Raw genomic sequence first — 284,108 nt, 5'->3', positions numbered from 1 at the left:
CCTTCTATTAGCTCTGGTCTTAGCAACTCCCCTTAGGGCCCTGGGGGCTTCCCACCTCTCTCAAACTAGCCAACTAGTTTGCTAACCAGCCTGGGGCTTTGCACCTAGTAGTAAAAGGGCATGGGCCTGGGGTTTAGCACCTAGTAAGACTCAAAGACACTTAATTTAGCATTCTAAAACAGCAAAAAAAAAGTCCCAACTTAACTAATATTACAGCTAAGGACAGGGTTGTCTCATTATCCATGCTCCATAGAGGGCAAAATCCTCTTGTGGCATCTCCCTAGATTTCCTGATGAGCCTGTGTTAGTCGAGGTGCTGGTACATCAGATATCTGTGAAGAGATTTGGCTCAGACTCAAGGGCAATGGCTTCCTAAATGATGTCTGTTCTCTGTGTCATGAAGTCTTCCCTGATCAGTGAATACTAGCACATGGCTTCTGCCATGCCATCAGTCAGCTAACCAAGAAGATGGCCCACCCTTTCCAATTCCCTCAAGTTCCAACTGCCTATAAATTCCCAAACAAGCAAAAGTTACAATTTAAACCAATGTAGCAATAGGAGAGAAAGAAAATAAGCCCTAAATGTATACTGAGGTCTGAGCAGAATAGACATCTCTAGCCTCTTCTTCCCACCCCCACATTCTCAGAGGAAAACTTTCATTCTTGCTAGGAAAGAGAAGCAGGAGGTTAGTGCCAGAGGCCATGAGTCTGCTCTCTTCAGAGAGAGGGTCTACTAGGCTAGAAGTATATCTACCTGTTCTCTTAAATATTGTTTGTCCAGGTGTTATAATCAGGTTCTATCTAACTTTTGTCATTTCTGGGAGGGAAAGGGAATCCATGCTCTATATTCAAGATGACCCATTTCCCATCTAATACCAGTTCCATAATGAATACACATAGCAAATAGCAAATCTCAGCAAAGCAGAAATTGGAGAAGGTGTACATAGGATAATATATACCAGACAATACAGAGTGAAGGAGCTCTCTCATTGGGAGCAAGATAAATCACTTCAACCAAGAGTGAGGGTCCTGGATCTCACCCAAGGGGAAAATTCCAAAGTCTCTAGAGTAGCAAACTGAGAATAGGAACTTAATAAAGACTGCTGACTCCTACCTTCTAGTAGATCTAGGTTGAAGTCTTTCAAATTTGTTTTCTTTTATATTATTATAGACATTACACAAATTGTTCTCTTGGTTCTATTGGCTTCACACTAATTCATACAAGTCGTCCCAGATTTCTCTAAAGTCACCAATTCATTTTGTCTTGCATTCATATTTCAGTCATTTGGGAATCAATAGGAATTTACTTTGTTTCTAATCCTTTGATATAATGAGAAGAATGCTGCTAGAAATGCTTTTGAATATTTGAGACCTTTCTCTCTGTTTGGGGAATATGTTTGTAAGGTGTGTGTGGTGCCCATGTATGTTTATTCTAGATGAGGCTCCTGGGAAGACTCTAATAGATATTTCAGGAATCTTGCCCAACCCACTTCAAGGGAGATTGACTTACCTGGAGGGGAGTAAGGGAGTAACGTGAGACTAAAAGGCAAAAAAGACAGTCACTGTTCAAGGTACTCAGAATTTAATGAGGGAAACAACACGTAAACAATTAGGTGCCGTTTGTAGTTGCACAACTATACCTGGTTGTTTGTATGTTATCTCTCCCTGATGGTATCAGTTCATCTGACTAGCAGTACATTGATCAGAGTTCTTAAGTCTTTCAAGATTATTTGTTTTTATAATGTCATTAAGGTATATAGTATTTTCCTGGTTCTCCTCACTTCACTGCAACAGTGTTCATGCAAGTCATTCAAGGTTTCTCTGAAACCGTCCCTCTCTTCATTTCTTACAGCACCATGGTATTCCATAACATTCATATCTCATAATTTGTTCAACTGTTACTTAGTTGATGGACACACACCTCTTTAGTTTCCAGTTCTTTTCCACTACAAAAAAAAATCTGCTGTAAATATTTTTGTACATATCAGTCCATATCCTCTTTATTTGATTTCTTTGGTGTATAGGCTGAGAAGTAATATGAAAGAAATATATAGTTAGTGAATTGGTGGACATGACTCAAAATTCCTTTCCAGAATGGCTAGACCAATTCACATGTCTACCAATCATGCATTAACATGCCTGTTTTTTCAGTCCCTCCAGTAAAGGTCTTTTTCTTTTTTTGTCAACTTTGCCAGTCTGATAAGTATGAGGTAGCACCTCAAAGTTGCTTTAATTTTCATTTCTCTAATTATTAGGGATTTAGAGCATTTTTTTTTCTGTGCTTCTTGATAGTTTAGATGTTTTCCTTTGAGAACAACTTAGTCATATCCTTTGACCACTTATCACTTGAGGAGGTGACTCTTATTCTTATAAATTTAAATCAGTTGAAAGTGATCCCTTTATCAGAGAAATTTGCAACAAAGGCTTTCTCATATGTGACAGAAATTAATCAAGGAATCTGGGGAATGGGTCTTCACACTTAGGTTGGTTAATGGAAATTTTAACTAAGGCCCACAAACTAGACATAGAGAATTATCAAATCCTAACTATTTTCTAACTTCATGCTGCTTCTAAAATGAATAAATCACAAAGACTTTACTTCCTCAAGCTTTACAATCCAGGGGCATTTTTAGTCCAATATTATTTCCCTTGTATAACATTGCCTCTTGTGATTCAAATTAACTCAGTTCAAATTCTACTAAAAGCTCAAGGCACTAAAATAAATAAGCCTAATATACTTACTTTGTCTAGATATTTCTATGTCAATCAGTCAACAAGCATTTATTTTTTAAAATTTTTTAGTATTTATTTAATATTTCATTTTCCCCCAGTTACATGTAAAAATGAGTTGGAGAAGGAAATGGCAAACTACTTCCAGTATCTTTACCAAGAACACTTGGTTGTAAGAACACTCCAGTATCTTTACCAAGAATAGTGTCACAAAGAGTTAGATACAATTGTAAAATGACAAAACAACAATAAAAACCTCCCAACTCTTTGTTGTTGTGTGCATAGTAAATTCAAACATTTTTCAATGGTAATTTAGGGAGAACATAACCACCTGCTATAATACAATCATATAGTTGCTTCCTAATGTCACTCAAATTATGTTAGATCATTATTTCAGGTCAAGAAGAAAGATTTTTGCCTTAGATAGCAGAAGAAATCTAAATGATGATTTCTTCCCTACATCTGCATTCTGTACCTCGGTGAAAAACACTGTGCTTGCTCCCTCTCTGGCTCCTACAAAATGAAAGTCAACACACAAGCTCTCATGTGCTAGCTTTACTTTAATTTAGTAACACATCCAACACAGGCATTCATCGTAGCTGATCCTTAATTAAGATAAAACATGGCTGCTTCCAACCCCTGCCCCCCACTCACGCTTATCTTTAGTTTCCCTGGGGACACATTTCTCAACCTGGTGTCATCCACACCAAGTGCAAAGCATGAAGCATCTCAGGATGAACTAGTCGGTGTGATGGTTCTGTATTTGTGCAGTTGTAACTTAGGGGACCTGCTTCTGAGTTTGAATATGTAATTCCTTGCTTCTTAATCTCTGCTTCGGGTTGGTAAGTATTTTAATTGCTGAGGAAACAAGATGCTCTATTTTTGCTTCTGTTAAAACTAAACTTCAAATAATTTGGGCATTACAATGGGGGTTAAGGGGAAGAGGAAAAGGAAAGGAGAAATGACTTATAGTTCATTGTGTTTAGCAGGTAGGAATTATTTCATTTCTTTTTATCTCACAGTGTCTGGCACTGTGCTTAATAAATACTTGAGAATTTAGTTGATTTCCTTGGCTCTGCATAAATATACCTACATAAATATAATTCTGTATAGAGAAGAAGTCTGTCACACAAAGGCCCTCTTATAAAGTCCAGGAATACAACATGAAAGCAAAATTGTAACAATAAAGATATTGATTCATATGTGTATGTGTTATTTAAAGCCACTAGGAAAAAAAAATCATAAAATCTATCAATGTCTCTATCCAGTTATCTATCTATCTAACCATTTATCTATCTATCTATCTATCTGGGCTATAGGGTGTGTTCAGGGAAGACTAGTACCTCTGGTGTGAGGGCTATTTTCCACCTTTGGTGTCCATCTGATCCACCTAACTCACCTGTGGCTCCAAGAAACTACAGGATACACAGTGGCCACACCCTGTTAAACTGTTTTGCCAGACAGGCTAAGCCAGGTTGAGGATAACTACAGGGCCTCAAACCCATTCTTGAGGTAAGGGGTGTCTCCCCCAAGCATATGAAGACTTCCCCTGGTCAAATGGGCAGATGAGAACAATTTGTTCCAATGGCCATGAAGGCAGGTGAAACAGGCACTGTGGAGTGCTTATTGCTTGGTTAGACATGGGAGATACCAAAGTCATCCACTGCATCTCAAACCATCACCAGTCATCTTGACTGTATCCTGCCATTGAACTATGATGACTTTGGAAGAGAGAATGAGGCCAATGACTTCATACAACTCTGACTCCAATTTGCACACCAATCAAAAGACATCACCCATACCATTTTACCATTTTACCTGTCTCAAAAGTCTTGTGGCAACAGTCAAGTGATGGAGCAGCAGGTACAGATACACTGTATCTGTTGTAGTCACAACCCTGCACATAGGCGGCCCAGGCCATAGGCTGTCTTCTCACTGGAAGGAGCAGTGAGATTCAGCAGCCCCCAGGCATTTGAGCAGCCTTTTAAGGATCACACTACTTACCTCCTGGTTTGTGGAAGGGGCTAGAAAAGGTGCCCTAAAAATTGTCTGCTTACCCAACCTTGGCATGATTGCCACAGTAGGCAGGGATCCCACCCTGTGGTTGAAATACAAAAACGTGTATAAAAACATCTGCAAAGATGATTCCACTCAACATCAGTACCTGGAATGTGTGTATACTTATAGACAACACAAAATCCAGTAGACCTGAAAGAGGAACAGCTCTTGTTGCAAGAGAACTCAGCAGGTATCGCATCCAAATAACAGCCCTAAGTGAAACAAGGCTGGCAAATGAAGGCTAGCTTACTGAAGTTGGAGCTGGATACACCTTTTTCTGGAGAGGCTGCAGTGAAGGGGAGCACCCTGAAGGTGGTGTAGGTTTTGCATTCAAAACTAATCTAGTCAACAAGGTTGTATGCCTACCAAAAGGAGTGAATGATAGGCTCATGACAATGTGATTGCCACTTGCAAAAAAACATACCACCATCATCAGTGCCTATGCTCCCACCATGATGAGGTCAAAGAAAAATTTTATGAAGACCTGAAGACCCTTATCATCAACATGCCTAAAGAAGACAAGCTTATAATTCTGGGTGACTTTAATGCTAGAGTAGGCTCAGACTACCAGGCATGGCAAGGAGTCGTTGGGAGGAATGGAGTTGGAAACAGAAACAGCAATGGTCACTTACTACTGAAGACTTGTGCATCTCATGACCTTCTCATCACCAACACTGTCTTCCATCTACCTAATGCAATAAAACTTTGTGGATTCACCCTTGCAGCAAATATTAGCATTTAATAGACTATGTGATTGTCAGGAGAAGAGACAGGATATGAGAGTAAGAAAAGCAACATGTGGTGCAGAGTGCTGGCCTGATCATTGACTTATCCTTTCCAAACTAAATATTCGCATACAATAAAAGCATTGACCCCAAGGCAAAATGACTACCAGAAGAATCAATGTCAACAAATTAGAGCTCTTCTCTGAGTAGAAACAGTTTGTTGCTAATTTGGAGGAAAAGTTGAGCCAACACATAGTAGGCAACGGTGGAGCAGAAAAGGAGTGGGCAACTTTCAGAGATTTGGTGTACAGTACTGGCATTTGCTCATCTGTGTCAGAACACCCGCAAACATCAAGACTAGTCTGATGAAAATGATGGGGATATTCAGAAGCTGCTAAATGAAAAACAAGAACTCCACAGTGTTTACCAGCAGGATAGCTCATTTATCTCTAAGAACACAACATTTAATTCCTTTAAAAGTAAAGTACAAGTGAAGCTTAGAGAGGTGCAGGATTTTTGGATCAGCAAGAAGTCAGATGAAATTCAGTTTTATGCTGATAGTAGCAATCCAAAGCACTTTTATGATATCCTGAAGGCAATTTATAGGCCAAAGACCTATGGCGCACCTAACTACTCAGTGCCTATGGAGCCACATTGATTAGTGATAAGGACATGATCCTAGAGAACACTTCCATAGTGTTCTCAACAGACTGTCACCAATCAATGCTGAAGCTATTGATTGTTTAACTCAGGTTGAAGTCAATCCCTCCCTAGCTGAAGTTCCAACTGAAGAAGAGGTTATGAATGCCATTAGGCATTTCTTGTGTGGCAAAGCACCTAGTGCTGATTCTATTGCAGCTGAGTTTTACAAGGTAGGGGGTCCATTACTCATACAAAAGCTGACTGAAATTTTCTGGGTTCTGTGGCAAGAGGAGGTTATCCCCCAGGAGTTCAAGGATGCCTCCATTGTTCATCTCTATGAAGGTAAAGGAAATACATTGTCCTGTGACAATCACAGGGAGGTCTCTCTCAGTCACAGCTGGCAAGATTCTTGCCAGAGTCCCCCTTAATAGGCTGATCTTTCACCTGGAAGATGGTCATCTACCTGAGAACCAGTGTAGTTTCAGAAAGGGCTGAGGAATGGTCAATATGGTGTTTGCTACCCAACAATTGCAGGAGACATGACAGGAACAGAATAGAAGTCTGTATACAATGTTCGTAGATCTTACCAAGGCCTTTGATTCTGTCAGTGGTGAGAGCTTACAGAAAATTATGTCAAAATTTAATTGCCCAGAGAAGTTCATCAGTACACCAATTTCATGATGGCATGCTCGCCAGGTTCTGGATAATGGATGATGTTCCAGTGCTTTCCCAGTTACCAATGGAGTGAAGTAAGTCTGTGTGCTTGCTCCCCTGCTTTTTAGCATGATGTTTTCAGCCATCTTGTCAAATGCCTTCAAGGAAGAAGAAAATGGCATCAAGGTCAACTACTACACAGATGGTTAATTCTTCAACTTGAAACATCTACAAGCCAAGACCAAAGTGGAGGGAGTGTTAGTGCATGATTTTTTGTTTGCAGATGATTGTGCACTCAATGCAGCCTCTGAAGCTGAGATGCAACAAAATATGGATCAATTCTCTGCTGCTTGTACTAATTTTGACCTAACAATTAACATGAAGAAAACGCAGGAGTTTCCTCAGCCACCACCACACCATCCATATGAGAAACCATTGGTTACAGCAAATGGAGAATTTTCGAATACTGTGGATAAGTTCACTTGCCTCAGCAGTATACTTTCCAGGGATGTACACATTGATAATGAGGTTGACACACACATTGCCAGAGTTAGCTCAGTGTTTGGGAGGTTCCAAAGGAAAGTGTGGGAGAGAAGAGGTATTAGACTGACTACCAAAGCGAAGGTCTACAGAGCCATTGTGCTGACCTCATTATTGTATGCCTATGAAACCTGAACAGTATACCAGCCCCATGCCAGGAAACTGAATCACTTGCATTTGAATTGTCTTAGGAAGATTCTGAAGATCACTTGGCAAGATAAAATGTCAGACACTGAGATCCTTTCTCAAACTAAACTACCAAGCATTCAAACTCTACAGCAGAGGGCACAACTATGATGTTCCATGTTGTTCGAATGCCAAATGTATGCTTGCCAAAAAGACTATTTTATGGAGAACTAACACAGGGCAAGCACTCACATAGTGGTCAGAAAAAGTGATACAAGTACACACTCAAGGTCTCTCTTAAGAACTTTGGAATTGATTGTGTGACTGTAACCAGAATGGCCTTTGTTTTCTTTGAGTGACTCAGTTTATCTCAGTGAGCTTTACTAGGTGCTAAGCCCCAGGCCCAAACCCCATCAGGTGTTAATGTAATCCATGTGGATGTGAACCTTCCAGGGTCCTAAGGGGAGGGGCCAATTCAAGAACCAATCACCAGAGCCTGAGCTCTGGTGATTCAGGTGATGTTTGATGTCTGAAGCCCTATAAGAAGGGAGAACAGAGCCATTTGTGTGGGGCTCTGGAGATGGTGTTGATGAGGAGACTCCGGGCAGCTGTAGTTAAGGAGCCCTCCAGCTTGTAAACCTGGATGTTGAAACCTTGTTGAACTCTGGTAACTATCTGTTGGAACTTGAATCAGACAAAGTCTGTTAATGTCTGTAATTTGTTTGCATTTTGTTTTGAAGTTCATGATGCTGGTTTTTTTCCCCTGAATGAGCTGAATGATATTTGAATTAAAAGTAAGCTTGTCAACCCCTTCACCTTGCTTTCCTTAATTAAGCAGATTGAAAGAAACTGTGCTGTTGGCAGCTTTCTGGGTGCTGGCTGTGGGTGAATCTTATACCCCCACAGAGGCTGCCAGCTGGGTTGTTGATACAGTGACATGATAGACACTGACAGAGGACCACCCAAAATAGCCTGCCCTCATCAGAGAAGGTGCCGTGCTCTATGAGAAAAACAAAATTGAAGTACCTCAAAAAAAAAGTGAGATGCGCAAATTTAGAGAATCTACCCCAAATGTTCACATGGATTATTTGTGTCTGACCTGCAGTAGAACATCCCAAGCTCATATTGGTCTGATCAGCCATAGTCAGACACACCATAACTTGACTCTAGCACAGTGATGTCATTTTGATCCTCTTTGAGAATGAAGAACAACCTATCTATCTGTCTATCCATGCTGTTTAACATGAACTTCTCTTTCTTTAGTTGAAATCTCCTATATATGTGAAAGCTTTTGCAGCAGCATTCTGTATTATATAATGTGGGTTTATTAATCATGGAATCATAGCTCTAGAGTTAGAAGGGACATCTATAGCTACCTAATCTAATGCCTCCATTTTACAAATGAGGAAATTGAGATCCAGGGAAGCTATGTGACTTATCCAAGGTCATATTAGTAATTTGGATTTGAACTCAGGTCCTCTGACTCCAAGGTCAGCATTCTGTCCATTGAACCATACTGTTTGGAAGGAAAGAAGGAAAAAAAAGGAAGAAAGGAAGGAAGGAAGGCATGCCACTCGAAGCAGTCCTTTGCCAGTGTCTCTCATATCACACATTCAATTCTAAGTTCTTAAGAAAGAAGGAAGGAAAGAAGCAATGTGTCAGGTACTGTACTAAGAACTTTACAAATATTTCACTTGATCTTCACAATAACCCTGGGAAGTAGGTGCCATTATTATTCCTATTTTACAGTTGAGGAAGCTGAGACAGGCAGAAGTTAAGTGACTAGTCCAAGGTCACACAGCTGGTAAGTGTTTGAGGCAGGATTGAAACTCCAGTTTTCCTGTCTCCAGGCACAGTGCACTTTTCTATTCATTGTGCCACCTGGATGCCTTAGCAGTCTCTTAGTGGCTTACAGCTTTGTCCATCCCACAGAGAGTCTGGCCAGTTCATCTCTGGGGGTTGGGAGGCAATGCAGGCCCCATAGAAAGCATCATGACAATGAGACAGAGTGACAGACCTGGGCTAATTAGAAAACACAGTATGTATACCAATTAGTCCAGGATGGCAGCAGTGTGCTTTTTTCCTTCTTTCCTCTCTCCTTAACCTAACCTAATTAAAAATCTGGCTTTCACATGTAATCACATGCAAATGTGCCTAATTGTAACAGAAAAGTCATTAAAACCACATTGTAAATTAGTTTTTCAGCTTAGCTTCAGTCACTGGGAGGTCCCTGAAGGAATGGGCATAAAACAGCTAAGAAAAAGGAAGAGGAGAAAATGAGAACATAAATTACTACAGGGAGAAACAGAGTTCAGTCAAGCACCACAATTCAGGGCTTTGGGCAGTCAATGAATAGCTTAATGGTACTGCCAGTTGGGAGTATGGGAGCAATGAAGAGAGGTTGGAGAAGAACTAAACACCAGTTTCTCTTATTTCACAGCTCTGATTGTACTGTCTGGACTCTGGACCATCACCCTCAGTTTTAGGAAGGAAGGAAGGCTTGACAGACACTGCAGAGACCATGGGTATTTACTACCTGTGGGTACCATGTCTTTTCCCATAAGCACTGAAACAGATCAAGACCTGAAGATGAGGCTAAACAACAGTGTGATGAACAGAGAAGACATCAGAGGGACCAATATATAAACCTGAGGTTTGAAACCTCTATCATGCAACAGCTCTTCCAATTGGTCTCCTATGGTTACTGGGGAACACTAATGTGACATTTAAAAAGGTTTAAGAGACATAGTTTCTGAGTAATTTAATCATTTTATTAATAAAGCCAGCAGGTTATTAATAAAAGGATGGTCATTTGGCTGTCTCTCTTAGACCAAAGACAATCATGGTGGCAGGCTTACAGTGTATATACCCTTCCAACAGGGCCTCATGTCACTTAATCATCCTGTCACCACCACCACCCCACCCCCATCCAAAAACATATCTCTCAGATCACTCCCCAGCTATACCAAAGTACTCCCAGCCTTGGGCTATCTAGACAAAAGGATCTGTCTCCACCCAAGCTTGAGAAGAACATAATGGGCTTCCCCACCTTAGATTAATTTCCTTACTAGGCTGGGTGGTGTCTCACCAAGATCAAAGAGAATCAATGCAATCTCATCATCAGTAATGTTCTTCTGAAGAAAAACTGAACTTTTAAAACGAGGAATTTAGAAGAAAGGAAGAGCCTCTGAATCTCCCCCAAGATATTGGTTATTAATTCTCACTTCTCACACTAAGCCTGGACCTTGTGTATCTATCCAGTAATCTGGAATTACTTCCATCCTCCTGGACCCTGCTGCAAGTGTGAGCAGCAGGGGTTAGTGAAAAACATTTAAAACTAAACAAATATTTTTTAAGTAGCTATGTAAAAAGCATCATAATAGGCATTGATAATATTAAGAGGCAAAATGACAGCCTCTGGCCTCAAGGAGCCTCTAATCTAATAGCAAGGTTATTATATGAAAACAGAGTAAAGGACAGATCTAAACAAAGGGCTACAGACAAATTTGAAGGAGAAGAAATCTCAACTGGGAGCATCAGAGATGGTATCAGGAATTAGATGGGACTGATCAAAGTAAAATATCCATTCTAATACTGTACTCTGTTTTATGCTCAAGTCTGCTAAGTCAAGTCACCAAGCATTTATTAAATACCTGCTATGTGGTAGGCATTGTCCTAAACTTTGGGGATACAAAGAAAGGCAAAAAATATTTCCTGCTGTCAATGAACTCACAGTTTAATGGAGGAGGCAACATGTGGATAGCTAGATACAAACAAGACATACAAAGAATAAATTGGAAATAATCTCAGAGGGAAGGCACTAAAATTAAGGAAGAGTGGGAAAAGCTCCTTGCAAAAGGCGGTACTTGAACTGAAACTTAAAGGAAGCCAAGGAAACTATTTAATTTAAAATTAATCTATATTCAAGGTATTTCTAGCTTGAAGAAAGAACAAACTAGTCATGCCCTCAGACACAACTCTTTGCTACAAGATTTCATGCAACATTTTCAGGCACATACTTATTAAATGTTTATTGACGAACTGACATCTGAGCTAGAAATATAGGGTAAAAGTTTTAATTTTATGCAGTGTCATTTTTTTAATTTATCCTCCTAATTTAGTGTTGCAAATTAGGTGTATGGTTTGAACGCATACAGACTGCTTATTCATAAGTGGCTCTCATATCAGTAACTCATTGGTTCTAATTCATTAATTATACATTAATCCAATTTATCTTTGGTTATATCTAGGAACTTGAATTTGAACTAGGAAAACATTATGTTAAAATAGTTACAGTTAACATTCCAGAATTGAGCAACCAAGTCAAATCCTATTCCTCCTAGAATATTTCCTCATTCTGGAAGTTAAACAAGAGGATTTCCTCCCTTCCATTGGTATCTTAATCCTTTCTCTGTATAGGGTGTTCATGAAGGACTGGCATCTCTGGTGTGAGGCCTTGCCGAGCCCTTTTCAGGGCTGCTCATCTATCTTTGGTGTCCATCTCTCACCCAACTCTCACCTGTGGCTCCAAGAAACTATACAGCAGCCACACCCAGGTAAAACTTTCTCAGCAGACAGGCTAAACCAGGGTGAGGGTAACCAATGGGCCTCAAACCCTCAGTGAATTAGGGGCATGTCTACCCTAAGAGCCTGTGAAGACTTCTCAGGTTGGAATGGGCAGATGAGAACAATTTGTTCCAGAGGCCATGAAGGTGGCTGAAGCAGGTGCTGTGGAACACTTGGATGTTGGTCAGACATTGAAGACACTGATGTCGTCCACTGCATCTCAGGCTATCCTGAGTCATCTTGACTTTTATCTTGCCACTGGACTTCAATGACTCTGGAAGAGAGAGTGAAGCTGATGACTGTGCAATTCTGCTTCACTTAAATCCAATTCATGAGTAAATCAAGATATCACCCTGTGATGTCATTGGTCCTCTTTGAAAACAATGTACAAACAAGAGCAATCCTTTCTCAATGGAGAAGCGTGGGTGATAGACAAGGAACACTACAAATGGGACCGTATAGAGGATACTACACTTAGATGGGTCAATAATCAAAGAATATCTGGGAGAAGAAGGCAATGGTGCAAGCAAGATAAGAACCTTTTGAAAGTTAAGAACCCTTAACTATTTACCTAATAAAAACCTCTTTATTCTTTTGTCCTGACTAACCTTTCTTAAGGTCTTTTTCCTAGAGTCTGGAAAGGTCTTTAGGAGAAAATATATTATTTCTTAATATTTCTTTTTTTTCACATTTTTTTTATTTAATATATTTAGTTTTCAGCATTGATTTTCACAAGAGTTTGAATTACAAATTTTCTCCCCATTTCTATCCTCTCCCCCACTCCAAGATGGTGTACATTCTGGTTGCCCTGTTCCCCAGTCAGCCCTCCTTTCTGTCACCCCACTCCCCTCCCATCCCCTTTTCCCTTTCTTTCTTGTAGGGCAAGATAAATTTCTACGCCCCATTGCCTGTGTATCTTATTTTCTAGTTGCATGCAAAAACTTTTTTTTGTTTGTTTTTGAACATTTGTTTTTAAAACTTTGAGTTCCAACTTCTCTCCCCTCTTCCCTTCCCACCCACCCTCCCTAAGAAGTCAAGCAATTCAACATAGGCCACATGCGTATCATTATGTATAACCCTTCCACAATACTCATGTTGTGAAAGACTCACTATATTTTGCTCCTTCCTAACCTATCCCCCTTTATTGAATTTTATCCCTTGACCCTGTCCCCTTTCAAAAGTGTTTGTTTCTGATTACCTCCACCCCCATCTGCCCTCCCTTCTATCATCCCCCCTTTTTTTAATCTTCTTCTTCCTCCTTTTTTCCTGTGGGGTAAGTTACCCAATTGAGTATGTATGGTATTCCCTCCTCAGGTCAAATCTGATGAGAGCAAGATTCACTCATTCCCCCTCACTTGACTTCTCTTCCCTTCCTACAGAACTGCTTTTTCTTGCCACTTTTATGCGAGATAATTTACCCCATTCTATCTCTCCTTATCTCCCTCTCTCAATATATTCCTCTCTCATCCCTTAATTTGATTTTATTTCTTTTAGATATCTTCCCTTCATCTTCAACTCACCTTGTGCCCACTCTCTCTCTCTCTCTCTATATATATATATACACATACATATATACATACATACACACACACACACATATATATATACATAAACATATATATATATATATATATATAAAATATTCCCTTCAGTTACCCTAATACTGAGGTCTCATGAATCATACACATCATCTTTCCATGTAGGAATGTAAACAAAACAGTTCAACTTTAGTAAGTCCCTTGCAATTTCTTTTTCTTGTTCTTTTTCTTGATTACCTTTTCATGCTTCTCTTGATTCTTGTTTTTGAAAGTCAAATTTCCTATACAGCTCAGGTCTTTTCACTGAGAAAGCTTGAGAGTCCTCTATTTTGTTGAAAATCCATATTTTGCCTTGGAGCATGATACTCAGTTTTGCTGGGTAGGTGATTCTTGGTTTTAATCCTAGCTCCATTGACCTCCGGAATATTGTATTCCAGGCCCTTTGATCTCTTAATGTAGAAGCTGCTAGATCTTGGATTATTATGATTATGTTTCCACAGTACTCAAATTGTTTCTTTCTGGCTGCTTGAAGTATTTTCTCCTTGATCTGGGAGCTCTGGAATTTGGAGACAATATTCCTAGGAGATTTCTTTTTGGGATCTATTTGAGGAAGCAATCAGTGGATTCTTTCAATTTCTATTTTGCCCTGTGGCTCTAGAATATCAGGGCAGTTCTCCTTGATGATTTCTTGAAAGATGATATCTAGGCTCTTTTTTTGATCATGGCTTTCAGGTAGTCCAATAATTTTTAAGTTATCTCTCTTGGATCTGTTTTCCAGGTCAGTGGTTTTTCCAATGAGATATCTTACATTGTCTTCCATTTTTTCATTCCTTTGGTTCTGTTTTATAATATCTTGATTTCTCATCAAGTCACTAGCTTCCACTTGCTCCAATCTCATTTTTAAGGTAGTATTTTCTTCAGTGGTCTTTTGGACCTCCTTTTCCATTTGGGTAATTCTGCCTTTCAAGGCATTCTTCTCCTCATTGGCTTTTTGGAGTTCTTTTGCCATTTGAGTTAGTCTATTTTTTAAGCTGTTGTTTTCTTCAGTGTATTTTTCAGCATTTTTTTGGGTCTCCTTTAGCAAGTCATTGACTTGTTTTTCATGGTTTTCTCGCATCCTTCTCATTTCTCTTCCCAATTTTTCCTCTACTTCTCTAACTTGCTTTTCCAAATCCTTTTTGAGCCCTTCCATGGCCTGGGACCAGTTCATGTGTTTCTTGGAGGCTTTTGTTGTAGGCTCTTTGACTTTGTTGACTTCTTCTGGCTGTATGTTTTGGTCTTTTTTGTCACCAAAGAAAAGATTCCAAAGTCTGAGACTGAATCTGGGTGCGTTTTCACTGTCTGGCCATATTCCCAGCCAACTAACTTGACCCTTGAGTTTTTCAGCGGGGTATGACTGCTTGTAGAGTTAAGATAACTATGTTCCACACCTGGGAGGATGCGCCAGCTCTGCCACACCAGCACTCCTCCTTCCCCAAGAACCCCTAACCCCGACTGGACTTAGATCTTCAGCAGGCTCTTCACTCCTGCTCTGATCCACCACTTAATTCCTCCCACCAGTTAGGCCTGGCGCCAGAAGCAACTGCAGGTGTACTTCTGTAGCTGCCCCACCTCCGCTGCCCTCGGGGCGGTGGCGCAACCCGGAACTCCTTCCACTCCTGAAGCTTTTCCCACTAACCTTCTCTGTTGTCTTTGGTGTTTGTGGGTTGAGAAGTCTGGTAACTGCTGCAGCTCACTGACTCAGGGCGCTAGGGCCCACTCCCCGCAGCTCCTGGTCTGGTTGGTCCATGCCACCCACGCTGGGCTCAGCTCCGCTCCGCTCCCAGCTCTGTGCAGGATAGACCTCACCCAGAGACCATCCAGGCTGTCCTGGGCTGGAGTCCTGCTTCCCTCTGCTATTTTGTGGGTTCTGCAGTTCCAGAATTGGTTCAGAGCCATTTTTTATAGGTTTTTGGAGGGACTCGGTGGGGAGCTCACACTAGTCCCTGCTTTCTAGCTGCCATCTTGGCTCCGCCCCCCCTTAATATTTCTAAAGAAAATATAAAGGAGGTTTTTAATATTCTTCTATACACCTGAGTTAGATCTTGAAGGAAATAAAGGCTTCCAACTGTGTTCTAACCATGGAGAAAAATGCAAGTAATTGGGAAAGTGCAAGACAAAATCAATTAGAACACAAGTTCCTTAAATGTAGAGATGATTTCATTCTTTGTATTTGAATTTCCATCATTCAGATGTGTCTATCACAGAGCCTGATGTACTAGGCACTTAATAATACTTGTTGATTGATTGCTTGATCTAATGGTTTAGTTTGTTTAGATGTATGTTGTATGTAAGGTGGATTGTTTTCTTTTTGACATACTGGTTCCCCAGATTTCACATCATAAACAATCTCACTGAGTTTGCACAGTGAGATACACCCTTAAGATAATGGAAACATTTGTGCTTAAGTTGCAAACACCTACTGCGCCTGTACTATGCTGAATCACCACGATATTACTAAAGTTAATGTAAACTTGTGAGGCTATTGCTGGTAAATTGCCTTCTTTGTGTGCTCCTCTATAAACCAAGTGAACCCTGGTCAGTAAGTGGGGAAAGTAGGGGGAATGTAAAGCTGTGCATGTCTTGACTGGCCCCTATCAAGGCTTAGGGGGGAATGCACAAGCTAGGAAGTTATGTGTGTCTCAGTTGGCCCCCATCAAGACTTAGAGGATACTGTAGGAGTTGGTTCTCCTCCTACTCTTATTCTCACCTGCCTCTGAAGAAGAGTAATTGGGGGATGCTATAGGGGTTGGTGCTCCTATTATCAGCAACCCCCTTGAGAAGAATAAATCAAATAACCCCTTATTATGTCTCCATTGCTGTCCTTTTGGCTGCCTGGATTAAGAGTGACTCTGCTAGAGGCTGGAGCCTGAAACCTCCTGTGGCTCTTGTCTGACATCTGTCAAGAAGAGTCTATGTTTATTGCCTCAATGTTTAGTGGAGAAGATGATGAGGATGATTTTAGAAATATTCAAGTCATCAAGAATTCATTAAGCACTTAATATGTTACAGAAACTGTGCTAAGCACTACAGATACAAGGGGGGGGGAGCAAAAAATGAGGTCCCTACCCTCAAAAAGCTTGCATTTTAATATGAGGAAACTGGGTGGATAGAGTAGATAGAGTGCTGGAATCAGGAAGACCTAAGTTCAAATCCAGCCTTAGACACTTACTAGCTGTGTGACCAACAAGTCAATTAACTTTAAGTCACAACCATATATGAAATGATAACAACAGTAACTACCTTCCAAGGTTGTTGTGAGGATCGATCCAATCAATAAACATGTATTAAGCACCTACTATGTGCCTAACCTCAAATGAGAGAATTTTAAAGTGCAGAGGGATAAAATTAACAGTGAGGGGAAAGGGGTGGAAATGTCCTTTGAATAAAGCAAGATTTGATCTGAGTCTTGAAGGAAGCCTGAAGATGAGGAAGGAGAGCATTCCAGTTATGGGGACAGCCAGTAAAATGCCTGGAGAGTCATGTATAAGGAGCAACCAGAAGGCCAGTGTTAGAGTCATAGAGTATGTGAAGAGTAGTAAAGTATGTGAAAGGTAGCATGGGACCTTGAGGTGCAAATAGGATATCAATTAGAGATGCAGAAGAGCAACTCATATGGGAGATTGGGGTTGTATATATGGATTTGGTTGCCAGTTGGCATAGAGCTTATAAAGGAAGCCATGAATGACATCATCAAGAGAAAGAGTAGAGAAAGGAGAAAAGAGGGCAAAGCACAGAGCTATAGGAGATACATTTAATGGATGAGAGGATGATAGTAAAATGAGTTAGTTGTCTCTATCTAATCAGTGAAGAACTTCAGAAACCATATACTTCTCCCAGTCAGAGACTGCCTTTAAGCTTATCACTACATCTTATGGCAACATCGAAGAAAGCCATGGTCTGACCCTTTGGAACACCTGATGGTAGAGTTTGCAGCTGTTTCATAATACTAATCTCACTCCTGAAAAGGCCAAATTATATTTGGCTTCTTCTACAACCTAAAGACAGCTAAATAAAACAGGCCCCCTGAACCCACGGTCTCTGTCTTCCCCAGCACAAGGCAAAACTCCCCCAGCAGTGAATCTCATGGAAGGAAATTCCCTGAATTACTACAGAATTACAATCACTAACACACAGGAAAGGAGAAGAAGGAAGGATGGAACACTAAGACCATCACTAATGCAGAAGTTCTCTTGAATCTGTCACCCTGTCCAATATCCTGACCTACCAATCACGGCTATAGACAATTGGTCTATCATCCCTAGACCTAAGTGGACTGGTGTCAACGATCACCAGCATCTGGCCTAGTTCCCATTGTTCCTTAAATAACCTTGATCCTATCAGGTAACACAAGGGAGTAAATAAAAACCAACCATCCCATTTTTAGTTAACCAACCTCTGTTGCTATTATCTGCCAGTGTCCTGAATCATAACATGTGCGCACAGGGGCAGGAAGTGGGGAGAAGAAGACTGATATGTCAACCCTACCTCTAGTACTAATCTTTTCATTATGCTACTGCAGAACAGGTAGCAGAGACTACCCTTTATCTTCTACCGTCTTTATTACTGCTGCTGCCTCTGCAGCTGCTGCTGCTGCTGCTAAGATATAGGCACACCTCAGATATTTTGGGTTTGGTTCCAGACCATCACAATAAAGTAAATATCACAATAAAGAGAGTTAACATGAACTTTTTTGTTTCCCAGTACATATAAAGTTATGCTTATACTATAATCCATAAGTATATATAGTGTTACATATTTTTAAATGTATATACCTTAATTAAAAAATGCTAACTATCATCTTAGCCTTCCACAATTTGTAATCTAGTGGAGGGTCTTGCTGTAGTGTTGATGGCTGATGAGTGATCAGGGTAGTGGTTGCTAAGGTAGGGTGGCTGTGACAATTTCTTAAAATAAGATAGCAATGAAGATTGCTGCATCAATTTACTCTTCCTTTGATTTGAACACTTAGAAGCCATTATAGGGTTATTAATTGGCCTAATTTCAATATTATTGTGTCTCAGAGAATAGGGATGCCTGAGGGGAGAGAGAGAGAGACAAGGAACAGCTGGTAGGTGAAGCAGTTAGAACACACACAACATTCATCGATTAAGTAATATGGGCATAGCTTATGGCACCCCAAGACAATTACAATAGTAATATTAAAAATCACTGATCACAGATCACCATAACAGATATAATAATAATGAAGTTTGAAATATTGCAAGAATTTCCAAAATGTGACACAGACATGATGTGAGTACATGCTGCTAAAAAAATGATTCCAATAGACTTGCTCAACACAGGGTTGCCACAAATCTTCAATTCGTATAAAAAAAATGCAATATCTGTGAAGAGCAATAAAACAAGGCATGCCTGTAATAATTCTTATTTCTTCTACTGTTCTTTTGGGACTGCTCTCTTTTCTGTAACATTTACAGTCTCCCATCTCTTCCTCCCACTATCATAGGTTTACCCCCTTGCCATCATATAAAACAGAGGACAACCTCTCTAGTGTTACATCTTTCTGGTCACTGATATTTGCTGAAAGGGTTTGGTCCATGTAGCTGAATTTTGTTGTCCTCTTTTTTGGTCTCTCTTCTTCCTTTCCTTTAATGTTCAAAAGAAATGATTTAAAACCTTTTCAATATTTGGCTGCATTTGTGGTTCTGTTATGAGATACTTTCCCTTTAAACTTTCTGCCTGCATCAAATTTCCAAAAGAATTCAGTCACTGTGTAGCTAAGGGTAACCCGGATGAGGAGCTCTTGTTAATTACTAAGCTAGTATTGTACACAGATTAAGCCACTCAGCTTTGGCAAGAAAGAAATGAGAAAGGGCCGTTCTGCTCTGCTCCTAGAGAACAAAGTACATGGAAAAAATCATGGCATTTATTTCTTAAAGGCGAAAGGTTTTATGGTTATCTCATGAAGATAAGTTGGCTATTCCTTCTGAACTAAGATATACATATTAATACATTAGTTTGTGAGGCTCTCTAATATGTATATGATTGGTCTGCATGTGACAAGGATATATGACTGATCTGAGATCTGATCCACTCTCTCTCCAAGGGTTACTACAATTTCCACATTGGCAAAGAGTAAGAGAAGGGTCATTCCAGAAATACCAGCAACCTAGTGAAGGAAGGGCAGGTAGGATGCAGGACCTACATAGCCCGGCAACCTCTCCACTCTCCTACTTCCAAGAAGGGCATCTGGCTAGAACGATATATGATAACCATACATCAAATATCTTTAGTTAAGTGATTTAACAGGAATTAAAATAAACACTTCTTTCCTTAACTATTCTCAAGAAGAGGGTGACATTTATCTTTCTCTTGCCAATTTGGCTCCCTTGACTAGATGTTGGTTACATAAAACAACAGTCACCAATAACTAATATACCTCTTTGTCAAAATAAGCAGTAAACAGAACTTAGGGAAGTGATATAGATTAGAGTAGGTGAAAATATACACGAGCAAATGAGCTCTTCAGGAATGAGATAAAATCTTGGCTCCTAAGGAGAAAAAAAGATTTCATCTGGGGAAGATCCTTCTTAGCAATCTCTAGGGTAGTAGGTACTGGAAGCCAAAGGATGTTGGGAATTGACTTCCCCACATATCTGCAGCTCCAGAGTGCTCTCCAGTTCACCAATCAAAAGTTCATGTTTGCTTCTCATAATCTCTTCATCTCTCCCAGAAGACTGTCTCTATAAGAAAAAAGTCCCTTCTCCCCTTATGTAATCATACCCGGCAGAGAGACTCTGCAGTAATCAACAGAATAATGTCCTGTGAAGAGATGACACACAGGGTCTTGAGCCCATAAATCTCTGAGCTGATCAGGAGTCACATTTCCTCTGTGAATGCAGCATGCAGCAGCGGAGCTGTCCTTCAAGAAATCCAATCCAGACTTGGGCAGGAGTAGGATATACATATACAGATATAGAAATATACTTCTATATATGTATATAAACATTTATATACATACTATAGGATATTTAAGAATAATTCTCAAAACCCATGGGGAAAGAAGGAAATCAAAATCAATAGTATTTTTGCAAAATTGTGTGCGTGTGTGTGTGTGTGTGTGTGTGTGTGTGTGTGTGTACCAAATTCCTGGAATAAGACACATTTGCCACTTTTTCATTTTCCATCACTTTCTTTTTTTTACATTTTTAATATTTTATTTCTAAAATTTTTCCCAATTACAGATGTTGATGCTTTTCTCTCTGGTAACTGTTTATGTTCTATTTGGTCAGACAGACAAAAGTCTATCTGTTGATCTATTTGTAATTTCTGTTTGTATTTGCTCTGAAGTTCAGGGTGCTGGCTTTTCCCCCTGAACTAAGTGAATGATATATGTATGTTTAATTAAAGTAAGATTGTTAACCCCTTAAAGTTGCTTTCCTTAGAAAAGCAGAGCAAAGAACCTGTGCCAGCAGCCCTCCTGTGTGCTTTTGTTGTTGGATTTTCACCGCCACAACATCTGCTAGTAACATTGTTGTTACAGTATGCCCTTCCGTACATGTACCTGGCCATGTGTAGTCCCTACATGTTTGTCCTCATGCTTGATTCCAATCTATGAGTGTCCACTATTCCCATTGCTAGTATGTTTATTTGCAGGAAAGCATGCCCCAGGTTTATAGAAGGAATATTTTATTGCTTTTTTCTTAACAACACCATTTCATTATGTGCATTTTTGTCAAACTAAGTATGTCCTTTGGATAACAAGTAAAAGTAAACGTTACTGGGGGGTTGTGACCTGTGGTTTTGAGTGGATGTGAACCCACATAGTATATTTATAAAATGCTTAGCACAGTGCCTGGCATATAGTAAGTGCTATATAAATGTTACCTATTATTATTACCTTGAAGCCTCACATGTGGCAGGGGTGCTACACACAGGATGTGGGTGGAGGAGGGAAAATGAGTTGTGATCAGTGCTGTTTGAAGAATTGCCCACCTCAATGTTGGCATAGATCCAGCAAAGTATATTAGTATATTCATAGATAGGTATGCATAAATGAGAAGAAAAGGGAAGGGTTTTTTAAGCATTCCAAAGGAAGAGAAAAAAAGTATGTAGCTGACTAATACAGTTCAGTAGAAACAATTAGATTACAGTTTTTAAATCATCAGACTCTAGTCATTGAAAGCATTTTATCTTGTTAGAGAAAGGATTAAAATCAAGAGTAAAGGACATATGGTAGGATGTAGGGAGGATGGAAAAGGGATGGAAAGATTAATAACAAGCTTACAGATTTCATTAGATAACTAGATTTCATCTTGTGTCTTTATGTTTTCCATCTTTGTGGTTTGTGCTAAATAAGGTGGGACTAGAGAGTCCAGACTTCAGAAAAGCAGGAGGAATGTTATAGAGAAGAACAGCAAGGTGAAAGAAAGTAAATTTTATTTGCCTGTAGTCTTCTGACTTGAATCAGGTAGAATTTAAACTGAAAGAAGAGAGGGAGAAAAATTTTGTTGACATGGCTTTGACAAGCCTGGTACCACATACTCTCTGGTACCAGCAATAATAGCCGATCATAATAGTAACTGACATTTATAAGGCCTCATAAGGTTTGTAATTGATTTATATTTATTATTATACTGAATCCTCACAATGTATGAGTGAATGAATGAATGAGGTAACAAAGCATTCATTAAACACTATGTGCAATGCACTGTACTAAGCTCTGAGTATACAGATAGAAAAGTAAGATAGTGCCTGCTCTCAAGGAGCTCACATTCTAATGAGGAAGGCAGCACATGGAAGGTTTTAGCTGTGAATCAGATGGAAAAGTCCCATGGTCCTTAGAGTACAGCAGGAAAGCAGATGTTAAAAGTTTCTTCTTTAATGTCATTTCCATTGATAAAATAATACCAGCTACTGGTACTGAACCATTTGACAGTGATAAGGCTTTGGGAGGCAAGCACTTTCTTTTCTGGGTCATTGATACCTTGTGGCTATAGCAAGGGCATGTTGGAGCCCACTGGTACAAGCTCATAAGAGCCAATTGTCAAATTTTCATTGCAAACATTTATACCTCAGCAATCCACAAAAACTACAAAACAGGTCTTGATTTATTGTTTTGTGGGTAGTCTAGATACAATAAAGTGATGGAGAAAATTTTAGTAACACAGATTAAACTTAAAAGTGTATCCCATGTATATTTTATTTTTCAAAAAGCCAGTCAATTACCAGCCCTGGCAGTACCTACAGGAGCAGCTGCCAGGCTACATATCCAAAACAACCCCGTGAATTGATGCTTTTAGTATTCCCATTTTACAGATGAAGAAATCGAGGCTCAGAAAAGTTAAGCAATCTGCCTAGGATTATACAGTTAGTAAGCGTCTAAGGCAGGATTCAAACTCAGGTTTGGTGGACTGGAATTAGGACACAAACAAATACAGGCAACATGTGATGGAGTTGCCTTCAAGTGGGTAATCAGGGTTGCAGGCAAGAGCCCTTATGTGGGTAGGCACCTGGAGGACCAGGGTCTCTCTGAGGAGTATTTAGAGGCTGGCCCTTTTAACTAGAATTATTTAACATACTTTGGAAGACCTTGGAAGAGCCAGGCTCAATATTAAAAGTAACAATTGATTTGAATGCTATGGCCCCAAGTCTTGTATGTATGCTAGACCCTCATGTACCCTCACCAAGACAAAGTAGCATAGTTGAGAAGATGTGGCACCATGGCCTTCTTATCCAAAAGAGGCCACCCTTGACCTATAGGCAACAGTACTCTGGGCAAAGCTGTGGGAACCAAGTAAATGCAATGATGTAGGTCCCAATAACCTGGGAATCATGGCAGACAAGAGCAACACAGGTAACAACGCAAACACTGTGAGAGCTTTAAAGGAAAAAAAGACAGTAAAGGGATCCAGAGTTGGCATCTGCCTTGGTGAGATTGGGGACCAAAGGGGTCAAGTTCCTAATGACCCCAGCCATCCAGGTCATTGTGCGGCCAAAGATTTGGAGGATTGAAGGGTTGTAGTACGCCATAATTAGGCCTTTGAAAAACACTGTGCATCTGGAAACAGTTGATGGAGCTGCCTCACATTGAGGATCAGGGGATTAGGCCTGGCTGGACACTTAGAGAAGAGTTTCACTGGAGAGTGTTTAGGGGCTGCTCTTCAGACCCAACTGAACAACTACATGGCTTCCTTTCTCTTGGGGCTATCCAACAGGCTTTGGGAAGCCTCAGGGAAGCAGAGATAGTAAAAAAAAAAAAAAGCTTCCTCAAACATGTATATGATCCCAGTGCTATATTGTGGCAAATCAGAAATAACCACTAGTTCTAAAATCCCAATTTTCCTGACTCCAAATCCAGCACTCAAATCACTACACTGTGACATGCAGTCTCTCAACACAAGTAGAATGCCAGAAAACAGAACCAGTGATTCCCAGGAAAGAAAACCAGCAATACAACTCATTATCTTAGATGTCTATATTCAAATATGAACAGTATTGGTAATAAAAGGGTAAACTAGGGATTCAAACACAAGAAAGCAAATTTAACCTCGCAAGCATAGTGAAATGGGATTCATGACTCAAATTTGGTTCTGAATGAAATGGGTAAAATGGACATAGAATAGCATTGCATATTTAAAAATATATAATCTAGAGATGAAATTCCATAATATATGGAAAATAATATAATGGAGAGCATTAGTGTCGGGATCAACACTGGTAGAAATAATCAATATTATTATAGGGGTATACTACAAACCACCTGGACAGAGGGATGAATTAGATGAGGAATTTGGAAAACAGATCACAAAATTGACAGAAAAGCCGGATTTTTCAGTGACAGGAAACTTTAACCAAACATCTGAAAAAGCTTTTTCTCTCACCCCTCAAAGTACTCAATATTCTCCTAGCCTCTCTTTCCTGTCTTGACCCTATACTAAACCAATTTAACATTATATTATCCCCTACTCTCAAATCTCTTGCCCCCTTGTTCTATCATCGCTTTTGCCTTGTTCATCTCCAGTCCTGTATTACTCCTACCATCTGCCTCCTCTGCTTCTACTAACATGCCGTTGTGACTGCTGATCATACAATGACACTACATGGGTCCAATACATATTTGTTATCTAATATGACCTGGCATGACTTCAAGGAGGGATAACACATAGCTCCAAGATCTAATCAATTGAGGGTAGTAAGATGAGTGACATCCCACCCTCTCTGCCATTGTGGGGCTCCAACACAATTCCCCCTTCCAGTTCACCATTATTATATAATACTCTCCCATTAATCCCACTCTGGCCATGCAACCTCCCTCCTTCTTCATTGGGAACTGACCTCTCAGGGTAGAGACTATGAATCCAGAACCCGCAGCAGTTTCAGGTGCCATTGGGAGAATTTCCCCAATCCCCAGCATTCCCATTCTTTAGCCCTTGAATCTCCTCCTGGCTGTGGCATTTCCCTTAGCATTTCCTTCTCCACTCCCCACTATCTTTTTTTTGTTCACAGGGTGAGATATGCATTGCAGATCTCAATACATTATACTTCTCACTTATGCCCATTCCCTCTTCTAAACTTTCCTATTTTTATCAAGGGTGGGCATGTCAAACTCAAATAGAAATGTGGACCATTAATCAATATATAAGGACCCAGCAGATCACATATTGATATAGCTTTAATATGTAATGTTATCTGTGTTTGATTGTATTTTTATTTGTTTTGTTAAATATTTCCCAATAACATTTTAATCTGGTTCTAGCCTTGCTCATGTTGTACGCCACAAATGTGACACCTCTAATCAAGGGTAGCATGATCCTTTCAGCAACCTAGATTTGCAACCTCAGTGTCATTTTCATCTCCTTACTTTCATTCACCACACATAGCCAATCTTTTTCCAAAGCTTGTTTCTATCCTCACAACATTGCGTATTTCTTCTCTGCACTTACAAAATGATCACCTTAGTGAGGGTTCTCATCACTGCTCAGCTCGATTATTTCAGTTGTCTCTTAATTGGTCTTCCTGCTCCAAGTCTCTCCTTATGTCAATCCATCCTCCAAAATACCTGCCCAAGTGATTTTCTTAAAATATATCTAACCATGTCACACATGTCCCCAAATAAACTCCAGTAATTTCCTTTTACCTCCCGAATCAAATGTAAACTCCTCTGTTTGGAATTTAAAACCTTTTTTGAAACCTGTCCCTAACCCACCTTTCCACTCTCATTGTACCTTACTCCCCTTCCTATACTCTACTGTCCAGTCAAACTGACCTTCTTGCTGTTCCTCATATTCATACAAAAACACCACTAAAACATACAAATATAAATAGGAAATTAAAATATGATACCATTCACTGAGCAAAACAACATAAAGAAAGAGGAATTGATGTATATAATTTTTTTGCTGAACAGAAATTTGAGATAATTTTCTTTCATTTGGTTTTGCAGAATGAATGGTAAGTATGCACACAGGGAAATATGACTCCTGCTTTAAAAAAAAGTTGTTATACTCACTGATTATTATGATATGTTGTTTGACTTAATATGATTATTGTACTGTGCTTTTTTCCATTTTAAAAAGTATTTAAAAATCAAATCACTTGTTTGGGTAGTTTTGTTGGTCAAATTACCTAAATAAGAAAAAACAATTATTTACAAGTTCACGCTATTTCTCTGGGCTTACATAGGTATTTCAAAAATTGTCCAGTTCCTCTGCTAATATGGCAGTTCTCAAAGACCAGGATTCTCTTTGCTAGGACAAGAGGTTGAGACCATAGCCCTCATGTTCATGCCCTGAATCACAGTGTTACGCTCGTCAGGACAATGAGGTAGCTGTTGAGAGTCTGAAGCACCTCAGTAAAACTTCTCACTAGCCTGGACCTGGTTCATGGGATACTAGAAGGAAACAATGTATGCCTAAGTCACTCAGGGACAGATTTATTGGCCTACATTGACATTTACCACATGTGACAGTCAACAGTAGGGTTTAGAGGCAAATTGCAACAAATCTGTGAGGAGAAGAAGGTTACCTGGGGGAGCATCTCTGTAGAGCTTTAGGTAGTAATACAGAAGGATAGAGTTTTCACTGGGGCAACTAGGTGGCAGATTGCCTGGCCTGAAGTCAGAAAGGCTCATTTTTCTGAGTTCAAATATGGCCTCAGACTTTTACTAGCTTGTGACCCTGGGCAAGTCACTTGACCCTGCTTGCCTCAGTTTTCTTGTCTGTAAAATGAACTGGAAAAGGAAATGGCAAACCACTCCAGTTTCTTTGCCAAGAAAATCCCAAATGGGGTCATGAAGAGTTCTAAGTGACTAAAATGACTAAACAAACAACAAGGGTTTTCCCTGGAATATACCAAGAATGAAGAGCATACACATGGTCCTAGGGTCAAATGTACTAGCTCTGCATTAGAAGGAGACTACAGGGGATTTTTAAGGCTTTACTGAGGGTGAGACAAGTCCTATCAGGCTTAATAGGCCAAGGTAGGGAATCCCAGTGGCTGGTTCTTGGGTTGGTCAGCCTAAGCATTTTCTAATAGGGCTAAAGAGTAGGAATGTTCTTCTGTACCCATTTTCCTGGCCCTCTGTCAGGTGAGTGGGGCACCTTCACTTTGTGGGCCACCAGAGAAGTTTATCACAGCCTCCTAGAAGAGCATAGCGGTAAGCTATGTTCCACCGGCTGCGGGAACAGGAAGGCTACTGATTAGGTGAAAGAGGAATTATAAGGGGTTCTATCTGAAGGTCATACACATTTGGAAGGGAGTTCACCATTCAGAGCACACTAGTGTCAAAGGATCATAGAAGTATTAAATACACTATAACAGAGATTCTTTTAAAAAGATGTAGCCAATTCCGTTTTTTCATACCATTAATAAGAATTTTAAAATTAAACTATAACTTATCTCATCCTTACCTTTTTTATTTCTACTTTTGTGTATGTGTATTAAAATTAAATGTACATTAAAGTATCAGTACAACAGTGTATATATATGTTATGAATATGTAAATAAATATGTTGGAGTTTATGAACAAATTATTGGTCATTGTTTGTATTTAGTGTACCAAAAATTAAATTAATGTTTGTAGGTGGTCTAAACACTGTGTGATTATTAGCTGTTTTCTGTCCCCTTTTATGCTTCTATCACTTAATAGGGGAAACTTAATAGGGGTAAATGGAAGGTCCTGCACTTAAGTTTTTCAAAAATCAGCAGATAAATACAGGAAGGAGGAAACTGTTCTCCTAACCCAAGAAGAGTTCACACAGAAAATAACGTAGGCAGTAATAGTGGCAGGAGATCTCCACTTGAAGGCAGTTTGGAAGGGCTGGGCTGGACTTAAAAACATGGCTTAAAAAGTCACATATACCTTGAGAATGCCAAATGCAGCCGTAACCTTTCCTCAGCTTGCCTGTTTAGTGAGCGTTGCCAAGGGAATGTGAAATCTTGAAAGTGACTATGGCAACCACACACTCTTTTACCTAGAATTCACAAGAACCTATGATGTTTTAATTGGACATTGGAAGGAAACTCAGGGAAGAAAGAGGATATGGAGAATCCTTCTTGCCCAATGCACAACAAGGAGTCCTGGCATTTTGGGGTTCAGAATAATATGAATATCCCTGGGTATCCTGCCCTGACCCTGGGACCCTTGAAGGTTGCTATTGCAATGACAGTGTTTGGAGCTCAAAGACTGAGCTAAAGAGACTACTGACAGCTGATTGGTACCATGAGACAGGATCAAAGTCACTGAGCCATGCTGGGGTGGGCTGGTGAGCCACTTACATGCCAAGTCCCTTTTATCTTTTTTCCCCTTCTTCCATCCCTAGAAGATTAGTGGTCCTCCATTAACTGTCCAACTATCCCCTTCCCAACTCTCCTCCCTCTAAGAGTGGAAAGGAATTAAATAAGGGAAGTCTATTCTGTCTCCTGCTAGCCAAAGTCCCAGGCAGTAGGCATTCCAAGCAAAGCATTTGCAATTGTTTACTGTTTTCTCATTTATAAATATATTCCCCTTGTTATAAAAGTTGGTAGCCACCAAGATTCTGACTGGTGTGATCTCATGATAGTGTCTCTGGGCAAGATTAAGAAAACTTTTTTCTCTTTGAAAAGACAGGGCACAATTTGTCCCCTTGGCAGAAGGTGGGGAGGAGGAGGGTCCTGAATACCCACAGGAGAGAATCACATAACTCATTATCATCTTCAAGACCTAGTAAGAGAAACTATCAGGAAAGTACAAGCCATAGATAGACCTTCCACAGGACAATGGCTGGGAAGTTGTTACTGCTACAGCTAACACTGGGGTCATTTGGTTTTGGATTTCATCAACTAGCTGGAACGATTTCTAGCATCAAATCCATTTTCCCATCAGACCTCACAAGTGAGGCAAATTACAAGTGGGATCCAGCCCAAATTCTTTTATGTTTGGGAGCCCATTTTCTACATTCAGGATCTTTCCTTATAAATGGGAGCTTATACTTCCTCTTCACATGAGAACTCATTTCGAAGGCTATATGTTCTAGTTAAATATGGGTCTAATTTACACAGCAAATTTTAATATTCCTTGTCACAGTACTCCATTGCTTATCCAATACCAAGCCCTTAACTATGGAACCCTGGACTTTGACACACAGTATCCTTGGATTTGTTAATGATCTTGGTTTTGATGTCGTTTATACTTTAGACACTGCTGGCCCTTATAGTTTCAAGGGCCAGAGTACCTTACAGTATTTTACTGAATCCCAACCACTGATTCTGTTTACTCATATTATGATTCTATCAGCCCTTGCCACACTACCTACTTAGAAATAATCTGGCTTAATTAAACCTTTCCCCAAATTCTCACCATAGAAATTATTTGTTCAACACTTTCATCTGAGTCAACTCCATGAATGACAGTCAACCTTATCTTTCCCCTGGTCTTATTTCTGAACAGGGCTGGTTGAACCATAAAAAGACAAAAATTGATAGAAGTGTAAGTAAACAATAAACTAACAAACCTAAAAGTGAGAGAGATGAATAGGTGATCAACAGGAAGAGAAAGAGAGTCACCAAACTAAAGTAGAAATGAAGGCTAACATGGTCCAAGCACACAGCTCCATTCCAAGGGCACCAAACCTAGCAGGGTCGAATAGCTAGCATATAGTACTGGAGGGACTTGAAACTAGACCTTTAAGGTTTTGAGCCCAGCTCACTATGAACTATAGGACAGCTAGGTGGCACCATAGTGCACAGGGTGCCAGGCCTGGAGTCAGGAAGACTCATCTTGAGTTCAAATCTTGGCCTCAGGTACTTATTGGGACCCTGGGCAAGTCACTTAACCCTGTTTACCTTAGTTTCTTCATTTATAAAATGAGCTGGAGAAGGAAATGGCAAACCACTCCAGCATCTCTGTCAGGAAAACCCCAAATAGGGGCACAAAGAGTCAGACACGACTGAAACGACTGAACAACAATACTACCCACTATGCCAAGGTACCTTTAATTTCATAAAGTGTAGACATTTAAATGCTTGTTAAATTGAATTGGATGGATTTAATTCAAGCAGAGGTTGCATGACTACTTGATAGAGATATTATAGAAGATTCATATTTAGGTAGACAGCCTCTAAAATCCTTTCCAACTCAGGATTCTATGTTTTTACTGTTTAGTTATATTCTATTCTCCATGACCCCACGGACCATGCTGTCCATGAGGTTTTTTTGGCAAAGATACTTGAGTGGTTTGCCATTTCCTTTTCTAGCGGATTAAGGGAAACATTAAGTGTAAATGTCTGAGGCCAGATTTGAACTCAGGTCTTCCTCATTACAGGTCCAGTGCTCTATCCACTGAGCTATCCTTCTACCTCCATGTATGCTTCTGTGATATTCAGTAATCATGAGGTTTTCATTAATAATGCTCACATATGTGGCCAAGTAGTTTTTGTTAGTTTGTTTTATAAAACTCGAAGAAAGCAAAAACCAAACATGGTTTCCTTGTAACTGGCTCTATTTCTTTCTTTGTATCATCTGCTTGCTTTCTTCCTTCTTCCTTAGTCCATATTCCTTCTTTCACCTCCCTGAATTAGAATGGAAATTAGGTCTCATTTCAGACAAAGTAGCCTATATTTCTTAATTCAAAACCCTCCCCAGCAACCAGGAAAAAAAAAGTGGGAGGAACACACAAAACCAACACCTTGTACTTCATAGTTTACATTCTAAGAATGCCAAATATTTGAGAAATCTTGGAAATAGCCACTCAGGTGGGGTGTTGACTGTACAATCAATAAGTAGGAAAACACTGGTGATTGTATTGTTGATGGCCATGAAGAAGAGAAGCAGAGGCTTTTCTTAAAATTTATTTACGAGACTTAAATTGTCCCCCCAAAATGAAGATTTGCATGAAAATTCCATGTTTGAGATAATGGGATTTTCTTATCATAGTTTGCAATAGAGCTTCATAGAGAGAATTGTTGGTATTAAGCAACATTTGTAAGTAAAAAGACCATATTCCATAAAGGTGGTGTCCTCAAAGTACTTAAGGACTACATAGAAACCATTCTCCAAACTTATATCTAATATAATATGAACACAGAAGAGAACATTTATTAGTAGGTTGAGAAGTTTCCTTTTATCACATATGCTGAATCAGAGTTTCTTTCTTGTTTAGAGACTAATGGAGCAGTAATTGTGGTCAGAAGAGCATGAGAGGCATTTGAGCATATGGAAATATAGTCTGCCTAAAGGGGAAAGGAGCAAAACACTGAAATGTTTTCTGCCTCTTTGTAAAGTAAATTGGCCACAACATATAAGGAGAGAAAGATAGATAGGAAGTGGACAATGCTGATCTTAGCTCCTTAGTGGAAAGTAGAGGATGTATGACAGTATTGCTTAATGCCCCTGCAAAGAGCAGCAGGGATAAAGACTACTTCAAAACCACTTACTGTATGCTATGAGCCAATTTCATTTTTGCTGTTCAGTTGTGTCTGACTCTTCATGACCCCTTTTTGGGGTTCTCTTGGCAAAGCTAATGTAATAATTTGCCATTTCCCTCCAGCTCATTTTACAGACGAAGACACTGAGGCAAACAGGGGTAAGTGGCTTAACCAGGATCACATAGCTAGCACTTATCTGAGGCTGGATTTGAACTCATGAACAAGAGTCTTCCTGATTCCAAGCCCAGTGTTCTATCTCCTGGACCACCTAGTTGCTCACTTTTGCCACCATCTTTCATTTGAAGAGTAAGGATAAACTCTGAATTACTTCTTTATGCTTCAAAGCAGTTTTCAAACCAGTCATGGGACTCAGATGTGGTCATCTATTCATTTTTTTTAAGATCCAACTAGGTGAAAGACTCAGAATACAATACAACATGGCTATGTGGATAGAGTACTAGATTTGACTCTAAGAAAACTTTGGTTTCTAATTTTTTTTTCTGACACTAACAGTACATCCATGGGCAAATATGCTCTGAGTCTCAGTTTCTTCATCTAAATAGTGGAGATAATACCTGTAGCATTATTACTCATCTTACAGGGTAGTTGTACAAATATAATGAGACAATGTGTATGAACTGCTTTATAAATATTGAAACCTTGAAACAGTATGTCAATATCAGTTATAATTTTTTTAAAATTATATGTGGCCATCATCTTTTTCATTGTAGCATTGTCCTTAGCTGGATGGCAGCTCCCTGAAGATTAGCCCTGTGATGCTCCATATGGTATATATGTGAGAGATGTGATTCTGAATTGGCTGGGGAACTTCTGAGGAATAGCAGAGAAACAGAGAATGAAGAACTAGGGAAGAAGAAGAAAAACATTAAACTCTGATTGGCTAACCATAGGCTTGTGAGGAACCTGGAACCCTAACAAGTCCTTTACTTACCAGCCCCTGTACCCAGAGAGACTGTTAAGAGTGGATTTCTCAGGGGAGATTGTTCTCTCCTTGGGTAAACTGAGATTTTATCTCACTCCTGAGTTGCAGAGCCACTTTACTTAATATAGTTGATTGACTAAATTAATCTGTATGACTTCCCCCAAATTTCTGTTCTACTATTTGCTTCCTTAAATATCTTTGCTTTGCTATCTATGATTATCTTTTATGTAATGAGTATCTTGTGGGAGGAGAGGTAAGCGAGCCAATGTTAAGCTTATATGATACTAATTATGGTTTTTGTCCTGGGATGAGACTACTTCCCTCTAGAGCAATAAAAATGGCTTCTATTCTGAACCCCGAAATAGCATTATAACTCTCGTTTGAAAATTTCTGATATATTGAGTTCTAGCCTAATACTCTCTTGAAGATGGGACTGATTGCCAATTCTCCTGTAGGATGGGTAAGGCATTCCATATGTATTTATAAATCCCTGCAATATGGGACCCCAAAACCCAGTTTAACATGCTACACATAGAAGTTTGTCCAGGAAAATTATTTCACGCTATTTCCTAGTCACTCCAGGTAGAAAGTAATCCCATCAAAATGTCATAAGGTGGAGGTTTCAGAAAACTCTAAATGAAAACCTCCCTTATCTTTTAGAATCAGAGGGCAAAGAAAAGATAGAAAGGATTGACCAATAACTTCCTAAAAGGAAAAGTCCCAGAAATATAACAACCAAAATCCAGAGCTGCTATGTCAATGAAAAAATACTACAAGAATCCAAAGGAAGCTGGTCAAATATTAAGAAACCACAATCAGTATCATATAAAACCTAGAAACTTTAACAAACAAGAGATTTACGTTCCTAAAAGCCAAAGAGAAAGGCTTATCACCAAGAATAACTTACTCTGCAAATCTATATATAATCATACAGAGATTAAAAATGAGCCATTAACAGAATGAAGGAATTTCAAGCATTCCTGATGAAAGGACCAAAGTTGAGTAAGAACTTTGAAATACAAACATAAGAGTCCAGAGAATCTAGAAAGTTAAATTTGTTTGAGCAATTGAAAGGAACTGTAAGATGATATAATGCTAATATTCTCATAAGGAAAGAAGAGATAAGTATCTCTCCAGAACTTTCATGTCTTACAAGATATTGAGGGAGTTAAATAAGAAAAACAACAGACCTATGAGTGGTTGACTTTTGTTCTAAGTGTTTGAAAAGGAGAAAAGGACAAAGAAGATAAAAGGAATAAACTAATGTAGAGAGGAGGAAAAATGGGGTGAAATGATGTTTCTCACAAATGGAGTACATGAGAAGATTATATAAACAGAGAGGAAGGGGTAGGAACAATGAGCATCATTATTATCTGAAACAGACAAAGGAAGGTTGAATATAAACAGTTTGGTGTAGAAACTTGATGTCTCATAGACATCTTAAATTCAACATTTCCAAAACTGAACTCTATCTTTTCCTCGAAACCCTCCACTCTTCCTAACTTTTTTATTGTTGTGGAGAGAAGTACCATTATCTTCCTATTCACCCAGGTTCTCAACTTTGATGTCATCCTCAACTCCTCACTCTCACTCCCCATATCCAGTCTATTTTCAAGTCCTATTGTTTCTACATTCATGAAAGTTCTGATATTTATCCCTTTCTCTCCTTTAACACTGCCACCACTCTTGTGCAGACCCTCATTGCCTCATACACAGACTACCCGTTGTAGCATGACGGTTGGTCTCCCTACCTTGAGTATCTCCCAACTGCAGTCCATTCTTCTTTCAACTATTATATTTATCTCTCTAAAGCATGGTTTGACCACATAATCCCTCTATTTAATAAACTCTAATCCCTCTCTTTCTTCCCCAGGATCAAATGTAAAATCTTCTGTATGGCTTTTAAAGCCCTCCATAATCTTTTCTTTTTCTCCATTCTCCATTCTTTTTACACCTTAGATCTTTGATCCTCACCCCAGGTACTCTGCAATCCTGTGATGTTGGTCTTTCTGCTGTTCCTACCCAAAGACATTCCATCTCTGAACTCTGGGAATTTTCATTGGCTGTTCCCCATTCCTGGAACTCCGTCCCTCCTTATCTCTACTACTTAGCTTTCTTGGCTTCTTCAAGTGTCAGCTAAAGTCCATCATCCTACATTTTTGGACTTGGCAACTATGCATACTCATTTTGCTTCGCTATTTTTTTGTTATAAGTAATGATACCCCAAAAGAGTAGGCCATTAAAACATTTTTTGAGTTATTTAATATTTGATTTTTCCCCACTTACATGTAAAAATAATTTTTAACATTTGTTTCTTAACACTGAGTTCCAAATTCTCTCCCTCCACCCCCTCCTCCCTCATTGAGAGGGCAAACAATTTGACATGTTATTCATCAGCAGTCATGCAAAACATATTTCCATATTAGTCATGTTGTAAAAAGAAAATACAGAAAAAAAATCCCAAGAAAAATAAAGTTTAAAAAAGTATATTTTGATCTCCATTCAGACTCCATCAGTTCTTTCTCTAGAGATGGATCAATATTTTTCATTGTAAGTCTTTCGGAACTATCTTGGATCATTGTATTGCTGAGAATAGCTAAGCTATTCACAATTGATCATCATGCAACATTGTTGTTACTGTGTACAATGTTCTCCTGATTCTGTGCACTTTATTCTGCGTCATTTTTGTGTGTCTTTCCAGGTTTTTTTTAAATCATCTTGCTCATCATTTCTTACAGCACAGGACTATTTCATCACAATCATATACCACAATTTGTTCAGCCATTCTCCAATTGATGGACATCCCTTCAATTTCTGTGTCTTTGCTACCACAAAAAGAGCTGCTATGTTTTTGTACATATAGGTGCTTTTCCTTTTTTTTATCTCTTTGGTTTACAGACCTAGTAGTAGCATTGCTGGATCAAAGGATATGCACAGTTTTATAGCCCTTTGGGCATAGTTCCAAATTGCTCTTCAAAATGGTTGAAACAATTCACAACTCTACCAACAGCATATTAGTGTCTCAATTTTCCCACATCCCCTCCAACATTTCTCATTTTCCTTTTTCTGTCATATTAGCCAATCTGATAGGTGTGAGGTGGTACTCAGAGTTGTTTTAATTTGGATTTCTCTAATCAATGGTGATTTAGAGCATTTTTTCATATGAGTATAGATAGGTAGGTTTGATTACTTTGTCTGAAAACTGTTCATATCCTTTGAACATTTGAGGAATGGCTTTCATTTTTATAAATCTGACTCAGTTCTCTATATATTTGAGAAATGAGGCCTTTATTAGAGATACTTGTTGTAATTTTTTCACATATATGATTACTAATTGTATATTTGCCTCCATCTAACCCCCTCCATTCATTCTACTCTCTCTCTCCTTTCACCCTCAAAAGCATTTTGCTTCTGACTACTGCCTCCCCCAGTCAGCCTTCCCTTCTATCAGCATCCCTCTTCTCTTATGCCCTTTCCCTCCTACTTTCCTGTAAAGTAAAATAGATTTCTATAGCCAATTTAGTGTGCAATTCAGTGCCAGTCGTATTATTTTGGATAACAAAAAACTGAAAGCAAAATATATACCAATAGGAAATGGATGAGCGAATTATGGAATAAGAATGTCAGGGAGTATTACTTTAATGCTACTCAATAAATCAATCACTGAGCATTAATGAAGTGTTTACTATGTGACAAGAACTCTTGATGAGTACGAAGAATTCAGAGAAACATGGGGAGACTCTTATGAAATGATGCAGAGTGAAGATAACAGAGCCAAAAGAACAATACGCACAATGACTATAATCATGCAGATAAAGTAAACATGGAAAGGCAACAAAAATCTAGTCAAAAACAGCAATTGATGCTAGTATCATACGGCAAAGATAAAAATAAATTGAACAAATGTACTTTGTTTAAAAAAAGTTTATTGAGAAGAATCCTTTGTACCCAACAAAATGTACCAACAAATGCAAAAACAATCTTCTTATAACAGGTCTAAAAATGAACTTCCTCCAAGGCCAGTTTCTCCTTCTGATTCCCTATTTCTTTAGGTTACCCAGGCTCAGAACTTTGGTCACTTTTGACCCTTTTCTCTTCTTTGCTCCAAATATCAATTGAATCCTCCATACAGATTTCTTTCATAGAGTTCTTGCAGCTCTCCTTTCCATTCAACTTCCATAATTAATCTCGTACAGGCCCTTATCAGTTCATACCCAGATTACTGTTAATAGCCTTCTGATTTCCATGCCTTGGGTCTCACTCACAATTTATGTACAATTTGGTTCCAATCTACTGTTCTATTCTTGTTTCCCACTTCCCTATGTGAATCTTCTCTATCCAAATTGATTTACTCACTGTTTCCTGAACCCACATAACATCTCTTTATTTTTGCTTGCTACTTCTCTCACTTTGATGTCTCTCCTGATTTCCTCTTTGTCAGTGCTAGAGAGTACTGGAGTTGGAATTAAGCTAGGCCTCGATTTGAATCCCACCTCAGACTTGTACTATCTCTGTGGCATGGGTGAGTCATGTAATGTTTCTGAGTCTTCGTTTATTCATCCTTAAAATGGTGATCGCTTCTCGGCCTTTTGGCTAAGATCAAGTGTAAAATGGTGATAATGATACATATATTATCTACCCCCACAGGTTTGTTGTAAAAATCAGATTAGGTAATGTGCTTATCACTTTGCAAACCATGAAGTGCTATATAAATGTCATTTATTATTGTAGGTTTATTTCCAATTCCATTTTATCCATAAAGATATGCCGGAGGATGTCATCCAATGGTAAACTCTCCTTCCTCTGAATTCTTATAGCAATCATTATCTGTAGCATTTATCTGGCACTTATTATTTATCAATTAATTAATCAATTAAAAAATATCCATTAAGTCTCTACCATGTGTCAGGTACTGTGTTAGGCACTGAGGATAAAAAAGCAAGATAATCTCTTCATTAAGAAAGCTTACATCATATTGCCTTGTATTATTAGCTTTAGCTTCCCTGTAATCAATTCACCATGAAGATGTCTCTTTCTAATGAGCTGACCTTGGACAAAATAGATCTGAAGGAGAAACAGATCATCACGAGGGTGGACTTTAACTTTGCCATGAAGAACAAAGAGATAACTTAACCAGAGAATCACGGTTACTCTCTCTACCATCTACAACTATGTGGATAACAGAGTCAGGTCAGTTGCTGTGATGAGCTACTTAGGATAGCCTGATGGTATCCCAATACCTGAGCCCATGGCTGTGGAACTCAAATCTTTTTTTTAAGGAGAATTCCTATTTTTGGAGGGGGGAGGGGGTTGAGACAGTCGGGGTTAAATGACTTGCCCAGTGTCACACAGCTAGTAAGTGTCAAGCGTCTGAGGTCAGATTTGAACTCAGGTCCTCCTGACTCCAGGGCCAATCTACCGTGCCACCTAGCTACCCCAAACTTAAATCTTTGATGTGAAAAGATGTTCTATTCCTGAAAGACGGTGTGGGACCAAAAAGGGAGAAAGACTATGCTACTGGTTCTATCATCCTGCTGGAAATTCTCTGCTTCTGTGTACAAAAAGAAGGGAAAAGTAAAGATACTAGCAGGATTATTCCTGGAAACTAAGCCAGCCAAACTGGAAGCCTTCCAAGTGCCCTTTTCCAAGCAGGCAATGTCTATGTGAATGATGTTTTTGGTTACTTACGGTATCCATAGTTCCACAGTGGGAGTGAATCTGCCTGAGAAAGCATGTGGTTCCCTGATAAAAAGAGGAACTGACTTGTTTTACAAAGGACCAGCAGCTCTAGATTGGCAAAGTCCTCCCTGGAATTGCTGCCTTGAGTCATGCCAAATAGATGGAACTTTCTTGCTTGCTAGTTCTGGTGCACAACACTCAAAACTTGACATGGCTACATTTCCTTTACTGTTACTTGACACAAGGAAAAATCTCTCCCTCAGGACTCGGTCCAGAACATATGGGAAATGGGACCCTCTGAAGCAGCTATCCTATACCCTCCTCTGGTTGGTCCTCTGTCAGATCTCTCTTGAATTTGTTTCCTATGTCTAAACCATTGTTGTGATTTGTACAATATACATTGCCTTTAGAAAGAAAAATAAAGTTGAAGATGCTATCAACCATATGCTCTTTTGAAAGTTTGTTCCATTCAGCTTTGTCAGCCACTGTTTTTGTTATCACCCACAGAATGGAAATAAAGAAATCCCAATTTGAGAGAAGGCGAAGGTTGATCCATTGAATAAATATTTAATAAAAGCACTAGTTCAAAAAATAATGCTACTGTAAATATTTTTATACGCATAGGTTTTTTCTTGATGTCAACACCTCCTTAAATGTATTACTGCTAATGAAATCTCTAGATTCAAGAATATCAACAATTTAGTGGCTTTTTTGTTGCATAATTCCAAATAGCTTCCTCAGAATGAGTGAACCAATTCATAGCTCCAGCAATAGTAAATTTGTGTTTCTATCTTCCTACAATTCTGCCAATAAAAAGTTTCCCCATTTTTAGCAACTTTTACAGCTTGATAAGTGTAAAGTATTTTAATGTGTAACTCTTTGATGTTTAGTGATTTTAAGTAATTTTGGGGTATTTATTAAGAGATTGTCTTTTTTCAGTTTCATTGATTCTGTAGTTTTTTTTTAATGCCACAGTAATTTTCCTATATATCCCACATACATAAACACCCCCATGGAACTTTCTCTTGTTTAAAAAAAAAAAAGGAATTGGAAGATGCTCAGAGTTGCCTTTCTTGGCAGGGTGTACAAAGCCTGTGCAAACAACAACTTACAAAACAACTAAGCAAAACCATCTAACATAGCAACCACATGACAGTATATGCAATACTCTCTACTCCTCATCAGAGTCTGCTTCCCCTTCCCTTCTAACAAGAGGAGGAAAACATATTTCATCATCTCATTTTTAGGGACTCTGATTAGTAACTGCATTTCAGCTGAGTTCAGTTGTTTTTTGGTATTGTTTTCATTTATGTTACTATAGTTATTACATATATTATTCTGGCTCCAGTTGTTTATTCTGAATAGTTTCATACATCTTCCTGTGTTTCTATCAATTCCTCATATTTGTCATTTCTTTTTGTAGCTCTTATCACCTCTGACTATCCTTTTCCCAACTCCCACTCTCAGTAATCAGTTGGGTCCTCAGAGAGCAGCTAGCTAGATCACCTGCAAATAGTTCCAGGGGTACCATGGATGGTTTGCAGGGTCCTTTGTTTTAACAATCCGGCTAGCAGCTTCTGTGGGGGCATAAGATCCACCCACAGCCAGCACCCAGGAGGCTGCCAGCACACCGGGAAAGCACAGGTTCTTTTTATCTGCTTAAACAAGGAAAGCACGGTGGAAGGGGTTGACCAGCTTACTTTAATCCAGCATACAGACTACATTCAGTTAGTTCAGGGGAGCATACAGACAAGCATTAACAGACAGATCAAATACAGATTCATTCACTTACTTCAGGGGAAAAAGCCAGCACCCTGAAGTTCAGAACATTCATTTAGTTTGGGGGAAAAAGCCAGCACCCCGAACTTCAGAACTAAATACAAACAAATTACAAATATCAACAGACAGACCCAATACAATTCATAGTTACCAACATCTAGGTTCAGCCTGAGAGCTCAGGCTGGCCCAGAGTCACACTTGCCACCGTTGCCTCACCAACCGGAAAAGGGATCTTCAAGCTGTCTTCTCCCCTCTTATAGAGTTTTTGACATCATCAAGCGCCACCTGAATGACCAGGGCCGATTGGTTCTTGAGTTGGCCCCTCCCCCTAGGACCCTGGGAGGTCACACAGGAAGTTCTCTGCTCCCAGGCATGGGTCTCTGGGCTTCCTGCCCCGGAAGAGGAGCAGCAGGCCCAGCACCCAGCAAGGCTCAATGAGATAAACTGAGTCACTCAAAGGAAACAAAGGCCACTCTGGCCACATCCTTCTAAAACTGTTGGCTAAAGACTCCATTCCTGCGTATTCTCCCCAATACCAATCAACAGTTAGAGTTTATATACTTCCCTATATCATTGAAACCCTCTAGTGATTAGCGTCCCAGTATCCTTTAATCAATTAATATCAATTAGCTTTTACAAGGGGCAGATGGGTAGTGAAATGGACAGGGTTCTGGGCCTGAAGTCAGGAAATACATCTCCCTGAGTTCATATCTGGCCTCACATATTTACTAGCTATGTAACGCCAGGCAAGTCACTTAACCCCGTTTGTCTCAGTTCCTCATCTATAAAATGAGCTGGAAAGGGAAATGGCAAACCACCCCAGTATCTCTGCCAAGACCCCAAACGGGGTCATGAAAAGGTGGACATGACTGATAAATGACTGAACAACAAGCTTTTATAAAGCTTTTAAAAAAAGATTCCCTAAGAAAATATAACAAGAAGTACAAACCACGACCCCAGGCCAGGGGCACAATCTTCCCTACAACATACCAATCCTCAGAGAGAGAGAGAGGGTTCAAATTAAAGTGAATGCTCCACCAAGTTCACTTCTGAAGGTGGCATAGAAGAGGGGGACAGTCACTCTTGTTTGCCTCAGTGTCAAATCACAATTGCTATAAGTCAAGCAGGTTGATCAGTGCTTTGCTAATCACTGGGCTTAGCTACTCACAAATTCTTATATGGACCCTATTTCCTACATCTCTCCCTGGTTCTGCCAATCTCTTAAATCTCTTGGTGTCTTAGTATAGTTCTGGTCTAATACTCCACATGAAACAACAGGAACAGAAGCAACAGTTTCCAATCTTTAGAATATTGTTATTTAGTTTCCACTAGTGGATAAAGAATATGTCTTAGAGCAAGGAAGATAAAGATTCAAGTCCCATTTCTGACACATACTGGTTGTGTGACCCTGGGTAAGTCATTTAATCTCTTTATGTTCTAGGTAATTCTCTAACATGATAAGTAGCAAAGAATGTGCCAATTTGCATTGGTAGAAGGAGTTTCCTCATCTGGGAGTTTCATATGTACTAAGGAAATCATAGATTCAGTTCCTATTACTAGCTCTTAATTATATAACTTTTATGGTCTATAAAGGATATTTCTGTCTGTCTGAATTTGTTTATGAGTCCTTTCTGCCCTAGTGTATTAGCAAGCACCCTAGCACACCCAGGATGGCCTGCTAGCACAGGTTTTTTGATCTGCTTTTATAAAGGAAAGACAGCTTCAAAGGGGTTAACAATTAAACAATACAGACTCTATTCTATCTAACCTTCTCACAAGGGTTGCTGAGCACCAACTCCTAAAGCATTCCCTTAATTGCCCTTCTCGCAGGGATCCGAGATCCGAGAATGGGGTGGGGAACACCCCTTACGTCTCGATGGGGCTAATCAAAGCAGGCACAACTTATGAACTCCCCTAAATACACTCAAGCTTCAACAAGGGCCAGTTGAGGCAAACACAGATTTCCCCCAGGCCTTGATGGGGGCCGATCAAGGCACACACAGCATCTTAGCTCCTGCATTTCAACCCTAAAGGTTCCCCCCTCACTGACCAGTACCCACCTGCTTTATGCTTATACTCCACCCCTCCAGGGTCCTGATCTTTACAATCTAAGCAGGTGACACCTGGCCCCTACAATCTACACAGGTTGTGGTGGAGATGTTTTGAACCATAAAATTCATATCCAACTCCTGCGAACAAGAGATTGTTATGGCCACGGATCCTGGAAAACCAAACTCCTTACGCTTACACCCAGCATATATTCAATTTAAAAATTTTTTCTTTTTATTTTTTGGAGGCAAATTCTTCCCAGCTGCAGTTTTCCCAGGAATGCTGGGAAGTCACCAATTCTCTTAAACATTTATTACATTTTCCTATATGATTATATTTTACTTTTTAAGCTATTATTCTTGGATACAAATAATTTTCCTTTGCTCTTCAGTATACGCTGATGTGTAATCTTGTGTCATTCTCGTTGCAACTCCTTGGCACAGGAGTTGGCTTTTTCCTAGCCAATTTCAATATGTTCTCTTTGATCTATAAACCCCGAAAGCTGACAATTATATTTCCAGCTAAATTAAACCAAGAGTTCATCCATGATGGTGTCCTATAGATTTTATCAAGCTACATTTTGCCTTATATTCCAATGCTTCCAAGGAGTTTTCTTATATGATTTCTTAAAATACAATGTTTAGGATTTTTATTTCATCATGTTCTTTTGGGAAGCATCTTTCATGTATCCTTTTTTCTAGTAGTTGTTTGATAATAGACATGTGTAGTCACACAGTCCTTGAATTGTGCAGGCTTTTCACTTTGTACAAATATTCTCCATTTCCTTCAATCCTTTTTCCAAGGTATCCATCTCTTTGGTAAGATTTTCCAGCTTTATTCTAAGCCATCAATTCTCCTTTCAAATTTTTCATTAAGAGCTGTAATTAAACTTTTAATTTTCTCCTTCACTTTTTAAATTAGGCCTTTTAATAACGATGGGAGTTTTCATCATTCCATTCTCTTTTCTGGGGTTTTAGTTATTGTAGATTTATTACCTTCTGGAGTTTTCTCCTAGGATTCTTTAACCCATTGTATTTCTTCATTGCATTAGGAATTTTTCTTGGCTTGCTTATTTTACATTCTCTCTGCTATCTCCAGCTCCTGCCCCTCACATCTCCACCCCTAGAGCCTTAATCTCGTAATCTCTATCTCAGGTTCTCCATAAAGCATGATGTGGTCTTATATCTCTTGCAGTTTACAACATATACGTTGCCTAAAGTAACTGGTTCTTATCTCTACATTTAATTTCTTCATAAAATTACTTATATATTCCAAATAGTGATCTGTAACTTTATACCAAACTTACTAAACAAGATCTCTTTAATTTTAAGGCAAGTTATTTTGTAGAGTCCTAGGGTTTAAAGGAGCCCTGAGAGGCTAACTCATGGTTACTTATCCTAGTTCAATCTGTGACACACCTGGGACTTATTTTGACCCACAAAATGGGTGGGATCCATCAACTTCAATCTGAGAATTTGTCAGTCTTCATTTTCAAACTCTACCTTTATACTTGTCAGCTATCCTACCCCCTCTTTGCACAACGTCCTCACCTCTTCCACTCTTCACTTCCCATTCTAGCAAGACATTGTCAAAGTGATGTGAAGAAAACTAGGACAACATGAAATAGTAGGAAGAGAAGGAAAGGGAAAGGGAATGAAAACAAGGACAATGTGAAATAGGAAGCAGGGAAGGAAAGGAGAAGGGAATAAGCATTTGTATATCATCTACAATGGGTCGGGGACTATGCCAAGTGCTTTACAAACATTATCTCATTTGATCCTCACAACAACCCTGAAAGGTAAGTGCTATTATTATCCCCATTTTACAACTGAGGAAAATGAGGTTGAAAGAATTTAAGTGACTTGCCCAGGGTCATACAGCTAGTAACTATCTAAGGTAAGATTTGAACCCAGTTCTTCCTATCTCCAAGTCCAGTGCTCTATCCATTGTACCACTAGTCTTTGGGCTATTTTCTGCCCCTTCCAAAGAAAATGTCATAAAATATGTCATATTCTGGATGGGGATGAGTGAATAGATCTATCCTGCTGTGTCAAGGCAGTATCATTTCATGCCAAGTTAATGAAACACTTTCCTGTTCTATAAGATTCTGTGCTCCTCCAGGGCAATGACTGTTATTTTTTATATTTGGCTTCCTAGTGCCTGGCACAGCATGGTGTAGAGCAAAACATTCTGAATTTGGAATCAGAGAAGCTAAGCTTGGATCTTGGCTCTTTAATTTACTACTTTTCTGACTTTGGACAAGTCACTTAACCTCTCTAAGCTCAATTTCTCAATCTTTAAAATGGCAGCAATGGACTAAATAACCTGTAAGGTCCTTTCTGAATCTAAGAGCCTATGAACTTCCAGAGAAAGACAGGGAGAAGGAGAGGGAGAAGGGGAGAAAGAGAGAGAAAGAGAGAAAGAGAGAGAGAGAGAGAGAGAGAGAGAGAGAGAGAGAGAGAGAGCTGTTTGATTGAATCACTAGTGAGAGGGGCCTCAGCAAGCAATAGTAGATGCTGGGGTGACTATTGAAGGCCTATTTAATGGAAGTCCTCCAATCTGCGAATAGCCCCAGAAGCCTTTTTTCCCTCTGTAGCTGCTGTGGTTACCACCATACAGAGTCTGAAGAATGAACCCTGAAGTTGGAAGTGATTAGAGGGTCATATGAGGCATAGAGCAGACTAGGGAGCCAATAACAAAGATAGACTGTGCTAACTAGTAAAGATTTTCAGTAGAGTTCTCTACTACCACTGATAGTGACAGTATCCTCTATGCCTGTAGCTTTTAAGATATGAAACCTAGAGTAGGGAGTGGGGAACACAGGGTAGATCAGATGTTCAGCTGTTGTTGGATTTTTCTCCCCATGATGATTATGTTGTGAGAATTTCTTTTCTGTATCCTCTTTTTATTGTTGTACTTTTACTTCCTTTGTTATATTTCTTACACTTTTGAGGTACTAAAGCTAAAATGAGTTTAAGTATAATATTTGATGCAGCTATCCTGTCAGAAGTCTTCTCTTTGTTCTAACAAATCAATGGTTAAACATCCAATTGGAAAAGTGCATCAGGTAGTCAGACAAAGAACTAGAGGGTTGGAAATTCGCATAGTGACGATAGACAAAATAATCAAAGTGGATGATATTTCAAAAATAAGTGTTGAGAGAAATGATTAGTGAACTGAGACTTGAGTTTTAGGCAATATTTTATGGTCAGGAAGAGAAAGAAGAGTCACTGAATGAGATAAAGTAGTGGTATTGTAGTAGACATCTTTTCTGGACCTCTCTGAAGTGTTTGACAATATTGACCACAACCTTCTCCCAGACTCAGACAATCTTTCATTGTCATATACTATGAACCCAGAAGTTCTAGTCAGTCAACAAGTCAATAAGCTTGTGCTGGGGATATAAAAAAAAAGTAAAAATACAGTTTCTCTGCTCAAGGAACTCACATTCTATTGAGTGAGACAGTATACCAAAAAAAAATTGCACATACAGGATATATATTGTATAAATAGAAGGCAATTTTAGAAGGGAGGCATGGGTTGGGGTGGGAAGGAGGGAGGTGATTGGGAAAGAAGCCAGGGAAGCCATATGAGAATAGAGAGCTTTATAGGCAAGGGGAATATTTAGTTAAAAAAAAAAGCACAGAGTCAGGAAATGAGGTTTCATATAGGACTAATAGTGAGGCCAGTGTAGCTATATTGTAGATATGTAGAAAGAAATAACGTATAAGAAAACTGGATATGAAGAAATGGACCAGGTTGTGAAATGCCAAGGAGAATTTAGTGCAACAGTGGGGTGTAGTTTTAGGACAGGCCAGACATTGAACTCAACTCTCTTTGCATTAAGCACTTCTCTGTCCTTCTCTGGTCTTCAACTCTCTTGTGTTTCCTTGTTCTTAAATTCTTTGGTGGCCAAAAATTAGGTCACTTCCCTCTTTGAATCTTTTAATCCACAGCTGAACTTGGCACTTCCTTTCTTCTCTACTCCCCCATAGACATAACATGAGAAAGAAATGGAGTGAGACCATTATTCTTTTATAGAATTTTTGAAAATAATCACCAGATAAGATATCCAATGATGCTTTTTCTTCCTTTTATCCTATTTTCTTGCTCTTCAAAATGTCTTTATAAGATATGAATCTATACATATTTGTAATTATTACCTTAAATGATCCTTCCTTATAATTCTAAAAGTAGTCACACAATTTCTGTAAAAAGTAGTAACTTTTGAGCCTTTTTTTACAATTTATTTTAAAATAATGTGAAATTATTGAAATAAAAATTTTAAGTGTTTTTCATATTTTAAAATTTACTACACTCTAGAACTTAAACTACATAAAGGAAAACTGATTTCCATACAGTATTTTATTAACATTTTGAAATAAGTATAATTGTTCTGTGGTTTTAAGAAAATTCATTAATATTAGCATATAAAAGTAGGAAAATAGGATATAATTATTCACATTTCAAATAAGCCTTTCTCTTTACACAAGAATTACTTTAAATGGTGAGCTCCTATAGTATATTAACATTTTTGCTTACAGATCAAAATGGGCTATAGTAGCATAGGATATGAAAGTAGGGAGTAGAAAAATTTTAATTGTATTTCTCTGCCTACAAAGATACTACAATTTTAAATGTATTTTCCTAGCTGACAAAATTAACATGTTTACTGTATGTTTATTATTTCTCTCCACGTCACCCCCTTCTAAATAAAAGAGTTGCATGGCCCCTAGGGAAACAAAAGATGTCACCATTTAATAAAATGAGCTCTCTCTCAGATCCGATCTTGGGATCATAGAGTCTTAGAGTTAAGGGGCCTTTGAAATCATTTAGGTCAACCTTCTTAGGTTAAATATGGGAAAATAAATTCCAGAGAGGTTTAAGTAAGATGTTAAAGTCATACAGTTAGTTCATGAAAGAGCTGGAACTCACTGCCCAGGCCTTCAGATTTACAGGCTATAGTTCTCTTTCCACAACACTACTGGTTTCCCAGTAATTAAACTGGTTTTCTACTAGCTTATAAGCTCCTTAAAGAAAACAACTTCTTAAATGTCTCAAATCTTTCACACTAGATCATTTGAACCCCACCTCTACACTTAATATGTTACATGAATTGCTACAAAATCTACTGTAGGGGCAGCTAGGTGGCGCAGTGAGTAGAGCACTGGCCCTGAAGTCAGGACCACCTGAGTTCAAATTGGACCTCAGACACTTGACACATTAGCTGTGTCACTTTGGGCAAGTCATGTAACCCCAATTGCCCTGCTCTCCCCCTCCAAAAAAAAACTACTGTAAATGCCATCTTTTAAAAATTAGTATACTTTTAGTGGTGCCATATGTTCATGGATCATGGATGCCATCTCAGAAAAATAAAATTGCACATGACCCAGGAGGTGATGGGAAGATGCGCAGTAGGCAAAAGTAGACTGCATTGTATTATCAACAGTGACATACACTCAAGAAAGGACATAAAATTCATCATCAAGGAACCATACAACCAGAAAAAGAAGTCAAATGGTCAGAAATCAAGGGCTCAAGATCGACCTAAGTCCGGCATTTTGAAGTGATGAAATATTAAAAGACTCAGAGGAGAACTGCCCATATATTAAATAAATTCTCTACACAGGATTTATTATATGGGCAGAAATTTCATAGGATGAGAAGACATAGATGGATTTTGGGTTGTATTAGTGTCTAGAAGGGGCATCTTCCATTTCCTAATGCCCATATTCACAAATTGGATCAAATGGTAGGATAAAGAAGGAAGGGAAGAAAAAAAGGAGAAAGAAAAGGAGAAAGATTAGATTTGCAAAGAAACCTTCAAAAGGGCAAGTTTTTTAAAAAGTAAATATTATAACAGCATTGGACTAGTTATTTTATATTTAAGAACCCACGGACAAGTCATTTCCTGACACCAAGTGCTAAAAGAACGCTGCTTTTTTGTTGTCCTTTTCTGGACACATTCAAATAGACAACCAAGTTTCATCATCCTTGCAGCATTTTCACTAATCCTCTCAGGGAGTAATGCATCCTGTCACTAGGAATCCAGGCTTACTCTGCTCCAAGCGACTGCTTTTCTCTAGATACCTTGTCATATTTACAACTGCTTTTCCCTCCCAAAGGAAATAGCCCTTATTCAGCCAGGGTGCCAGAGTCTTTTTCCCATCCCGCGTAAGTAAAATCAAACATAGAATCATAAATTTAGAGCTGAAAAGAACATCAGAGGTTATCTAACCCAATACCTCTTTTACTGAGAGGTCAAGTAACCTACCCAAGGTATCACAGGTAATAAGTAGGAGCCAGGATTCAAGCCTAGGTTAGAGGACTTTGGTTTGAGATTAGACTAGATCCTTTAAGATCCCTTCTAGATCAAAATCTATGATGCTGTAACTCTAAATCTAGCTCTTTTCAGTATATTACAAATCCTCAACTTATCAGGTGCTGAATATTGTACTCAGTACTAAGGGGTTATGAAAAAGAAAGACAAGAAATCACTTCTTTAAGGAGTGCATAATCTTATTGGGGACTGTAAAATCATAGATCTAGAATTTTCAGCAAAGAGCAGGAAAAGAGATATTTCCTCCATTTTGATCTCTTTTGATCTTTTAAACTTCATCCTGGATCTCCTGTCAAAATGTTTGCCCACCATCCATGATATGGTGAAAAACAATTTCCTACATTCCTTTTAATTCTCGTGACATTGGTTTCCCGACATAGACTGGCTCTATCTTGAGGACAGAAAATAGGAAGAGAAAGAAACTCATTTTGGCCTCTTGAATGGCCCTCAGTTATGGCTTCCCAGCCAATCAGAAGTATGCCTCTTTACCGCATGGTTAGCAAACCAGATCTGGGGCGTGGGAGGTGTTCAGGGAGGACTAAAACCTCTCACATGAAGGCTTGCTGAGACCTTTTCAGAGGTGCCTTTGGTGTCCAACCGGTCATCTAACTTTCACCTATGGCTCCAAGAAGTTGTAGCATGTGCAGTAGCCACACCTGAGTAAAATCATTTCAGCAGATGGGCTAAACCAGGTTGAGGATGACCAAAGATGCCAAGGTCATCCACAGCATCTCAAGCCATGGCCAGTAGTCCTGACTTTTGTCTTGCCACTGGACTTCAGTGACTCTGGAGGAGAGAGTGAGGCTGATGACTTCGTACAAATCTGCCTCATTTAAATCCAATTCACTGGCAAGTCAAGGCATCACCCTGTGATATCATTGGTCTTCTTCGAAAATTGAAGGGTGAACAACAGAAGGGGCAGTGAGGTGGCACAGTGGATTGCCAGGCCTGGAGTCAGGAAGACTCGTCTTCCTGAGTTCAGATCTGGTCTCGGACACTTACTAGCTGTGTGACCCTGGACAAATCACTTAACCCTGTTTGACTAAGTTTCTCATCTGTAAAATGAGCTGGAGAAGGAAATAGCAAACCACTCCTATATCTTTTCCAAGAAAGCTTCACATGGGGGTCACAAAGAGTCAGACACAAATGAAATGATTGAACAACCACAAAAGTGGTTAGAACAAATGAATGAAAAGTATTTACTATATACCAAGCATTGTGCTAAGTACTGGAGATACAAATAGAAAAGTAAAAATCTCTACTCTCAAGAAGTTCACATTGTAATAGGGGGATTTCAAATGGGAGTTTTTAAATTGGTTGATTTTCTAATCTTTTTAGCTACACTCCCAATTCTGTTCCTTCTCTTTTTTGTCAATAAGATTATTTAGAGATATATATATTTTCCTCTAAGGAATGTTTTGGCTACATCCTTAAAAATTTGGGATATTGTCTTATTGTTGCACTGTGTCTAATGAAATTATCTCTAATTTCTATGATTTGTTCTTTGACTCACTAATTCTTTATGATTAAGTATTTATTATCCAGCTGATTTTTAATACTTTTTAGGGGCCCTTTTTAAATATAAGTTATTGAATCATGGTCAATAAAGGATTTATATAATATTTCTGCTTTTCTGCATTTGTTTGTAGATTTTTATATTCTAAGACAATTAATTTTTGTAAAGGTGCTGTACATAGCTAAGGAATATGAGTACTCCTTTCTATTTCCTTTCATTAAATGCCAGAAGTCTACAATATTTAATTTTTCTAAAATCCTTACACACACTAACTTCTTTCTTTTTGTCATTGTTCTTAGATTTATCTAGGTCTAGTAGGCTTCCTTTAAGTTCCAACTAAAGTCCCTCCTTCTACTGGAATATTTTTCTAACTCCTCTTAATTCCAGTGTCTTCCCTCCTATTTATCCTGAATATATCTTGCTTTGTACATATTTGCTTGCATGGTGTCTTTCCCATTAGATTGTAAACTCCATGAGGGCAGGGACTGTCTTTTTGTATCCCTAGTACTTAGCACAGTGCCTAACACATAGTAGGAAATTAATAAATGTTTAATTATTGATTGATATACATTATGTGCAGCTAGGTGGCTCAATGTATAAAGCATTGGATCTGGATTCAGGAAGATTTGAGTTCAAATCCAGCCCCGGATACTTGCTGGTATGACCCTGGGCAAGTCTTTTAACTTCTCTCTGCTTCAATCACCTCATCTGTAAAATAGGGAAAATAGCACTTACCTGCCAGGGGTATTGTGAATGTAAAAGACTACATGAATACAATATTATATTACCATAGCAATAGTAATATGTTAGTAATATATAGTATTAATATAGCAGCAGTAATATATAGTGATATTTTATTGTTATAATAATATAATAACATCATTTATATTATTATGTTACAGAGTAACATAATAAAAGTGCATTAAGAATAAATGAAAGGAACCTTAGAGGGGATAACAGAAGAAACTGGAGTGGGGAGAGCTTGAGTTTAATCTTAAAGAAAGACAGGGATTTTAAGAGTTGGAGGTTGGGAGGCAGAGCATTCCATGCATAGGGAACAGCCAGTACAAAGGCACACAAATGGGAGATGTGATGTCATATGTAAGAAATGCCAGTATGGTTCAATTGCAGCATATGTGGTGTAGAATGTAAGATTGGAAAGGTAGGAAAGGGCTGTATTGTGAAGAGATTTCAATGCCATACAAAGGGCTTTATAGTTGATTCTGGATGTAACAGGGAACCACTGGACCTCTTTAATGTTGTTGCTGGTGGGGTGGGGTGACCTAGCAGCATACCTATCAAGTTTTCAGATAAGACAAGTCTGTAAAAGGATAGTTAACATATTGGATGACAGAAAAGGAATCCAAAAAAGATTTTAATAGTCTGTAAAGATAGCATGACTATGATAAGGTCAAACTGAACTAAAATAAATGTAGATTTATGTACCTGTGTTAAAAAAAAAAAATCAGTGGCACAACTAAAGAATAGGGCAAATGTGGCCAGAATATGGGAAAAGGAACCAGGAGTATAAATGTGCTGCATTGTGAGTCAGCAGTGTGATATGACAGCCAAAATAGCTGATGTGATCCTAGGCTTCATTAATAGAAGCTTAGACATCAGGGTGAAGGAGATGGTAAGTCCTATGGTACAATGCTCTGGTCAGCATATATCTGGAGTATTGTGTTAAATTCTGGCCTCTGCATTTTCAGAAGGACACTGGAAACTAAAGTGTGCCCAAAGGAAGGTGACCAGGATGGTAAGGAGAACAGAGATCATGCCATAGAATGATTGCTTGGAGAAACTGCAGATGTTTAGCCTGGAAAGAAGAGTTAAGCTAAGGACACGATAGCTTTTTTAAAGGTATTTGAATGGTTGTCATGCAAAAGAGAGATTTTACCTTGTCTACTTTGGCTCTAGAAACCAAAACTAAGGCCAATGAGAGGCAGCCTGCTATCATGGGTCATGGGGATAAAAGATTTGGAGCCAGAAGTGGCAAAATTATTGGATTTATAGCCAGATAAACTGTCCCAATCTTTCTCTGTCCTTTATTACCTTTGTGATTATAGACAAGTTACATTCCCCTTCTGGGCCTCGGTTTCTTCATCTATAAAATGAGAGGATTGAACTAAATGGCCTTTAACATCCATCCTTTCAAGTTCTAAATCTAGGATCATATAACACATTATAAATAGACTTTAAAAAAATTTATTTAGCAAAAATCTATTTTTTTCCCTTCTATGCCTCCTTTCTCTCCCATTTGGGAAAAAAAATAAAGAAAAATAAGCCTTTGTAACAAATATGCAAAGTCAAGCAAAACAAATCCCTGCATTGGCAATATCCCCCCTAAGTCCATCCCTTCACTGTCTAGAGGTAGATAGCACGCTTCATCACCCATCCTCTGGAATCATGGTTGACTATTGTGTGGATCAGAGTTCTTAAGACTTTCAATATTGTTGTTACTGTATAAATTGTTTTCCTGCTTCTCTTCACTTTACTCTGAATCAGTTCATACAAGTCTTTCCAGTTTTCTTTAAAATTGTCCTTTCATCATTTCTTATAGCCAAATAGTATCCTATATTACATTCATATAATTTGTTCAGCTATTCCACAACCAATGAGCACCCCCTTGATTTTTAGTTCTTTGCCACCAGAAAAAGAGTTTCTATAAATATTTTATACATAGGGGTCCTTTTCCACTTTGTTTTTAATCTCTTTGGGACATGGGTCTAGTAGTAGTATTGCTGAGTCAAAGGATATATAGTTTAGTAACTTTGGGGGCATAGTTCAAAATCGCTTTTGAGAATGGCTGGACTAATTTTCAGCTCCAAGCACAGTGCACTAATGTTCCTGTTTACCTGCAGCCCCTCCAATATTTGTCATTTTCCTCTTTGCCAATCTGATGAATATAAGGTAGAACCTCAAAGTTGCTTTCATTTATATTTCTCTAATTATTAGCAATTTGGAGCATTTTTCATATGGCTCTTGATAACTTGGATTTTTTCCTTAGAAAACTGCTTGTTCACATATATATTGGCCATCTATCAATTGAAGAATGGCTCTTATTCTTATAAATTTGAACCAATTTGAACCAATTCCTTAACTATATTATCAAGGAAACTCAACACAAAGATTTTTCTCCCAGTTACCTGCTGCCCTTCTAATTTTTGCTATATTCATTTGTTTGTGCAAAACATTTTCAATTTTATATAATAATATCTATCCGTTTTATTTTCCGTGATCCCTCATTGGGTCATGAACTGTTTCCCTATCAATTTCCCTCCTGGCTCTGCTTCTGACTTCCTGGACTTTTTCAGCATGCCTCATCTGTGATCTCACCATGGAATTCTTCAATTCCTGTGACCTTCATACCCTGGAACATCTCTGTGCCAAGCCAACTCTCTTCTCCTATTGGGGAGGTCTTCCAGAGGCCTCCATTTTAGTGAGAGTCCCAGGCCAGCCAAACTTCATTCTCCTTCTGGCTTTGATTCTGACTTTGTGGACTTCAGCATTATGCCTCCCATATAGGTACCTCTCTCTTTCTCCATTTTTCAACTTTCTTTTGTATTTGTCATTCCCCATCAGAATGTAAGCTCCTTGAGAGTAGGGACTGATTTTTTGCTCATATTTGTACCCCTAGCACCTATGTGCTAGTATATGTTACTAAATGCTTGCTGCCTTGCCTATTCATAATTCTGAAAGATAATTTCTTTGTTCCTCCTCTAATTTTTTATGATGTTACCCTTTATGTCTGTCATGTAAGAAATACCAATTTCAAATCAATACAAGGAGAATTTTCTATCAATCTGTTGTTCAGTTGCTGACAACTCTTCATGACCCCATCTGGGGTTTTCTTGGCAAAGATACTACAGCAATTTGCCATTTCCTTTTCCAGCTCATTTCACAGGTGAGGAAACTGAGGCAAACAGGATTAAATGACTTTCCAAGGGTTACATGGCTAATAAATGCCTGAGGCCAGATTTAAACTCAGGAAGATGAGATCTAGCCACTGCACCACCTAGCTGGCCCTTTCTATCAATTAGAGCTATCTAAAAATGGAATAGGCTATTATTCCTATCTAGATTTAACTCAAGCCAGTCTGATTTCAGCCTGGGACTGGAACAAAATGAGATGCTCATAGATCTTCTAAAAAGAAAATTTTCTTTATACTAGTATGGAAAAGATGCTCATTAAAGACACAGAATTGGTTCAGAACCTGAAGCAATTTTCTTCTCTACTCCGATCCTTGAAAAAAAATTAAAGACACATATGTCTACACACATGTATGTATATATGTGTGTATATGTATACACATACAGAAACATATACATGTGTATATAGCTATATGTGTGTATGTATATATAGGTATGTGCCTGTGTGTGCACGTGTGTGTGTCCTCAAAAGGTTCTCAGTTTGTCAGCTTCTTCAACTTACACAGTCTATATCTTCACACCACATCAGACACATAAAGGAATGGTCATACTCTTGATTTCACCATCACTGTGCTCCATCTCCATGATCCAGGACTCTGAAATTTTCCCATCCTTAAAAAAATGTTCAATTTTTTTTTTAAAAAAAGCAGTCTATATTCATTACCTCACATTCTTTACATCTCAACCATTTCTTGTTCTGGCTTCTAACTCCACCATTCAACTGAACTTTGTGTAAGTATACTAACAATTTTTAAATTGCTAAACCTAATGGCCATTTTTTTTTATTTTTGCTTTCATTCTTGTTCCCTCTGTAGTTATTGACATTGCTGATCACTTCCTTCTCTTGATTACTCTGTTTTCCATATTATTTGTTGTGCTTTTTGTTTTGAAAATTCTCTTTCCTGGTTGTTCTCCTACCTATCTGACTGCTACTTCTCAGTCTCTGCTACAGAATCTATATCCATGTTCCTCCCCCTTTGTATGAGTATACTCAGGGCTCTATGTAGGACCCACTTATCTTCTCTCTCATTACAATCTTTCTCCGGGTGAATCATTATCTTTCATGAATTCAGTTTTCATTTCTCTACAACTAGCCCAACACAACTAGCCCTCATCTTTCTCATGAGTTCTACTCCCAATCACTTATTGCCTATTGGACTTCTCTACTTGGGTTCCTCTTGGTCTGACAAACTCAACATGTACAAAAAGGAACTCATTATCTTTCTTCCTAAAGGCACCCTTCCTAATTTCTCTATTTCTGTTGAGGGCATTACACTTTCTTGTCACTCTACTTTTCAACTTTGGAATCATTCTCCACTCTTCGTTTTTCCCCACTTCTCCAAATCTTCAATTCATGTTGATTTTTTAAAAATTAAAAAAAAATTTATTGATGCCTTTCACTATCTCTGGAAATGAAACCTCCACTTCAAGAAAGCAAAATACTTTAAGCAAAAACCATTTAAAATAGTGACATTCTGCTGAATGTAGTCCCCTGTTTCTCCTCTGGGAGGAAATAGATATGTTTAATTATCTATTCTCTAAAACCAAGATTGTTTACTATAGTTCCTCACAGTTCAACTTCCTTCTAGTTATCTTTCCATTTATACCATCACAATCATTGTCTATATTATTCTTCTGATTCTGCTTACTTTACCCTGCTTGAATTCATACAGATTTTTACACATTTCTCTGAAGTCTTAACATTTTTACTTAACAATATCATGTCATTATACTCATATGCTAGTTTGTTCAGCCATACCTCAAATGATGAGTACCTATTTGCTGCCAACATTTTGCTTCCACAAAAAGTATCACTATGAATATTTTGTTATATATCAGACCTGACCATCTACCTATCTTTGACTTCTTGAGAGTGAATGCCCAATACTGAGAATATTGGGTCAAAAGATATAAATAAACTGTTCAGTTACTTTTCTTACATAATTCTAGATAACTTTTCAGGAAAGTTAATATCAATTCACAGCTTTACCAACAATTAATATGCCTATTTGCCTACAGTCCCTTGTTTCTGTTTTTTGTTATCTTTTACCAATTTTCTGCGTGAGAGGTAAAACCCGAGTTGTTTTATTTGCATTTTTGTTATCATTAGTGATTAAGAGCATGATTTCATAAAATGATTGCTATTTTGCCATTTTTTTCAGAAAATGATTTTGTATCATTTGACTATTTATCAATTGGGAAATAACTCTGTCGTTGTGTCTATTTCCTACATATTTTCGATACCAGATTTTTATCAGTGATAGCTAATCCAAAGCTTTTTTTCCTTCTATTTAATGCCTTTTCTTTTCTATCTGCATTGATTTTGTTCTTGCCAAAGCTTTTGTTTTGTTGTAGTTGGATTTTATATTTTGTCTTTTATGATCACCTCTATCCCTTCCTTAATTAGGAGTTCTCCTTCTAGCCTTAGTTGTGAAAGGTATCACCTTCCATTCTCCATTTTTTAAAATCAAGTGACCTTTTATATTCAGTTTGAATATCTATATGGAACTTCTTATGATATATGGTGTGAAATGCTGGTCTAAATTGTCATTTCTGCCAAACTTTTTTTTTACTTTTCCTAGTAAGGCAAGGTAATATAACAAGCATTTATTAAGTGCTTATTTACTATGTTCCAGGCACTCTGCTAAGTGCTAAGGATATAAATAAATGCTAGCAAAAAGCAAGACAGTCCCTGCCCTCAAGGAGTTTACATTTTAATAAGACAACACACCAAGGGGAGCTGAAAAGTAGAGGGAGAGTAGAGGAGGAGGAAGAGAGAGTGTTCCTGTGTAATTCTTATCAAATTAGGAATTCTTCTAGTGATACGGGTTTATCAAACATTGGATTATTGTATTTGTTCACTTCTTGTTCTTGCTTATCTAGTTTGTTCCACTAATCCACTTTCCTATTTTTTTAACTGGTACCATATAGTTTTGATTATGACTAAGTTAAGACTGTAGTCTGAGGTCTAATAACATTATGCCTCCTTCATTATTACTTTGTTCTTTATTTCCCTTGAGAGACTTGTCTTTTCGTTCTTTTAAATGAATTTTGCTATTTCTTTCTAGCTTTATGATATATGTCCCAAAAGTCTTGGTAGTTTTAAGCCTTAATAGCTATTAAAGTTAAATCTGTATATTAATTTAGGTAGTGCCATCATTTTTTTATTACATTGGCAAAGCTGAATCACAACCACTGAATATGTCTTCCATTATTTGTTTTCCTTTATTTCTGTAAAGAGTGCTTTGTGGTTTATATAAATGGTTCATCTTACTTCTACAACATCTCTAGCATCTCTCCCTTTCTCTCTACTCCCCATGGCCACCACTTTAATTCAGGCCCTCATCAATTCTCTATTGGATTATTGCAATGGCTTTTTAATTTGTCATCTGTTTCCAGTCTCATCTCTCTACAACTCACACTTTATATAGCTCCCAAATTGGCATTCCTAAAGCAAAATTCTAATCACGTCATTTCCTTGATCAAGAAATTTCAGTGACTCCCTATTGCCCCTAATATAAAAATGCAGAGATTCCTCTGTTTGACATTTAGCCTTTCACAGTCTTGTTCCAGTCTTTCTAGATGTTCACATGAACCTCCTCATGCCAGTCAAACTGGCCCGCTTGCTATTCTTTAGATACAACATTCTACCTCCTACCTCTAGGCTTTTGCATAGACTCTCCCCACACCTTGTATGCCCTCACTCACTTCACTGGCTCCTTTTAAGGTCCAGCTCAGGTGCTATTTTTTTTTTTCAGGTGCTGTTTCCAATACAAGCCTTTTCCTGATCTCCCCTTTGTTGCTGCTCTATTCAACCTCCTCCCCGCAATTACTTTACCAATTACCAAATAATTTACCTGTTATACGTTTGTATATATGCTTTTTTATCCAGTAGAACATAAGCTTTTTGAGAACAAGGTCTATTTCATTTTAGTCTTTTTAGCCATAGTACTTGACACAGTATCTTGCATTTATTTTATATTTGGGAGTCTTCCTTTGAATAAGAGTCTGTAAAATTGAAAATTTATTTTAATTCTATTTAGCTAAGATATAATTAATCTAGATTTAATATTCTTTTTCACTGTTCCTTCCCCTAGTAAACTTCACCCGCTAACCACATCCCAGAGAAATTTGGTGAAGCTTTTGTCTTGTAATTACACCTATCTTTGTAACTCCACCCATCAGCCATTTTCCAAAGAAACTTGAATAACCTAAAAGGTCGAGTCTCATCAATTTAAACTATCATGGTAACTCTCATGTCAGGAGAACCTTGTCTTGTGACTCAAATCACATATTTGGCTGTGGTTTAGGGGCCAGCTAGGTCGGCAGGAGCAAGAAGACTCATCTTCCTGAGTTCAGTTTTGGCCTTAGACATTTACTGTGTGACCTTGGGCAAGTCACTTAATTCTGCTCGTCTCAGTTTCCTCATTTGTAAAATAAGCTGGAGAAGGAAATGGCAAGTATCTTTGTCAAGAAAACCCCAAATGGAATATAAAGAGTCAAACACAACTGAGTAACAACAACAAGGTAGTTTTAGAAGGGGAGGAAGAAATGATATAAACTCAATTCTGACTATGTCATCAATAGCCAGTCAGAAGACACACCTATGTTGCTCAAGATTTTGCTCTGTCATCTTACTAATTGTTATAAAAGACCCTGTCAGTCCTCACTCAAGGTCTTTGGTTACTGAGAGGCCATAGACCCAATTTATTGTTTACTGTTAGCCTAACTAACAAATTGATGATGCCTAGAACTTTGTCTCTTAGTTTACCTTAATTTTCGAATGTATCAATTTGAACCAAATGACTTCTGAAGCCTCTTCCAACTCTGGGATTTTATAATTCTATTGATTAAAGTTGGACTTGAAGCTGGAAAAGCTTCAAGAATAGGTCTTGAGATGGGCTCTATAAGCTGTTGTCAGAGGACCAATTTAGCTAATTTTGGAGAGGTCTGTTAGTTAGTTGGCCAAAGAGTGATGAATTTTTGGCCATGGCAACTCTGAAAAAGCATTTATTAAATTATAGAGGTGTGGTGCTTTACAGCACAGAAGGATATACAGACACTGATGAAATTACCAATCTCTGAGGTATTGAAGTATGGATTGATTTAAATAGATTCTCCCATGATTCACATCATCTTGGATATGTAGACATTCATTAGCGTACTGTAGTTGGAGGAGGAAAACTTGGGTACAAATCTTGAGTCTGACATTTACCAACTATGTGACCCTGGCAGTCACTTAATCTCTTTCAGCCTCATTTGCTTAGTTTTTAAAATGAGGATAATGATACCTATATGACTACATTCACAACTAAAGATTTACAAAGCAACCCACCAATTGAGATACCAAGAGAATTGTGACAAAGACCAAAAGAGACAAAATTGTAAAACACAAATTTTGAACTGCATTATAAATGCCAGCTATAATAATTATAGCACCTACCTCACAGGGTTTGTTGTTTGGATCAAATGAGATAGTATATGTGAAGCCTTAAGCACTATGTATTAACTAATATTGTTAATATAATTGTAGCGCCTGTGCCTAAGTGGTATTGGGTGGTCCCCTAAACTAGGACAGTGAGGTAAAAATGTGTATATGCAAGGAGATATGATACCAAAATGGTTGAAAGATTTCTGGGAGAGGAAAACTCATGAGAGCCCAATCAAAAAGGCTCAGACTTTGAATGGTAAACAGGAAGCTCTCAGAGCCACAGGCATGTGCAAGGGAGCTAGCACCCTGATACTTTGATTCCTAGCACCTCCCAAGGGAGCTGAAATTTTATCTCTGCCTAGAACCACAGAGACCCCTCACTCTTCAATTTTTTTTATCACATACACTAATATGTTTGCCAGTTTTCTTTTGTGTAATAGGTTTGGAAGGAGAACTAAACTGGCTGATATTAAACTTATTGTCATCCTCTAGGTTGGGGATATTCCTCCGCTTTCCCCTAACAATCTTGAACCTCAACAAAAGTCATACCCCTAGGCTGCAAATACACTGAAGGATACCAACGGTGTTCTATTCTCCACAGAAGTGGAACTCCATTCTCCCTGAGATGCATTCCAGGTCTATCTAGAAATCCCTGTTACATGACTGCAGCCTGGGCCCACGTTCCACCGTGTGGAACATAGTGTAGTAGCCACCATAAAATTATGGTTGTTTGATTTGGTCACTATTGATGTCTCTGTTAGTAGTATGACCCCAGCAAGTCCCTTGACCTTCTTGGGCCTCAGTTTCCTTATTTCTAGAATGTGTGGGGTGGACTAGGTGGCCAAATTTCCTTTCCATCTCCAAAAGTCTTTGAATCTAATTAAAGAGCCTGTGTTGTTCAAGCAGCTCAAACCAGTGATGTTATCGCACAGAACTTTTGTAACAGCAGGCATGACGGGAGAAATGCTTTCCTTACATCATGTAAAGATGGGGGGGGGAGGGCAGGGACAGCTTTAACTTCCTCAAGTATCTGCAAAGAGAACGTTTTTTTCGACTTGCAGACGGATAAACGAGTGCCTCTTGTGGAGTCAGAGTTGCAAGTTGTTGTCAAGCGAGGCCAGGTGCTATGGACTCAGGCCTGCTCGGTTCCCAGGTTGCGCTGCCTCCTGGGGGTATACGGGTGGAAGGTACGATACAGGCTTCAGACACGGTCCTTTTCCAGGACCCTGTGTCACGTCTCACTCGTTTCCGTCCAAGAACATTTTCCTTTTCTGCGGCTAAGCTGCGCCTCGGGTTTCTACAACTCAAGCCAGCATTTTGGCTGACCAACTTGAAAGTCAGAGCCACGACTTTCTCCGGCTAGCTTTCCCAAGTCTCAGCTGTAACTCCTCCCCTTCTCAGGTTCAGTCTCCTTTTCACCTCTCACTACCGTCTCCGCCCCCTTGCTCCCACCCTTCGGACTGCTGGGAAGACCCGGACAAGCTGAAGCTTTAAATCGGAGCCGTGCCCTAGTGGAAGCTTCTGCGCATGCTCAGAGAGCCGGCTTCTGGGTCAGGCCCGATTTCCCCGCGGTGGCCGTGGCGGCGCGGCGCGCGCTCCCGGACATAACGCGCGCGTGAGGAGGCGGGGGGAGGCTCTGAGAGCGCTCCCAGTATAGAGGAGGTGGGGGAGTGGATGTGGCGGTGCTGCGCGTGCTCCCGGGCATAGTGACGGGGGGCGGGGGCGCGCGCTCGGGGCGCGGCGCCGCGGACGAGGGGACGGACGGCGCTCGTTCACGCGGGAGGAGGTGTGGGGTTGGACCCAGGCGGTGTGCGGTTCGGGGTTGAGGGTTGGGGTGGGGGGGAAGGGGCCCCGGAGTCTGCGGTCTCCCCTGCTCGTGGGTCCGTGCGGCTGCAGGCGGCCTGCACCGCTTGGGGGCCGACGCCGGGGCGGCTGCCGCTGGGAGATGGCCATTCTCGGCTCAGAGGGGTGAGGAGACCCGCCGCCGGCTACTGAAGGAAGAGGAGGCGCCGCCGCCGCCACCTCCTCGGCAGGCGGGCAGGCAGGCGAGGGAGGCAGCCTTGGTAAGAACGCGGCACACCGCGGCGCTCGGGCGGGGGGGGGGGGGGGGTCCCTTCCCGGGCCGGGCTGGGATTCGGGGCTCCGGCCCTCCCCCGGCCGCCCTCGTGCCCCCCCCCCCCTCAGGCCGGGCAGGCTGGCTCTGGGCAAAGGGGGGGCCGGAGCTCGTCCTCTTTCTCGGGTGGGTTCGTGGGTCTTGTCCTGTGTGCGACCCGCCGGAGGCCCGTGTTCGTGTTCCGGATCGGGGAGAGTGTTTTCGTGACCCCCGCAGTCTTGGGCTGCCCGCCGGCTTCTCTTACCTCCCCTTCTCCGCTCCAATTTTAATCTCTCCTCAGACTCTGCCTCTCCCTCAGTCGCCGATTTAATAATCTCTCCTAACAATTCTGTCGCCCAGGAGCGCCCACCCGAGCTCAGCATTTTCCGTGGCATGTTCGTGTTGCTCCGTAGACTTCACCCTGCAGTTCCCCAGCGCACCCCCCCTTCTGTGACCCTGCAGCTCCCCATGACCTTGTAGTTCTTTCCAGTCATTCTTCTTCATTTCATCCAGTTTAATCTTCTCTCTTCCCTTCCCCCTCTCAATTTTTCGTCATTGTCGTTTCTCCATCACTTTTTTTAACCTTCGTGCTATCATTCTTTCCATCAACCCTTTGGTATTGGAGCACTCTTTGGGGGTGTCTTTGCTTCGGGTTATCTTCATTTGCAAAGAAACCTTGTCCGTTGCTTTGGCATTTCTTCTTCTCTCGACTTGTTGTAATCTGGTTTGGTTTCTCCTTTTAAAATGTTTTGTGTTGTGTAGGCAAACATGAATAAAGCGTGAAGCGATTTCTGTTTCCACATAAAGTACATGAGAAGTAGGTGTGAAGAAGAGTAGCGTTACAAAGAAATTATTTGGACTGCTGTAACCTGAAGCATCTAGTGCATATTGCATATGTTATATATATGTTTATATTAGTCTGTAGCTTCTTGAAAAAGTGGCATACGTTGGAAACTATTAAGTTCATACTGTCTCACTAAGTCCCTGTTTATTTAAACTAAATAGAGACAGAAGCAGTATCTCAAACATTCAAAAGAAAGTAACTTTCAAAAAGGCCTTCTTTGATTTGCGTGAGTTTAAGTAGCAAAATACTTAGTAGCAAATTAATTTTGGTAGAGATGACCTTTATAATAATTCCTAGCTACTTTTTAAAAATTAAATTTAGTATTGAACTAGTAGGGAATTCACTGGACTCCTTTGGTAGGCTAATAAAACCTATGGACCCCTTCTCAGAATAATGTTTTTAAATGCATAAAATAAAAACGTGGTAAGAAAGAAAGGAACAGGCATTTTGGGGGGTGGGGTGAGAATGGGGAATAGGGAGAACAGTCATTTATTAAGATCCAACTGTGTGCTGGGCGCTAAGTGCTTTACAAATGTTTTTTCACATTTGATCTTCAAAATAACCCTCTGAATTAGGTACTATTATTCTCATTTTAACAGTTGAGGAAACTTAGCCAGAAAAAAGTTAAGTAATTTGCCCAGGATCACACTTTAATTTCAGGACTTCCAGACTCCCAAGTACAGTGCTCTATTCCTTGTACCACCTACTGCTTAAGTGAGAAAACCAATTATATTTTAAGTTCCTGGACCTTGGAAGAGATATGAAATAATGCATAAAATGTAGTGCTTTATTTTTAACAGTAATAGTATGTTATAATGTACTATTTATATAACTCAATATAAAAAAGGTTTTACTTGTTTCCCAAAACCATAATTTTGAGTTAGAGTAAACCAGTCAATCAGCAAGTATTTATTAAGGACCAACCATGTTCCAGCCATTGTGCTAGATGTTGAGGAAAGAAAGACAGAAATGAAAGTCCATGTTCATAGTGTGTCACTGGTGTTTATTATGCACCTGCTATGTGCCAGGCACTTTGCTAAATGCAGGGGATAAAAAAAAGGCACAAGACAATCCCTTCTCTTTAAGGTGCTTGCAGTCTAATTTGGGAGATCACATGCAAACCTCTGTGTACAAACAAGATGGATACAGGTAAATTGGAGATCATTAACATAGAGAAGGCACTGGCATTAAGGGGAATCAGTAAAGTCTTCTTGCAGAAGATGGTACTCTAGCTGATAACTCGAAGGAAGCCAGGGAAGCTAGGAGGTGTAGTTGAGAAGGAAGAATTAAGATTGTGGGAGACAGCCATTGAAAATGGCTTGGAATCCAGAAATGGAGTGTCATGTTCAGGAGGGGAAAAAAACCCAGCAAGGAGGTCAGTGTTACTGGATCTCAGAGTATATGTGGGGGAGGGAGGGGACATGGTATGAAAAGAATGGAAGGTAGGAATGGGCCAGATTGTGGAGGGCTTTCTAAACCAGAAGATTTATATTTGATTCTGGGGGTGATAGGGAGCCACTGGAGTTGATTAAAGGGGCTGTTGACATGGTCAGACTTCTTTTTTAGGAAGGTCATTTTGACAGCTGAGTGGAGGGTAGACTGGAGTGGGGAAAGGCTTGAAACAGAGCAATCAGCAGGGTATTGCAGTAGTAGGTGTATGAAGTAATGAGGACATGAACCAGGGTGGTGGTAGTGTAGGAAAACAGGGGGCCTCTGTAAGAGATGTTATGAAGGTAGAAACAGTGCTTTGCAATCAGTTGGATATGGGTGAGTGAGGAATCCAGGATGACATTTGGGTTGCAAGGTTGCAAACCTGGTGACTGGATGATGGTACCTTGGAAAATAATAGGAGGAAAGGAAAAAGGGAAGGTTTAGGGGTAAAGGTAAGTTCAGTTTTGGACATGTTGAGCTTAAGATGTTTATAAGACATGCAGTTTGAGATGTTCAATAAGCAGTTGGATGTAAGCATACCAATAAGAGTAAATGTGAGAGCTGGATAAATAAATTTGAGAATCATTTACGTAGAGTTTATAATTGAATCCATGAAACATAGAGGGAGAAGAGAAGAGGACCTAGAACCTTGGGGGACACTCAGAGTGTGACCTGGATGAAGATCCAGTAAGGGAGACTGAAGAAAGGGCAATCAGCCAGGTAGGAGAATCAAAAGAGAGCTGTGTCATGAAATCTTAGAGAAAGAGTATCTGGGAGAAGAGTAATTGACAACGTCAGGACACAGAAACGTTCAGAAGGATGAGGATTGAGACAAGGCCACTAGGTTTGGTAGTTAAGAGATCACTGTGGAGAAAGCATTTTCAGTTAAATGATGAGGCTGAAAGCCAGACTTCAGAGAGTTAAGAAGAGAGTGAATGTAAAGGAAGTGGAGGTATCTATTGTAGACAGTCTTTTCAATGAGTTTAGCCGCCCACAAAAGGGAGAAGAGAAAGCTAAAGAATGAGTTATCAGGTATAAAAGGAGTAAGTAAGGGGTTTGTTTGTTTGTTTGAGGATGGGGGAACTTGTGTGTATTTATAGTTAGTAAGAAAGCATCCTTTCTGCCTAGGGAGAGGCTGAAGATAAATGAGAGCTTGGGAGTGATAGAGGAGGCAAGTGTGCTGGAGAAGACCAGAAGGAATGAGGTCATTTGTGCATGTAGAGGTTTGCCTTGGCAAAGAGAAAGGCCAGCTCTTTGTGTGAGACTGGGTTGAAGGAAGAGAAAGTGGTAGAAGGCATCTTAGTGATGTGGAATGAGGATAGACCAGGAAGCTCTCTATAAATGGCCTCAATTTTTTTCAATGAAATGTGAGGCAACATTTTCAGCTAAGAGGGCTGGGAAGCTATGGAAGGCTTGAGGAGATGTGAAAAGGTTGGAAGAGGTGCTATGTTAAGTGGGATAGAGTCTATTAGTGAGGTGTAAAAGGATTGCCTTTAATAAAGTGAGGTCTCTTTTGAGATTATGTAACATAAATTTGAAGTGGACTCAGCATAATTTTTAGAGAGCTTACATTTCTTTATACTAGACAACGTGTAAATATGTAAGAATATAGAGAATAAATACAAGATTAATGAAGGAATGGGCACTGGTGGGGAAGGGGAGGGCCTAGGTCATATTGAAAATGGCAAATGAACTGAACTTTGATAGAAACCAAGGATTCCAAGAGATAGAGATGAAGGTCTGCATTTCAAGCATGGAGAACACTGTGCAAAGAGAGAGATGGAAGGTAGAGTATCATGTGTAGAGTGCATGAAGGGGAGTAATGTATAATAATGCTGGAAGATTAGGCTGGAACAACATTGTGAACAGCTTTAACTGCCAAACAGGAGTTTGTACTTGATTATAGAAGCAGTAGTAACCACTAGAATTGTTTGGTTTATTTTTGTAAACTGGGGGAGTAATGTGGTCAGGCCTGTGCTGTTGGTTCACTTGGCACTGTGTGGAGGATAGATTGGAAAGAGGAGAGACTTAAAAAAATTTATTGTTTTATTCTGAACTTGAACACCAAATGAAATGGACATTTTCATGCACATAGTAGAACAGAAGATAATTGAACATGAAACTATGAATCTCTTTTAATATATTATCAATTCAACATGTAACTTTCAAAGCTGCACTGCTTGTCTATGATTTTTTTCTACCCTCCCCCTTTTTCTCTTTTGTGCATTAAAAAGTCTCCAATGACCCTCTTTCTCATTTTCTTTTTTTTTTTTTGTGAGGGGTTGCTCTAACCTTTCAGCCTACATTCTCTTTCCCTACTCTTCACTAAAAATAAAAAAAAAAAGTTCTTGTAAGAAATATGCATGGTCCAGCAAATTAGATTCCCATATTGGTCATTACTTCTCTGTTGGGAGGTGGGTAGCATGTTAATGTCGTCTGCAATCATGGTTTGTTATTGCAGTGATTAGAGTTCTAAAGTTTTTCAGAGTTGCATTTCTTTGAAATGTTGTTATTTTATAAATTATTCTCTTGGCTCATTTCACTTCACTTTGCATTTAGATCTTCGAGACAGGAGAGATTGAAGCAGAGAGACCAGTTGGGAGTTATTGCAGTTGTCTGGGCTAGAGTTGAGGTCCTAGATTGAGTAGAGAGAAGGGGTGAGATGGAAGAGATGTGGAAGGCACAAGACTTGGCAATTAAATTATCTTCATCTGTCAGTTTCTAAATGTTCATTGGGTGATCAAGCCTTTGGTGATTTGCAGTATGCCCCTACTTTCAAATCCTGTGCTATTGATTTTATTTAAATTTTTTGCACACGTGTATGCATGCATGGATTCATTCAATAAACACTTATTGAGGGTCTCTTATAATGACAAGTCACATAATTATAATACAGAGCTTTAATGTTTGCAAAGTACTGTACTCGTTATCTCGTTTGATCCTTACAACCACCTTGTAAGATAGGTACCATTATCCCCATTTTACAAATGAGGAAACTAAGATTCAGAGAGATTAGGTGACTTTCCCAGGGTCACATAACTAGTAAATCTGAGGCAAGTTTTGAAACTAGGTCTTCCTGTCAACATCCATCATTCTTAGCTGACATAACTGGTACTAAAAGCTAATGCATGATTTAGGTGATACAAATATCCCCATATTAGAATGGGATTGGATATATAGATATGGGAGCCATTTGTGGTAGCAAAGAGATGATTGAATAGATGGAAACTGATGAGATTTTGGAGGAGAGAGTAAAGAGGGAAAGGGAGAGTCTAGGACAGAGTTGTATACATGTAGCAGGAAAATGATGATAATGGTTTTGTAAAGGAGACTTGAATCAGAAAGGTAGAAGGAGAATTGAGAGAGCAATGTCATAGTAGAGAGGATCCAGGAGGAAGAAGAGGCTAATAGGGTCAAAACTTGTAGAGAGGTAAGTAGAATGAGGACTGAGGAAAGGCCAGTGTATTTAACAGTTTTGAGATTGTTGGCGAACTTGGAATACACAGTTTCATTTGACTAGGGGGTCAGAAATCAGATTGTAAAGGAGTAAGAAATGAGAGAAAGGTGAGGATATGGAGGTACTAAGTACAATTCTCTTTCTAGGAGAGTAGGCAAACCTTAGTAAGAATCTCATGGAGAATATTACTTGTTGCCAGATTATCAAAATTATTTGACATTGAAGGAATCTTTGGACATGCATGTTGTACTACTTCCAGTTTAGGGACTTGATACTTCACAACCATACTTTACAACTCTAAATTACCCCCTTAGAGAACATAACGTCTTCATTTAATTTACCAGTGGTGCCGTTTGTATAACTTGAGACTAACTCAGTATGTTAATCATTTGAATTTATAAGCTAAGGCTATATTTAAATATTTTGGAGGGAAATTTTAAAAAAGGTGTTTTCATCACTTCATTATTCTTATTTGATCACATTTAACGTCTGTCCCAATAATCTTAAAAGCATCATTATAGAAATTACAAAGTTGGTTGGGGGTAGTTTGGGGGGAGGTAAGTGCCAGAAAAGTATTGTTGGTCTAAGAGATGTTAAAAAGGAAATGTTAATTATTGTTGGGAATGCAGGGATATGACAGAGTTCTTGCTTTCAAAGTTTTTACCCCCCAAATACATTTGTTATTAAGTAGCTACAATGTAAAATGCCCTTACAATGTAGAGGATAGAGGATAATAGCTAAAATATTTATATACTGATTTACTAAGGATACATTTTCTAATTTGATTCTCACACCAGTGAAGTAGGTGACAAAATCAGGTTCAGGTTGTTTTCTCCAAGGTCACATTGTAGGTGATATGGTACTAGAACACAGGTTTTCTGATTCCAAGTTCAATTCTTTCCCCACTGTACCGTTAAGGTAAGTATACAAATAGCTGTGGTAAAAAGTAGAATGTGTAAGTGCTATGAGATAGCTTTTGGAAAGTGCTTTTGGGGTTCAGCAAAAAAAGATCCCATACATTTGGGGTGATTAAGAAAGGCTTCATGAAAATAATGGCATTTGAGCTGGGCCTTGAGTGATAGTATTATATGCTAGGGTTCAACTCAAACATTTGTTAAAGATTTAGTATGTAGAGCACTGTGTTAAGGGAAATACAAAGTTTAGATAAGATAGTCTTCATGGTACTCAATAGCACAAACATAACTATAATACAAAGTGATAAATCTGTATGTCAGATCTCTGTCACTTGTCCCATAGCCTCCTACCCCCTCCCAAAAAAAAAAAAAGGAAATTCTGAGGGAAAGATCATTGACAACTTGTGAAAAGGAGCGTACTAGACTTAGAGTCAGAAGACCTAAGTTTGAATCTCCGGGCTTCTATTTCATAGTTACAGGACCTTGGGTAAGTTACCTATGTAAAATAAGGGTAATAATTACCCTGCTTACCTCACAGAGTTGTTGGAAGAATCAAATGAGATGATGAATATAGAGTACTATGAATTTGTGAGTTATAATTATGGTCAGAACTTAAGAAGGCTAAGACAGTGGGAAGGAAATCCCAGACTGAAGGGACAGCTTGAATAGCAGTGTGGAGGCTGACAAAAGAGATACATAAGCAGAAAAATAGGAGATGTATCTGGTTGGTTAATGGTGGAAGGGTGTTTTAGGTGGAGATAACAAAGCATTGGAAGTGGGAAAGCTGATGGTGTTTTGAGGCCACTAGGTATAGGCCAGAAAAGGGAAATGAGGTTGGAAAGGTGGTTTTAGATAAATATGGAAAACTCTGAATGCTAGGTGAGGGATTTTAGATTATAATAGTCAGCGAGGAGCCATTGAATGTTTTGTTTTTTAAACAGTAAACTCCAGTGGTTCTCTATTACTTTCAGGATTAACTATAAAATCCTCTGTTGGCTTTTAAAGCCTTTTATTACCTGTCTCTTCCTACATTTCAGTCTTCTTACCTTACTCCACTCCATGTACTTTGCAACCAGGTAACACTGGTTTCCTCGCTGTTCCTCACATATGACCCTCCATTTCCTGAGTCAGACATGCCTCAAATTCTCTCCTTCCTCATCTCCACCTTCTGTCTTTTTTAGATTCCTTCAAATCTCAGCTAAAGGCCCACCATCTGCAATAAGCCTTTCCCATTCCTCTTTAGTCTTAGTACCATCTAGCTGAGATGTATCTCCAATTTACATATTTGTATATTGCCTCCCCCATTAGACTGTGAGCTCCTTGAGATTAGGGAGTAGTTGTTTTTTTTTTTTCTTTGTATCCCCAGCTCTTAGCTCAGTACTTAGGACATAATAGGCATTTAATGAATGCTTATTGCTTGCTTTTTTACTAGGGAAATAACATGATTTGACCTGTGCTTTAAGAAGATTGCCCTTGGAGTGGTGGGCTAGATGGTTTGGGATAGAGATTGAAATCCAGGAGAGCAGTTAAAATGAGGGGGGCAAGAGATGGCCTCTATGTTCCCTTCCTGCTCTAAATCTGTGACCTTATTGTGGTAGTCCTAGTGAATGGCAAGGATGGACTTAACACAACAATAAAAATGGCAGTTACTCTCATTTACATAACTTAATGGAGAAGGAAATGGCAAATCACTCCAGTATCTTTGCCAAGAAAACCCCATGGACAGAAGTCCACAGGGTCACGGAGTCAGACATTACTGAAGGACTAAACAACAAATGTAGTTTAAAGGTTTACAAATAAAGTGCTGGTACTAGTATTGGACCATGTCCTACTTTTAAGTTTATTATCAGATTGGTATAAGAAGGTGAATTTTTTAGCCTAGGCAACATTTGAAGACAATTTACAAAGTTATCTTGTGGTAGATCCTTGAAATATTCAAGTAAAGTTTGCAAAGCACTGTCTTAACAATACCCACAGAGGTAAACAGTGCAGCTATTATCTTCCTTTTACAGTTGAAGTAACTGAGGCTCAAAAAGGTATAAAATGACTTGCCAACGATTGTATCTAATAAATGTCAGAGTCTAATTTGGAAACCAGACTGAACTATGAGTCCAATTTCTGATTTACTACTCTCACTTCCTGTTGGTTTCCTGGTGGTGGCGGTGGAAATGGAAAGAAAGGTATGGATGTCAAAGAGATTTTGGAAGTAAAAATGTCAGAATTTAGAGGTGATTACTGGCTATCCGTAAGTGATTTTGTTACATTTTTAATTTTTTGGTGTGTTGTTGTTCTATTCATTTAAATCATTGTAGTTACTATGTATATTGTTTTCTTGGCTCTTCATTTTGCATCAGTTAATACAGATCTTTCCGTGCTTCACTGTATTAATCACAAATAATTTTAAATCATTTTAGTAGTATTCATATACCACAATTTGTTTGGCCATTCCCCAATTGATGGGCGTTTATTTTGTTTCCAATTCTTAGCTAGCACAAAAAGTGCTGATATAAATATTTTGGAGTATATGGGGACTTTTTTTCCTTATTGATGGCTTCCTTGGGGTGTAAGCCCAATAAGTGGACTCTTTGGTTCTATGAATATAAACAGTTTAGTCAATTTATTTGCATAATTCCAAATTACTTTACAAAATGGTTGCACCATTTCACAGCTCTACCAATAATATATTAATGTGCTTATCTTCCCACACCCCTGTCAACATCAACTATCATCTTTTTTTGGTCATTTTGGCCAATTTATGGGACGTGCCCCTCCTACTTTCCAATTCTCCTTATGCTTTACTCTCCACTGTGACACTGGCTTCCTTGCAGTTCAACAAACAAGGCTCCATTTCTCTGCTCTGGCCATTTTCTCTGTCTTTCTACCCTGCCTAAAGTACTCTTCCTCCTCAGTTCTACCTACTGCCTTCCCTTAATCTCATCTTCTACAAGAATCTTTTCCCAACCCTTTTAATTCAAATGCCTTTCTTCTGTTAATTATTTCCTATTTTTTCTATATGTGGCTTGTTTATAGATATTTGTTTGTCTCCCTCATTAGATTGTAAGCTTCTTGAGGATAGGGACTATCTTTTGCTTTTTTTGTATCCCCAGCATTTAGCACAATGTCTGGGAAATAGGTATTTAATAAATGTTTGTTGATACATGTATTTGTTATCTTAGTCTTCTAGGCAAGTGTGTAAGATGTTATACTAGTGGACAGTCATATGTTTCTTTAACTTTTAGAGAAGTTGGGAAAGGGATGCATTTTGCAAGGGATTGTTTCATTTGCCATCTAATCCTTGAAAGCAGTCTGTACATTGAAGACAATATTTACACAGTAGCTAGATTTGGAACCAAAAGACTTGGGTTCAAATTTTGGCTCTTCACCTTATATTTGTGACCTTGGATAAGTCACTTAATCTCTCTGGATCTCAGTTTTCTCATCCCCAAAAAATGAAAGGGTGTATCAGTAAGGCAAGCGTCACAATACCGATGGTATATATGCCTGTATAGTTCTGTTTCGTAGAATATAATAGACTCTCCATAAAGAAGGCAGAAGTACAACATTCAGGCACCAGAGAATCAAATCCCAAAACGAATTAACTCCAATTCAACATAGCAGCAATCATATCCCAAAACCAGTAAGCCCACTTTATCATAACAGCAAGGAATTTAAAACAGAGTATCACATCAGGGAGCCGAGCCATCCCATAACCTTCCCCTCTGCAGTAAACACTCACAGATCCTAGCTGTCTGCTTGTCTTCATCCTCTCCTCCCGAAGTTCTGAGGGAGAGCTCAGCAGCCACCCTCAGAGTGTATATACCCTTTTTAGAGCCTGAGAACTTCACATCTCTTGGGACCTAATTAGCAAAGGGTGTGGGCCTTCCTACAAACAACCCTCTCCTAATCAAGCTTCCCTTAACTAGCTCCACCAGAGACCTGTAAATTGGTGGAGAAGATCTTTAATCACATTAACATCACTGAGGGGTTTTACTAAAGGAATTCTAAAGTTGCTTCTGGCATTAAGTTTGTGATCTGTGATCTCTGTCATGCTATCCTTTCAGTCCTGGATCTCTCCCAGTGTATAGATGGATCATATTGACGTTCTGTGGCAATGGGAGCAGAAAGGAGCAGAAGCAAATGACCAGTCAGTTTGGACTATTAACACTGAAAGCCTCATTTGGAGAAGTAGAGGGTTAAAAATAATTTTAATCATTTTAAAATTATATGTATGCTTCACTTTAAGAATAGAGGATGTATATTTGTGGTGCAGTAGATGGAGTTCTGGGCAGCTAGGTGCAAAGTAGATACAGTGCTGGTCTTGGAGACAGAAAGACCTGAGTTCAAATCTAGCCTTAGACACTTAATAGGTGTGTTACCCTGGGCAAGTCATTTAACCCTTTTTGCCTAAAAAAGCCCCTCCTGGATCACTGCCTTGTTGTGGCTGAGAGGCTTGCATAGCTCAATGAAACCATAAGCAATACATGCAGGGTTACTCAAGACGGACAGCTCTCATAATGGAGAGCTCTGGCCCCCCCCTCAAAAACCCTCAGAACCAGTGATCCACTGGAGAAGGAAATGACAAACCACTCCAGTATCTTTGCCAAGAAAATCCCATTGGAAAAATAGTCCATGGGGGTCACAGAAGAGTTGGATACTACTGAATGACTGAACAACAAAGATGGAGTGCTAGACTTGGAGTCAGGAAGATATGAGTTCAGATCTTGCCTCAGACACATTTATTAGCTGTGTGACCCTAAGGCAATTTTCTTAACCTCTTCCTCTGTTTCCTTATATCTGAAATGGGATGATAATAATAGCAGTTATTACCCAGGATTGTTAGGATTAAGTGAAATAACATGAAAAATACTTTGCAAACCTTAAAGGTCTATATAAGTGCTAGCTTTTATCTATTTTTAAAGTATCCATAAGATTTTTTTAATTATCCCTAGGACATGTGAAAGATTTTATTTTTTAAAAATGTCTAATTTATAATTTTAAAAGAATGAGTAGATCCTTTAAATCAAGGGGTTGAAGCAGATTTTTTGAAAGACTCAAACACTATAACTTTTAAAAACATATATATATATATATACGTGTATATATATATACATATATATATACATATATGTACATATATCCCTTCCTGTTAAAAATAGTGACCACAATTAAGCACAGAATAGTATTGGGAGGCAATTGAGAGCTGGCTTCAGAATCCGGAAGGCCTAGATTAAAATCCAGGTTTAGACTCTGGCTAGGCACTTAAACCCTGAATATCTCAAGGACATCTTGATCTTCATAGATAGAGAAGTTCCTTATTGGGAGTTTCAGATTCCTATGAAATCACAGGTCTGTTGTTGTTATTTTTTTTTAAGTATTTACAGTAGTTTGTAATATAACAGAAAATACAATAAAATTTCTCAAAAGATTTTTTCTTTTTTGTTTTTTTTAAAAATAATTTTCTTTGTTCAGCAATTAAAAAAAGACTGTATATGAAACTCTTCATTTTATTATTTATTTATTATGTATAGCTTGTTTTTTCAAGTACATAGTCTATTTAACAGTGTAGTACCACCACACTGGCCTATATGCTTATATCCGTTTTTGAACTTTCTTCTGTCATTAAAACTTTTCGTGATTCATTGACATACTATTTTTGCATCATTGTCAATTTTTCCTCCACTCTCAACCTTCTCCCACAAAAATAAAACCTCTCTTTTGTAAGAAAAGGTAAAATTCATACATTGATCATATGTGAAAATGTATTTTTCATTCTGTACTTCTAGTCCATCATCATGCTGCCAAGAGGTAGGAAACATTTTTCATTAGTCTTCTGGAATCATGATTGGTTATTCTTTTGTTTCTTTTCTTTCTTTGTCTTTTTTTTGGAGGGGGGAAGGCAGGGCAGTTGGGGTTAAGTGACTTGCCCAAGGTCATATAGCTAGTACGTTGTGTGAAGCATCTGAGGCCGGATTTGAACTCAGGTCCTCCTGACTCTACTCACTGCACCACCTAGCTGCCTCTGGTTATTCTTTTCAATGATTTTAGAGTTCATGTCTTTCAAAGGTGTTTCTCTTTACAGTACTGAAGTAATTATATAAATTGTTCTCCTAGTTCTGTTCATTTCACTTTTCAGCAGTTCATAAAAGTTTTCTCAGGTTTCTCTGCATCAGTCATGTTTATCATTTAGAGTATAATAATATTCTAATATGTGCATATACTTTAATTTTTTCACTCATTCCCCAATTAATGGTACCCATTTTGTTTCCAGTTCTTTCCTACAACAAGAAATGCTATCGCTATAAATATTTTATACACCTAGGTTATTTTTTTCACTTGGGGGGATATATGCCTAACAATGGTATTGCTAGATTATAGAATTATGCACGGTTTACTAACTTTTTGGTTGTGTAGTTCCATATTGTTTTCCAGAATGATTGTCTTAGTGTTTTTTAAGTGACTAGTTATTAGTTTGTGCGACTTTGGTCCAGTCACTTAAACTCTCTATCCAGCCTGTTCTTCATTCAAAAAATAGGGGCAATGATACTTATACTATCTATATGAAAGGCTGGTTGTGGAGAAAGCATTTTGTAAACATTAAAATGCTATAGGAATTTATATTAAATAAACTTTTACTTAAAACTTCAAAAGATTGATGATTTCATTGTTACATTTACTTCCTCTACCAGGGTAATTTATACCCACTCCATACTTTAGTAGGCAGTTTCATTAGTGGTTCCACCTCCCCCCTAATCGTTAGTTACTGACTAGCCTTTTAACCCAAGAAGGAACTTCAGAGGTCATCTATTCCAGCGCACAAAAAGAATTGTCTCTAAAATGTTCTCAAGATGTGGTCTTCCAGCCCTTCATGAGACAGCATTTAGCGTAGTACCTGACATATTGTAGGTACTTAAAGATGTTCTTCCCTCCAATGAAGATCTCAATTTATATATATGGATTCACTACCTCCTGATGCTCACTTTTAGCTACATCCATTGTGAGGCTTAGATTGGAGCTAGATTTTTGAGAGTCTTGAATGTCAAGATCAAGATTTTATACTTTATTCAGCAGGCAGTAGAATATCACCCAGAGTTTTTGAGTAGGGGAATGGTGTGATCAGAAGGGTGCTTTTGCACTGAGGGTAGCAATATGAAGGATGTGTTGAGAGGAAATAGACTAGAAGCTAGAAGACCAGAGAGGAAACTAATAACAACCTAGGAGAGAAGTAAGATCCTTAAATAAGAGTGGTTGCAGGAGGAGTTGAATTACTAGTTTTGTTCTCTGTAGTTCCAGAAAGACCATTGATGAAAGTTGTATGGAGGCAAATTTTAGGTCATTATAAAGAAAAAAAGAGTTGTCCAAAAATGGTATGGGCTGCTTACTTCATAAGCTAGTGATTTGCTCATCACCAAAGATATTCATATAGAGGCTAGATAACTATGTTTTAGAGTACTGCAGAAGGAATTTATGTATTGGCCAGGCGGCTGAACTAGATAACCTTTGAGGTGTCTTATAATTTTGAGATCCTGAAATTTTAAGGAAAGATCTTAAGTATTAAATGCAGACAACTCTCTGTATTTTTTGAAATTCACAAAAATTCACTGACATAAACTGTGATGTAGTAGTTTTATAGATGCGTTACCTCATTTAATCCTCAGGAAATTGTCATGATGTAGGCCAGCAGCTATTATCTCCAAGGTCACTCAAATAGAGTAAGTGCACATTGTAGCCCTTTGGCTCTTGGTTCAGTGGTGTTTTCTCTGCACTAGCCCATTTTTCATGTTTAATGGAGGCAGTTTAACAAATTTGGAAAGGATCTTAGGGGAGGCCATCAGTATAATCTGTAACTGAACAGTAATCTCTACTTGTTTATTTCTGTAGTGCTAACTTGAAGCTTTTCCTTGACATAACCTTTAACTTAGTGAAATAATCTATACAGCAAGATTTTAAGATTTCTGTTGTATTGATATGGAAACTACCTGCCTGTCGGTTCAGTAACATTTTATTATATTACATTATTTTATTTTGCAATAAACAATCATAAATCTTTTATCTTTTAGGGAAGAAGAAACTGCTGTTTTTGGAGAAGACTTGGGTTTAAATACCAGCTCTGCCCTTTGATTTGTTTATCCTAGAGTAAGTCACATCATCTCTCTGGACCTCCTTTACATATTTCCCACTACCTCTTCTTTTCTTATCTCTCCACACTACCTGATTCCTTATTTAATCCCCCTTAGCCCACCTACCCCCAAAGTCTGTACCAAATACTGCAGGCAACAAACTTGCTCTCATTTTAAATCTTTCCTTTTCCCACTCCTTCCATCTTCGGGCTCTCTCTGGGACCTGACTTCCTCCTGATGACACAGCCTCTCTGACAACCCTTTTCAGTACTAGATTCACTTTCATTGATTCCCGTTGACTCACTGGTCAAGGTGGGGGAGTTGGAATACTCCTTGTTCCCCATTGCCACTTTGAGGTTTTCCCTCTACCACCATCAGTCAGTTCATGGATTCACATCCACCACCCAGTCAAAATCCTGATAACTATTATCTACAAACCTTCAGAACACTTCTCTTATTTCCCCACTGAGTTCAGTATCTGGTTCATGATCTTTTCTCCCAAACTCCTGCCCTCATACTAAAACACCCTAACCTCCCAGCTTCTCAAACTATTCATTTACCCTAACCTTACTTTTCCATCCCACCTTATATTCCCACCAAAGATCATCATACCCTTGATCTCGCTATCACCCCACAAATGCACCACCTCCATGTTAATGAACTCTGAAATTCTCTTATTAGATAGCTGTCTATTGCCTTTCCACTCCTTCCTCTGCCTTCCAGTACCAAACTCTACTCTTTATCCACATTGTGCACAATTTCTCAGCCCCTCAATTTTCTTTCAAGCCATCACCCCTAAACTAGACACCCTCTCCTTTGCCCATCTTGACTTCTTGGTGAACCAGTTCAACTCTACATTATCTCCTTCTCGAGTCCCTAGCTCCCTTGTCTATTGTCAATCATGCCCTGCCAAGCCTCAGCCTTGTATCACTCTCACTATCTGCTGCCTTCATTCTATACCCATACTCCTGAGTGAACATAGAAAACATCATACAACTGTTCTGACTGGGTACAATAAAGATGTATGTTACATAGCCACAACTGGGCCCTTGTGGTAGCTAAACAGTTGTTTTACACCTTCCTAATTAAATTATTATCATTCAACCCAGTGACTCTTCCAAAATTTTTCATTCCTTCTCAGACCTCTCAAAATTCCCTTTCCACTCACCTTCTCTGCTAAGAACCTTGCCTTATTTCTTACAGAAAAAAATTGAGCCCATTCCCTGAAACTTCCCTCTTTTCCTCTCTTTCTCATCTCATATAACTCTGATGCCTTCTGCTACTGTCTTCACCTTTACTTCTTTCACATAAACAGGTGGCCCTTTTCCTTACCAAGGCAAATCTCTCCGTGCACAAGTGACTCCATTCCATCATGTCCTCTCCAGCAGGTTGCCCCATCCCCCCATCATTTCCACTCTCTCCAGTCTCTCCCTGTCTAATGGCTGCTTCCTTATTGCCTACAAAAACACCCATGTCTCCCCATCTTCAGACCTTCACTTGATCCTTCTTTCCTTGCTAACTATCATCCAATATCTCTTCTGCCTTTTCTGCCTAAACTTGAGAAGGCTCTCTCTATGATAGGTGCCTCCAATTTCTCTCCTCTCACTCCCTTCGTTCTACAATTGGGCTTCAGACCTCATCATTCAACCAAAACTCTCTCAAAACTTACCAGTGATTTCTTAATTCTCAAATCTAATGGCCTTTTCTCTGTCCTCATCTTTTTTGACCTTTATATAACTTTTTACACTGTTGAACACCTTCTCCTCCATACTCTCTAGGTTTGGGGGGCACTAATCACTTCTTTTCCTGCCTATTCGACCACCCTCTTCTTAGCCTCCTCTACTGTATCTTCATCTAGGTTATGCCTGCTAACCATGAGTGTCTACCTAGAACTTCTTTTCCCTCCATACTATTTCACTTGATGATCTCATCAGCTCCCATCAATTCAGTTATCAACTCTGTGCTGATGATTCTCAAATCTACTAACCTATCTCCTGACCTCCAGTCTTGCATCTACAAGATTAGGCATTTTGAACTGGATGTCCCATAGACATCTTAAACTCAACATGTCCCAAACTGAACCCAAACTCTCTCCCCTTCCAAACTTTTCTGTTACTGTTAAGGGCACCACCATTCTCTCACTTTCTCAGGCTCGCAACCTCATAACCTGTCATCCTTGACTCCTCACCATCTCTCACCCTCCACATTCAGTCTGTTGCCTGTTTTCACCATTTTAATATCTCTGCAATATACTGTCCTCTCCTCTTATACTGCTCCCTCCCTGGAATGGTCCTCGTCTCCTCAAGCAGTAGATTGCTGGTTGGTCTGCCTGCCACAAGTATCTCCCTGTCCCAGTCCATCCTCTATTATGCCTCTAAAGTACATGTCTAACCATGTCATTCCCCTACTCAGTAAAGTCCAGTAGTTCCCTATCACCTCCAGGATTAAATATAAAATCCTCTGTTTAGCATTTTAAAGCCTTTAATAACCTAGTTCCCTTCCTTCACCCCTCCTCCCATCCATTTTTCTTACACCTTACACCCACCCAATGAGCTCTTTGTTCTAGTGATATGGCCTTCTTGCCTGCTCCTTGAACAAGACACTCCATCTCAGCTTCAAGTATTTTCACTGACTGTCCCACATTCTTGAAATGCCCTCCTTCCTCAGTTCTACCTTCTGATTTCTCTGGTTTCCTTCAAGTCTTCAATCTTCTGCAGAAGTCTTTTCCCAGTCCCTCTTAATTCTAGTGCCTTCCCTCTCTTGATTATTCCCTGTTTATCCTGGTTTTTTTTTTGTAGCTTCTTCATTAGATTGTGAGCTTTTTGAGGGCTGGGACTGTCCTTTCTTTCTAGCATCAGCATTGAAACACAGTGCCAGGCATATGGTAATTCCTTAATAAGCACTTCCTGACTGACTAAAATGACAGTGTTGTACTAGATCATCTTTAAAGTACTTTGTAGCCGTGAATCAGTCAACAAGGTTTAGTAACAACTTGATATGTACCTGACATTGTGTTAGGTGCTGAGGATCCAAATATGAAAATGAAACAATCTCTGCATCAAATGAGTTTATAGTCTAATGGGAGGTATAACATAAAATGAGAAATAGTGGGCAGACAAGGGAGTTTTTGGTTTAGGCCCACAGAGATGACCAATGAAGATATAGGGCAGTAGGTAGTCATGTCCTTTCCCATAGCAATTGTGTGTGTGTGTGTGTGTGTGTGTAAACACCCACCCACTAACCCAGACAATTCAGCTCTAGGGAGGGACCCAAGGTCTTAGGGGAGGGATCTGTCCCTGGTGGGGAGGAAGCAGGGATTATTGCAAGATATCTATGAGTCCTGTTGGTTTGCTAGTTGGGATGTCAAATATAGTTTGGGACTGGCTAATTTTAATGGGTTTTAGTAAGATTTTCCTGTTTCAACTGAATGTATGATCTCTTGGATAAAAAAAAGGATGGAGGTACGTAGGCTCTGCATAAGGCTCACTATGGAAATTGTTTAGTTGTCTCTTGATATTTCCGAATTTTGCAGACTTATATTTGTAATGCATTTCCATGAGAGGTGAATTATACATAAAAAAGCTATATGAACATTTTCATTATGAGTATCTAAATTAGAGGGATAATTATTCACTTTTTTACAGTTTTTTAAATTTGTATAAAAATTCATCCTGGAATTGCTTTAGTTAGCTTTCCCAGTACATTTACAAAATAATTCCACTTAGCATATTTACAAAATAATTCAATTTAAGATAGTAAACAATAGACTATAGAAATTTGAAAGTTAGAAAAGACTGTCATCTAAATCATCCTCCTTTTTTTTTTAAAATGAAAAGACTAGGTTTGAACATCTTTGCCTCATAGGATCCCTCTCTTCTTTGAGATACAGTTCAGGGACCACCTTCTTCATGAGGCCTTTCTTGATTCACCCCACAATCAGTGACCTCCCTCCCAAACTGCCTTGTATTTAACTTGTTCAGTTCTTTAGTTGTGTCTGAGCGTACTTATGTCCATGAGGTTTTCTTGGCAAAGATAGTGGAGTGGTTTGCCATTTTCTTCTCCAATGAGATTAAAGCAAACGGAGTATTAAGTGAGTTTCCCAGAGTCATGAAGCTAGTAAGTGTCTTAAGTCAGGTCTTCCTGACTCCAGACCTAGTGCTCTATCCACTGCACCACCTAGCTTGCCTTGCTCTCAATAGGTTCCAATAATTTTTATTTCTTATAGTTTTGTTGTGATTTCACCTTTGTTTTTTATTTTGACAATTTGATTTTCTTCCCTCTTTTTAATTAGATTGGCTGATGGCTTCGTCACTTTTGTTAGTGTTTTCAAAGAATTAGCTTTTAGTTATACTTTTCATTTCTATAGTTTTTGGTTTCCAACTTATGTTCCCTTCAGTAATTTTTACTATGTCATCTTTTGTGCTTTTATTAGGTTTATTTGTTGGCTTTCAATTATTTTTTTTAAAAAGCATATTTCATTCATTAATTCCTCTCTTTTCTTGTTACTGTATATTTTTAAAGAATGCTTTATTTCCCCCTGAAGAAATTTTGGTGTTTTATTTCAGCATTATCATTTACTTTTACATAATTATTGTTTCTATGGTTTGTTCTTTGATCCACTTGTTTACGATTTCTGTCAGGTCTCCATTTGGGTTTTTTGTTTCTGCTTTCTTATTTGATTACTGTTTTTACTGTAAAGCATATGTGTACTATTTTTGTATTTACAATAACCCCTGTGATTTAATACATGGTCAGCTTTTGTAAAAGTTCTATGTTTAGCAAAGAAATGTGTATGTTCTTTAGCAGACCCATTTAAGAAGACACTATGAATCATTTTAGCTCTAGTTTTTCCATCAGTTTGTTCAGTTCTCTTTTTTTGTTTTTGTTTATTTTTCTGTTAGATTTGTCTAAAACCGAAATTGGGATATTAAAATCTCCGCTGGTATTTCTATCTGACTTCTTATAATATGATAAATTTTTGTTTTCTGAATTCATATGCTAAGTAGCATCTAAACATAATTTTGATACTAGTTTGTTGTCTCTGGTTCCATTCAGCATAATAGAATTTCCTTGTGAATTTTTTTTTTAATTTATCTAATAGGATGGTGACAATTCTGACTTGGATTCAACTGACGCATAGTAAATTTTTTTTTCTATCCCCTCATTTTTATTCTATGTATATCTTTGTTTTAAATGTATTTCTTGTAAGCAATACGTGGAGTTTTGCTTTCTTATCTGATCTGTCACTTTTTCATTTTATTGAATTGTTTAATCCATTCACATTTAAAGTCATGAAAGTTAGGTTTATATTTCCCTCCATTTGTCTTTAATATTATTTTCCCCCCAAAATTAGAACTTGCCCCCCGATTAAGACAGTACATTGTTTCTTCAGTTAATTTTGCTTTATCTGCTTTAAGCTAGCTCTATTCCCACCAACTTTTTCTCCTTCACTCTTAGGTCTCTCTATCCCTTAAATGTCACCTTTTCCCCTAGTTTTAGAATTTTTCTTAACTTACTCTTTTTTTTCTTTATTTTCTCTGGTTATCTAATTCTCTCCCTTTTTTCCTTCTCACTTTAGTAGTCAAGTAAAATGTCGCTCCCCTTCTCTTTATTTTTTTTATTTCAGTTTCTGCATTTTTTTTCCTAAATAGATTTCTTTCCCTTTTCATTTTTTATCTTTCCTTTGTGTTTGCTCTGGACTTTTATGCTTTATTCATTATTTAGTCTTTTTAAGTTTCCTTATGAACTAAAGCTTCTAGGTGACCTGTTTTCTCTTCTGAACAGTTTCTGTGTTATTTCTTTGTAGGTCTTGCTCGCTAGCCCCCTTTTTCTGTTGTGACTAAATTGTAGAAATAGTCCTTGCACATGATAGAATAGAAATAATTCCTCATGGTAAGCATTTGCCTACTTCCCTGATAGTGTAGTTCATTACTACCCTTTTCCTTCTCCCATGACCATTTCCCCCGATTTGCCATGAAATCTCTGAGTCCATTTCCTCCTGTTTTAGTGGGGTATTATTTGTCCCCAGGAAGGAAGAAAACAAGTACTTATAAAGTACCTATTTATTTCAGTCAGGCACTGTGCTAAGCATGATGTTGATGATGATGATGATGATGATGATGATGATGATGATGATGATGATGATGCTAGCAGTATGTATGTAGTGCTTACTATATGCCGGGCACTGTACTAAGTGCTTTACAGTTACTGTCTCATTTGATCCTCACAACAACCATAGGAGGTAGGTACTATTAGTATCCCAGTTTTACAGATGAGGAAACTGAAACAAACAGGTTAAGTGACTTGCCTAGAGTCACACAGCTAGTAAGTTTCTGAAAAAAGATTTTAATTCAGATCTTCCTGTCTCTAAGCCTAGCTCTAAACATTGTGCTCACCAGGAGCTTTGATTCCCCTAAGACAAGGGTGGAGAACCTGCAGCCTCATGGCCACATGTGGCCCTTTAGATCCTCAAATGTGAATCCGGACTTCATGGAATAAATCCCCTTAATAAAAGGATTTTTTTTCTGTAAAACTTGGATTCAGTCAAAAGGCTGCACCCAAGGACTTAGAAGGCCACATGTGGCCTCGATGCTGCAGATTCCCCACCCCTGCCTTAAGGCAGCATAGGTGACCCCTCTAAGTGCCTTATCCCTTCAGATTATATCCGTTGTAAGGTCCTCATCCCGTGGTGTCACAAATGTCTTAGTGCAGTTTTCTGCTACGTTTAGTAACATCCCTTGTAAAGTATCTCTCTCCCACCATGGAAATGTTCTTCAGTGGTATGTCTTCCCAATACTGAAATGAAATCCCCCACTTGTTTCAGTCTTTCCTTTTGCCTCCTCACCCATTCTCTCCTGTAGGCTCTCTTCTTTCTGAAGTTATTTTCCCTTAATTGATAACTTTTTATTTAATTTGGGTACTCTCATCTGTCCTGTTCCCTTTTCCTTTTATGTACTTGCCCATTCTGCAATGTAGTCTCACAAAAAATACTTACTTACTCGCTTGTGGGGTATTATGATATTTAGTCCTTAAGATTTAGTTTCAGGGTTATTCTGCAGCAGTCTGTTTGATTTTCACTTTCACCCTTATCTCCTTGTGTACTCTTAGAAAGAAACCTCTGGACTCAATTTTGTTATATTGTTATTAATAACTACGTAGACATCTTTCTCTTTTTAGCTCCCCTCTCCCTTTTTTTTAATGGTTTATTTCATTACCTGTGTCTTCCTTGGTGTCTGTATTTGTCTTGTATTTTTGTTGTCTGAAGTGTTCTAAAGCAAATAATCACCTCAAGTTCAGTTTTATTTACTGGAATGCTTCAAATCCCTTTTTTTATGGAATGTCTGTCTTTTTCCTTAGTGGTTAAATGCAAGTTTGCAGGATGTGTCACCTTGGCCTGCATCTTGCCCTTTGGAACACATATTCCATTTTATTTTGTGGTTTCTGGTGAGTGCCAAATCAGCTTGTGTTATTCAAATATCTCTTACTTTATCTTTGAAGGTCTTTCTCCTTGTCACTTGCAGAATTTGTCATTTGTCATTGAAACTGTTAAATTTAAATACTTTGTATCTTAGAGCATGCAGCATAAGTGTGTTTTTCTGTGTCTCAGAGTATTCAGGATAAAAGTTTTTTCATGGAAACTGTCTCAGTTGCTAAGTTGAGAAGTTTTGGGCACTTTTCTTGTATTGTTTCTTGCATTATGGTATTCGGGTTTTTCAACCTGTGTTCTTCTGGGAGACCTATAATCCTTGACTCTTCATGTTGTCTTTGACATCAATTTAGTTTGCTTGTTATGAGATCATATTTTCATTTAACATTATTGTGTTTTGCTTCTCTTTTAGATTGTCCTTCATATCTATGTTTTTGTATGCCTGGTCATTTGTTTTCTTTTGTTTCTTTGGTGAGATTTGCTATCATGGATTCAAATTTTTCTGTTCTGCTGATTATTTATTTCTCTTTTGATGGCCACAAATTCTGCTGTCATAATTCTTACTTCTCTGTTAAGCCATTCAGGAGCATTCTGCTATGCATCTTTTCCCTTTTGAGAATCTACCATGCCCTCTGGCTCATCAGGTGTTGATTTATTTTCCTTTGTATTGCAGTATTTATTCCTGTATGTCTGTATTCATTAGATGATTAGGTTCCCTTCTGTTATTAATATCTTTTCTGTTGGTTTATCTTCTTGTGCTCAAGGTCTTTAACTGGGTTTTCTTCCTCCTGATATCTGGTCATTTCAGTATTTTTTAGCTCACTTCTGATTCTTTGTCCTTTGGTGGAAGTTTCCCCAGGGGCTGGACCTCACAGCTGTCTCAGCCTCCCCCCACCCAAAGGAATTCACTTTTTATTAACTTGAGTCTCTGCCCAGGTAACTTCTCTGAGGACAGAGTGAGCCACGACTGGATACCATTTCCCCTTTTTTCAGGCCTTGTTTAATCATAGAGACATGCTAGCATGTTCCTCAGTTCTCTGGCTGAGTATTGTTGCAGCACAAAGCACTGCCACACTGATCTCCTAGTCAGAGCAAACTTCTGGCTTTTGGCCATCTCTGATAGAGTTGGGTTTTAGGCAGAGTTGAGTTTTGTTGTAAAGCCTTATATCTATTTGTGCAGCCCTGTTAGAACATAGTTTCTTGGGTGGGGAAGGGATGCCGAGTTAGCAAGTTAGGGATTAACTTTCTCTACTCTTGGTTAATAGGGACAGCTAGTTGGTGCAATGGATAGAGTGCTGGGCCTGAAGTCAGGAGGATTTATCTTCCTGAGTTTAAATCTGACCTCAGACACTTACTAGCTGTGTAACCCTGGGCAAGTCACTTAGCCCTGTTTGGCTCAATTCCTCATCATAAAACGAGCTGGAGAAGGAAATGGCAAACCACTCCAGTATCTTGGCCAAGAAAATCCCAAATGGGGTCACGAAGAGTTGGACATGACTGAAATGACTGAACAACAAGAATAACAACAACTGTTAGTTCATTGTGTTTTTACCTCCTTTGGTTTCTTGGGGTTTTAGACCTAAGGAATGAATTGCCTTATTTCTTGCATATGATTCCTGATTTGGAGAGAGTTAAGAGGGCATGAAAATCAGAGAAAGTATCTAGTCCTCTGCTTTGTTGTTCTGGTTACCTGGAAATCTATTCCTTGTTTTTCAAAAATACATGGAAATACTTCACAAGAGAGGCCCCTTTAGCATCAGTCTTCATGTTTTTATAGTTTTTAAATTGCTGGCTTTCTTTTCCTATAACATTTACTATCTTTTTTCACCTAAAGGAGAAGCATTTTAGAGCTTGCTTGGTTAAAAACATGTGACCATAAAAACATTTAGCTAATGGTAGCTTTTATTTTAAAAATTAAATTTTTATTCTGAATTTAAACATCTTTCCACATGAGCATTTCCACATACCAAAGCAGAACACAAAAAAGTTTGCATATGAAATTGAATGTACATTTTGTACCACTTGCTTTTTAAAAAAACATGTATAGTAAATTTGACATGTTGCTTTTAAAACTGTCCTGCTTCTGAATTTCCTTTTGTTCTCTTCTGAACATTAAAAAAAAGTTTGATGGCCCTCTTATTTTGGCATCTTAATTACTCACCTCACCTCTCGCCCCATCCTCTAATTTTAAAAAAGTAAGAAAAAAAAAACTTTGTGCAAATAATCATAGTTAAGGGGGGGAGGGGGAAGATCTGTACAGTGGCCATGTCCAAAAATGTATATGTATTTCTTCATCTTAAGATTATCAAGTCTCTGTTAAAAAGTAACATACTTTATCATAGGTCATATGGAAATGTGATATCATTACTTTGGTCAGCATTCTTCAGTCTATCAAAGCTTTTCTTTTCAGTGTTGGTCTTTTAAAATTTTTTTCCTCCTTGTATCAGTAATTAAGGTGGGACTTTTTTTTTTACTGTTTTCTCATTTGGAATACTTATTTAATCAAGTGCTCTCAATGAGTCTGGCCTTTGTTTCTTTGATTAAAGCAGGAGTCTTTGATGACCTGCTTACCTCAAGGGAAAGCCTAGTTTACATGGGTTTGAGTCGAATGTTTGTGCCACTTTTAGGTCATGTGGGTTTGAGTCGCATGTTGTGACGCTTTTTGACCCTGAACAGGGTATATAAACTCAGAGGTTGGTGTTTTGCCTTTGGGGTTTTCACTCACTTGAAGAGTGTTGGTGTGGAGACTCTGGGTAGCTGCTGGAGCCCCCGGCTCTGAAGAAAACCCAGATTGTTGGTGCTTCTCTGGTAACTACTGTGATCTGGTCAGACAGATAAGTGGCCTGTCTGTTGATTCGTGTTTATTTGCTCTGTTTATATAATGTATGTTTGTAATTTGTGTACATTTGCTCTGAAGTTCAGGGTGCTGGCTTTTTCCCCTGAACTAAGTGAATGATATATGTATGTTTGATTAAAGTGAGATTGTTAACCCTTTACAGTTGCTTTTCTTAGAAAAGCAGATCAAAGAACCTGTGCTGGCAGCTCTTGTTGCTGGTCTTGTTGGGTCTTACACCTCAGCAACATCTGCTAGCAGCATTGTTGTAACACTTCTGTTCTCCCTTCATTGTATCGACTCATATCTCAGGATTCTCTGACATTCCCCTTTCTTATTTCTTGTGCCTCACTAATCTTTGATTACATTTGTATATGACAGTTTGTGCAGCCATTCCTTAAATGATGGGAACCCTATTAGTTTCCAGTTGTTTGCTTTTCCTGTTTTCCTTTAAATGTTTCCTTAAGAGTCAAGAAAAAAAATTTTTTTGGTACTATTCCTTCCTTGTATCATCCATCCTCTTAACCCCATCCACCATTTCCACTGGTTTCCCTGTTGAGATACTTTCTTCTCTCCATGTTAGAATATTAGTGCTCCATATTGTATAGCCCCTTCCAGTTGCTCAAATAAATTTACCTTTTTAGGATTTTGTTGATTCATATATTTACATTTCAGAATTTCTGGTCTTTTCATCAGAAATGCTTCAGTGAGAAACTTCTCTATCTGCTAAAGCTCCAAATTTTCCTCCTGTAAGATGATACTCAGCTTTGCAGCTCTCAGTCTTTATCTTTTGCCTTTTGGAATATTGTGTTCTAAGATCTCTTCTTGGTTATGATAGAAGCTACCAGCTTTTCTTTGATTCTGACTATAATTTCTTGGTACTCAAACTCTTGAGTGTTTGCTGCATTTTTTCTTTGATGTGAGAATTCTGGATTTTGACTGAAATTTCTGACGGTTTCTTTCAGGAAGTGATGATTTCTAGCTGTTGTCACTTTGCCTTCAGGTTTTAACAGACTCAGTTTTCATTTTTGATTTCTTGAAATATGAGTTACAACCTCTTTATTACCATGGTTTTCAGGTAGTCCAACCAACTAGCTCTTTTTAACTTGTTTTCTTCTTATCAGATACCTTACATTTTCTCCTTTTTTCCCCCAGTTGTTTCTTGCTTTCTCATGGAGTCATTAATTTCTGTTTGGTCCGTTATGATTATTAGGGAAGCTATTACTTAACTTCTTTATGTTCTGATCTATGTAATTTCTTCTCATTCTGTTCTGATCTACTTAATTTCTCCTCATTTCCTCAACTTTTATTCTATTTTTTAAACTTCTTATTTCATTTCTTTGAGATATTCATGTAGTGCTTGTGGAAAATCCATTTTTTCTTCCCGAGTCTCTCTGCTTTTAGAGTTATTCTTTCTGGTTGAATTTTGGGGTATTTCTTAAAATTCTGTTAAAATTCTTAAAAATCTGTTAAAATTCTTTGATTTTCTCCTTTTTCTAGCCTTAGTTGGGGGAATTGGGGTTTTATGCCAGGGCCAGGCTTCACTTCCTGATATGTTTTTGAATAGAGTGGCTGGATCCTACCTCAGTCTGGGTCACCCTATGCTAACCTCCCCTTCCTAGAATTGGGACCCCCTAGAGCTTTCAGGTTCAGAGTACTGGGTCTTTAGTTCTTTCTGTGCCGTCTGAGAACAAAATGCTAGGGAATTTGGAGCCCATGGTCCTGGATTGTCTTGGACTGGTTGTTCTTGTTCTTTGTAGCTTCCAATTTCCATACTCTGTGGGTTTCTGACCATTGTGGGGCTTTATTTGGTAAGTTCCCTTTGTCTCTGAGAGCCTATGAGCCTACATCTCTGGCCAGGGTTCTTTGGGAGACTACCATACTGTTTACCTATCCTATTTCTCATTTTGGGTTTCTTAGAGACCATTGTTTGGTCTGATGCAGTTTCTAGATTTTTCAGGATTAGGCATGTGGGAGCTGGGTAGTCTTGCCTGCTTTCAGTGAGCTATCTTGGCAAGAAATCCATTATGGTAGCTTTTAGATCAGAAGATAGCTATGAGTTTAAAGGATACATTCTACTACATACAGTTAAGTGTTTTCTATTTAAATATAATTTGTGTTTTTTTCCTTACAACTTGGATTTTGTTGTATATTTTTGGTAACATCTCAGATAGTTAACTTGCTGCTGCAGAAGTAAATAGAGTGATGCGTTTTTTTTGTTTTTTGTTTTTTGTTTTTGCTATGTAGACTTCCCAAGCTAATTGTTTTTTTCAAGATAGATTTTTTAATGTATTTAGCTTTATTAGCATTTAGTTTATTTTCTGAAATGGAATTATATAAAGTAGGAGTAGGATACCATTTTTCTATTGAGGGTCAGTAACAGAAAAAATATCAATTGGGGATCACATGGGTAAAATAACTTCATTCAGTTTTGTTGTTTTTAATAGAGAAATGCTCTTTTAAGTCCAAATCTGAGCTTCTTTCATGTTTTACAAGTGAACTTGTATTCCAAACCACTGTTTCACTTAGCAGGAAGGTGAAGGGTCAGCTGCCCTAGGAAGTTCTGGGGCTCTTTCAACTTGGTGATTGCAGTAACTGTTTTGTACTGGTTAGATTTCTTTAAGAAATAATAAGAGTTAATGCATACACTTTTGTACATCTCTTATTCTTAGAAGGTGACTCCTTGCCAGTGTTCTCATTTGGTAGCGATGTTGACCTTTCACTCTCCTTTGCTTTTGACCTTGCATCTTGCCTTACTAACAAAATTACAGTCATCTGTTTGTTATAGCTCCCTTACCTCCTAACCTCCACACTTTAAATCCTCTCTACATCTCTTCTTTAGAGAGGCAACGTGTAAAGAGCAATAGTGGAAGGAGCACTGGATTTGGAGTCAGGAGAGACCTGGGTTTGAATTCTACCTCCAGTACTTACCGTGTGACCATGGGTAAGTCACTTGACCTTTCTGAGTATGTTTCCTCATCTATAAAATGGGACTAGTAGTTTTTGTTTCATAGTATTATTGTGAAGATCAAATAAGTTAATAATGTATGTAAAGTTCTTGCAAACCTTAACACTAGAAGGTCCAGGCATGTCAACTGACATAAAAATTTTTATTTCAAAATAAAAATTTTCATCCTACTACTAACTCTATTTTCTTTATGGTTAGAAAATATTATGTACCAATTGATGTAGCTTGGTCCTTCAAGATATTCTTAAATTCCTGTTCTAATGTTAAAATGCTATATAAATATTGGGGTAGTAGTGATAGTAATGGTAATATTAGTAGGAGTTGCAATATTTTTTTCTTAGAGGATGTGGTGTCCCTTCTTGCTAAGTCCATTCTGCCCATTTTTGCCTTAGAACAAGTTTAAGTCCCTTAAAGAAATAGGGGGACCTCACCTCATTCTACACTTCATTCCATCTTAAAATCAGCAACAATATTCAACACTGTCACCAGAGTGTTAGAAGCCACTGTTGCTGAGCAGAGAAGAGGTACCACTCTTACCACCATTCTGGCCCTAGTTCTGTTTGCTGACAGTGATTGAGATTGGAGGCTTCATTGATAACTAGCTTTCTTGACTGTCTTTGCCTTCATCCTTTTTGGGTCCTTGTACCACCCCTTTTAGAATTATGATAAGGAGTGAAATGGCTGCCCCTATCCTATACTACTCAGAATTGGTGGGCAGAGTTTTATGTTTTTTTCATTTAAATTATTTTATAGTATTATTTTCTCCTTCCCCTATTGCCACTTTAAAATCAGAATTTTGTGCATATGGTTGACTTCCTAACATGAATCTCATAGTCTCTCAGAAATTCTGCTCACCCCAATCCCCACCCCTCTGCCCTATTGCCTTGTCCTATCCCATACTCCTTGAAATTACTTTTATTTATATTTTTTCTCTGTATTTTGAAGTTTTTTAAAAAAAATTTTCTCCATTTTCCAGCCCAGATAAAAGTATGTTGAATCCTCTATCCTTCCATTCTTTTAGTTTAAGTATATTCATTTGGAACATCTTGTTCCTAATAGTCCTTTAAAAAAAAAGCTCTTTATCTTTTTTCTTACCTTAAAGAATGTTCCAGAATTTAGTTTTTCATTCATGGATTTTACTCTTACACATTTCTCCTGTCACCTTCATACGTAATAAGGCTTTTGACAGGCTTGAGTTTTTCTTCCTACCCTAACCTGTCTTCTTTTGTTACAGGATTTAACTTGAGGGTTATAAACTTGTTTTTAAAAAATATTTTGATAATTGTATTTCAGTATAATTGGTTTCCTTTGTAATCCTATGTATTTCATTTTCACATTTAAAAACATTTTTCTGAGAAGTCTGGCTTTACTGGATTGTCAAAGGGGTGAAGGAATAAAGTTAAAAAGATTAAGAATGCCTGTTGTAGTGCAATTTCAAATTTCCCTCATACTGCTTTTCTCCCCATCTATCATTACTGTTATCTTGTTCTTCTCATCCTTTTTTGATAGGTTCAGACAAGCTGTCCGAGGAAAAGTTGCTATCCTGATGTTATTCTTTTATATTTAATGGTTGGTAGACATTGTGCAGGTGGATAAAACAAATACTTTTTGTAATTGAATGAGTATTGGGGTATAAACTTACTTTCTGTAGATTCACCGTGAGTATCATCAGGAATAATTCGGTAACACACAGGATGACAAGGATGACATTTGCTTCATCGTGTTCTTACATGGGTTTAATTTCTTCTAAAATCTGTATGTTAAAAAGTTTTTCATTTTTTGAAGATCAGGTTGTTTGGTATTGTTTTGATGATACAGAAATCTTTTTGTTATTCTTGTCGATATTTTAGTGTGAGCAGTATGATTGAATGTACTCTTTATTTTTTAAAATATTGTTTTAACACTTTTTTGAGACAGTGTTTGAAAGTGGTTCAAAGTTCAATTTATTTCCTACTTGGTTTTAATGAGTATCATAGATGAGAAAGATACTTAACAAAGGTTCTCAGATACAAATAGGAAATTGGATGAGTATATTGGATATGCTTACCAAATCATGATACTAATTTTTACATCTAGTCTACCTGTTATAAATTTGTATAATCTACAAAGATTATGTAAATTTCCATCTTACTTTGTCTGTTCTTGCAAACTAATAGGAAACTGTTGGATTTTTAACAAATGGCTTCCAAACCCACCGAAACTCTTCATTTGGAAGATTTTTAAACAGGTTAGAAAATTCTGTTGCAGAGATTAAGTGTGCAGATTTGAGAATTTTTAAGTAATACTTTTTTTTTCAGAAATAAGCTTAGTTTTTAAGTGTCTTGCTATATTTGTAATGTCTTTACGTCATCATTAGCTCAAATTAGATCAAATAAGCATATATGTAAAGCACTTTGCAAACCTTAAAGCATAATGTAAAATGTACCTATTATTATCTATTATCTCAAGGCACAATACATGTTAGGTCAGTGGATTATCTAATCTCTCAAGGCACAATGTATATTGGGTGAGTGGATGCAAATCTATATTTCAAGTGTTTATAATTTCAATTTTTGCCTAATCTTATTGGATCTGATTGGGTCATTATTTATACCTTATAAGGTGACCGATGCATTGCTCATAGTAAGAGTAGAAGTGTTTTAGGTTTTTCTATGCAGTTTGTTTATCCTTTCTTTATAAGAATTTTCTCTTTGAAGAAATCTTTTTAGGTCACTTGTCCATTTTCTTAGGATTAATTTAGTTAAAACTAGGTAATACTTGCAGATCCATTCAGGTAGGCTCACATAATTGAGTAAAGCTGCTAGTGTTGGTCTTATATATTAAATACTAGTAAAGTTATTTTTCTCTTTTTTAGATTAAAAACAGAAGTTGTAATATTTTCTTCTAGGACCCTAGTGGATTGGAGTCATTTACTTCGCTTTAGAGAATGTATAAGGATTAGTTGAAGAAACTGAGAATGCTTTTTTGTTGTTGTTCCTCCCAAGATGTATATAACTATGTATTTGTACTAAAAGGAAAAATCTCAGAAGAACATTCTATAAAAAAAATTCAGTAACTTTGAGGACTCTTAATTGTAAAAATGTTTAGTCAGGAGTTTAGACATGCAGATACCTTCTTAAAGCAGTTCCACTTGTCTCCTAAATTAATTACAAACAAAATAGTGGCTCAATTGCTAGCAACTACAGCAGCCAAGTATGGAACAACAGGGACATGTATACAAAGAGACGTATAACACATATGTCAATATTTGCATGTATATGTCTTTGTGTGTGTGTGTGTGTGTTTGTCACTCAGAAAAAGAAGTCCATCTAAATTTTTTAAATGAAATTCAACCCTGCTGTGCTTTTGCTTCACATTTCTAACAGGTCAGGTAGATCTGTGTGAATTCAGGACCCTTACAAGTCGAAACACAAAATGAATCAAAATAGTACTTTGATCTTATTTTATTAAATCTTTATAACAATGCTTAGTCATCAGGGCTCTGATATACTGTATTCAAACGTTAAGACAAAAGTAAGCAGTCCAGAATTATGGTTACTGTGTTAAAATGTTTTTATCTATCTATGAAAAACCAGTGTAGTTGTCTTGAGTGTACAAATAGGAAAACTGTTTATTTAGTAAATACACTTTTAAAAAAAACATTTAAGTTGTTTGAATGTTTCTCCACAAATGGTGAAAAATACTAAAGAATAGACAAGGAATAATCATAATGTTGTGGCCAAAGGAATTAAAAATTTAAAACATTTTCTGTGGGGGGTTTTGGCAGTCTCTATGCTCCTGACAGTGTTCGCCTTTATCCATGTTTTCAAGTCCTCCATGTCCTCCTGTTTGTTCCATGAGAGGTCCAATAGAACCTCCAAGTCCATTTCTTCTTCTTCCACCAGAGCCTCCTCACTCTTTTCCTCCTGCCTCTGCTCATGCCTCCGTGATCCCCCTTGCCCTTGGTTATCAGGGCCAATCCTGCTTTATCTTTTTCTTGGTCCAGAAAAGCCTCCAGACTCCTACCCACACATATACTTGCCACTTGGGTGGTTCTGCCAGAATGCACTCTGTTGCCCATAATGCTGCTCTTTTGGCTGTATCGAGCTGGAGTCTGGCTGTAGGATCCATTTGGGGGGGGATGACTAGTGGAAAGCTGCTGCCCATAGCTGCTCTGTTGACCATAGCTATTCTGCTGTCCATAACAACTCTGCTGCCCATAGGTATTCTGCTGGGAGTAAACTGCTCTGATCATAACTAGTCAGCTGGGTAAAGGAATAACTGATTGGAGAATTGTTATTGTTGTTCTTCATTTTCAAAGAGGACCAATGACAGCATGGGGTGATATCTCAACTTGCTTGTGAATTAGATTTAAGTGAGACTGTTTCACTAAGTCATCAGCCTCAGTCTCCTGGTGTCATTGAAGTCCAGTGACAGGACAGAAGTCAAGATGACTGGTGATGGCTCAGGAAGCAGTAGATGACCTTGGTGTCTTCAATATCTGACCAAGCTCTTAAGTGCTCCACACCACCTGCTTTAGATGCCTTCATGGCCATTGGAACAAATTTGTTCTCATCCACTTATTTTGCTGGAGGATAGGATGGAGGTGTAGTGACTGCCTTTACGAGTTAATTGTCAGGCACCTTTGGGTAACTGTAGTTGCTCTGTCTGTATTGTAGGCTGGCCTGCTCTACTAGATTGAGGCTGAATAGTCTTAGCAGGCTTGCTACCATCCTGGGATTTCACAGATGTAGCAGCTGCTGGCCACTGCCCATAGGTTGTTTAAGCAGACTGGGTTCCATATGCAGACTGTTCCATATGGTGCCTGTGTGGTTGTAATTGTAGCAGTAGTGGTATCCATGTCCTTGGACAGGCTGACTGTGAGCCTGAGATGCAGTTGGTGTAGTATAACCTATTGGAGGCTGTCCAGAATAGGTTACATATGCAGTCTGCCCATAAGTTCCATGACTTTGTTGCCCATATATCTGGGTGGTCTGTGTATATCCTTGAGCTGGCTGTAGCCTCATTGGGCTGCAGCTTGATTGTAGGTACTATAATTCTAAACCACTCATTTTAGAGATAAGGAAAAGGTATTCCAGGTTTACCTGGGTCCAGGCAGGTTCCAAATGCAGCATCTCAGCCACAGCTTCCTGCCTTTGAGGCTCAGGCCTCCTTTGACCACCTTCACTGCTAGGGCAGCTGTTCATCTACCCTTAGGGAGACCTGTCATGGCTTCCCCCCCATGTAATTCTTCGAGGCCAGAGACTGAATTTCATTTATCACCCAGAGGTTCAAAGGCAGCCTAGCCTGGAGTCTAGAAGACCTGGGCTGAAATCTATCCTCAGGCTTTTGGCTGAGTGACTCCTGGCAGGCCATTGCCCCCACTTGCCTCAGTGTTTTCTGTTGTAAAAGAGAGGATCCAATATCACAATAATGTAACTAAATGGGGAGGGGCTGAGCGGGGAACACACTGTGGCTCTGGGCTAGGGAGGTCCTGTGTGACCACTCTGGGCCATCACTGCTAAGCAGGAGGTGGCTGGGTAAAATCAACTAATGAACAGTGCTGTACTTGAGGAATTACAGTTCATGAGGGTAGGGAGGCACATACCTGCCTGGCTTAACCAGAGTCAGGGCCCCTCCAAGGAGAGTCAGGGGAAGGTTTCATGCAGGGATGCGGAAGAGGGGCTTTTAGGTATTGCCACTTGCATTAATTAGGCACCTGCTATGCTCAGGCCTGGGAGGGGCTTGCATTTTAGAGTCAGCTATGGGCCAGGTGTGGGGACAGTAAATAAACTTTTGACCTAATGATTGCCTCAAAATTAACAGTGCAGAAACTGTCGTTTCTCAAAAATTATCTACTTTTTTTTTTTTGAAGGGGGAAGGCAAGTCAGTTGGGGTTAAGTGACTTGCCCAGGGTCACACAGCTAGTAAGTGTCAAGTGTCAATCCAAGGCTGAATTCGAACTCAGATCCTTCTGACTCCAGGGCTGGTGCTCTGTTCATTATGCCACCTAGCTGCCCCTAAAATTATCTACTTTTCACAAAGAAGTTTTGAAAGATAATTTGTTTTATTCTGTGTACGCGGATCCAAAAAGATATCAGAAACAAATGATGCCAAAGACCCATGTTCTATAATATTTTATAAGGAAAGATATTTGCACATATATGGATATGACATAGTCTTTAAGTTGCTAACCACTACTGTCAAAAATATTTCCTCCTCACGTTCTTTCAGAAGTACTAATCTTTCATTTTTATTTTGAATAACTTGTGGGGTTTTTTCTTTTGTTGGTACCAGTTGAAAGTGAGAGAATATTCGAACTTATTTCCCATGGCTATTATCGATATAAGGCAAAACAGTTTTACAAAAGCAAAAGTGAAGTAAAGCCATTTCAAATAAAACATACCTATGTCTATGATACCTTAATCCTTAGATTAAGATTAGAAAACCTACGTATTTTATGTAATTAACTTATCCCAAAATGCTTTGTTCCAGAATTATATGATATTTTAAGTTACTTTCATACCAAAATGCATAAAAGTATCATATTACTTATGTTCTCTTAAATTTTCTTTTTAAAAAAGCTCTGCTAAATTACCCCTAAGTTATATACAAGAAGTTGGAAAGTTATCTGATATATTTACAATAGTGTATTGTTGCAGAAGAGTGAAACTACTTTCTGTAGAATACACTGAAGCATATAGATGAGAAGATTTATGGCTAGAACGAAATTTTTGGAGGCTACCATTATAAATTTTCCACAACTCAGATATCTGATCAAATTCATTTTCATTTCTGAAGTACTTTTATGCCCTTAGTCACTGTCATCATCTTTACAAGTGTGTGGCATAGATTTACGAATTAAAGAATAAAAGCAGAGGCATCTCAAGGTAAAAGTAGAAAGGAAATTTTATTACGATCCAGTGGGAAGGGCAACTTAGGCACCAAGAGCACCCCAAGGAAACTCTCAGTGTCAGAGCGCACTGGACACAGAAAATTTGGGTGTTTATATAGGTCCCTAACTGCAGTTCCCCCTCCCAACCTCCTTCCTCTCAGCTTGAAGATGCAAGCTTTGAGGGTACAATCTGGACACGATAAATCTACCCTGGTGACAATAGCAAGGAACAAATAGTATGGTTATTTTTGACAAGCAGGTGATACACTATTCTTACATCTTAAGTGATAAATTTACCTCAGTGACAATGACAATGAACAAATGGTTTGGTTATCTGTGACAAGCAGAAGCCAGTTGTTTGTTACCTCATCTTCACATCTGTGGCAAACTAGCCTTTCCCACCATGCTTGCCTCTGCAAAGGATGCCTTCCATCACCCTTACATCTGTGGCGGATATCCCCCAGTACCCTTACATTTGCCTCCCGTCATTCTTGACACCTAACTAGTCTTGCATGTCTACATTGCCCCTGGTTTTCCGGCTTTTCATCCATTCTTCTTCTGAGCCGAGGGTCCCTTTTCCTGGGGTCAATACACAGGATGTGAGCATCCTGTGTCCTATCCTTATTCTCAGAGGCTTTTATGGTTGCTGACTTGTCTTACAGAAAAACTGAAGTAGAAAGCTGAAGTTTAGATTTCATGAGAGGCCTTACTGTCTTACTTATTTCTATTTATTCAGTTTGTCCTTTTTATGAGAGGTCTTCACTCATTCCACTCACAAGTATTATTCAAGAGTAACTTAAATGACTAGTTATATTCTGCTACAGTTAAGTTGTCCTGTAGCCAAGTTCCCTTGAGAAAGCAGGTCAAACAATTTGGAACTTTGCCCAAAGGGATATAAAAATGTGCATACCCAGGAATACCACTTCTAGGACTGTATCCCAAAGAGATCATATAGATGGGAGAAGGACCCACATTGTTATGGTAATTAGGGTGAGAATTTTTTACCGTTTTCTCTTTTAGAATGCTAAAGTAATCAAGTACCTTTGGTGAGTCTTGCCTTTCAAATGTAATGACAAGCAAGGTGAACTTTTTGTTGTCTTTGTTTTGGAAGTGCTTTTTAGCACTAAGGAATCTTTGATTGAATCTGGAGTCTTTGATGACCTGCTTAGTCAAGAGAACCCCTAGTTCACATGTGTTTGAGCTGCTTGGTTGTGATGCCCTTTGACCCTAAAAAAGTGTATATAAACTCAGAGGTTAGTGTTTTTGCCTTTGGGGGCACACTCATTAGAAGAGTGTTGGTGATTTGGCCAGACGAGACTCTGGGTAGCTAGTGGAGGCACCCTGCCCCCCTTTGAAAATCTAGATGTTGGTGCTTCTCTGGTAACTATGTATGTGATGTCTTGATCAGACAAAGCCTGTCTGCTGATTGGTGTTTATGTGCTATGTTTATAGAATGTATACTTGTAATTTCTGTTTGTATTTGCTCTGGGGTTTAGAGTGCTGGCTTTTCCCCCTGAACTAAGTGAATGATATATGTGTGTTTAACTAAAGTGAGATTATTAACCCCTTAAAGTTGCTTTCCTTAGAAAAACAGATCAAAGAACCTATGCTAGCAGCCTTCCTGTGTGCTGGTGTTAATTAGTCTTACAGCCACAGTAGTGGCAAGCAGCATTGTTGTTACACACATGTACAAAATATAGCAGTTCTTTTTGTGGAGGCAAAGAATTGGAAATTGAGGGGATGCCTATTAATTGGGGAATAGCTGAACAAGCAAGCTGTGGTATATGAATGTGATGGAATACTCTTGTGCTATAGAAATGATGAGCAGGTGGATTTCAGAAAAACCTGGAAAGACTTAAATGAACTGATGCTGAGTGAGGGAAGCAGAACCAGGAGAATATTGTACACAGTTACAGCCACATTGTGCAGTGACTAACTTTGATAGACTCGGCTCTTCTCAGCAATGCAAGGTTCTAAGACTCATGATGGAAAATGCTATCCACATCCAGAGAAAGAATTACAGAGTCTGAATGCAAATTGAAGCATACTATTTGCTCTCCCTTTTTTGCTTTGTTTCTTCTTTCTCATAGTTCTTTCCATTGGTTCTAATTCTTCTTTGCAACATGACTAATGTGAAAATATGTTTAATGTGAATGTATGTGTAGAGCCTGTATCAGATTGCATGCCATTTTGGGAAGGGGGGGAAGGGGAAAAGGGGGAGAAAATTTGGAATTCAAAAGCTTGTGGAAGTGAATGTTGTAAACTACAAATAAATAAATAGATAGATAGATAGATAGATAGAGGAAAAAAAACAGGTCAAAGCAGAAATCCCAAATTTAATTAGGCTTGGAGGATTGGCTAGGAAGACTAAATCTTTTAAGCATCGAGCCTCTATACAACAAAGTCATGTTTGTAGCAGTGCTGATGATTAACAAACATAAATTTTGCTTTCTGGCAGCACATATGTGCAGTTGCCTTAGAGTCAGTATGTTCATCACTGGGTGTCTTCCATAACATTTATTTATGCGATGCATCCATTCCGATTTCTCAATAGCAGTGGCAACATAAACAGTAAATTATTTATTTGGCATCTTAATCCTCCATTCCATAGGTCCCCCATTCTTGAATCAATAGTGACATTTTCCTGGGGAATCCTTTTAGTAACCAATATAAAGGAAGCATAGTAGAAAAAAATAACATTTAAAAATTATATTTACCTTTTTCACTTAAAAAAGACAATCTATATAAATGTAATTTATAATTTAAGGTGTACTTTAAGGTGTACATTAAGGTATACATATAATTTAAGGTATACTAAAGAACTTAAATAACATTGTAGACTAGGGTTAATAACCTCCAATTACATGACTTCTCAGACTATATATTCATAACTTCAGTAAATTTTTTATAAATAGGTTACAGTTGTCTTTGAACTAGATTATAAGGGTAATTTTATGGGGTTGCCTAAAGTTTCTTTTTGGATTATTTAGAAACATTAATGAAAGGATGCTACTACCAACTGGAAAAGAATGGTTTTGGAACTTGGTAGAAGAAGACAACTCTATTTCAGTTACAGAACAACAATAACAAGCATTTCCTTAGCACCAACTATGTGCCAGACACTGCTAAGTGCTTTATAAATATTGTTTACAGATATCTCATTTGAACTTCATACCAACCCTGAGAGGTAGTGCTATTATTATCATCCCCATTTTACAATTGAAGAAACTGAGGCAAACAGGTTAAATGACTTGCCCAGGGTCACACAGCTAGTAAGTGACTAAGGTAATTTCTGAACTCAGGTCTTCCTGACTCTAGGCTCAGCACTCTATCTACAGCACCACCTTTTATACTCCAATGGGATTTATTATTTTAAGGTAATAATATGATTGTAGATTTTGAATTGAAAAGGACTCTAAAGGCCATATTTAGAGGCCAGACTTCGCATTATACAGATGAGGGAAAAGGTTCAGAAAGGTTACGTGATTTGTTTACATAGATAACGGCTATCACAGTTTGAACCTTGGTCCTTTTACTCCAGAACCTACATTCTTTGTACTGCAACATGCTGCCCACATTTTATACCTTTACTTTACAAACTATCTAAATTATAATTCTAGGTGAAGTTTTGCAAACTTCAAATCACTGATTAGTTATTTTGGCAGGCAGGCCCTAATATATGGACTTTGTAGATTTCAGTATTTGATCTAAGAATTTATATGTTAATAACATTTGGAAGTTAGTGCTTTAGAAGCAAGTCGATACTGTATAAATATATTTTGTTAAATAGTGTCTCAACTACCGAAATAGTTAAGATTTGCCAGACAAGTAAATTACTTCCAGTTACTCATTTACTAAAGATGCAGAGATTTTAAAATATTTTAGAAACTCATGTTTAATTATCTTATGCATTTTTCACATGCCAAATGGTACTTGACCTGCCACCTTTCCCTCTTTTCAGTTTTAATGAATGAAAATTTTCATAGATGAATGACTTTTCCATAGATGAATGTATTTCCCAGGCACACTGTACTATGCACTAAATTACAAATAAAACTGTGGGTTGCCATCTAACTGAGAGGATGGTGAGAAAGTCTGGTGTTAGAGGATCCTTTTCTGGGTAGGAAAGACAAGGTGAGGCAAATGGCAAGATGCTTGGGGGTGGGTAGATGCATGTGATGCTTAAATATTTGCGTGGAACTGAGGCAGGCAAAGGTTAAGTGATTTGCGTAGGGTAACAGCTAATAAGTCTGAGTCTGAATTTGGACTCAGGTCTTCATGATTCCAGACCCAGGACTCTATCCATCATGCCACTAGGTGGCATGAGGATCAGCAAGTGAAAACGCTAAGATGGAGTGTCATGTACAAAAACAAAACAGCAAGGAAGTCAGAATCACCAGATTGCAGAGGACATGGAAGAGATTAAGGTGTAATATGACTAAAAATGTGGGAAGGGGCCAGGTTATGAAACCTATTTGTCTTTGAAAGCCAACTAGGATCTTATATCTGATTCTGGAGGTAATAGGTAATCACTGGAGTTTAAGTAAGGGTAATGTGGCCACATTGGTGTTTTAAGCAGATCAGTTTCACAGCTGAGAGGGGGGATGGATTGGAATAGAGATAGACTTGCAGTAGGGACACCAACTAGCAAACTACTGTAAAAGGCTAAGCAGAGGCAGGTGATGAGGACCTGCATCACAGTATCAAAGGAGTGAAGGGGGCATATAAGAGAGGTGTTCTAAAGGTAGAATGGGCACGACTTGAAGAAAGGTTTAGTATTGGGGGTGAGAGAGTGAGGAGTTGAGGATGACTCATGGTTTTCAAGCCTGGGTAAGGTTGTTTTGTAGTATTCCATTTCACTTTCTGTTTCTTAGTAGGTCATTATGTATATCAGAGTTCATCATTACCTCAATGGAGACGATATCCAGGCTCACTGGAAGTAAAAAATTCCTCAGTATTTTTTAGTTCTTTATTTTGCAGTCTGATGAAGATGCTCAGATCTTATAGACACACCTGAACTTCTTCTCTTATCTGTTTTGACATAGCTGGAAAAAAAGTAAGTTTCATCAATAAAAATTACCTTTTTCTAATCTTTATTACTCTATTATCTTGCACGTGACTCACATTTTTTCTTAATAGCAGCAAATGTGTGTGTGATCTTCTTGCTCTTCTTTTAACTTCAAGAAGCCTGTTCTTGCTATAGTACTTGCTTATTTTTAATCAATAACAACATGTTCAGCTTGCCCGGCCCTTCTGAAGGGCTTTACTTGTTTTAACCAGTTAATTGGGCTATTTTTCAGAAATAATTTGTCGGTTCTTGGCATTGTTTTTTTATTTTTGACTACAGTTTCCTTTGGGCTTTGGTGTGACTCATCCTGTATTATTGTGGGTTTGAATGATCTTTGAAATGTTTGACTTCTATACACCAATAGCCACTATGATATCTCTTAACATGCATTCAAGTGTACTTAAGAAGCTACAACTCTTGCACATTTCCTTGGGTCAGTGTCATTCTTTAAAACAGAACAAAAGAAATGTGTATGACATGGAATCCAGCTGTCAACAAATGCAGAACTAACTAAAATTTTCTCCCTTGACCCTGTCCCTTTTCGAAAGTGTTTTCTTTTGATTACCTTCTCCCCCTATCTGCCCTCCCTTCTATCCCCCCCCCCCACCCTTTTTTATCTTCTTCCTCCTTCTTTCCTGTGGGGTAAGATACCCAATTGAGTGTGTATGTTATTCCCTCCTCAGGTCAAATCTCATGAGAGCAAGATTCACTCATTCCATCTCACCTGCCTCCTATTCCCTCCCAACAGAACTGCTTTTTCTTGTCACTTTTATGTGAGATAATTTACCCCATATATATGTGTATATTCCCTTCAGCTGCCCTAATACTGAGGTCTCATGAATTATACACATCATCTTTCCATGTAGGAATGTAAACAAAACAGTTCAACTTTAGTAAGTCCTCTATCATTTCTCTTTCTTGTTTACCTTTTCATGCTTCTCTTGATTCTTGTGTTTGAAAGTCAGATTTTCTATTTAGCTCAGGTCTTTTCACTGAGAAAGCTTGAGAGTCCTCTATTTTGTTGAAAATCCATTTTTTGCCTTGGAGCATGATACTCAGTTTTGCTGGGAAGGTGATTCTTGGTTTTAATCCTAGCTCCGTTGACCTCCAGAATATCATATTCCAAGCCCTATGATCCCTTAATGTAGAAGCTGCTAGACCTTGGGTTATCCTGATTGTGTTTCCACAATACTCAAATTGTTTCTTTCTGGCTGCTTGCAGTATTTTCTCCTTGATCTGGGAGCTCTGGAATTTGGTGACAATATTCCTAGGAGTTTTCTTTTGGGGATCTTTTTGAGGAGGCGATCTGTGGATTCTTTCAATTTCTGTTTGACCCTCTGGCTCTAGAATATCAGGGCAGTGCTCCTTGATAATTTCTTGAAAGATGATATCTAGGCTCTTTTTTGGATCATGGCTTTCAGGTAGTCCAATAATTTTTAAATTATCTCTCCTGGATCTATTTTCCAGGTCAGTGGTTTTTCCAGTGAGATATTTGACATTGTCTTCCACTTTTTCATTCCTTTAATTCTATTTTATAATATCTTGATTTCTCATCAAGTCCCTAGATTCCACTTGCTCCAATCTCATTTTTAAGGTAGTATTTTCTTCAGTGGTCTTTTGGACCTCCTTTTCCATTTGGGTAATTCTGCCTTTCAAGGCATTCTTCTCCTCATTGGCTTTTTGGAGCTCTTTTGCCATTTGAGTTAGTCTATTTTTTTAAGGTTTTGTTTTCTTCAGTATTTTTTTGGGTCTCCTTTAGCAAGTCATTGACTTGTGTTTCATGGTTTTCTTGAATCACTCTCATTTCTCTTCCCAATTTTTCCTCTACTTCTCTAACTTGCTTTTCCAACTCCTTTTTGAGCTCTTCCATGGCCTGAGACCAGTTCATGTTTTTCTTGCAGGCTTTTGATGCAGGCTCTTTGACTTTGTTGGTTTCTTCTGGCTGTGTATTTTGGTCTTCTTTGTCACCAGAGAAAGATTCCAAAGTCTGAGTCTGAATCTGAGTCCTTTTTCACTGCCCGTTCATGTTCCCAGCCAACTACTTGACCCTTGAGCTTTTCATCAGGATATGACTGCTTGTAGAGCACAGAGTACTTTGTTCCAAGCTTGAGGGGCTATGTTGTTGTTTTCAGAGCTTTTTCTACACAGCAAGCTCTGTCACACCAGCACTTCCCCTCCCCCAAGAACCGCCAACCCAGACTGTGACTCAGATTTGAGTAGGCTCTGCACTCCCTCTCTGATCCTCCACTTAATTACTCCCACCAGGTGGTCCTGGGGCCAGAAGCAACTGTAGCTGTTGTTCTGTAGCTGCACCACCTCTGCTGTCCCTGGGGCAGTGGCTGCGGCGGCTGACCACGAACTCCTTTCACTCTGTCCCCGCAGTTTTTTTGCAGCAACTTCTCTGTTGTCTTTGGTGTTTGTGTGTTGAGAAGTCTGGTAACTGCCACAGCTCTATGATTCAGGGCACTAGGGCCTGTTCCTCCCAGCCTGGTTGGTCCTGGCGCAGCCCATGCTGGGCTCTGCTCTTCTCCGCTCCCAGCTCTGTGCGATAGACCTTACCCAGTGACCATCTAGGCTGTCCTGGGCTGGAGCCCTGCTTCCCTCTGCTATTTCATGGGTTCTACAGTTGTAGAATTTGTTCAGAGCTATTTTTTATGGGTGTTTGGAGGGTCCTGGGGGAGAGCTTTAGGCCCGTCCCTGCTTTCCAGCCGCCATCTTGGCTCCGCCAAATGAGCACTTTCTATACCTTCTTGATACTGTATATGATTCAGGAAGTGTAAGTAACTTTGTTTTATTTGTGTTGTTAGTTTATTGGATTATCAAGTTTTTTCTATATCTCTTAGTAAAAAACTAGGAGATAGCAGATTTCTTATTGTATTCTGTTACTGGTAAAGTTTAGGAGTTGTAGCTCTAGTTATAACAGATTCGAAAAATTTAGAAGTGATTTTTATCACTTAGTCACATATATTGTAGTTTACAGTTTTTTTTAAAATTTATTTAATATATTTAGTTTTCAGCATTGATTTTCACAAGAGTTTGAATTACAAATTTTTTCCCCATTTCTACCCTCCCCCCCACTCCAAGATGGCGTATATTCTGGTTGCTCCATTCCCCAGTAAGCCCTCCCATCTGTCACCCCACTCCCCTCCCATCCCCCTTTCCCTTCTTCTCTTGTAGGGCAAGATAAATTTCTATGCCCCATTGCCTATGTATGTTATTTCCTAGTTGCATGCAAAAACTTTTTTCTGTTGTTGTTTTTGAACGTCTGTTTTTAAAACTTTGAGTTCCAAATTCTCTTCCCTCTTCCCTTCCCACCCACCCTCCCTAAGAAGGCAAGCAATTCAACATAGGCCACATGCGTATCATTATGTAAAACCCTTCCACAGTACTCATGTTGTGAAAGATTAACTATGTTTTGCTCCTTCCTAACCTATCCCCCTGTATTGAATTTTCTCCCTTGACCCTGTCCCTTTTCGAAAGTGTTTGTTTTTGATTACCTCCTCCCCCCGTCTGTCCTCCCTTTTATCATCCCCCCTTTTTTTTATCTTCTTCCTCCTTCTTTCCTGTGGGGTAAGATTCCCAATTGAGTGTGTATGGTATTCCCTCCTCAGGTCAAATCCAATAAGAGCAAGATTTACTCATTCCCCCTCACCTGCCCCCTCTTCCCTTCCTACAGAACCACTTTTTCTTGCCACTTTTATGTGAGATAATTTACCCCATTCTATCGCTCCCTTTCTCCCTCTCTCAATATATTCCTCTCTTATCCCTTAAATTGATTTTATTTTTTAAGATATCATCCCTTCATATTCAAGTCATCCTGTGCCCTTTGTGTGTGTGTGTGTGTGTGTGTGTGTGTGTGTGTGTGTCTATGTGTCTATATATACCTATATATACATAGACACACACATATGTATATATATGTATATACATATATATATGCATATTCCTTTCAGCTACTATGATATTGAGGTCTCATGAATCATACACATCATCTTTCTATGTAGGAATGTAAACAAAACAGTTCAACTTTAGTAAGTCCCTTATGATTTCTCTTTCTTGTTTACCTTTTCATGCTTCTCTTCATTGTTGTGTTTGAAAGTAAGATTTTCTGTTCAGCTCTGGTCTTTTCACTGAGAAAGCTTGAGAGTCCTCTATTTTATTTAAAATCCATATTTTGCCTTGGAGCATGATACTCAGTTTTGCTGGGTAGGTGATTCTTGGTTTTAATCCTAGCTCCATTGACCTCCAGAATATTGTATTCCAAGCCCTTCGGTCCCTTAATGTGGAAGCTGCCAGATCCTGTGTTATCCTGATTGTTTTTCCACAATATTCAAATTGTTTCTTTCTGGCTGCTTGCAGTATTTTCTGCTTGACCTCGGAGCTCTGGAATTTGGTGACAATGTTCCTAGGAGTTTTCTTTTTGGGATCTGTTTGAGGAGGTGATCTGCGGATTCTTTCAATTTCTGTTTTACCCTCTGGCTCTAGAATATCAGGGCAGTTCTCCTTGATAATTTCTTGAAAGATGATATCTAGGCTCTTTTTTGGATCATGGCTTTCAGGTAGTCCAATATTTTTAAAATTCTCTCTCCTGGATCGATTTTCTAGGTCAGTGGTTTTTCCAGTGAGATATTTGATATTGTCTTCCACTTTTTCATTCCTTTGGTTCTGTTTTATAATATCTTGATTTCTCATCAGGTCACTAGCTTCCACTTGCTCCAATCTCATTTTTAAGGTAGTATTTTCTTCAGTGGTCTTTTGGACCTCCTTTTCCATTTGGGTAATTCTGCCTTTCAAGGCATTCTTCTCCTCATTGGCTTTTTGGAGCTCTTTTGCCATTTGAGTTAGTCTATTTTTTAAGGTGTTGTTTTTTTCAGTATTTTTTTGGGTCTCCTTTAGCAAGTCATTGACTTGTGTTTCATGGTTTTCTTGCATCCTTCTCATTTCTCTTCCCAATTTTTCCTCTACTTCTCTAACTTGCTTTTCCAACTCCTTTTTGAGCTCTTCCATGGCCTGAGACCAGCTCGTGTTTTTCTTGGAGGCTTTTGTTGTAGGCCCTTTGACTTTGTTGACTTCTTCTGGCTGTATGTTTTGGTCTTCTTTGTCACCAGAGAAAGATTCCGAAGTCTGAGACTGAATCTGGGTGCGTTTTCGCTGCCTGGCCATATTCCCAGCCAACTTACTTGATCCTTGAGTTTTTCAGTAGGGTATGACTGCTTGTAGATCAAAGAATACTTTGTTCCAAGCTTGAGAGGATGCACCGTTGATTTATGAGCTATTTCTATATAGCCAGCTCTGCCACCCCAGCACTCCTCCTTCCTCAAGAACCACCAACCCGGACCTGACGCAAATCTTCAAAATCTTCAGCAGGCTCTTCACTCCTGCTCTGATCTGCCACTTAATTCCTCCCACAACATGGGCCTGGGGCCGGAAGTAACTGCAGCTGTAGTTCTGTAGCTGCACCTCCCCCGCTGCCCCTGGGACAGTGGCCAAACCACGAACTCTGTCCCCCGCATCTTTTCCCACTAACCTTCTCTGTTGTCTTTGGTGTTTGTGGGTTGAGAAGTCTGGTAACTGCCGCAAGTCATTGATTCAGGGTGCTAGGGACTGTTCTGCCCAGCTCCTGGTCTGGCTGGTCCTGCTGCCTCTCACGCTGAGCTCTGCTCCCCTCCACTCTGTGCGCAATAGACCTCATCCAGTGACCATCTAGGCTGTCCTGGGATGGATCCCTGCTTCCCTCTGCTATTTTGTGGGTTCTGCAGTTCTAGAATTTGTTCAGAGCCATTTTTAGAAGTTTTTGGAGGGATGTGGTGGGGAGCTCACGCAAGGCCCTGCTTTCCAGCCGCCATCTTGGCTCCACCTCCAGAAGTCTGGTAGTTTGCAGTTTTGGAAAGCATGTGAATTGAATGTGACTTTTCTGTAGAAAGCAGTAGTACTAATGGGAGGTTGCATATCTTACCAAGGGTTTGATGCCCAGGATTTTATAAAATTATCACAGATGCCATAAGAAATCAACAGTGATAGACCTGTACAATGTAAAGCTTTCTAAAGTAAAAATATATTGATCAAATAGGGCAATACATCCAATCAATCAGTCAACAAGCATTTATTAAGGACCTGCTATATGTGAAGCACGATGTTAAGTGGTAAGGATTCTAGTATCTTATTTTAGTAACACCAGCAGTATTCTGGACTCTGCCCTCAGTCTTACTTCACCTCGAATATCCATGCAATTATCAGATCTTGCTGTTACTACCTTGACAACATTTCTCAAATTTGACCTCTCCATTCACTTACCTGACACCAACCCTGTTCAGGCCTTCATCACCTCTTTCCTGAATTACCGCAGGCAAGACTCCTAATTGGTATACCAACTTTAAAAGTGTTTCCCAACTTTAGTTCATCCTCTATACAGCTGCCTAAGTGATTTTCCTTAAACACAAATATGACCATGGGATTCCCTGACCAAACTTACTCTGGTAGCTTCCTATTTCACTTAGGATTTAAAAAAAAAAAAACAAAACACCTCTTCCATTAAACTTTTGAAGCCCAGTCTGTCTTTATGATTTCACCATATAGAACACCATTTCCTTTTCGCCTCCTGTCCCCTTACCCCCACCCCTGGTGATTCAACTAAACTTCCCTGTCCCTTTTTTTCTCCTTTTTTCTTCACACACAACATTCATCTCCCACTTCATTTTTTTAATAGTATTTTTTTCCCAATTGCAGGTAAAGACAGTTTTTATCATTCAGTTTTACAAGATTTGGAGTTCCAAATTTTTCTCTTTCCCTAGCCCTTCCAAAAATAGTAAGCAATTTAATAGAGTTTATACATGTGCTATCATGTAAAATGTATTTCCATTTTAGTCACGGTTGTGAAAGAAGAAACAGATGAAAAGGAAAAAAAAACACAAAAAGAATAAAGTAAGTGAAAAAAAATATGCTTCAATCTGTATTCATAGTCCATCGGTTCTTTGTCTGAATGTGGATAACATTTTTCTTCATAGATCATTTATTTAAATCATTGTGTTGCTAAAAAGAATCGAGTCATTCATTGTTGATCATCACACAGTGTTGCTGATACCGTGTACAATGTTTTCTTGGTTCTGCTCATTTCACTTTGTATCAGTTTGTACAAGTCTTTCCAGGTTTTTCTGAAATCTGCCTCTTCATCATTTCTTGTTGTACAATAGTAATCCATTACGTTCATATACTACAGCTTGTTCAGCCATTCCACAATTGATAGGCATCCTCTCATTTCCAATATTTTGCCACCACAAAAAATGCTGCTAGAAATATTTTTGCATATGCAGGTCCTTTGCCCTTTTTTTTTTATCATCTCTTTGGACTACAGACCTCGTAGTTTTATTGCTGGATCATAGGATATGCGCAGTTTTATAGCCCTTTGGGCATAGCTTCAAATTGCTCTCCAGAATGGTTGGATCAGTTCACAGCTTCACCAACAGAGCATTAGGGTCCCAAATTTCCTACATCCTTTCCAACATTTATCATTTTCCTTTTTTGTCATATTAGCCAATTTATAGATGTATGGTGGTACCTCAGAGTTGTTTTAATTTGCATTTCTCTGATCAGAAGTGATTTAGAACTCTTTTTCACATGCCTATAGATAGCATTGATTTCTTTGTGTGACAACTGCCTGTTCATAACCTTTGACCATTTATCAATGGGGGAATGGCTCACATTCTTATAAACTTGGCTCACTTCTCTATATATTTGAGAAATGAGTCCTTTGTCAGAGACACTTGCTATACAGATTGTTTCCCAGCTTTCTGCTTTCCTTCTAATCTTGCTTACGTTGGTTTTATTTGTACGAAAGCTTTTCAATTTAATATAATCAAAATTATCTATTTTACATTTTATAATACTCTGTATCTCTTGCTTGGTCATGAATTCCTCCCTTCCCCATAGATCTGAAGGGTAGACTATTCCTCACTCTTCTAATTTGCTTATGGTGTCACCCTTTATGTCTAAGTCATGCACCTGTTTGACCTTATCTTGGTATACAGTGTGAGATGTTGGTCTATACCTAGTTTCTGTCCTGTTGTTTTCCAGTTTTCCCAGCAGCTTTTATCAGATAGTGAGTTGTTATCCCAAAAGCTGGGGATTTGGAGTTTATCAAAAACTAGGTTACTATGGTCATTGACTACCGTATCTTGTGTACCTGATCTATTCCACTGATTCACTGCTGTATTTCTTAGCCAGTACCAAATAGTTTTGGTGATTACTGTTTTCTAATATAGTTCGAGATCTGGTATTGCTAGACTACCTTTCTTTGTATTTTTTTTATTATTAATTAATTCCCTTGATATTCTTGACCCCTGTTCTTCCAGATGAATTTTGTTGTTATTTTTCGTAGCTCTATCAAATAATTTTTTGGTAGTTTGATTGGTATGGCACCGAATAAGTAAATTAGTTTAGGCAGAATTCTCATTTTTATCATTTATTATATTGGCTCAGCCTACCCATGAGCAATTGATATTTTTCCAGTTGTTTAGATCTGACTTTATTTGTGTGGGAAAATGTTTTGCAATTGTGCTTATATAGTTCCTGGGCTTGTCTTGGCAGGTAGACTCCCAAGTATTTTATATTGTTTACAGTTATTTTAATGGAATTTCTCTTTATATCTCTTGCTTCTGGGCTTTGTTGGTTATATATAGAAATGCTGAAGATTTGTGTGGGTTTGTCTTACATCCTGAAACTTTGCTAAGGTTGTTAATTATTTCACATAGTTTTTAGGTGATTTTCTAGGGTTCTTTAAGTATACCATTATGTTATCTGCAAAGAGTGATAGTTTTTGTTTCCTCATTGCCTATTCTAATTCCTTCTATTTCTTTTTCTCCTCTTAATTGCTATAGCTAACATTTCTAGTTCCATCTCCCACTTCTTTGCTGACCATCTCCCATACTTGGAATGTATTCCCTCCTTATATTTGCCTCCCAGTCCCTCTCTTCCTTTACGATGCAGCTCAAATAACATCTTCTGTATGGAGCCCTTCTTGATCCTCCCAACTGCTGGTAGCCTTTCTCCCTGAACTACCTTGTATTTAACTGATTTGTATTTATTCATTTATGCTGTACGTATTTATAAGCGCTCTTGCCATTACAATATAAAGTTTTAAGTAGTGATTATTTTATTCAGCATGCAATGGATAGAATGCTGGGCCAGGAATAAGGAAGACCTGAGTTCAGATGTAGCCATCTCATATAGGAAATTGGAATTCTTGTAGCTCCAAAAAGAAAAAAAGAGGGGAAAAGTCAGCACAACTGATGAACGCATTGAAACTGTGGACTTCTGACCTCCATGAAAGGGTGTATTGGGGGTGTCCTCTCATCTCTTTATTCAAGTCATGTTGATTTTTGTGATTTTGTTACATTCACTTGTTCGTGCTTCACTTTGCATCAATTTATATGGATCTTTCCATGCTTCTTTGTATTCACATACATCACTTCTTACATTACAGTAGTATTCCATTACAGTTGTGTACCATAATTTGTTTAGCCATTCCTCAGTTGATAAGCATCTACTTTGTTAACAATTTTTTGTTGTCACAAAAAGTGCTGCTATGAATGTTTTGGTGTATGTGGGGACTTTATTCTTATTAATGGCTTCCTTGAGGTATAAGCCCAGTGATTGACTCTGCTGTTTAAAGGGATATGGAAAGTTTAGTCATTTTATTTACATAAATCCAAATTGTTTTCCAAAATGGTTGTGCCGTTTCACAGCTACACCAGTGTATTAGTGTGCCCGACATTACCTAATCCCTTCAACATTGATAATTGCCATTTTTGTCATATTTGCTGGTATTCAGGATGTTAGGTGAAACCTCAGGGTTGTTTTGATTTCCATTTCTCATTAGTCTCATTAGTTTTTGTAGCATTCGTTCATGTAGTTATGAGTATTTTTCCTATTCTATTCTTACTTGGGGTGTTTCATTATCATTGCATAGCAGTTCTGTTGATTTGTGAGGATTTATTTTGTAGCCTGCAATTATGCTGATGACATTTATTGTCTCTTAGTATCTTTGTTGATTTACTAGGATTTTCCAAGTAAACTATCAACAGATAAAGTTTTATCTCCTCTTTACCTAACTTTATGCTTTTAATATCTCTTATCTTACTGCATATCCAGAACTGTATAAAATAATAATAGGGTGAGTAGCCATCCTTGCTTTATTCTGAATTTATTGGAAAAGATTCTAGTGTATCCCTATTGTATATGATGGTTACTTTTGGTTTTAGATAGACGCTTTTCATGACATTTTCAAAAGGTTCCACTATTTCTGTGCTTTGTAGAGTTTTTTTAATTAGTGTTGTACTTTATCAAAGGCTTTTAATCTGTTGATGATCACATGATTTGGGACGTTTTGGTTTTTAGTAGGATTATGTTAATTGTTTTCCTGATGCTGAACCATCAGCTCTTCCCTAAAATACATTAAATTTACACAAAATGAATGATTTATTAGAAAAATTGCTGTAGTCTGCTTGACAGGATTTTGTTTAAAATTTTTTTGAGTCAGTATTCATTAAATGATTATTGGCCTATAGTTTCCCTTTGTTTTATCCTTCCCTGGCTTAGGTATTTGGACTATATGTTACATAGAAAGATTCTGGTGTGGTGCTTTCGTAGTTTTTGAGAATAATTTATGAATCATGGGTGCTAATTGTTCTTTAACATTTTGATATAATTATTCTTTTAATTCTTTAGGACCAGGAGGTTTTTTTACCTTTTGTGGTTCTTTGCAGCTAATCATTTTCTGAGATTAGATTATTTAAGATTTCCATATTTATCTTCTATTCTTGTGTTTGTATGTTCACAATTTCGTAGAACATAATATGTTCTGATTATTTTTGTTTCTTTTGGTTTTGTTGTGATTTTAACCTGCTAATTTGCCATTTTAGTGATTTGGTTTTTCTGTTCTTCTATAATCAGGTTAGCTAAAAGTTATTAATTTTATTAGTCTTTTCGAAGAACCAGCTTTTACTTTTGTCATTTTGATGGTTTTTTCTAATCTGTTTCTCCTAATTTTTAACATCTCTACTTTTGTGCTTGTTTTATTTCTTGTTTATTTGTTGGCTTTCTAATTTTGAAAATGCACATTCAGTTCATTAATCCTCATTTTTTTATTTTGTTAATGTATGTTTGTAGGGATATGATTTCTCCCCTGAGGACTACTTTAGCTGCACCCCAGAAATTTTGGTATGTTGTTTCATCGTTTTAATTTTTTTTCACATAATAATTATTCCTATGATTTTTCTTTCACTTCATTATTTAGGATATCATTATTATGTCTCTTCTTGAAGCTGTCCTTTTTTTTTTTTTTTTTTTTTTTTTTTTTTTTTTTAGTGGTCCCTGAACCAATGTTTTTTTGTTGTGTTATGGTCTATAAAGGATGTATTAGCTATTTCTGCTTTTTTACATTTCCTTTCAATATCTTTGTGCTCTGGCACATGGTCAGTGTTTTATAAAAAAGTTCATGTGGTGCTGATAAAAATGTATATTCTTTTGCTATCCCATTTAGAAAACACTGTAAGTCTTTAAACCCTAGTTTCTCCAGCAATTTGTTGCGTTCTATATTTTCCCTTTTGTTTATCTTTCTGTTGTTGCTCAGTTATTTCAACTCTTCATGATTCCATTTGGGCTTTTCTTGGCAAAGATGCTGGAGTAGGTTGCCATTTTCTTCTCCAGCTTACTTTATAGGTGAGGAAACTGAGGCAAACAGAGTTAAGTGATGTGGGCAGGGTCACACAGCTAGTAAGTGTCCTAGGTCAAACTTGAACTCAGAAAGATGAAGCTTCCTGACTTAAGATCCACTCTATCTACTGTGCCACTCAAATCTGAGAGAAGGATATTGAAGTGTCATGTCACTGTTGAGTTAGTGTCTATCTTTTTGTATTTCGACTAATGTTTCTGTTTTGAATTTGGATACTCAAACATGTATCTTTGTTTTTTAAATGTGGTTCTTGTAAGTAACAGCCTGTAGGGTTTTGTTTTCTTAACCACTCTGTCAGTCTTTCTGTTTTATTGTATTGTTTAATTCATTCACATTTAACTTTTTATGAGAGTTATGTTTACATTTTCCTTCATTTGTCTCTAATGTTGGATTTTTTTAAAATTATTTTTTCCCCTCTTTTGTAACCACAGTACTATGTCTCTTCAGTTACTATAGCTAATCTTTTTAAAGGTGGCTTCTTTCCCCTTCAATTTGTCCTGTCCATTAATTTTTAAAAATTCATATTTTTTGTCCCTTCCTGGGGTCAGCTGGATGGCATAGTGAATAGAGTGCCAGGCCGAAGTCAGGAAGACTCCTCTTCTTGAGTTCAAATCTGGCCTCAGACACTTACTAGCTGTGTGACCCTGGGCAAGTCACTTTACTCTGTTTGCCTTGGTTTCCTCATCTACAAAGTGAGCTGGAGAAGGAAATGGCAAACAACTCCGGTATCTGTGCCAAGAAAACCCCAAATGGGATCATGAAGAGTTGGAAATAGCTGACATGACTGAACTACAACAACAAATGCCTTTTGAGAGGATTTCTCTCACTCTTCATTGTAGACACTCATCTGGTTTATTACTTATTATTAGTTAGTCCCTTTCTATTCTTTGTATTACTCATGGAATCAAAACTTCTGAGGTATTCATTCTGAGCTCTCTCCTCTAGGCAGTTTCTGTCACTGCCTTGTAGACTTTCCCTTTGAATTCCCATTTTCCATTGGGTCCTAGTCCCAGAACACTGCCAGTCCTTGCATGTGACAGGACATGGTCCCATGGTAGGATTTCTCCTACCATAATTAGGTCCCTGATTATGCAGCTAACCTAGATCTCTACCGGTCTCTTGGTTACCATCTTTTATTATTTGCCTCAAAATTTCCCCCCTAGGTCTATGTTTTTCCATTCCCGCAGATGCCAGTTGTCCCCCAGGAATTCCATCTCTTCCCCCTTGGTAGAATGAGTGGTCTTTTCAAACACTAGATCCCCCGAATCACAACCAGGACAATGTCCCCATTTCCCTTCACAACCCATAGGAGCATTCATTAGTGCAACTTCCTACCAGCACCAAAACAACGCCTTCCTCTTTCCCTTTCATTTTCACTTCTTCTTTCCTGTTCTTCACTCAGTCCTCTGCAAGCTCTTCTGTTCTTGGGAGACCACAGGAGTCACCTTCCTGTCATTGTTGGAACTTGATTTGACCTAGGCACATCACACACTGGCTTCATCTTCAAGCTTAGTTTTACAGGGTAGGTCACTTTAGGCTGCATCCTGAATTCCATTGCTCTTTAGAACGTTAGTCTGTTTTCTCCTGTATTTTCTGGTGGATCCAGAATAGTCTTGTGTTGTTCAAATGGCTTTTTCTTTGTATTTGAAGAGCTTTCTCCTGGTTACTTCCAGAATTTGTTGTTTCTGAATTGAATTGTTAAAATTTACCACTTTGTGTCTTAGAGTTTGCAGTCTTGGGCATGTTTCTGGAAGTGAAGGCAATCTATGGTTCTTTCAATTGGTATTTCATTGTCTGTTTTTAGAAATTTCTGGGTAGTCTTCTTGTATTATTTCTTGCATTATAGTGTTGTGGGTTTTTGAAAAGTCATTTTCTTTTAGGAAACCTCTAATCCTTCAGTCATCTTTACCCATCGTGTCTTCCGGATCAATATATTTTGTTCAGATAGAAATCAAATTTCCTTTTAATTTTACTGTTTTTTGCTTCTCATCTTCTAGATCAGGGCTGTCCAAAATGCATCCCGCAGGCCACATGCGGCCCACAGTGTGATTTTTATGCAGCCCGCCTGTGGGTTTTAATTTTCACGAGTGAAAAAATAAAATAATGATTTACATGGAATGCGTATTAGATTTCTTAATTCCATCACTAATAAATAATCTCATTGATGTTAATTTTCTTTGGTGTTTTTAAGCAATATTATGGACGGAACATATCACATGGAATTTTCAATTGATCTGTGGTATGCATTCTGTCTGTATGATGCAGACTAGTCCATATGCACCTACCTTTATGTTGTTGTGTTGTCACTTTGTTGTTTTGTGTTTGCTTTCATGCCTTGCACCTTTGCCTGTCACACGTTCCCCCACTTTCTGTTAGCATACTGTATTTTTTATTCTGGATGCAGCCCTCAAATAATTATTTTATTTTAATGTGGCCCTAAGATAACCTAAGATTGGACAGCCCTGTTCTAGATTATCCTTCACTTCTGTATTCATGCATTCCCAGTCTATTCTCTCTTTTATTTTTTTGGGTGAGGCTTGCGATTGCAGACATTGTTCAGTTATTTTTCAATCATGTCCAACACTCCTGACCCCATTTGGGGTTTTCTTAGCAAAGATCCTCTAGTGGTTTGCCATTTCTTTCTCCAGCTCACTTTACAGATGAGGACACTGAGGTAGACATGTTAAGTGACTTGCTCAGGGTCACACAGCTAGTAAGCATCTAAAGGCTGGATCTGAGCTGAGAAATTTGAGTCTACCTGACTCTAAATCTAGCATTCTATATACTGTACCATCTAATTGCCCCCATCATTGCAGATAACTATCTTTTTATTTGTCTCCTATTTTTACAGTGCAGACCATAAATCCTCCTCTTAAAATTCTCATTTCTTTTAAACCACTCTGAAATGTGTTGGGTTCCATGTTCTCTTTGAATTCCACAGGGGACCACAGAGTCCCCTTTCTCATGTATTGAATCATTTTTCTTTATTTTGCAGTTTTTATTTATAGATGTCTCAACTTGTTTACTACATCTGGAGGGCATATTTTCTTCCACAGATAATACTTTCCCTGTTGATTTATCTGCTTATGTTTAATTTGAGTTTTCTTCTTCCTGAAGTCTTTGGTTATTTTAGTCCTTTTTCACTTATGTTCCTCTGTTGCTCACTTTCTATCTCCCTTCCCTCTTATGGTCATTTTCCTGAGGGCTGGATCTTGAAAAGGTACAGTCTCTTTGCATGTTGGGCAATTCACGGTACACTAATCTACATCTCTGCCCCAAGCAATTTTTGTGGGTATAGAACTGGCCTCAAGTGATGCTGAGTGCCACATAGCGATCTTCCCACAGAGTGCTTTTTCCATTCCTTCGCATTTCTCTGACCAAGCACTTCATATTGTTGTCACATTGGTGCTATTACAGCTTAGGATGATTTCTGTCACTTGGAGTTTGGATCTCTGAGGGTCTGGGAATGGAAATGGGATTGAGCTCTATATCAGGCCCAGACACATCTCCTGTCCTATCTCCTATGTTCCTCTGCTCTATTGCTGGAATGTTTATAGCACAGAATCTTGGTATGGTAATGGCCGCCCAAGCCCCAGCAGACTTCTGTGGATCTAGAACCCAGATCTTTATGGCACTAGAAAGGGGGAAAAGAGGGGTCAGACCATATGGTTTGGTCTTACTGCAACCCCTGCATTGGTTCCTTGGTTCTGTTGTGTGTAGCCTTGTTATTGATATCATGGTAGGTGGAAGGGGGGGGATACTCAGTGGGCTCTAGGTAGGTATCACCTTATTGGCTTTTTGGGATTTGGGGTACTCCTGTTTTAGAAACCTCGGTGTTCTGTATCCTTTGGCTTGAGGGGAAAAGTAGTAGAGATAGTTCAGGGGCATGGTCATTGCTACTCAGCCCATTTTCTGGCCCTTTTATGTGCATATACAGCCAGTCAAAGCTTCAGAGTGGTTTAAGGCATGTTTTTACAGTGTTTTTACTTATCTGTGAATGTGTGTGTTCTCAATAGAATATAAACCTTCTTGAGGGCAGGGACTTAACTCATTTTTATATTAGTATTCCCTATACTTACAGAAGCTTACAGAAACTTGAATGGTCTGATTCATTGATTGATATGCATAGGCTAATAATTTTTAGGTTTGTAAATGGTGCTTTTGAAAGGTATTGTTCATGTTTAATTTTCTCAGCAATTTGCTCCCCCAAAATTCTTCTGAATTCAATTTTTTAAAAATGGGTCTTTTTTTATACTAGTCCAGTTTTTTTGTATCAAATTGCTTGTTATTTGGCAAAGAAGAAAAATGAGTGGTAATCTTACAATTCCTTGGTTTTTGAATAGAGAAAGTACTTTTCCTATAGAAAATACCTTATTAAAAGATGTGGCTGATTTTACATGCATCACCAGCGCCACTTAAGTTCATGGTCAGACATCTTCAGAGAATTGTTTCCTTAATGACCTTAGGATTTTTTTAAAGTGATGTATTGGATACAAACATGGAGATGGTATGGTACAGTGGAAAGTGCTAAATTTTCAATCAGAAGCTAGAGGAACTCATTTAAAATATTGGCTCTGCTACTTATTGTCTGTGTGACTTTTATAGACCACTTTATCGTCTTTGAAACATAATTCCTAATCTGTAAAATAAGGAAATTGGGTTAGACAAACTCAGATGCCCCTTCCACCTCTAAATTTATGATCTATTTGAAATTTTATCTTATTTGGAATGTATATAAATTGCCACATATACATACATATATGAAAAGGAAGGTTATCTTCTTAGGTATCAATTCTTAGTTTAGTCTAACTTCAAAGGGTTCAAATAACATGTTGTAAGTTAAATATCACTCAAATATCTATTTTATGACAAATGAATACATTCTCTCTTTTTTAAAAAAAAATTAGGCTAAAACTGAATACTAGGAAATGGCCACAGCTTCACCACGGTCTGATACTAATAGTAACCACAATGGAAGATCACAGCTACAGGTGACTGGTAAGTTAACTATATTTGTAGCTATTTGTTTAGACTCCATGACTGTTGGTTCAGATTTGATTCTATTTGAATAATAACATAACCTCTGAAATTTATATACACTTAAAGGTTTTTACACATCATGGCAACACTTTGAGGTTAGTATAGTATCTCAGTCTAACACATTTAGAAATTGAGACCTAGAGTTTTAGTGACTTGCCCAGGGTCACATAGAGAGTAAGTTTGTCAAGCACTATTTGAATACAGGTTTTCCTAACTTCTAAGTCCAGTGCTCTATTTACAATACCTATTTCAGTGTACCAGTTTGTACTTGTTGAATATTTCTTACTATTATCTCTGTAATCAGTGCTTGGATAAATATATCTACATACCATCATAAGCTATTTATTAAGAACACATCTATATTTAGTACTGTGCAAGGCATACTTCAAAATGAGAGCCATTGAATATGTGAGGGAACTTAAACACCTTTGTAGGATCAGCGCAGTGCTTTTGTTTGACCATTGTAAGGGCAAAGGCATGTTCCAGCTCTGGCCTACTTTAGAGCCCTCTGGGGCATTAAGTTCTACTTTTTCCTGATGAAAGTGGAGATGCTACCCTAGTACCCGCAGGATTTTTATTCATGCTTAATGATCCATTTTAAAGAGCTTTCACTATTCTTTGGCACATGTTCAGATCCCTCCCTTGATGGCTTCAGGAGTTATACATTGAGGGGCTAAAAATGCAGCACCCAGCGAGCTTGAATGGCTTCAAGACTTGGCCATTCTGTAGGGGCGATTGGGCTGAGCTGAGCCATTCTGAATTTCTTCTACAAGATAGTAGTCCTAGAGACGCTTCTGCAGAACCTAGAGTCAGATTTCTTTGATCCACCACTTAATAATTTTGTGACCATAGGCATGTCACTTTATTGGTACTCTTAACCTCAGCTCCTGGAACATTTTTGTTTTTTAATAACTGTTGCACTGTAATTGGTTTTCTTTGTAAAACTAATTTTTTTTTTCTGTGTTTGAAAATAATCTGAAGAGTCCATACTTTCCAGACTGACAAGGATCAAGAACTTCTGTTTTATTTCGTTTATCTCTCAACTTCATTTTCCTTGTCTATTAAATGAAAGCATTAGATGACTGTGATTCAATGATTTTTTTTTTAATCAGAAACTTTGGCTCTTTTCTTCCCTACCCAAATTATCACTTTTGTCCTTTTGGACAAATTCAGCTCATTTTCCCTTCTATTTGACTTCCAGATTTTTCACTAAGAATAATTTTTAAACTGGGATGCATATAATACTTTCTTCACTAGCATATTGTCCCTTCTACCACCCCCACTTTCTCACTAACTCTCAATCTTTTCCTGTCTACTGGTTACTTACCCCTACTATTACAAACTCACCCATGTCTCCCCAGTTCTCAAAAAACCTTTATTAGATCCATCCATCCCCACTAGCTATTGTCCTATATCTCCCCTCCTTTTCATGATTAAACTCCTTGCCAGTGCCTCCACTTCCTTTCTTCTCATTCTCTTATTAACTTTATTTTAGTCTGGCTTCCAGCCTCATCATTCTTCTGAAACTACTGTCTTCAAAGTTACTAATGATTTCTCAATTGCCAAATCTAATGACCTTTTCTCAGTCCTTGTCCTTCTTGACTTCTGTAGTCTTTGTCACTGTCTGTCACCCTCATCTTGATATTCTTGTCACTAGGCAGGTTGTCATGACACTATTCTCTCCTGATTATTCTACCTATCTGACTGCTGCTTCTCAATCTCATTTAGTGGATCTTTGTCCAGATCATGCATACCAACCACTGATGTGCCCCTAAGGTTGTGTTGTGGGCTCTCATTTTTTCTCCTATTATACTGTTTTGCTTGATCTTATCTGCAGGTTAAATTATCATTGCTGTGCAGATGATTCTCAGATATATTTATCCAACCTTAACATCTTTCTTGATCTCTAGGTTTGCATCTCCAACTTCTGGTTGGACATCTAAACTGGATGTCCCATTTGTATCTTTAAGTCAACGTGTTCAAAATAGAATGCATTTCCTCTCCCCACCTAGACTGCCCAACCAAATCCTCTCCTGTTACTAACTTCCCTATTACTATAGAGGACAACACCATTCTTCCCATTGCCCAGTCTCACAAACTATGTGTGATCTAGCTTCTTTTTATTCCTAACACATAGCGTTCAATCTTCCATCTCATTTTTCCTGGTTGTCCCTTATGTCTTGAATTAATTTCCTCCCCTTGACTTCTTGTTTCCACCTCTTCTCTTCCATTAGTCTCAGCTAAAATCCCACTTTTCTGCCAGAAGCCTTTCCCAACCCTCCCTCAAATACCAGTGCCTTCCCTCTGATATTACCCCCAGTTTCTCCTGTGTTTATCTTGTTTGTATATAGTTTTTTTTCATGTTGTCTCCACCCATTAGATTGTCAGCTCCTTGGGGCCAGGAGCTATTTTTTCCATTCTTTTTATCCCAGCACTTAGCACAGTGCTTGGTACATAGTGTAGCTATTGTTCTCCAACTTTCTGGTCTCAAGACCCCATTACACTCTCAAAAATTGTTGAGGGCTCCAAAAAGATTTTGTTTATGTGGGTTATTTTTATTGATATTAGCTGTATTAGAAATTAAAGCTGATTAACTATTTAATATATGTATTCATTTAAAAATAATAATTACCCGTGTTAGAGAGTAACATAAATAGCATATTTTAAAATTTAAAAAAAAAAACTTTTCCAGAATAAAAAAAACCATTTAGTGACAAGAGTGGCATTATTTTACATATTTTTGCAAATCTCTTTAATGTCTAGCTTAATTGAAGACAGCTGGATTCTCAGATCTGTTTCTGTATTCAATCTATGTAATAATGTTGTTTTGGTTGAAGCATGTGAAGAAAATCTGCCCTCACAGACAGATTTGTAGTTGAAAAAGGGAGAAGTATTTTTAATAGACAAATAATGTCTTAGCATTTTTTGAAAAATAGTTTAGACCCCACAGACTCCCTGAAAAAGTCACAGGAATCCCCCAAGGGCCAAAGATCACACTTGGAGAAACACAGTCCTCTGAATAGAGTTTGACAAGGGCAGAGTAAGGCTATCAAATCCCTTGTCCTGGGCAATATGCATATATTAATGTAACCTAAGTTCAAACTGACAGCATGGCATAATGAATAGATGGCTGGTCTCGGTGTCAAGAAGACTTGGACTCAAGTCCTGCCTTTGACATATATTAGTTTTGTAACCATGGACATGTCATGTCACTTAACCTCTAAGTAGTGCCCCAGGGAAATTTATAAACTATAAGTTACAGACGCGTTGCTGTTCTGCATGGATAGAAAGTGTTAAGAGGATTATGTATGAAACCATGAACTTCTATTAAGTATAATTTTTTAATGTGTATATTAATCTCACTCAACATTCAGCCAACTAACAAAGTGATTTTTTTTTTTTAATGTGTAAGTCTGACCATGTCAACTCCCACCTCTCCCTATACCTTTCCCACACACACTCAGAAAACTCCCTGGTAGGAGTGGTGCCCCCCAGGAGCCATTATAAAGTGCTTTGTTGGGCTTCTAGAAGGTCTTCACAACTTTGCCACTTCCTGATTAAGTCTTTTTATACGATACTCCTCTTCACATACTCTGTAATCCACTTTTACTGGTATTCTTGCTATTCCTTACAGATAGCACTAGAAGTCTTCATCCCATCATCTGACCCCCATCCCTGGAATGCTCTTCCTTCTTCTCTTATTTTTCCTAGCTTCCTTCAAGAATGAGCTTAAATCCTACCTTCTGCAGGAAGCCTTTCTCAGTCAATCAGCTGCTAGTACCTTCCCCTTTGAGATTATTTCCCATCTACTCTGTATATATCTTATGTGTGTCTCATTATTTACTTGTTATTTTCCCCATTAGAATGTAAGCTTCTTGAGGTAAAGAGTTTTGTTATTGCATGCCTGACATGTAATAAGTGATTACTAAATGCTTTTTGATTGCTTAGTAGTAATTTCGAGCATTCTTTCATACAGTTGTTGATAGCTTGCATTTCTTTATTTTGAGATTGTCTGTTCATATCCTTTGATCACTTATCTTTCAGGGAATGAATGACTTTTGTTCTTATATGCTTACATTAATTCCCTATATATTATGAGTATTACACCTTTTTCAGAGTATTTTATTACAAAGATTTTTCCCCAATTAACTATTTTCCTTCTAATTCTCGTACCTCTAATTTAGCTTGTGCAGAAACTTTTCAGTTTTATGTAATTGAAAACATTCATCTTCTTTTCTTTTTTTAATCTTTAATTAAGTATAGTGTTATTTCCATCCCTACCCCCGCCCCTCAGCCATAGTTCGAAAGGTATCTTCTATATCCTCTTTTTGTTTTTTATGATATAACATATTTGGATCATATAATACATTTGGAGATTGGTGTTACATGATGATTAAGTGAAGACATCAGTAACTTTCAAACCTCACCGATTTCTTTAAGTGAAATGAACATCAGAAACTCTGCCCATAGGTAGAATAGGTCAGGATAAGGTATTTAAGCTAACCTTACATTTCCTTAAGTGTTGGACTGCTGGCATACCTTGTTTTGATTATTACATCCCTTCTGTAAGCAGGAAAGTGGTTGTCAGGTAAGACTTTAAGAATTCCGTAGTATGTTGGTTGTAGTTTCTGTGATGTTTTTTCTTTCTGTCTTCGTGGATATTATTGTGTATAACTGTTGTAGTTCTGGGCAGGTAGTCACTTATGAGTTTGTATGTCAAGTAGTTTTTTTTCCTGTGTTCTTGTATATGATTCCTGTTTGGGTCTTACACTGTTTGGGAACCAGGATGCACAGTATGGCCAAGAGGTATCTGAGAAATGATGATCTGCCCTAGCATTAGTTACTTCATGAGTTACTTTAATTTTTCATTAGTGTGTTAGTATCTTTGTAGCAGACAACAGCATAGAAAAACCTCAAAAGCAAAAGAGTAGAAGCCCAGGTTTGAAGAGAATTGTGTTCTTCATTTGTTTCAGTTGTATCTTATTCTTTATGACCCCATTTGAGGTTTTCTTGGCAAAGATACTGGAGTGGTTTGCCATTTCCTTCTCCAGCTCATTTTACAGATGAGAAACTGAGACAAACATGGGTTAAGTGACTTGCTCAGGGTCACCCAGCCATTAAGCTTCTGAGGTCAGATTTGTACTCAGGAACATGAGTCTTCCTGACTCCAGGGAGGACACTCTGTCCACTGTGCCACCAAGCTGTTCCTTGAAGAGAATATTGTTTGCAATTCAGTTCACCTGAAAAGAAGCTTATGATTTTAGTGAACTTGAAGCTCAGTAGGAGTCAAGAGGGTGCTATGGCGGCTAAGAAAACTAGTATAGTTTAAGGCTGCGTTATGAGAGTCATGGTTTAGGGAGATGGTAATATCAAAGTGTTCTTCTCTGGTCAAATCATACCTCAAATACTGTGCTCATTTATAGAAGGACATTGATAAACTTGATAATATCTGGAGAAAGCAAGTGTTATGGTAAGATTTCTTAAGTTCAGTTAGTTGAAGAACATATGGATGTTAACTTGGAGAAGAAAAGACATAGTGAGGACATGATAGCTAATTTTGAATAAAGAAGCCAGAAAAGTGAGCCAGAGGGGATTCTCTGGAGGTGGGCAGTAAGCTTAAATAGGTTGGAGATGGCTAGTGGCTGAAGCAAGGTAGGGGTAGGAAGTGGGGATGCTAAGCTGAAATGATCTTGAGGGTTCTGCTTGGACATTGGTATTTTGTAATTTGGTAATGCCAAATTGGTATTGATAATTTGTGGACATGTGACACTTTGGAGGAGTGCTTTTCTTGGTGAGCTAGTTGTATGGTTTCCTATGTATAGTTAATTTCAGCTTACTAAGTAATTATTGGCAAAGTGTGGTTAAGAATGTATCTTTTGGGGGGTGGAGCCAAGATGGCGGCTGGAAAGCCGGGACTAGCGTGAGCTCCCCACCAAGTCCCTCCAAAAACCTATAAAAAATGGCTCTGAACCAATTCTAGAACTGCAGAATCCACAAAGTGGCGGAGGGAAGCAGGGCTGTAGCCCAGGACAGCCTGGATAGTCTCTGGGTAAGGTCTATCCCGTATGGAGCTGGGAGCGGAGGGGAGCAGAGCTGAGCAGAGCAGAGCCCAGCATGGGCAGCGCAGACCAACCAGACCAGGAGCTGGGTGGAGCGTGCCCTAGCGCCCTGAATCAGTGAGCTGCAGCAGTTACCAGACTTCTCAACCCACAAACACCAAAGACAACAGAGAAGATTAGTGGGAAAAGCTGCGGGAGTGGAAGGAGCTCGCAGTTCGGCTACCACCCCAGGGGCAGCGGAGGTGGGGCAGCTACAGAACTATAGCTGCAGTTGCTTCTGGCCCCAGGCCCACCTGGTGGGAGGAATTAAGTGGCGGATCAGGGCAGGAGTGAAGAGCCTGCTGAAGATCTAAGTCCAGTCGGAGTTGGGGGTTCTTGGGGAAGGAGGAGTGCTAGTGTGGCAGCGCATCCCCCCAAGCTTGGAACATAGAATTCTTTAGTCTACAAGCAGTCATACCCCGCTGAAAAACTCAAGGGTCAAGTAAGTTGGCTGGGAACATGGCCAGGCAGCGAAAACGCACCCAGATTCAGTCTCAGACTCTGGAATCCTTCTTTGGTGACAAAGAAGACCAAAACATACAGCCAGAAAAAGTCAACAAAGTCATAGAGCCTACAACAGAAACCTACAAGAAAAACACGAGCTGGTCTCAGGCCATGGAAGAGCTCAAAAAGGATTTGGAAAAGCAAGTTAGAGAAGTAGAGGAAAAATTGGGAAGAAAAATGAGAGTAATGCAAGAAAACCATGAAAAACAAGTCAGTGACTTGCTAAAGGAGACCCAAAAAAATACTGAAAAATATACTGAAGAAAACAACGCCTTAAAAAATAGACTAACTCAAATGGCAAAAGAGCTCCAAAAAGCCAATGAGGAGAAGAATGCCTTGAAAAGCAGAATTAGCCAAATGGAAAAGGAGGTCCAAAAGACCACTGAAGAAAATACTACCTTAAAAATTAGATTGAGCAAGTAGAAGGTAGTGATTTTATGAGAAATCAAGATATTATCAAACAGAACCAAAGGAATGAAAAAGTGGAAGACAATGTGAAATATCTCATTGGAAAAACCACTGACCTGGAGAATAGATCCAGGAGAGGTAATTTAAAAATTATTGGACTACCTGAAAGCCATGATCAAAAAAAGAGCCTAGATATCATCTTTCAAGAAATTATCAAGGAGAACTGCCCTGATATTCTAGAGCCACAGGGCAAAATAGAAATTGAAAGAATCCACAGATTGCCTCCTCAAATAGATCCCAAAAAGAAATCTCCTAGGAATATTGTCGCCAAATTCCAGAGGTTCCAGGTCAAGGAGAAAATACTGCAAGCAGCCAGAAAGAAACAATTTGAATATTGTGGAAACATAATCAGAATAACCCAATGTAGCAGCTTCTACATTAAGAGGTTGAAGAGCTTGGAATACGATATTTGGGAGGTCAATGGAGCTAGGATTAAAAACAAGAGTCACCTACCCAGCAAAACTGAGTATCATGCTCCAAGGCAAAATATGGACTTTCAAAAAAAGTAGAGGACTTTCAAGCTTTCTCAGTGAAAAGACCAGAGCTGAATGGAAAATTTGACTTTCAAACGCAAGAATCAAGAGAAGTATGAAAAGATAATCAAGAAAAAGAACAAGAAAAAGAAATTGCAAGGGACTTACTAAAGTTGAACTGTTTTGTTTACATTCCTACATGGAAAGATGATGTGTATGATTCATGAGACCTCAGTATTAGGGTAGCTGAAGGGAATATGTGTGTGTGTGTGTATGTATATATATATATGTATATGTGAGTATGTATGTATATGTGTATGTGTATAGAGAGAGAGAGAGCAGGCACAGGGTGAGTTGAACATGAATAAGGGATGAGAGAGGAATATATTGAGAGAGGGAGATAGGGAGAGATAGAATGGGGTAAATTATCTCACATAAAAGTGGCAAGAAAAAGCGGTTCTGTAGGAAGGGAAGAGGGGGCAGGTGAGGGGGAATGAGTAAATCTTGCTCTTATTGGATTTGACCTGAGGAGGGAATACCATACACACTCCATTGGGAATCTTACCCCACAGGAAAGAAGGAGGAAGAAGATAAAAAAAAGGGGGGATGATAAAAGGGAGGACAGACGGGGGGAGGAGGTAATCAAAAACAAACACTTTCGAAAAAGGGACAGGGTCAAGGGAGAAAATTCAATAAAGGGGGTTAGGTTAGGAAGAAGCAAAATATAGTTAGTCTTTCACAGCATGAGTATTGTGGAAGGGTTATACATAATGATACGCATGTGGCCCATGTTGAATTGCTTGACTTCTTAGGGAGGGTGGGTGGGAAGGGAAGAGGGGAGAGAATTTGGTACTCAAAGTTTTAAAAACAGATGTTCAAAAACAAAAAAAAAAAGGTTTTGCACGCAACTAGAAAATAAGATACACAGGCAATGGGGCGTAGAAATTTATCTTGCCCTACAAGAAAGGAAGGGAAAAGAGGATGGGAGGGGAATGGGGTGACAGAAGGGAGTGCTGACTGGGGAACAGGGCAACCAGAATATACACCATCTTGGGGGGGGTAGAAATGGGGAGAAAATTTGTAATTCAAACTCCTGTGAAAATCAATGCTGAAAACTAAATATATTAAATTAAAAAAAAAGAATGTATCTTTCAAACAATGTATTAGAATGCCTGTCTTCCTTGAGCCTTCTGACATTGATGAATTTCTCTCTTTTGTCATCTTTGCAAATTTTCTGGATATGAGGTGAAACCTTACACCTGATACTCATTTTTCTTATTATTAATCCTTTGGAGCAGTCTTTCATATGATTGTTAATAGGTTGCTAGTCTTCTATTGAGAAATATTTATCTGGGGCAGCTGGGTGGCACACCGAATAGAGCACTGGCCCTGGGGTGAGGAGGATCTGAGTTCAAATTCTGCCTCAGACACTTGATACTTACTAGTTTCTGTGACCTTGGGCAAGTCACTTAACCCCAATTGCCCTACCTCCCCTCTCCAAAACAAAAATTATCCATAGCCTTTCACCTCTTCTCCATTAGAGAGTAGCTTTTGGTCTTAAATATTTGTGTTGCTTCTGTATGTTTTGAATATGAGATGCTTTTTGGAGATATTTAAGGCAGTTTTTTTTCCCATTTGATGACTTTCTTAATCTTACCTGTGTTGATTTTGTATAAAATTTTTAAAATTTGATACAGTTTGGATTATCTTTTTTTACTTTTTGTGATCGCCTTAATCTCTTGTTTGGTTAATGATTTTTTCCCTAACCCATAGCTATACCTGATTTTTTTTAAAATTATAAATAAAAAGTTATTGATATCTTTTGTTTTTTCATCACTTATATTTCCTAAAGATTCATTCACCCTCTCCCTCCCAGAAAATTTCTCCCATAACAAAGAATAAAAAGAGAAAAAAAAAAAGAAAAGGTCATTTCTCTAAAGGTCAATGGCTTCTTAAGAGTAAGTTTATGAGGCTTAATTTGGGTAGGGGGGAGTTTGGGGGTGGAAAAAAAGATAGATTTTTATCTTCCCTGAAGTCACAGTAGTCAGTCAAATCCAATAGATGTTTATTAAAAACCTGTTACTTGAACATGTTCCTTCCCCCAAGGAGCTTACAGTTACTTACCTATTAGATAGATAGGTTGTACAGTGGATAGAGTGTTGGACTTAGAGTCAAGAAAGAGATGAATGTGAACCCTGCCTCCAACACTTTGCGGATGTGTGACTCCTGGCAAGTCATTTAATCTCTCATCCACAGTTTTCTCATTCATTAAACGAGGAAATGAAAAGCAGTCACTTCACGGGGTTGGTGTGAGCAAATGAGATAATATAAAAAGTGCTCAGCAAATTTAAAAGCACACTATGTTTCTTTAATATACCTCTCTTACTTTGCACCCCACAGTTGAAAAAGAAAGAAAAACAAAACCTTTGTAATAAATATGCATAGTCAAGCAAAACAAAACAAATTTCCCAATTAGCCAAGTCCCAAAACAATATTTTTCCACCTGCGTGCTAATTCTGTTACCTTTTTTTTAGGAGGTGGATAACGTGTTTCATTGAGAGTTCTTAAATCTTTCAAATTCATTTGTCTTTACAATACTGTTGTAATTATATAAATTGTCTTATTGGTTCTGCTCAACTCATTCTGTACCAGTTCCTATAAGCCTTCCCAGGTTTCTCTGAAACCACCCCCCCATCATTTCTTAGATCATATTCATCATATTCACCATCATATTCACATAACATAATTTGTTCAGCCTTTCTCCAAAAGAGAGTACTCCTTTAGTTTCAGGGAAACTAGGAACTTCCAAAAAAGGACTACTTTTAATATTTTTGTGGAGAAAGGCTGAACAACTTGTGACAAAGATAAATAATTTAGCAGAAACATCTGATGCAATGACAATCTCTGAAAATGTGTGTAACATTCTATCCTAGTAGTCCCCTGACTCTCAGCTATGAAGAGGGAAGATATTTGTTTTTTAATCTGTTTTTCGAGAAGTTTACTGGTTTTGCTCTGAGTTTGACTTGCTTTTAGTGATCCTTTCATTTACCTTCCAATCATTGTGTATATTGTTTTGGTTCTGTTTATAGCATTCTATGTCAACTCACACAAATTTCTCCCAGACTTTGCTTATTTCTTCATATTCTTCATTTCTTGTAGCATAATATTTGCTGAAGGTTCTTGAGCAGAGGATTAACCAGCATACTTGTGCTTCTGTCAGATTCTGAGACAGAACACTGGTTGCTTCAGAATATACAGTATATACATAATTTTTTTGTAAGATATATGCTTAAGTAATTGTCATGTTTCTGTCAGTTTCTAGTGCCAAACTGAAAAGAAAAAAGAACTGGTTTGGAACAGCTATCTATGCAGAGTTGTCTGTAGATGGAGAAATTAAGAAAACAGCAAAATCTAGTAGTTCTTCTAATCCAAAGTGGGATGAACAATTAATTGTGTAAGTATTTTGTTTCAGTAACTTGTATTTATGTATCATTATTTCACCATCAAATTGTACTCTGATACCTCATTATGGCATGGAGGTGACTGTGGGTTCTCAAAAGCTATATTATCTCATTTGATGTGCACAGCCACCCTAGGAGGTAGGTGCTGTTATTATCCCCATTTTATAGATAAGGAAATTTATGCAAACAGAGGTGAAGTAAGTGACTTTGCTCAGGGTCACACTAGCTAGTAAGTTTCTGAGGATGGATTTGAACTCAGGGTCCTCCTGATGCTAGGGCCTGGTACTCTGTCCACTATACCACCTAGCTACCCTATATCATGTGGGGAAAAGCATAGAGTATATTCATTGTAACATACTTGCTACTTTCCAAGGACCAGTCTGCCTAAGCACAGAGAAGATCATTTTCAGTAAGCTGACCATTAGGTGATAAATTTTTGGCCATAGTAACCATGAAATAAAGAAAAACACGAATTGCATTCAGTTCTGTGGACTCTTTATCTTCTTTTGTGGACATTGTTGGCACTGGGGCAGAAAAGGGGGTAGATAGTGCTAAGAACTTCACAGTCTATGTTAAGAGCTACTTAATTGGTATCTTAAATGAAAGATTATTGTCCATCAACTTGTGGTTTCATGTACTACTGGAGAAATTGAGTTATATCAGTATTTGTGTTCTCATTGTAAAAGAAACCAGGAGATATGATGCTTACTCATATGTTCTCTTTGGAGATAGGCAAATAAAGGAGTTGTCTATTAGTGGAGTTGATTTCATTATTTCCAAAGAAAACAAGAAGCTTAATTTAGGGAAACATTTGCTTATCTTGCCTTGCAGTGATGTTCATAAGCCAAAACATAAAGACCACCATGAAGATAGTTGGAGTTTATATTGTTGAGGGGATATAGAAATTTTACAAAGAACTTTTTTAAAAGACCCTGTGATTAAATCATAAGTTATTTACTTTGACAATCTCTGACAGATGTAAAAATATGTTGGAAAATATGGCTCATGATTAAGAAACAAAAGAAAACAAAGGTTTAGAATTGTAGGATCATGGAATCAGAGCCAGAGCTGAAAGGGATGTTAGAAGCCATTCAATCCTGCCCTCTCATTTTCATGTGATCAAATTGAGGTCCAAGAAGGGCCTTTTAAGTGATTAATTGCTTTAATTACTAAATCACTTTGATCACTAAAAGCAATTAATAAGTACTTAATAAATACCTGTTACTTGACTTAGTCTATTTTACTCACATGAGGCTGCTTATCATGTAAGGGGGAAAGTGCTGGACTCTTAGTCAGAAAACTGCAGGTAAATCCCAGCCCTACTCCTCATTGGTTATGCAACAACGCAGAAACCTCATGAATAAACAAGTCATCAAATATTTCTGTCATCATAAATTACACACACACACATCATCAAATTCCTGGACATTTCAGACCCAATCCAGTCAGGAAGAATTGACATGACAGTAAGAGCATCTTTTCCTTTGCCCATCCCTTGAGGAACCCCAGGTATCTATGCCCTATCTGGCTTACTTTGGGAGATGGGAACCTTTCCCCCTTGCCTTTCCTTTATCTCTCCCTTAAGTACCCTTGGCTCTGAGATCTCACCAAAGGAGAGATGAGGTAGAGCTTCCCTCTTGTTTAGTGGTCCACCTTTCCGCCATTCTAGACCATTCTCACCCCATGGGGCAGCTATGGGGAATAGCAGTGTAGTTGTATGCACTCCTTGGATGAGCTGAGTGTCACCAGTTATAAGCCTTCCTATGAGATGGAGGATCAACAAGCCATAGCATCTGTTCTTTCACTGTGTTCTTTTCACTGTGTTCTTAAGTCCTCCTGACTTTATTGTCTGCCCTAAAGCTATGCCTTCTAGTCCCCTGGACGTTATCTGAATATGTGCCTAAAAGGAAAATCACACTGGATGTAATACATATTCTCATGTATAGCCCCTTGTTCTATTTTGCATATAAGAATGCTCATTTTATTTAGCCCATAATTTAGAAAAAAAAAAGTAGTTATTGAGCTTTGTCTTGAATGGAGAGAATTTTTTTGCATGTGTGAAGCAGGGGTGAAGGAGTATTTTCTGGACATGGTAGATAAGCAATGAAAAACGTGGAGATAAATATAGTTCCCTTTGTGAAGATGAGAGAAAAGTCCATTTTGGCTATGTCATAGAGAACAGGAAGGGAAATAATGTATAACAAGGCCAGAAAGATTGGTTGGCGCCAAGTTGTGAAACACTTTAAAAGCCAAACAAGTTAATATTTTATCCTCAGGCAATAGGGAACCTCTGGAGTTTGTTGAATAGAGGAGTGACATGGTCAGGTCTTCACTTAAGGAAAAGCTGGATTGTTGGAGCATAGATTAGAGTAGGGAGAGATTTGAGGCAAGGGGACCAGTTAGAAGACCTTTTCAGTAGTCTAAATGAGAGGTAATGAGTCCCTGACCTGTGGTGGTTACTATATAATTAGAGAGAAGAGTTCAAATGTGAAAAAGTTTGTGGGTGTAATGGTTGGATTTCAGTGGGGTATGAAAGCAAAAGTGAGAACTTAGGGATAATGCCAAAGTTATGAACCTTGGGGACTGTAAAAATTATGATGGCCTTGGGAGAGAAGAGGAAGAACATAAGTTTATGTTTTGGACATGCTGAGTTTGAGATATCTGTGGGACATTATTTGAAATATCCAGTATGCTGTTGGCAGTGTGGCAGTTGAACTCAGGAGAGAGATGAACTGGATATATACAGTAGAGTATATGTCTTGTATGTATATTTTTGCTCTGTCCACATACACATACACACTGTATACACCATATAATATACATATACACATGTATATATACACGTTCATGTCCATATACATGCAAGTGTGTATAAAACGGGCTACATCTCTTTCCTGAGTTTTACATCTGCGTCTCCAACTGCCTATTGGACACTTCAAGCTGGGTGTCTTAAAAATATCTCAAACTCGAAATAACTTATCTTTACCCCCAAATTGTCCCTTCTTTTGAGTCCACCATCATTTTTACACCTCACTGATATCCTGTCAGTTGCTACATCTTGCCATTTCTATAGCCACAAGATAGCTGACATTTGACCCCGTCTCTGTAATCACACATTCACTGCCATAGATCAGGTAATTAATTTTTGAATAACAAGGCCTTGTACAGAAATTTAGAGGCTAAATCCAAGGACCAGGAAGCCCACTCAGATGAAATCATTTGGTCTTTGAAGTGACTGAATTGCACCTATCAGGAAGTTGATCTACAGACCTCTAAGACACATGAGCCATAACTTCTGGTCTGAGAATTTATCCACTATTCTCTTTTTCTTTTTCCCTTTTTTCTTTTCCCCTACTCCCCAATACACAAATACAAATACACACATATCCAGATCTATGATAAACAGCTGTAGATCTATATTGGTATGTGTGTACACACAAATATGTTTACATGTGTTCATATATTTATAGTTGACTAAGTAACATCATGGTTAGACTGCTGCACCTGGAGTCAGGAAGATATGAGTTCATATTTGACCTCAGGTTTTTACTAGCTGTGTTACTCTAGGCAGATCACTTAACCTCTATCTCAGTTGCCTCATCTGCAAAGTGGGGTAATGACAACATATCTCCAGGCTTGTTGTGAGGATAAAATCAGATACTAGTAAATCCCTTTGTAAACCTTAAAATGTCATACAACCGCTAGCTATTTCTATTCTATGTACATATACATACCTGTATCTCCAGATCTGTCTTTATATGAATATGTAGCTTTATATATGTATTGATACATAGATCTTGATGTATACATATGTGAGTGTGTGTGTGTGCGTGTGTGTGTGTGTGTGTATTACTCACACATAGATATGTGTAGGGGGAGGGGAATGAGAATAATAGATAAAGCCCTAGACTGGAAATTGAGTCATGTGGTTGAGAGGCCCAGAAACTTACCTGATTATATGTATTATGTTTCAGCTACTTCTAGGATTTGTAATTTCACCTGTATAGATACTTACTGCATTGATTGAGATGATAGCTTCTTTACACCTCTGAAAACAATCTTTATGAGTTTTCGTGACCAAAAAATTTAATTACATGGTAACTAATCATTCATTGATGAACCTTTCTTGATTGCGCTAGGTTATTCCTCATAACTATAGTCTATTGTTCATGGATCATACCTAAAGCCCATTCATCTTTGAGGAGGCATGACTAAATCATTCGTATGTTAATGTTATTGGGATTTTAATGAATTACAAGTTAAGATGAATTAATAGTGATGTGGTAACCAAGAAAGCTATTGTAATCCTAGGCTGCATTAATAGAGCAATGTTGTCTACAGTGAGAGAGGCGGTACACAGTAAGCAACTCTGATCAGGTCATATCTAGGGTATCGTTTTCAGTTTTGGGTGACACATTTTAGGAAGTTTGTTAGCAAATTACAAAGTATATAAAGAAGGAAAAGTATGATTATGTGGAGACCAAAAACTCTGTCATGTTACAGTCTGTAAAATTAACTGGTGACATCAAAAAGAAGATTTAGTGGGGAACCTGATAGATTTCTTCAAATGAAAGAGAGACTAGAGTGACACAGTGAGCAGAACAAGGAGTAATGAGGTGGAAATTTCAGCAAAACATCTTGTGGCTTGATCTAAGAAAAAACTTCCCTTAAAATTATAGCTGTTTAAAAGTGAAATGGACTGCCTTGAGAGCCAGTACATTTTTCCTCAATGAAGATCTTAAAAGGAAAAAAAAGACTGGATGACTCATTAGGAATATTGTAGTAGGTATCAGTTCAGATCTAGATTAGATGGACTCTGACATCATTCTGAGAGTTCTCTGTACTCTGTAGTATTTTGGAGATATAAGATATATTATTTTCATTGATTCTGAATGAATAGAATATAATGTGGCATGAGTCACTAGAATCCCTACTGCTGTTAAGAGAACAAGAGGAAGACCCCATAGCACCTTGAGTGTAATTGTCTTGTAGATTTATAGAAAGGATGATATGGACAAGAATCTTATAGGATGGTCCGGCAAGCATAGATAAGTATGTTTTAATATAAAGCATAAAAGGAACAACATCGATGTGATCACAGGTCTGGATAAATATTTGGTGTCTGTAACAACAGTGTTACTTGCAGCTACTGTAGAGGTATAAGGCCAATAACACCAGCACACAGGAGGGCTGCTAGCACAGGTTCTTTGATCTGCTTTTCTAAAGTAAAGCAACTTTAAGGGATTAACAATCTTACTTTAATTAAACATTACATATATCATTCACTTAGTTCAGGGGGAAAAGTCAGCACCCTGAACTTCAGAGCAAATACAAACAGAAATTACAGAGAAAATAACACACATCCACAGACAGGCTTCTAACTGTTTGACCATAGAAATACATACGTAGTTACCAGAGAGAAGCACCAACATCTGGGCCTTCAAAGCTGGGGGCACTCCCCAACGTCTACCCAGAGTCTTGTCTGGCCAAATCACAGGAATACTCTTCAATGGGTGAGACCCCAAAGCAAAATGCTAACCTCAGAGCATATATACACTTCTTCAGGGTCAGCCCACAGAAGGCATCACAACCATATGACTTAAAGTCATGTGACTTAGGCTTTTTTGTGACTTAGGTCATCAGAGACTCTTGATTCAATCAGAGACTCTTGATTCAAACAAAGGCAAGACTCAGTCAGAGGCACTTGATTGCCTTAGTGCTGAGAAGTACTCCAAAAGAAAAAAGAGCAAAAAGTTACGCTTTGCTTGTCATTACAGTGTCTTCTCTAGTAGACACTGTAAAAAATTGTATTAATTTGGACTCTGCTAACTGAAAATTTGTAGTCAAGGACAGAGATAAGATGATGGAGAAAAGGCAGGAATTTGCCTGAGCTCTCCCAAATTCCTTTGCACACAATTTTAAATAATGCCTCAAAACAAATTCTGGAGCAGCAGAACCCACAAAAGGTTGGAATGAAACCATTTTCCAGCTCAAGACAACTTACAGAGCTGGCAGGAAAAGTCTGTCATACTGGGTAGGAGTGGTTCAATATGGGCTTCTCTAGCACAGGTCTAACCCTAGCAGACCTGTGGGGTAAATGAATCTACAGTGGCAGTGTAGGCTTCCAGGGCTTTCAGCCCACAGATAGTAAGGGGGATTAACAATTGGTCAGAAGATTACAGGGGTCCCCTTGCTGGCACTGGGTACAGGATTCTGTTGCATTGCCCATATGCAGATCCAGGTCGCAGTGCTGGGTCACAGTCCCAGGGTGGAGAGGAGCACTAGCATGCCAGAGCTTGTGGCCTCAGAAGAGCAGGACCTTGATTACAGTTCCAGCGTAGAAAAGAGTGCTTGTGGTTTCACACAGGCCATGAGAGTAGTAATCACACTGCTCCTTAGGTCATATCACCTTGGAAGAACTGAAAACTTACAGATCCCCAGAACTAGTTCTGAAAACAGCTGGACAAAACCCTGAAGCTTGGGACAATGCTGTCTCCATCTTAGGATCAGAGCCCAACTTTAACATCAAGTTAAAAGTCAGTAAAAAGGCTGAGAAAATGAGCAAACAACAAAAAAGAACCTGACCATAGAAAGTTACTGTGGTGATAGGAAAGATCAAAACATAAACTCAAAAGGAGACAACAGAATCAAAACAGCTATATCCAGAGCCCTCAAAGAAAAATGTGAATTGGTCTCAGCCCCCCCCCCCCCCAAAAAAAAAAGAATTCCCAGAGGAGCTCAAAAAAGATTTTAAAAATCAAACAAGAGAAGTAGAGGAAAAATTGGGAAAAGAAATGAATGATGCAAGAAAATCATAAAAGAAAAAAAAGAGTCAACAGCTTGATAAAGTTAGGCACAAAAAAAAATATTGAAGAAAATAACACTTTAAAAAACAAAGTAGGCCAAATGGTAAAGGAAGCAGAAAAATCCACTGAAGAGAACTCCTTAAAAAGCAGAATTGACCAAATGGAAAAAGATATACAAAAATTTACTGAAGAGAAGACCTCCTTAAAAAATAGAATTGGCCAAATAGAAAAGGGAATACACAAGCTCACAGAAGGAAAAACTCCTTAAAAATTAGAATTGGACAAATGGAAGCTAAATACTCCATGAGACATCAAGAAGCAATAAAACAAAATCAAAAGAAAGGAAAAAGAGAAGACAGTGTGAAATAACTCTTTGGGAAAACAACTGACCTGGAAAACAGATCAAGGAGAGATAATTTAAGAATTGTTGGACTACTTGAAAGCCATGACCAAAAAAAGTACCTAGACGCCATCTTTCAAGAAATTATCAAGGGAAGCTGCCCTGATGTTCTAGAACCAGACAGTAAAATAGAAATTGAAAATCCACCAATCACCTCCTTCAAGATATCCCAAGATGAAAATTCCCAGGAATATTATAGCCAAATTCCAGAGCTACCAGATCAAGGAGAAAATATTGCAAAGCAGCCAAAAAGAAACAATTCAAGAATCATGGACCTAAGGATAACAGGATAACCCAAGATTTAGAAATTTCTACATTAAAGAATTGGATGTTTTGGAATATGATATTTCAGAGGGCAAAAGAGCTAGGATTACAACCAACCCTACCCAGCAAAACTGAGTATAATGCTTCATGGAAAGAAAAATGGATATTCAATGAAATAGAAAGTTTTAAAGCATTCCTGATGAAAAGACCAGAGCTGACTAGAAAATGTGTCTTTCAATTACAAGACTCACGAGAAGCATACAGTGTAAATAGGAAAGAGAAATCATAAGGGATTCAGTAAGGTTAAACTGTGTACATTCCTACATCAGAAGATGACGTTTATTACATGGGAAGATGATACATATAACTCCTAAGACCTTTCTCATTACTAAGGCAGTTAGAAGGAGTATATGTAGACAAAGGGCATGGGTGTGAGTTGAATATGATGGGATGATATCTGAAAAAAATTAAAACGTGAGAAGGAGACTGGGAGAAGGGGAAAGGAAGAAGTAGAATGGGTTGAATTATCTCACTTAAAAGAGGTACAAAAACGCTTTTACAGTACAGTGGAGGAAAAGATGGAGGAAGTGGGGAGGAACATTTGAACCTTACTCTCTCCAGAATTGGTGAAAAATATGGTGAAAAATGCTGTCCGCCTTCAGAGAAAGAACTGATGGGATCTGAATGCATCGAAGCATACTTTTTTGAACTTTTATTTTTCTTGGGTTTCTTTTGGGGGGACGTACAACAAGGTGTTGTTGTTTTCTGTCACAACATGATTAATATGGAAATACATTTTATATGACTGAACATGTACAACCCAATTGCTTGCCCTCTCAGTGAGGGGAAAGGAAGGAGTGAGATGATTTGGAATTCAAAATTTTTTAAAAAGCCATTAAAATTCTTTTTACATGTAATTGGGGGGAAATAAAATATTAAATATACCCCAAAAATGATGAGCAGGAAAAATCTAGAAAGACTTACATGAACTGATGCAAAGTGAAATGAGCAGAACCAGGAGAACATTATATACAGTAATAGCAATAGTGTGCCATGATCTCCTGTGAATGACCTAGCTGTTGTGCACAATATAGTGACCTCTTTCAGAAGGACTTACGGGGTCAAAGTGCTTTGGTTACATGTAATTAAGAAAAAATAAAAATTAAATGTTAAAAAGGAAAATTTGTAGTCAGAGAAGTGAAGCTGAATTTTTATCTTTGCATTATATAAATTGTAGTTAGAGTTGGAAAGAACATTAGAAATCATATATATGTATATGTGCACACGCGTACGCTCACACACACACACCCCTCATTTTACAGATGACGAAATTGAGTTCCAGATAGGCAAAGAGACTCCTAAGGTCACATAGGAACTTCATGTCAGAACCATGTCTCAAATCCAGGTCTCCATTCTCAGTTCACTTCTCTATCCTCTATACCAAAAAAAGGGACTTCCTAAGAAATTTAATAGTATAAATAAGACTTTAAGGAAGTGTTAACCTAGGATTGCCCCATTTTTTGACATTTTTTCTCTTTCTCAGGCTCATAGATCATAGATTAAGTGCTACATAGTTAAATCTTATGGCACTTATTTAATAAAGATTTAAAAACTTTTTTTGACATATCATCAACCAAGTGTTAGCAACACATTTCAAGTACTTTACAGGCCCTTATTTATATTAAAATACAGTTACTATCTAAGGAAAATAAACTTTTTAGTCTGTGCTTTAACATGATAATTACAAATCATTCTTCATTTGTTAGCTCTATCTGCATTATGTTTGTCCATTTTGAGTTGTTGTTTGTAGTTAAGTAACAAGCAATATTTATTTGAAAAATATTCTGTATTCTAAATTTCAGGTAATTTATTGATTAAAATTAAGTTTCCCTGACACAGAATTTGTAAAGTTTTACTACTAGGAAGGGCGGTTAGATGGTACACTGGATAGAGTACCAGGCCCAGAGTCAGAAAGAGTCCTCTTTCTGAGTTCAAATCCAGCCTCAGATACTTACTAGCCGTGTGACCCTGGGCAAGTTATTTAAACCTGTTTGCCTCAGTTTCCTCATCTGTAAAATGAGCTGAAGAAAGAAATGGCAAACAACTCTATGTATCTGTGCCAGTAAAACCCCATATTGGGCCATGAAGTTAAAAAAGTTAAATGTGACTGAATGACAACAACAGCTATACTAAGAAATTATTATAAAAGTATTAATAGCATAGAAAGAACACTGGACTTGAATTCAGGTGGGTCCTAGCTTCGAATCTTCTTTGCTGCATACAGCCCCGTGCTGTTAGCCGAACCTTAGTTTCATCATTTGTAAAATGGGGAATAGTTATTTTTGCAGTGTCACAGTGTGGTTGTGAGGAAAACGCTTTATAATCATAAAGCACTATATTGATGTAAGCTATTGTCATTCCTCATATCTTGTATCTTTTTTGTTCTGATTTTTGACTATAGGAATGTGACACCTCAGACCACATTGGAATTTAGAGTGTGGAGTCATCACACTTTAAAAGCAGATGCATTATTAGGAAGAGCAACAGTAGACTTGAGACAAGCTCTTGAAATACACAATAGAAAATGTAAGTCTTTTGTTCCAATTTCTACTATTTTACTTTGTTATTATTTAAATTTTTAAAAATTAGATGAGTGAGCAAGAAGTCAGTTGGTATGTTTACTATAAAGCTTTATTATTATATGAGGTAATTTCAGTTTTTAAAAAGTGAATTTAAAAATTAATTACTCACTTTTATCCATCTCATAAATTTCCTGAATAATTTAAATTCTCTAACAGCATCCCTCATTTGCCGTTTTTAGATGGAGATGTGAGCAGGCAGAAGAGTGGGGGAAGGGAGGTGGCTAGGTAATGCAGTGGATAGAGTACTGGGCATGGAGTGAGGAAGACTTGAGTTCACATCTCTCCTTAGACATTTGCTGGCTTTGTGACCCTTGGCAAGTCACTTAACCTCTATTTGCCTCAAATTCCTCAACTGTAAAATAGGGATCGTAATAGCACCTACCTCACAGGGTTGTTGTGGAAATCAAGTGAAATAACATTTGTAAATTGCTTAGCCCAGTTTCTGGGGTATAGCAGGCACTTAATAAATGCATATTCTCTTCCTCTCAGCCACTCAGTTTTGGTGGGTGTTCTTGGTTTTGTGCCAATATCCTTTACCTTCTGGAATGGCGTATTCCAAATTCTCCACTCCTTTATAGTGGTGGCTACTAAATCATGGGTGATCCTGATTGTGGCTCCGTGGTACTTGAATTCCTACTTTCTGGCTGCGTGGCAGTATTTTTTCTTTGACTTCAAATTTCTGGATTTCTGCTATATTGTTCTGAGGAGTTTTCATTTTGGGGTTTCTTTCAAGAGGTGACTGATTTTTTCCTATTTTTACTTTGCCCTCTAGTTCTAAGAGATCTTGACAGTTTTCTTTTAAGAGTTTTTGAAATAAGGAGTTTAGGTTTTTTTTGTTTTGATTTGGTTATTTATGGTCATGGCATTCAGATAGTCCAGTGATTCATAATTTTTTCTTCTCACTTTTTTCTAGGTCAACTAATTTATTTTGGTTTTTTTTGCTATGAAATTCCTTCCATTTTCTTTTGTTTTTTTCAGCCTTTTGACTTTTTGACTTTGACTTTTGACTTGCTTTAATATTTATTTTTTTTTTTCTCATGAAGTCATTGGCTTCTCTTTGGTCTATTTTAATTTTTAGGGAGTTTGATGCTTGGGTAGAATTTTGTACTTCCTGTACTAAGCTGTTAATTCCTTTCCAATTCCAGGATATACTTCCTTAGTTCTCCTTTCCGTTCCATTTTTTTTCTTCAAACACTCTTATTGCACTTATTTAAAACATTTTTTAAAAATTCTTAAACACTTCAGCGTTTTCTAAAATTCTAGATGAGTTTGTGTCCAGGCCATGTTTTTCTCCAAGGCAATGCTTATAGATGTTTTGGAGTCATTCTCTTCTGTTTTTATGTCTTGATTGTCCATGCTACTATAATGGCTCATTGTAGTGGGGTTCTCTTTCCCCCTCATTTTCCAGGTACTTAAGGCTTGACTAGCATTTCTGGAGGGAATGTCTGGGCTGGTCCTGTTGCAGCTTTCTTGGGGTGTTGAATGTTGTCTTATCCCAGTATGTCTGGGACTGGCAAGCTTTCAGCGCTCTGAAAGTGATTTGATCCAGGGTAAGATCTGATCTTTGCCCCTCCTGGTCTGACCCTTGCAAAATGCTGACCTGGGTTTGGATCTGCGTAAGAGTAGACTGCGGCTGGACTCCACCTTATCAGCCAGTTGAAAAACTCTTCTGGCTTAAATCAGGTAGAATTGTAGGCTTCTCTTCAGCCTGTGATTCCACCCTGGTTATACTTCTGTAGGCTGGGCTAGACTTTGGAAGTGAGACCCTGCTTTGCACCTGAAGTCTGAGGCACATCACAGCTGCTGTTGTTACTACTGGCTTTTGAACTTCCTTCTTTTTGTGTACACCACACAGGACCTTCCTGTGGTGGAATGCCACGAGCATGCACAGGTTCCCTTCTTCCTCTACGTTGCATGTATGACCCAGGACTGAGTAGTAGGTAACAAAGTTGCTGATCGGTACCTTTCCTTATCGTAGTGCATCTGTGTGGGTCTGGGTATATCTCAATACGGGTCTTAGACCTCCTTTTCCCCTGGTGTACAGCTTCTGCCTTGTATCTCGAGTGCTCCACACAACCCCTGTGACCAGTGTCCCGTGTCTTTCCTGTCTCTCTACTAAGCTAGGCTGGATAAAAGATTCACTGTGACTTTTTCTGCATTTCCCCATCAGGTTTTAGGCTGGTGCATTTTCTAGATCGGTTAGGAATGGAGAGAAACTTTGGATATATTACTTCCTATCACTCCACCATCTTGGCTCCGCTCACCATGTTAATTTAATTTAAATTTATTTTAAATATCTAGTCTTATGTATAGGGAGAATAGTTTTGTTTGGTATTATTTGATGGAGACATTTGCATGTCCCAAAATACCTTCGCTTTCCTTAGGACCAACTTCTTCCTAACCATCCCTAACCTTTCTCTTGCATAGTTTTATGTAAGAAATATGAGAGTAGTTTTTTCTAGCAGATTTCTAGCTGTTCATTAATGTAGTAGAGTAGATTATGCCTTGAGAGGCAGTATAGCAGTGCAGTAGGAAGAAAACTGGACTTGGAAGCAAAAAGCCTGTTTTCAAATGCTGTCTTGTCTAAGGGACCACCAACAAGCTGTTTAATCTCCCTGAGTCTGCTTCCTCATGTGTAAAACGCAGAGAATGATATTTACCTTTGACTAAGTTGTGTGATTCAGATGTGGTAATGTAGGTAAAAGAACTTTGTGAGTCTTAAGGTGTCAATACATGTGAGGTGTCATTATTCTTTAGAAATCATAGTGGGAAAGTGCTGAGTGGCTGTGAATTAGTGTTAAGGTAGGGAGTTCAAATCCAAGATAATGGGTGACTAGGTAAAGAGAGTCTTTGTTGTATAAGGAGAGAATGCCATCAATACAAAGAATTCATAGTTGTGTCAAATAATAGCTTATGTTAATTAACTATTGTAAATGAAAAACCACATGTAAGAACTTCTTATATGCATTTCCCTGGCCTATGCCTTTGTTTTATGTTTCATTATTATATCGATTCATAGGATTTTCAAACTGGGAAGATGTCTTTGAGAGAAAGTTTAAACTTTTTTGATTTATAACTGAAAAAGTAAGGCCCAGAGAGTCTCAGACTTACTTAAGAGTTATATAGCTCATCAACTAAGACTAGAAGCCAAGTCTCTTGACTTCTAGTTCAGTTCCAGAGAAAGAGAATGGAGAGCTAAATTTGGAATTAGAAGTGACCTGGGTTCAAATCCTATCTCAAACACTGAAGTAATTCACTTATAGGGTTGTTGTAATGATCAAATGAATTAATATTTGTAAACCCCTTGGCAAACTTTAAAGTGCAATAGAAATGTAAGCTACTATTATCATACCATGCTTCCTTCTGTTTGCTGTTGCTCATGTATGGTATAATGTAATGGAAGCCCTTTAATATCAAACTATGGCTGTTCCCATCATTTTGGAATATGATCTTAGCACCTTTGGGAAGTCAATACTACAAGGTTTTCAAGGACTTTTCGTAGTAGGTCACTGCAATTCTGAATTTTTAGTATTTTTCTACCTCCTTCCAATAGGGTTCTACTTTTGGAAAGTGTTTCATTTTCTAAGACAAATGAAAGAAAATAAAGATTCCTCAAAAAGAAAGAAAAAGTTAAAACAGTGATAATGGTTGAAAACAATGTCTATTTACTCTCTCCCCAGGACTGGGGAACTAGTTCTGTAATTGAAGCTACTTGGAGATCTCCATTAGTGAATTGTTAATTTTATTTTGTTTTTGGAAACTAATGACTTTTACTTAGCACAGTAAGGATGGTCCTTGGTAACTAAGTAAAATTAAGTTTACACATTTGTTTCCTAGCTCATTGGTGGTAAAGGAGGGGAATAACGGTTGGTAATTCGAGTATGCACATGATAAGTATCAAGTTCATCAACAATCATCAGAACTAGTTGACACTTTCTACAGATTTCACCTTTGCCAGTATAGAAATTTAAATTCAAGGCAAATATTTCAAAAGAGCCTATGTCCAGTTTATTGGTATCAAAAACATTTGCAGGCACATATGCCCTTAGGCTTCCACCTGCTCTTGCTTTTATATTCTACAGGAATAAAACTGATGGATAATGGATAGATTAAAGATGGAAGTTTTTAGTTAGTAAATGGGAAATTGGATCTTTCTTGGGGGAAAGTGTGTGTGTGTGTGTGTGTGTGGTTCTATAGATTTAGAAAGGTTTACTTTTTGGTTTTTGTTTTCCCAGAATAATTTTTAGGAACTCTATTATAATACTAATAAGCTTGCGTGGTTTTTTAGAAATCTCATTTTTATGTAAAAATGTCATTTTGTGTCAAAAGCTTCTAAATTTGAATGTTTCTTTTTTTGTAGTGGAGAGAGTGAAAGAACAATTAAAACTCTCCTTGGAAAACAAGAGTGGAATAGTACAAACTGGTGAACTGACAGTGGTGCTTGATGGATTGGTGGTTGAGCAAGAAACAGTAACAAATTGCCCTTCAGCAGCAGCCAGTAAGCGAATTTACTTGCCTTTTAAATAAATAAACAATATATGCAATTTCATTGAGGGAGAAAGAAACCCTATTTATTTATTTCTTATTATTTAGTAGAAGTACAGCAGAATGGTGATGCCATGTATGAAAATGGAGAAACTTCAGCAAGGACTACAACCAGGTTAGAAATACTTAATTATAATACTTGTGCCAGTGAGAAGAAGCACATTTCCAATATTTGGAACTTTTTAAATTTCATTTTTATGCTTATACAGTTTCTTATCCAAATATAATTCAAAATTTCCCAAGAAAATAGTCACTTTTTTTCTTATGAAAATATTCCTTAGACACTTTAGGCATATGTTAGATTTGTAATAAATTTGCAGTTTAGTCTTGAATATTAGAAAGAGTAAAAATGGATCTTTATATTGCTGTCTAAAATATTTTGGGCCCATGCTCTAAAGAATATAAAACAGTTCTCCGGAAAAGATGATCCTTCTCACAAGGATTCTCAACATTTTTTGTGTCATGAATCCCTTCTCAGAATAATGTTTTTAACTACATGAAATAGCATAAATAGAATTACAAATAAAATCAATTATATTGAAATGCAGTTATCAAAATAGTTTTAAAAATAAGTTCTTAGACTCCCAGGTTAAGACCTCTTGGTTTAGGATAATTTTGCCAGTATGAAAGACCCTAAAAGATATAATTTAGTGGAACTAAAGCCTAGAAATATGAGAATTTATAGATTTTGAATTGACTTGTTTATTGTTTAAAGTAGCCCGTGAAGGAATTCTGAAATTTGTTTAGCTACATAGTTATTAATAGTTCTAGTATCCGTAAAAACCTGAAAAGTGAGTATTAGAAAAATGAGATACCATCCAATGAAAACATTTACCTTAGTTATGATGATTCTCAGTGTTGAGAAAATCAAGGCAAGATTGCAAAACAAGTTGGAATGGAAAAAAGTTATTCACCATAGGTAACAATTAACAACTATGAATTTTTAAAATTGTTTGTAATAAACAGAAAGGCTTTAAATGTCACTTTGCTGAAATTCATTATGTTTAGTAGATTTGGTATAAGGTAGTTTAGGATTTGAGGATTTTCTTTGTTAAAATATAAAAAATACTTCATAGAGAGGTGGTTTCCCTTGTAAGACCGATATCTAGGATGTGCTCTTATCTCGGGGTGTTAATTTGAGCTAACTAACATATGTGCCATATGTTAACTTTTGTAATTCTTTTGTACATTATTTGACCTGTTGTGGAAATCAACATTTTTGTTATTTAAGTTTCTACCAGTGTTTTTTAAAACATAGTGCTTGCTCAATAAATATTTGTTGATTTAATTTTTAGCATTTTCTTACTAGAATATTTTAAAAAGATTCAATATTGATGCTATTTTTCATAAAGATATAGACACTGGCAAAAGTTTATATTCATGTTCTTTCCCATAACTCATTAAGTTGTTGTGGTTTTGTGAGAAATGCATGCTCTGCGTATTATTTTGCATTGTGATATCTAAATGTTAGAATTGCTAAATACTCTTATACTTGCTACTTTTCTTCTGGTTGAAAAATTGAATTTGTAATATAATGAGGTATACATTTCTGTTATTTTATGTCTGTGTTTTAAGACAAAGAAAGAAATTTTGAATCTAAATATCCTTTTAAGATATCTTACACCTTATGGTTCTTATGTCAGGTTCTTTTATTTGTGTAATGCAATTTATTTTTTTTTTTAAGATCTGCCATTGAAGTTGCCAATGGAATAGATAACCATACACCTACAAACTCAGTAATGCAAAATTCATTCTGCACACATGTACCTAATGGAGACAGCACACCCTCATCTCCTTCTCAAGTTGCAGCAAGACCTAAAAATACACCAGCTTCAAAACCACCTACATCTCAGTCTGCCAATAACACTGGTAAGAAAGGGAAAACATTGAAAGATGTTCTTATTGCAAATCTGTAAAGTTTGATAGATAATTCAACTTTTACTTTATCTACTTGTTTCTTGACTTTAAAACATTTGCTTAGTACCACATAAGAGTTTGGAGTTTAAAAATATTGAAAGAAAATTGAGTTATTTGAGTGTTTCATGTTACTTAAATGTTTTGCCCCTTTTGTAAATTAGAGAGGCTTTGTATTGTAGTGGATAAAAAGCTTACATTTGAGTAAGGAATTCTATGTTTAAATCCTGTTTCTGATATATAGTAACTGTATGACTCTGGGCCAATCACTTAAGTTCCCCTAGACAGCTCTTTAAAATTTTAAGTTGCAGAACAGCTACTGGTCTGCACTGGTAAAGGGATGCCTACAATGATGAAATCATAGGTCCATACCAAAAAACATTAAAAGAAGATTCTTTATATTTGAAGTTTTTCTTGATTATAAGAATATTTAAGTCTTTTGTGTGAGTTTCACATTTTTTTCCTCATATGAAAAAAATGTTTAAAATTGGGAATAATTTCCTGAGATAGCTTGAGAAAGCCAATTAATCCAGAATGTATTTTTGATACTATTATACACTTGGAATGAAAAATAGTAAAGGCCAGGACTGTGTGATGTGAGTAGCTAGGCCAGAAAAAAAATTTTTTAATAAGTATTTATTTTAAAAAATACTTGTTGAATGTGAATTAGGAAAAGTATGTTTTGGATGAGGATCAAAGTGGTAGAACTTTTGTGAAAATTCTGAATGGAATTCTTGGGTGCTACCAAGTGATTTAGAAGTTGATAATCATCTTAAAAATGAAAGCTCTCTTGGATTATCTATATAAAAATATATTTTCATATTCATACACATACATAGAGAGAGAATGCTTCAGGCAGGCAAGCATGTAGAGACAACATGACATAGTAGCTAGGGTGCTAGAGTTGAAATAGAGAAGACCTGATTTTAAATCCTAATTCTGACACAAGATTTGACTGGTGAAATCATTAACCTCTTTGTGCCTTAGGCAACTCCCTAGTACTTATCTACTCAGTCATAGATGGGTTGTGGTCTATATTACTAGAGGAATTTTCCAGTACTGACAGAATCAGTTTGACAGATCTCATTCTATATTAGTAAACATCATTTTTTTATTAATTTATTTTTAGTTTTCAGCATTCACTTCCACAAGATTTTGAGTTCCAAATTTTCTTCCCATCCTCCCTCCACCCTGACATCGTGCATTCTGATTATTCCTTTCCCCAATCTGTTCTCCCTTATAACACACCCCCTCTCTTCTCTTACCTCTTCCCTTCTATTTTCCTGTAGGACAAGATAGATTTCTATATGCCATTGCCTGTATATCTTATTTCCCAGTTGCATGTAAAAACAATTTTTAACATTTATTTTTAAAACTTTGAGTTGCACATTCTTTCCCTTCCTACCTCCCCATTCACCCTTATTCAGAACTCAAGCAATTCGATATAGGTTATACAAATGTAGTCATTCAGAACAGTAGTCATGCTGTGAAAGACTAACTACATTTACCTCCATCCTATCCCACTCCCCATTTATTCTATTCTCTCCTTTGACCCTGTCTTTCCTAAAAGGTGTAGTAAGCATCATCTTAACACCTGAGGTTATTTGGAACAACTATGAAAGATGTTACAAATGTTTGAGAAATGAGCTATCATGTTTGAGAAGATCAAATTTTACTTGTCTAGCAGTGCTGTGGCTCCTCAGTCTTCCCATAACTTTCAGATGTTTGTTTAATTGAGAATCTTATATGAGTATAATTTTCTCTTCCCACTTCCTTTTATGTTTCTCAACATCATATATACTTCTCCTGTCCTGGGGGGGGGGGAAAGCAGAATGAGGCAAAATAAAATATATAACCTTTAGGGCTCTCTCAGTGCTGTCTATAGCACTTTTCCCATTTCTGCTTCCAAATCTGAGAGGTGCCAGCTACACACAGCTGTGATCTTTCTTGCCTTCAGACCAGGAAAATGCATCAGGGAAACTGGGACCAATTGTGGAGGTAGGAAACTATCTTGGAGACTTCAAAGAAGTTTTTTCAGGAAACTGCTGGTCCTATCACATACCACCACTAAACAGCAAAGTCCTAATGATCTTCTAAAGCGACACTATTTAAACTCTAGGTTACAATCAAAATTTGGCAACAGCAAAATGTTTCTGAACATGCAATGACCAAAAATAATTAAAAATAAAACTCATAATGAACCTGAGGTGTTTCTGGCAGAACTTGCCATAAGGCAACTTTGCTGTTTTGATTCTGAATACAAAGCATGCACACCTCGCAGTGTGCATGCCCTCAGACATGAAAGGGAAAAAGTTTAAGAAGCTCTTTCTAAAGGACAGTACACCATTTAAATGACTAGACAGCCATCCTGTCACTAGGGAAAAGAACAAAACAAAAATGTGGAGTCTACATCTTTCCTCCTCCCTTTTGGAAAGGCCAAGACTACACCTTTGAAGTTCACCGAAGGTGTCCTAATGCCAGGTGGTGATGTAGAGCCAGAACAGCACGAAGAACATCAAGAGCCACAGTGCAGATGATTACACTTCTGGGTAGCCACAGATTTCTTCTCCTGATGTGACATAATAACCAAGAGCAGGAGCAGCTTGAGGAATACAAGGCCCTCTGCATGAATTCTTCGGACACAATTGACAGTTGTTTTCTTGTATGGGAATCATCTGTAGTAAGATGCCTAAGAGTTCATAAATTTCTTACATACAACTTATTTTTTGGTTCTAAGTTGATAACCAAAGCTCTCCTATGGTGCCACCCACTAACCTTTCCCTCCCTAAGAGCTGCATTAACAGAATGACAAAATCTTTGCTCCCTTAGAGGCCTCTATGGAAGGGCTACCCCATTCTTCCATAGTGGCTAAATAAAGACTCTCCCTTACTTTCATCCAGTGATTCAGAGTTACCACCAAATCAACCTAGGGTTCTCCTTTCTTCCTGGTAAAAACATATTTGCCATAATTATATAGCAAGTTTCACCTCTTGCTAAGAAAACTAGACACCTCCCAGCAATACTACCCGTTGGTTCCTTGAGCCTTCTCTGGGAGTTTCCTGAATCCTCCAAAAGGGAGGGAGGGAAGTCTACCAATTTAGGAGGACCTAACTTCTTATGGTTTGGGGGTGCTCAAGACCCCAAAATACCGACATGCCAAATTCTGCTCAAATGAATTGGACTCAAGCCTTCTCAGCAAAATAAAAACAGTTTTTTGAAGATTGGCCACATTGGGTAAACAAACTCTTTGGGGGCCTAAGCTTTTGTAATGCTAATGTCAGCAGGCCAGATTAATCTGAGCTGAGCTAGATTGAATCTGAGCACCTTCATGGAGGCAAGATGAGACTTATATACAGAAAGATTGTGGGAGGGATCTAGGAGTGGTTCTGGGGTGGGAGAGTCTTGAGGAGGAGTCTAAAGAGGATCTTGATGGTGAGACTGGGGTGAGGTCAGACTCCCCGGAACCAAGAGAATAGGATTAAGGGTGGGTAGTAGCTGAAGGCTACCTGGAGGTAACAGACAATGGAGGTCTAGGCTAGGTCAAGAGTAACCTAGAAATTTGGGCCAAAGGATAATGAAAGGCTTATGGCCTCAGGCGGGAAGTGGGAAGATTCTAGGACCGTTTGAGGGGGCTCTCAGAGTCTAAACCCCATCATTAGTCTAAACCCTATCACCCTCAGGGAGTAAAGGATCTTAAGGCTAAGGTAGCTCGTTGCCAGGGAGGAGTAAGGAAGAACCAGAGGGGATTAGCCAGAACTATGTTCAAAAACGGCCCATTCTTATGTACCAAGTGCCCAGTGCTTAATTTTCTGGTTTGTTTTATATTTATGGTTGTTCAGTCATTTCTCAGTTGTGTTTGACTCTTTGTGACCCCATTTGGGGTTTTCTTAGCTAAGATAGGGGAGTGGTTTGCCTTTAAGTACTTTATTATAAACCTTTTAGGAGCCACATTCAAATCTCATTGCTGGGGGTGATAACAGCTTGCTTTGCCTATAGCAAGGTGGCCTGGGGCTCTATAATTTCTCTCATTTGACAACCAGCTTTTCTGGCTTTCTTCAAGGCTTAAATAAAATCCCACTTTGTACAAGAAGGCGTTCCAGTCCTTAGTTCTGGTGCCTTCCCTCTTTTAATTATTTCCTATTTATTATGTATATAGCTTGTATAGTACTTGTTTACTTATTGTCTCTTCTGTTAGATTGGGAGCTCCTTGAGGGCAGGAACTTTCTTTTTCCGGTCTTGCTATCTCCCCAGAGGTTAGTGTAATACCTGGCACATAACAGATGCTTAATAAATACTTACTGACTTAATGACTCATCTTGACTACTCTTGTTTCTTTTCCTTCAATTAGCCTATAAATAATTCATTCTTACTTAGGCTCTTCCAACTCACCAAATATCTGTGCTTTGGTATATTTTTCTTTATTCTTGCATTTCGAAGTCTCTCTCAGTTCTGGCCTTTTCACAGTAATGCTTAGGAAGAGTCAAATTTTATTAAAGACCTCCTTTCTTCCCTGTGATAATTACTATAGTCAGTTTTGTCAGGTTGTTCTTGATTGTACCTTTTTTTTTTTTAAATATCATTTTCAGAGCTCTCCTCTCCTTCATAGTGCAGCTTCCAAATCTTGTGTGATTTCTGGCTCTTGCTTCTTGGTACTTTATCACTTCCTTTTTGGTGGTTTCCGGTATTTTTACTTTACTAGAGCTTTACCTTGGAAGCTCTAGAATTTGGCTATGACTTTACTGGGAGCTCTTAGGGTTTCTTTCAATAGGTGACTGGTGAATTCTTCTTTTACTTTGTCCTTTGATTCTAACAGATTGGTCAGTTTTTAATTATGACCATTGCAAATATGGTATCCAGTTGTTTGGCAGGGGGTGACCTTGGTTATGATTTTCAGGTAGCCCCATAACTCTTAGATTTTCTTTCCACTTGTGTTCATGTAATTTTTTTTAATAGTTTGTATTTTCTGTCTTTTAATCTTTTGATTTTGTTTAATATTTCGGTTGTCTCATGGAATAATTTTCTGTTTGGCTCATCCTAATTTTCAGAGGCCAGTTCCTGGGTTTCCCACTTTCTGTTCTAAGGTATTAATTCTTTTTGCCATTCTTTCATCCCTTACTATTCCATTTTGTTTCTGTTTCATTTCTTCCAGATACGCTTGTATCTAGGACATCCTTTTTTTCCGTTTAACTATTTGAACTTGTTCTCCACTTACTCTCTTCTTCTGGGTTTACTTCTTGGGTTTTTCTTATTCCAAGGTATTTCTTCACTATACTTCCTGTTTTCTTCTTTTTACTCATTTCTCTAGCTGAGAGTTTCTGGATGGTGGACTTTGCTTGTATTACTTTGCTTTCACATACCCGAGCTCAGTGGCTAAAACTAGATAGATATCGCCTTTTGTAAGAGGTCTGTGGCCTTGTCTCATTCTGTTGTCCTCGCCCAGACTCCCTGGACTTTAGATTGGCCTGTATCTGCTTGGATTCTGATCTGTCATTGTTTCCTGCTGGTGATGAAACCCTTAGGTCTTCCTTTCTGTCTGCCTGGGAGGGAGCAGAGACTTGCCCTAACAGAAATTTCTAATCTATAAATAGTAATAGCTAGCACTTATATAGTGCTTTAAGGCTTATGAAATTCTTTACAAATATTGTCTCATCCTCACAACAACAGTGGAAGGTATGTGTTATTATCATCTCCATTTTATACACAAGGAAACCTGGGCAAACCCATTAAGTGACTTGCCCAGAATCACAGAGCCAGTAAATGTCCAAGACCAGATTTGAAATCAGGTCTACCACTCTGTCCATTGTGCCACCTTGGAAATAAGAACAAGTTTAAGAAAATGTTAAATATAATGAAAAAATTCCATGGATTGAGAGGAGCCCAAGAGGGAAACCCAGAAGAAAGAACATAACTTAGAGTTTTAGAGAAAAAAGTGACTTGGCCAAAAAAAAACCCTTGAGAATTGCTAGAAGGAATGAAACAAGTGAAATTGGAATTCTTTAAAGAAAAAGATTGGAAGGAGAATAAATAGCTTACAACATAAGTTAGTGGGCTCCCAGAAAACAGAATAGGGGACAGACTACAAAAAGACCCAGGTTCAGCACAAGAAGTATTACGTGCAAGAAGGCCAGTTATGCTGGATCATAAGAGGGGATTAATAGTCAAGGAGCCTGGAAAGCTGATAGACATATGCTCTAGATCTAGGTTGCTTCCCTAGAGGTCATATCAAGGATTGCTCTGGATAATGCTACCATGCCCACCTCCTCTAACAGTACATTGGGGAGGCATGACAATACCATTCCATTGATGTTTGCTATCAGCTGTAAGGGAAGAAAGAAGGGAGAAAGACAGGCTTCATAGGTTATAATCAAAATGTTTGGTCCCTCCCTCAGGTGAAAAACCTTCATGTTATTGTTTTCGTAAATTGATGCCTAACTCTTCAAGTTTTTTTAAGTCCAAAATTCTGCTTTCTCAATTTCTGGACAATTATGCTGCTTAAACATTCTGATAGTCATTATTTTTCTCGAAGATGTATTGTTTTATATGTATGTGCATTCTTCCTTGTTACTTAGTACAATGTTTAGTATAAATTGAGTATTTGATAAGAGGTAGTATTTGGCTTAAAGTACTTTTGCATTATCTTTGCTTGATACAGATTTCCTAATTTTTGTTTTGCAGTTAATGGAGAATCATCTTCATCTGCAGCAGTTGATAATGCACCTGCTCTTCAGACTGTAATAGGATCTGAAGAAACTCCCATAGCCACTGATTGCACTAATACTACTACTACTACAGATCCTATAACTCAAGAAATCCCTGAGTGCTCTGAAAATAGTGCTTACTTTGCTTCAGCCAGTGCAGAAATGGTACATGAAGCTTTAAATACTGTAGACTCTGCCTCTCATTTGAAAAATAGTTCTGCTATTGAAGCTGCCAAACCAAGACAATCTTCTAATGTACCTGAAGAACCTATAAGGCAACAGCCTGGAAATTCCATCACAGAACCTTTGCCACCAGGGTATGTTGGATATTTTTGATAGTAGTGTATGTGATGATGTTTGATGTAAGCGTATGTTTATACTACTTTGCATTTTTAAAACATGGATTCTAAATAGTTTGATCCAGACTTTATTATTCAATTGAGTGATTACTTTTAAAACTTAAGAACAGTTGTTGACTCAGTTGTGCAGTTGAAATCTATGGTATTAGACCACAATCAGGTTTATTTGGTAGGTCTTTTCATAAAGATAAAGTACTTTTGAAGGGTAGTATTCTGGCAAAAGGTAATCTTGAGAATAAGGGTACTAAAAAGACTATAGTTTTATAACTCTTAAGAACTTCTGTAGGTTAATGATAAAAAAATAATGGCTAGAAGCAATTTATTCTAGATATGTTAATGCCTTGAATATAGTACTAGAAGTTAAATCACAACAAAAAAACAGGTACTAAGAATTCATTTAAGATGAAAAATGAAAAACCTTCAGGAATATTCCTGAGGGTCAATATACTGTCAACCTATTCTTCTACAACTTTTAAAGCTACATTCTCTTATAGTGAAAATTTATGTTCTAAATGAACTGGGACCATGGCAAAATTCTCAATTGGCAAAGAAAGAGTCATTCATATTTATTATACTCTACCAAATATAGTGAAACATTTTGAGGACGTTATTTTCATCAGAAATCAAAACTTTAATTCTCAATTAGGTCTAAAACAAAACCAACCAGGACATGCTATTGTTGTTGGAAATTTTACCAAGCAGATTGTATCTCTTGCTATATAAATGATGGTATGGAATATGTCCCAAGAGTTGTCTACAAAGTAGATTTTGCTTCCTCATTAACTTCCTTTAAAAATTAGTTGTCCAAAAAAATTAAAGTGTTATCTTTTTGAGCTGTAATATTAGGTGATTATAGTAGCAATATTTCCAACTCCTAATAGTTTTTTCAAGCCTCTGTCTTTGAGAAATTTTGCTTTCTTCATTTTAAGTATATTCTTTATCTAATACAACTAGGCAGGCAATATCCTTTTTTATTGTAGGTTCTGGTTTCTTATAAAAACTTCTTATACAATATTAGGGTTAAAACAGATCAAGTTATTTGAGGAGACATTTTAAAAGTTGCACAAAGGGCATAGCTTAGGCTGCTAGACACAACTTATAGTGAAAAAGTTTCAAACAATTAGAAATAAAAAAATGGAATGGAATGTTTTAGATGGTAGTGAGCTATTTGACGTTGGAGGTTTTCAAGAGGAGGTTGATGACTGACTTATCAAGAGTGTTGTAGATAAGATTCATGTTATGTATAAGATGGGTATAGAAATCCTCTGATGTCCCTTCTTACTCTAAAGTTCTAGGATTCTAGTCCAACTACGTCATCATTTATAGATAAGACCTAAAGAGGTGAAGTGATTTACCTAAAGACACAACTTTAACCAGTTCAGAGTTATAATGCAGATCCCCTAACTTTTGGTATCAGTTGGGTGTTTTGTTTTTCTCACTATATCACAGAATCCCAGAGTTTGAGAGTTTAAAGGGATCTCAGTGATCATTTAATACAACCCACCACCAGAAGAAATCCTTACTTTAACATACTCCCCAATTGAACATCTTGCCACCCGAGTAATAGATATTCTACTTCCTAATAGATAATGTCTTCTATTATAAAAATTACTTTAATTATGAGTTTCACAACTTAAAAACTATAAATTATTGGATGGTATGTATGTAGGCACTAGATCTTGTTTTTTCTTCCACTTCATTTTCTACCAAATTAATGAATTTCATCACATTCCAAGTGAAAAATAGCATATCCTGCATGATGTTTCACTAACAAATATTGTTTTGCAGTAATACCATTAATATACTGTCAACAAAGTCCATCTTAGTGTCTTATAACCCTGGCTAATTAGCTAAAACCACTCTAACCTCATCCTATTATAACTAGTTCCTCCTGATTATAACTTTCCCTTTCTCCCAATTACCTCAGGTTTTCAGAACTCAAATACTTATCCCACCCTCTTCTTGCTTGCCCCCCTCCCTTTTTCTCATGGCAACCTAATCTATGGAAATATCTTCCCCTTATAACGATGTTTATCTCAGTCAGTAATGAGGCAGAATGTCTATAATATTGTCCCACAAACTGTCATTCTAAATAAAACATGAATCCTGTCTGCATGTAGGATACTGAAATCATGGGCATAAACAAGATGGGATTAAAAAGAACTAGAATTTTTAAAAATATACTTCAGTAAAGTCCTACTTCAGTTCCTCATCACAGCATGGAGATAACCTTGAATTCTAAAAGCCTTTGTCAGAAGAATGCAACTAATTTATTGAGAATTTAGGAGAAAGCTATATAACTGGTTAGAAGAAGAGAGGGCTTAATTTTCAAGAGCAAATTAGTAAAGGAAATTGGGTATTGCTAAACTAATGAGTCACTCACATATATTTGAAAATGCAACCAAAGGAAAATATTTAACTAAAGAAATACAAAAGCAAATTGGAAGTGACGTATGAATAAAAATCTAAAGCTAAACCAAGGGCAGCTAGGTGGCTAAAGTGCCAGGCCTGGAGACCTCAGTTCAGATGTGGTCTTGAGCACTAGCTATATGTTCCTGGGCAAGTCATTTAACCCTATTTGCTTCAGTTTCCTCATCTGTAAAATGAGCTGGAGAAGGAAATTGCAAACCACTCCAGTATCTTTGCCAAGAAAACCCCAAATGGGGACACAAAAAGTTGAATACGACTGAAACAACTCAGCAACAACTGAAAAGGCTAAACCACAGGCTACTGAAAATGTCAAACCTGTGATGTTATGAACTTGACTGGACAAAATTTTAGGTGTTTTACTGTTTTTGTTAGACACGTAGAATTAAATTTATAGAATAGGAATTTTAAAAATATTAATAATTGTAACTTTTTTTATCTGGCCTCTTGACATATGGAATGCTTGCATTCCTGAGAAAGATGGCTATAAAGTGAAACATCTTTTAAACTTTCTCCATTCATTTTTATTTTTTAAATAAGACCTATCAAAATACTTGTGGGATAACTTTTAAGGAATTAATTTTCCTTTCTTTGGCCACCATTTTCTGTTGCTCCTAATATAATCATTGTTTGACTCGCACTGTCTGAAGTTAATAAACCCCTAGGCATGAGAGAGAATTTGGTCTCTCTGTCTATTATTGCCATCTGCTTATCTCCTACTAAGCCATTCTTTAGCTTTCTCCTTTGGGCCTCTTTTTCTTCTTATCCAATTTATAAAATCTAAATGTTCAGAGAACAGTTTATATACAGTGTAGTAGGAGATAATAATGGGAAAGGACACTTTTTAGTGTGATTTTCTTAAAGCAGAAGTCCAATCATATCAGTATCCCCACATTCTCCCCTTCCCCCCCCACCCGCCCCCAACTCCATTGGCTCTCTGTTGACTCCTCAATCAACTACAAAGTGCTCTGTTTGACATTCAAAGCCCATCATTTCCAGTCTTCTTATACCTTACTCTCTGACATATACTCTAATCCAATGACATTGGCCTCCTGTTGTTACATGAACAAGACATTTCATCTCTTGGCTCTAGGCAATCTCTCTGGCTTTCCCTCATTCCTGGAATATTGTTCCTCCTCCACTCTCACTACTGATTCCCCTGGAGTTCTTTAAGTCCCACTTAACATCTCATCTTTATTGGAAGCCTTCCTCAACCCTCTTTAATTCTAATGCCTTTCCTCTGTTAATTATTTCTTTTTTATCTTGTATATCACTTGCTTGGTATATTTGTATGTTGCCTCCCCCCATTAAATTTTAATCTCCTTTAGAGGAGAGATTCTTTTTACTTCTTTTTTATGTCTCCAGGGCTTAGCACAGTGCGCGCAATAGGCATTTAATAAATGTTTAGTTACTGATTGTTACCAACATGAAAAAAATGATATGAGTCATTGCAATATAGCAGAATATAAAGTAGAAAAAGCACTAGACTTAGAGTTCAAATAACCAGATTCAAGTCCTGGCTCTAATGACCATGGCCAAGCCTTATCTCTCTGGTCTTCTTGCCCCCTTCGGTATAAAGATAATTTCCGACTCTAATAGATATCTGAGGCTGTGATAGAATGGGAAGGGAATGGGAGAAAACTCAACATGCAAGTTCAGGCACTCAGAGGAAGGTACAAAGAACATAGACTGAGAAAGTGACAAGCACTCTCCTACATACTCAGAGGAACAAATTTTTGTGGAGCAGTACCCCCATCTTGTGACATTTTAGATTATTGCTGCTAAAGGCATTTAAATCAGTGTCAGATTTTTCAGCTTCAGGTTTAAATGACAACATAATCTCTTGCTTGAAATTAAGCCAAATGCCAGGTTTGATACAAAAGTTAGAAGCATTTTATCAAATCTCATCATTTCCATATTATTTTGAATTCTCTTAATGTTCAGTTTTTCATATACTACTGTTCCCAACCTAGTAAATTTGGAGCATTGAATTTTGAGTCAAAGCTCTGAGTTTAAATACTGACCCCAGTGTGACACTGGACAAGTCTCTTAATCTCACCGAGCATCTATTTCCCCCACTGTAAAATGAGGATAATGGTACGGTACTTGCAGTCCCACTTCACAAAGATGATATATAAACTCTATAAAAACAAAGGTGACATTATTATTGTGAGTTTCCTATTCTTTCAACTTAGGCAACAAATATTAATGGAAAAGAAATATTTAAGAATGAGCTATAACTGGGGAATTCAGAAGAAAAAATATAAATAAAATGTTGCAGATAATTTGTTTTGTTAATTTCTTTTAGGTAAATATTTTTGTGTCAATTATATTACAAGAAGATGATGTTTTCATGATATCTTAGCTGTTTTCTCTTATTTAAAGGTGGGAACAGAGAAAAGATCCTCATGATAGGACCTATTATGTTGATCATAACACACGAACTACAACATGGGAGAGACCACAGCCTTTACCACCAGGGTAATGTAGATCCTTTACATACTTTTAATGGTATTTAATCACATGGATATTCACCTTTTGTCCAATTAAAAAAATTTTTACTTTTTACTCTGCCTACAAGGCATCATTAATAAACCAGTGTGTAGGATGAACTGATCTAAGTTTCAAGACAAACTAAATCATTTCTAAGGCTTTTCTGAGATTGAATATTAGGAAAACTTTTTTTAAAAAAATATCATTTTTCAGACATTTTAAAGGAGTACTGTCCTGGTTACTTTAAATGGATGATAGCCTTCTATTTAAGGTTATGTGGATTTAAATACATTTTCAGACAGGGGCAAATAAACTAGATGATTTTACAGTTCACATTTACAAGTACCAAGTACTGAGTCAAATCAGTAATTAATTTAGTCAGATATGGGTAAAATTCTTTTTACCACAAATGTTAACTGGCTTAAATAATAAGCTAAGTGACAGCACAATTTCCATGCTCTTCATCGTCCACAGAACAACATTCAAACTCCGTGACTTGATATTCAAGGCCATCCACTGTCTGACCAATACCTTTCCACCTTAACTTCTGCTCTAATTTTACTATACCTTTATTCCACCCAAACCAGTGCACTCATATTCCAAACTTACCTCGTGCTTGTTTGCCATAGTTTTCATGCTGTGCCTTACACATAGAATTCTTTTCAGTACTCAGCTCAAATGCTGCCTCTATCATGAAAAAACATAGGATTTAGAGTTAGCAGACTTAGGTTCAAATCCTAACTTTCTCACTTAACTCCTCTGTAATATTGAGGAGGTTAGAATTCTCAGAGCCAGTTTCCTCATTTGTGAAAAGAAAGGTTGAAGTCCCTATCACGTCTAAATTTTTGCTAACTATATTTCAGTAATTGGTTTCCTTTGTAATCTGATGTATTTAATTTTATGCATTAAAAACAAACTGAGAAAGGTCCCATAAGCTTTACCAGGCTGTCAAAGGTGGGTTCCATGACATAAAGAGATTAAGAACTCCTGCCACAATGAAAATGCTATCTTCTTCTTCCTAAATCCTGTTATAGCATGCAGTTCTTACCATAGGCTGTTTGTTGCATTTGTGATATTTATCATATATTCTCCTGTATTTTGTTTAATTGTATGCCCATCTCCTCTTCCTCACTCAGATAAGTTCATTTTTGCATCTTTCATAGCACCTAGCTAAATTTCTTTCTTGTAGGCATTCAAATATTTGTTTAAAAGAATAATTTTATTAGCCTGGCAGATGGCCTATAGAAATAATGCTTTTGCCCATGCTGATTACAGAAAATCCTACACAAATTTTTTTTCTAGACCACATAATGATCGTGCTTTAAGGAGGTCATCTGACTGGTTGTTGTTTACAATATCGATGAAAGAAGAACTGGTCTTTTTTTCCTGACCTCAAGTAGCATTTTCTTTTGAATCTTTTCTTTCTTGAACACCCTTCTTATCTAAAACAAAACTGCCTAAGCTTTTAAATAAACACCAGTACAACACGTCACATAGACTAGGAGCTCAAAAAAGTTGAGGGATTGGAAAGAGATATGGGTGAACAATGTATGAATGACACCTCCCTAGTTTCTCTATTAAGTTCATTTTTTTCCCCTTAGAATTAACCTCTTTAGTGAATATTACTATGTCCCCTGATAATTGAGATTATGTTGGATGTCACAAGAAGTCATTAAACAGAAAAGCACTAGTAGGTTCTGTGGGAGCCTAGCACATTGAGGAAAAATGGTTTTAGAGTCATAAATTTAGAGTTGAAAGGCACTTCAGAATCCTTCATCTAGTCCAAACCCCTAGTTTTGCAGATGAAGAAATTGAGTCCAGGAGAGGTAAAATGAATTATCCAGGGTCACACAGAGATGGCATCAAGAGAGATTTGAAATGTGAGCATACTAAGTCCCCAATATGATATTTGTCTCAAAAGGTTACTTTACTTTCTTCTTGGGAATCTACTCTCAGTCTGGCATCCATGAATTTCCTTCAGCAATGGTGTCAGACTCAAAGAGAAGCGCATTCCTGCTTTACCATATTGACCTAGAATGCAAAGATTAACATTATATATGTTGTATTTTATTTTTATTTATTTTGTTAAACATTTCTCTTAGTTTTTAATCTGGTTTGGGCCACCTGCGAGATTTATGGACTGAGAGTTTGACACCTCTGTTCTACAGCATTTTTTAATATATTTGTATATTTAACCAGTAACTTCATTCTTCCTTCTTCAGTTTGAGGAGGAAAGATTGTGAGATTAAATTGGTAATGTCTTGTTGCTTGTACAGTGGAACATGAATAGATTAATCTGAATTTTGATTTGTTGTTGAAATAATTCTGTTAATCAGTTTTTTCTTATAGACACCTTTATTCTGTCATTTACAATTTTTTTGTTTTATGTCTCCTGTACCTGCTTAGAGGCTTAGAGTGTAAATACACTTAAAAGATTATTGAACAAAATTATCCTGTAACTACTTTCTTTTTAGCGTAGAATAATTTTCTTTATGGCTATGGATTTTCAAATATGTGAAATTTACATAGCATAGTTGAACTAAATATTGGTAGTTGATTTATTAAAAAATGTATCTCTTTAAGTGAGGTAGAACCTTCCACAATAGTTGCTCAGGACATCCTTATTATTTTCTTTAATGCCTGAAAATAATGATTAAATCAAAGTGGCACTAGGACTAGTGAGTGTGGTGTCTTAGAAAATCCTGATATATAGTTAGTAAGCAAACCATTATAATAATAATGGTAGCACAAGACAAGCAAGGTCTCACTACAAATATCAAATTAATCTTTATCAATTTTTACCAGGGACATATAATTTTGGAAATTTTATGTTTCATTAATTCTTTAAGACTTTAGCTCAAATTTAAATGCTTTAAGTGCAACATAAGCCACAAAAGTTTTAAGAATAAAGGATTTTGTTTCTCATGTTATGGGGGGGTTTGGGGCTTTTTTGTTTTGTTTTGGGGGCAAGTTGGGAAAGAAGAGTTGATGATCGTGGAAGAGTTTATTATGTGGACCATAACACCAGAACAACAACGTGGCAGCGACCTACTATGGAATCAGTCAGAAACTTTGAACAATGGAAGTCTCAGCGTAACCAACTTCAAGGAGCTATGCAACAATTTAACCAACGATACCTCTATTCGGTAATTAGAATATTATAAAATAACATTTTCCCAGGTGTTTTGTCTCTTCAGTCTAATGTATTGCCTCAGTAAGCCTCCTAGATATTTGATGTTTTTAGTGAACCATAACTAATTGAATAATAATCCTTATTTTAGGTACTTGAATTCTTGTGAGTGTGTCTACACGTGTGTGTGTGTGAGTGTGTAAGTGTGTGAGATATGTGTACACATAGATTGCTTCTTTAGAAATGTGAGTGGCCTTTATTACTTTTTTGTTTCCTAACCATATTTATTTTGTTTGAACAAATTATGGTCACTACTGGGTATTTAGAGTATTTCTTTGTTGTAAAAATAAGTTCTTTTATCTTGCATCTGTCCTTTACAATACAAAAATAAATTTTTTTCTTCCTAAGGGAAAATTTTTTTTTTCTGGTAATGGTAATGCATTGTCACAGGTTTGTTAACTCCAGGTTCAGTAGATTGTTGTACTGCATAAAAAACAGTGGAACTCTTTTATAATATTAGTGTGAGGATAAATATTCCCTCCATTATTAATGTATAAACAGCTGACCCTGTTACATAAGCAGCAAGTAAAGAAAAATGGTCTTACAGGAAACGACTTTTAATATTGCAGTGCTATTTTCAACAGAGTTAATCTAGCACATTTTAAAGAAGCATTAATTTAAAACTTAGTAAACACCAAGGACAAATCATCAAATAAACATGTAAGATAAAGAATAAAATCTTAGATAAGTCTGTCAGCAGTATAACTAAATTAATAAGCAACCAAAAATTGCATTTTCTCTATGACCTTTATGAAGCTATGTAAGGTTCTGCTACCTTTGACTTTGTTTACTGTTAAAAAAAATTTTTTTCTTTCCATTCATGTTGACAACTTAGATAATTTGATATCCATTCTAGGTACTAATAAACAACATCTTTGTCTGATGGGGCCTACATGGACAGGAGCTGAAGACAGTTTTTTTAGGCTTAGGACTTGGTTTCATTTTGCTTAGTGGCCTAGGCAAGTACAGAGATCTGGAACCAAGACTATTCAGGAAGTCACAGATAGCATGGTTTATGAGTCATTATAGTAGAATGGATAAAATACTGGAGTTTAGGAAAAGTTGAGTTTGAATTCTACCTCTGATGCTTACTTATCAGTTACTTTTAATTCTCCAAAGCCTCAGCTCTTCGATTGTAAAGTGAGCATTAATAATTCCTAATGCACCTACTTCGCAGTCTTTTTGTGAGGCTCATTTGGAAAAATATATGTAAAATAGTTTACATAAAACCTTTAAAAGTTTTATAGAAATGTCAAGTATTTTGATAAAAGCATGACTGGACTAAATGCCAATAACCCAGTCTTAATCCTTTTTATCACTTGTTTTGTTGTGTTAACTTTGGACAAGACTTTTTACACATCTTGTATCAGTCCTTTTTTCTTCACTCACACAGCCACCAGCCATGTTCAATTCCTCTTTATCTCTTACTGAAATATTGAATTAGCCTCCTAATTGGTCTTTCCTCCTCTCTCCCCCACAACCCCAGCTACCAAAGTGATTTTCCTACAGCATAGGTTTGACCATGATCATTCCTATAGTTAGCAAATTCTAGCGACTTCCTATTAACTCTAAGATTAAATATAAACTCTTCTATTTGATATCTAAAGTTCTTCACAACCTGGACACATCTATCTTTCCAGCTTTGTTGCCTATTACTCCTTTGTATGAACTCTCCCATCTAGCCTTCTTGCTGTTCATCAGGCACAACATATTCTGTCTCCATGACTTTGTATTGACTTTTCCTCCATGCCTGGAATGCTCCCACTCCTCAGCCTTCACTTCTTGGAATCCCTTATTTCCTTTTTCTCAGCTTAAGCAGCATTTTCTTGGTCCCCTGAATTGCTAGTGCCATTCCCCACAAGGTTACCTTTTATCTGCTTTGTCTTTGTTGTGTGTGTGTTTGTGTGTGTGTGTGTGTGTGTGTGTACATATATCTGTTAGAATGTAAACTCCTTGAAGGCAGTCTATTTTTCTTTGCATTTTTATCTCTGTTGCCTGATATGTAGAACGCACTTAATACAACCATACTTATGTGGTTGACTGATCTATTGAAGGAAGGGATTTAACTGGATGATTTTAAGATCTCTTGCAGAACTTTGATTTTGTGACTTCTGGCAGCCGAACCCTAGGAAAACAAAGGAGCAAGATAGCCTGGGTGTGGGAAGTGAGTAGAAAAACTTGCAGGACTCAGGATGGGGAAAGCATTGGTTGCTAGGTCAACTTATAAGATGAGGGAAGAGTGAAGAGAGAAGGAAAGAAGCTACTTTGAAGGTTCTTGGCAGTTAGGCCTCTAATTCTGTAGCAGAAAAGATCCAATGGCCCTGTGTCATAGCAACTGGCTTTTCACTTGCAAGGGAATTAATGTATTTGTTCAATTGTTTCAGTCTTGTCTGACTCTTACGACCCCATTTGGGGTTTTCTTGTCAAAGATATTGCAGTGGTTTGCCATTTCCTTCTCCAGCCCATTTTTATAGATGAAGAAACTGAGGCAAACAATCCCTTGGAATCTCAGACTCAGAGTCTCAAGAAAATACTTGATTTAATATGGGTATAGGTCCTATTCTTCATGAGAATTGTACCCACTTATTAAGAAATAAACAAGGGCCTCAAGCTCCAGATAGGGAACTTGGTAGAAGAGAAACAGCGCAATGGCCTAGTGTCTTCTTTAGAGGAAAGCCATTCAGTCAGCAAGCATTTATTCAGCTTCTGCTGTGTACCAGGCATGCTTGAGTTCTGAGGTTACAAAGAAAGGCCAAAAAACCTTAGTCCCTGTTCTGGAGACACTCACAGTCTAATGGGAAAGACCACATACAAACAGCCAGGTACAAACAGGCCAAGAGGTAAAAGAGGAAAAGGCCTAGCATTAAAGAAGATTGGGAAAGGCTTCTTGGAGAAAGGAGTGAGTGACAGCAAAAGAAAACTGCTTTTCTCTCCTCCTTGGGCTGATTTTATTACGTAAGTATAGTTGTAGTTAGACTGAAGGCAATAGAGCAGGGAGAAACAACACTGGATCTGAAATCAGAATTTGAATCCTGGGTCTGTGTGATCATTTATCATTTCTGGATCTCATTCTCTCACTTGTAAAGTGAAGGAGGATTGGACTAGATGTCCTCTTCTCAGGTGATTTTCCAGCACTAAATCTACGGTCTTGTCTTTCTCTCAGGTTAAACAAAAGATTCCCTGGTACTGATCTCTATCACATAATACATGAAATTCCAATATAGGTTCTTTTACTAATCAATCAATTTATTAAGCACCATGTTTTTGCTAGGTACTGCACTATCCCCTGGGGATTCAAAGACAAAAACAAGATTGAGCAGACCTTTATTTGGAAAGCAAATGTCTATTTAGAGTTATGTCTTTAACACAGTGTTAAAGTTGTGTTATGTTCTATTAGGTACATATATACATATACTAACATGTATCTAACATATTAATGTATATGGAATATGTACAGAATAAATAATGTTACTATTTAATGCTTTAAGATTTGCCAGACATTTTACATATATTCTCTCATTTGATCCTCACAACAATACTGTGAGGTTTGTGGTGCTGTTATCTCCATTTTATATATGAGTGAACCAAGAGAGGTTAAGTGACTTGTCTGGGATCATACAGCTAGTAAATGTCTAAGGTGGGATTTTAACCCAGGTCTTCCTGATTCCACATCTAGCATACTTACCTGCTGGGCCACTTACATATAATAGAGCATAATTATCATCCAGGTATTTAAGGTGGAGGGGCACTAGCATCTCCGAGGCATAAGAATGGATCTCATGGAGAAGGCTGCATTTGAATCGAGAGTTGAAGGAAACTAGATTCTTCGAAAGACAGAGTTGAGGAGGGAGTGCATTCTAAGCATAACGGAACATGACTCCAAAATCCCTTAAAAATTTATTAAGAGCCCACCATGTGCCAGGCACTGTGCTAAGTGCTGGGGACACAAACAATGGCAAAAACAGTCCCTCCCCTCAAGGAGCTCACAGTCTTTTAATAGAAAGACAGTATGTTAAAAGAAGCTTAAATTTGGGGGCATAAGCTTGTGGAGGGTGGGGATGAATGAGGGGCAAGAGGGTACCCAGCACTGGGGCATGAAATCCAGAGGAGTACATCCTGGTGGAATATGAAAGCAAAGGCTGCCCACTGCCTTCTCCTTAAATGCAGGGTGTGGGAGGAACTCTCCACTTTTTATCCTCTCCAAACAGAGGGAGGAAGGTGCCCTGGGGCAGAGAGTCTTGAGGCGGTGGGAGTTTCAGGGTTGGTGATGAGGGGAAGAATTCAGTGCTTTTGGGCAACACAAAAACACTGAGAATCTGAAAATTATGGGGAAGAGGGTATCCACAGGCAGCAAAAGACAATAGGTGGTTGGATAGAACAATCTTTTTACTCTTAGCTGGTTTCCTTCCCATTCTGCATAAGGGAGAAAGAGACAAATCTACTCTTGTAGTCCCCATTCCTCACCTGGCTGGTGATTTGAATAGAAACGTTCCTAAGATTGGCAGTGTACATACAAAATTTTTGTTGTGTCTAGTCATAGCTATTAACAACATTAATAATAACTCACATTTAAATCCTTTCTAACTTTTGCCACATTCTTTCCTCACAATAATCCTGTGAGGTAGGTGGTTCAAGCATTATTATCTCCATTTTTCAGGAGAATAAAATGAGATCCTTAATGGTTTAGCACCTTGAATGTGATCATACAACTAATCACAGTCTAGGGTAGTGTTCAAACCAAGTTTCCGACTTCAAGTCCAGCTTTCTTTCCCCTGTGCCACATGTGTGAACCAGACTTATACCAATATTGCAGGTTGGTTTACACACATACATACATATATACACATACATACGCACACATATATATGTGACTTTGATTTACAGTACCACTTAATAAAGACTAGAAAGAATGAAAAGCCTGAATTATATAATATTTTGAAAGAAATGTAAGTTAACCTTTAAGCCTCACTATTCTTGTCTGAAAATGAAGGAGATTGTCAGTAAGTTAAGATCACTCCCACATTTAACATTGCGTTAGAGACATAACTAAGTAGGTATTCACTCTCCAAAGAGAATTCTGCTTGACCTTACTGAATGACTAAATAACTCAAATGTAGTTAGCATCCATTTATTTATAGTCCATGCCCATAGTCCTCAAAATAGCTTGCTTTTCTTCTTTGAGCTAAATATGTCTCCTGAAACTTTATTTAGGCTACTTCCTGAACAATTTTTTTTTCATAAATACGACTTAGTTAAACTTCAGGCTGACCCAGATTGCATTATCACAGAGTCTGAATTAATAATATTTTTTACAATACCTGTATTTGAGAGAAAAAATATTTGAGCCATGGAATATCTGAATTCCTGCTCTATGTGGAGTTCTGTAATATTCTAGCAATATATAAAACTAAAAAATATCTCTGACAATGGTTTATCTACTCCTAGACAATAATGTTATACTGTGGAAAAGTGAAAATTTGGTTGAATCTTCATTTTTCCCACTTGCTAGTTTTATATAGAGCCGTACACATATTGGAGTGACTTAATACTTGTTTTATTTGAATTAAATCAAATCACTTCTAAGTGTATAGTTCCATGTGGCAAAAAAATGTTATATTTAGGGCAGTTAATATACCTTTGAATGAATGAATGATTGTGTGAATGAATAATAGATGATATAGGAAGTAAACATTAACCAGAAGCAACTGTCATTAAGAATATTAAATCACAAATATTGAGAGAGAATCATTTCCAGAGAAAATACAAATTTAGTACAGGAAAAAAGTAGGAGAAAAGATTGGCAAAATTTCTTAAGTCTAACTTTTTCAATTGAAATATCTCCTTAATTCTTTTTATACCTCTTTTACATAAATTCCTATATTCTTAGGATTTTTTTTTCTTCTTGTACTTGTGTTACTGCAGTCTTTTAAAGCATTAGATATTCCTTTGGTATGGCTACTCCTTCCTTTGATAAAAATTACAACCCCTCCATCCCTTAACAGTTGGTCTTAGTGAGTCGTGGCCAAAATAATTTAACTCTAGGTGAATGCCCTGGTGATGATGGGCCTCCCCACTTAGCTAGGCCAATCACTCTCTGTTGCTAAGTTAGTCTTTTGATTTGGGAATATTGTGGATCATATTTGCTTCTCTATAAATAATATGCTTTATAGACAGTTTTACCACAATTTCAAAAATTCATTTAGTTTTTAATTTAAAGCAATTAAAATATAAATTATTCAGATGTAAGGGAAGTAGATCTTATAGTTGTTAAATATCCATTTTCAGTTTTCTTTTCTTTAGCAGTATTCCATTTCTTTAGTAGCTGTCTCTATAACAACTGGTAATAAGTCTGTTCAAAAGCATATCTTCCCTGTAACTTATAAATTTGAACAGGTGTGCCTGGAATTTAATAACAAAATAATGGTAAACAATTTACCACCAAATTTGCAATTCAGGAATGCATTATTGTTCACTTCAAAGTTCCATGTGTGCTTCATTTTTTATTTTGAGGGGAGGAAGGCAAGGCAGTTGGGGTTAAGTGACTTGCCCAGGGTCACACAGCTAATAAGTGCATCAAATGTCTGAGGTCAGATTTGAACTCAGATCCTGCTGACTCCAGGGCTAGTGCTCTACTCACTGCACCACCTAGCTGCCCCTCCATGTGTACTTCAGAACCTTGAGGTTGGGGAGGTGTTGTGGTAGACTGGGAAGAACACAATTTAAAATTAAAAACCTTGGGTTCAAACCCTTGCTTTACCAGATGTGTCACTTAATCTTTAGGCTTCAGCTTCCTGATTGGGCCAAATGGTGTCTAAGGTGCTTGCTGATTCCGGATTGGTGATCTTGTGCCTCGTAAGAAAAGAAAGGTTACTTTTGTTCAAGCATAGATAATAAGCTAATCCCAGTTTTTGCAGTTGCTTTGAGAAATGGTGATTTGAGGGAGAAATTGATATGAATCATCTGAGGAAAGTTTTTCATATTTTCTCCTTAAGAACTTCATGATGTTCTCAAAGCTTAGCTGGAGATAGTATTGTGGGACTAACAATATGTTAACTTATCCTATATATCCTTGGTTAACATTAGCAGAAGCACTGCTTCTGTAATTAGTTCCTTTAATTTCCGTCTGCTTTACAGTGGTTGCTGATCTTTCAATGAGGTGTCTTATGTAAAGACCTCCAGGAAGTCTGAGGGAAGATTCTGAACACAGAATAGTTGCTGTCTCAGCAACCCTTCTCAGAAACATCTGGAGATCTTAGTTGTCCTTCAAATGAGATGAATCCATTTAACTCTTTCTTTAGATTTTCTAAAATAGAACCTTGGACATCTCCAAAGTAATGTATTAAGGTAGCAAGGTGGCATAGTGGATAGAATGCTGGACCTAGAGTCAGAAAGGTCTGAGTTCAAATTATGCTTCATACATTAGCTATGTGACTCTGGGCAAATCACTTAACCTCCTCTTGCTTCAATTTCCACATTTATAAAAAGGAGGTAAAAATAGTACCCACCTCTCAGGGTTGTTGTGAGGATCAAATGAGATTAATATTTGTAAAGCACTTCACAAACCTAACAGTGCTATATAAATGTTGCTCTTATTATTACAGGGAGAATTTTGATCCTGTTAGATTATCGGGGGCATATATTTCCTTTAATTCTCCAGGCAATTATGATTGCAACATGACCAATTTTCTGTTTTTTAAAGTTAGAAATACAGTACAAAATGTGTTCTGTGTTTTTCCCCTACAATTTTGACTTATATACATAGTCAATTCTTAATGAGTGCTTCTATAAAATGGACTTTTAAAAAAAAACCAAGATTTGTCAACCCGGCCACTTAGAATAGTGCTTTACATAGCAATTCATGTTTAAGACATAGAATTCAATGATTCTTATGTGGACCTTGATTTACACTACTCATATATGTACAGATACGCAATTCAATTTAGTAAACATTTAGTAAGTGCCTACTATGTGCTGGATACCATGCTCAGGGCTGGGGATACAAAAAAGGGCAAAAGATGGTCCGTGCCCTCAAGGAGCTTACAGTCTAATGGAGGAAGTAACATGCTAACAAATATATACAAAATAAGCATTATACAAAATAAATAATTAAGAGAGAGAAAACAATAGAATTAAGAGGTGTTAGGTACATATCTGTGTGAATACATTATGTGTACATATATAATTATAGAATTTTTAGAAAAATAATTTAAAATCTCCTATGGGCACTTAATATTTAAAGGAATCTGTAAAATAAAAACACATTTCACAAAAATGAATACCATTCATCTACATATCTACCTGTTTGCTCATTGAGAGATAGCTAGATCGGATTGGATAATTTGCCTGGCACGTGATAGATGCTTAAATGCTCATTCCCCTCTCCTCACCCTTCCCTTTTTTCTGTCCTGAATATATCAAGTTTGCTTAAAGCAAGGGGAAAAAAAAAACCTGTTTTGAAAGAGCTAAATCACTTGTATTATTATATAATTATGTTTAGGATTCTGTCTCAATAAAAATTTATTTTTTTCCCAAGCTAGTTATCTTTGAAGGCTGGAAATTATGCTGAAAGTCAATGTATAGTAAAGTCCTACTTATCTGGAATTTAGACTTAGAACAGTTTCAGCATTACAATTTGCAAACTCAGAAGTAAGAGAAATTATTCAAATTAGAAAAAAGAATAACTCACAAAGTCCATGCACATAAAAGCCTGTTGGCTTAAGTATTGTGAATATAATTACTCATTTAGTAATTTCGGTTATCTGATTTCCTCTAGATTTTTTCAGTTTTTTTTCCTAGGTTATAACAGGAAGCTTGCAGAGGGACAGCCAACAGCAGACTACAGTAAGAAATTAGCAGCTGGCATCAAAGAGTAAAGACAAAAGAAATAATCAGAAAAGCCTAGGAATTTGGGACTATTTAGTATAGGGGCAGACAGTCCTATGCATCTTAAAATTCCATGAGTTATATCACTGAATTACAGCACAATGTAATATTCATAATCAACATAATAGTATGAGCCTGAGTCATCAAGAAAAGGTTGGAGTTATGTTCCAAATTATCTGTTTAAAACAACAAAACAGGTATGATATGTATTAGAAAATTCTTTATCAAAATATTTAACTTTTTAAAGTTTCGTTACTTGAAGGGGCAAGCTTTATCCCTAGGGAAAATTAATTCATCCAGGAAATTCAATTTGCTGCAAGTATTGGTTAAAGGAAACACTACTGTGTGAGGTGACAGATATATCCAGTTACATTTTGTTGTTGTATTTATGTTCGCTAGGTTAAAAATTGTTAATGAGTCTTTAAAATCAGTCCTAGTAAATTATTTGGATGTCAGTTAAGTAATTCCACTTTTTTTTTTATTAAACTAGTTGTAACTTTAATGCCTTTATGATTTAAAAGTTGTAGGAACTTCTGAAGATAATTAGACTAATGTAATGACTGCCTTTTTTAGATTACAGATTAATAAACAAAGTAGCAGATTTTTAAAATCTATTAGTTATGCATAACTATAAATTGTCTGTATTTTCCATTTCCAATACCAAACATTTCCCCTTTTGTGTAAAAATTTTAATAGAACTGATAGAGCATAATTTTAAAGACAGCCCATTTTCTGGTTTTACTTAGACATTTGGAATTCAGCAGATATTGCTCATCTTGATAGTCAGTAGAATTTTATATCTTACTCCAGGCAACTGAACTTGAAGAATTTTGTATTGTATCAAAGAAATTAGCACATTTGTCAAACCTTGAAGAACAAACATAAAAGAAATGTTTATAGGTCATATATGTCCTGATAGCTTCCAGGATTAAGACATTTTGATTAGATTCTTTTTTAACATTTATATTCATCTTGCTATGCTTTCCAGATTTGTTATCTAGTATCAGATATTTCTCCATAAAATTCTTATTAGCAACTTGATTTTTTTTTTAAAAATCTCGTTTTTCTAAATGTTTAAGATTGCTTAGCGTTTTGATTCCATAATACTTATTAGAAAAGGCTTTTAAATTGTTCTAATAGTCATAAAGATATCCTTTGAGTAAAAGGTGTAGTACTAACACACTGACTTGTGTATATTCCTGAGTAATTTTCATGCAAATACATGTAATATTCTGAGATAGTAGTAGGGAAAGTACTATAACAAATTCTCAGCTTTACAAAGGAAACAGTAGTTTCAGAGAGAACATTGTGTTAATAGTATAATATATGTAAAAACTTGAAAGAGAAGAATATTTCCAAAGTATTTAGCAAGTTTCAGAAGAATCATTAACCAACAATGTTGGAAATAACAAATTCCTGCATTGGCCATGTTAAAAAAAAGTCTCAATCTGTACTTTTGAGTCCATCCATTCTGTATCTGAAATTGGTTAGCATAATTCATCATAGGTCCTCTGAAATAGTGATTGGTCATTGCATTGACGATTATTCCTAAGTCTTTCAAAGTTGTTTGTCTATACAATATTATTATTGTTAATCAAATGGGATGTTTATTTATAAGACACTTAGCATAATGCCTGCCTCTCTTTTCTCCTTATTTAAATTGTTCTCCTGCTTCTGATCACTTCACTGTGCCTGAATTCATACAAGTTTTCCCAGGTTTCTCTGAACAAACTTCTTTCATTATTTCTTATATCACAATAGTATTCTTTCGTATTCTTATACCATAATTTGTTCAGCTACACTTTGCCATCACAAAAAATAATAGCTGCTATTAATGTTTTTATGTATATGGATCCTTTTCCTCCTTGTTCTCTTTGGAATACAGACCTGGTAATGGTATCAGTAGGTCGAGTAGGCACAGTGGAATAGCTCCTTGGGCAGGGTTCCAGATGGCTTTCCGCAGTGTATGAACCAGCTAACTGCTTCATCAGTAGTGTATTAATGTACCTTTTTTTCCATAGTCCCTCCAGCATTTGCCATTTTCTTTCTTTTTTTTAACAACTTTGTCAATACGATCGATATGACATACAACCTCAATGTTATTTTAGTGGTTTCTCTAGTAATTAGTGACAGCATTTTTTCATATGACTCTTTATAGCTTGGATTTCTTCCTCTGAAAAAAGATCATTTGTTAATTGGGAAATCCAATCCCATATTTGTAGTTGAATAGAATTGTTTGTACGTCAGAAGATTTTGTAAACTATTCACAAGACTTTGTTTATAGCAGGAGTCTCTCTGGACCCCTAGAAAGCAGCATTGGCCCTAATGGAAATCTTTCTCTTCATAACCTCTAGTGAAGGGAAGCAAAAAATTATTTAATCCATATTATTCCATCTTTTCCACAAGAAAAATACGTGAAGCGTTATCAAATGTTAAATTGCTAAAATATAGGTTAGTTACTTAGCTTTCCTCTGGTCTACCTGGCTACCCTGTCAAAAAAGGACATAAGACTCATCTGGGCATAACCTTTTAAAAAAATTATTTAGTATTTTACTTTTCTCCAGTTACATGTAAAAACAATTTTTAGCATTTGTTTTTAAAACTTTGAATTCCAAATTCTCTCCCTTCCTTTCTCTCCACCCCCCGCCCCACCCTCCCACCCCCATTGAGAAGGCTAGCAATTCAGTAGAGGTTGTATGTGTATGGTCATGCAAAACATATCCATAATAGTCATGTTATGAAAGAAAACATAGACAAAAAACCTCAGGAAAAATAAAGTAAAAGTATATTTCAGTCTATATTCTGTCACCACCAATTATCTCTCTGTGGATGGATAGCATATTTTATCCTAAGTCCATCAGGGTTGTCTTGGATCATTGTATTGCTGAGAATAGCTAAGTAATTCATGTCTTAAAATATTGTTGTTACTTTGCATACAATATATTTCACTTTGCATCAGCCCATAGCAAGTCTTTCCAGGTTTTTCTGAGAGTACCCTGATCATCATTTCTTAGAGTACAATAGTATTCCATTATAATCACATACCACAACTTGTTCAGCCAGTCCCCAATTGATGAGCATCCCCTCAATTTCTAATTATTTGCCCCCAGAAAAGAGCTGCCATAAATATTTTTGTGCATATAGATCCTTGACCTTTTTGGTTTTTATCTCTTTTGCGATACAGACCTAGTAGTGGTATTGCTAGGTCAAAGGGTATGCCTGGTTTTATAGCCTATTGGGCATAGTTTCAAATTGCTCTACAGAGCGGTTGAATTAGTTCACAACTCCACCAACAATGCATTAATATCTCGTTTTTTCCCACGTCCCCTCCAGCATTTGTCATTTACCTTTTCTTTCATGTTAGCCAGTCTAGTAGGTATGAGGTGTAGTACCTCAGAATTGTTTTAATTTGCATTTCTCCAGTAAATAGTGAGTTAGAGTACTTTTTCGTATGGCTTTAGATAGCATTGATTACGTCATCTGAAAACTGATCATTTATCAATTGGGGAATGGCTCTTTTTTTTATAAATTTGACTCAGTTCTCTATATGTTTGAGAAATGAGGCCTTTATCAGAGAAACTTGCTTAAATTTTTTTTTTCATAGTTACTATTGCTAACTGTATTTCCCTCCATCTAATTTACCACCACCCTCCATTTATTCTGTTTTCTCTTTCCTCACACCCTGTCTCTCCTCAAAAGTGTTTTGCTTCTGACTGTCCCTTCTCTTCTATAACCACCCTCCATTCCCCCATATTCTCTTCCCCTCCTTCTTTCCTGTAGGGTAAGATAGATTCCTTTACCCAATTGCATGTCTATGATGTTCCCTCTTTGAGCCAATTTTGATGAGAGTAAAAGTTCACTCCCTTCCCCTCACCTTCCTGTTCTTCCCCTCCATCGTAAAAGCTTTTTCTTGCCTCTTTTATGTGAGATAATTTACCCCATTCTACCTCTCTTTTTCTCTTTCTCCAAGTACGTTCCTCTCTCATTCCTTAATTTTATTTTTTACATATCAACCCTTTATACTCAACTCGCACTTGTGCCCTCTGTCTAGATAAACTCCTAAATACCCTAATAATGAGAAAGGTCTTATGAGTTAAAAATATCATCTTTCCATGTAGGAATGTAAATAGTTTAAACTTAAGTCCTTTATGATTTCCCTTCTCTGTTTGCCTTTTTCTGCTTCTCTTGAGTCTTTTATTTGAAAGCTGAGTTTTCTGTTTAGCTCTGGGCTTTTCATCAAGAATGCTTTAAAGTCCTCTGTCTCATTTGAAGGATTATACTAATTTTTCTGGGTAGGTGATTCTTGGTTGTAATCCTAGCTCCTTTGTCCTTTGGAATATCATATTCTAAGCCATCTGATCCTTTAACGTAGAAGCTGCTAAATTTTGTGTTATTCTGACTGTGACTCCACCATACTTAAATTGTTTCTTTCTGGCTGCTTGCAATATTTTCTTCTTGACCTGGGAACTCTAGAATTTGGCTATAATATTCCTGGCAGTTTTCATTTTGGGACCTCTTTCAGGAGGTAATCAGTGGATTCTTCCAATTCCTGCTTTACCCTCTATTTCTAGAATATCAGATTGGTTTTCCTTGAAAGATGATGTCTAGGTTCTTTTTTTTTTTTTTTTTTTTTTTTTTTTTTGGTCTTGGCTTTCAGGTAAATCAATAATCTTTAAATTCTCTCTCCTGGATCTATTTCCAATGAAATATTTCACATTTTCTTCTATTTTTTCATTCTTTTGGTTTTGTTTTATAATTTCTTGATTTCTCATAGAGCTTCTGTTTGCTCCATTCTGATTTTTAATTTATTTTCTTCAGTGAGCTATTTTACTTCCTTTTCCATTTGGCCAGCTCTGCTTTTTAAAGCATTCTTTTCCTCATTGGGGTTTTGGATGTCTTCTACTATTTGGTCTAGTCTGTTTTTTAAGGTGTTATTTTCAGTATTTTTTTTGTGTCTCCTTTACCATACTGTTGCCTCTTTTTCATGATTTTCTTACATCGCTCTCATTTCTCTTCCTAGTTTTTCCTCTGCCTCTCTTACTTGATTTTCAGAATTCTTTTTGAGTTCTTCCATGGCTTTGAAACCAATTCATATTTTTCTTGGAGACTTTGAATTGTAGGAACTTTGACATTGTTGTCTTCTTCTGAGTGTGTGTTTTGATCTTCCTTGTCACCATAAGAACTTTCTATAGTCAGAGGGTTTTTCCCCCATTGTTGGCTCATTTTCCCAGCTTATTATTTGACTCTTAACAGTTTGTTAAAGTTGGGCTCTGCTTTCAGGGTGGAGGGCTCACTGTCCCAAGCTTCAGGGGTTTTGTGCAGCTGTTTTCAGAGATACTTCTAGGGACCTGTGAGTTTTCAGTTCTTCCAAGTGGTATGATCTAAGGAGAGGTGTTTACTACTGTCCTGGCCTGTGTTCTGGTCTGTGAATGACCACAAGCACTCTTTTTCTGTCCTAGAACTGTGAGGAGGGTCTCCCCTTCCCCCACCACTGTAGCCACAAGTTCTGCTATGCTAGTGCTCTTCCTTTCCCTGGTACTGCCACCCAGGACTGTGAGCTGGATCTGAGCATGAGCAAAGCAACAGAGTCCTGCCTTGGTGGTAGTCAAAAGACCCCATAATCTCCTTCTGACTAGTTGTTTGACCCCCTTAACCATCTGTGGGGTGAGAGCTCCGGAAGCAGCCACTGCCGCTGCCGATTCAGTCACTTCTAAGGCCTGCTTCTGGCTTGCTGGGGCAGGGGCTGTGCTGGCGTGGCCTGCCCTGGAATGCACTCCACTCTCACCCAGTTGTGACAGAGATATCCACAAGAGTCTGCCTCTCAAGTCACCAATCTGAATTAGTTGATATGCAGACAAAAAGAAATTTTCTTTTATGTAAATTTAGATTCTGTGTCCAGCTCTGCCAGTCTAGAAATTTACCTTAGAACTCCATCCCCAATTATCCTAGTTAGCTAAGAGGTAGTCTTCTTGGGTCATAATTCTATTTCCTTGATCATGAGTGATTTGAGAAGTCAGTTGGAAGGAGGAACAGAAAAGCTACATGGTAACAATAATCTTAATTTTCCAATTGATAGGCAAGTAATTTCAATAGTGCTGGTTGGTTTCTATCCTAATTGCTCCACATATACATATAAAAAAAGTACCCTTGTGGATAAATACACATAGATGTCATCCAGATAGAAATTATTATAAGGTTTTTCCCCTTTCTAAGCAGTTGATTATTATATTTCAATTTAGAGATTTTTCCTTTTTTGAATAGTAAATTTGTTTTGAGAAAACTATGGAATAAGTAAGGTCTACACATGAATCAGAACATTAATGTTTTAATATTGCCTATTTAACATTGTGATGTTTAATGAAGGTTGTTAATACAATGTTGTGTTGGATAATTAAGGGCCTTTAGTGCTTTTAACAGTATTTATGTATATAAGTATGTAAATATAATGTGATACCTAATACATAGCTTTTTACACAATGAAGGACATAATTGAGATATTTCTGATTGATTAGAGCCATGCTATAAAGACATTTCAGTATCTTTTGATTTTAAAATATTCTCAATATTCCACAGGTACCAGAAAAGGACAAAAAACTAAAAGCATTATGCATCTCGATTACTTTGATTTTGTGAGCTATTCAGGGACAAATGAAAATTTTCTAATTTATGTTAACAATCTGTTATAAAATACTACATGTAGTAAACTGTTAAACATTTTTCAAAAAACTCAAAAATATGACGTTAAATACCAAAGGGTTTCAGTATAAAATATCCTGTAATCAAGAAATGAATTTTCGAGTAATAACAATTCTAGATTTGTTTCGGGCTTTTAAAATTTTGTTTTTACGAATTGAATGTTTTTTTTCCCAAGTGAAGATCTATCCCATTTGCAGTAGTTAATATTTGAGGTTTTAATTCATTGAAATGCTAATCTCAAACATAGTACCTTAATACTAAGCTTGTGTGTGTGTGTGTGTGTGTGTGTATTCTAAGATTTTAATGCAGCAGTATGAATCTTTTACATTTATTCTCTCCAAGCCCATACTTTTAAAAAAGTCACTGAGTTGGTGCTCTTTTTGCCCCAAAATATTATGTTAATTTTAGATACAAAATATTAAAGAAAAAACTGTGAACTACATGAGTTCAAATAATCTTATTTTAATGATCATTAAGGTATTTATTTTAAATTGTTATTTTTTAATAACTGTGATTTAAAGATTTTACTTTTTATCTATTTTTAAAGCTGTTTTCTTTTAAACATTGCATTGTTTCCTCAAGTATCTACCTTTCCTGCTTTCTCCCTTTTCTGTTTGGTTTTTGCGGAAGGACCTTTTTAGTTTTTGTTGCCCACATATTATGTCTTCTATTAGGGAAATAAAAATTGTGAAAGCAATCTCTACAACTGGTCAACCATTCTTACCACAGAAAACATATTTTTATGGGAATCTCATTGCTCTGTCCAAATGCATATTTGGATTGAAAGGATCTAGGCACTATGAAATTAAATAGTATTTCTAGGTTTCATGATTTTTTAATTCTTTTTTAAATAAAGAACACCTTCAAATACTTGTTCTTTTTTTTTTTTTCTATTCTAAATCAGGCTTCAATGTTATCTGCAGAAAATGATCCTCTTGGTCCTTTGCCACCAGGTTGGGGTAAGTTAGCATACTATTTCTAAAAGTAAATAAAGATACTATATGACGAAGAACTCTTAAACACTTATTTTATTATTCTCCCCCACCTACCCCGCTTCTTTTTTTTTTAGAAAAGAGAGTAGATTCAAATGACAGAGTTTACTTTGTCAATCATAACACAAAAACAACACAGTGGGAGGACCCAAGAACTCAAGGGTAAGTGAGAGTACACTGTGTTCAATTTGTACTACCTTGAGCTTGCCTGTAGTCATTGAAAATGTACTAAAATATGAGATATTTTTGATGTTCAAAAATCATGTTTTGCTTCTTTTAATAAATTTATCTTGCAGTTTATTGCCTGAAAGTCCCCTTCCAGAGGGCTGGGAAATCAGATATACTAGAGAAGGTCTTAAATATTTTGTTGATCATAACACAAAGACAACAACATTTAAGGATCCTCGTACTGGGAAATCGTCTGTGTAAGTGATAAACTAAAGTTCTTTTAAAATATTACTTTCTGTTTTTGGCAAAATATCTACTTTAGTACCTGGCAGTGTTTAAGTAGGTTTTAGTTATGTTTGTGATAAAAAATCTATAGCAATATAAATATGTAGTTTTATACAAATCTATATTAATATATTACATATATGTTATGTATTATAAATCTATAATTTCATAAATTTGTTATTGATGGGAAATAAGATAATAGATTTTTCCAGGTAACTAAAGCTAAATTTATCAATAAATATTTGACCACCTATATACAGAGTACTTTATCAAGTGTTACAGAGATTAAATAGAAAAATGAGAGAAACAGTACTTTTCTCCATGGTCTGAAGAAAGAAATATTACTCAAGCTCAAGGACCTTACCCAACTACTATTTTTTTATGTCAGAATATAGGATAAAATAAACACTTCTGTTTCTCATACATAATTATCCTGGGTCCCCTTTGTTCTGACCTTGTGACTTAACTAAAAGATATATAAGACACAGACAGGAACTACCCAGCTCTTTTATAGCTGCAGGCACCCCATGAATGTTCTACTGGCCTCTCCCTCTAATCCTCAGGTTTTATATTCCTTTATAATCCAGAGTAACCAAGCAACTCAGGGACACTTTTGAAATGCTACACTTAAGGGTAAGAAAACCACATGCATATGTGAATATAAAAATCAAAAGTAATCCAAATAAAAATGTAAACCTAGTTTGGTACAGTTTCTTTGGTATCTAGGATATACATTTAGGGGACAGCTAGGTGGCACAGTGAATAGAGTGCCAGGCCTGGAGTCAGGAAGACTCATCTCCCTAAATTCAAATCTGGCCTCAGACACTTACTAGCTATGTGACCCTGGGCAAGTCACTGAACCCTATTTGCTTTGCTTTCCTCATCTGTAAAATGAGCTGGACAAGGAAATGGCAAACCACTCTAGCATCTTTGCCAAGAAAACACCAAATGGGGTCACAAAGAATGGGACATGACTGAAATGACTCAACAACTCCATGAAAATACAATGGCTGGTATCCAAACTATTGATATATCTGAATTTAGCTAATTTGGTCAACCTATATCTGAGCAAAACTTTTTTCTACAACAGCTCCAAGTGATGAAGCAACCTTTGTTTGAAGACTTTCAGTAAGAAAAACCCACATTACCTGTCCAAACATCCTGCTCTTTGAGATAGCTCTATTTTAGGAGTTTTTCATGAAATTGGACTAGATCGGCTTCTTTGTACTTCTATTAGTTGTATGTAGTTCTACCCTTTGGACACCATACAGAATTAACCTAATCCCTCTTCTACGTGACAGTCCTTTAAATACTTGACAATAGCCATCATATCGTGATAAATCTTCTATTGTGTACATCCCCAATTCTGTGAATTAATTCTTGTGTGACATGATCTCAAACTCCTTTATCATACTCATTGCCATTCTATGTATGGTCACTTTCTTATCAATTGCTTTACTAGAATATGGCACCCAGATTAATGGGAATAGAGAGGAAATTGTAGATACAAGTGGCATTACAAAGGAAGAATCTAAAAGAGGACTGAATGTGGATTCATTGTAAAGGAAGCAACCAAAGATTTCTTGAGGTTTCAGAGATGGCTAAGTAGAATGATTATACTTTTGACAGAGTTAATAACCTCCGCAGGAAGAGTACAATTTTGAGGAAGAAGATGAGCTCAGTTTGATATGCTGATTTGGGGTAGCCAGGTGAAAGTTTATAGCAGGCAATTGGTACTAAAACTTCTAAAATTACGTGAATTCTGATAGTTCAAATTTCCCAAAACACTGCTTTTGCATTACCTTAATTTCCTAAACCTAGTATAATGAATTCGATTTAACCTTTTCTTTTCAACAAATTACTGTGACTATAGATCTTTTTTCTTCTCTCACTCCCAAATTTATTGTCCGTTTTGACAGAGAGAGTAGTACCTCAGAATATCTTATCTTAGAAATAAAGTCAACTTCTTGCTATTTCTATATCATCAATGTCCTGATGGTTTGATTAATTAAGTATTCATTTGTTTTAATCTCCCAACGGCATATATGAGCAAAGCCCCATAACATATAATCTTGAATGCACAGAAAATGCGACAGAACTACAGGAAGGGTCAGCATTTGCTGACTCAACATCAGGCTAGAAAATGCAGATTTAACAACACTGGAAATAAAGACCAAAAAAATAAGTTGATGTAGTCTGGTTAGTATGCTTGACTTTGATTACCATCATCATTTAAGACTTTTGTTATCAAAAAAAGATGATGTGGAAGCATCTAGAAAGTTAAATAGTTAACTCCAAAAGACAACACAGCTTCATCAAAAACAGATCATCGCAGACTAATCTCATTATATTTTTTGATAAGATACTAAGATGGTAGATCAGGGAATTGCTGCTGACTTGGTATACTTAAATATCAGCAAAATATTTGTCGAAGTCTCTTATACTGTTTCGATGGACAAGATGGAGAGACATGGGTTAGGTGGCTTCAGAACTGGTTAAATAATCATACCCAAAGAATAGTCTTTAAAGGATCCATGTCAACATGAAAGGATGTCTCTGTAGAATGCCCCACTGATCTGTCTTTAGTTATGTCATGTTTATCATTGGGAAGAGAAGCAACACAACCTCAGATTCAGGAATCACTTAACTATTAATTACTGACTATGTGCAGGGCAGGATGCTAAGTGGAGGCAAACACAAAAATAAACAATCCCTGTTCTCAAAGAACTTAAATCTTAATGGGGGATATAGCATGTAAATATATAGATATATGCAAGGTACATACGAGATAACTTTGGAAGTGAAGGCGTTCACAGCTGTAAGGACTGGTGAAGGCCCTTTGTAGCAGGTAAAGATTGATCTCAGTCTTTGGGGCAGCCAGGGATTCCAAGAGGCAGAGTTGAGGACAAAGAGCATTGTACAAATGGGGGACATTCATTATAAACACTCAGAGATAGAATAGGATATATCCTGTGTGACAGAGAAGTAGGCCAAGTAGCTGATCTATAGAGTACAAGGAGAGTAAAAAGGTAGGATAGTGCCAGGTTACATGAAGCACTTTGAATGCCAAGAGGTAACAAACACTGAAATTTATTGAGTAGGGGAGTGACATGGTCAGACCTGTAGTTTGAAAAAATTACTTTGGCAGCTGTGTGAAGTATAGCTCAAAGGGGAGAAACCTGAGGCAAGGTGTTGCAACAGTCTAGGCAGGAAGTTCCCTGGGCCTGAATTAGGGTATTGACAATGTAAGTGGGGAAAAAAAGACCTATACAAAAGATGTTATGGATATAGAAATAGCAAGCTTTGACAACCAATTGGATAAGTGGAGTGAGCAAATGAGTAATAGATGATGACATCTAGGTTGCAAACCTGGTTAACTGGAAGGATGGGATAGATTTGGTAGAAAAGATAGCAAATTCTGTTTTGTTCATGTTAGGTTTATGAAACCTTGGGGATGTCCAGTTTGAAATATTCGTTAGGCAATTGTTGATATGTATCTGGAGCTTCGAAGAGAAAGTAGAGATGCTTGGATCTTGGAGTCTTCTGCATAGAGATGATAATTGAACCTATAAGAGTTTATGAGATCAAGTGAGAGTGTATAGTAAGACGAGATCCTAAGATACAACTTCGAGATACATTCACGATTAGTGGCTTTGACGTGGGTGAAGATCTCGTGAAGGGGATGGGGACTAAGGAGAAGCCACATAAAGGCAGGAAGAAAACTAAGAAAGAATACTTGTTGGGGGGCGGAGCCAAGATGGCAGCCAGAAAGCTGGGACTTGCATGAGCTCCCCCACATCCCTCCAAAAACCTATAAAAATGCCTCTGAACATATTCTAGAGCTGCAGAACCCATGAAATAGCAGAGGGAAGCAGGGCTGCAGCCCAGGGCACAGGGTGAGTTGAATATGAGGGGATGATATCTAAAAAAATCAAATTAAGAGATGAAAGGGAGAGATAGAATGGGGTAAATTATCTTGCGTAAAAGTGGCAAGAAAAAGCAGTTCTGTAGGAAGAAGAGAAGTCAGGTGAGGGGGAATGAATGAATCTTGCTCTCATCAGATTTGACCTGAGGAGGGAATACCATACACACTCAGTTGGGTTTCTTACCCCACAGGAAAGAAGGAGGAAAAAAGATAAAAAAGGGGGGGATGATAGAAGGGAGGGCAGATAAGGGGATGAGGTAATCAAAAACAAACACTTTCGAAAAGGGACAGGATCAAGGGAGAAAATTGAACAAAGGGGGATAGAATAGGAAGGAGCAAAATATAGTTAGTCTTTCACAACATGAGTATTGTGGAAGAGTTTTGCATAATGATACACACGTAGCCTATGTCGAATTGCTTGCCTTCTTAGGGAGGGTGGGTGGGGATGGAAGAGGGGAGAGAATTTGAAACTCAAAGTTTTAAAAGCAAATGTTCCAAAAAAAAGTTTTTGCATGCAACTAGGAAATAAGATGTATGGGCAGTGGGGCATTGAAAGCTCTCTTGCCCTACAAGAAAGTAAGGGAAAAGGGGATGGGAGGGGAGTGGGGTGACAGAAGGGAGGGCTGACTGGGGAACAGGGCAACCAGAATATATGCCATCTTGGAGTGGGCGGGAGGGTAGAAATGGGGAGAAAATTGGTAATTCAAACTCTTTTGAAAATCAGTGCTGAAAACTAAATATATTAAATAAATTTAAAAAAAGAAAGAAAGAACACTTGTCAGGGAAACCTGGAAAAGAGAAAATATTTAGAAGGTAGTATGTAGTACCAGATGATGCAGAGATGTCAAGAAGGATAAGTGTCAAGAAAAGAGCATTATACTTGACAATTAAGAGGACATTGGTACCTTTGGTGAGTGCAGTTTGACTGATGAGGTTGGAAGCTAGATTCCAGAGGGTTTAGAGGAGTGAGTAACAGAAATGGTGGTACCAAATGTAGGGAGCTTTTTCAAAGAGTATGGCTGAGAAGGTGAAGCATGGTGTAGAACAGGCCTGCACAACATATGGCCTGCAGGCTGCTTTCAGCCAGCCAAAGGATTCTAAGCACCTGCCCACTTGACCCACAGCAACCAACCATCATCCATCTGTTTCTAGTCTTAAGTTTTCTGCAGCCTGAAGAAATTTAGCTTATTTTAATTTTGGCCCCTACCTATTGCCAGGTTGTATGAGTCTGGTATAGAAGTCAGGGGTTTTTTAATGATGGGGAGACTGGTTTGTAAGCAGCAGAGAAGGATCAGAGAGAGGAAAGGGAAGAAGAAAAAGAGAGAGGATGATGGTAGATGTAATCTGTTGGAGAATACATGAAAGGATGGAATCAAGTATGAAACCTTATCATCAGACTGGAGTAAATGAAGAGAAAGTAGGGAGTAGTATCAGAGGTATGCAAGATGGAGAGGCAGCTCATGGCAAAGGGCCTTTATTTTCTCAGTAAAATATGAGGTGAGGTCCTCAGTTGGGGGAGGGGGTGCAGGTGCTTTGAGAGGCTTGACGAGAAAAGAAGAGGTTTGAAACAGTCACTGTGGTGAATGGCGTAAAGAATCATTCTAGGAAGAGTAGAAAGATTGTCTTCTTGCAGGAAATTGAGATTGGTTAATATAAATTTATAGTATTAGCAGTGTTGTACAATGTCTTTTAGCTGTGTTCAGCCTGTGTGTAGGAGCAAAGAAGGTGAATGGTGGAAGTAATCCAGGGTTGGAATTTCACAAGATCTAGATGACAATATGACAGGGGATCTGAGAGTACAAAATTGAACCAGTCCACTGGGAGGTTGAGATTAAGAAGTAACCAATGTAACCAGAGTAGGAGTAATTTCCTAGGAAAGTGCTGAGGTCACAATGAAAGCAAAGAATAGGTTTAGAAGTAGTAAGGCTTTGGAAGTGATGTAATAATAGAAATTCAGGTGAAAAAAATGCAGAGCTGTTGAAATGAAAGTTGCATTCTTGTGACTGTCTCTTGTGACTTTCCCTATGGTGGAATAAAGGAGTAGATCACACAAAGATGAGTAGATTAAAGAACTAGGAAATTAGGATATTTGAGGGAATATCTACATATATGTCAGCCCCATATTCTGAGGTCAGGGATTAGAATGGGAAGGGAAACTGCTTCAGAGATGAGAAACAGAAGGTTACATTTGAGGCACAGCAGTGTAGTTGGATCATCAAATGCGTGGAGAGTAGAGTATAAGAAGACTGGAAATATAGAGAAAAGGACGAATTTGTGAAGAGCTCTAAGTGCCAAAGTAGGAGTAGCCATTTTATCTTGATGGCCATGGGAACCCCCTGGAGCTTATTGAGCAGGAAGGCTAACATGGTCAAGTCTTCACTTCAGAAAAATTGCCTTGCCAGCTTAAAGAGGGTAGATTGGAGTGGGGAGAGACTTGAGAATTACAGACCAGTTAGAAAGCTATTATAATAATCCAGGTTTCAAAGCAATAAGAAGCTAAGAATTGTTGGATATATGAGTCCAAAGAAGGGGGCGTGTATTTGAGAGATGTTGTAAAGAACAATAAGATTTGGTAATGTATCCTATATGTGGAGTAAGGACCTTATGATTGAAGTCAGAACGCAAAACAGAACTGTAACTTAATGGTTGATAGGTTCTCCATGATGGTGCAAATAAGAGTTAGTGGAATTGGTTTTACGATATATCCAGAAGGATATTCTATTGAACCTTTGATTATCTTGCATTGCAGTACTCATGATAAACATGAAAAAACACAAACCTCCCCCACCCATAGCTATACCACAACATGAAAATGATTAGAGCTTATATGCCAGTATCTGTTGTAGAAAAAGAAGGTCAGAGGAATTGTACAAGTAAGTAAATAGATCCTCCAAATTAAGTCAAAATATACTTTAATATTCTGTAACTTTAATGTAAAGGTGAGCATCAAGAGAAAATAAGAAAAAAATTAGAAAACATGGTTCAGGAATAAGAAGTGACAGAGGCCAAAAATGTAGACCATGTTAAAATCTCCTTTCTATACGTCAAGTATTTTCAAGGAGATTGTCAGGTGATGAACATATGAAGCACTGAATAACATCACAAAATGAAATTGATTATATTTTAGTAGGTAGGAAACAAAAAATCTCTGGAGTCATTTTGAATTAGTTGTGTACAGGTCTGTATGTATTCAGGTTAACCACTGAATTATTGAAGCAAAAGTCTACATCTATGCCAAATCAGTGGAAGGAATAAAAATAGAAGACATGGTATGCAACTCAAATCTAACCTGACTGACTAAAACAAACTATTGAACACCAAAAAATGTACAAGGGGTAAAAGAACAGATATTGACACAGACTTTCCATTTCCTAAGAAGGTTTAATCTGTGTAAATCACCCACCACAGCAAGAAAATAAAAAACCTAGAAATTTCCTCTTCCAGCAAACACTGGCATTCACAAAGTACAAATGGATGGCAGCCATTTTTATTGCTAGTTTATAATAAAAACTATAAGTGAAAGATTAAGATCATCACTTAATGAAACTGAAAAACAATGGGCATAAAAATAAGTGTTTAGAAAGGTGATAAATAGAAAATTTCTCAGAGGCCCCCTAAAATTAGATCACATCCCTAGAGCTTTTAATAACATCAGTAATGATAGCTAGCACTTACATAGTGCTTTTAAGGTTTGCAAAGCACTTTGTAAATATCTTATTTGATTATCATGATAACCCTTAGAGGTAGGTGTTACTATCATCCCAGTTTTATAGATGAAGAAATTGAGGCAGGTAAAAATTAAATCACTTGAACAAAATCACACAGCTAATAAGTCCTGGGACTGGCTTTGAACTTGGGTTTTTCTGACTCAAGGTCCAGTGCTCTATTCACTGCACTATAAATCGACAAATATACCCTCCAAAAGGGAAGAAAGTTGCTGAGATTTGTATAACAAATTCTTTTCCATCACTAATAATGGAGCTACCAAATTAGGAGTCTTTGATATGTTCCAAAAGGAAGTAGAAATGTCACTAAAGAAATCAAAGATTAAATCATGTTAGATACCAAGGATATCCAAGCTGCTTGCAACCCAGTTTTGAAAGTGTTGAGTTAATTTTCAAGCTATAAAGATGGAAAGATGCCAGATGATCAGAAAAAAAATCACAGGCATTAACAAAAAAAAAAATTTAAGAAAATGTCATTAACTACCAATAAATACCTATTTTCCCATCTCTGTAAGATTTTTGAAACTAATATCTACTTGTATTGCAGGAATTCTTGATGAGAAGGGTATAGATGTGCTATTGCCAATGATATTTAACAGCAGTTGTTGTTAAGTCATTTTTCCAGTCGTGTCTGACTCTTCATGGCCCCATTTGGAGTTTTCTTGGCAAAGATACTGGAGTGGTTTCCCATTTTCTTCTCCAGCTCATTTTACAGATGAAGAACTGAGGCAAGCAGGGTTAAGTGACTTGCCCAGGGTCACACAGCTAGTAAGCATCAGGCTGGATTTGAACTCAGAAAGATGAGTTTTCCTGATTCCAAGCCCATTGTTCTATCCACAGTACCACCTAGCTGCCTGCTTAACAGCAGACCACTGCTATAAAAGTCATATGGTTGATTGAAAAGTGAAGAGAAGACAAGTTTCCTACTGTTATTGTTAGTTGTGTAAAAAAAAAAAACATTTCATTTGGGCATGACATTAATGCCCTCCTAAAGGCTTTTCCTCCAGATAGCTCATATATGTCAAAATTATGTAAGATTCCTTGAAAGATATAACACAGAAATGACTTTGACTCTTTGCAACCATTATGGAGGAAATGCAGAGTAAATTACAAACAGAAGAGGTTTTTTGTTTTTTGTTTTTTTTTATTCTGGGTGGATTGTGAAGTCCTCCAGATATTCCTGTTTATGCTCATCACATCAAGCCTCTGCATATTTCAGAGCTTTTTAAGTGAGGCTTAATTAGCCATGCAGGAAGAACTAAGTGAATGAAGAATGCTTATTGTCCATACTGTGATACACAGTGACAACCCTTCAGAGCTGGACCATCAGTAAATATGTTTTGGACACACAATGACATTGAAGTAGACCCAGAGTTGAACAGAAAGAGAAAAGGTTGGATTGCCTTTGCACAGTAGTTCAAATGACCCTGACCTCTCTGAAACAAAAGCCCATTTTTAAAAACATTAATATTCTTCTAGTATATGGTTGAAGAGAATCATAGAATATTATAGTTTCCATAAAACTAAAGCTGAGGTGTCATTGAAAAAGAAATGGTGAGTAATTCCTGTGGTGGGCATGAGCCTACTTAACATAATACTAATGAGAGTTTATATATGAGTAGCATAAAAAATATCAGTGACATAGAACTGAAAAAGGAGATGGGCCAGTGTAAGAGGACTGATTATCCTGCCCACTGTGCCAGATGGAAGGGGGCAGCCCATCCTGCCCTAATTATGTCAGTTGTAGGGTAGCTTACCCTCCAAGAGAATGCTGAGATAACCAAAGAAAGAGGTGCTTGTTCCAGCTTTGTTATTAATAGAATTAAGTTTGTTAATTACGTTGTTTAAGGGAGTTTACTTAGAAGTTGTCCTGTACAGCAGCAGGACAAAGTAACATCATGGATCCCTGTACCACCCCCAGGCTAGCCAGGCCAGGTACTATATAGAAATAGAACAAAGTTTTCCCATAAGATAATTGGAACTTTTTTTTTTCTGTCTACATTTACTCAAGGAAGTTTACGTTCTCTCGGTGGAATCAGAGGTCACCTTCCCATTCTGGTCAACCCTCGTACAGCCAGACTTAGTGTGAAACTAGAGGACAGCCCACTTTCACCCTTGGTGTCCACTCAGTATCTGGAAGCACTGTATAAACTTGAGTTGTCATTGCGAATTAAAACTATTGTACTGTGCTTTAATACAGTGATACCTTCAGGATCTCTTGAGATATATAAAGCTGTTCCCCAATATATTAAATACCTCTGTGCTTTTAGAGTTCTTTCACTGTCTGTCCTCTACTGCCATGTTCTCTTCTTATTGCCACTACTAGCTCTGCCCTGAATCTTCTATGTTTTATATATAATCATTTGAGCAGTGGTCTGGGAGTCACTCTACTTAAAGAATAAAGTTCATGGACTGTGTAACAGTCTTGTTTTGTTGTTGTTTCTCAAAGTTCTTTTTCGTGTCAGTGTTTTAGAGTTGTGTGGGTTTAAGGAAAGAACTGGCTGCTAAAAATCTGTTCATAGCATTGTTATTGTGTTTTGTTAATAGGGTTTTTTCCTCCCCTAGTTTAATATTATTCCTTCATTGTATCCAAAACTGCTCACTGCACATTTAACCAATAATCTGTTCATTACTAAATCTAATTGCCTTTTTCAAGGTTTCATCCTTGTCCTTTTGTTATTATTGGACTCCTTATCTTTCTGTTACCCTTTTCTTCCAGGGTTTTTCCTGATGCTACTCTCTCCTGGTTCTCTTTCTGCCTAATGCTCCTTGTCAGTCTCATTTTTAGGTCATCATCCATGTCCCACCCTCTATATGTGGATCTGTACCAAGGCTGTTTGGGGCTATCCAAGGTCAAAAATGCCTTTGAGTATAGCAGCATAGATTCGGAGCTAAAAGGGATTATGGGGGCCATCTGGTCCATCTCTCATTTTATAGATGACAGAATGGAAGCCCAGAGAAGTTAATTCACTTTCTTCAAGTTCACATAGGAACTGAGTGACAGAAATGAGCTCTTGATACCCAATTTAGAGGACTTGGGGGTTTTTCCAATTTTTTCTCCTGCCTTTCCTTTTCTCCCTTTAAACTCTTTTGGTAATTTCATCAGCTTCCGTGGGTTGAACTCCAAAATTAATATATTCAGTACTTATATCCCACCTGAGTTCTAGTCCCTCCTCACCAGTTGGCCATCTCTTGGACTTCTCTACCTGGGTGTCTCATAGACATCTTAAACTCTGCATATTTAAAATGGAATTCATTTTCTTTGACCCCAAATCCATTCTTCCTCCTAAGATTCCATATTTTTAAGTGAGCCATATTTGACTCTGCACTCTCCCTTACTGCTTATACCCAGTCACTTGCTAAGTCTCATCAGTTCTACACAAGAAATCTCCCATTCATTTCCTTCTCTGTATTTAACCTAGCCATCACTTTAGTTCAGGCCTTCATCATCTCTTGCAAAGAGCTACTGAAATAGCTTCCTCTTATTCTCCCTGCCTCCATTCTCTTCTCTTTCCCAATATATTTTCTGTACAGATGCCAAATTGATATTCCTAAAGTGTGAATTTAATCATATTACTCCCCTGCTCAGAAAGCATCAGTGTTTCTGTGGTCTCTAATATAAAATGTAAACTAGTCTTTCACAATATAGCTGTAGCCTATCTTTCCAGATATACTACAATTAGTCTCCCCATACACTCTAAATTGCAGTCAACTTGTGAGTTCCCCATTACTAGAGGTCTTTAGGTAGAAGCTAAGTGAGGTTGAACTAGGTGAACTTTGAGATTTATTCTAACTCTGAGTTTATATGATTCTACTAATTCATTTTCTATTTCGTTTAGAACTAAAGGCCCACAAATTGCTTATGAACGCAGCTTTAGGTGGAAACTTGCACACTTCCGTTATTTATGCCAGGTACTAAAAATATGGCATTCATAAAGATATTTGGTTTTGGCTTTATATAAAGCATATATGTATATTAAGTGATATTACTTATATTTCTAGTCTAATGCACTACCCAGCCATGTGAAAATCAACGTGTCCCGGCAGACATTGTTTGAAGACTCTTTCCAACAGGTAAGACTATATTTCAATATTTCTTATTTTTACCAAAAAATACAAAAAGATATGTTGGCTTATTATATCATAAATTTTGTAAATATGGAGGTATTCTTTTTTTAAGCTTATAAATCATATAGCAGACATTTACTTGAAACTTTTATTTGGCTTAATGTGCAACATTCCATCTATACCTGTACTAATAGTGATTTAGAGTAACTATACAGTGAATTTTGATTCATCATTCAAACATTTTGAGATGTAAGGTCAGGAACCTCCATGAAAATTTCTCTTCTCCGGATGGAGTAAGAAATGTAACTTATGTTCAAATACTACTACATTCAAGTCTTTAATAAGTAATATTTCTCTCCCTTTCCCATCATGTGTTAAAAGAAAGACTTTTAAAGCAGCCTGAAGATTATGATCCTTACCTTTAAATTGGTTGAATTTGGCATAACTACTATGTTCATTTCTTTTCCTCTGATTGGTTTTGTAAACCCTAGGACTTTAGCCAAGAAAACAAAAGGAAAATGGTATAATTTAGCCTAAATGCAGTCTCGGTCTCAGTAAATGTGTTGTTAATTTTGTAAGGAAAAAAAATTTTCCCTTTAAATCATGACAAGATATTCTCAAAATAGCAACTATACTCCTTACAGGAATTTTTGATCATTTGTAGGATATTGCCTTTTGTGTTTATAGAGATTTATGTGTATATGTGTGCTTTATTTTACTTAAACTTTACAATTACAATCTTCCTGGGTAAGGATTGTAGGGGCATTAGTATTAAATGGAAACGTAGTCATAACAAAATTTCTCCTTACCTACAGTCCACAAACATGCTCAGGTATCACCTATGTTTAAAAGTTTTTCCTTTGACCTTGATTCCCTCAACATATCATCCTGTGTTACTCTTCCTTTAGAGTGCCAAACACCTAGACTCTGTCTTCACTACCTCTTCATTACTATCTCATCAATTCTTTCTTTATAGTATTAATTTTTGCTTCGGAAATTAGTTTTGGTTTTTTAAACACGGGAATTCTAGATTTTAGCTATAACATTCCTGTGACTATTCATTTTGAGTTTGTTTCAGGACGTAATCAGTGGATTCTTTCTATTTTTTCTTTTCCTTCTAATAAATGTGAATTATTTCATTTATGATTTCTTGAAAAATGGTATCAAGGTTCTGTTTTCATCTTGGCCTTTAGTGAGTCTAATGATTCTTAAATGATCTCTCCTTTAACATGAGATCAAAAAGGCAAGAAAAGTGAAACTCATTACAATATATATGGTCATGCAAAACAAATTTCTGCATTAGCTGTGGTTCCCCAACACCTCCCCCCCCCAAAAAAAAGGGAAAAAAAAGAAGAAAATATATTTAAGTCTGTACGTTGTAGTTAGTGTACCATCTCTTCTCTTAGAGGTGTGGATAACATGTTTCATCATGAGGCCTTTGGAATTGTGTTTGATCATTGTGTTGATCAGTTACTAAGTTTTTCACAGCTTATTATCTTTACAGTATTTCTGTTACTATGTAAATTGTTGTCTTGGTTCTGCTCACTTCACTCTCTACCAGTGCATATAAGTCTTCTCAGGTTTTTATGAAACTCTCTCTTCATTATTTCTTTTTTTTTTTAATTATACATCTGAACTCATGCAAAACATATTTCCATATTAACCATATTTTCCCAAAACACAAGAAAAATAAAGTGAGAAAATTATACTTCAATTTGCCCAGAGTTCATCGATTCTCTCTGTGGAGGTGGATAGCAGTTTTTCATCATGAGTCCTTTGAAATTGTCTTGGATCATTGTATTGATCAGGATGCCCAAGTCTTTCATAGTTGGTCATCATTGCAACATTGCTGTTACTATACGTAGTACTCTCCCGGTTCTTCTCATTTCACTTTGCATAATTTCACATAGTTCTTGCCATGTTTTTCTGAAGCCACTGGCACATCAGTACTCTATCTCAGTCATATGCCACAACTTGTTCAGCTGTTCCCCACTTGAGGAGCATCCACTCGATATCTAATTCTTTGCCACTCCAAAAAGAGGTGCTATAAATATTTTTGTGCATACAGGTCCTTTTCCTTTTTGTTTGATCTCTTTGTGTTATAGATGTAGTAGTGGTATTGTGATATTTGGCTATAACTGGACTCAGTAAGGGAAGGAGTTCTATATATAAATCTTGAATGAAGGCTGAGACCCAAAGAAAGAATCTCCTTATCTTTTGCTAGTTGAGAATTAATTCAAGAAAACCAAAGCAGGGACCAGTTCTTTGTGATGAGTATTGTATTAAGTCCTACAGAAACTCATGAAAAGGTAAAGATCATTGTGGAGTTAAGTGAGAAATTTAACAAAGGAGCTGTAGGTCTTAAATTGAGTCTTAAAGGAAGCTTTAATGTAGAATTTGTATTAGTAGAGCAATTTGGGTACTGTACTACATTGTTAAATGTAATATATTTGCTCAGTCATTTCAGTTGTGTCGGTCTTTTTCTTTTCCTCAATTAGCTTTTGTATTTTCTCTTCCACCTGGCCAATGGTACTCCCCTAGGAGTTGTTTTCTTTAGTAGATTTCTGTTTCTCCTTTTCCACTTGGCCAGCTCTACCTTTCAAGAAGTTTTCTCAGCTGTTGACTCTTTTTTCATAATTCTCTGGCATCGCTCTCATTTCTTTTCCCATTTTTTCTTCTATCTCTCTTAAATTATTTTTAAGCTCCTTTGTGAACTCTTCCATGAGTTCTTTCTGGGCTTGAGACTACTTCCTATTTTTCTTTAGAGTTTCATGCATAGGTGTTTTGACATTGTTGTCCTTTTCTGAGTTTGTATTTTGGTCTTCCCTGTCACCATAATAACTTTCTTTAGTTGAATTATTTGTTGTTGTTGTTTTTTGCTTTTTGGGGTGGGGTGGGGTGGATATTTGCTTCTAAATTTGAGCTCTGCACCCGGGGTGGAAGAGGCCATGTTTCAGTCTTCTTGTGCCAGTGGCTGCAGGCCCTGGCTGTTTACCTGGTGTTGCACTGATGTTGCCCTGAGGCCCCCTGGGGACCTCATGTTTGGTGCTGTGCTGGGGGTGGGGAGAGGGTGGAGTAGGGATGGCTGGCACTGCTGGAGGCCGAAGGGGTCTGTCAGCTTACCTGTTGCTGAGCCGAGGTCCTGATGGTGGTGTCTGGCATGTACTGAGTCCCGCTGGGATGTTTGTGTTTCCCCATGGCTACACTGAAGCACATCGAAGTCTGGCCACTGGAGGATGCCAGTTTACCTGGGGCTACAGTGAAGTACATGGAGGTCTGGCCTACTTTCTTGTCATGCTGGAGGGTGCCTATTTGCGCAGGGCTACACTGAAGTACATGGTGGTTCTCAGAGGTGGAGTCTGCTGGTTCCCTTGGCTATGTTAAGGCACATGGGGGCTCTTGGTGCTGGCATTTGCCTGCTCCACCACACTGGGGCTCAGACTCTTCCTCCTGGTTTGCTGGAGTGCTTCCTGTCCTGGAACACGCTCCCCTTTTACCCGAGTGAGATGGACCTTTCTTGCCAATCTTTCAAGTTTCTTGGACTAAAAGATTGTTTTCACCTTGTCTTTTTTACTTGTGCTGCTGCTCCAGGATTTGTTTTGGGGTGCTATTTTATGGTTGTTTGGAGGTGAATATGAGAGAGAGTTACAGCAGTTTACTACTTATTTTGTCATCCTGGCTCCCGGAAGTCCTGTGTCTTGACTTTTTATGACCCCATTTTGGGGGTTTTCTTGGCAAAGACACTGGAGTGGTGTTTTCCATTTTCTTCTCCATTTCATTCTACAGATGAGGAAACTTGAGGCAAATAGTCGTAAGTGAATTGTCCAGGGCCACATAGCTAGTAAGCGTTTGAAATCAGATTTGAATTCAGATCTTCCTGGCTCCAGGCCTGACACTCCATCCAGTGCGCCATTTAGCTGTCCAAAATGTAATACATACTTTAAAGGAAAAAAAATGCCTAATAGAAGTTTTGTTTCCTTACACAATCCTCTTTCTTGTTTTTCTTTGTATATTAAAATGTTTGTGTTTGCTATTGCTTTTCAAAATTTTTTATTATAATTTTAACAAAGATTTATCTTCCGAAAGGAGAAATAATATGAATGAAAAACATAGGTAGATGGTATCACAGTGAGAAGATTGTCTTGCCCATGTTTGCAAAAAGTTGAGTAAATATATATTTGTACTTGACTCTATTCTGCCTAGTACACTTCTCAGTTTTTTACATGGATACATATTCTTTTGAGGTAGACTAAAAATTCCTCAAAGATACAGGCTGTATCTCCTATTTCTTTTGTCTCTCCCTGAAGTGTCAAACATAGTACAAACTGTTACTCATTTTGCAGCGTTTTCAGATATAACATTGGTATTTAAGGACTTTCTTTATTAGAATATTAGATTAATTCTGCTGAGCACAAAATAGCCCTTTGACTTATTTGGTGAATAGTGATTTCAAATATGATTTCAGCATTGCACAACTTTGGATACTGCTGATTTAAAGGTTTATAAGATACAGAGTTATGTGAATTTTATCATCTAGGTCAGTGGTGTCAAACTAAAATAGAATAAAGATGATCCACCTATTGACTTAGATAATTCTATGTTCTATTGTATTTTTATTTATTTTGTTAACTATTTCCCAATTATATTTAAATCTTGTTGGAGCAACATTGCCTACATGTTTGAAATATTTGATCTAGATAAACATTAAACAATTTGGTTGCATGGCAAAATGTTTAAGATTGTAGTTTTTTTTATGTTTCTGAATTTATTTGCTTTTTTACCAGATCATGGCTCTAAAACCCTATGACTTGAGGAGGAGATTGTATGTAATATTCAGAGGAGAAGAAGGACTTGATTATGGTGGCCTGGCAAGGTAAAAAGACAAAACAAATGATTTCTTTTCAAATCCCAAGGTTATGTCATTTTGTGAAATAGATACATTCTTATAAAAGCACAAATGAGTTTAAATAATATTATGAATTGTTATATCTTGCTGTAATTTCAGATATTTCTATTTTAGGTTTTATTAAAATGAGACATTCCCATATTTTTAATGAAGTTTTTTGAAATTCTAATCTAAATGAAGCCTTCCTTTTCACTCCCACTCAAATTGAACAACTGATCTCCCAGATGACCTTGTTCATAACTTTTATTCATTTTTCTTGCATCATTTATACGTTTTGTAATGAAATTATTTTTGTATATGCCTTACTTGTCCCAGAAATTTGTATATAGTACTGCTATTTTTGATAGATCTGTGAACTTATTGATGTGGATACTTCTTCCAACAGTGCACAGCCCATCCGTATTTAATATTCTGTGTGATATTAAATACAGTCTTCTAATTCTTCTTCAGAAAGTCCACTCAACATCTATCATCGATATCATGTGAATGCCAGTGAAGCTTATAGTCTGCCTGTTGATTAATCCTTACTGTTTCTTACCGACATAGCTTTTTTTTTCCCGGTTCCTTCACATCTCTGATGATTTACTGCTTTTCCAGTACAGTTCTTTCTTAATGTTTGATGAATTAATGAAATAAATATTTATTTTGTTAATGATTTTGGTTTTGTTGATGATACATTGACTACTATATGTTCATAGCATTGCATATGTCATCATCAGTGACAAAAACTTATGTGTAAAGCATGTTCTAAGCATTTGGAACACAGATTTTTTACCATGAAAATTTAAATGCTCACCAGAAAATGTTTTTAAAAGTTTTCATATGTGACCTTGGGCAAGTCACTTAACACCATTTGCCCTGCCAAAAAACCAAAAAAAATAAAAGTTTTTTTATGTTAATTATGAAAGGCGTAGCACAAACAATATGTGATAAGAGAATTCATAGAAAGTATTGACTATGATAAGAGGTGATCAAGGGTGCTTTGTGGAGAAGGTAGAATGTGAACTGGGACTTGAGAATCCCTTATCCCCACCCCCGACCCCCAAGAAAGGTATTTTGGCAGAGTCCCTGTGAGCAAATGGTGTGGAGGTAGTAGAACTATATACATGTTCTGTTTGAAAAACAAAGAGTAGACTTCATGCAAAGCTTATACATAGAAAAAATTAGTGAGAAATAAGTTTGGAGAGTTAAGAGCTTGCATGCTAGGCAGAGGAGTTCATAATTTATCCTGCACCCATTAAAAGAATGCATGAAGCTTGTATGATGAGATGTATGTTTGCTTAATTAGTGACTGTTGATCATTTTGTTTTATACCCTGTGCATTTAGTAATCGAAGACACGAATGACTTGATCCTGTTTTCTTTCTTGTAGAGAATGGTTTTTTTTACTTTCCCATGAAGTGCTGAATCCTATGTATTGTTTGTTTGAATATGCTGGAAAAAGCAATTACTGCCTTCAGATTAATCCGGCATCAACAATCAATCCAGATCATCTTTCGTACTTCTGTTTCATTGGCCGCTTTATTGCTATGGTTAGTTCTTGATTTTTGTATTACCATTTTGTTAACTGAATTTAGAATTTGCTGATATCAAATAAATGACATTTTTGCTTATCTGAAAGCCATTATTTCCTGTTTGGAAATTTTTTAAATTTTTAAATTTTAATGGTAGATGAATATTAGCAAAATTATGTAGTCAATGAAGAAAGTTTGTACTAAAAAAGTAATTTCAATATATAAGGCCAAAAAGATTTGTTCCTAATCACTTGATATCAGGCCTAGCCAACAAAATATATGTAGCCATGGAATTATTTGATTTTGCAGAGAAAGCATTCAAATGTAGTAGTAACTGAGGGAGACCAAATCAGGCATTACTGGATAGACTTCTGTTTTATTAGAGCTACTAAACCCTATAGGAATTCAAAAAAAGGTAATAGTCATTGTAGAATAGAATAAATACTTAGGGAAAGCCAATCTGGTGTAAATGGAGTATTGGCTTGGTAGTCAAAAGACACTAGCTTAAGTCTTACTTCATATACTTATTAGTTCCGTGTCCACAAACAAGTCATTTAAACCCTTTGAACCTCAGTTTCTTCAGCCTCAGTTTTCCTTAGCTTCTTATCTTGGCAGTGCCTGTCAAATAGAGATTCCTAGTGCCTGTGCTACTTATATCACAGAGTTTTGTGAGGATCAAATGAGATAATATGAGATATAAAAACCTTAAAGCGCCATACAAGTGTCAATTATTATCATGTATTTATATGTTTAAAACATATGAGTCAGCAAAAAAAGTGTGCTTTCTTAGCAATAAGGACTAAATGATAGTAGTATGCTATATTCTAAAATGTTTGAATGTCCAGACCCCAAAAGTAGTCTTAATGAATCATTGTCATTATAGAAAAGAGCCTCTGCTGTTGAGATTTATCTTTGACCATGTGCCCATTACATTTTCATTATTGAATTAATGATGACATATGACTAATTTATAAAATCTGTAGATTACCCAAAACTGGGAGGGATAGCTATCATGTTGGATTCCCTCCCTAACTCTACCTAGTGTTTATTTTCCTTTTTTTTCTATATATACATTTATAGGTGAACATGTTGTTACCCCCCTCCCCCCTCAATAGACTATTCTTTAACAGTTTTTTAATAGTAGACATTAATTTGTCTTTGTATCCCTAGCATCTGGTATGTTACCTGGGAAACACAGTAATAGTTTACTAAATGCTTGTAAATTGATTGAGTCCAGACCTGTTTGCCGCATTGCATAGTACTTCATAAATTTTTCCAAGTTTCTTTTTAAACCCTATTTATTACTTGTAATAATATGGTTAATGTTCCATTGTATTGATATGCCATTGGGTTATTCAGCCATTCACCATGAAGTTTTTTAATTTCTCAATTATTGTGTTCTGAAAAAATACTAGTTATTATGTAAACCTCAACCTTTTTTATTTTTCTGGGCAGGCACTGTTTCATGGAAAATTTATTGATACTGGTTTTTCTTTACCATTCTACAAACGTATGCTAAGTAAGAAGCTTACTATTAAAGATTTGGAATCTATTGATACTGAATTCTATAACTCTCTCATCTGGATAAGGTTTGTAGGTTTCTGTTTTCTTCTTTTTTTTAATGAATTTTTATTTTTAGTTTACAACATTCAGTTCCACAAGTTTTAGGGTTCCAAATTTTCTCAGTTCCCCCAAGATGGCATGTAATTCAGTGTAGATTCTACATATAACTTCACGTGGAACTTAAGGTTTCTGTTTTCAGTACCTCATTTACTCGAAATTTGTGGTTTTTGTTAATATTATTATTATTCTTAATCCAGAGACAACAACATTGAAGAATGTGGCCTGGAAATGTATTTTTCAGTTGATATGGAGATTTTGGGAAAAGTGACTTCGCATGATCTGAAGTTGGGAGGTTCTAATATCCTGGTGACTGAGGAGAACAAAGAAGAGTATATTGGGTATGATGATACAGTTCAATAAAAACTAGTGGGAACCTTTATTAAAATTAATTGGCTAGGAGAAAGGAAATATTTTGACCTCCCAAAATTTTGTTGCAAAATGATTTAGAGCTTTTTGTGTGTTGTTAGAAAATGCTTTATATGAAATTTGACACCAAATAAGATTTAAAATGTTAATTACGTATGGTTTTTACCTACCTTATCTCTGCAGTCTGAGGTCATAATTTCTGTTGATCTTCAAGGTTATTATTAATGGTATTATTTTAATTTATTTTTAATTTATCTTTGTGTGTCCGAATATAAGCACTCTTCATAATGATATTGGAATGTTGGTTGATGTGTACTACTCTATGTAAAAAGCTGGTAAGAAAGTAATAATGAGTTAGACCAACCACCGACAAGGTCAAGGCCTTTGGAAGTCACTAATTCCCTTGTATCTTGTTTTTCTTCAATTTAAGCAATATCTTTAGCTTTATACTACATAGGAATGTTTTAATGACTCATTTATCACATAGTTTTGGGATGCCTATCTATGTGAAAAGTGCTGTGATGGGTGCTGTAGACATTTAAAAATATTTTAAATACTGTTAACTGCAAAAACATTTAAAACACTGTTCTTGCCCTCGAGGAGTTTAGACATAAATGGGTAACTTAACTATCATATAATATTTGCCAAATTATTATTACATAATAATTGCCAAATGAATGACCCATACATTTACCAAAAGGAGTATAGAAAAATTAGGGAAAGATTACTGGGTAAAACTTCATGGAAGAGATGGAATTTGAGGAACAGTTACAGTTATAAACCCTTTAAATATATGTAATTTTCTACTTGTCATTTTGGACAATGATTCTTATCCCTTCTATCTAGGATGACGGAATTGTACAGCATTGTTTTTTAGATATTTTTTTCTTAGCTCCAGTTCATCCTGTAGATAATAGAAGTCTTATCTTTCTCCTGCCTGAATTATATCTTTAATTTGTAACATTAAGCTCTGAAGTGTAGCAGTTTTTATCATCTTGTGATTTTTTCCTGAGCATATAATCATTTTTGTATCAAAATGTTGCCATCACCATTTTAAATAGGTCTAATTTTAGATTCACATATGTTGCTTTATGTAGCATCTCTTTCATAGTGAATATGCTCATTTAATAGCTAAAAACTAAATATGTATAGTTCATTGGAAAATTGAGGGTTGAAAAAAGGCCTTTATACATGAAAATGGTAATAGAAGATCCCAGGATTTCTAAGCATTTTCCTTAACACGCAGATGTTCATTTTTAAAATATCTCCTTTATTTTCAGTTTGATGGCAGAATGGCGTTTTTCTCGAGGAGTACAAGACCAAACCAAAGCTTTCCTTGATGGTTTTAATGAAGTTGTTCCCCTTCAGTGGCTTCAGTACTTTGATGAAAAAGAACTGGAGGTCAGGTTCTTTTGAAGAGATATTGTAGGAAATGATAAATTTATAAGGTTTTTTCTTTACTGAGGATTGCCTACCTACATTGTATTAGACAATATAATTTTGAATCCTGCTATTTGCTCACCATCTGAGACAGGGATCTTGCTTGAGGCCCCTGTCCTTGCACTAGTTAAAAATGGTTTTTACTTTTTTAAGTACAATACAACTTTATTTTAAAATGTGAAAACCATTCTTAGCTCTCCCATACAAAAGCAGTTTTACCCGATAGCCATAGTTTGCTGAAGAAATTTGTCATAGGCAATAGTAACTGAACTGTTGTTTCCCCAAGTTAGTGGCCTATATGAAATAATAATTTGAGAGGGTAGAATTTTGGACAAATAGCTATGAGGTATTGATTATTAGGTTTAATCCACTGTGCTATACTTCGTAGGAATATAAAAAAAAATCTAAGATATGACCCCTGCTCTCATGGAGTCACAGTCTGCTTGTAGATATAAAAATACAGAAAAGTTTAAAAAAAATAATGAAATATTATAAAAGATAGCCGTGGAAGAAAAGTCTCAGGAAGTATAGAAATTCAGGAAGATTTGGTTGAAGTTCTAAAATGGAAAAGACTTAAGCATTCTCAGTTGACCTCTTCAAAATTTCTGAGGTGGAAGAACAAGAGATTCCTGAACTTTTCCCTGTTTATTTTCTCTCCACTTACTCTCTTTATAGTTCAGGAATAGAGGGAAAAGTCCAAATTTTTCCTTGGATTATTCCCACTACCTTCCTTACTTCCTTGTATGTCTTTGCCCTTGAATACAGTTATCCCAATTTCTGTGTAAGATACTTGGTTATTTGGAGCTACATCTAAAGACCATCTCACCTTGCTACCATTCATAACCCTAGGAAGCTTCCTAGCAGGAGAATTAAGCGATTAGGACACAGTCAAATCAACAAATGTTTATTCAGCGGTCTGCAAAGCAGTAAAAAGAAAGTGCATCAACTTTAAGATATCCCCGATCTCCCTTTTCATACCTTTATTTCCTCTTTCTAATTCTGAGACCGTCTTCTCCCATCAAATTACTTTTGTAATATAATTACTGTTACTACAACATTATAAATCTCTATGGAAATCATTCATCAATACATTTAAGTTAGCTTTTGCTCAGGTTAAAAATAAAATTTGTTAAAATCAAATGTGCCGTCAATTCTAAATTTTAGTATTTGTGAAGAATCAATCTTTAAATTTTAAATGCTGTCATTCTCAAAAGGCAGGCATTTTGTGAAAACACAGTCCTTCACCCTCCACAGAGCAGTGCTTTCCAAACTTTTTAATCATCTCTACCAGTGAAAAGATTTTGAGCCTATACCCCAAAATTATTTTTATTTTATAATTATTTTTATATTATGCACATGCACAAAAAAATAAACACAAAATAGAAATGGAAAAGTATGGGACAAAAATTTTAATTTGTTAATGATAGAAAAATGCCTTTTTGCTCACTCATAATATTAATAAGCTAGACAAGTATGGCTGAATAAACGTTTTTTAAAAATATGTATCGTTAAACACATTGTGGTACATCAATTCTAAGGTATGGGTTTGATTTCATTCTAACACTTTTCACAAAGATATGGAGAAGCAAATGGCAGAAATGCACCTACGGAAATGTAACTTCTGATTACACTTAGTCATTATACTCTTTTTTCAAAAACCTAGCCAACATTTATGCTAAGGTTTTTGTTGAAATTTGGCTAGTAAAATGTCCATCTTTTCTATTGTCCGACAGTTATTTTTACAAACTAATAAGAAGCTGTTGCACTCATTTCTCTATTTTAAACTAATGAATTCAGCAACACTGATATTCTTTATTTGGACTATTTTAAAACAGGTTAGAAAATTGTGTTTCCAAGTTTTTCGAGTGAGTGGATAAAGAATTTTTATAGGTGACACATTTGATTTTTAACAGGAAAATTTTAGTGTTTAGTTGATTATACTATCATTAGTTAATATTTCAAAGCACACTATATACTCTTATAGCAAGGTTCATCATTAAGGATAATGGCTATAGTTTGATATTTCATGTCCTTTTGATAGTTTCTAATTTTTTTTGTCTGACCTCTCCAGGTCAGAGTTTATCATCCTTGTTTTTATCTCATAACATGACTGACAAAGACCTTGTACTAGAATTGTTAGCTCTTCCATTTTCAGTTGTATGTGAACTGAGGTTTCTTTGCAAGAGTATTTTTAAGCCACTTGTCATTTTGTGATGGTTCATTTAGTTAAAACTAGTCAATATAATCTATAAATTAATTTAATGCAACACTCCTCAACTCTACTACTCTTACAGCACACTAAAAATGAACAGGCAAGTGAAAGCTTTCAACCCTTTTGTATTATGGAACTCACACTCTTCCTGCAGGATACTTCACGTGAAACATGACTATCATAATATAGACCTAGTGAGAGTGCTTATGTCAATTCATATATTAAGAGAGTGGGTTTGGTTGCACTTGGGAAGCTGCACTTTAATGATCCCAAACTATTCCCAGAATATATGTATAGGTATGTTTTTTATATATATGTACATGTGTGTATTAATATGTGTTATTGTCAATTACAAATTGCTGCAAATTTTGGAATATCACAGTCCCCAAGAAATCTTAAGTTGTATTTGAAATGATTCAGTGAAGAGTGATCAGAAACAAGAGAACAATATACATAATAGCTAACGTAATTAAAATTAATGATACAGTTAAACCCTGCCCCCCCCCCAAAATAGGAAATTTCTTTCTTGTTTTTAAAAAATAAATAGAAGTGATATTTTCTTCCCATACTTCCAGTCACTCGTCTGTGTTCCCCAGTTCGGAAACCACTGTTCTAGAGCACAGCCCGAAACTTGAAAATAAAAAGATTCACTAAGTGGTTGAAATAACTATCACAAGCCGTCACTAAACCAGTGCAGGTATTTTACTGTTCAGCACTTCATGAATAATTGCACTGGTTTCTGTTTGTCATATGCTGATGAGCTTGATTATCTGGCTCCCCCATCCCATAGATGATTTAAAGTAACAAATAAGAAGGGACGCTAAGAAGAGACTTTTTTTCTCTTTTCTCTTTTTTTTTTCTCTTCTCTCACTTTAATTTTTGTCCAGTTTTAACAAGCTTTATTGTCCCATCTTCCCCATCAAAAAAAAGAAAAGAAAAATCCTTGTAACAAATAATCAAGCAAAATAAAATCCTCATTGACCACATCTTAAAATGTGTATCTCGTTCTTCTTCTTGAATCCATCTTCACTGTCAGGAGGTGCACAGCATGCTACGTCATTTGCCCTTTGTAATCATAATTGATACTTACATTAGTGAGAGATCTTAGTTTTTCAGAGTTATTTGTCTTTGCAGTATTGTTGTTATTGTATAAATTGTTCTTCTGGTTCTTCTTACTTCACTTTGCATAGTTCATACAAGTCTTCCTAGATTTCTGGGATGGGAAGCATCCCTTTTGTAAGTGTTTATAGCACAGCAATATTTCCTTTTATTCATATACGATAATTTGTTAAGCCATTCCCTGATCTATGAGCATCCCCTTAGTTTCCAGTTCTTTGCAACTAAAAGAACTTCCATAAATGTTTTCTATATATGCGTTCTTTTTATTTTTCTTCATTTTCTTTGGGGTGTCGGCCTAGTTGGTGTCACTACCCGCAGGTCAAAGAGTTTAGTATCTTTGGGCCTGCTTCGACATTGTTTACTGGCACAGCTAGACCAATTCCCAGCTACACCGTCAATGAATTACGGTACCTGTTTTTGCAGAGCCCCTTTCAAGGGATAACCCTTAAAGAAGATACTGTTTCTAGCCAGAAGGAACTTTAACAGTCATCTGGCCCAACCTCCTTAGTTCAGAGCTCAAGAAATCGAGGGATTAAGTGGTTTGCCATTGGTCTCCCAGATAGTAAACAGTAGAACCTCTGATCTCAAAGCAAGTGCTTTTTCCACTATACCACACTATCTCTTGAATAGGTGGCTGCAGATTTTATAGCTGCCTGCCTTCCACAGAGGAACAGTACCTTACATTTGCACAATAGTGTCACAGTTTTCAAAGTAGTTACACATGCTTTAACTCATTTAATCCTCATAACTACACTTAAATGTATGTAGCAAAGATAATAGTATCCCTGGTTTATTAGTGAGAATATTTTGGCCCTGTATGATTGTTCATGTTCACATCGCTTGATAAGAAACAAAGTAGAACTAATAGGATGTTTTTTGACACAGTAGAGTAATGCATGTTACTCTGAATTATCAAATATTTAAATTACTTTCTATGCCATGTGTTTAAGAAGGTAAGATAATATGTAATACATTTTAAAATAATTCCCTAAAAAATGTAAAAATGAAAAAAGTTTGTTTTAAAAGAGTAAATGATCTGCCTATTTTCATGTCTTATTTTTTCCCCATTTCCAATGTTATTCATTCATCTAAAATAGTCACTTATGTGGCACCTCTTATTCACTAATGATGCCAGATAAATGAGGAATTACTCATAGTGGATAGAGTTCTAGTCTTGGAGTTAGGAAGAACAATGTTCAGATCTTGCCTCTGAGATAAACCTTGTGACCATGTGCAAGTCACTTAAACCCTGTAAGTCTGTTTCCTCATCCATAAAAATGGAGAAAATAATTCCTATAGTAACAGCTCACAGTTATTAAAAGACTTAGATGAGATATTGTACGTAAATTGCATACAGACCTTAAAATACTTTAAAAACTTAAGGTTTTTTTTCCCTAAATGAATGAATACATAAAGAATGCAAATATAAATAGCTTACATTTATATGGAGCTTTAGAACTTACAAATTACTTTTCTGATAACCTTAGCCATCTAGGATTATCTCAATTTCATACATGAGGAAACCAAAGTTCATGATTAGCAATGTGTAAAGCTAAGATCTGAGCCTTTTGACTCCTGGTCCAGTACTCTTTCTATTGTATTTTTCCCTCCTTATATTTACTCTATCAAATATATTATTGTTATTTTAATAGAATTTTATATCTATTTTGTATTTTTATAGTATTTTCAAAATAATTCTTTATATTTTTATAATTTTACAATATTTTTACAATGTTTTATATTATATCTATTTTGAGAATACCATCATAGGTGTTTCTGTTTTAGTGCTCTTAAGAGGTATGGCTTAATGTGCTTCTCTTGGGGGAAATAAGTAGTTCTGGCTTTTTCAGTTTTCATAGTCCTCTACAGTGTTAATATTATTTGTCAACTAGAAATGTAAAGCACTGAAAATACATACTATAAAGTATACATTGTGATCTTATTTTCCACTCCTCCCCCATGCATCATAATTCATAGAATCTTACTCAAAATTTCACAGGGTGTCTTTTGTTTGTGTACCAAGTTATCTTATAGTCATTTAATTCAACAATTCTTTTGCTTGATTCTCAGGTGATGTTGTGTGGCATGCAAGAAGTCGATTTAGCAGACTGGCAGAGAAATACTGTATATCGACATTACACAAGAAATAGCAAGCAGATCATTTGGTTCTGGCAGGTATTGACTTTTACATTTTTAAATTCAGATGTGAAAATATATTCCATGCAAAAAAAAAATGACAGCTTAGATATCAGCCTTTTTTTATTTGTTAAATAAGCAAGTACTTTCAAATCATAGGAGATAGAGCTAAAAGGGACATTAGAGTCTGAATCTCTTGTAATGCAATTGAGGAAACTGAGGCCTAAGAGGTTCAGTGGCTTTCTGTGCAATTCAACAAGCATTTGATAAGTCTCTGTTATATACAAAGTACTGAAGATAACAGAAACAAAAATTAAATAGTGTCTTCCCTGAGAGTGCTTACATTCTGCTGATTTGCTCAAGTTTATACAGGTAGTATATAATAGATACAAAATTTAGACTGAAGTTTCCAAGCTTCTGCTAAACTCCACTTCAGTCACATAATTATTGAAAATGTAGACATTGTAAGATCCTACTTTGCTTGTCGTTTATTGACTATAAAAAAAGCAAATGATTCTGTAGTGCAAAATGCTGTCATAGACGACATTCCTTAGAGGAGTGCCTTTAAAAGTCAAAATCATATAATCTTCAGCCTTACAACCTAGGAGTTATCCTCTAATCTGTTACCAAGGCCTATTCATTTCACCTCTGCAACATCTTTCAAATGCCCTCTTCTCTCATCTGACACTGCTACCACCCTAGTCCAGGCCCTCATCATTTCACACCTGGTCCATTTTGCAATAATCTGGTGAATCTGCCTGCCTCACATTTCTCCCCACTCCATTCCATCCTCCATTCAGCTATTAAAGCAATTTTCCTAAAGTATAACTTCAACCATGTCACCCCTTTCTCAATAAACTCCAGTGGCTCCCTATGTCCTTCGGGATCAGTTGCAAAATGCTCTGTTTGACACTCAAACTCTTCATAACCTAGCCGACTCCTGCCTTTCTAATTTTCTTATACCTTGCTGTATAAGGCATTTTCCCATAGATAAAAACTTCCTTTTTGCATATGACTTTGTACTGATTATATCAAGCCCTGAAACATTGCTGAACCTCCTAAATGAGACCCCTGATTATTAAATTGAGTTTGACTTAACTAACCACATTCTTGTCTTTAAGTCATTCACTCATGACCCATGGACTTGACCATGGGGTTTTCTTGGCAAAGATAACAGAGTGAGTTGCTATTTCCTTCTCCACTGTGTCCCCATTTTACAGATGAGGGACTGGGGCAAATAGGGGTTAAGTGAGTTGCCCAGGGTCACATAGCTAGTGTCTGAGCCCAGATTTGAAATCAGATCTTCTGACTAGACCGTGTGCTCTATCCGCCACACCACCTAACTGCCCCTAACTAACCACGTAGGAAAGATAAGTGGGTGAACAGTGCTAGTTGATTCAGTTGAAGAGTTACCCAAAGGATAATGGAAAGGCTTGTGATGGATACAGACAGGCTGCAATATATTACCAGTAAAGAATTATTCAGGAAAACTATTGTTAAAAGATGTCATCAAAGAGATACTCGACTAAGAAAAAAAATAGGGTCAATAAGGTAGACAGTGTGAGGGATAACTGATGGTAAGTTTATAGAATTCCTTGTTACTCTGCATTGTCAGGGGCTCTAGAGAAGAGTTCTCAATACATAAGATGGCCCCTGAAGGTGAAGATACGTGGAAGAACGTAGATGGACAAGACTTGGACAGGATGGGGTGGAATGAGGAGTTTATGATCTGTTATCGTGGGACTACATCAGTAAGATCATAGATTCTTAAAAGTATTAAAGTGTATTTTTTTTAGGGGCAATAAGAGTTGTGACTTGCCCAGGGTCACACAGCTAGTAAGTGTTTGAGACCATAAAGTATATTATCATCATTGCCTTTGACATGAACATTTTAATAGCTTGTCAGAACTACTATGGTCTCTTGTCCTAGAGACTTAAGGACTGATTTTGAAGTTTTAAATTATTTTTAAAATGTTATGCATCAAGGAGGAAGCATTGAATAATGGATAGGTCATTGTACTTGGGATCAAGACTACCAAGGCTTCTCATTTTTTCCCCACTCTTACCAGCTATGTTTTGCTGGACAAGTCACTTAACCTATGGGCCCCACTTTCCTCATCTGTAAAATGAGGAAGTTGGACTCAATGACCTCTTAAGGTCCCTTGCAACTCTATGATCTCATCAAGTCTTTACTCTGCAAATGATTCATCTTTTACTGTGAACACAACATCAGTTCACTCATCTCTCTTTTTAAAATTTTTTCAAAATTCATTTTTAACTTAAATACTAAAAGAAAAAACCACTTCCAGGTATACAGCACAACACAAAAAAGGATTCAATAAGAAACCATTAATCTCCCATTTCACACTGTTTATTTTTTATTTTTTGAAAACCATGTAATACACATCATTTTAAAAATTACACTTCTTTTCTGTGCTTTCTTCTGAGTTTTCTTTTGTTCTCTGCCGTGCATTTTATTTTTTTTTCTCCCTCCCCACCCCATGCTAAAGAAGGCCACCATTTGAGACAGATATTTATATATATGTAAAACCGTACTACACACACTTCTGTTTACCAGTTCTTTCTCTGGAGGTGGATAGTATCTTCCTTCATAGGTCCTTTGTAGTTGATTTGAGGAATCATAATACTCAAAATAACTTATTCATGGTTGTTCTTCGAACAACATTGCCATTACTGTGTACAGTTTTCTCTCACTTCTGTTTATTTCACTCTTCATTATTTCATGTAATTCTTCTCATGTTTTTCTAAAACTAACCAGCTCATCATTTTTTATAACACAGTGGTATTGCTTCACAATCCTATACCACAGCTTGTTTAGCCATTCCCCAGTTGATGGGCATCCCCTCAATTTCTAGTTCTTTGCCGCCGCAAAGAAAGCTGCTATAAATATTTCAGAACATATGGGTTATTTTCCTTTTTCCCTAATCACCTTGGAAAACAGACCTAATAATACTCATCTCTTAAATGGAAGGAATATCATCATTTAGAAGGTTGATCTTCTTGAATATTTATTAACTTTGAAACCATCTGCTTTTAAAATCATTGAATCCTAATTATGGGAAGAAACTATTTGTTTGAATTTGGGAAAACAGCTAGTTCCATCAGTTTTTAAAATCTTGGTAAGAATTTTGTCCTTAAAAAAAATGCTTGCCATACCTTTAAAATAGAAATTTTATCAATAATTTTCTTCAGCATATAACGGAAAATATCATTAAGATTCGTGCTGGCATTTTTTTCCGTTCATTATTACATACTGCTATCTCCAAGCCATGTGATTTTCCAGATGGTTTCATTGTTTTATATTAGTATTTTGAATATTTCAGGTCCAAGAAATTTATTGTTGGTTTTATGTTGCTTTAAGTTTGACTAATTTTTGTTTCACAGTTTGTGAAAGAGACAGACAATGAAGTTAGAATGCGTCTAATGCAGTTTGTCACTGGAACCTGCCGACTACCCTTAGGAGGATTTGCTGAGCTCATGGGTATGCATAATTCATTACAGTTGCTCTGTAGTTTCATTTGTAATTATGAATGGGTAGTGTAATCATTAGATTTCTCTTTCTTTGGAAATAACATTTTTACTAGCAGTGTACCTTACCTTAACTGAATTTCAGTTTTTGAAGCTTAAATGGGGTCACTTGCTAGAGCTACAACTTAGAATTGATGCCAGGTCGATGAAAGAGAAGGGTGAAAAAACTAGTTGAATTAGTAATAATTTGTGCAGACTCTTCACTCAGCTACGTTATAGTCATTCCGAAATTTAACCATTTGCAAAGTATAAATGTGTTTAACAATCCATTTAAATCTTATTTCTGTATTTCAGGGAGTAATGGTCCTCAGAAGTTTTGCATTGAAAAAGTTGGCAAAGAAACCTGGTTACCAAGAAGTCATACTTGGTAAGTTTAATGATCGCTTATTTCTTTTGAATGGAAGGGAGCTTTAGATTTCTCCTGGTTCTGAGGTATAGTCCTCTGTTTGCAGCATATAAATATGTTTCTGGTATGTCATAAACTAGTATCAAACATCCCATAATCAGATTTTACCATGAAGCATGCTTAGAAATACTCACTTTTGAGTTTATTTAATAGGTATTACAATTCTGTATTGTAAATTAAAAATATTATTAGGGCCAAACAAGATGAATTGAAGAGGCAGTGGAACCCACACTTTATGGTTTCTAGACTAATGCTCTTTTGTTACAGCATGATACATCCTATCTAGACAAGCATTCATCATCCTCAGCTATTGTGACCTGAAAAATTGTTAAGTTTGCTTTTTTTTTTAGGAATATTAACATTTGAGATTTTGTATTCAATTAAATATTTATTAAATATCAAGGAGGTAAGCTCTTTTCTTGGAAGTATAGAAAGTTATTTTAGGCTTAGAGTTTGCAGGGGGTGGGTAGGAGGAAAGGGCAGAGAAGTGGAATGTTTGAATGGATAAAGATATGTATACCAAGACACAGAACAAGAGATGTCGTAAGAAACTGGTACATGGGCAAACATAGGCAGACAAATACTTGCTTAATTTTGGAATGCAGATAATTGAATAATTTTCTTTTAATGTGATTGATCTTCATCTACCCTATGTGGGTATAAGGACACTGTTCTCACTTTACATAAATTCACATTACACAAATTCAGCTCCCCAGTGGTCAGGCAGTAGGACCCTGCACCAGCCCAGGAGGACCCCACGCCAGCCTGAGCTCTGGCTCCTTGGGGTGGGTTGAGGAGCCATTGTAGCCCCAGGCCAGGGATCCTTCACTATAGGCACTGAAACTACTTGTGGGGCAGTAGAGTTATGGAGGAGGCAGGGCTGCCTAAAGGTCCAATTATATTATATATCTGTATGTATATATCTGGACAATAAGATTTTAAGAGGTTGATGCTATTAATAATAGTAACTAATGCTTTATAGTATTATAAGATTAGTAAAACAGTTTACAAAAAATTATTTGATCCTCACAGCAGTTCTGGGAGGTAGGAGCTATTATTATCCCCATTTTGTAGATGAGGAAACTGAGGCAGACAGTGGTCAAGTGACAAAAGTCACTAAGCTAGCACACGTCTGCAGCCAGATTTTAATTTGGGTCTTCCTCACTCTGGGTCCACAGCTTTAGTTAGTGAACCACCTTGCTATCTCTAGATTTGTAGATAATTCAGTGACTTTCCAACAGTATCAATTATACTAGAAACAAATTATCTCTTCTCAAAATGCTTTTGGTTAAAACAAATAACTATTTATCAAAATTCTCACATACATTTTATCACTGTATCAAACTTGGGTTTAAAAATATAATTCTCTTAAATATGGTTCAATACAAATACATATGTTTTATTTTATCTTCTCTTATTCAGCTTTAATCGTTTGGATCTTCCACCATATAAAAGCTACGAACAGCTAAAGGAGAAACTGCTTTTTGCAATAGAAGAGACAGAGGGATTTGGACAAGAATAACTCTTGTCCAAGAGGAGCTCTTGCATTAAAATACTCAGCCAAGTAAAATTGCACAGATGTTGTACATAAGCTGTTCAGTCCATACAGTGACCTTTCTGGAACTCTAAAAGTGTAAATGTTCTACATTCTTCCACAAAGATATGCAAAACAGTTCAGCCTTTTTTACTTTTATTTATTGCCCCCTTGAGATGACTGACCAGAAAAAAACAAACTACCCTTAAATTTGAAGCAGACAAGAGACTTTATTTAATATATATGTACATATACTCATACTAGTGGCTCTAGTTTTATAGAGCTCTAAGTATATGAAATACTGAAACCATTGAAAAAACCTGGATTTGCTTTACCTTGGCCATACTATCCAGAAACAAAAATGTGCAAACTGCTTCACATTCTACCATATGCAATATCTCCCAAGATTGTTTAATTGCATGGCTGTTCAGGATGGTATTAAAGTTTTAGGTCAAAACTTGCCTAAAATATGTAGAAAAATTCTGCTGGCTTTTCTGAAGACAGATGCCTAATTCTGTCAGCATATTTTTAAAATAAGTATAATAGTTGAGGTTAACCCCTCTCTGCTACTTTCATGATGTAGCAAAAGTAATGAATGAAACCTTTATCTACATAAAAGTCACATACACTAAAATGAATGCTATACAACTGATGCCACTTAACAGTTTATTATAGGAACTGGACACAACTCATTGAGCAGCAAAAAGGTTTGTTTACATATTACCTTGGGATGCTAGGTAATTCTCAATTTTTTTTAAAAGAAATTCTGTTATTCCTAGAGTCTTTTTGTTTTCTTTCATTTTAATCTTTGATTATCCTTCAAATTAGGTTCATGGTAAACTGATGTAATTTGATATTTAGAAATATGTGAAAGGTAATGTGAACTTTCACTACTTTTTTATGTTCCAAGTTTTGGTTACATAAATCCAAATCAATCAACAGTTATATAAGCTTTTGAACACTTAAACTTTAAAACTAATGATTTTCTATTACTCTTTAAATATTTTCATCCCTCTTTAAGTTCATGTAAAATTCTCTACACCTGAATTAAATAAGCATATATTAAAATCTTGTCATTTTTTAATGTAGACAAAGTTATTTTCTGTCCTAAGTGAACAACATTTTAGAATTGTTTTTACCAGTATTGAGGGCATTTGCTGAACTGCAAAGATGTGTAACAAATTATAAATTTGATGTGAATTATGTTAAGTGCTATCTGTAGCAAACTGTGCTTCCTTATTAATATAAGAAAATTAAAATTACCATTTGTATCATGCTTTCAATATGCACTGTAAATTCCATTAAATTAACTTATACAAAATTTTATATACCCATGAAACTGATTTCTTAAAATATTATATCTGTAACATGTTTCACTGCTAGGTAAGTACAGAAAATACTAGCATACTACTTATTTTCCCAATATAACAGTTTTTACTTTGCCAGAATTTTATTTTTCTACATATTAACTTAGATTGTGTTCTGCCTTTTTATTCAAAATTCACAGTTTATTCTGTACAGGTTAAATAAAAGCAGTGATCCCATTGGCTACATAGACTCTTTTCCCATATTCTCGACTCTGACACACCAGGATAATTTCACATTATGTATATAAAGGATTATGTGATAGGTAGTAATTAGATTGTTCTGTGTTTCTAAAAACAGTAGAATGTGTATGTGCTTAAGCTATACCAGGAGACATTCGTATCAGACATGAAAGATAATATCCACATTATATGATTTCAAGGCTAAGAAATATGGCACTACTATATGTTTCTTTGTAGATATTTAAAACTGAAAAATATTTTGGCTAGAGTAATTCTTATTTTAAATACTGAAAAAAATTTCATTTTTCAAAAATACATTGAAATCACCTTAGAAAACATGGATTTCTGAAAGAACTAATGAGGCTTATCAAATATGAGAAAATCTAGGATATTCTAACAATTGAAAATTAGCTACTAAGGTAGTTTGTAGAAAGGTTTTTTTAAAAAACCAGTTTCCTGTGTCATGATTCTCAGTTAACAGAAAGACATAATTTAGAAATATGTATTAGTACATAAGTTTTATTTCAGTTACACAAGCATATATCACTGTTCTAGGGTTTGAAGATACTTGTATATATGTATGTGTATATGTGTATATGAATCACTTTAAGGTTAAAACCCTTTACAAATATCTCATTTTCTCCTGGCAATAACCCTGAAACATAGGTGCTGTTGTTGTCCACCTTTTACATATGAGGAAATTGAGACTAGCTAAGTGACTTGCCAGGGTCACACATCTAGATAGTGTCTGGGGCACTGTTTGAGTTCAGATCTTCATGACTTCAGGTCAAACCCCCCCTCTACTGTTCTGTCCGCTGTGTTCAGGTAAGTAGATGAAACAAAATAAAAACTCTAGGAAAGGACTAACGATTTGGCTGTGTCTGTTGTAGGAAGCATCATTTAAGCTGAATCTTGAAGGGATCTAGAGAGTTGAAAAGGTGAAAGTGAGACTCTTTAATGAACGAGAATTTGTGCAAAGGTTGGAGGTAGGGAAATGGAATGTTGTGTAGTAGATACAGCAAGTAGATCAGTTTGCCTGTCATATGCAATTTGTGAGGATGAAAGCAGTCTGGAAAGATAGGTTAGAAGTTGGAGAATGATAAAATGATTAAAAAGAGGAATTGGTAGACACAATAGGGAACTACTGAAGCTTCTTGAGCATGGGAGATTTGACACCTATATGGGAAATGAGTTAATAAAAAGGCAAGAGATTCGAGGCAGGTATGCCAATGAGAAGGGTTTTGCAATAATCTATGTAGGAGGTACTAAGGAGCTGAATTAGCAAGGTTTCCATGTGACTGGAGAGGAGACTTAGGCAAGAGACAGAGAGGTAGAATTGGTGAGACTTGGCAACTGATCGGATATATGGGATGAGGATAGGAGGAAGTTGTTGAGGATGTCTCAAAATTGCAAATCCTAGGTGACTAGAAGGATGTTGGCACCTTACATGGGAAAGGTTGGAAGTGGGGTATGTTTGAAAGAGTAATATGAATAGTGAGTTATATTTTGTGCATGTTAAGTTTGAGATGCCTGTGGGACATCTAGTTAGAAATATCCAGTAGGCAGTTGCAGATCTCTAATTGGAGCTTGGAGAGACTTGTGCTGAATACAGAGATTTGAGCATTATTTCCATAGAGAGCATCATTAAGTGGCCATTAAATGATGTAGAGAGAGAAGAGAACCCCTGATAGAGCCTTGGAATTTACAGGAAAGGGGTGTGAAATAGATGGTCCTGCCAAGAGACAGAGGAGTAATTACACAGGAGAAGAACCAAGAGAGCAGTGTCATGAAAAACCAGAAAAGAGAAAGGGAAGAAAGAGCGGCCAGCAGTGTCATGCTGCAGAGAAGTCTAGATGAGAAGAAAGGAAAAGTTAACAGACTTGCCCAATCATTGGTAACTTTGGTTAGAGCAATTTCATTTGTACTATGGGATCAGAAGCCAGATTGCAAAGGACTGAGAGGCATGTATGCACAGAAAATGAAAATAAACAGCATTAGTTGACCAGAAGAGATATAGGATGGCAGTTTGAATGCATGGTAAAAGTCAACAGAGGTTTTGTTATTTTTTTTTTTTTTAAAGATTGGGAAATCTGATCATGATTATCTCCCTAGTGCAGGGCTAAGGTTGGACAGCCCTGCCCTAGTGGATAGAGAGAAGTTGAAAAGTAAAACAGGAGCAGTGGGTTGGGGTGGTGCAGTCTGCCAGAAGAAATGGGATCAATAATAACTCTTACTTCATAGCACATTAAAATTTGCAAAACACTTTACACATATTGTTTTGCTTAATCTTATGTGGATGGTAGGTGCTATCATTATTTCCATTTTAAATATGTGAGAACTAAAGCAAATGGGTTTAAATTATTTGTCCAGGGTCATATTCCTAATATCCGAGGGAGGATTTGGACTCAGATCTTCCTGACTCCATATCCAACACTAAGCTACTGTGCTACCTACCTGCTTTATCATGGTTCTAAGTGGCTTTGGCCTGGTTGGGCAAAAACCTGACTTCATCAGAGACTAGAGTAAAGAAAGAAGAATGGGGAATGATGCTAAGTGCTTTGGAGATGTAGAGTAGGGAAGAAGAGGAAGTCTGTGGTGAATATGGTCCCTTTGCGGAAAGGTTAGAAGCAGCTTGAGGAGAGGAGAACTGCTGTGGGAAGGGTGATAGAAAATTAAGGCGTAAAAAGATTGCGTTGTTGCAGTGAGGGCTTGCTATTTGCAGTGGACCCAAGCCAGTACATTTTAGCAGCATGCCAAGTAGGAATGAAGAAGTTGAATGTTCAAATTTATGAAATTATGAATGGCAATAGGCAAGAGGACACAGATTGTGATAGTTACAAGGCTGAACTAATTAAAGGGGCAAGATTTGGAAAAGAATAATGTTTGGCTAGATCCTGGGAAAGTACTGAAGAAGGTCATAGTGAGAACGAAGAAAAGGTTCAAGGAGAATAAGAGAGACAGAATGATGGGAAATTATTACTGTATAAAGAAATTGCAGAATTCTTGATCATGGTGGTGATGCTGAAGTCAAGAGCATAACTAGCGCTTTATGTTGGGTGAAGTGCAATGAAGGTGAGGTATAAGTAGGTCTTGTGAGTTGAGGAGACTGAGAAGAGGGTGTTTAAGAAAACAAGCATCTATGTTAAAATCCCTTACTATGGGGGGCAGGGGGGAATCTAGTATTCTTTTACTGAAATATACCAGTTGCAATATGTAAAGAATTTAAATGTGATGGATGTGAGGGTAATTCGTTAATAGGACGGCAAAAATGAACTCTATGAAGATAAGTTTAAATATGTGAAAATATGCCAACAAAATATGCTGAAAAGGAAACATAAACAATAAACCACCATCAGTATTGAATTGAATGTCCTTCATGTGCATTTAGCAACTATGATAAGTAAAATAATAATACAAGAAGACAGTAATATAGCAGTGGCATATTTCAGTATCTATTTTGGATTGATAAATCCAGAGATAAACAAAAAGGTAAAATAGAGAACTGTTGCTGGAGAAACTAGAGTTAAAAAACAATGCAGCTTCTAAATGGGTCTACAAAAGAATATATGTATTTCTCAGCACCATCTAGAACTTTCACCAAAGTTGACCATCTGTCATGGCATAGAGATATTGCAAATAAGTGTAAAGAAGCAGAAATAATAAATACATCCATAATGCAATAAAAATAGTAAATCCCAGGATCACAAAAGGCACAGGCCCAAATAGAAATGACAATGAATTACTAAATAATGAGTGGTTTAGGAGGTAGTGGAGTAACGCAAAGAAGTGTTGGAAGCATTCCCCACCAAAAACATCTGAGCAGATGTAGAAAACAAATTAGTTTGAATCCTGGTTGGTAAATTGAAGGAAAAGTGACAGTGATTTTTCTGTTACCTGTTCGCATAGGGAGACAGAAGTCTGTGACACTGAGGAAGAAGTATGGCCAGGAACATGCTCTGTAGGGCACTCCAGTGCAAGGAAATCACAGTGTACCAGTGCAAGAGGAGGTCTGAGACCCACACTAAGAGCACCACAGTGGAAACAGGTGTGAACTCGTAGTTTTATTTTGTCATCCATGATCTATTTCTGAGTCACAGATCCAGGATGGACTAAAAAGGATGCCTGTGCCTAAGGATGGTGTTCTTAAGTAAGGCATGCCTACAGAGTCTAAACCAGAAGTTCCCAAATTTATTTGGCCTACTGCCCCTTTAAAAACAAAATTACTCATCACACCCCCCCACACACACATCTTTAACAGTTGTTTTTTTTTTAATCCGCATCATTTCAAAAGACAAAAAAAAATTTTAATGACACATCTTTAATAATTTATTGTAAATTTGGGGGGGGGGTTTCCTACATTAAAATTTTGATGATGCAATATTGCATCATGTAACCATATAGTATCATATTGTAAACAAGTCATTACATGTACATATTCCTGCCAGTGCATGCCAGAGTTCCCAACAGTGTGTGACGGGCTTGTCTGCCAACACTTGCTTGTTAAGACATTGATCGGTTATAATTTGCATTTTGTGTGTTTGTTTGGAAAATAGTACACGCACTATGGCTTTAACTCTTACACAATGGATGAAACATGTATGAATGGTTTTCAAAATTTTCTTCTTATGCTTTCCCCTTATTTTTATTCAATACCCAACCAGTTACACCTGAGACTGCTACTGCCCCCCCGCCGGAGCTTTCAAGCGCCCCCCAGGGGGCAGTATGGCCCACTTTGGGAACCTCTGGACTCTTAACAACATATAGAGAGAGAAGCAAGTTTGGAAGCAAGCAGTAGCAGTGTGGCTTACATCTCAGAAACAGAAAGAGGCCCCTGTTACAGTTTCTAGCCCATTCTGAAAGGTTCCAAAGGAATAACCAGGGCAGAAATCCCAGACCAAAGAGAAGCCTACAATTCTGACATTCTGAACCAACAGAACTTTTCCAGTTGGCTGATAAGGATTGAATCCAGCAGTAATCAGACTTTGCCCTGGAGCAAACCACACTGGGAACACTGAAAGCTTGCAGGTCTCTAGCCTGAGCTATCATTGGAATAACCAATCTGTATCTTCCCCCAAAAAATGTGCAGAGTCTAGCCTTAACATCAAGTCTAAAGTCAAGAAGTAGGCTGGAACAGTGAGCAAACAAAAAAATCTCATAGTAAAAAGTTATTATGGTAAAAGATCCACTTGAGACAAAAAGCCAGAAGAGAATGACTCTAAAACATCTGCAAACCAAACCTCAAAGAAAAACAGCATAGATTCAACTAGAATTCCTAGAAAGGATGAAGCAAGAGTTTTTCTTATTGTTTTTATAAATGAGCGTTAGAAGGGGGGAATGGAAAAGAAATGAGAGTTGTAGAAAAAAGAATTGCAAAAGGAATTAGCAATTTGGTACAAGAGGCGTAGAACCTTGTCCAAGCAACAAAATAACAAATGGGTCAAAGAACAAATCATAGAAACAATGATTGTGTAAGGAAAGAGCTTATGATCAGAAGCAGAGTAGCTATGGTGGTCAATCAAAGCCAATTTGGCGGGGAGAGTGGGGGGGAAGAGGTAGGGGGGACCCCAAGACTACAAAGAAGATAACCTGGTCTTAATGGGTCAAGCCCAACTAAAAGTCTTAAGCATTTTGGACTGGGAAGAAACAAGAGAAAGCACCAGGCTTAATCTTTTTTTTTTTTAATAACAAAACACTGAAGCTATAATGACATTCCTTGATCTCATAGTTGCTCTTTTGGAAAGGAAAAGGCTTAATGAAGCCCAGTACTATGTGAAACGATGTGGCCGAGTCTGTTTAATTAGATATCAATCACATTTAAATATGTTTTCTAATCAGTCTTAGCTCATAATTTGTCATTCAGATTGTCCAACTGGGGATTTCTAGAGGATCTTGGCTACTAGCAATCTTGTTAAAAATCAGTTACTTGTGTTTTTTGACACCTTTTATTTTTTCCTATTCACAGAACTGAAGATAAGGGAATAGAGATACAAGTAAAAATAGGGACAGCTAGCCCTAATGTATAGGCTTTCACAAATCAGTACTGAATTCATCATTTTCAGGGGTTGCCTGGTTTCATAGAATTAACCTTAACAATGTAGCTTCCTATATGTTTTTGGGTTGAGTAATATTCTGAGAGGAACTAATAATGATTGAAATACCTGGTTATTAAGGGGATCAACTATTACTTGAGAACTGCTGGTGGTAGTGATGTTAGGGATGGGTAAGAGATAGTAATAGCTGTTTTAAAAAAAGATGTAATAGTGAAGACTTGAATGGGGGTCACTGATTCTGATATGATATTATCATATTTTGTGTTTTGCCAGTCTGTAAGCCCTATGAGGGCAGATGTCTTTGTTAAACTTTGTCTTTCCCCAGTGCCTAGTACCATGTACTTCACATGAGAAGAGCTTGATAAATGTTCTTTATTAATAGCTTGACAAAAAAGAGGAACTTTATAAATGATGAAGAGGAAGGTGGGGGGCGGGGAAGAATCATTAGACTCCATGAAAAACCATGACCAAAAAAAAAAAGTTTCCATATACACAGACAAAAAGAGAATTGTATATGAAACCATGAATCTCCATATTTCCTTTATATAATAAATTCCACACATTACTTTCAAAAGTGTCCTACTTGTCTACATCTGCCTTCTGTTTTGTGCATTTCTGAAAATGTTTCCAGATGACTTTTTTTTTTTTTGCATCACTATTGCTAACCTCTTCCCAGATAAACACAACCTCACATTAAAAATAAAAAATAGGGGCAGCTAGGTGACGCAGTGGTGAGCAGCGGCCCTGGAGTCAGGAGGACCTGAGTTCCAATCCAGCCTCAGACACATTTACTAGCTGTGTGACCTTGGGCAAGTCACTTAACTCCAATTGCCTTGTCTTCCCCCCTCCAAAAATCAAAATAAATAAAAACACTTGACAAATATGTATAATCAAAACAAATCTACAGAGTGTCCATGTTCAAAAAATTTGCATCTCTGAACCTGGAGTGTTATCACCTGTCAGGAGATGAGTTAATATACTATAATTGATAGGTCTTTTAGAGACATAGTTATTGTTTTTATCAGAATTCTTCTCTTTTAAAATTGTTTTTCTTTACTATACTGACCTTACATAAATTGTTCTGATTCTGTTCAGTTTGTACTTCTCAGGATTTTAGGAAATCATCTCTTTCATCATTTCTTATGGTGCAACCATATTTCATCAGGAATACCACAATTTGTTCAACCATTCCTCAATTGATGGACACCTCTTCCTAGATTCTGGTTCTTTAATTTTTCCCCTTTCAGGATTAGGAATTTATTTTGCTTCTTTTTATTCCTTCTTTCTTAATCCCCTCCATCCCATCCCCACTTGTTTCACTCTTGAATGTGATGAATTGATCCACTAAACTGCATGTTATGTCCGTCTGTGTTAAATCCTCCTTTGCTCAGATCAGATAAAAGTAATCTAATGTCCTTTTTCCCTACCCCTTCATTCATGGCTGTGTACTCTTCTCATGTACCGAAATTATGAGAAATAACAAGTTCTACACCCTTTTTCTTCCTTGCTACACTAGTGTATTACTCTTACCATCTCTTCTTTTTCTTTTAACCCTAAGAATAGAAACAACCCCCTCTCAACTCTTTGCAGCCAGGTTCTTTGTGCCTCTCATTTAACTCCTTAAAGTTTTGAAGGAATACTTATTTCTTCTTTCCCCATTAGAATGTTAGCATTGAATCTCATCATACAGCCTTTGTCCAATTGCTCAAATAAACAAGCTTTTCTATGTTTCTCTTGACTCTTGTGCTTGTATTTCAGTTTTTTACTCAGCTCTCATGTTTTCAGAAATGCTTGAAAGTCTTCTCCTTTCTTAAAGGTCTGGGGTTTTCCCCCTGTAGGATAGTATTCAACTTTGAGAAAGGTTATTCTTGCTTGTATGCCTGTATCTTTTGCCTTGTAGAATATTGTATTTGATATGTAATTTAATTCAAAGTAGAAGTTCCCAAGCCTTGTGTGATCTTGACACTGATTCCTTGATACTTAAATTCCTTCTCTCTGGATGCTTGAAATATTTTTTTTTTTTTGCCTTTAGCATAGAAACTCTGGATTTTGACTGCGGCATTTCTGGGACTTTTCTTTTTGGGGTTGCTTTCTAGACGTGATTGGTGGATTCTTTGTATTTTCATTTTGCCCTCTGGTTCTAATAGATCTTGGCAATTTTCATTTATTATATCTTGAAATGTAATGTAGAGAATTTTTTATCATGGTTTTTAATGGTGTCCAGTACTAAAGTTTAGTTATTTAATGGAGTCTAGTAAATCTCTCAAAAAAATTTATTATATATCTTAGGAGTTTTTTAGGGTTTTTTTTTTCTAATTTTTTTGGTATCTCTTAAGAAACATTGATTTCTATTCTATTCTAATTTTCTGGGAAGCTTACTGGGTAAGGTTTACCACTTTTTATTTTAAGTTATTCTCCTAATTATTCTCTCCAGAGTTTTTAATTTGTATTATCTCTAGCGTAATTTCTTCCAGGTAATCATGTAGTATTTGCAGAAAATTCATTTTTCCTTTGAGTATCTAACTGCAGTTGTTATGACATTATGTTCTCCTTCTAAGATATATTTGGGGGCATCTCTATGTCTTCTTATAAGTGGTTAGTGTCTTCAGTTCATTCATCCTAGTTTCTGAATTGAGGCTTTGTTTCAGGAGCATGCTTTGCACCCTGCTATGCTGCTGGGATGGGTGGCCCTGTTTAGTCTTCACCTGAGACACCTGGATTCCTGCAGAATCTCCGCTTCTTGGGCTTATACTCACACTACACACATCCATGAGGTTCAGGGTGCTAGGAACTTTAGAAACCTGAGATGTCTCATCCACTATGGTTACTACCCCTTTTGGTGGCTTCAGAGACATGCATGAATTTCCAACCACTTTTGGGCTTTCTAATATTAGGTAGCCTTCAACTCTTGATGCCTCCTGAAATAGTCCTGTGGGCTACACATGTCACTGGCCTATCTCTGGTTGTCCTGGGAGGATGATAGATAATTTACCTGTGCTGCCCCTGGCTTTGCCCTTGGTCCCCTTTTCTATTGCTCATGAACTTCAGGCTTACTTCTGTGGAGTTCTCCAGTAGAAGTTAATGTAATTCTTCATTGGATTTCTTGATCATTATTTGTCCTGTGCAATTTTCAGCTTTCTGTGAAGTATACGTAGGGGCAGTGATCCACCTGTTCAGGCAGCTGTCTTGGCTAGAACTCTTCTACTCAATAAACTCCAATGGTACCCTATTGTCTAGGATCAGATGGAAGCTCTTTTGCTTCCAATCTACCTTTCCAACCTAATCATACATAACTACTCTTCACAGATGCTTTGGTGCAACCAAACTGGTTTCCTTGCTATTCCTTGCATGAGAGACTCCAATTTCCACACCTTTATACTGGCTGTCCCCCATGCCTGGAATGCAATATCATTTCAACTCCACTACTTAGAATGCCTTCAAAACTCTATTCAAGCAACACTTTCTATATAAAGTTATTTCTGATACCTCTAGATGTTAGTGTCTTACCCTTCCCCCACCCCAAAAAAAATTTACGTAGATTTTGCATAGGTTCCCTAGTTGTCATAGTGGATAGAGTGTTGGACTTGAAGTTAGGAAGACCAGAGTGCACATTTTGCCTTAGACACTTACTAGCTGTATTGTGACCCTAGGTGAGTCATTTAACCTCAGGCTACCTCAGTTTCCCCCATCTGTATAGTGGGGATAATAATAATGCCTACCTTGCAGGGCTATTATGAAGATCAAATAAGAACATAGAAAGCACTTTGCAGACCTTAATGTAGTATCTCTGAACCTGGAGTGTTATCACCCGTAGGAGATGAGTTAATATACTATAACTGATAGGTCTTTTAGAGACATAGTTATTGTTTTTATCAGAATTCTTCTCTTTTAAAATTGTTTTTCTTTACTACTATTATTTATGTAACTATTGTCTCTCCCAAAAGAATCTCCTTGATGACAGAAACAATTTCATTTTTGTCTTTGAATCCCCAAAGACATCACAGTATTTAGCTCATAGTAAGCCTTTAATAAGTGTTTATTGATTGATTTAAAAGCCATCAAATGAAAGGGCATAACTCTTTAAAATTTTTTAAAATTTTATTTTTTATTGTTGGTTTACAACATTCACTTCCACAAGTTTTTGAGTTCCGAATTTTCTCCCCTCTCCTCTCCCCTACCCCCTAAGACAGCATGTAATCCAATGTAGGTTCTACATATACCCAACATTAAACTTATTTACACAATAGTCAAGTTGTAAAGAACTATAACCAATGGAATGAATCATGAGAAAGAAGAAACAAAACCATAAAAGAGCAAATAGTTTGCCTCGATCTGCATTCAGCCTCCATAATTCTTTCTCTGGAGGTGCATAGCTTTTTCGATCATGAGTCTTTTGGAGCTGTCTTTGAACCTTGTATTGCTGAGAAGAGCCAAGTCTATCAAAGTTAGTCGTCACGGATACCTTGTGTCTGTAATTGTGCATTTTGATCTCCTGGTTCTGCTCCCCTCACTCAGCATCAGATTACAATGGTCTTTCCAGGTTATTATGAAGTCCATCTACTCCTCATCTTATAGCACAATGGTATTCCATTACATTCACATACCACAACTTATTTAGCCATTCCCCAAATGATGGGCATCCCCTTGATTTCCAGTTCTTTGCCACCACAAAAAGAGCTGCTATAAATATTTTTGTACATACAGGTCCATTTCCCACTTCTATGATCTCTTTGGGATACAGTCCTAGAAGTGGTATTGCTGGGTCAAAGGGTATGCACATCTTTATAGCCCTTTGGGTATAGTTCCAAATTGCTCTCCAGAATGACTGGATCAGTTCACAACTCCACTAACAATTGGAACAGTGTTCCAATTTTCCCACATCCTCTCTAGCATTCATGATTTTCCTGTTTTGTCATGTTGACCAATCTGACAGGAGAGATGTGGTACCTTAGAGTTGTTTTGATTTGCATTTTTCTAATCAATAGTGATTTAGAGCATTTCTTTTATATGACTATCGATATCTTTAATTAAGGGCATAACTCTTTAGAAAGGATCTTCACTTATTGGAATTGGTTGTTGTCTTTCATTCTGAAAGAGGACCAAAATGGCACTATGTTGGGGTCAAGATACAGTGTGTCCAACTGTGGCTGATCAGACCAATATGATCTTGGAAGTTGTGTCACCAAGGCAATATTCACAACAGTTGTTATTTCTATGAATATGCTGACTTGGTTATGTATCACAAACTATAACAGACTCCCCATATAGAAGACAGAAGCAAAACATTTATTCAGACACCAGAAAGCCCAACACCAGTAAGTCCAAACCATCAAAGCAAAAAAGAAGTTAAAACAACATTATCGCTACAAAGAATGCCATGCCATAGCCTTCCCCCGCTCCCAGAGCCTTCCTACAAATACTCACAAATCCTAGCTGACTCCTTGCCTGTGTCTACTCCTCCTGAGTTTCTAACTGTTCTGACTGCTTCCTTCCTGCTCCACTCCTTCAGCAAGCTCCTCCCACCACATGTGACTTAGGCTTCCTGTGATGTAAATCACATGGGCGTATTAATGGTTGGGAAGATCTGCAAATTTACATTACCATTACAGAAGGCTATACCACAGGTGAGGCACAAATAGTCCGTAAGAACATTTGGAGTGGAGTTGGCTCTAAATTTGTGCATCTCATGTTACTTTTAAGCTACTGTAATTCTGCTTTGCTCAGAGCACAGCACCTTCTTTGATGCAGGCACCCTATGCTGGGTGGGTTCTCCATATGATTTCATTGATAATTGGACTCCCTCCACCAGTGTGTCTCAAAAATCTTTCTATAACAAGAGTTTCTAGTCTTTTTTTTTAATGCTAATAACTAGATTTCAATATAATAGGATTCCTCAGTAATCCTAGATATTTTTATTTTAGTCACTTAAAGTCATTCTAAGAAGGGGTCTATGGGCTTCACTGGATTGTCAAAGGAGTCCATGACACAAAAAGAGGTTAAGAATCCTTTCTTAAACCTGATGGTCTTAAAGAATTTCCATGGCAGAAAAACTGATACTCAGCAGCCTAGTGGGTTATAAGCCTCTCTAAATTCTTGCTGAATTAAATTTGAATTGAATGTAGCTAAGCTGCTCTTTGAATATGAAAACACATAACCTCATCACTGGGCCCACACTTTCCCCCCTTCCCCCTTGAACAAAATCTGCTGTAGTATGCATTCATCTGGCATAATAGCCTTTGAGAACCAAGCAATACCTCTATGCCACAAAATGGTGTTGGGGGGAACTTTCAGAATAGAACTTTAGTGAAGGTGTTGGGATAACATCAAGAATAAGTCTGTTACTGAGCCTACAAAAAAAAGCCACCTTTGGCATAACATACTAAAGCAAAATAGCCCATAAAGCTGGAAAGGAACATATGTTGTAAGGGCTGAGACCATGTAGTATGTATGTGGTTATTTTTTTGTAGACCCTCACATAGTACTTCTAATTTTAAGCTAGATCCTGGTAGAGAATGGCATTTCTCTTTCTGCCTCATGTAGCATATTGCTTGAACCTCTCTAATATACTTATTTAATATCATGAATTACAATTATCCATGTTGGCAGCTTATCCCCTTACTAGACTGTAAACATAGGATGGCAAGGACTACATTTCAGTTATCTTCATTTCAGTGCTAAATCCCTAGCATGGTGTTTTGCAAGCAGTGGGTGTTTAGTAAACATTTGTCAAATGCATGATCTGATTATATATATGAATCCTTTGCCTGGGAAGGCCAGGTAGCATTATTATTCGGATGTGCATGTATATCTGCATGTGTATGTGTGTCTTCGAAAGAGGGGAGAAAAGTATGGAAAATTAATGCGTCGAAGCCTCTCCAATAATTAATGCAGTCACCCTGTTTTTGAAGTACCTTTTCATTTTAAAAAACAAGTCATCTTCTGAGACCCAAGCTGGCAGAGTAAGAAGTAAATCTCCGTAACTCTCCCATACTCACCTCTATAACAACCATAAGACAGTGCCCCAAAACAAATCCTGGAAGAGAAGAACCAGCAAAAAAAATGGGGTGAAATAATTTTTGAGCCCAAGAAACTTGGAAGATTGGGAAGAAAGGTGTGTCTCACTTAAGTAAAAGGAGAGCACAGTCCAGGACAGGAAGCAACCTAAAAAGCCAGCAGCAAGTCCCACCTCAACAAACCAGCAGTAGATCCTGAGCCCCAGAGCAGTGGAGCAGGTGAACACCAACACCATGACCCTCCACGTGCCTCAGCATAGTCAAGAAGATGGGCAGACTTTAGCTCAGAGAAACACCCCGCTTCAACATAGCCCCAGGAAAACAGGCAACCTCCTGCAGCCAGACTTCCATGAGTTTCGGTGTAGCCCTCAGCAAACAGGTAAACACCAACCTTCCAGGTGCCTAAGCAAACAGGCAGCCACCAGCAACCAGGGCTCCACATGGTTCAGTGTAGCCATGGGGAAACAGAAACACCCCACCTGCCTCATACATGTCAGATACCACCATTAGGACCCCAGTTCAGCAGCAGGTAAGCTGCCAGACCCCTACAGCCCCCAGCAGTGCCAGCCACCCCCCACCCCACCCCTTTATCACAGCACCAGGCATGAGGGTCCCCCAGGGGCCTCAGGGCAACATCAGTACAACACCAGGCAAACAGCCAGGGCCTACAGCCACTGGCACAAGAAGCCTGAGACATGGCCTCTTCCAGGTGCAGAGCTCAAATTTAAAAGAAAGGAAAAAGGCCAAAAAAGATTAGCAAAAAAAAAAAAAAAAAGCAACAACCAAAAGAATCTGACCATACAAAGTTATTATAGTGATAGGGAAGATCAAGACACAAACGTAGAAGAGGACAACAATGTCAAAACACCTATGCACAAAACTAAAGAAAAATGACAAGTGGTCTCAAGCCCAGAACAAACTCATGGAAGAGCTCAAAAGGGAGCTTAAAAATCATATAAGAGAGGCAGAAGAAAAATTGGGGAAAAAAATGAGTGATGCAAGAGAATTATGAAAAAAAGAGTCAACAATCTTGGGAAAAGAAAACAACTGCTTAAAAAGTAGAATTGTCTAAATGGAAAAGGAGATACAAAAATTTACTGAAGAAAATAAGTCCTTAAAGAGTGCAACTGGCCAAATAGAAAAGAAGATATATAAGCTAATTGAGAAAAACAACTCTTTAAAAGTTAGAATTAGGCAAGCAGAAGCTAATGACTCTATGAGACATCAAGAATCAATCAAACAAATCTAAAAGAATGAAAAAATGGAAGACAATGTAAAATGCTTCGTGGGAAAAACAACTAACCTAGAAATAGATCCAGGAGATGCAATATCAGAATCATTGTATTACCTGAAAGCCATAATCAAAAAGAGGACCTGGACAACATCTTTTAAGAAATTGTCAAGGAAAACTGCCCTGGTGTCCTAGAATCAGACAAATAGGCATTGAAAGAATCCACCAATCACCTCAAGAAAAAGATGCCAGAATAAAAATTCCAAGGAACATTATAGCCAAATTTAAGAACTATTATGTCAAGGAAAAAATGTGAGTTACAGGAAGAAACAGAGAGCAAAACTACGAGTGGGGGACCTCAACTGCCCCCTCTCAGAACTCAGTAAATCCAACCAAAAAATAAACAAGAAAGAAACTAAGAAAGTAAATAGAATATTAGAAAAGTGAGATATGACAGGTCTTTGGAGAAAACTGGATGGGAACAAATGTACATTTTTCTCAACAGCACATGGCACCTACGCAAAAATTGACCATGTAATAGGGCATTAAAACCTCAAAATCAAATGTAGAAAGGCAGAAATATCAAATGTATTTTTTTCAGATCATAACGCAATAAAAATTACATTCAACAAAGGGCAGCAGAAGGAGATTAAAATTCATTGGAAACTAATCCTAAAGAATAAGTGGGTCAAAAAACAAATCATAGAAGCAATCAATAAATTCATAAAGAGAAGGGCAACAATGAGACAACATACCAAAATTTATGGGATACAGCCAAAGCACTACTCAGAAAAATTTATTTCTCTGAATTCTTATATTGACAAAATGGAAAGAGAACAGATTGATAAATTGGGCATGGAACTAAAAAAAACTTTACAAGAACAAATTAAAAATGCCCAAATGAGCACCAAATTGGAAATCCTGAAAATCAAAGGCGAGATTAATGACTGAAAGTTTAAAAAAAAATTATTCAGCTAATAAATCCAGGAGCTGGTTTTATGAAAAAACCATTAAGATAGATAAGCCATTGGTTAATTTGATTTAAAAAAAAAAAACAAATACTTAGCATCAAAAATGAAAAGGGTGAAATCACTAATGAAGAAGAAATTAAAGCAATCATTAGGAAATATTTTGCCCAATAATATGCCAATAAATGTGATAATCTGAGCAAAATTGATGAATATTTACAAAAATGTAAATTACCTAGATTAACAGATCAGGAAATAGAATGCCTAAATAACCCCATCTTAGAAAAAGAAATTGAATGAGCCATTAATGAACTCCCTGGGCCAGATGGGTTCATGAGTGAATTCTACCAAACATTTAAAGAACAATTAATTCCAATTCTACACAAACTATTTGGAAAAAATAGGCAAAGGAGTCAGTTGTACCAAGCTCATTTTATGATATCCATACCTAAACCAGAAAGAGCTAAAACAGAGAAAGAAAATTATAGACCAATTTCCCTAATGAATATCAATGCAAAAATTTTGAACAAACTACTAGCAAGGTGATTACAGCAATATATCACAAGGATTATACACTATGACGATGTGGGATTTATACCAGAAATCCAGAGTTGGTTCAATATTATGAAATCTATCAATATAATTGACCAAATCCATAACAAACCCAACAGAAATCACATGATTATTTCAATAGATGCTGGAAAAGCTTTTGACAAAATGCACACATTCCTATCAAAAACACCAGAAGGCATAGGAATAAAAAGAGTGTTCCTTAAAATGACAAGCAGTATCTATCTAAAACCATCAACAAACATCTGTAATGGGGATAAGCTAGAAACCTCAGTAAGATCAGGGGTGAGGCAAGGATGCTCATTATCACCACTATTATTCAATATAGTACTAGAAATGTTAGCTATAGTAATAAGAGAAGAAGACGAAATCCAAGGAATTGGAATAGGCAATGAGGATACAAAACTATTACTGTTTGCAGATGATATGATGGTATACTTAGAGAATCAACTAAAAAACTACATGAAATAATTAACAACTTTAGCAAAGTTGCAGGATATAAAATAAACTCACATAAATCATTGGTATTTCCTTATATGACCAACAAAGCCCAGCAGGAAGAGATAAAAAGAAATTCCATTTAAAATAGCTGTAAACAATATAAAATACTTGGGAGTCTACCTGCCAAGACAAACCCAGGAACTATATGAACATAATAACAAAATACTAATAAAGTCAGATCCAAACAGTTAGAAAAATATAAATTGCTCATAGGTAGGCTGAGCCAATATAATAAAAATGACAATTCTGCCTAATTATTCAGGGCCATACCAGTCAAACTAACAAAAAATTATTTGATAGAGCTAGAAAAAATAACAAAAAACATCTGGAAGAACAAAAGGTCAAGAATATCAAGGAAATTAATAAAAAAAAATACAGAGGAAGGTGGCGTAGCATTACCACATCTCAAACTATATTATGAAGCAGTAATCATCAATACTATTTGGTGCTGGCTAAGAAATACAGTGGTGGATCAGTGGAATAGATTGATACACAAGACAAAGTAGTCAATGATCATAGTAACCTAGTGTTTGATAAACCCAAAGACCCCAGCTTTTGGGATAAGAACTCACTATTTGACAAAAGCTGCTGGGAAAACTGGAAAAACAGTAGGATACAAACTAGATATAGACCAATATCTCACACTGCATACCAAGATAAGGTCAAAATGGGTCCATGATTGATACATAAGGGTGACACCATAAGCAAATTAGAAGAGTGAGGAATAGTCTACCTGTCAGATCTATGGGGAAGGGAAGAATTCATGACCAAACAAGAGATAGAGAGTATTATGATATGTAAAACAGATAATTTTGATAATATTAAATTAAAAAGCTTTTGTACAAACAAAACCAACAAGCAAGATTAGAAGGAAAGCAGAAAGGTGGGAAATAATCTTTACAGCAAATGTCTCTGATAAAGACCTCATTTTTCAAATATATAGAGAAGTGAGTCAAGTTTATAAGAATACAAGCCATTCTCTAATTGACAAATGGTCAAAAGATATGAACTGGCAGTTCTCAGATGAAGAAATCAAAGCTATCTATAGGCATATGAAGAAGTTCTCTAAATCACTTTTGATTAGAGAAATGTGAGTTAAAACAACTCTGTAATACAAGCCATTCTCCAATTGAGAAATAGTCAAAGGATATGAATAAGCAGTTTTCAGAAGAAGAAATTAAAGCTATCTATAGTCATATGAAAAAATGCTCTAAATCACTATTGATTAGAGAAATGCAAATCAAAACAACTTTAAGGTACCACATCTCTCCTGTCAGATTGGCTAACATGACAAAACAGGAAAATGATAAATGCTGGAGAGAATGTGGGAAAAATTAGAATATTGCTACATTGTTGGTGGAGTTGTGAACTGATCCAGCCATTCTGGAGAGCAATTTGGAACTGTGCCCAAAGGGCTATAAAAATACGTATACCCTTTGATCCAGCAATACCACTTCTAGGGCTATATCCCAAAGAGATCAGACAAGTGGGAAATGGACCAGTGTGTACAAAAGTATTTATAGCAGCTCTTTTTTTCTGGGGGCAAAGAATTGGAAATCAAGGGGATGCCCATCATTTGGGGAATGGCTAAACAAATTGTGGTATATGAATGTAAAGGAATACTATTGTGCTATAAGAAATAAGGAGCAGACAGACTTCATTATAACCTGGAATGACTTATGTGAACTGATGCTGAGTGAGGGGAGCAGAACCAGGAGATCAGTATACACAATTACAGACATGGTTTCTGTAAGGCCTAACTTTGATAGATTTGACTCCATCATCAATGCAAGGTTCAAAGACAGCTCCAAAAGACTCATGATGGAAAAAGCTATGCACCTCCGGAGAAAGAATTACGGAGCCTGAATGCAGATGGAGGCAAACTATTTGCTCTCTTTTTTTTTTCCTTCTTTTCTGGTTTCATTTCTCCTTTCTTGTGATTCATTACATTGGTTATAATTCTTCTTTACAACTGGACTATTATGTAAACAAGTTCAATGTGAAGGTAAATATAGAACCTATGTTGGATTACATGCTGTCTTGTGGGGAAGGGGGGAGGAGAGGGAGGTAGAAAAAATTTGGAACTCAAAAACCTGTGGGACTGAATGTTGTAAACTAAAAATAAAATATATACATATATATATATTTTTGGAATTTTTTTTTGCAGGGGGGGAAGGCATGGCAATTGGGGTTAAGTGACTTGCCCAAGGTCACACAGTTAGTACATGCGTCAAGTGTCTGAGGCTGGATTTGAACTCAGGTCCTCCTGACTCCAGGGCTGGTGCTGTACTCACTGTACCACCTAGCTGCCCCCAATATATTTATATTTGAAAAAAAAAATAACTCTGTACCACCTCACACCTATGAGATTGGCTAATATGACAAAAAAGGAACATGATAAATGTTGGAGAGGATGTGGAGAAATTGGGATGCTAATGCACTGTTGGTGTTGTGAACTGATCCAGCCATTCTGGAGAATGGTTTGGAATTATGCCCAAAGGGCAACCAAAATGTGCATACCCTCTGATCCAGCAATACTAGGTCTGTATCCCAAAGATCATAAAAAAAGGGAAAAGGGAACAGGACCTACATGTGCAAAAATATTTATAGCAGACTGTTTCATGGTGGCACAATATTGGAAATTGAGAAAGTGCCCATCAGTTGGGGAATGGCTGGCCAAACCTGTGGTATAAGAATGTAACAGAATACTATTGTGCAACTAGAAATGATGAACAGGCAGATTTTAGAAAAACATGAAAAGACTTGTATGAACTGATGCAAAGTGAAATGAGCAGTACCAGGAAAGCATTGCAAAGCATCAGCAACATTGTGTGATGATCAACTATAAATGACTCAGATCTTCTCAGCAACACAATGGTCCAAGATGTACAATGGATTCAGGAAGGAAAATGCTATCCACATCCAGAAAAAGAACTGATGGACTCTGAATGTAGATCAAAGCATATTTTTTAACTTATTTTATTCTTTTTCATGGTTTTTCTTTTCCTTTTGATCTGTTTCTTCTTTCACAACTGTAAGTAATATAGAAATATGTTTTACATGATAGCACATGCATGACCTATATCTAATTGCCTACCATTTTCAGAAGGTGGGGAGGGAGAAAAATTTGGAACTCAAAATCTCGTAAAAGTGAATTCTAAAAATGTCTTGACATGTAATTTGGGGGAAAAAAATACTATTTAGAAAATAAAAGAAAAGACAAGCCCTTTAGGAGAGGGAGGAATGGAAGAGAGTCTTATTTATCTCAGTTTTGTATAGTGGAAAGAACCCTGGCTCTAAAGTCGAAGATCCTCTGGTACTTGTTTTCTATGTGATTTTAGCTAAGTTATGTTTCCCTTTCATTTATTTTTTTCATATGTTTAATGTGAGTATTGTACTAGATAACTTCTCATCTATGATCCTTGACTGTGGCTTATTTCTTCGTACTGTCCTTTTTTCTACCCTAATGCAACATAAAACTCTACTCAAGGGGTGGAGCCAAGATGGTGGCTGGAAAGCAGGGACTTGTTTAAGGTCTCCGAACACCTGTAAAAAATGGCTCTGAACAAATTCTAGAGCTGCAGAACCCATGAAATAGCAGAGGGAAGCAGGGCTGCAGCCCAGGGCAGCCTGGATGGTTGCTGGGTAAGGTCTATCACATGGAGCTGGGAGCGGAGCAGAGCAGAGCCCAGTGTGGGCCATGCCAGGACCAACCAGACTGGGAGCCAGGAGGAACAGGCCCTAGCACCCTGAATCAGTGAGCTGTGGGTTACTAGACTTCTCAACCCACAAACACCAAAGACAACAGAGCAGGTTGGTGGAATGACTACTGGAAAGGAGTGAAAAGACTGCATCATCCACCCTAGCCCCAGAGGCATGGAAGTGGTATAGCTCTGGGGCTGCTTCCAGAATACCAGCTGTGATTGCTTCTGGCCCCAGGCCCATGTGGTGAGAGGAATTAAGTGGCAGATCAGAGAGGGAGTGCAGAGCCTGCTTGCATCTGGGTCAAGGTCCAGGTTAGCAGTTCTTGGGGGAGGAGGAGTGCTGGTGTGGCAGAGTTTGCTGTAGAAATAGCTCTGAAAACAGCAGCGCTTGGCTCCTAAAGCTTGGGACAAAATACTCTCTACTCTACAAGCAGTCATACACTGACAAAAACCTCAAGGGTCAAATAGTTGGCTGGGAACATAGCCAGGCAGCGAAAGAGGACACATAGACTCAGATTCAGACTCAGACTTTGGAATCTTTCTTTGGTAACAAAGAAGACCAAAACATACAGCCAGAAGAAGTCAACAAAGTCAAAGAGCCTACATCAAAAGCCTCCAAGAAAAACATGAACTGGTCTCAGGCCATGGAAGAGCTCAAAAAGGATATGGAAAAGCAAGTTAGAGAAGTAGAGGAAAAATTGGGAAGAGAAATGAGAGTGATTCAAGAAAACCATGAAAAACAAGTCAATGACTTGCTAAACAAGATCCAAAAAAAATACTGAAGAAAACAACACCTTAAAAAATAGACTAACTCAAATAGCAAAAGAGCTCCAAAAAGCCAATGAGGAGAAGAATGCCTTGAAAGGCAGAATTAGCCAAATGGAAAAGGAGGTCCAAAAGACCACTGAAGAAAATACTACCTTAAAAATTAGACTGGAGCAAGTGGAAGCTAGGGACTTTATGAGAAATCAAGATATTATAAAACAGAACCAAAGGAATGAAAAAATGGAAGACAATGTGAAATATCTCATTGGAAAAACCACTGACCTGGAGAATAGATCCAGGAGAGATAATTTAAAAATTATTGGACTACCTGAAAGCCATGATCAAAAAAAGAGCCTAGATATCATCTTTCAAGAAATTATCAAGGAAAATTGCCCTGATATTCTAGAGCCAAAGAGTAGAATAGAAATTGAAAGAATCCACTGATTGCCTCTTAAATAAGATCCCAAAAAGAAAACTCCTAGGAATATTGTTGCCAAATTCCAGAGTTCCCAAGTAAAGGAGAAAATACTGCAAGCAGCCAGAAAGAAACAATTTGAGTATTGTGGAAACACAATCAGGATAATATAAGATCTAGCAGCTTCCACATTAAAAGATCAAAGAGCTTGGAATATGATATTCCAGAGGTCAAAGAAGTTAGGATTAAAACCAAGAATCACCTACCCAGCAAAACTGAGTATAATGCTCCAAGGCAAAATATGGATTTTCAATAAAATAGAGGACTTTCAAGCTTTCTCAGTGAAAAGGCCAGAGCTGAATAGAAAATTTGACTTTCAAACACAAGAATCAAGAGAAGCATGTAAAGGTAAACAAGAAAGAGAAATCATAAGGGACTTACTAAAGTAGAACTGTTTTGCTTACATTCCTACATGGAAAGATGATGTGTGTAATTCATGAGACCTTTCTTAGTATTAGGTTAGTCAAAGGGAATATACATATATATAGACAGAGGACACAGGGTGAGTTGAATATGAAGGGATGATATCTAAAAATAATAATAAAATAAAATTAAGGGATGAGAGAGGAATATATTGAGAGGGGGAGAAAGGGAGATATAGAATGGGGTAAATTATCTCACATAAAAGTGGCAAGAAAAGGTAGTTCATTGGAAGGGAAGAGGGGGCAGGTGAGGGGGAATAAGTGAATCTTGCTCTCATAGGATTTCACTTGAGGAGGGAATAACATATACACTCAATTGGGTATCTTACCCCACATGAAAGTAGGGGGAAGGGGATAAAAAACGAGGGACAATAGAAGGGAGGGCAGATGGGGGAAGAAGTAATCAAAAGCAAACACTTTTGAAAAGGGACAGGGTCAAGGGAGAAAATTCAATAAAGGGGGATAGGTTAGGAAGGAGCAAAATACAGTTAGTCTTTCACAACATGACTATTTATGGGAGTGTTTTGCATAATGATACATGTGTGGCCTATGTTGAATTGCTTGCCTTCTTAGGAAGAGTGGGTGGGGAGGGAAGAGGGGAGAGAATTTGGAACTTCTTAAGTTTTAAAAGCAGATGATCAAAAAAAAAGTTGTTTTTTGTATGCAAGTGGGAAATAAGATATACAGGCAACGGGCCATAGAAATCTATCTTGCCATACAAGAAAGTAAGGGGAAGAAGGATGGGGGGGAGAGGGAAGGGGGGAGACAGAAGGGAGGGCTGACTGGGGCACAGGGCAATCAGAATATATGCCATCTTGGAGTGGGGGGGAGGGTGGAAATGGGGAGAAAATTTGTAACTCAATATCTTGTGGAAATCAATGCTGAAAACTAAAAAATACTAAATAATAAAGTATGGAAGAATATAAAAAAAAGAAATGGGTGTTTTAGAGGCAGCTAGCAGTGCTATGGACAGAGCACTGGGTCTGGAATCAGGAAGACCCGATTCAAATCTAGCCACAGACACTTAGCAGTGTGACCCTGGGTAAGTCACTTGACTGGTGTCTGCCTTAGTTTCCTCAACTGTAAAATGGAGATAATAGCATCTATATCACAGATGGTTGTGAGGATCAAATGAGAGAGTATTTGTTAAATGCTCTTTGCTCAGGGCCTGGCACATAGTAAGCACCATAAACAAATGCTTATTCTCCTTCACTTATTATTCCCTTTTCCTGCCATAATTGTTAAGAAAATAAACGAATTTTGACTAATGATTGAAAAAAGAAATATGATTCTTCTTTCTCATGGTTCATTCCATTGGTTATAATTCTTCTTTACAAAATGACTAATGTGAAAATATGTTTAATATGAACATATATGTAGAGCCTGTATCAGATTGCATGCCATCTTGGGGGAAGGAAGAGGAGAGGGGGGGAGAAAATTTAAAACTCAAAAGCTTGTGGAACTGAATGTTGTGAACTAAAAATAAATAAATTAATTTTAAAGAAGAAAAAAGAAATGTGTATCAGTATCACTAATGATACTGAAAAATTTTAAAACTAAAAAGCAAGGCCACTCTTCACATTAATAATATTTATAGCTATTATTTTTAAACCTTAAATATGCAAATTATAACTGATTTAATCAATAAATGTTGTTATATAGTTACGATTTGTGTAATAAAATTGCTATAAATCATTTTGTTATAATAAAATGAGCTAAGAAAAAACAAAAACTCTACTCAAATATTTCACTGTGGCAAAAAATAGAACCCTGGATTCTTGAAGGCCATGCCAACAAAGTACAAGTTTTAGCATGCAAGAACTCTGAGTAACGAGTTAATGAAATAGAATTATTATAGCCAAGCTTGGCCTTGAGAAGAGAAAATATTCCTTCCTTTCCTTCTTTGCAGAGGTGGGAGACTACAGATATGGAACATTGCATATATGGTCAGACTCAGTTGATATATTAGTATGGTTTTGCTGAACTGCTTTGTTCCTTTAAAAATTTTTTTGTTGTTTCAAAGTAAGAGATGAGTAGTAGGTTGAGAAGGGAGATGGATACATTTAGAAATTAAGATGATATAGAAATAAAAGATATCAATAAAATTTTTAAATAAGTAAACAATGTTTACAAATTTTTTTTAAAAATGGAGATGTTCCTAACAGCTTCGGGGATTAGGAAAGGCCTTACTTGGGAGGTGGTATTTGAGCTGAACTTTTAAGTAAGTTAGAGATTTTAAGAGGCAGAGGTGAACAGGGAGGACATTCCACTGGGGAGACAGTCTGTACAAAGATTTGGAGATAGGGCATGGTGCACTAAGTATAAGGAATAATGAGGCCAGTTTTGCTGGAATGTGGAATGAGTTGAAGGAGAATAATGTAAAATAAGCCTGAAAAGATATGGAGCCAAATTGTGAAAGACATTAAATACCAAATAGAAATATTTGCATTTTATTCTAAGGCAAGGGAGCCACTGTGGAGTGACATGGTTAGACTTGCGTTTTAGGAATATCACTTTAACAGACAGGAAGAGTATTTGGATTGGACCCAACTATACCTTGTGGAAATTCATGCTGGAGACAATGCAACTGTGAAGCTATTTGGGGATCAATTCCCAAGGTATCTATCTGAAAGTGGAGGACGGCGATGGTTTGGAAAGAACCTCAGATCATTACATCCTCACAATAACCCTGGGAGCAAGGTACCATTATCCCCATTTTATGAATGAGGAAACAGAGGCAAGAAGAGGTTGTTACTTGCTCAGAGTGACACAGCTATTAAGTGACTTAGAAATCATTTGAACTTAAGTCTTCCTGACTCCAAAGCCAACAGTCTATCCACTGTAACACCCAAGGTGGCATAAAACAAGGAGAGAGATACACTCAACAAAGGTGTCTACCACTATAACGGAGCACTCCCAGTCAAAGAGAGATTCTTTTTAGATTTTGAGTTCCTCCAAATGTTCCCGTTTGTGTATGGCGTGTCATCAAGCCCTAGAATATTGCAGAGCCTCCTAAATGAGATCAAAAAACCAAACAAAACAAAACAGGCTGATGAGGAATGTCATTATCTCACTCATCCAGGAGTGTCAGCTGGTGCCTTCCCCATTTAGCACAGACTGCTTACCTACTCACAAGGCTTAGATTAATCAGGAGTCAACAACTCTATTCTTTCTGATAAAATGGAGGACCACCAGGCCTTTCTATCACTCTGTCATTGCAGTCTAAGGTCCTTCCCATCTTACTAGCTGCCTTATAGTCCCTTGAAATGTCATCTGACCTACTTATGTAACCTAAGGACATCTAGGCCTTGTCATCTGCCCCTCATAGTAAGCACTTAGTAAGTGCTTTTTCATTCATTCTTTGTTCAGAACAGTGCTGGTCTATTAGTGAATGTATCTTGGACAAAGATCAATGGACAATGATATAGTCCCAGAATTGAACAGGAGGAAGAAAGCAAGCTGGATTGACTTTGGGAAACCACAGCATTTTTAAGCTTAAGCTTCTCACTGAAACAAAGATCTACCTTTTAAATACCAATATTTTTCCAGTGACACTGTAAGACTATGAGTCATGAAATACGGTGATCTTCACGGAACTCAAAATGCAGTTAACCCAAAAGAAGCATACGATGGGCTTGAGTAGACCAGAATATATTATTAACAAAGGAAAAGTGGTATAAAGTTGTAGTGCAGAAATGAGAGAGAAATGGATTCCTGTTCCCACATACTTAGAAAACCACACATTATTATTATCTATGTTGTATTTTTGTTAAACATTTCTTAATTACATTTTATGGTTCTGCCATTTTCCTTAGTGTATGTACAATTTGACACTTTTGGTGTAAATGATGCCATCAAAGATGTGTGATCTGAACAAGGGGCCACTGGGGAAGCTAGATGGTTCAGTGGATAGAGCCCTGGCCCCTGGAGTCAGGAGGACTTGAGTTTAAATCCAGTCTCATACACTTGCTAGCTATATGACCCTGGGTAAGTCACTTATCCCCAATTGCCTTAAAAAAAAAGGCCATTCATGGGACAAAAACAAGGGAAAAGCAATGGAAAGCCTATGTGTTCCACTGGTATTTGCAATGGCAAGAGATCTCAAGGAGGGGCTCCTCCTTTTGGAAAATTTAATAACTCATGGACAAGAATAACACAGAATGAGATGTTATGGGAGGGTTATGCTCTTCTCTGATAAGGGGATGCCCATATCTAAGTCACAGATCCACTGAAAGAACCCAGCCCTATCTAGTTACCATCAGTCAAGCACTGGAAACTAGCCCTGTTAGATCAAGGGAGCCAAAACCCAGGGAGGGAAAATCAGAGACAAAGTCCTTCACTGTGAAATATTTTCTAAGCTCTAGTCTACACAAACTTAAATATCTCATTGCTCTTATTTTCTGATAGATCTAACATGTGACTCTCAAGGCAAGTTGTAGCCAAAAGAAACACAATGTTTGCAGGACTGTCAGGAGACCTGTTATTAGATCTTTTTTTTTTTTGAGGAGGGAAGGCAGGGCACTTGGGGTTAAGTGTCTTGCTCAAGGTCACACAGCTAGTAAGCCATCAAGCGTCTGAGGCCTGACTCCAGGGTCAGTGCTCTACTCACTGTGCCACCTAGCTGCCCCATTATTAGATCTTAATATGACCAACAGAGGTTGTTGGGGTTGTCTACATAGGTGGCCATTCTTATAAATTTAGGACTTCTTAGGATACCTATCAGGCTAGGTAGTGGTGACTTCACATTTGTTCCAGAAGTGAATGGTTTCCATCTCTTCCCTTTTCAGTAATTCCCTAGGGTCTCTTATGGTAGTTGGAGTGAGGGAAGATGAAAAAATCTGTTTGTAAAGAATCCTGAGGTGTTCACAATTTAGGATAAGACTTGAGATTTTTAAAGAGTCCTAATACTGATGTTTTCTATCAGGAGACACCATGATGACAGAGGAAAGGACACTTAAATTGCTTTGGCACTGAATTCTATGATTTTGGACAAGTCTCAACCTCTCTGGGTCAATTTCAATGTATGTAAAATGAGGGGGTTGAACTAAATTATACAATCATAGATTGAGAGCTGGGAGGGACCTCAGAATTAATGCTGACAACCCCCATTTTACAGAGATGGAAACAGACTGAGAAAATTAAGAGGCTTCCTCAAGGTCACACAAGTAGTAAATGGCAGATCTGGGATTTGAACTTATATCCTCTTGCTCCAAATCCAGTGCTCCAGGGTGTCTCAAAAACAGCAATTTTGGAAAAGTAAAAACAGGAAGTGAAGATATGAAGACTTTATTAGCAAAATTTATTTTTTTTTGCCTTTTCCTCCACTTTATTTTATACTCCCACCACACCACCACAATAATGATTTCTTCTTAATTTAAACTCAAAACCATTAGGGGTTCTGGAAAGGGGTGTGTGTGTGTGTACTGGGGGGAGGGGGAACAGCATCACATCCTGAGGTGTTGGGGGGGAGGGGAGGAGACAAGTCAGCGGATGGTCTTGACAGGGCTCTTGAAGTTGCTGGCTGTGTGAAGCTGCAGTTAGTAGGCCTTGGGGTGGATCTTGAAGCCATACAGCCTGGGCACAAATTGGGCCCATTTGGGCCTGTACTCAGGATGCACCATGAAGAGCATGTGAGGAAAGCCAGTGCCAAATTAAGCACCATCTGTGTGGTGGTGCCTGGACGACTTGGGGGCGTAAACATCCATGCACTTGGGGCAGTACAGCTTCACCATGGCCTCACCTGGTACGTCTGACAGTCCAATGGGCAACATGGGCTGGTTTTCACAATATACATGGAGACAATAGCCAAAGTCTCTCTGCTGGTATTTTTCCAACATCTGGGCAATGCCAAGGTTTGTGAGGATGTAGCGGGCATGAATCAGTCCATATAGCATCTCAGCTGCCTGCTCGATCAGGTCACTCTGGTTGGTGTTGTCCTCCAACTCCTCATCAGGTTCCAAGCTGAGGATCATGTCTAGTACCTGCTTATAGTAGGACACCTGTTCATTGAGCCCTGTGAGGTTGAACTTATCTTGGATATAGTCTTCATCCACCTCACAGAAGAATTCGTTGCCACGAAGCCCACAGAACCATGAGATCCATACTTCCTCTGAGCTACTCATCTTTACGTCAGCTACCGGCCCGGGGCTAGGGAGGGAGAGGGAGAAGTTGCTCCCAGGGGTGGTGGCGGCAGCAACAAAGCCGCACAGCGAAGGCCGCGGCAGGTGAAGAGGTGGGGGCAGCGAAATGTATTTTAATGACTACATGTGGGTTGTACTATTATCAAAATAATTGAAAGCATTGTAAAAATGGGTTACCTGACAAAAATTTTTTGGAAATACTTTCAAGTTAGAACCTATATATATATATACACACACACATATATATATACACATATATGTGTGTGTGTGTTATAATATATATTACATATATATACATACATATACATATATATATATATATATAAACCTCCCTAGCCTTGGTCTTTCTTCTGAGTCTTCCCTTTCCCTTACCTCCCACAGAGAATGGGTCCACACATCCAGTTGTTCCCCTATCCACCATCACACACACAATCCTCTTAAAAATTCCTACAACCACCACAGACCATTGTCACAATTGGTCTGGGCTGTTGTGGTAGCTTAAGTTCTCCTTGCCTCCACATTCTTACCCCTTCAATCTTTTCTTTTTACAGCTGACAGAATAATCTGTCATAGATTATCGGTCATATCTATTAAAGAGTCTTCCATGACTACTGCCTCTAAAGTTAAGACAGGGGCAGCTAGGTGGCACTGTAGATACAATGCTGGTCCTGGACTCAGGAGGACCAGAGTTCAAGTGCAGCCCCACTGACTAGCTGTGTGATGCTGGACATGTCACTGAACCCTGTTTGCCTCAGTTTCCCCATCTATAAAAGGAAATGCCAACCACTCCAGTATCTTTGCCAAGAAAGCCCCAAATGGGGTGTCAGACACTCCAAACTGACAAAAAAAGTTATGATTCCTTTCACATTCAAATTCCTTCACAAGCTGTTGTCACCCCAAATTTCTCACCTTCTGTTTTATTCTTATCTTACACCTCATGCTCTAACCAAACTATAGCATCCCATTATTCGGTCTGTTGTTTCATACAAGGATTGATCCACACGTAGAACATTCTCCTTGTCTTCTGTTTTCTTACCTATCCTTTAGCTGAGGGGGAAAAATAACCCACCTTCCCATAGCCTTCCGTGATGCCATTTAGTAAGAACCGTCCCCATTGGCCCTCACATATCGCTGTTCTGTAGTTCTCGAATACACTTACACAGTAGGTACTATATTGTGCTTAGTGCTTGTCAGTCTACTCAACTGTTAGCGCTGAGGGGACCCCTTGTGTTTCCCCTAGTCCCAACACAATTCTTGGCATGCAAGTAGCACTTGCTGAATAACTGTATTTCCATCTCCATGCATTTGCTTATGCTCCTCCCAGTATTGCAAAGCCCTATTTTTTGCCTCCTTTGTCTCTATTTCTCCTTTAAAACCATTGGTTGACAATCTTTTCCCCTTTGGATCTCATATAAAATTGTTTTCTGCTTCTCTAAAGCGTGCATGTGGGTAGCTAGATGGTTCAGTGGAGAGGACTGGGCCTGGAGTCAGGAAGATTCCTCTTCCTGAGTTCAAATCTGGCCTCAGATACTTACTAGTTGTGTGATCCTGGGCCAATCATTTAACCTAATTTGCCTCAGTTTCCTCATCTGTAAAATGAGTTGGAGAAGGAAATGGCAAACCACTCCAGTATTTTTGCCAAGAAAACCCCAGATGAGGTCACAAACAGTTGGACACAACTGAAAACTACTGTACGACAACAAAGCTTGTATGTAGTAATGTGTATTATAATTAACAGAGGATCAAGCTATATGTGTTCCCAATACCATTGCTAGACTATAAACTACAATTATCCCTGCCATATTGTGGGTGCTAGGGGTGCAACACCCTTGTAATCTGGAAAATCCATATGAAACTTTAAATCTTCCCTTCATACCAGAGAAGTCTGAATTTTTTTATTTTCTTTTATGGAGTATTTACAGTACCTTATTGTAAATTTTGGGTTAAGTATTTGGTCAGAGGTAGGGAATCTGCAGCCTCAAGGTCCCATGTGGCCCTCTAGGTCCTCAAGTGCAACCCTTTGACTGAATCCTGTGAGGATTTGTTCTGTGAAGTTTGGATTCAGTCTAAGGGCCGCACTTGAGCATCTAGAGGGCCACATGAGGCCCTGAGGTTGCAGGTTCCCCACTCCTGTCACAGGCTATGTGTTGGTCAACGTTAAGTAAGAACACTAGCCTTTGTGTGTCACCTGCTGGCTTTCACATTCTTTTTGCAAACTTTAACTTTTTACTTATTTTAACTTTAAAAAAGAAACTGTATACTTATGGTATTAAAAGATAAAATATGTTGATATTATACAATACTATACATGTATTTTATGCATTTTTGAGTTTCTAAACTTTTTGTGCATTGTTCACTGGCATGTGTTATCTGTCACTTCCATAAAACTCCCTCAAAATTCCCATTTACTTTCTTATGCTGACCCTGCAATATATCAAAACTGCTATGGGGAAAGTCACAATGTGGAAAGGATAACTGTGTAAGATGACAGGTACCATGGCTTAACTTTGTATTTAACCTAGTACTAATCAGAGCAATGTGCACACAGTAGATGCCTAATAACTGTTTGCTAAAGTGGTTTAAAAAAATCACTAAACTATTAAAGAACTGAAAATTCTGGTTTCTAGTCATCATTACTGGTGATCCACATTTCATAAAAATAAGTGGCAGCTAGATCATAAAAATACTAAATGATAACGGGTTAAGATGGTATACATTTCAACAGCAGCCTGTTTGGAATTTGATAAAGCAGTTCGGGTTTGTACCAAATTTAATTATCTTTCCATTTCTTACATGTAGGGCAGTTACTAAATTCTTTTCATTTCTCTTGTAATTTGCAGAGGAAAAAAACAGCTACTGAATTAAAGTATATTTCTAGTCAATGCTAAATAAGAATTCAATCTTATCCAATGAAACTGGATTTATTAATAGACAGTCAATCTGTTGAATAGTCACACAATTAAGGTTATATACTTAAAATGGCAGAGACAAGTAGGATAATACTTGTTGACAAAAGTCTTGAACATCAAAAGCACCATTTTAGCTGAAATCAGTGCTTAGCAGTGTCTAGCACACAGCTGGCACTTAATAAATGTTTACTGACTTTTGATTATTACTTTCAAGACCTTGTTTTGGTTAACTGGTTATATCCAGAGTTGCTTCTTATATGGCACTTCTCACACACATCCCCTCTCCACCCCCCCGCAAATGATTATGGAGTTTCCACTGAAAAATCATTACTTGGACGGTGAGCACTTTCATTCTGTCTCAGTACCTTTCCATCATCAAGGACTGATTTTCCTGTGAAGACTGGAAGCTGGAACACTTAATACTTGCCTTGCTCATCAGCTAGTTATAGCAGCTGGTCACCAGCTGTGACATGATTAACTCAATGAAAAGACATTTATTGGAAATCTTTCATGTGCTGATTTATTTTGAGTAACGCTCTTAATCCTTGTCGCCAACAGTTTTGAGCAGCTGGGCAGCTTCTTTTTGTACCTAAAATGAGGAATAGTAATACAACTCAACATTCTCAGCCCAACAATATTCTTTCATAAATATATCAATATATCAAGTACCTATGGTTCCTTTCTAGGGGAGATCTTTATACCAACACAGATTACAACTGTTTTGTACATGTAATTAATAGGTTTATAGAATTTCCTTAGGTTCAGAAAGATTGAGTGATTTGTCCACAGTCCCACAACTAATAGGTGAACCTCAATATTCTTCATTTAAATTCAACAGTCTGCCCACTCTGTTATGTCCTGCCTCTTTTAACTCTTTCACAAATACCTGGTGAAAATTAATTAAATTCACAACAATGGTCAGTTATATTCCAAGAGTTCCCATACCAACAGAATTTATTATTTTATTCTGTCTCTTGGCAATGAATACATACAACTCCTTCAAAAAACTTCATACTTTCTATGGCAGTACATGGCTAAGACACCTCATTCACCCTTTGTTCCTTTAGTTTAGTAGTATACTAAATAGTGAAACTATCCTACACTATATCAAGTAATTCTTTGTTGGTTAAAATATGTTCAATCATAACAACTAAGGATTTTTCATAGAGCAACCAGAGTGTAAAAGGCCATTAAATATAATTTGTGAAATGACTACTATGGCCACTTAATCAGATTCATGATTTCAAGGTTCAGTTTTAATTGATTCAAGTTTGTTAATACCTGATGTAGAATTAGCTCTAACCTATTAGTCATATTATTTTCTTCTTCCAAAGTCAGCTCTTTAGCTTTTTACCTGCTTGTCCTCCTCTGTGTGAGCGGGGTAGTCCTTGGCTTTCAATAACCAGAAGGCAGCAAGCTTTTTGTTTTTTAACTTCAGAAAAGTCTTTCCCAGGTAAAGCAAATTTTTGCTGTAGAAGTTTGGATGCACTGAACACAGAAGAAAGAATATATTCACCTCAGTTTGGCAGCAGTTACACTGTTTTGATTTGTAAATACTACGGATTTTCTGTCTAAATTTCATGAACAGGTTAATGACTTTCATGTGCAAGGAGCATACTGCCATAGTTCTTTTTTATTCAACTGTTCACATCAAATGCATTTCTGGGAAAATTATAATTTTGGCCAAAACTTCCATATCAGTTGTGTTAGAAATGTTGTAACCAAATGAGACAACACAGTATGTGAAACAAACCAAACCAAACTCTAAGCTCCGCCTAGTCCTTCTCAGATGACCACCACTGAGACCAAAGTGGTTTGAGTGTGACCAGAGAGGAGTTTTATTACTTTACGCTCTCTCATCTCTCTGTTCTGAACTGAATATTCCATTTTCAGGGTAAATATTACAGATATAATTCCAAGTACTGCAGTGGTTAGAAAGGAAAGATTATATAAGTTCAAAGAAGTACAAATGAGGCAACAAAAAGCTTGAGAGCTTAAGTGATTGGTTTAAGGATACAGATGGCCAGTTTGTGACAAAGCTGAAGCCAAAACAAAATTTACTGGTTCTGGTCCATTGTCCTTCCTGGTACTTAACACTAGCCCTGGTATACATCAGCACATTATACTAAGTGATAGGAAACAAGATGGGTATTACACAGTTTTTCTTTTATTGGGATTATCATTCATGAGGAGTCATACCTGCCCATTCTCAGTAACTTTATTGTTTCTTGATTTGAAACTCATGCCTACTGACTGTAACCCTGAATTCCTTATCACAACTTACGGATTTCCACCTCTATGCTGCTATATAATCTTCTATAACAGTAAGTCCCTCCCTTGAACTAGACTCAAAACCAGCCTCTAGTAATAAAACTATGACTGATCCCATTTGCTCTGTACTCTATGAGTGTCTGAAACTACCCTTGTATTAGTCATCTGAAGTCATCTATACATTTCCATGTAAAGATTCTTTATAGTTGTGTTGTACGTTCCACTGCGGTAAAATGTTACTATCATGAGGACAATTTATAAGTTGAAGTATGTCATAATTTTACAGTTAATTTTCTTTCATTCTTTTTATAGTACAACATAATCTCCTCGAGGGCAGAGACTGGTTTTTGTCTATATCTCTAGAACCTAACACAATGTCTTGATGACAGTAGGCTTTTGATAAATGTTTAACCAATTTTTTAAATAAAGTTTTTTTAACACTTTTCTTCCAAAAAGAAATTAGCATTGTTTAAGTGGGGAAAAACATTAGCCAGGATGCCAAAAGACCCGGTTTCTGGTATCAACTCTGCATCTGGCTTACTTAAGTAAAGACATCTGCACCTTTGCTTTCTCACTTGTAAAATGAGAAGTCAGAAGTGCTGATGTTTAAGTACCTTCCAACTTCAAAACTCCTGATTCTTAGTTCAGTAGGAACATGTTTTCCACTCAGGCTTTTCCCTCAGTTTAACTTTAAAGCCATAATACATTTTGAACGAACAACAACAACAAAAAACCAGTGAAATTCATCAATTATGGTGAATTTTTAAAGAAATCACCACATACATTTTACATATTCCTATAATTTTAAGATTATATTATATTTAAATCTCTAACATATGTGTATATGTATATATAGCTGACCAAAAATGTTACCTTGTTCTGCCATTTGAAAGTATTTTAGAGCCTGTTAAAGAGAAGAAAAAAGATGTTTAAGGAGAAAAATATTTTAAATGTTTTAAAAACTGTTTTAAAGGCATTCTTCATTAAAAAATCTGTCTCCACTCTTACGGCAATAAAAGTCTTATATTCCAATTTTTCTTCTTAAAATGGACTGTTCTCTATATTTTTCAGTTCCAAATTCTCTTTTCTCCCTTTCTCCCGCCCTTCCCCTTGACCATTGAGAAGACAAGAAATATAATACCCGTTACAATATGAAATCATAGAAAACATATCTCTGTGACAGCCATGTTTGGGGGGAGGGGGTGAAAAGCAAGAAAAATAAAGGAAAAAAGTGCTTCAATTTGCACTCTGAATCTGGAGTTGGATAACATTTTACTTCATCATTCCTTTGGTGTTGTGGTAGCACTGCACTAATCAGTTACTAAGTCTTTCATGATACTGTTTCATGTCACAACAATGTTTGACAACAATCTTTATAATATTGCTGTCTACTGGGTACATTGTTCTTCTGGTTCCACTTATTTCACTTTGCAACAGTTCATATAAATCTTCCAAAGTTTTTCTGAAACCATCCCTTTTATCATTTCTTATAGCAAAATAGTATTTCATCACATTCATATACCATAATCTGTTCAGTCATTCCCCAATTGATGGGCACCTCTCAGTTTCCAATTCTTTGCCACCACAAAAAGAGCTATGATAAATATTTTTTTACACTTGGGTCCTTTTCCTTTTTCTTTGATTTCTTTGGGGTACAGACCCAGTAGTGCTATTGTTTGGTCAACGGTTATGCAGAGTTTTATGGAGAGCTGTTTGGACTTAGTTACAAATTGTTCTCCATAATGGTCAGACACTGAATAAGTAAATTAACTTACATAGTGTTGTCATTTTTAGTATATTGGTTTGGCCTATCCATAAGCAATGAACATTTCTCCAATTATTTGGGTCTGTCTTTGCATGAAGTATATTTTATAATCGTGTTTATATAGTAATTATTTTATACCTGTAGTTATTTTAAACAGAATTTCTCTCTTTTCCTGCTGTGTTTTGTTGGACATATGTAGAAATACTGATGACTTGTATGGGTTTATTTTATATCTTTCAACTTTAGTAAAGTTGTTAATTGTTTCAACTAGTTTTTTAGTTGACTTTATCAGATTCTCTAAGTATACTATCATATTATCTGCAAAAAGTGATAGTTTTGCTTTCTCACAGCCATTAATTATTCCTTTATTTTTCTTGTCTTATTGCTATAGACAGCATTTCTAATACAATGTTAAGTAATAATGGTGATAATGCAAATGCCTGCTTTACCACTGATCATATTAGAAAGGCTTCTAATTTATCCTTATTACAGATAACGTTTGCTCTTGATTTTAGATAATACTTCTCATTTTTAAAAAAGCTCCATTTTTCCTATGCTTTCTAGCATTTTTATTAACAGGAATGGGTGCTATATTTTGTCAAAAGTTTTTCCTACATCTACTGATATAATCATATGACTTTTGTTGTTTTTGTTACTGATATGGTCAATTATGCTTCTAGTTTTCCTAATATTGAATCAGTCCAGAATCCCTGCTATAAATCTAGACTGCTCATAGTGTATATTTGAGACATATTGCAGTAGTCTCCTGGATACTATTTTATTTAAAATTTTTGCATCAATATTCATTAGGGAAATTGGTCTATGGTGTTCTTTCTTTGTGTTGGTTGAGTTATCAAAATCATATTTATGTCATAGAAGAAATTTGGTATGATTCCATCTTTACCTATTTTTTCAAACAGTATATAATATTGGAATGAATTGTTCTTTAAGTGTTTAGCAGAATTCATTTGTAAATCCATGTGATGCTAGGTTTTTTTTTCTTTCTTAAAGAGCTTACTTATTGCTTGTTCAATTTTCCCCCCTAGTATGGGGTTATTTAAATATCCTACTTCCTCTTCTATTATTCTGGGCAATTCATATTTTTGTAAATATTCATCCACTGCAGTTTGATGATCAGTTTTATTGGCATAGAATTGTGCAAAAAAGGCTCCTAATAATTGCTTTAATTTCATCTTCATTTGTTGTGCACTTACCTTTTTCATTTTTGATACTGGTAATTTTTTAAAAATCAAATTGTCAATGGTTTATCTATTTTATTTGTCTTTTTATAAAACCATCTCCTATTTTTATTAGTTCAGGGGTTTTTTTTTGTTTGTTTCTTTGTCTTTTACTTTCAATTTTATTAGTCCTTTGGTTTTTTAGGATTTCTATTTTGGTAGTTTACTAGGGATTTTTCATTTGTTTTTCTAGGTTTTTTTTAGTTGCATGCCCAACTCTTATCTGCTCTCTCTCTCTTTTACTGTCATAAGTACTTGAGATAAATTTCCCCGTTTTCACTATGTGCCACAAATTTTGGTATTCAGGCTCACTGCTGTTATTGTCTTAAATGAAATTGTTTCTATGATTTGTTCTCCAACTCATTCAATCTTTAGAATTAGATTATTTAGTTACCAATTAATTTTTAATCTATATTTCAAATGCCCTTTATTGAATATAATTTTATCGCATCATGATCTGAAAAGAATGTTTAATATTTCTGCTTTTCTGCATTTGTTTCTGAGGTTTTTATGCCCTAAGGTCAGGTTTTTTTTTTTTATGAAAGTGCCATATACAGATAAGACAAAGGTACATTCCTTTCTATTCCCATTCAATATTCTCCAGAAGTCTATCATAGCCAACTTTTCTAAAATTCTATTCATCTCCTTAACTTCTTTCTCTTTTTGGAGGCGGGAAGGCAAGGCAATTGGGGTTAAGTGACTTGCCCAAGGTCACATAGCTAGTAAGTGTGTCAAGTGTTTGAGGGTGAATTTGTACTCAGGTCCTCCTGACTCCAGGGCGGGTGCTCTATCCACTGCGCCACCCAGCTGCCCCTCCTTAACTTCCTTCTTATCTTATGGTTATATTTATCTAGGTCTGAGAGGTGAATTGAGGTCCCCCAGTAGTATAGTTTTACTACCCAGTTTTTCTTCTACTCAAAATTTAACTTTCCTTCAAGAATGTGGATCCTATGCCATTGGTGCACAAATGTTCAATACTGATATTAGTTCATTATCTATGGTACCTTCCAGCAAAATATGGTTTCTCTGATTATTTTTTTTAATTAGGTCTATTTTTTGTTTTTGCTTTGTCCAAGATCATGTATTGCAGTATTTTTTCCTTGACCGGGGAGCTCTGAAATATAGCTATAACATTCTGAGTTGTTATTATGAATCTTTCTCAGGAGGTGAACAAAGGATTCTTTCCTATTTCTCTCTCTGGTCCTAAGATACTTGGTCAGTTTTCCTTTATAATTTCTTGAAACATGTCCAGGCTTATGGCTTTCAGGTAGGATCCACTGTTGTTCCTATGTGATCTCACATTTTCTTCAGTGTTTTTGCACCTCTTTTACCATTTGGCCAATTCTGATTCTTAAGGTGTTATTTTCTTCATGATTTTTTGTGCCTTTTACCAAGCTATTCTCTCTTCATAATTTTCTTGTATTGCTCTCATTTCTTTTGCCAATTTTTCCTTTATCACTCTTATTGGTTTAAAATTTTTTTTTACTCTTTGAAAAAAAACTCTCAAACTCATCTAAAAATTCTTGTTAGGCTCATGTCCAAAGAATTTGCTTGTAAATGTTTTCAAGTTGTTGCTTTCTTCCAAGTTTGTGTCTTGAACTTCCCTGCTGCCATTAGTAGCTTTTTATGATCAAGTTCTTTTTTCGGTAATTTGCTCATTTTTCCAGCCTATTTTTTAACTTTGGACTTTATGTTAGAATTGGGCTCTGCTCACTTTGAGTATGGAAGAATATCTGGCCTGATCTTCTGACTTTTATGTCCAGCTACTTTCACAATTAAGTCTGAGGGTCTATAAGCTTTCGGTGCTTCCAAGGCAGTGTCATCTGGGGAGAGTTCTGGTCACTGCCCTCCTAGTCTGTAGTCTGGCCCTTAACCAAGTAGGGCCCCCTTCTCCCTCGCAATTACAACTACTCCTTTCTGCCTTTGAACTGTGATCTGTACCCAGGTAGAGCCCCCGCTCCCTTAAAACTGCAACCATTTCTCCCACCCCCTCCATAGAACTGCAACCCAGAACTATGTAATGGGCAATAGAATTGCCAAATGGTGCCAGATCTTGCATCTACCTCTGCCTGTATCTGAGTATGGTATAGTGAGAATACTTTTTCAGGTATGACTGTGACTAGGTTGTCGCCGAAGCCCCTTCCAACTCCAGGATTTTGTGATTCTGTGATCTGTGTATTCTCTAGAATGAAGATATAGATAAGAATTCCATAAAAAATAAACTGAACAAAAGACATTACATTACCTCCTCAAATGTGGAAGTAGGAGGAGTTGCGAACAACACTTTAGCAATGTTTCTTTGGTACCAAGGCAATTCAGCAAATGAATAACACCTAGAGGGGAAATAATAACATTGAAAAGTAACCAAACTACTTTAGCAATCGCTTTTGCCGAAAATCTAATGCATCTTAAAGATTACATAGAATAAACTCAAATTTTTTTCCCTCAAGTGATCTGTTTGCATCGGTTATTATTCTTCACAAACTCCTACTAAGTTAACATTAATGCTGATGGTAAAAGTATTGAGCAAATACAGCAATGGACCAAAATCAACACATAAGGTCCTTTTTCCTATCTTTCATCATAAAAAAATAAATGATAGTATCCAGTCTTTACCATTGTTGTGAATTGTGGTAGGAATATATGAAATTTTTGAGAGAAAATAATAAAAATTAAACCAACTGGTCAAGTTGGAAACAATTTTGTAGAGATAATGAAAATCCCCATTTTTGCAAGGAAATAGATAACGTAAACAATCACAATGTCAACAAAAGACTGATATGTAGCAAATCATTAGATATGCTGGGTAAGTGAAAGTAAGGAGTCAAGGATAACATGGAGGTTATAAGACTAAGGGACTGCAAAGACGATGGTATCCTTAACATAAATGTTCAGAAGGCAATTGACAATGCAGGGGTAAAATTTAAGAATCATTTGCACAGAGATAAACGAACCCAATGAGGTCAACAAAAGAGAATGCAGAGTGAAAAGGGGGCTCAGAACTGTGTTTTGGGAATACAATCACAGTAGAGAAGCAATATACAGATGATGAATCAGCAAAAGAGACTGAGAAATAGTGGTCAACCAGATAAAAGAACCAAAGAGAGCAATGTCACAAAAACCCAAAGGAGACAATATCCAGGAAAAGAAATCAATAAGTATGAGAACTGAGAAAAAGGTCATTAGATCTGGCAATTAAAAAGTGAATGAGGTTAGAAAACAGACTGCTAAGGGTTGAAAAGTGAACAAGAGACTAAATTAAGGCAATAGATGAAGACAAATATTTTTGGAGCTTGGCTGTGAAAAAGATGAGAGATACAAGACAACTGCTTAAAGGGAACAAGAGTCTATAGTGAGAGTTTCTTAAAGATAGGGAAGATTAAGGATTGCTTACAGGAAAGGAACCAGTAGAAAGGAAGAAAAAAAGATTAGAGCGGAGGGAAAATGATTGTGGAGCCAATTTGCTAGAGATGACAGGAAGAAACCACATGATTTTATAAACAAGTTTAGTATTTCTTTAGGATCTAACCTGCACATACTGAATCATTTTTTGAAAGCACTTTCAAATTATGCTTTTGATATACTTCAGAATATGGGATTTGCTCACAAAATACACCAAAAAAACAGTCTTTAAATAAAAAAATGATGAGCAGGATGTGCTCAGAAAAACCTGGAAAGACTTGCCATGGGCTGATGCAAAGTGAAATGTAATGTGTACAAAGTAACAGCAATATTGTAAGATGATCAGATGTGAATGACTTAGCTATTCTCAGTAATACAACAATCCAAGACAACTGTGAAGGACTTATGATGAAAAATGCTATTCAACCACAGAGAAAGAACTGATAGTGACAGAATACAGATTGAAGGATACTTTTTTTTCCACTTTACTTTTCTTGATTTTTTTTGTCTGTTTTTTTCACAACATGATTAATATGGATATGTTTTGCATGATACACATGTATAACCTATATAGATTTGCTTGCCTTCTCAATGAGGAGGAGTGGGGAGGGAGGAAAGGGAATAATTTGGAACTCAACCTTTTAAAAACGAATGTTAAAAATTGTCTTTTCATGTAACTAGGAAAAAATAAAATACTAAATGAAAGCTAAAAAAAAAAAAAGGAAAAATCCTTCTAAAGAAACTTTAAAAAATAAAATACAAAAAAGCTTACCAAACACCAATAAGGTGAAATGAGGTGGCATCTTTAGGATTCAGTTCAACTGCTCTCTGGAAAGAAACGAGAATAATATCAATGAAAATTTATGAATACCTACTATTTTTATTTATAAATTTTGCCTAAAAACTAGCAAAAAAACCCAACAACCTTACAATTCAGTTCCTCTTTGAGAACTGAAACTTTCCCTCATGCTGATAATTCAAAATGAATTGACAAAATTCTTTTAAATGTATACCTGAAATAGTGACTACAACTACCAGGTGAGGATGCCTTCATGCCTGAAGCTCAGCAACTGATGGCTGAGGCTAGCCAGGTAAAATAATAAACACAAGCAGTCTAGCAGATGATGCTTCTACATCTTTAGCTGTCACTCTTTGCCTGTCATCACCTTTTCTGCTGTTAGAATGTAAGAACACAAGAAAACCTTTTGTAGTTGCAAAGTACTCTTTACCATTCACAAATTAATTTATAGAGATATCAGGCAGTGTGCTGTAGGGGAAAGAATCACAACTGTGCCTGAATGCCATTTCTGCTACTTAGCTGTGTGATAATTCAAATCAAATCAACAAACATTTACTAGGCATTTGTTTATGGGCAAGGTACTGTGTTAGGGGCCAGAGATAAAAAGGAAAAGATGAAACAATAAACGGGTATTTATCCATGCCAGGCACTGCGCTAGGTGATGGGTTACAAAAACAAAGATGAAATAATTTGTACTTGCAAGGCGCTTACATTCTCACAGAGAGGACAACAAGTACGCTCTCACATATTTCATTTTACATTATGACATACATATTATATAAGATATAATATGCTGCTGCTCAGTTGTTTTTCAGTTGTGTCTGACTCTTCTGGACCCCTTTTGGGGTTTTCTTGGCAAAGATTCTGCATTGGCTTGCCATTTCCTTCTCTAGCTCATTTTACAGAAGAGGAAACTGAGGCAAACCAGGTTAAGTGACTTGCCTAGGGTCACACAGCTATTAAGTGGCTGAGGCCAGATTTGAACTCAGATAAATCTTCCTGACTCCAGGCCCAGGGCTCTATCGACCGTACCATCTAACAGCCCCAATGTATATAATATATATACACACATATCTAATATGTAGTATATATTATACCATACATAATATATGTGTGTGCAGATGTAGTAACATATACCTACATAATATACATAATATGATAAAGTCAATAAATATATACATATATATGTCTACATATGCATATTTATATACAGATATATGTATATGAAGTTTGGGAGAGAGGGTACTAGCAGTTGGGAGAGATTAGGAAGATCTTCATCTATTAGATGGTATTTGTGTCTTAAAGGAAGAAAGGGACTCTGAGTCAGAGTCCATTTACAAAGTAAAGAATCATTTTGTAAATTTAGTAAACACACCAGTTTATCTATTTTTATAAATCTATTTTTATTTATCAGATTTGCTTAAATTAGTATGCATTTGCTTTCCTGTAAATAGAATAACTAGAATCATCGACCTTAAAGTTAAAATGCTCTTTGGATATCATTTAGTCCAAACTTCTTGTTTTACAGATTAGGAAACAGCTCCAGAAGGATGAAATGACTTGGCCAAGGCCATAAAGCAAATAAGTAATAGAGTCATAATCTGATGCCAGATCCTTTAAATCCAAACTTAGTGCTTTTATTAACAAACTACCTTACCTCAAAAACTGAGTTAAATCAATATTTATTAGTAGAAGACCTGCTTTAATAAATGGTGAAGAAAGATTGGCATATTGAAAACTTAGGCTAAATAATGGGTAATTAAACTATTTACAGTAATTGTTCATTTCTAACATACTTATAGCATATCTCATCTATTAAATAGGTAAATATTCTCTTCATAATCTTGCTTATATAATTCATTTGCTCAAGACCACTTTTAAAAGAGCAAATTTAGCCATAGCCCTAGTTCAGGACCTCACCACCTTTCCTCTTTTACAGGTTCCTGACTGGCTTCTGTCTCACACCTCTTCCTACTCTAATCCATCCTGAGAAAGGCAAGAGTGAGGTAAAGGAAGATCCTGGTAAGAAGACCACCAGAAGGAATCACAGAGATTTAGGTTCCAGCAAGCTAAGGTGAAAGCTTATCCATCAGAGTTGGAGGAAGGGTAGAGAGGATTAGGGAGCAGGGCAAAAGTAGAGATGGCTGGGAAATGTCACGGAGGCTTAATAAATACTTGCTAAGTGACCAGTACAGCACTGAAGGTTTGTGAAGTCTTTCACACGGATTATCCCATCAGATCCTCACGGCAAGCCTGTGAAGTAGGTGCTATTATTATTATTTTCTCTCATTTTATGGATTAGGAAACTAAAGTTGAGAGAAAATATATTCTAATAACATTTAGATACCCATGGCCCAAGAGAATATTAGAGAATATTTTGGGGGGTGGGAGATATACATATACATATGTATATGTGTATATATATTCATGCATACACATATACGTATACACACACATATATGCATGTATATATTATGTGAGCATGAGGTCCTTCCTCTGTCCCAAAGTAAGACTCATATGTGTGTACATACTTCAGTGGTACCTTAATAGAACCATACTTTTGTCAGTGTGGGCACTCGCTCTTCTAGTTATAACAAAACCCATCCATGCTTCCTTCTTATTTTTATAAGTTTAATTTTTTTACCCAGTACAGGCAAGGTTTTGATTCAAGGTCCTGTGAAGGACATAAAATGAATAAAACATGGACTTTTTTTCCCCAAGGTCCTTGGCACTAGTAGAGAAAGTAAGATATGCATAAATAATACACAGAAGTCAGTTTAAGATTAAAAGGTAAACTACTGGTACTTTCATGCCTTCTTGTCCCAATATATCTATCATCTTCCTAATGTGGTTATTCCTCCCAATGATACAGATTGTAATCTATTCATGCCTTACCATCCTGTGTGGCTGCTGTACTCATTTGCCTATAAATTTACTAATGGCAATCCATTCAATGTACTGGGGTCGGGGTATGGGTTGAGTCTTTCTTCTCTCTACTCTGACATTTTGGGGAACATGAGCTATTCATGTTTGTTTGATACTCCTGCAATGTAACTAGTCCATTTTTTTGTCCACTTCTCAGATAACATCTTTCTCATTACTTCTCCTGTATAATTCTTCACTTGTAAGGTTTTTACAGCCTGCTCATACAGCCGTGTCATTACTGCCATGACCCTTATCACTGCTCTCTTAATGATCCACAAAATCAGTTTTTTGTAGACAGTAGTGTTCCATGATTTGTAGTCACACAGTAACATAAAGAAGAAAACTGGCGTTAAAAAGACTGACCAATAATTAAAGGAGAAGTATGGGGTCATTAATAGCATTGAGCAATTTCCCAAAAGTAATCCAGCCTGTTCCCCCTTCTGTTTAATTCTGAGTCTAGCTTACTGTCCATTTGTAAAAGTCTTTCCCAGATACATATACTGATGAATGACTTCTACAAGTTGTCCATCAAACTGTATATCAAAGTCTAGAAAATAGGCATGCTATGCCCATTCAGTTTTTCCTGTGGGAATAGTTATTCCAAACTGTTTTTAGACTTCATGAAATGTTCCAGAGCTTAATGCAATTAACACAATGTCATGTACCAGAAGGACTGTCTGGAGGACCTCAATAACTCTAGGAATGTCTCTTTGACTTGTAATATGTTGGACCTCATCCATGGAGGTCAAATATCCTTGGACAATACAGATCTTATTTCATGCTTTGCTTGATATTAACAATGTAACAGAATAGATTTTTATCTCTGTTGTTACATCTTTCAGGGTATCTTGGATGATTCTGCCACATACACTTTGCTAGAGGAGAACTTCTAAAAACAGCATGTTTGCTTCAATACAACAAATGCTTTAAAAAAAAAACCATCAACTAACAAGCACTGTGAGGTTTTGTATACAAAATACAAAGTAATATGTGGGTATACTAACAACCCCGGGGTGGGGGAAATCAGGAAATATGTGTGTATATGTAATATTATCCAACCACACATACAGAGGTAAATTGACAATTTTGTGGAAAACCTCTTCGTATTCCAAAGCTGGCAATTCACAATTACTTAATAAGTTCATCAGATTGGACCCTAGTCCAGTCTGGTAGTCATGTGGCCCATTATATGAACTGGAGCTGCATTAAATGAAGAAAAGAAATCCAATGAATTTTTCATATTAACAACTAAAATTCACCAGTACCTCAAAATGTTCCTTGATAATGACAGCATTTCCAATTTTAACCTTGATACCTTCATAATCCCCAACATCGCTGAGACAGATACCATACCACTACAAATATAAAAAGAAAGAAAATGAGTTTAAGTACAGCTTTAGAAATATTACTTTTGACATAATGGTTCAAAATTTAGTCCTCAAAAAACATTCAGCTTCAAGGACAGAGTTCTTCCTCTATTGAATTCTTTCTTCTCTGGTCATTTCTATAATTAAGTGCTTTGGCAACTCCACAGCAATCCATCCCTAGCTATGTTTACTTAGGAGTTACCTTCTTAGACTTTGTTCTGAATAAAAGGATTTGGATAAAGTTATCTTTTGGTTTCATAGAATTTAGCCCCTCATTAGAATAGGTCCACCTCTTGTTATAGTATTCATTCTCTCATTAATTATGAACCCATCAGAGTTGATTTCTGCCTGTCAGGAACACACAGTCTTCCAAGGGCATATAAGTGTTGAAAGGTCTCCATGATTCATTTTTGGTTTATGAGAGAAAGCCAAATGACCATCCTCTTATTAATTATTTGCTAGCCATAATTAATAAATAAATAATAAATAATTGTTAATTGCCCAGAAATTATCTTTCAAATTTTTCATATGTCACATATTCTAGGAATCTTACCTTGTGAGCTGCAAAACTTGATTCATTTTTTTCAAGTGCTTTTTTTGCATATGCAAAAGCTTCATATACCAGTCGTTTCTTATCTTCTGCAGAGGTAGTACTAAGTTGAGATATATCTCGGGATGCCCGTGCCAGACGCCATAGCAACTCTGCATCCTCACTAGGTTTGAAATATATTATGGAACCTCACTTGTATTCATTTATCTTCTATGTTAGAGTTCATTATCATAAATCAATTCTGTCTCTTTGCTCAGTGAATGAATTAGTATAAATACCATGTAACAACTATTATAAACTTTTTTGAAGAATGCTATAAGAACTACATTCACAAAGCACTTCCTTAAGTAATTTGTTCTTTAAAGAGATCTTTGGAAAACATTTCATTAAATTTGTGATTTCAATCAAGTCTACAAAAAGTTAACTCAGTAAAACCTACTGTAAACCTAATCACAAAATACAATCTATATGTGACTTAACAACCTGGTGCTTAATTTCTAGGGGCAATATTAAGTAAAAGATTCCTCCATTTCCTATGGAATGACTATAAATTCACAAACTAGAAACTATAACTCAAAGAACTTGAAAAAATGAAGGATAATTTTAGATTCTTGTAAAGTATCTCATTAATTTATAAAATTAATCTTTATTTTTAACATTTTATACTAGTTGTAGTATTTGTACAATTCAAGGACTCTGGCATAAACTTTTTATAACAGTATTGGTCAGGCATATTATTACTGGGAAAAATAATCTAATCAGGATAGTACTATTTGTTGATGATAGAATATTCCAGAAGGAACAATAACTTTATTTAAAGTAAATATATCTTACTTACACTTAAAGAAGAAATAATAGCTTAATTTTAAGCAAATGCAAATTAGACTTATATTTAAAGAAAAGGAATCAGAAACATTCTACTGTTTGTTTTTCTAAATATACTGTACAACATTGTGACTGCTTACACTTGTGAAATTAGCTTCTGTGATGAAGAAAAATGATGTTTCAACATGTAAGTAAAATACTGCAAGCAGCCAGAAAGAAACAATTTGAGTATTGTGGAAACACAATTAGAATAACCCAAGATCTGGCAGCCTCTACATTAAGAGATCGAAGGGCCTGGAATACGATATTCCGGAGGTCAATGGAGCTAGGATTAAAACCTAGAATCACCTACCCAGCAAAACTGAGTATCATGCTCCTAGACAAAATATGGACTTTCAATAAAATAGAGGACTTTCAAGCTTTCTCAGTGAAAAGAGCGGAACTGAATAGAAAATTTGACTTTCAAACATAAGAATCAAGAGAAGCATGAAAAGGTAATCAAGAAAAAGAAAAAGAAAAAGAAATTGCAAGGGACTTACTAAAGTTGAACTGTTTTGTTGACATTCCTACATGGAAAGATGACATGTATGATTCATGAGACCTCAGTATTAGGGTAGCTGAAGGGAATATGCATATATATATATATGTTTATGTATATATATAAGTGAATGTGTGTATATGTATATATCTATATCTATGTGTGTGTGTGTGTGTGTGTGTATATATATATATGTGGAGAGAGAGAGAGAAAGCGGACACAGGGTGAGTTGAAGATGAAGGGAAGATATCTAAAAGAAATAAAATCAAATTAAGGGATGAGAGAGGAACATACTGAGAGAGGGAGATAGGGAGAGATAGAATGGGGTGGATTATCTCGCATAAAGGTGGCAAGAGGAAGCAATTCTGTGGGAGGAGGGGAGAGGGCAGATGAGGGGGGAATGAGTGAACCTTGCTCTCATCAGAATTGGCCTAAGTAGGGAATACCATACATACCCAATTGGGAATCTTACCCCACAGGAAAGAAGAGGGAAGAAGATAAAAAAAAAAGAGGGGGATAATGGAGGGGAGGGCAGATGGGGGTGGAGGTAGTCAAAAACAAACACTTTGGAAAGGGGACAGGGTCAAGGGAGAAAATTCAATAAAGGGGGATGGGTTGGGAAGGAGCAAAATATAGTGAGTCTTTCACAACATGAGTATTGTGGAAGGGTTATACATAATGATACACATGTGGCCTATGTTGAATTGCTTGACTTCTTAGGGAGGGTGGGTGGGAAGGGAAGAGGGGAGAGAATTTGGAACTCAAAGTTTTAAAAACAGATGTTCAAAAACAAAAAAAAAAGTTTTTGCATGCAACTAGAAAATAAGATACACAGGCAATGGGGTGTAGAAATTTATCTTGCCCTACAAGAAAGGAAGGGAAAAGGGGATGGGAGGGGAGTGGGGTGCAGAGGGGAGGGCTGACTGGGGAACAGGGCAACCAGAATATACGCCATCTTGGAGTGGGGGGGAGGGTAGAAATGGGGATAAAATTTGTAATTCAAACTCTTGTGAAAATCAATGCTGAAAACTAAATATGTTAAATAAATAAATTTAAATTAAAAAAAAACCATGTAAGTAGTCCCAACCTTCCATAAACTAGAGACAATCAGGTAAATACAGCAATTCTGTTTCAAAGATAACTTCTATTTGAGAAAGAGCCCACACCATCCACGCTCACTTGAAACTCTGACTAGCCTATAACTTCCTAAATGATCTCTCTACCTCTGTCCAGCAGCCTTCTCAGGATGGCAATACCCTTATCTCAATGGTCTCTTCCACTGCTGAGTACCTAGCCAACCTCCATGTGAGTAAATGCTCACACCATTCATGCTTACTTCAAATCTGAAACAGTTCAATACTCCCTGGATGACCTTCCCAAACAAACTCTCCTTTTCATCTCCTTTTTAGGTGGACTCTCTTACTAGAATAAAGAAAACACCCTGAGGGCAGGGACTGGCTTTCTTTTTGCTTGTATTTGCATCCCCATCACCTAGCATGCTTTTTCTATCTATGTAAGATAGGAGATACTACACAAGTGAATTCAGCTTCCAAACATATTTAAAAAATGCTGATTTGAAATACAGGATACAATAGTCATTAAGAAAATCCCCAAAACTCGAAGCATCATTTTACTTTTTAAAAGGCAAGAGGCTGAAAAAGATACAGGTCAGTCAAAAAACTTGGGCTACTATATATTGCATACCTTTGTTTGTACTGGGCTAGCAAATGATAAAGCTTTTCTATTTCTCCACTGCCATAGAGGTAGTCTGCTTGTTCAAGGATTTCCTCAACTTTAGAGCATGTAAAAGAAGAGACAACAGAGTTTTAGCCAAATTAAGGACACTAACAGTTCTATCTAATAAGAATACATCAATACATACATATCTATATACCCACAGATATCCATTTATCTGTATCTATATATCTATAGCCATATAGATAGACATATATATACAGATACAGGTAGATATAGGTATAGAGAGATATATAAAACATTTCCAAAACTGAATAAATTTGATTATTACATATGGTTGTCATCTAAAAGCTAAGATTACAGATTCTGAAAGATAAAAACATACTGACATTCTATGAAACAATACACCATAAAAGACTTTTAAAAATATAATAATAACGATAACGACCCTGATGAAAGTCAGCAGCAATAATGAAAACTACCCCATGGTACCTTCTAACTTTTCTATTTCTTATAATTATTATTTTTGATGACTCTCACTGTTATAAAATGCAGACAGTATCAGAAAAATGATGATTTCCAACATCACGTTAGCATGACTAATATCCATAAGGAGAAAATAACCGAGAAATGGAAACAGTTTTGAACTATGACATAAAATGACCTATGTAACAAAAAAGTCAGTATGTAATGAAAATTAGAAAACCAACGCAGGGAGTTTTAGAAAAGAAAAGGGCAAAAGTAGAAACACATAAAGAATTGACAAAATAAACTGAATATAAAAACCATGGGAATATAAAGAATTTGGAATCATATTTCTGTCTATAAAAATGCAGCGTGGGCTCAGGCTACTTGTCTTACATACCTAGTATTGAGCTATCACTTAATGATCTAATATTACATAGAAAGTGTTTATATAGAAACGTTACCATTTTCAGTTAAGCTAAATGCAGCTAAAAGCAAGTCATATACACAAGAAAAAGGAAAGTCCACCTACAAAGACTTTTGGCTTTTAAAAACAATTTTATATCCTTTATAGACTAAGATAATGATATTGACCTATAATTACTAGGATATATGTTTGACGTTCTTTTTTCCAGAAGTCAAGATGGTAAACTTCTAAACAATTCAACCATACTATATCATCCAATTCAATTATGACCAAAAGAAACGGTTCTAAAGCTGTTTAAATCAAAAAAGATTAAGCAAGTAAGCTGTGGCCAAGTAACTGAATGAAGCTAACTAAACCAATTCAATTCTACAAACATTTATTAAGTGTCTACTGTATGCAAAGCACTGTGTTAGACTCTGGATATATAAAAAGAAAAAATGACCTGTAAGAGAATTAAACATTTATTTCTTTAGTCATATACTTATAAAACAAATTAGGAAGTCAGATATAATTTCAAAAATCCCAAATTTTGTAAATTGTTTTGTGCCTATCACTGGAATGATAGTTTTTGAAAAGCAGTAAAACACGGTTTTGCCATGAACTAAGGCTCTTTGTTTCTCTAAGAATGTATGCCAACCAAAATCTCAAACTCAATGTGACCAAAACTGAATTTATCAGATTTCTCCCCTAAATCCAGTCCTCTTTCAAACTTTCCTATTTCTCTTGAGGGCAACAGCATGTTTCAGGTCACCCAAGCTTGTAATATGGGAGTCAACCTAGACAATTCCCTTTCCCTCACCCCCTAAAATCCAGTTTGCCAAGTCATGTTGAATCTACCACCATCACATTCCTCAAAACTATCCCATTCTTTCCATTCAAACAGCTATCATAAATTTAGATAACTTATCACCTCCCATGTGGACAACTGTAGTAGCTTCTCCCCTCATCAATCTATTTTTTACTGCACTAGCAAATTATCTTTCTAAAGCATAGATCACATCTCTTCTCTGCTCAAAAATCTTCAGTAGATCCTGTCTTTAAAAAAATATGCAAACTACTTAGTTTGGTATTCAAGGCCTTTTATAATCTTGCTCCAAAATACCTTTCCGCCATTATTTCACACTACTACTATTCAAGAGGTCTACATTCCAGCCAAATGGAATTACTATTACAGTTCCCTAAATCTATCATTTAATCTCTCATCTCCATGCATTTGTACATTTTATCTTCTGTACTGAACTGAAACTCCTACTCTTTACCTCTACCAAAATTCTCTTCCTTCAAGGCCTACATCAGGTGTCACATCATATATCTTCCTGTTACCTCTAACTGAAAGTATTTTCTCCTACCTCAAATTTTCCTAGAACACTGTCTAAATTTTTCCTCCCAGTCCTACTCCTTTCCTCACTCCTTTCACTGCATTGTACTTGTTTTTGTACATGTTTTATCTCCATATCCAGTAGAATCTATCTCTCCTAGCAGAAGGTGGAGCTCCTTGGGAGATAAGTCTGCATTATTTCAGTTTTTTACTCACCAGTACCTGGTGCAGTACCTCACAAATGGTAGGCACTGTTTATTGAATTGTTACAATGAATTAATCCAATCTTTAATTTGTGTGCCCTGTCTAATAAAAAAACTATTTAAAGGTATGTGAGTATAAATATGTATACCAATACAGATATACAGATACATATCTAAATATACAGATATATATAGATGAATATATACACATCCCTATACATACACAGGCATATAGGATTTTCCCGATAACCTTTTTTAATCTCGTTAGATTCTATGAATATTTTAAAAAGTCATGTGGCAGACTTAATTTAACAAGTTTGCCTTGAGTTTCGTTTATTTTTAATTTGTTTCTCCATCAATCATTCAATCTCAAAAGACTGGGATTTAAGAACATAAATCCTTTTACAATAACTAGAGAGCAGTCTCATTATCTGATGTTAAGCAACACTGGAATTAATCATGCTAAATAGGGTTCACGTAACATGATGTGCTGCTTACTAATCATGTGGAGTAATCAGTAATCCTTATTTTCTTGAGCACCAGTACACAAGAGAAAGATGATACTATTTTAAACCTGAGCTATGAATTCCACATGAGGCAAAATGCAAAAATTTATGGATAAATTTAGTCAATTATTTCAATATGCACTTTTAATCTATATTCTCTCAAATATTAATTTCTAAATTAATTTTTAAAATAATACAGTTCAATATCATGACATACTCTTTTTTTTTTTTACATTTTTTGGGGGCAGGGCAATTGGGGTTAGGTGACTTGTCCAAGGTCACACAGCTAGTACATGTGTCAAGTGTCTGAGGCCAGATTTGAACTCAGGTCCTCCTGACTCTAGGGCCAGTGCTCTACCCACTGCACCACCTAGCTGCCCCATAAATGTAGTCTTTTAAAATATTATTTGCTAATTCTAAAAATTTTTTCATAAAAGTCAAAAGTGCACAGTCAATAAGAAAAAAAATACACCTACTATGGCACTATAGACTTACATACTATGGTGGAAGCGTGTGTACCACTCCACATTATCTGCAAATCAGGTGGTATTTTTTTTAAACTTGCTTAATGGTTCTGTGCTTTTCCTGAAAATATTTTTAAAATAAGCTTACATTATTGACATAAAGAAGCCATACTCTAAAAAATGGACCAAACTTCATATAAATTCATTTTAAAATCTAAGATAAAAGGACTTTCATACAGTGAAATTCTAAATTTAGTTACTAACCTCAAAGATGCTTAAGAGGTACTTCTTGAATATTTCCTCAAATTTTTGAAAGAACAATCCATAGTCTTTCTATGTATACACAACCAAGTAAACAGTGGTTGTCTCATTTGAGGGGGTAACTGCATTCTGTCTGCCAAACAACAGATTTCACTCCTAAAAGAAGGTTAAATACTCCTTTGTGTACAATTGGCATGGCTCCATGACCACGTTTCTGGGGCTCCTACCTAGGTGAAGCAGGATAACAGCACCTAAACTCTAAGTCTCTAAACTACTAATAAGAAAACAAGGCCTAATGACCCTAACAATAATTAATAATAATGACCTAATAAAGTAGATGTAAGCAGCAAATACTACCACCTAATGAAGAAAGAGAAAAGAACTCCTTAAGAAATACATTTTTTAAATGAATGAAAGAAGGTTGACCGACAGAAATGAATACCTTCTCTACTCTTCATTTAAGCATTGTGCATGCAACTAATTTTGTCTTGGTAGAGCAGAAGAGTACTGGACTAGGTATACAGTGATCTGAATTCTAGCTCACCACTAACTCAATGTGTTACCTTTCCAAAGTGCTTTTAGCACTAATAGCATATAATTCTACTTTATTCACCCCAGGAGAGTTCATTTTCCCACATTTTAATTATATAATGCAAATGCCTCATATAGTATTGTATCTGTTCCTGGGCACTAAATTTTAAAAGACATTGCTAAAACTGGAATATTTCAGAGAAGGAGGTTCAAAATGATGTGATATCTTGAAATCATATCAACTGGGAAACAGCTGAAGAAATGAAGGATGTCAGAGCTTGGAGACTGATAGGATAGTTGCTCTCAAATATCCCAAAAAAAAAATAAGATAGAAGAGTAATTAGGTATATTCTATAATGGAAGCAGACTTCTACTTTAAGAACTGAATAACAGTTGGATTTGTTTAAAAAAATGAAAGCAAAGTATTAAGTGTCCTGTCACTATAAATGTTCAAGCAGAGGCTACATGACTTGTTAGGTCTGCTGTCCAGATTCCTGCAGAGGGTTGAAGGTGGTAAGAATCACTGTTAGTTGTTGGCACCACCTAGTGGCAAAAATCACCCAGTAACTGATTTAAATTGAGTTTCATTCCTACAAAACTGAATTCACATTAAAACTATCTTAAACCTTAAAAGAGTATGAATTAATCCTAGTAAGTGAACAAAACACTTTAAACTAACATGACCAAGTATCAAAAAAAGAAACAGAGAAAGAAAGAAATCATTTTTTACTAAGGAACTACTTACAGATTATCATGAAATTAGGTACTAATTCGCAAAAGATACTAAGATTAGAAATTTTAGTTCCTATCTTTAACAATCAAAATTGACATTTAGGATTATCTCATGGAAAATTAGATATGAATGATACAACTTTTATTAAATTAGTATAATTAAATAATAATGAATATCCTAAACTCTCAGAATAATTTTCAAAATATTCAAGATAAACTTAAGGAGACTGCAGTAAAGTATCAAAAGTGATTTTCAAAACACACTGGGGAATACGTAAAATTAAAATTTACAAATAAATGATATGGAGTAACAAAATGTTTAGAAATACAATAAAATATTTCAAAAATCTTTAACTACACTTTTCCATTAGGGAAGCTTCTTTTTAAAAAATATTAGTCATATTCATTTAAAAATATATTAACCTTCCATTTAATTTTCAAAATGGTTTATTTGGTTATCTAGTCATTCATTTTGCTAATACAACCATTTCCAGGCTAGGAAGAAGACTAGAGTCATGAAGACAAAAAGCTAACGTAGTCATAGCGAAAAGAGCATAAGTTCTTCTATTAACCAGATAAAGAACTAGTTGAACCATTTAATCTCCTTCGGTTTTATATGCTCTTCTGTAAAATGAACATAAAATCTTTGTCTCAGCTATTTCCCAGGGTTAAATTAAAGAAGATAATGTGATAAGAGCAGGAAAGGACCTGAGTTCAAATCCCAAAGTCTGATATTAACTTACATGTGTGCCCTCAAGCAAGTCATTTAGCTTTTCTGGACTCCAGTTTCCTCATTTATGAAAATTAACAGATTTGATTTAATGATCTCTAAATGATGATATTCTGGATAAGTCTTCCTTTCCAATTTTATCATAGAATTCCTACTGTCTCCTAGGCAAACTGCTCTTTATCTCACCTGACATACCAACTCCATACCCATGTCCTCGCACTGCTTTTCCTCCTCACTTCCACCTTAGATGCTCTAGCTTCTTTTAAAGCTTAACTTGTGCCTCTTTACATCAATGGTGTCAAACTCAAACAGAAAAGAGGCCATTAATAATCCATACATAAGGATCCTGGGGGACCACACAATGACTTAAAGTATAATATTATCTGTATTTTGTTGTATTTTTATTTATTTTGTTAAATGTTTCCCAATTTCATTTTAATCTGGTGTTGGCCTCACTCAGGAGTGTGGTAGGCCACGTGTGGCCCATGGACCATGTGTCTGATACTTCTTTTCTATATGAAGCTTTGATTTATCCCCTCAGACATTACTTTGTACTTGTTATGTCCATATGTGAGTGCTTGCATATGTTCATGTGTGTGTACATTGTCTCCTCAAAAGTTCCTTGAGGGCAGGGACTTTCATTTTTGTCTTTCTATCCCCACACCTTGCACAATCCCTGCCAAAAAAAGATATTCAATAAATAAAATCTTATTAATTACCTGATTAATCTCTATGGACCCTTACATCTCTAATGCCTATATCTTATGACAGTATTATATACTATTTAAAAAGCATCAAGTACTATAGAAATATAATGTATTCTTATTAAATACTTGCCAAAGATTCCAGATTGAGTTTGTGATGTAACCAAGACTACTCTGGTGCTTCAGTGGCACTCTGTGCTGGCAGCCAACAGAAAACCATTTAAACTTATTAAAAAATGGAATAGCATAATCAGATCTACGCTTTACGAATATCAATTAATCAACAATCATTTATTAAGCACCTACTTCATGCCAGACACTGTGCAAAATGTCACTTTGTCAGTTGTGTAGAAGATGAATTAGAAAGGGGAGTGACTGGACAGAGGAAGACCAAAGGGGGGGAGGATATTTATGCAACAGTCCAGCCAAGAGCTAAGGAGCACCTCACTTGGGGTGGCTGGCTGTGCACGTAGAGAGGGGGATGGATGGGAAGAGGCAATACTGAGAAAAGGGCATCAGAGGACCTAGGTTCAAATCCTTATGAGGCATAGTCTACTTGTGTGGCCTTGGCCAAATCTCTTCACCTCTCTGGACCTGTTTCCTTAACTGTAAAATGAGGGAATTTGGTTATATGGTCTCTCTCACATCATATAGAGGAGAGAAGTGAAATTGAGGGAAAAGTGACTAACTCATGGTCAGACAAGTAAACATCATTGATGGGATTGAAACCCAGGTTGTCTGACCCCAGAGCTACTTCCCTTTCTGCCACCCCATGATGCAATTATTTAAAGTATAAGAAATAAATAAATTTGTGCCTGCATACTTACGAGTAGCCAGCTCTATATCTATTTCCCTATGATCCATCTTTTCCCACTGACAAGTCTAGGCAACTGAATGGTTGAAACAGAAGGAAGAGATGAGAAGGACTTGAGGTTGTAAACCTAGGTGACTGAAAGGGTGGTGGTAGCCTAAAAAGAAAGAAGCAGGTCAGAAGTGAGTTTAGTTGGGGAACTATGAGTTCTGTTTTGGATTGAATTTGAGAGGTCAACCAGATGGACATATACAGCATGCTACTGGGAATATGGGACTTGACCCCAGGAAAAAGATGAAGGTTGCCCATGTACACACAGGAGTCATCTGTATGGAGATGAGAGTTGAACTCATAGGAGGTGAGAGATCTCCAAGGTAGAGGATAGAGAGAAGAGGGCCCAGGGTAGAGTCCTAAGTTATGTTCATACATGGGGATGGGTCAAAGATGGTAATCCAGCAAAAGGAGGCTGAGAAATCCAAAGATAATCATTTTGGCTAACAGTCTCAAATTCCTTAACCATGACAACTTTTAACAGGACTATGCTGCAAAACTAACAGATTAGAGTAAAATTCTTTCTTCCTTTACCTATCTACCCTGTGATAGTAAGTTTCATGAATGACAGAAAACAAGAGGCATGGATAATTCATCAATTGGCTCTGATTTGTTTATACATTGCCTATTTCATTCATATCAAAACATGAAAACTGCGGCCTCAGACACTTGACACACGCACTACCTGTGTGACCTTGGCCAAATCACTTAACCCCAATTGCCCTGCCTTCCCCCCTGCAAAAAAAAAAACATGAAAACCTATTTAATTTTTTAAAATATTTTAATTACTTCCATTTGCAATAATTCAATAAACAGTTATACACATTGCCTATAGTTATTATCCTCCATTCAAAGCCCATGTTGTTATACTTCTTTTTCTTCTTTCTTCAGTAGATTAAAAAGAGAGCAAGAGATAATGTTGTTAAAACGGACTCTTTATATATCACTGTGGGCAGGTAACACTGATTTATTATTAAAAGGCAGCCCAGATTATGACAGAAATAAGGCGTATTGTCATACCAAACTCACAAGGGCAGAAAATGTTTGTTCAGTGCCTACTATACCAGTTTTACTATATATTATTTGGCCAAAAAATCAAAACACACAAACACACAAAACACACAAAAGCAACTCAAGCATAAAATAATAAGCTTTTAAGATACTGAACTAACACTTACCATTGACTTCAGCATGAACCACAGCAGACTGAGAAATTAGTTGGTAAGTTTCAAAGCCCAAATAAGACAATGCTGAGATTATAAGGCCCCTTTTGAAAACTACAGCATTTCCAAGAATCTAAGGAAGCAAATGGTGTCAGTTATCAAACTACTGCAAAATGTGACTTGATATCCTTGACAAAAATTACATCATTTTTTTTCCTGTCTGCCTCCCTCCCCCTAAATAATATATCTTAAGGATAATGGATAGTCAAGGAAAGCAATTACTTATTTTGACAAATTCTTTAGCAAGACAAATCTCACATCAATATAACATTTACAATCAAGGTTTTCTTCATTTCTTAGAGACAGCAAGATTTAACATAGTCTAGTGAATAAGGGTAGCTGCTGTAGTGTAATCTTGTGTGAGATCTTGGGCTACATCAACTCATGAGGTTATTTTTTAAGATGGACAGAAGTTGTGATCTGTTTGTGGACGACACTTCAGAGACCACCTAGTCTGTTTTATGGATGGCCTACAGGGCATTACACAGAGGACAGAACTGAGATGGAGGGAGAAGAAGTGACTTACCCATGGTCATACAAGTAAACATCAGAGATGGGACTGAAACCCAGGTTCTCTGACCCCAGAGCCACTTCCCTTTCTGCCATCCCATGAAACAAATATTTGAAGTATAAGAAATAAATAAATTTGTGCTCACATAGTTAGGGGTAGCCAGATATCTAAATATTTTTGGTTTTAAAAAATCCCAATATTTAAATTAAAAGATTTAGTTTGAAAAAGTCAACCATATCTCTGATGGGGAGAGGGAAGGTCCTATGGAATTTGCTTTAAAACAGTATCACCTGCCCTGATTCAAAATAAATGACAAGACAAAGGAATCTGAATAGCTACAGGCCAGTAAAACAGATCTAATCCTGAATTTTTCAAATGGGTGCCTCCTCCAAATAAGCAAAATAGTGTTCAAATTAGTGTTTGTATTTTGTCTTCTACTGTACATGGGTCCAAGTCCACAGTTTTCCATGCTGAGCTATAGCAGTGCTTCCTCAATTATACACACTCACAGAATTTAAATAACTTCCTCATAACACAAAGTTGTTAAATGTCAGAATAAGGATTAAAATTCACAGTCTTAGCTCCCAAGTTCAGTATTCTTTCCATTACGGGGTGTGTGTGTGTTAAAATATGGCCTCAGATATTAAGTCTGTGACCCTGGACAAGACACTTAACCCTGTTTGCTTCAGTTTCTTCTTCTGTAAAATAGGCTGGAGAAGGAAATGACAAACTACTCCACTATTTTTGTCAAGAAAACCCCAAAGAGTTGGACAGGACTGAAACAACTGAACAGCAACATATAACATAGTTACCCCTTCCACATCGTGGGGGTTAGGATTGCAGCACCCCCCCTTGCAATCTGGAAAATCCACGTAGAATTTTTTGGCCCTCCTTTTATACCAGATAAGTCTGAATTTTTTTTTCTTTTATAGGGTGTTTACAGTACCATATTGCAAAATTTGGTTTGATATTATACAATACTACACATATATTTTATGCAATTCTGAGTTTCTAAACTTTTCCTTGGAATTTACGGGCCTTTGTGTGTTGTCTGCAGCTTCTGCAAAACTCCCAAAAAATTCCCATTTTTTTTTATGCCAACCCATGATACATCAAAATTGCAATAGGGAAAGTTGCAATGTGGAAGAGATAGCTATATTATACAGGTTGTACTCATATTACGGAAACATATTTATATGATAATATATAGTTATATAATAATATAATAGTGTAATATAATTATATAAACATATTATATATCTGTTATATAGTTGAGCTATAGTGGAAATTATACTGGACTTGGGAGCTAGAAAATTAATTTTTTTTTTTTTTGCAGGGGGGAAGGCAGGGCAATTGGGGTTAAGTGACTTGCCCAAGGTCCTACAGCTAGTAAGTGTGTCAAGTGTCTGAGGCCGCATTTGAACTCAGGTCCTCCTGACTCCAGGGCTGGTGCACTATTCACTGCGCCACCTAGCTGCCCCTAGAAAATTAATTTTAATCCTTACTCTGACATTTAATAGCTTTGTTCCATGGGCAAGTCATTTATATTCTCTTAAGCCTCAGTTTTCTCATCTGTAAAAAGGAGATTAATACTGGCATTCCCTAGCTTATATTAGGTTGAGCCTTTAAGTCATAGAAAATGTGAGGACACCACTTAGTAAACCTTAAAGTGCAACATAAAATGTGAGTTTTTAGAAATAGCAGTTGTATTTATTCTCCATTTAAGATTTAATCAATTAAAAAAAACGATTTAATCAATAAACATTTACTAAGCACCTACTATATGCCAGGTACTATGTTGAGTGCTGGGAATATAGACATAAAAAACAGTCCCTTTCCTCAAGGTGCTGATGTTCTACTGGACATAGCCCTGGTTTCTCTAAGCTATGCTAGCAGAAAGCAAGGTGTGGAAGGTCGTACTATTCTAGAAAGAGTTACAGAGTACAGGCCTCAGACTTGCCTCAATAAGTTCAGACTAATCATGAAAAGGCTAGCCAACAGGTGATCAGTTTTTCTTCATCATAACAATTCATGAAGACCATCATGTATATCAAGTACAAAGGAGTTACAATTTATATTACTGGAGAAAATAATCACATTAATCAAAATGATAGATCTTAAAGTATCTTACTAAACATAAATATCCCTATATAAATATATACACACCTACAACTTAATATTTCATTTATTTTCATAATGGTTTACAAGGAAGAAATAAATACTTGGTGCTTAGAGTACAACATGAGAAAATTTCACCATCAGTCATGAAAAATGGTAGCTATGGTACAAGAAGTATGCCATTGGGCAGTCACTTAACTTCCCTAGACTTTAGCAAACTGTATAAAGAATTGTTCATAACTGTAATGTTTAGCAACATCTTGAAATTAAATAATGAAAACAGTTCAAGCTCATTGATTTATAAGCATTAAAGATTTATATTTTTATATATGTTTATACAATATATAACATATAATTGATATTACATACAAACATATAAAGCTTTATAAGCTAAACATAGTGGTTTTGGTAGTGGTTATCAAAAATTGAGTGGCAACACCAAGTTAGTAAAGAAAATCTTATTCCATAGCAGATGTACACATATTGCTAGTAAAAGAGTATGAAAAAACAAATAAATGGGCTCAGAAAGTTAAAGATATCATCCCTAATGCTTTCTACCACCACTTCATGACGATGGGAAAGTTCCTGTCTACTGCTTTAGGTTCTTTATCATGGATAATCCAATTTAGAATGGAAGAGATAAATGAATAACTTTATTACAGGTCCAGGAAAAAAGGTGTATAAGAAATTTGAGGATGGAGAGCAAACTTTCAACTGGAACGGTCAAAGAAAGATTCATGGAGACACCAAACGCCTTGGTAAACTTTCAACTGGGGTACACATCCCAGATATGGGGTGGGAGATGGTGTGGCACTAAGACAGACATGATGAAAACAGATGACAATGAGTGAGTGGTAGAAGGGGAATAATACGAGATAGACTGGAAAGGAAGATTTGTGCCAGATGGTAGAGGGCCTTGAATACCAGGATATGGAAGTTATATATTTGGTAGGCAATGGGAAGTTACTGAAGGTTTTTGAGAGGGAAAGTAAATTGTGTGTTAGGAAGATTACCTGGGCAGCAGTATGATGGATGGATTAGATGAGGGACAGATCAGAGATAGGAAGCTATTATATTATTTATATCATATTTATTATATTTTATCATATATTAGTTGTTATTATACTATTAAAACTGAATATATAATATATATTATTTTTATATTAATATAAATATATTATATATTACAACATATTATATTTGTATAATATAAATATTTTATGTTTATTAGATTATAATAGTTTGCAGGAGAAGACAGAAGGTGGCTGTTAGAGTAAATAGTAAAGGCTGGTTAAAGAATAAGACTTGGCCACTATTTGGACAAGTGGTGGACAGATGGCTGGTGTTTACAAACACTTAACAACAACCATACTAGGCATTTTAATAAATGTTTGCTGAAAATTAAAATAACTTCGAGGTACCACCTCACACCATCAGATTGGCTAATATGACAGAAAAGGAAAATGATAAATATTGGAGAAAATGTGGGAAAATTGGAACACTAATGCATTGTTGGTAGAATTGTGAACTGATCCAACCATTCTGGAGAGCAGTTTGGAACTATGCCCAATGAGCTATAAAACTGTGCATACCCTTTGGTCCAGCATATACTAGTACCCAAGTCTATAACCCAAAAAGGTCATAAAAAAGGGAAAAGGATCCACATGTACAAAAATATTTATAGTAGCTCTTTTTGTGGTAGCAAAGAGTTGGAAATTGAGGGGATGTCATCAATTGGGGAATGGCTGAATAAGTTGTGCTATATGAATATAAAGGAATACTATTTGTGCTATAAAAAATGACAGGATGATTTCAGAAAAGCCTGGAAAGATTTACATAAACTGATGCTGAATGAAGTGAGCACAACCAAGAGAACATTGTTCACAGTAACAGCAACACTGTGTGATAATCAACTATGATTGACTTAGCTTTTCTCAGCAATCCAATGATCTAAGACAATTTCAAAAGACTCATGATGGAAAATGCTATCCATATCTAGCGAAAAAACTATGGTGTTTGACTGCAGATTGAAGCATATTGTTTTCACCTTTTTTCATGGTTTTTTCCCTTTTGTTCTATTTCTTTTTTCACAACATGACTAATGTGGAAATGTTTTACATGACTGCACCAGTATAATCTATATCAGACTGCTTACTGTCTTGGGGAGTGTGGAGGGAAAAAAGGGGGGGAGAAAAATTTGGAACTCAAAATCTTTCCAAAAATGAACGTTGAATATTGTCTTTACATATAATTGGAAAAAATACAATACTATTAAATTTTTAAAGCTAATAAATAAATGTCTGCTGAACCGAATAGGATAAGACCGGGACCTAGCACAAAAAGGGTTTCAAACGGAAGTATATAAAATGAAATAGATGAGTATATACTGATTGCTGAGAACTACATGCTTTTGATAAAGCTTGATTATAATGGCACCTAGAGAGAGGAAATGAACCTGGACCAAAACCAACTGGGAAAAGAGGGGAAAGCAAGTGTATAAGTATAAGAGAGGAATGGGGGAGAGGGGCAGAAAATATAAGATGAACCTTCTACCCATGGAATTTCTATGTCAAAGGTGAACAAATACATGGATATACAATTATGCAAGCAGAGAGGATGGAAATGTTATAATTTTAAAATGAGGGTAATAATAATATAAACGTCCCTTTCAGTCAGTCAGAAAACAAGTCTTCTTTTTTTTAGCGCCTACTATGTGTCAGGCACTGTGCTAAGCACTAGGTATACAAAGAAAGGTAAAAGGCAGTCCCTGCTTTCCTTAGTCTAATGGGGGAGACAACATGCTTACGACTGTGTACAAACAAGACAGATACATGATAAATCTGGTAGGGGGATTTATAAAAGGCTTCCTGTAGAAGGCAGGATTTTAGCTGGGACTTGAAGAAAGCAAGGGAAGCCAAGAGGCAAAGAGGAGGAACAAGAGAATTCCAGGCCTGGAGGACTAAGATGCATGAAGTCAGAAAATGGAATATCTTGGGGAGGAAGAGCCAGGAGGTCAGTGTCACTGGATCAGAGTGAGCAGAGTAAGGTGCAAGAAGACTCGAAAGGTAGAAGGGGACTGGATTATGAATGACTCTGAACGCCAGAGGATTTTATATTTGATCTTAGAGATGATAGGCAGTTTTTTGAGTAGCTGAGGTTATACAGTCACACCTGCACTTATGATCACTTTGACAGCAGAATGAAGGGTAAACTAGAGAGGAGAGATTTGTAGCAGGCAGACCCACCAATGATAGTCCAGGTTTAAGGTGGGGACCAGGAGGGGTAGCACTACCAAAGGAAAGAAAGGGATGTATGCAAAACAGTTTATGTAGGCCATGGCAACAAAATGGATATAAGGAGGGGAGAGAGTGAGGGCTCTAGACTGGGAGCCTCGGTGACTGGGAGGATAGAGGTGCCCTAAATAGTAAAAGGAAAGTCAGGAAGCAGGGAAGGTTTAGTGGGAAAGAATGAGTTTAATTTTGGACATGTTGAGTTTAAGATGTCTATGGGACATCCAGTTTGAGATGTTCAACAGGCAGCTGGATATGTGAGACTAGAAGCAAGCAGAAAGGGTAAATTGATTTTGAGAACTGAAGCACGATAAATGAATCCATGGGATCTAATGAGGTCACCAAATGAAATAGTAACATGGGAGAAGAGAACTGAGCCCAAGACAGAAGCTACATGACTTAACAACTGACTAGATATGGGAGTTGTGGGAGTAAAGCAGTTGTGGACGACCAGGTTTGCAGGACCCACTAGGACATTCTCTCCTTAGTTGTATTGAGCAATGAGTAAAAGTGACATTAAAAACTTAAATCATGGGGTATTTATTTATTCTTTTGCCTAGGAGACTAAAATTCCACATGTATATCCGCACAGAATAATCCAGGAGACAGTTGGAAGGATGTTATCAGCACTCTGGGGAGATGGAAGGGGGAAGACTGATTTGGGAGCCATAGGAGTAGAGGTTATAACTGAAGCCAGCCACAGGAATAGATGAGATTGTCAACGGCAAAACTATTGAGAAAGAAATGAACAGTTCAAGGATAGATGCCTGGGGTACACCCATGTTTAAGAGGTCAAAGTATGAGGAGCCAGCCAGTAAAGAGAAAAAGAAATGGTCTGAGAGTTAAAAAGTAATTAAGAGTATTGCAGAAGCCCAGAGAGGAGAGAAATTAAAAAAAAAAAAAGAGGTTGGCCAACAGCGTCAAAGTCTGCCAAGGGAACACTGGATTTGGTGATAAGATCATTAGTGACTTTAGAAAGAACAGCTGCATAAGGGCAGTGGGCAATAGAAGCCAGACTATAAGAGATCAAAAATGAGTAGCCAGTAAGAAAGATAATAGGTATATAAATATATTACATATAAATTATAATATAATTTTTGATAAAATAAAGAGGGGATATATAATATATAATTAAGGATCACAGAATGATAGAATTTGTCAGGGAAGAGAACTCAAAGAACCGCAAAGACCTCAAAGTCAAACCCCCTCTTATTTCCAACACAAAGACTAACAGCCTGAAACGTTATTAGTGCCAAAGACACTGAAATGTGATATGGTAGAAAAAGAACAAGACATGAGTCGGTGGATCTAGATTTGAAACCTAGTTCTGATACAGAGACCTTGAGCAAATCACTTAAAACTCTTTAGGTCTCAGTTTCCTCATCTGTAAAATAAGAGGTTTGGACTAAGTGAATACTACTCTTCTTCAGAAGTTTGGCAATCGAAGAGAAGGGTCAAGCTAAGGGTTTTTAGTTTAAGAAAATAGGAGACTGAGACACTTTGTTTTATAGGTGATGTAACCTCAGCCCAGGGGGTTATGTGACTTGCCCGAAGTCACAGAGAGAGTAAGTGGCAGGGTCAGAATTCAAACCCAGGTCCTCTGATTCCCATGCCAGGGCAGCATACCACGCTGTTTTATTGCGCGGCAATTCAGTCACTTGGGCCGGTTTAGGAGCCGCAGAGCCCGAACTAGAAACACCGGCCACAGACGAGCCTAGTCCCGCTCTCCTTGCGTAACCCAAAGCCAATGATGGAAAGGGTCAACATGACTTGGTTTCTGATCTTCGGCCTCATTTCTAAAAACAGACCAACAAACCCGACTTAGAACTTCGGGGAAACGCGCTGGGGCCCCAAAGATTGAGAGTGTATCTGGCGGCTTCGAGAGGGAAAATAAACTCGTATTTAATGACAGCCGGGAAGCACCATCGCTTTAGCTCCTAGGGTGTGCACAGCGCGGCCGCCCAGAGCTCCCGGGCACTTGTGGCGCTTTAAGGTTTGCAAAGTACTCTGCATAAAGCACCTGGTTTGATCCTCACGATAGCCCTAGGTGCTGTTATTATCCCCATATTACAGATGAGGAAACTGAGGCCAACAGAGGTTAAGAGACGTGCCCCCTGGGTCACACGACGAGGCGAGGTCAGGGACGGAATTTAAACCCGGGTCTTCCAGGCAGTCCCCGCCACCTCACCTCCGCCCTTCAGCCCAGCCAGGACCCCATCTACCGCGCCCTCCCCGTGGGCATCTCGGACGCCCACCCCGGGGAAGGCGGAGGAAATACCTCGCTGCCACCTAGCCAAAGGCTGGGACTGCCCCGCCGCCCGCGGCCCGCCGCCTCGGCCCTCGCAGTAGTCCCCAACCGCGTGCGGAGGTACGGGAGAAGCCCGCGCAGCCGCACCGCTAACGCCATCGCCAAAACTGGGCAGTGAACCTGAGCTGCGAAGGCCGGATCCGTCCTTGGCCCCGCCCCTCAAGGGCCAAAGGACGGGGAATTGAAGGAGGCTTCCGCCTCGGAAGTGCCAGGAGGGGAAACAGCGCCCCGGCTCCGGACGTTCCGCCTGAACTTCTGAGCGGAGTCAGCCAGACCTGCCAGGGAAGACCCCGCCCCCGAGCTCTCGAAAGCTCAGAGCATGCGCAAAGGGGTGCCGCCGTTTGCTGGGGGTTGGGTTCTTGCTTGTGGTTTGTGTACTTTAGAAAAGGGATTTTTTTTTATTTTTTATTTTTACCTTTCTTTCCGTCCCCAGCGCTTAGGCAGTGCCTGGAACACAGTAGACACTTAATAAATGCTGATTGACTTTCTGACTGCCAGGCGACCTACGGGTTACAGGTTGGTAGTGCTACAATTTCCTCCTAGCCCGCGACCAGTCTTTTAGGGGAGGCGTGGCAGGTGCACAAAATTCTACAATAGGGTGCCGCTAGAATCGAGTGTCCAGATAATAACCGCAGATACAGCGCTTTAAAGGTTGCAAAGTGCATCACATCCCTTAGGGCAAGGGTATTTAACTTTTTGTGTGTGTGTATCAAGGCTACCTCTGACAATCTAGTGACGTTTGCTTATGGAACCTTTCACAGTCAATCAATCAACATTCATTTAATGCCTACTGAGAAGCTAAGTGAAGTGAATAGAGTGCCGGACCTGGAGTCAAGAAGACGAGTTCAAATCCTACCTCAAACACATAGCCCTAAGACCCTGGGCAAGTCACTTAACTCTCTTTGCTTCAGTTTCCTCATTTGGAAAATGACAAGAAAGAAGAAAATGGCAAACCACTCCAGTGTCCTTGGCAAGAAAACTCCAAATAGGGTCGTGAGAGGCAGACACAACTCAACAATAACATGTACTTACTGTGTGCCGGGCATTGCCCTAATCTCTGGCAATACAAAAAGAGGCAAAAAATGGTCCTTGCCCTCAAGGAATTTACGATCTAATTGGGAAGACGACATGCAAACAAAGCAAACCAAAGATAAATAATTCACCTAGGGAAGTCACTGCACAGAATAGTGTTTTTAAAATTCATAAAATGCAATTCATATGATTACACAAGAACCAATTATATTGAAATAAAGATGTTTTTTTTCTCTCCCAAGATAAGGGGCACCTGAAATCTACCCAGTGAATATTTCTTTTTTATATTTAATAACTAATTATTGTATTAGGACCAGGTTTTTTTTTTCCCGTTTTCTACTTCCTCATCCAGAAATCAACCAGAGATTTACCCAGGCCAAGATCTAATTAGACAGTAAAAGAAAGTCTAAGTTTGGGCTAATGGGTATATTCTTGCTCATTGTGTTTGCTCACACAGATCCAGGGAAAGGTTAATTTTCCCTATTATCAAGACAGGTGATATGGAAATTGATGTCTCTTTGACCAAGATTTGAGTGACCTAAGTCATTACCCCATGACCCTCATTTTAATATTGCCCACATCTCCCATCGTGTTAACCAATCCAAGTTGATTGCCATCCCCCAAGAATGCCTACTCTTCCAAGGGCATGTAAACTGTGACCCCACCACCACTAAGGGTCTTTGGTCTAGAGAGATGGCCAAATGACCATGCTTTTATGAATATCGTGCTGACCTTATTAATAAAATGATTAAATTACTCAGAAACTATGTCTCTCGAAACTTTTTAATTGCCACACCAGAGACTCCTTAATCCTAGGTTAATAGCCCCAGTCTCAGAGGATAGGAGCTGGACCTCTGATTGCCATAAGGAATTCTTGTATGAGAAAACACCTTCTACTAATGCAGAGCGTTTTTTCCAGCCCTGGAAGGTTTAGTATCTTTCACTAAGACTACGTGTTAGAGAAGAGACTTGAACTCAAGTCTTCCTAATTCTGTGGGCAGCTCTCCTCATTCTAACTTGCTCTCATATATTATCTCCCTTGAACTTCACAAAAATGCTGTGAAGTAGGTATGGCATGGGTTATTATCTTCATTTTACATTATCTTAATTTACAAGGAGAGATCTCGAGGCTCAGGTTCTACCAGGTACCCACAGCTAGTCTCAGAAGTAGAATTTGAGCCCAGATCTTTCTTGGTTGCAAGTACACGTGGAATAATGTTTGGAAAGCACTTAGCACAGAGCCTCCCACAGAGTAAGTGCTATATAGTTAGTTATTATTGTTATTATACTCTATGTTAATAATCTTGCAAATTTGTAAAATTGAAAAGTGATTTTAATTCTATTTTTAAGACTTACTCAAGCCGGCATAGGTTAATACTCTCACACCCTGTGAGTCTAAACTCCTTACCCTTGTAACTTCCCCCTTCATGGAAAAACATGCCTTAGTTTGCCTCAGCTGCTTCACTCACAACACAGCTGATTGATATTTGACAAGCTTGAGGTTTCTTCTGATATATCCTGCTTTAGCAGGTTTTGTTTATTATTTTGGTATAGCAGATAGAAAGCTGGTCTGGGAGTCAGGACAACCTGGGTTCATTCACCACCTCTGACATTTAATGGTTGTGATCTTAAACAATTCATTTAATCTCACTTGGACTATAAATTTCATAGGCACTCATTTACATTTTAAAGGGAGTTTCCTCAACTGGAGTTCCCACCCAATATCACTGAAATCATAGTTCTCATTTAAAAAAATCTTTCATATGAGCAGGTTCTATAACAGTATAGGAGGCTCACTAGAAGCAGCATAATGTAGTCAAAAGCATGCTGAATTTGAAATCACAAGCCATGAGTTCACATCTTGGTTCTGCTATTCGCTAGATGTGGAATCTTGTGTCACTTCTGTGACAATTACCTTTGGCCTCCAAATTCTATGATCCAATAACTTTTTGGCTGATATAATAGCGAAAGGCCTGGAAGAGGAGGTCACATTTAATCTAGGTTTTGTGGGATTTCAGTAGTGAGGGAATGAATGACACTCTAGTCTGGCAGACCAGGCAAAGAGAAGCAGGAGAATGAAAAAATTCTATCTTTGTCAAGGATATGAAAAGTCTTTGGCTAGAACTGACACCTTTTCAAATATGTACAAGGGCCTCTTTCTTAATATAGAAAAAAGTGACAGAATTTTGAACTTCAAAGGGATCTCCTCTCCCCATTCCTCCAACCCATAACCCCCAAAAGAATCCTTCTAAAAACACACCCAACAAATGGTCATCCAACCTTTGCTTGAAAATCTCTAACTAGGGAAAACCCAATATCTCTTAAGGCAAACTATTCCATTTTTTAATAACTCCAAAGAGAGAGTATAGAGCATCTCCAGGATAGCTGGAGCTCTCTACATGAGGCAGTTAGGAGGTATAGTGGATAACATTCTGGATTTGGGTCAGAAAGACTTGAATTCAAATCCTGCCTTGGACACTTAATAGCTGTGTGCTCACAGCTTATCTGTAAAATGGGTATAAATAAGAGCACCTACCTCCCAGGGTTTGTCATGAGGATAAAATGTAATAAGCTTTTTAACCTTAAAGCACTACATAGATATTAGGCATTATTATTATGATTATTATCTCCCTGTCTCTATGGTTTTTACTGGCTGTCCCCCACACCTGGACATATTCTTTCCTCAACTCAGCCTCTCCAAATTCTTTAGATGTGACAGACCTAACAGGGGCTCCCAGAAAACATATGATTTGATAATTGAAAGGAAACTGCGCAACATAGGTAATATGGCTAAGTTCAGTTTTCCAGACACATAGGGCTAGGTTCAAACAGTACAATAAAGTTTTTTCTTACAATTCACAAAATTGTACAATTACATTAAGTCAGATACGGATTAAACTACTTTTGAGGGGGAGATTTACATGTCACATGTTTACATTTACACATTAGATAACCAAAAAAACTTAAATATGGACCATATAAAGCAATGCAATCATTATTAACAATGTTAACTAACATTAAATTTCTTGTATCCCAATTATTTATTCCCAAGCGGCACTTTTTTTTTGAATCCCAGATGCCTGATGTAGTTATCTGGTCCCTAGGGGTCCTTTCTTTGACACTAAGTTTTATTCTTAGGACAATTCATAAAGGGAGTTCTGTTTTTCTGGTTCAGGTCTAGAAGTTCCCAGATAATTCTGACAATATAGATTAGTACAATCATTTAAATTTGGTTTTCCATTTTTGAATCTTCAGAGAATTTCAGTTTATATATCATCTGCTATTTCTATCCTTACCTAAATCTTGTATCTGGTGTAAGAATCTTTTAAAATGTGAAGGTCCAACCATAAAATGAGGTCATCTACCTTTTAAAATTTTCAGACAGATACCTTAATAAAGGAGAAATAATTTCACTTCTACCACTATCTTATACAATTTTTGTGCAAAAATCCAAATTTGAGATCTATTTACCAAAACATAATGAATTTTGGAAGCTAATCATATACATCTGTATATAATTCTTAGAGAAATCAATCTGATCTTATTACTTTTCTCAAAATTTTGCTTTCCTTTTGAATTAGACATCTATCACATTACATCTTTGTCTTATTACTTTGTCTAATTTCCTCCTTTTGGAGGATGTTATCTCTATATTATATTTATTTGGGAAACATAGGTCAAAATTGTAAGCTATTCATTCTTGCATCCCATTATAGTAACTCAGAGATGTTCCAATATCCATCTATTATCTAATAGATTCAGCATTGTGCTTACAAAACTTCTTGATAATTTAAATTTGCTACAGAAGAAAAAGAGGGACAATATCATATGTCTTAACAGAAGAAAAGAATTTCCTTAGCTCTGTTTGATTCCAGGCATGAATCATATCTGACCGCCAATCATATAGTCACTAGATGCTGAAAGCAGGGCTTAGGAAAAATCAGGTGGGGAATGTTCCTTTTCAGAAAGGAAATAGCACAATTGGGAAATAGTTAGGAAAAGCCTACCTAAGCTGTGTCCAAGGTCGTCTTCAAAAGCTTTCCCAGGCACAGACATCCACTTTTAGCAGTTCCCAGCCTGCAGCACGTCATTGCACTATTGGCTTTATGACAACTATCCTTGTAATCAGAGCTTAAAACAATAGTAAATTGCAGTCCCATAAAGTCTTACATAGCAAATAAATGTGGGCTGGTATCCTTCAGACAGGGTCATCTCAAATTTGATTATTGGTTATCGAATCAAGTTACATAATTTTCTGTCTTCTTAAAAAAAATACTTCCTCACACTCTCTCAACATAACAACTATGTAGGGACAGGCGGGGCTTGGATAACCCCCATTTGTCCCCAAACCTCCTTATCTGCCTTAAACAAAAGAGGTTCCTGACTTTGATCTCCCTACTGAATAGATACACCTCTTTGTTTCTCAAGCTTATTTATCCTTTTCTAGTTATACTCAGTCTGGGAGAAAGAGATACTTCAGGAATTGAATCTTACACATATGATATATACAATTTCAACTCTTGCTTAGGCCATGGAATGATTACACATTCAGAGTAGGCCTTCTAAAAATTACATAAGAGATTTTTTTTCAAAACATCTCTTCTAGAAATATTTCCTCTTCTTTAAAAACAGTTTAAATTTTATCCTGATGTTAAGAGGAATAATCACTAAACTTTTCTGAAGAAAATGAGTCAGAAAGTTTTAAAATGATAGAAATCTCTTTTTTCCTCCTTAAAGCAAAAATTAACCTTCAAACACGAATTCATTAAAACTAAGTTGGTGCAAAAGTCCTTAAGTAACACAAATTACAAAGTATTATCAAGAAACTAAATTCCTAGTTATCACAGAATCCCTAAATATCACAAAGTTCCTTAGTCAAGAAGGTGTTGTAATGGAGAGGACATTTAGTTTCTATAAGTCAAGAAGAACATTCCCAATTAAATTAGCCTTATCACAATTAACAAAAGTTTACCAGGCTTTTCCTTAGATGAAACAGGCTTGAAAACCACAATTTTTTTTTTGCACAATTCTTAATCTAACATCTTAATCTAACACAAGAGGAATTGCTTTTGCAACAATATTACTGCCAAATTGCATGAGTTAGAAATGTAACAATGCCCTAAACATTATTATGTATTTTAAAACTTGAAACAACCCATTATCAGTTTAGGTAAATGATTTTCTAAATCACTTCGCACAGAGAATCATTCATCTCATCATTAATATGTTGAAGCTATAACTTTAAACCACCACATATATTCTCATAATAGACAAGATTTCACATGGAAAATCTACTATCCTAGTAAATATCAGTATTATTGTTATTACTTGTTTATAACCAATATAAGTTTCAAATTATCACATTTTTATCACACCGTTTTTAAAAACTCAATTCATATGTGTCAAAATCAGATTAAAATTGCTATAATACCATTTCTACCACACAATGGTCTTTTCAAATTTCACAATCCAAGAGAATTTTAGAAATATAATACAATTTTAGAAATATGGAAACAATAAACTTTAGATGACATCAATTGCATTTCCAGATTTTCACATATGGAAATTATTCAATTTATTACTTTTGGTATTTAAAAACCACTTCAAAGTTAACAGTTACATTAAATTAGAGAGAGAAAATAATGTTGTTTCTAACATATACCAGTCATTATTTTAAGCATTTTACAATGATTATATCATTTTGATCCCATAACAACTACCATTATTATTTTCCCTTTACAAATCAGGAAACAGGTGAGAAATAAAATACATTTTTACAACTAGAACAGGGAAGTGTGAAGTTTACCAAGAAAAGAGGCTGGAATCCCAGTGGTGATAATTCTTGGAGGCTGGGCTTAGGGAATGCCAGCCACAGGCCCAATCCATCTTCCTCTCCCTTCCCCCACAACTGCAGAATTTACTGAGCCTAGGGCTGTTTGCAGCTGCTGGGACAGGGTGGGCAGAATGTATAGGACCTGGGTGACATTTCCAAGCTTTGTCTAGAAGGATGGGCTACAACGTGCCCAGGGCACAGAGTTACTGCCAGCCTGTGAATTTTTACCCCTCCCCTCCTTTTGCCAGGTGGGGAAGGATGATTTAAGTTTTTCCTACAATTCTCCAGCATTCTTGTCTTTTCTCCCATAGTTCCTACTAATCAGTGGCCAAACTTTTTAATGATTAATCTCACAATATGCTAAAATGTTTTTAGCTCTGTTTCCACTGTAATTCCAGGTTGGCCAGACCAGACATTACAAGGAAAAGAGTCTTAAGTTTTGTTGGTTTCCCTAGCTGCAGCCCTTAGAAATCTCTGGCTGCCTGCATTTTAAATTTTACTGGCGAGACCTCAATATCATAGTAGCTGAAAGGAATATGCATATATATATATATGTTTATGTATATATATAAGTGAATGTGCATGTATGTATATATGTATGTGTGTGTATATACATATATATATATAAAGAGAGAGAGAGAGCGGACACAGGGAGAGTTCAAGATGAAGGGAAGATATCTAAAAGAAATA

The 284,108-nt window shown here is 37.2% G+C and overlaps 3 protein-coding genes and 1 pseudogene across 8 annotated transcripts; 1 reads left to right on the top strand and 3 right to left on the bottom strand.

The window, feature by feature from the left end:
• The first annotated feature begins 60,849 nt into the window (after positions 1-60,849).
• On the top strand, positions 60,850-211,779 carry WWP1 (WW domain containing E3 ubiquitin protein ligase 1). Of its 6 annotated transcripts, XM_036753156.1 has the most exons (26): positions 61,014-61,213; positions 75,946-76,021; positions 89,107-89,208; positions 117,810-117,900; positions 128,801-128,939; positions 138,878-139,002; positions 143,419-143,556; positions 143,652-143,718; positions 145,288-145,472; positions 152,193-152,532; positions 157,387-157,482; positions 160,466-160,640; positions 177,168-177,222; positions 177,333-177,417; positions 177,552-177,680; positions 189,198-189,270; positions 189,361-189,432; positions 194,211-194,299; positions 195,704-195,863; positions 197,301-197,434; positions 197,666-197,806; positions 199,115-199,235; positions 204,676-204,780; positions 208,147-208,243; positions 208,585-208,657; positions 210,119-211,779. In XM_036753156.1, the coding sequence occupies exons 4-26, from the start codon at positions 117,831-117,833 to the stop codon at positions 210,216-210,218; spliced, it is 2,769 nt and encodes a 922-aa protein (XP_036609051.1). In that variant the 5' UTR covers positions 61,014-61,213; positions 75,946-76,021; positions 89,107-89,208; positions 117,810-117,830; the 3' UTR covers positions 210,219-211,779. The 6 variants fall into 6 exon arrangements, with proteins under 6 accessions (XP_036609052.1, XP_036609056.1, XP_036609051.1 ...); XM_036753157.1 differs by lacking the exon at positions 75,946-76,021 and having other exon boundaries at positions 60,850-61,213; positions 210,119-211,774; XM_036753161.1 differs by lacking the exons at positions 75,946-76,021; positions 138,878-139,002 and having other exon boundaries at positions 60,904-61,213; positions 210,119-211,774.
• LOC118835135 lies at positions 88,786-94,418 on the bottom strand (annotated as a pseudogene).
• A 27,153-nt stretch (positions 211,780-238,932) lies between the features above and the next one.
• LOC118833875 (casein kinase II subunit beta-like) lies at positions 238,933-239,598 on the bottom strand. Its single transcript, XM_036741290.1, has one exon. The coding sequence runs from the start codon at positions 239,596-239,598 to the stop codon at positions 239,128-239,130; it is 471 nt and encodes a 156-aa protein (XP_036597185.1). The 3' UTR covers positions 238,933-239,127.
• Positions 239,599-242,518: 2,920 nt separating this feature from the next.
• On the bottom strand, positions 242,519-276,723 carry RMDN1 (regulator of microtubule dynamics 1). Its single transcript, XM_036741228.1, has 10 exons — positions 276,524-276,723; positions 268,282-268,399; positions 259,910-259,997; positions 256,846-257,005; positions 256,191-256,280; positions 251,974-252,029; positions 250,045-250,132; positions 245,670-245,700; positions 243,880-244,013; positions 242,519-243,114 (listed from the first exon to the last, which is right to left on the bottom strand). The coding sequence occupies exons 1-10, from the start codon at positions 276,650-276,652 to the stop codon at positions 243,064-243,066; spliced, it is 945 nt and encodes a 314-aa protein (XP_036597123.1). The 5' UTR covers positions 276,653-276,723; the 3' UTR covers positions 242,519-243,063.
• Positions 276,724-284,108: the final 7,385 nt, after the last annotated feature.

Source organism: Trichosurus vulpecula, chromosome 1 (assembly GCF_011100635.1).
Source record: "Trichosurus vulpecula isolate mTriVul1 chromosome 1, mTriVul1.pri, whole genome shotgun sequence".
Taxonomy (NCBI): domain Eukaryota; kingdom Metazoa; phylum Chordata; class Mammalia; order Diprotodontia; family Phalangeridae; genus Trichosurus; species Trichosurus vulpecula.
The sequence above is the reverse complement of the archived record's forward strand: the minus strand, read 5'-3'. Positions and strand labels throughout refer to the sequence as shown.

What these genes read in the sequence shown, in the direction of transcription:
- LOC118833875 (XM_036741290.1), bottom strand. Translation starts at nt 239,598, where the DNA reads ATGAGTAGCTCAGAGGAAGTATGGATCTCATGGTTCTGTGGGCTTCGT.
- WWP1 (XM_036753156.1), top strand. Translation starts at nt 117,831, where the DNA reads ATGGCCACAGCTTCACCACGGTCTGATACTAATAGTAACCACAATGGA. An exon ending in TCAGCAAGGACTACAACCAG is followed by an intron (nt 143,719 to 145,287) that starts GTTAGAAATACT and finishes TTTTTTTTTAAG; the next exon opens with ATCTGCCATTGAAGTTGCCA. An exon ending in ACTTCCGTTATTTATGCCAG is followed by an intron (nt 189,271 to 189,360) that starts GTACTAAAAATA and finishes TTATATTTCTAG; the next exon opens with TCTAATGCACTACCCAGCCA.
- RMDN1 (XM_036741228.1), bottom strand. Translation starts at nt 276,652, where the DNA reads ATGGCGTTAGCGGTGCGGCTGCGCGGGCTTCTCCCGTACCTCCGCACG. An exon ending in GGTTCATGCTGAAGTCAATG is followed by an intron (nt 259,998 to 268,281) that starts GTAAGTGTTAGT and finishes CATGCTCTAAAG; the next exon opens with TTGAGGAAATCCTTGAACAA. An exon ending in CTACTTCCACATTTGAGGAG is followed by an intron (nt 245,701 to 250,044) that starts GTAATGTAATGT and finishes TCTCTTTAACAG; the next exon opens with GCTCTAAAATACTTTCAAAT.